The sequence below is a fragment of the Panthera uncia genome, chromosome F2, assembly GCF_023721935.1.
Source record: "Panthera uncia isolate 11264 chromosome F2, Puncia_PCG_1.0, whole genome shotgun sequence".
Classification (NCBI taxonomy): domain Eukaryota; kingdom Metazoa; phylum Chordata; class Mammalia; order Carnivora; family Felidae; genus Panthera; species Panthera uncia.
In genome coordinates, this window is record NC_064812.1 from 71,106,683 (window position 1) to 71,378,112 (window position 271,430).

A 271,430-nucleotide genomic window follows, 5' to 3' on the forward strand; every position below is an offset into this window, starting at 1 on the left:
TCAAAACGAAGAGGGATCTCTTCAGCCTTAGTGACACTAACTCTCCTTGGGAGTGAAGGGCCCTGGAACATTCCTGTTTTGACTGGTTCTGCAGGAGGGACTCCTAGAAGCGGAGACACAGCTTTTACTTCTTGGGTCATTATCTCCTGAGAGAGAGTTATCTAAGATGTTAATTACCCAGCAAGTGGGAAGGAGCAGCAGGTAGTAGGTGTTTAGAAAAGCTAAGTGATTGAATGGCTTCTCTTTGGGATGGCGGTGGTGGGGGGACTCCTCTTTTTCAGCACCTGTCTACCTGTAAACACTCTTGATATTAGGCTCAAGTCATGGTCATGGGAGCTGACCCTGTTTTGGGACCAAAGCTAATACTTGAGCCGTGACTACTATCAATTCTGGGCTAACCATTTCAGTGGTGATAGTACAGAGATTTGGAAATAACTGTTTTTTAAGACAGCTAGTTAGGACAAGAGGGGACGGATTTGTACTGCACTACATACTTATAAGATAAAAGGAGATAATAGAGAAAATGTCCCTTTCAATGTGAAACCCAAGTGAGGTGTTACAATATCTTTGTTAAGTCTTAGCCGAATATATTTTTCACTTTGGTTTGCATTTGGCTCCTGACATACTTGCCCATTGTCCAAGGAAGTCCAAAGCCTTCTTCGTTGGCTCCTGACATCTTGATTTTCTTTAGCTGCCCCAAGATTCTAAAGGATTCACACATCTTGCGGTTTAAATCACTATCTCATGTCCAGTGAAATTCTTTTTATTTTAATTAAAAAAATTTTTTAACATTTATTTACTTTTGAGAGGCAGAGAAAGACAGAGCATGAGGGGGGGGGGTAGAGAGAGGGGGAGACACAGAATCCGATGCAGGCTGCAGGCTCCGAGCTGTCAGCACAGAGCCCCTTGTGGGGCTCAAACCCACAAACGGGGAGCTCATGACCTGAGCCGAAGTTGGATGCTTTACTGACTGAACCACCCAGGCGCCCCTCATGTCCAATGAAATTCTGGCATTAAAAGTATGTTGCCTGTGAAAGGGAAAGTTGAAAAAAAATTTAAGACATTATGAATGGGGGTTATCATCATGAGGTGGCTCATGTAGTTTTGAGGAAATGCAAGTCCAAGAGTCTGTGTTATTTCAACAGGAGGCAGGATCTGTAGTGGCCCAGGATTTCTGTGGGCCCAGAACATTCACCCAAGACTTCATAACTTGTTTTTGGACATGTCACTTCGGCTCCCTGAGCCGTGAGTCTTCTCATTTGCAAAATGGTATAAATAATGAATGTTTTCCTCAGAGGCGGATCTAATAGACAAATATTCACTACTTAATATTACTGTTAGCTTTGTGATGTGATGTTTCATTAAATTAGAATGTTAAACTGTCTTTGATCTCATCTTCTTATCTAAGTCACGAAAGGATTCTAAGGTGCCTTTTGTCTCACCAAAACAAGGTTAGATTATGCTCATTAAATATGAATGTTTAGAGCAGGGATTCTCAGCTGACGGTGATTCTTTCCCCTGGGGGACATTTGGCAATGTGTGGAGATAGTTTTGTTTGTTAAGCCTGGGGAACACTACTGACATCTAGTAGGTGGAGGCCAAGGAGGCTGCTTAACATCCTACAATGCACAAGACAGCCCCTAAAACAGAATAATTTAGCTTAAAATGTTAATAGTGGTCAAGTTGAGAAAGCCTGTTCTAGAGGATTTTAATATAACTGCTTTAGTAATTACAACTCATTTTCTTCATGCCCAGAAACTGTTTACTAAACACAATGCTTTATTAACCAGAAATCCCTTTCTTTAAGCTTGCTTGGATAATATGTTTAATATATATTATTGAGGCTTACACATTAGGAATACCACCTTGGTCACAAAGTTTGAGAGATCCTGAACTAAATGATGAAAAGAGCATGTAGGGTACTTTTTCCAGAACTCTAAAGAATCACATGGCTTCCTGGGGCACCTGGGTTGGTTAAACTTCCAGCTTCAGCTTGGGTCATGATCTCGCCGTTTGTGGGTTTAAGTCCCGCGTCAGGCTCTGTGCTGACAGCTCAGAGCCTGGAGCCTGCTTTGGATTCTGTGTCTCCTTCTCTCTCTGCCCCTTCCCTGCTCTATCCCTCTCACTCTGTCTCTCTTTCTCAAAAATAAACATTAAAAAAAAAATTAAAGAATCAGATGGCTTCTTTCTGTCCAGGATGCCTGTGGCACAGTCCAAGATAGAGGGGCTGGTGGTCATCAGGGTTATTTTTTTTTAAGCTTGATTTTATAGAACTTTAATTAAAAAAAACATTTCTGAGAGTTCTGTATCACAGGAACTTATATCCTGTGATATAGGATATAGACAGAGAATTAGATACCGATATAGATACAGAATTTATATCTATCTATATATATGGATATATATAGAAATATCCATAGCTTTGTAGATTCAAGTTACCATAAATTAAAATCAAGTAATTGAAAATGTTTTCAGTATGGAAACTAGACAAATGAAACAAATGGCTAGGACCTAATAGAAGCAGCAGTTCATTACTTATGGGTTCTCATTAGATAACTTCAGGATCTAAACAAAGACTCTGAATATTCAGACTTCTTTTGTTGTATTTTATATTTAAATATCTCCCCACCTATATTCTGAGTCAAGATACTTGACCAAAAGGGCTGATTTAAGAAGGTATTTAGCTTTATAGCAACAGCTTTCCATCTACAGTTACCACCTTAAAGGAATTGACATAACAATGCTGGGTTAATCTGTTAGTTCCCTTTTGAACAGTGTGCAATAATTTATGTCAACCCTGTATAAAGTCATACAGGTACCCAAAAATGGAACAATTACGTACAGTTCAACGGAAGTCTAGTGTTACGTTGCCCCACACCCACCCCCAATCTAAAAATTAACCAATGAAACAAAATGTATCAACTCTGGTTGAGTTGGTTTCAGGAAAATCACATGTGAGAATTACCAGTACATCATTGTCCTTATCTTATCCTCAGTCATTGACACGAATTTTGTAGGCCACCATGCTGTTTTCTTTGTGGATCGTGGTGGCAGATGAATGAAGACAGACCTCCTCAGAATTCGTAATGAACTGTGGTCCCAACCCTTTCCATTTTTCAGGTACAACCATATCCTTGTACAAATCAGTGGAACAGGAAACTTCCAACAGTGGCAGGAATGTCACTGTAGCTGTGATCCGTCTGATCACGGAACGGATTTCGTCTTGGATAAGTTTTGGAGACTTTTCTCTGGGTGCACTGTCATCTTTTGCTGTCTTGTCGCAGTCAATATCAATTGCCACCTTTCAAGGACCTCACCACTTTCAATATTCGAGATGGCTGTCTCCATCTTCTGAACTGAACACTTATGTAGCCAATCTTTTGGTTGTCCCACCCCATTATTTAGGTCTTTTTTTTTTTTTTTTTTTTTTTTTAAGGTTTATTTACTCTGAGAGAGAAAGAAAATGAGCAGGAGGGGACAGAGAGAGAGGGAGACACAGAATCCGAAGCAGGCTCCAGGCTCTGAGCTGTCAGCATAGAGCCCGACATGGGGCTCGAACTCAAGAGTTGTGAGATCATGACCTGAGCGGAAGTCAGATGCTCAACCACCTGAGCCACTGTGGCGCCTCTAGGTATTTATGATCAGTGGTTACAAGCAAGGCGAGTCCATATTTCTGCACTCTAGTAAAGTTTTCTGATGGTTATATGGCATGCTGATGTAAAATGGTGTTGAAGCCAAATGAGAACTTGGCCATGACTTCGGCACTTCTGGGGGCAGCTGCAGTGCCAAGGGCAGGCCTATAGACAGTGGAGCGAAGGAGCAGGCTCCACCTGGCAGACAGAGACAGGGAGAACTCCCACAGCACTTCCCCGCCACTCGTTTCAAAAGTATCAGTGGTTTTTTAATATTTATTTCTTTTTGCTATTATTTCCAGTCTCAGGACCCTAGTTTCCATACAGAGCACCTGATGTGGCCTTGAGCACCTTAGGAGATACATGACTGTTCTGGAAGCAACAAGGAAATAGCACTTCCCTAAAACCAAGCTTGTCCCTAATTAGCCAACGCAGTCACCTGCTATTTTAGCCTTCTTCATAAAAAACCATGGGTGTAATAATGAACTCTTCCTTAGTTTTTACCTCCTTCCTCAGAATTCTCTTTTTCTACATATAGGCCTGAGAAGGTCTGTAGAAATCCATGGAAGTGTTGTGAAAAGGCCCTACATTAAAAGGGTTTACAAATGTTCAGGCTACTCTGTCCTGGCATTTGTTTAAAAAAAAAAAATGATGATGAAGAGCCTGGGCTTTGCACTTAGATAGTCATGGACCTGATTGAGTTCAAGTACGTACATACATCCATGACTTTGGATGAGTCATTTACTCTGGAAGCCCCACTCAAAAATGAGGTTTATTATGAAAGTAAATGCCTATGTGCTTAGAATAATAAATGCTAAAGGAATAGTAGCTGTCTTATGATTAAGGCCATTTATCAGAATCTGTTCTAGAGTACCTTTTTCTGTCTCATTTCATGGTGTGCAGTGTTTAGGACACTGGACCACTTGCTGATTCTTGAACACTCAGTGCTTTATCATGCTCTGTTAGTTTGTTTGTCCTACCCTTCTTCATGGAACACTCACTTGTCTGCCTGTCAAGTGCTGAGCCACCCTCCAGGGCCTAGTTCATAAGACATGTGTCCTAAGAAAACTTCCCTGAACTCCCCACTCACAATCAAACTCCTTTGTGCCCCTGTGGCACTTAGAACTTTGTTTACACATCCAAAAAGGCTGCTTACAAAATTGTCTAATGGTCTAAATGTGTGTCTGTGAGCTCCATGAGGGTCCACATACTAATCGGGCTCATGGATGCTCTGTGAGTATCTCCAGAAGGAATGGATTGAGTTCTGTTTTGGTTTGAACAAGTAGAACATTCAAGAAGGGATGAACTATAATTTCTTTTTTTTAATTTTTAAAAATTTTTTAAATTAAAAAAAAATTTTTAATGTTTATTTTATTTAGTTTTGAGAGGCAGAGAGAGACAGCATGAGCGGGAGAGGGCAGAGAGAGAGAGGGAGACCCAGAATATGAAGCAGGCTCCAGGCTCTGAGCCGTCAGCCCAGAGCCCGACGTGGGGCTCAAACTCACGAGCCATGAGATCATGACCTGGGCCGAAGTCGGACGCTCAACCGACTGAGCCACCCAGGCACCCCGAAGTATGATTTCATAAAGGCCCTTCTTGCAAGACCCCAAAGACAGAGAAGAGAAAGCACTTGACAGTGGAGGCCTTCCTGCTTTTACTAGAGAAAATGACAGAATGGAATGGAAGAGAAGAAGGTGTTTCCAGGGAAGTTTTCAAAAATCTTTCTCTTCCTTTCTCTTCCTCTCACTTACATAACTAAGTAAATGTTCACAAAGTACCCTCCCTGAGCCAGGGACTATGGAAGGTGCTGGAAATGCACTGAGAAACAAGGTAGTCTAGATTCCTGGTCATACATAGTAATAGTCCTTTGTCCTTTCCTACACACAGATATATTGTGTCCTCCTGGAATCTAGTCTCCTTTAAGGCACAATTCTCCAGATTTATGTAAACCAACTGCAACGTGACTGAATCTTTCATTTGGCCTTTGGAGCCTACAACCGTCTCTGGGTGGCGTTGGCCCAAAGGATCAACTCTTTCGCATTTGTCGTGTTACCAGGTATTGGGACCATTATTGTTTGACAGGTGTTAACTTGTCCACGTTATTCTCCTCCACACTGCAAGCAGAATAAGAAATAATTGCTTCATCTTTGGAAACCATCAAAGCTTTAGGACTAATGCAAACATTGAAATAATTGTAGAAGCCTTGCTTTTATTATCTGGCGGCTACTCGGTTGCAGCTTGGCTTCCCTGGTTTGTGTTCCTTAGTGATTAGGACTCATTGTGTTTATGATACAGATTCACTCACGTTTTTCAAAATGGTTGTGTGCATGAATTGGACTGGGTTTAGTTTCCTTTTTCTTTCCAGGTGAGCTTAAAAATCCAGAGGGGGGAAACCCCACAGCAGAACAGGAGCATGAGACGCATGCCCCCCCCCCCCCCCCGCCTCCTTTATCCATTTCTAACTAACGCTTTTCATCTCTGAGAGTACATGAATATGTAAGTGTAAGCACGGCTTATTGTGAACTCAGAACAAAGGGTAGTGCTGTAGATTTCAATGCGTTTGGACCATAATGTGCTGCTTTCTTGATAATGGGCTCTTGGCATTGAAATGAAAAGCAAACATATCATTAAGGAGGCGCTCCATAAAAACTGTCTGTCATATATCTTAAGCTTCATTAGTTTAGATTAATGACTTACTGGATATACATGACAATAGGTGAAGCAAATCTTTGTTTATTTATTGACAATTAAACCTGGCAGTGACATGCACACACAGGCTTCCCTCTGATTAGTTCCATGTTTTAAAGTAACTTTGTGTTATAAAACTTGTTAACTACAGTATCATTTTATTGAGCTCTGCAGGGTGAATGATGTGATCTACATTGAAAGACATCAATATTGCTGCCATTTCTTGCAGCCACTGGAGCATTGTGCTCACAGATTGGAGTTGATATCTCATTGTACAAATTCAGGGACCCAGAAAATGTCCAGTTATTGAGCCTCTGCCCTGTGAGGACAATGTTCTATTCATGGGATCTGGGTGCAAGGTCACAGACTGAAACCTGAATGAAGGAAAAGATTCAAATTCGCTTCACAGTTTTGCCGAGGACCTCCCTGAAATCCAGCGTTTGGAAAGCACAGAGCTTTTCTCAGAGTATCCTACTGCAGAATAATGCCTCCTAATGCCGTGCAAAGGAGGGTATAAGTAAATATAGCACTTTCTAATTAGAAGGCTGCTCTGGACTGAGCAAGCTTACCTTTTAAAAAGATGCTGATGTGTCTGTATTATGTTGATTGTGTTGACACAAGAAGGCTTCCCAGAACACCTCACCCAGATGTACCATTTGAGAAGAAATTGGGAAGGCAGGGGAGAGGGAAGAGGAGAAGGGAGAAGGGCAATGTGGCATAAAATTTATCTGCTTGCTAGTCTCTCTGAAATATTTGTGGTTTGCCTTTCCATGAATTCCAAAGTTGGAGGCTGTCAGTGATAATCAGCCCTTCCCATCACGGACACCCTGTGGTTCTCCTTAATAGCTCCCTTTTATGTGCCGTCAGCCCTCTAAAATATATTTAGAAAAGACTTATTTAGAAGGAGGCATAAAATAAAATCCATGTTGTGGTTGAGTATTACAAATGATTTCTGGACTCCATTCTGTGCTATTAGGTTCTCTGTAGAATTTTCATACAGAGTAAAAAATAAACTCTCAGCCAGCTTGAAAGAGAACTCATCTGACAAAAGAAACCAGCTTATTGTACAAAGCCACTCACAGCATCTAGTAAAGGCAGATCTCCCTGAACACTGGAGTCCAGTGAAGCATCTTTGCTCTACTTGGGAAATATTGGCCCCAAGCTACGCACCTCGTGATCTTTCCTATAGAACATCCTGAGCAGAATCTGAATGCAAAGGAAAGGATGAAGTTAATCCAAGTATTGTCTGATTTTATCCACAGCCCCTAATTTAGTTCATGCATAGACCTTGTCTTAAGATGACTTTGCAATCATTTTGTTCTGTTAATGTTTCATGTGTTTGTTATGGAAGATCGATCCCTACAATAGCAGAGTAATCAAATGCTGCTCCTTGAATTACACTTTTCTTTTTCTCCTCATTAAATAAGCCATTCCCCCATTCCTCCCCCAGTGCCCCAACCTTTCATACAGGTCAGCAACTGTCACCTCTTTGCCTGGGAACAGTGGGCTGGTGTGTCTAACCCTGAGGACAGGGTCTTCAGAAGGCAGCATGGTGGGAGTAATACAAATTTGCCCTCATTTCTTGTCTGTCTTCTACAGAGTTTGTCCTTTGGGATAGTGCTAACCCCTCCCAGAGGGGCAAGGCCACTATGCTGAGGCCAGGTCTGAGAATCTCCTCTAGGGGCCACGAATGAACATGGGCACTGGGGATTAAAAACTAACCTTTACCTGTGTCCTGGCTGCTGACCCTTCTTTCTTCTTCCTACATTTGAAGATTTGAAAGTCCTGCTGAAACACTGATAGGGTGAGTTTTGGATTTCTCCAGCGCTTCCATGCGAACGGTTCCCATTGGGTCCTTCTGGAAGCTTCTCACAACATCATCACTGTCATCAGTTAGCAATGAAGAGTTCCCGGGTGACCAGCCACTTGTTCCTTTTCGTGGCGGGTCACATCCTTATTTTTAAAAAGACACTTTCCGGCAGAGAAAAGTCTGTTTGTACTTGGAAAGAGAAAAATGGACAGAATTTTCCTAAGAAAGGTGTGCATGATCACTGTGAAAATCTCACGGGTTCATTTATTTATCTGTACATGGAAACTTTTTCTTCTTTGTGATTTTGGAGAAATGTTTTGAATTTCTGTCTTGATATTGTTTCATTATCTTTTATGAAGAAATAACGGTCTGCAAAGATTTATCTGTGGTTTGTATCTATGGTTCATGTTTATGAACTAGGTTCTTTTTTTAATAACTGGGAGCTGTTAGATTGTAATATACATCTGAAATAATGTAAGAAAACTGGTCAAAAGATAAATGGACTAAAGCGTGTTTTATTATTGGACAATGGTGCTGAAGCTGACACAGAATTATGTAAAAGAAATCAGTGATAAGGTTTTGTATTAGATCAGAAACAGCTGAGCTCTCACAAACTAAGATCCTTACCAAACCACAAAATTCAAGGTAAAACATCTGCACTTTTGAGATAATGAACAATTTTTTCTTCCAAAACAAGCAAACGAACATGCTAAACTTTCCTAATGCCAAATTAAACCAAAGCTGTAAATATTTTTTTCCTATGAGGAGAAAACAGTTGTATTTGTCCAGTACCACAAACACTGCCTCATTAGGCTTGGTTTACCTATTAGAAGGAGAGAGTCACACGCTAGCCAGGAGCTCCTAAAGCACTAATTCTTTCCCTAAAATGCCTTGCTTATTTTATGTTGTTCTCCTTTGTTCACAAGACTCGGCCTTTCTTTGAAAATTGCACCCTCTTTTCTCTGTTGCAGTGTTCTGAGGCTTCGAATACAAATGATCATTTACAAATTGAAGGTTAACACAGAAATGCATTGTACTTGTGATTTGATGAGTAAAAACAAATCACAAAATAAGAACAAATAGCAGTATTACCCCACGGGAAAGAGCCTTGTGTATTGATCTATTATTTCCCAGCTTGAAATGTGCCACTATTGTAGTTCCACTCGATTATGAGGCTTTTTTATCACTTCCCCTGGTTGATTCAACTTGAGTGCTTCTGACATTTGCAAAGTTCCTCACATATTCTGCTGAGCAGCAGGGGAAACCTTGTTAATGAAGAAATAACAAGCTGAAGATTTGAATAAATATTTAGCTGATTGAAAGGAGGTATACAGTTAATTTTTTTTTTTTTTAATGCTGACAACTTAGGAAACTCACCAGCGTGCTTTGCTTGTGTTAGCTAAAAAATGGGTTCTAGTAGAGTTTTTTACTGCACCACAGGGCACTTTCATTTCCTGATTCTATTATAAACTAAGTGGCCACCTGAACCTGCCAATGAACTTGTTCTATTGTGTTTTTCTATTTTTAATCCTGAAAGAGTAAACACATTTCTCATCAGATGTGTTACAGGGTACCATACATTGGAGAGATTTATGAAGGTGCCATTGGGTGATTACAGAACCATTCATTTATAAATAAGTGTCCGTTCTGAGAGGAAACTATAAATGAGAGCAGCATTTTCATCCTTCCACAAATCTATATTATAAAAGTGTGTAGGTATATATTTTTTAATACTTGCTATAGTGGCATGGAAACAGTCTAGATTTTATGCCTTTTTACCTTGTGTTTTCAGTCCTAACATATGATTAGCGTTCTGGTCTTATAAGCAAGGTGGTGTCTTATGAGACTCACGGTAGCAGCTGTGCGAAGGAACATAATGGTTCCATCAGGCTTCAAGGATTAATTTCAAGAGCCCCGTGAGCGTGGTTGAACTGTTTAAGGAATGGTTGCTGGTGGACACGGGCACCAAGTGGAAACTCTTGCTTTGTCCCATACAGTGTGGTTCTGTCCCCTGAGAGAGGGCTTCCTGTGTATTTTTCTAAGACATGTACCTATGCTTTCAGGATACATGGTGTAGTATCCTGATCTGAGAATATCTGAAGCTATCTTCCAAAGAGCCCTCCACATACCAAAATCTTTGAAAAAGACTCTTCTTTGAACAAATGTATTGGGTGAAGGTGAGGAAGAACTAAAAGCACCTGGGGATGAATGTTATTTAGAAAACGTCTGCTTCCATGTGTGACATAATGCCCAGAATCATGACACTTAAGGTTGGAAGGTAGTCTAAGCATCCCAAAAGATGCTCAAGTAACCTCTACAAACATCCTGGAGAAGTCTACAATTAAATGAACAATCAATCTCAGGCACAAGGGGGCAGACAACTATTTCTCAAAGAAGCCTACACGGTCTTTGCACAGACGTCGTTGGAAAGTTTTTTGTATTGAGCCAAAATTCGCTTCTCGCTTTTACCAAGATCCTCGTTCTGCTTTTTGGACCACACAAAACTGGTATCTTCTCACTTGTCCGCTTCCACTTCTAATTCTTGAAAGTAGCAGTGATGTTCCTCTTGTATATACTAAATACCCATCAGTCCCTCTGGATCCGTGTTTCTAACTTCACCTGCATGCGATTCATTGGGGAAAATTAAAATGCAGATGGTTTTTCCAGAGCATTTGATTCGGTGGGTCTGTGTTACAGTGGAGAAATCTGCCCACGCAGGAAATAGAGGTATTGTTGTTATGATAATGTTTACCAGAGCACTTACTCTGTGCTCAATATTTGCTCCCCTTTATCAAAAGAGCTTAAGGGGAAATAATTCTATAAAACAAATAAAAGAAGAATTTCTCTACTCGAAGGGAGGTGGCAATCTTGAGTTCGACATGATTCCCTCTCCACTCTGTGGCCTCTTGGTTAGCTCTGAGAACCCCTGGCATTTCTCAGAGTACCTCGTGAACGTTATTGATCAATGCTAACTGAACAGGTTGAATTCGAGGTGATAGCAAACTATTCAAATGTGAGATGTTTCATTGTGGGTTGTAAATCCAAGAATTGGGTGCTTAAAATGGTCAATGTGGTTCCATATTGCAGAGTCCCTTACTGGCTCTTCATGCATGGAACATCCGTTCCACAAATGCTCAAATAAATACATTTCTTGAGGAAGACTTGTGTAGCCATGTTTTGGGAACTGGAAATTTAATATTGACACATGAGCTATTTGATATTTAAAGAGACCAAACTTTTTTACATATGACACAGTTAATGGGTTGACGATTTCTCCATCCTCATCTAATGAATCACTTAATCAAGTCTGTAATATAATGAAGAATATTTTGCCATGGGAGGAAGAACAATCATCATAGAAAAATTGCACTCCCTTCATGAAAGCTGAATTTTGAGAGTTTGGCCTACAGATTTCATAGAAGGAAAAGCTGTATGTAAAATTCACATATTCCACTTCCCAGACTGTGGGCTTGTTATCTTAATGCACCAACAAAAACACAAACTCTTACTGAAGAGTTTCAGTAAATCCCCCTTTGCCCATTTTGTTTTGAATTCACTGAAAGGTCAGGAATAACAGTGGCATGTATCAGTTACATTTGTAGAGGGTATAAATCTCATATGTAAATGAATTTAATAGACTGCCTTAGAGGATGCAAAGCCTTGCTGTTTAGTTGTAATCTTGATTCTGGGAAGCAAATTTGCAATTGTTGATGGATACTGTCCTTAGGTTCAATCATCGGCAGATGTTAACTGAACTACAAAAGCATCATTTGGCTGTGGCAACCTGTTAGCCATGGGGATTATCAGATTAAAAATGGAAGTGCGCTCATTACTGAATCAACATTATGTGTCAACAGTACTTTCTGGGTCATGCATAATAAATATGAATATTATCTTGGACAAAAAAAATTACTGGCTTTCTGCAACATGTAATATTGAGAAAAAAATTTGACTCTCATTGTTAATCCTGTTCATAATCATTGCTAGCGAAAATAGTGTTATATCAGTGTGTTTTTAGTCCTATGAAGAGGCAATGTTGCTGTAATTTAACAGAACTGAGTCAGTTCTTAAAATAGAGATGTTTGTAGAACAGAGAAGGACAATTCATCAACTTTAATGGAAGTATCCAGTGAGAATATCCAGCTCCCCTTGTTCCAAATTTGTGTTCATAAAACAACCTCTGCTTTTATAATTTGTTTTCCTGGGGAGATTTATCTATCAAGATTGGGCTTGCAGATAGTCTCCATTTGTAAATCAGGTACGTCTGTCTTTGAAACCTATTGAATTTATATCTGGTTGATGAGGCTGTCGTTTGTAAGTTTACTTAGCTCTACTGTTCCCTTTTATCTTGACCAATAATGGGTGTCCTTAAAAAAGTTGAATTTGGAGTTTTGTGATTCTAAGGCCAGAGGCTGGAATTTTGCCCTTCTACTGAAGTGCAAAGACCGGAAGGCCTATCTTTCTGACATTTTAAAAGCTTGTCAGCACCATGTGTCTTATCTATGATTATTGAAACAAGAAGGAATCTATTTATGACATTTCTTTTTTTAATTTTAATTTTTATTTGAGAGAGAGAGAGCATGTGAACTGGGGAGAGGGGCAGAGGGAGAGAGAGAGACAGAGAGGCTCTGCGTTGATGCAAGGCTTTGTCCCATGACCCTGGGATCATGACCTAGACCGAAATCAAGAGCTGAATGCTCAACTGACTGAGCTACTCAAGGGCTCCTGTTTATGACATTTCTAATGCAAATCAGAATTGGAGAATTTTCTGATTCTTTGTTCCTTCTGAGTTGTAAATCCTTTTGTGGATCTATGGTAGACCGTCCCATTGCTGGCCCTGCCTCCTGATGTTTACGTCCACATGTGATCCCTCTCAAGTTGACCACGGGCTTGGCCACTTGACTTGCTTTGGCCAATAGAACGCTAGCAAGTGAGATATAAGGAGAACCTTTATAATCATTTGCACAATGGGCCTTGTTCACTTGGAAGGCTATCTTTTGGAAGCCAGTTGTCATGCTGTAGGGAAACTTGTGCTAGACTGAAATGGCGACGGTCAAGTGGAAGTAGGCAGGGGCCTTAGAGGATGAAAAGACATCTTGGAAGTTCCAGCCCCAGCCATGGTCCCAGCTGCAAGTGCTCAGTGAAAGACCTTCGCTCCATCCTGTGAAGCAGAAGAGAAACCCAGAAGAACAGCCAGCTGAATGTACAGAATTTTGATAAATAATCAATCATTACCCCTTTAAGCCAGTCAGTTTTGTTGAGTGGTTTGTTGCACAACAGTAGCTAAACGAAACAGGGTTCTTTTACCATAGCTGTAGATCCCTTTATCTTAAATAGATCAGTATTAAATATTCAAAGGAAATGATATCTAGTTTCAGGGGATAGCTTACTGAGTAGTACTTATCCAAAGTCCCTTAAGCCCATTTTTTAAAACCCTCTTTCCATACTTGAATGGTATTATACTGCCACCTGGCGGCAAAGACTAACTGTTCTGGCTGTTTTATGGAATCTGGGGCATTTAGCCAGTTCAAATATGAAAATGCACACAGAAGCGCAGAGAACTCAGGGAACCAAAGCGAACAAGGAGGAACATTTTGTGCGGTAAACGTGCCGGGAACGACCTGAGTGCATGCCCAGGGCAGGAACGCTGTGGCCAGCTCACGGCTCTTAGTTCCTAATCTCTCCAGAACTGCTGTGGACTGCGGGCAAATGTGGTGCCACGGCAAGCAGGCTGCTGCCTTTCACCACTTTTCTCCTAGGCTAGGAGAGAGAAGGGGGTGGTACTCGGAGGTGAAAATGTACTTCCTGCTTCCTTCTTCGTCATGTGAGCATGAAGTGAAATGGCCCTCAGCACTCTCGGGGATTTGCTAGACCTTTTTGATGTGGGCAGAGACTGCCCTGAGTGGGGTGGAAAGTGGGTAGGCGGTGGAAAAGGAGAGAGTGTTCAGGTGCTGCCTTCCTTTGATATTACCATGCCTGCTTTGCAGTCATCAGCAGGAACCCGGACTATCAGGAAGCAAAGCAAAGAAAGGCTGCCTGCTGAATGACTCAGCAAGCATGACCACCTGGCTCAGCCTTCCTCGCTTCCGCCATGGGCTCTCTCCCCTTGGAACTGAGCTGCTTTAGGTTTGGGTCTAGGGTTCTGTCATTAGGAATGCCCTTTCTTTTCAAGGTAGACAGAAGGGGCAACTCACATACTTCCGGGGCTTGAAAAACATACACTGTGTAAGAACCACAAATGTCTTTCTGGAGTTCATTATTTTTTTGTCAAAGAGCAACAATAATTATGTTTTTGTTGTGAATTTCCCACCAAGAGACGTCAGCACAATGCCTATTCTCATAAGTAGTGGGTGTTCATTTGTGTGCATGCTAATTCTAGAAAAGAAAAAAAAAACCCACCTTCTTCCAAGTAAAATGGTTTTATCTGAACTTACAATGTTGAAGGAAACGGTGCTTACATTATCTTTTCAAGTTGAAGTAACTTCCTCTTAACATAATATACATTACAATAATAGCATCTAGTTAAGATTTCATTATGACATTGCAGTTCACTATAATACACAATCCCTGCCATGTTTTTATAAAACATTACTCGGTGTGAAATATTCACATTAACTACAATTGCTGAAATGACTGATGTTTAAATCTAGCGACAGTTTCCATCATTATTAAACTTCATTATAAAATAAAGTATGTGGGTGGAATTGGGGCTTGATGCTTTTGTAATTTGCTCTCTACCTTTTCAACGTACTTTTCAGTTACATCAACTGAATCATTTCATCTTGTAGACGTAAAGATGAAGGAAAAGAACAAAGACACGGCTATTAACGGAAGCAGTGCAAATGTGCATAGTTAATGGAAACCATTTTGACATTTTGTATTTGATTCCATGGTGTACCTACTCAAACGATTTCAATGGCATAGTAGAACAAAATGCTACATGGTGCTCTTCGCTAAGAATGCAAGTAATAGACTTCAAAAATTACCTTCTCACTGAAAGTATTATCTGCTGGAAATGAAGAAATGTTTTACATTATGAGAGGCTGGTAGCAGCCAGAGGAAGCAGTGGGCTTGCATGGTAGCTCAGGCAGGGGAGGGATTTGACTCTTTACTCTCCAAAATGCACTCTTTCATTTGAGAAAGCACAACAAAAATAATCTTCAAATTCGTGGGTTCTGATTTTTTACATCTGTCGACTGCACTGTTACTAATCCAAGTAAAGGCTTGTGCCGGTTAAGATAGAACCCGGATCTCTACTTGCTAAGGCACGATCACTGCTTTTGAATATGTTGATTTTGATTCTGAGACACACACTTGCTTTGTAAAAATAAATAGGAAGTTTAAAAATATCTGGCCGTAGGAAAAGTAGCTACTTGGCCTCCCGTTGTGCATACCAATAGGCAGCTTTTATTTATTGGGAACAAATATAAGTCCTATGGATTTTATTAAAGATGTGACTTATTAGGAGTATCTTGATGCAGGACAAGAGCGAAGGTTCTGACATGTTGAGGGAGCAGCCCCAATTGTGGAAAGTGTTTACGCACTCTGTATCTTTCATCAAAGAACTTTCACGTAGGAATATCTTATCTGATTTTCTAAACAACTTTGTGAAACAAGCATTATTTCCTCCCATTTTTCTCATCTGAAAACGAACTTGGAGAAAAGAGGTGCTTTGCTCAAGTTCACACGACTAATAGGAGACCTACCCGGGAAATGAACTTGCCTCTTGAATCAGAGGAAAACGTGGAGGTAGGGAGAAAAAAAGAGGAAACAAATCAGTGCTACCAGACCAAGCGTAAGAAGGCTTTTAATTGGGGCTGGGCAGGTTTTAACTCTGCATGTTGACACTGATTCGAGAGTAGAAGGAAGACTGGTTGAAGAGATGTCAGTGATAAAACCTGAAGATGGTTTTGTTTTCAGCAATATTAACAGTATCGATAGTGACTTGATATCTGACAGTAGGTTCCAGCAGAAAGAAATAGCAAAGTCTGACTTCCTGTGTCCCTCCCCCTCCCGTGCAGCTCACTGCACTGATATGATAACACACACTGTCCATCGTTGGCAAAAGCCCGACGCTGACCTCAGTGAATCTCTGCCCTGGTGCCTTGGCAATTTGATGGGAAAGGGGGAGGCAGAATCTGGGTCCGAGCTACATGGAAACCCAAAGACCTACTTCCATAACAGATATGCTTTGAGGAGAGAAGGCAAAAGAGAGGAAGCCTGTTGCAACAACCTTTTCACTACCTTCTATTCTCTTTGTATATTTTTGCAAGGCAGCTTGTAACCCAAGTTTCTAGCTCTTGGTCCACTGCAGGCACCAAATGAACACCAACAATTTGGAATGTCTCACGTTCCCGCTGTTCAAGATCGGGCCTTCGATGAAAATTTACCCTCCTCATTGCTTGTCCAGTAGTTAGAGATTGGATGGAAACCTTTCCTTATGGAGAGGCTAAGAGTCCTGAACACCCAAAATATCGGCTTCTGTGTTATCTCAGAGAAGAAAAATGATAAATGTCTACAAATCCCCACGTTGCCAAAAAAACATTTTAATGTGAAAACAGAAATTGGTCAATTCACCGGTTTTGCTGGTCTTAGACATCAACTGATGAACTAAGAGCATTGGCTTACTTGAAATTCTAAATCTTATTGTCCTGGCCAATTCCTAAGACAATCGAAACAATTGTGTGTGTATGTTTTGTGGGAAGAGATGTATAACGTGAAAACTCTTCCTTTGAAACTAGCTTCTTCCTTGGGGCGCCTGGGTGGCTCAGTCGGGTAAGTGTCCGACTTCGGCTCAGGTCATGATCTCACGATCCGTGAGTTGGAGCCCCGCGTCGGGCTCTGTGCTTACAGCTCAGAGCCTGGAGCCTGTTTCAGATTCTGTGTCTCCCTCTCTCTCTGCCCCTCCCCTGTTCATGCTCTGTCTCTCTCTGTCTCAAAAATAAATAAACGTTAAAAAAAAAATTAAAAAAAACCTAGCTTCTTCCTTAGCATGGACAACTTACTTTTCTAGAGAAGTCAGAGGGCCACTTCATGTTGGAAGAAGGCGTATGATAATAAGCATGACTGTGCTGAGTATACAGCCCCCAGTGATAGTCCTTTCTTAAGTATCTCCATTTGAGATTAAATATGTCAACAACTAGTGCATTTCTCATGGTTTAGAAGGCACAGTGTTGTTTCCTCAGCTGTAATTCATCTTTGCAGCTTCCATTTTTAAGGTGGGCATTTTTTTCAGTTCCAAAGTAAAGTTCACATCTCCAGGGAGGGCAGGCTCTAGTTTCCCTATGAAGAAGCAATTGTGACATTTTCTGGTTGAGGAATTTCTAAAGACCAACTTCCATATAAGAGCGTCTGCTATAAGCTGAATTGCTAGTTCTCGTGGGCAAGCAGGGGACTCATCATTAGCCATTTGGCTATGTGGTTTGTCACAGAAGAATTGTGGGATGTGGCGACTAAGCCAGGGCAGTGCAGTGGTTCTGTCCAGGGAGCAAGAACACAGCAAGTTACAAAGGATCGGGAGAATTGTGAGAGATGTCACATGGGTATGTTGGGGTGGGGGATGGAAAGTCTGTGCTCACGGTGGTGTTCAGAAGCTCAGTCCCAAGCACATTCGATAGCAGACAAGGAGGCACATACTTAGTAAGGGTGGGGGTTGGGGCTTTGGGAATGCTCAGGAGCTCGACTCTTACTGGCTCACAGCCCGAAAAATACTAGGTCTCAGGCCCTGGTGGGGTTGGACTGATGGACTTTCTCAGACTAATAGATTATGGGGAGTCAACACAGTTCATCTTTTGGCAAAATGTGAACCATGGAAACACACAAGGCTGATATGCTCCTATACTTACACATTAAAGGTTAGGGAGTTGGTTGGGACAGATTTCTGGCAGCATTTTGACTTGATGGGCACTGCTTACAAGGACAACTGCAAGGTTTTTAGAGAGTTCTCTTTTGGAACAATTCAGGTGCTGGACTGATTCAGATGCCTGGACCTCAGGTGCCCCAAGTGCAGGGAACAAGTTTTGCTGATTATTGGGAGGAGGGGGACACATACGGCCTGCCTGATGCCAGGTAGACAGGTGCGTAGGCAGAGACAAGTGACCTATTTAAGCATATGCTTCTTTGTGGAAGCTGACGGTAATAATTCTCACGATAGTTGCTATTCAATAAACATGTACACAGGTTTTGGTTGTTCACATTAAGGTATTTATGCGAAGAATGTGTACCGTGGTGCATTTGCAACTTACATTTGGACCATGACCTATTCAGAAATGGAAGTGTTTTCTAAAATGAGAAAAGGCATTTTTCTTGAGAGAAAGGAGAAAAGAAAATACACTCTAGAAAAATCTGCCAGTGAATTTCAGAGATATCTGTCGAAAACTGTATAGTTTTCATCAAACAGGACTTTAAAGTATAAACTGTTGTCACTTAAACCAATAAGCCGGGTCTTAAACTCTAGGCATGTGCACTGGAAACTACATACGATTAAGAAACAACTGCAAAAAGGATGATCACGTGACGTGTGAGGAAAGACAGACAATGATGCCAGGTGGTGCCTCAGAGCATAATAACGAGAACAGTATGTCAAAGCACAGCAATCAATACCAAAGAAAAATCAACACATATTCAGTATCTTCCTTACAGTGCTAAGCTGATTATCCACTTCACGTAATTGAGGCAGTGAGATGAATGTGTTCAGCAGCCTTTATTTTTCTGGTTTAGAATGCAGAGCTAGGTATAAAGGTTAACTGGTATCTTATATTGCTCACGATTCCTTACCTCAGTCATAGATTTCCAAGGAGAGACATGCCTTTTCCAAAGAAAGACTGAGTAATGCTACCTACGTGGTTTCTATCATTTTAAACCGTGCTATCAATGTAAAGTCCTGTAAAAAGAGTAATTTATGATGTTTTCAATTGCATGCACATATACATAAATGCATGTATACGAGCATGAAAGCATATAGACAAGCTTATGTGCGTACACTAACACACACCACTTGTATCACTTGAAGGCTTCAGGTGCACGAACGTCAAATGCATGAACTGCAAACAGACCCTTTTAGAACAGACTCTCCCGTTTTACGTCTCCACCTCTAAAGAGGAAGGTCAGTCTGTCTGAATGGGAGACTTGCACTCTTGGGCTTGGATAACCCCACACTGAGGAACTTTTCCAGGTCTCCATGGGGAATTAGAGAATGCCTGTTCCCCTTAAGCCCTTCAAGACGATATGTCCGTCTTTACTGGCAAAACATTCTGTTACCTTATCACTCTGTTTCATCATTTTTAAAGGTTAAAATCTCTAATGTGTTAGCTTACAAGCTTTGCTGTTTTCTGCCTTCTGGGGAAGTACCCTTCATGAAAGAATATCATGGTAACATGATTGTCTCAACTTCCTGTTCACAAACCTAAAGTTCTTAGTTCCTTTAACATCTCCTAGATAATCCCTCAGAACCCTTCTTTTTCAGGATTTTAATCTGAATCTTCTCTAAGCCTACATATGTCTCCAAGTCTCCATATTTTAGCACTCTACTCCTCCTTCAAGGGCCAAGTTCAGTTATACTTCCTCAATAGACCACTACCCTGAGAATGACCAATATCTCATTCTTTTGAACTCCTCATAATATTCTTCTTTAGCGCATGTCAAGAGCAGTGTGGAGGTTAATAGCATAGCCTCCGGAGTCAACAGATCTCAGTTTGAATCCTAGTTTTGTCGTTCCCTTTGGACAAGTTGACCAACACGTCTAAGCTGCATGTCTTCCCTTTGTGCAGATGAAGCATTCAAGCATTCCATACAAATTAGCTTTCAGTATCGCATTTCTGGATTGCACAGATTTCCTTATGTATAAATGCTTTATGCAGTGGGTGTCTACAAGCAGACCCCCAACTGTGCATGTTATGGGATCAGACACACTACCAGGCTTATTTAGAGGGATGTGGGATCAGCAACTCAAGCACTGATTTTTATGAGGATTCTAGGGGATTCAAGGCAAGGAATATACCGATGGGTGGTGAAAGTCAAGGAGGCGATTTTTAAGTATGCTTTCTCTCAAATGATCCTTCAGTCCAGACCCCCAAGGTTTCTACCTAAGACGTGGGATAAATGAGTTCCATTTAATAGCTTATAAAAATAATAGGAGTGTGTCAAGGAAATCTCTAAAATATACTGAAGGCAAATGTCAACATGATTTTGTGCCTCAGGCTGCAGACTGTGATGTTATTGGGCCGAGAATATTTTTCCGTCTATTTTAGTAAAGTGACTCTTGAAGCATTCACGGCACAAGTAGCACAAAGAGGACTCTCTATGGCAGATAGTTGGCCACAAGAAGAGGGGAAAGCCACAGTCATCTCTGGGATCCAAGGACCTTGGGTGCTGGACCTCACTGTGTATGCTGTGGTGTCAGAAAACAGTAGAGGATTGCATGAAACTCACAGGGTGTGCATGAAAAGCAAACCACAGGAGTATCCAGAAAAGTATCCAGGAGAACTAGATGTTCCGGCACACTTTTGATACCATAGCAGAACCTGAGGATTTTCTTAATTACTCAGATGAGCTTAAGATAGAGTGGGATTGCCATGTTCTGCAGAAGGATGTTCATGTGGAAAAGGACAGCATCATTTTTATTATTTATTAAGCACGCCTTCACTGCAGGGGATACATCTTTATTAAGAAGTCTGGATTGTTACAGCAGACCATCAGAGGAAATAGATCAGGGGCTGAACATTGAAAGCATGAAGATTAAATTAATCTAAAATAATACCGGATCCAGCATATTCGAACTCTATCAGTTGTGCGGAGGAAAATCGCCCTTGTTCAATCAAACTTGAAGGAACATTCACAAGATGTTAATGAAGTCCCTAGAAGATGAAAAACATTGGGAGCATTTCACTCTTTTAGTGAACTGATTGAGAAAGGTGGTAGGGAGGAATAAAATTAAGGTAGATGTGACTTGAGACAAAGAGTACAAAAAAATGCAGACTCTAGAAGACCCCGGAAGGATTTACCTGGGCATGTGGTTCTAATACTCAGTAAATCATACGTCAGCCACAGGACAAGAAAAACAGAATGCCAAAAAGTATTATAAAAAGCTGGTATGAAATGTAAATTGGTACCCACTGATTTTGATACAATTTCTTTGTCCTGGAAATCTTAATTCCACTTGGTGAATATATTTTAAGAAAAGAATTCAAAAGTGGAAAAGCTAGTGGATACCATTTTTTTTAAGGTTTAGCATCTGGTTTAGAGGATATTAATTAGGGTATAACCACGTTATAGACAGTCACACAATTTTTAAAAATGATGTTTATACATCTGTGCCAATGTAGAAAGTATTGTGTCATCATATTAAGGGAGACAATCCGGAATTTTATTTTATATACATATATATATATGTATATAAAACATGTTTTTGGCTATATATATATACACACACATACATATAATATTTATAAATATATATGAATATGTATCAATTTGTATGTACACATAAATATATATAAGCTTTTACATAGATGCTATATCTAAATAGACGTTATATATATATATATATATATATATATATATATTAAATATATATATAAAACAGCTATGTTATTATATAGCTGAGAAAATCTAGAAAAGTGCATGCCAAAATTAAGAGTGATTGTCTTCAGGTGGTGAGACTATGAATATTTTTGAAATATATTTTCTTTCTTTTTCAACATTGTGAATCATGAGTATGTATTGCAAGTATAATAAAAATGAAATAAAAGTATTTACATTTCAAAAAATATATACTGCCAAATTACCCTATCAGATAGTTGTATCTATTTCATCCCTGCCTGTGAAAGAGTCCACTTCCCACACCCTCAGTCGTCAGGATAGTATTGTACCCATTTTTGTGTTCCTTCCATAGCCAACGACAGTGCCCGCCATCTTGTTGCATGAATGCTTACCCTAAGGTATTTTCTGCAATCAGTGGCTTTCTCTTCACTCCTACAGCCCCCCTACTTGTATTCCTTGACCACATTTCTGCGATGGCCTGTAATATCCTTACAACTTGTTTCCTTTCCTCCTCCTACTTGGGCGACTTTCAGTTTCTTAATTTTTTTAAGAAATAAGAAAAAAAAATGATTAAAAAATGCTTGAAAGACATTAGAAAGAAGAGCAAGGAGATTCAACTTATTTCCCTATGAAACAGTATCACGCGGTGCCATGCAGACACCCCTTCTGGGAAAGCTGTTAAAGATTGCAAATGAAAGGGAAAGAAAATGAATCATTTCCATGCCTATGGGACAGGAAAGAAGTTAAAGATAAGTAAAAGATGGTCTCTGAAAAAAAGAAATAAAGTAAATCAAGATTAAAAACTGTGTTCCCCCCCTCCCCCTTCTTCACAGAATCCACTCGCGGTTCCTTTATCCTGCTATAATGTGGCACAGGCACTCTGGATGCTATGAGATGGGAGACAAGAATATGAACAATGAGCTGAATTTTTTCTTGCCTCCTCTAAAATTGGTCTTCAGCAAAGTGAAAAGGAAGGTTTGATTGCTACATGTATCTCTCCAGAATTCAAACCAAGACTTAACTTGTCTCTAACAAAACTAACCTGAAATGAAATAAATCACAGCTTACAGAAGACAGTTTTGCTCCTCCTTAAAAAAAAAAAAAAATGTTATAATCTAGTTCATTGAGGTTTGAGGTGCACTAGGTTGAGCATTAATTGTGAACAGGCAACAAATGCTAGGAACTTAAATTTTCCGAAATTTTAGCCCCCACCCCCTCCCTATGTTGCGTGGAATCTGAGAGTAGGAAAGACTACAGAGTTTGCTTTGGATACTTTGGTGTGGTTGCTATGACAACAAAACTTTAGGGCATTGTTGTCTACATGGAGTAGCAAAATGACAGATGGCCCATTATGAAACTGTACATATTTGGAGATGAAAAGAAAATACATCACTCTCAAGTCCATTCATTGTGCTGTTGCAAAAATGTTGGGGTGTGATCACTGAGGGGAGTGAGAATAGGTGACCAGAAAGGAAAGGTTAAAATAACGCTTTATTCATCTAGAAACCATGTCAGCTGACTTGAAGATTGCTTGTAGGGCGTTGCCTCTCCCCGTCCATACAGAGAAGTCTACCTTTCAGGTATTTATTTGGCACCACTCAGTGCAACTTTGAAACTTCCTATAGTATGACTACAGTTAGGAGGCCAAAATAAAACAGGGTAAAGACAACGGGGGAGGGGGGAAAACTCTCATGTAATTACCACTGGGTAAGTGTGGGTTCCTTCCCCATCCTTGGGTGCTCTTGACAGGGTGTTGGGTGATGTCGAGGATCGAATGGCGGGAAAGGTTGGGTATTTTTTTCTTGCAGTTCTGTATAAGATACAACCTCCTGGGATTACCGGTCCAACTGAATAATATCAAACTTCAAACACATGATGTGAAGTTCTGAGCTAGGTCCTGAAAATCGTCATCGCAGATTCAGGAGATAAGTTTAGGAACTTATTGTAAAAGGCTTGGTGGTTTTGGCTGGTCGACTCAGTAGGGGTAAACGCTGTGACGTATCTGCCAATTGGTACTGAATATTACCAAGAGGTTGATGCCCTAGTCAAGGAAAGTGATAGTCTTCTGGCTCAGTGATCATTTTTCAGGATGTCTATACCTGCAGGTCCACTTACCATCTATTTATCTCTTAGTCCACACTCATCTATGTGTAACTGGCTGAAAATCTCTGCTAATGAGTGGATCTTAAGTGAGGCCATAGGCCACATGTTAATGGAACCAGACAAATTTGACCTGTTTTCAAATACAAAGGGTGATGATGATGAAGCAGGGGATTGTCTGTTGTCCCAAGGGAGATCTTCCAGAAGAAATGTCTCAGCTTAATGTTTTGAAAACTTTCTGACAGCTTTCTCAAGATAGTATGCCGCCTTAAAAGGTAGTGAATTCCCTTGTATTAGAAGTTATCAAGCATCCGTGTGTGTGGCCTCAGGGCATGCATGTATGTGGTCAGAAGGACTTAATTATCAGGCTGGAGCCTTGGCTACATGGTTTCAAGTCCTCTCCCAGCGTTGACATCCACTATTCTATGGTCCCTGAGCTGGGCCTACTGTGCTCATCAAACTCCTGAACCATGACAGCCCTACATTCTTGACGCCCAGACACTTCTAGGCAGGGTCCACAAATCATTCACAAGATTGGATAGTGTAGTTGAGAATGAGGATATAAGGACAAGGCCAGCATGACTAGATTTATTCTTTTTGATGGCTCTTTGGCATATTTTTAACCTTGGCCTCTAAGGATATAAAGTCAATACATTAACCCTGATGACACTACCTCTTTACAAAGATTCTTATTTAAGTAATAGAAACATAAGGCTTGTCAAACCGAGGAAATGAGTCCATTTCGCCCTTCTAAGAGCTCCTGCAGTAAATCAAAACATATTATGTTGAATAACGCTTTCTCATATTTTAATAGCATAACGTTTATCGAGAAATAGGTTTGCTGCTTAGAATTTTTGTTGAGTGTCATAAAATGTTATTAAAAAATCTTTAATCTTGGGAGATAGGAGTATGTGTATTGCTAATACACACACACACAAATGTGTAAGTACTATTCATTTTTCGCATGTTGGCATGTTGTAAAATTCTGTTTTCTTTTCATTCCTAGATGTTGTAAATAAACTGGATTCGTACAGTAGGTTTTTGTCAGACTCCCAGAAAGACAATTTTATTTTATAGCATATCCTAGAGTGACAGCCAGAAACTGTTCTGCACCACCTCAGTACAAACAAAATTAGCTTTTCACAATATTTTTGCAGATGTTAAAGGTCATTAATAGAATGAAACCAGACGACTAAAGCAATACATTTGGAATGATTGGGTTTTATTTTTCTGCCTCGCTTAAAGACACAGAGTCCCATTCTCTCTCTTACTTGGCTGCATTTCATCTTTTCTTTTTTTTTTTCTTCAGTTATTTAATGGTTTCCAAAATCATAAAAGTGAAAGTGGTAGGATATGTATTTCTTGGCTTATATCACCTTCCTTGTTTGACAGAGCTGGAATTTTATAAGGATGAAAATAGTATTAACTGTTCAAAAAACCACACTGTTGAACAATTGCCCTAGCTTTCTGTTTTTACTGAGGTCAAATTTTTGTTATGAGTCACTTGAAAGCCTCTTTCCAATTAAAAAGAGGAGAACAGATAATTAACTGTAAGAAATGCTACTAGATTCCTCTTTGGGAAAAGAAGGGAGAAAGCTCTTTTTTAAAGTGCCCGTGACTCAGATTAAGCCGTGCTGTGTGCTTCGCCAGGACAGCCGTGGAGGGCACGCTGGCTCCCTAGACTTTTGTTTGTAACGTCTGGGCGGCGAGGAAGCAGCTACAGTTACTTAATACCTACAAGTGGACATGATTATGATAGCAATATTTACAGATCAGTTTGAAATTCATGTACTTCTGGCATGATCCTGCTTTTAGTATTCAGTAAAGGATAAGTTGGAAAAAATTCTCTTTATGTAGGTTAAAACAAAACAAAACACAATTCACTTTTTTTTTTTTTTTTTTTTTTTAGTGAAAATGAGGTAGCAACAAGAACCTCGCCCCGTCTTCCCTGATTTCCTTGTGGATGTGTGGTGCATGTTGAAGCAGCTAACGTGTTGCCATCTCATCAGGAACAGAGTAGCCTCACCCCCACCTCTGGCCCTCCCCACCCTGGCCCGATACAGCAAGCTACAGAAAAGCTAAATTTTCTGAAGTTCCTTAAGAAAGTGGGAGGAGATAGGACTTAAACACAACCGGATGGGTTGGACTGCGCTGTGCCAGGACCCCTTTTCCCACTGAACCAGAGGGAAAGCAGAAGTGTCAGTAGGCAGCTTAGTAGGTGGGAATATGAGGGCGTCTGAGATCGGAGCCTGATGGCTCAGCTCGATCACAGCACCGGCTTCATTTTCTCCCTACTGTCTCCCTGGACAGTTTCCTCCACTATTTAACCCGTTAGTCATGACGCAGATAGTCATGAAAATAATATTGTGTATTTTTTTGAGCCAGTGTAAAGGAGAAGCATCATCCTTTCCCCCTCCCCCACTGAGGCTAGCAGAGTAGTGGTGAAAGAAAAATAAATTTCTGGGGAACGGAGCTGAGCTGCGTGGTCTGTCCGTCCCTTCCTGTCTGAGGTATGTCTGGTAGACTGTAACCACTGGAGATGCTGTTGTTGAATTTTGTGAACATTTAGAAATGTAAAAATAATTTATTCTTATTTTGAAATGTGTATGATATGAAATAAAGATCTATTTTTGTAATGTTTCGTAGGAAAACCAGTTGTCCCATTTATTGAAAAAATACTCCCCACTTATTTCAATGTTATCACATTCCAAGTTCATGTATGCACAAGAAATTGTTTTTGATCTTCACGGACATTTCCCTTAACTAGTACTGTCTATTATTACTATAACTCTGTAATATATTTTGATTCCTGGTATTCTTGTTATATTTCAAAATTATGTTGGTTTTTCTTATGCCTTTATTCTTCCTTACAATAATAGATTTAGTATTTCAAATTCTGTAAAATCTTATTGGCATTTTGATTATAAATGAATTGAATTGATAGAAGAAAGTGGAGAAATTAAACATCTTCAAGATAATGGACTTGTCTACCCAAATTTTTCCAATTCTATTTCAATTCTTTTGTGTCTGTGAATAAAACTATACAACTTTTTCCATACAGGGTTTGCCTATATGTCTATTACAAATGCTTGGGGCGCCTCGGTGGCACAGTCGGTTGAGGGTCTGGCTTCGGCTCAGGTCATAATCTCGCGGTCTGTGAGTTGGAGCCGTGCGTGGGGCTCTGTGCTGATGGCTCAGAGCCTGGAGCCTGCTTCGGATTCTGTGTCTCCCTCTCTCTCTGCCCCTAACCCACTCGCATTGTCTCTGTCTCTCTCAAAAATAAATAAACACTAAAAAAAGTGTTGCTACCACTACTACACAAATTGAGCCAGATATCATTTTGAGTAGTTTGCATGTATTATTTCATTTAAACTTCATATGAACCCTCTGAGAAAAGTGCCAATTATTGTTCCCATTTTCCAAATGAGAAAAATCAGTCTGGAGAGATTGAGTAATTTGACCAAAGTCATGAGGCTACTTATTGAAGGAGATGAATTGAAACCAAACTGATCTGACTCCATGGGTTCTACTCATTATGTAAAGGTAATTTTTGGCTTTCTTGGTGCTCTATAGATTATATTGCTATTTATTTTATTTTTTAAAAAATAAATTCTTTTTTAAAAGTTTATTTTTATTTTGAGAGAGAGAGAGAGAGTGTGTGTGTGTGTGTGTGTGTGAGCAAGCATGGGAGGGGCAGAGAGAGAGAGAAAGGGAGAGAGAGAATCCCAAGCAGGCTCTGCCCTGTCGGCGCAGAGCCCAATGCGGGGCTCAATCTAATGAACCATGAGATCACAACCTGAGCCGGAATCAAGAGTCAGATGCTTAACCAACTGAACCACCCAGGAGCCCCTATATTGCTATTTTGAATGAAATATTGTTATTATATTTTTATTTGGATATAGCTGGCATATAGAAATGTTATTAATTTGTGTACATTTGTTTGCCTCTAGCAATCTTTCTGGACTCCTAGACTAATTTTAAAAATTGCCTGCAGATTCTTCTGGGCTTTTGCACAAACACATTGTATGTGAGTAAAGATAGTGTTGGCTTTTCCTTCACAATTTTTCTACTTCTTTATTTTTTATTCTATTTTATTACAATGGCTGGTACCTCTGGTGCAATGTTGAATATTAGGAGTACCAGTGGATATCCTGGTCCTATGCCTGACTTTAATATATCTGCTTCAAAACTTTTCCCATTAAGCATGATGCCAGATATAAGATGAATCCTCTTTTTTGGCTATTGAAGTTCCCTTCTAAAATATGTTTCCTAAGATTTTTTTATCATGAATTAAATTTATTGAATGACTTTCAATTGAATGACTTTCCCCACTTTCCATATGGTAATATGACAATTAACACAAATAAATCACCAAATGTTAAACCGTTCTTGAATTCCTGGGATACTTGCTACTTTGTTGCAACATCTTAGGTTTTGAAACACTGTTGGATGGGATTCATAAAATTCTTTTTTTCTTCTTCTATTCCTTTCCTCTATTTCCATTCTCTGGAACATTTTGTGTAAGTTAAGAATTTTGGATTACTCTCAGATTTAGTAAAAAAAAAAAAATACTTAGCATCGTGACTGTCTTGGAGAGAGAGTTTTCTTTAATGCTTATTCAGCTATTTGCAGGTTTTATTTATTTATTTATTTATTTATTTATTTATTTATTTATTTTGACTATGTCTAGATTTTCAAAACTTTAATTTCTAAGAAAATTGTCCATTTTAGCTGGGTTTCTATTTACTGACATGTTATCCACTATTAGTCCACACTATTCCCCTTTGAGTAAAAGTATTAAGTCTGTTAATAGTCTTAACAATTCCTATTGTTATTATTTTCATGAATGAGTCTTCCCAGAAGTTTGTCTGTTTTATTTTATCAAATATTGACCTATCTGTTACGCTGCTGATATCCACTGTTTTGTGTACATATGTGTGCATGTTTGTGTGTTTTCTATTTCATCAAAATTTTCTTTAATCTATGCTTACTTCTTTCTTTTTCTTTGAGTTTGTTTCACTGTTATTTTCTACTTCCTTGAGTTGACTGTTTAACTCATATATTTTTAATTATTATTATATTCTAATACAGGAGTTTAAAATAGAAATTTACTTCTAAATATTTCTATATTCATATTACATAATGTTTACTATGTATTTTTGTGTTCTAATAATTACATACTTTTTGTTACTAATGAATTATTTCGAAGTTTTTAAAAATTTTTTCATACAGTTTTTTTTGGAAGAGTGGGAAGGGTGCAATTCAGGATCTTATTCCCAGTTTTACTGCATTATGGTTAGAGACAGTGTATATGATATCAACTTTACGATGGCTGAGTGCATATGGTATTAATTTTTTGGAACTGATCTATTTCTGGATCTATTTTCTTGTTAAAGTTGTTATTCAAATCTCTGTCAATGTTGTCTTCTTGATGTATTGGTTTGAAAATTACGCTTAAACTTTCCGAGTATTACTATGGTATAAATTTCTTCTTGTGATTCTTTTATTTTTTGTTCTACTTATCATGAGGTATGTTGTAAATTATAGTCAAATTCATAATCGTTATATATTTTTGGTGAACTTTCTTTTTCTCAACATGAAGTGCTCCTTCTTCCCCTTTTTCTTGCTTTTTTGCTTAAATTTTGTTTTGTCAACCTAGACTTTCTTTAGGTGATTATCTGCCTTTATTTTAACTTTTTCTGTGTCATTTTATTTTTGTGGAACTCTAATAAACATTATATTTTGATAGGTGAATTTAACCCTTTTATATTTATTTCTATTGATATATTTGGACTTATTTTTGCCATTTTATTTTGTGTTTTCCACTCACTATGCTTTTTTAAGGGTTATTTTTTTACCCTTTTCTCGTTCTAAAGAATTGATTGAACAAATTTTCAGCTATAAAGTGAATAAGGTTTGAGGATCTAATGTAAAACACGATGACTATAGTTGAAAAATAATGTATAATTAAAATTTGCTAAGAGAGTAGAGCTTAAATGTTCTCACTAAAAAGAAATGATAAATATGTGAAGTGCTGGATGTGTTAATTAACTAGTGAGAATCTGGTCATTAAAAAAAAAAAAAGCCCTGGGGCACTTGGGTGGTTCAGCAGTCAGTTAAGCATCCAACTTCGGCTCAGGTCATGATCTCACATTTCGTTGAGTTTGAGCTCCGTGTGGGCTCTGTGCTCACAGCTCAGAGCCTGGAGCCTGCTTCCAATTCTGTGTCTCCCTCTCTCTCTGCCCCCTCCCCTGCTCAAGCTCTGTCTCTTTCTATCAAAAATAAATAAACATTAAAAAAAAAAAAGTCCTGATCGAATTTTTTCCTTTTTTTCCCTTAGCTTATTGGAAGTTACACGTTATATAGCTATTATATCAGTGTAGCAGTTCTCAAATACTTTGGTTTTGGAAACCCTTTACATTCTTAATATATATTTAGGACTCCAAAGACCTCTTGGTTATGTGGGTTATATCTTTCAATATTTACTATATGCAAAAATGTGAACTACTTATTGGTTAAAAACAAAATTTAACCTACTATATGTTAGCATAAGTAATGGCGTTTTTTAAAAAAATGTATTTTCCTGAGCGAAAACAGTTAGTGAGAAGAGGAGCATTGTTCTACATTTGACACGTCTTTAATATCTGTGTCCAAAGAAGAGAGGTGGATTCTTGGGTCTGCTTCCGCACTTATTCTGTTCCGATATGTCGTTTCAGTTGGTGAATATGAATGCCATCAAGCCTCATGCAGATGCATGCTTGGAAAAAGTTGGACAGTGCAGACGCCCTGAAATGATCCCAGGGACCCTCACAAGTCCTCAGACCACATCTTGAGAGGCACATACGATAGTGTTACTTATACATTTTTAGGATACACACAAAAAATGTATTTCTCCTCTAAGGTTAAAGTCTACCAGAAGTCCTTTTCAAACAAAAACTTAACATTAGCAACCTCTTCTTTTCCTTCATCCTGTCATTTCTACATTGGAATTGTCTAAATTTCTTCATATGTTTTCATAGGATACGTTTGCATTTAGAAATAATCAGCAATTTTGCTCATTGCTGCTTCTGAGTTCGTTTTTGAATGCCGAAGACTATCTGCAAGTAGTTTCTTCTGACAAGCTGCCAAGTGGCAAAGCTATTGAGTGAATAATTATGTCTGAAAATATTTTTGTGTTCTGTTGTCTTCTAAGTTTCTTTCTTTTTCGCTTATAAAACTAGGTATAGTTACTATTTCATCTGAATGTAAAGCGAACCCATGACAATTTTTAAGATTTCAGACAATGCCAGAAAGAGAGAAAATGAAAAATAAAAACTGCCTCCTTGTCCCCTCTGAGATGCCGTATGTCTTTCTGAAGTTTCTAATCTCACGCACCCCTACATGGAGCTCTAAAAGATAATGGGTTCATGCCATATCTAGATATCTAGATGCCATATTTATGCCATATTTATGGTTCATGGCATATTTAGATATATATACCTAAAATGCTTTTATTTTCATATAAAACTATGTTGTAGATATTTTCTATCAATGTATATTGACATGATATAGTAGCATGACAGAGACATGCTTTTCTTGTTTGGCCTTTCTAAATCTTAATAAATATTTGTCAATTTAGTTATTTACTTAGCAAATAGCAATCTTATACTGAGTGTTGGGCACTGGGATGTAATAGTGAGGAAAAACAGAGACGGTGTCTTCTATTTGAATCAAATCTTTGAATTCCTATTATATGTCAGGCAACTTTCTAGCTACCTGGGGTATAGCTCCGTTCAAACACCCTAAAGCCTGTAAGGGCAATGGATATTAGTAATCACACATACATGTGTAAAATTGAAACTATGACAAATGAGTGTTATGAGATTTGACTTTGTCTAGGATATCAGGGGAGACTCGCTAAGCAAGTAATGATTGGGCTACTATCTAGGAAAGGAAAGACGAGTTTACAAGGTGAAGGAGAGAATGGAGGAATTGCTTCTCACAGAGATTAAAGCACGTGTACGATGTGTACAACCTCTGATGGAAGAGAACGTGGTGTGCTGAGAAAATGCTAGAAAGCCAGTGTGGCTGGAGTGTGACCTGAGGGAGGAAACAAGATGTGAGACAAACTGGGAGCTGTAGAATACCCTGTAGAACATATGACAAAGTTTGGTCTCTATCGTCTGAGCAAACTGTAGGCATTGCAGTGGTTCGGTCATGGGAATGAGAAACGGGTGTGTGACATAATCAGAATATGCTGTCTGGAAAGGTCACTCGGGTTCTATATAGAGAAATGTATCTGTGGGTGTGGGTGGAATAGATGTCAAACACTCAGTGAAGACGCTCTCGTAGTGGGGTAGACACATATGGCGAGAAGGACTGGGTGATGGTGGTACAAATGTGAAGAGCATGGGTAGAAGGACTTGGAGGTGGGATGCGGTGGACCAGGTGACAGATTGCAGAGGCCGGGGGTTGACTGGTGTGCAGCTGGTTTTCATGTCAGACGGCCATGATATGTTTGATAGAATGTTCAACTGTAGGTGACGTGGGTTCTGATCTTGAGTTTACCGCTGTCTTGTAAGGAAAGCCTTTGGTGCTACTTAAGTTGTCTGAACTTGAAAACTCTCACAAGTGGTATTGTATGTAAGTGCTCTGAGGGCAGAACTCGTACCTTTCTTGCTCAGTGATGTATTCCTGTGCCCAGTGCAGCACTCTATTTAGAATAAGGACTTCACAAACCCTGATATTAATTGAGAGGTTGAATATGTTGGAATCACATACAATTTTACATCTAAAAGCTACTGCATGCATCATTTAGAGACGGATTTTATAAAACACAGAGAAGTTTTATTACTGCAGTGTTGATAGTAAATACATCAAATATTTTTCCTATTTTGTCTCTCTTATATAGAAAGCAATTCCCAATGCAGAGTTCAATTTTTGGTGTCATTATACACTGCTTTTATGTGAGTCCCTTTTGCACTGAAATCTATGCTTGATTGTGTGTGGATAAATCACAGTTCTAGAAAAATCTGTGGTCGTGTTTTACTCTGAACATCAAATCCCCCAAATGCAATGCATTCAGGTGTCCCTTTCTGTACCTAGGGAATACCAGTTAAATAGACACCCCTACCCTCACTACCACCCTGCAGTGCAAATTAGTTCCTCTTTATTTAGGCATAATTTGGTGCCTGATGAAGTTTGTCCTAAGATTATGTTACCCTTTGTTTTCAAAAGCTGAAAGGCCTTAGGAATTTATCTGGAATGGGTCAAGTGCCGAGTTTTTGACATGATGTAGCTGAGGCCACATGCAAAATCAATAAAATATTAAATGCCAACTTACAAGTAAACTTGTAAAAAATTAACTCGTTCATCATTTTCTAGCTGGAACTACCATTATTCTCTCATTTTAGGATTATATGAGTGGCTTCTATTCTCCCAAATATCTCTGTTTGCAAAACGTGATAAAATGACCCATGATCCAATGACTTAGCCAACTAAGGTGACCGGTAGTGTGACCATGCACTCTTTCCATCAGGCAAAATTCCCTTCCCAATTGATCCAGCTTTTCGCTAAGGTTCAGTAATTCTTTTAAGTTTCCCTACTACTAGCATGAGATTTACATTTTCCATTTCTTCCTCTTGCATTCAGCTTGATATTGTCCCCTGCAAAGCACCTCTCAGATGCGACCTCCGCTCAGCCACACTGCCACCTTGTTCATGCCTGTATCACATACTTTATGCCTTTAAAACCACAACAGGAGCGGACAGTTACTTCCACGGCCTTCCCTCCACCTCGTCACTACACTCCGTTTCACAGAGAAGGAATTGAGGCTGAGAGGGCATACGTGGCGTCAGGTGGCTGACCTGGGATTCAAGCCTGCACAGGCCGCTAAACCTCTTACCAAGTGTCCTGTCCGTTTTCTTCCCTTCTCGGCCATCTTACAGCCTGCTATCCAGTCACCCCTTCTCATAGTGATTCCTCACAATACACTGTAATGTTGCTTGGCTGCCAGTCACATTAAGGCCAAGCTTGTCTGCAGTTTTCAAGGCCTTTCCCAGCCTGGCCCCACATAACTGATATTTATTTCCTAAATCCTCCCAACATGCCGCCTCTATTCTATACAGTCTAAGCTACCTGACGCTTTCTTGCACGCATCTTGTAGATTTCTGCCTCTCTTTTCTCCATTCTATTGCTCTTCTAAGTTTAAATCATGTAATACTTTTCAACTGATAGAGATTTGAGTACTTGTATTTTATTTTTCTTCTATTTTTTCCCCAAAAGCCATTATTTTTTTTTTAATTTAATGTTTATTTATTCTTTAGAGACACACACACACACACACACACACAGAGCACAGCAGGGGAGGGGCAGAGTAAGAGGGAGACAGAATCTGAAGCAGGCTCCAGGGTCCAAGCTGTCAGCACAAAGCCGGACATGGGGCTTGAACCCATGAACTGGGAGATCATGACCCGAACCGAAGTCAGACGCTTAACTGACTGAGCCACCCAGCACCCTGAGTGTTTCTTTTAGATATCTTCTATTTCATTCGTCAGCCTGTTGATGTGCCGCGTTTCCCATGGATGCTTTATCTTCTCATTCTTGTCTCAAAGATTCACAGGTTTACAGGATACTAAATTCAGATTTTTAATTGTTAAAACGAGGAAACTGAGGACAAAGAAATTTAGCGTCATTAACAAGATGGGCCATATAATACCAGCATGTAACCTTGAGGGAAAGACACCGAGGTGGTTTCAGACATGTGGAACTTGGCTCGCCTGGGGGCTGCATTTATTGAGATGTCTAGTAGGGCATGGGTTGTACAGAGCTGACGCTCATGACAGATGCATGGACAAGAGATGCTGTTTTGGAGTTCGTTACCGCAGAAGTGGTGGTGGAAGCCAGGCCAGCGTTTGAGGGGGCCTAGAGAATATTTAGAATGAAAGAAGGGGCAAGGACTAAACTTGGGGGCTCACTGGCAGGCTTCTGGAAAAGCTGAAGGAAGAGAGGCCAGTAAAGGTGACTGAGAAGGCAGGGAGGCAGGGAGGTGGAAGCAAGAGGGTGGTACCGTGCAGGAGTGGGGAGTTGACTGAATACGTTCTCCCAGAGATCTCTGAAAGGTCACATAGAAGGAAGATCTGTATGCCATCCTACATCACTGGGACTTGATTTCCATGCGTGCGCCCTTGAACGTGTATATTTAAGACCATTCTTCTGTATTGCTTTTCAGCTTCAATAGCCAAGCATGCATGCTTTTAATAAGACTTGGCCATACTTTTTCAATTGTGGAGGTAGAGATGGAACCCATGTAAATATCTTATTCCATCTCCAAGTGATAAAATGTGTAACGCTATGAAATTCACTTTAAACATCACGAGTGAAAGGAGTATGTGATTTAAAATGTCATGCTTTGGAGGTATTGTATGGGCAAAATTCCTATAGTCAATCATCCAAAGCAAACTATTATTTAGGAACTATTTGAAAATAGATAAGCTGAAAATACCTTATTTTAAGAACAAGAGAAAAGTGATGGTATATCAAAAATTACTTTTTCATATCAACATATTGGATTTTGGGTTAAATTTAGTGTTATTTACTTTAAAGAACCATAAAAAAGTTAGAATTTCAAAATATCTCAGGAAGGCAATAACTATTGGTGAGAGCACATCTTATTTAAATTTTCTCTGAAAGTGATTTCTTTCAAACAATGGACTATCAGATTAAAACCAAACAAAAATATTTTTAGTATTCCAAACGTTTGGATTGTTGCTTTAGAATGTTGTAAAAAATAAGTTTTAGTGGGGTCAAGCTATTCTATTCCACACCACACACTCATCCATAGAAATATACACATAAAATTGTCATATAAATATACAATCTGTGGTGGAAGAAAATATTAGGAGCCTGAGATTCTTATTTAATTCTGGGATAATTTGAGATATATAAATATTGAGAGACTTTAAATCTTAGAAGTTAATATCTGGAAGGAATATGAAAGGTTGTGCACAAATTACACACAGGTGAGAAACTGAGGCTCAGAGATACGCTCAAGGTAGTTAAAATTTAAAAGATACCAATACTAACAATACTGACAATGATAAAACTACTTCTTTTGAGTGATTACTATGTGCCAGATATGTCCTCAGTATGTTAGTAGGGAAGATCTTACTCAGTCCTTATAGGCAAGATTATTTTTCCTGCTCTGCAGATGAAAAAATTGCAGCACAGAGAAGTAAAATGATTTCCATTCCCCAGTTTGATAAAGCAAGTATAAATTTCATGGCCTTCTTTTGTGAGATTCAGAATAAATAATTATTACCATTAAAAATAGTTTGAGAGAGTAAGAAGATGAGTTTTTGTTTTCTGACTGCCCTGCCTCCTCTCCCAACACTTCCTCACTGATGCCACTTTGACCATGACTGAGTTATCTAATGTGAACCATAGTTTATGTAATGTGTCCTTAGGATATCCGTCTTGAGAAGATTGTTCTTTCAATCAAAAATTTGCTGAGCATGTAAGCATCATGTTAGATGCCATTGTGGGAGAACACAGTGTGATAGACCAGAGAAGTAGAAATCAAAGCCCAGGGTATGGGGAGGATGTAAGGGCAAGGAGACCTCAGGAGCAAAGGCTTTGAGTTGGGGAGCCGAGGGTGGGTGGGGCATGAGGTTTCTTACTCAGTTGGGGTTCAGAGAACATCTCTGTGAGGTAGAAATTCAAATTGAGGGCCCATTTTCTGTTTGTTTTCTCCACCGTCTGCTGAAAAAAAGGCAAATATTTCCCTTTTGCTCTCCCCTTCCCACCCTCTGCATTGTGTTTTGGTAGAATGGTAAGTCCATGAGGTCAAGAATCCATTAATGTGGCTTTACCCTCAATCAAGATACTATTGACCAAAAAACATAAATTCAACAAATTTATTTAATTATATGAAATCATTTGACAAAAAAAGGAACTCCTTTGTAATTTTTATTTTCCTTGAAATGCAGTAGGACATCACAGAAGGAGAAGATAATGACTTTGGGGTCTCACGGGTCTGGGTCTGAATATGGACTGTGCCACTTGCCAGCAGTCATTTTATGTGAGCAAGTTTCTCAAGGTCTTTGAACTTCCTTTTTTTTTCCCATTTATTAAATGAAATAGTTATGTGTCCTGGGACCTTGGTCAGAATTAAGTGAAACAGTGTGTGTAAATCTCTTTGGCAAATGGTGTCTAACAGTTGTCGAACTAGCGACTAAAAGGAGTTGAACGGAAACAAGACTGGAGGTGGTGGAAGGTAAGAGGGAGAATTAAATAAAGGGATGGTGGTAAGGTAGCCCAGAACCAAGGATGATTAGGTGCACAGAAGAGGAGACCCAGCTTCTGTGAGTGCTGAGTGCTTGCTGACTGTTTTGCAGTTGCGAAAGGCACAGCTGTCCCATCCTGCTTAATTGAGTCACAGATCAAGTGCCATCATGCCTTTGCATCTTCCCAGCTGTTTTTGCTCCGGACTGGGAAAAGTGATGGCTTGCTGTACGGCAGATCTCCTGCTGACAAATTGGGAAACGTGGGGGGGGGGGTGCTTTGCGAGGTACTGTATCTGAGCTTAAAGCTAATGAGGGCACTTAACAGAGTCCCTAGCAATTTGTCAACACCTTGGCATTCTAGAACCATTTCCCAGGGCACTGAGTAAACATTTACATGTTAGAGACAGAACAAGCTTCTCGTTAAGAATAATGTTACATGTCCTCTCTGTACTTTATCCTACTGTTTCAGAAACGAAGGAACCTTTCTTTTCAGCTGGTGATTTAGTAGACAGTCACAGGATATTTTTATAAGAGTTCTAAAGGCTTTCCTACCTGAGATTTTCAGGGGTCTTCTAGATTTCCCTCGTGGGAAAGTCTTTTGCAAATCTACCAACCTAAGCCCTTAAATATACATGTTATTCACATAGAAAGGATTTCCAAGATGACCAAATGTGAAAGAAAAAAGAGAGGAAGTGAAATCATTTCAGGACACTCTGTTCTTGTCACTATCTATTTTGGGTTAATGGCATGAACATATGACCATAAGCTTCATTGATGTGTTGGTGCTTTTTATCAATTAATTTGTTTAAAAAGTACTGCCAGAATGTTAACTTCTTAGTTTTGACAAATGTACCATGGTTATGTAAGATGTTATCATTAGGGGAAGCTGGGTGAAGGATATACGGGAACTCTCTGTACTATCTTGGTAACTTCTCTGTAAATCTAAAATTATTACAGAAACTTTATAAAGTTTAAGCAAACATGAAAGATGTTCACAGATATAGCAAAGTGAGCTGTCTAATTTTAGCCTTGTCTTCCATAGCTTTATATCACGTTATTAAGTGCAAAATGGGGTAAGGGTATTTACTGAAAAACTATAATGTGGTGTTCTAGGAAATTGTGATACATCAACAAGCAAAACAGAAATATCCCTGCCCTTGTGGCACTTTTGTTAGTGTAGCAGGTGAGATCAACAATAACTAAAGAGCAAGAAGGAAGAGAGAAGGGAAAGAAGGAAGAAAGGTAGGAAGGTAGGAAAGAAGAAAGGAAGGAAGGTTATAATTTTACACAGGGTGGATCTCGTCGAGGTTGTGTAAGAGGTGCTGTGTCTGGGGATGTCTGGAGGAAACACATTCCTGGAAGAGGAAGAGCCCATCTAAAGCTGTGGGGAAGAACAATAAGGCGACTGGAATAGGGAGAGTAGGAGGGAGATTGGTAGGAGAGGAAGTTTTCAGTCCCTTGTGGTTATGGGTGTTCGCTTCACTTTACCTCACGGTAAATACATTTTGCTTACGTGGAAGGAAAGAGAAAGAACATTTACCAGTCCCTCACAATAAACCCATAAGTGGGAATAACTACTCCCAGTTCATAGGTGAAGCAGTTGAGGCTCAGAGAGAATAAGTAGTTTACCCAAGGCCACACAGCAAATAAGTCGCAGAGCCAAGGTTCTGTCCTTATGTCTCAGTGTCCTACATGACCCGTGCAAACTACCTACTCTGCCATGCTGTCACCTCTGTGTCACTGCCCAAGTCGATAGAACCCAAGAGTAATCTGGATATGGGAGAAATCTTTTATGTTAGATTTTATAGCAGAACACTTTCTTCGCGTGAGAGATTCAGTCTTACTTGGAGGGCATCTACAGTTCCTGATATCACATTTACTTCATTCAAATTGAACATTTTAGTTGCTGAATAGAAAGGAAAAAATTAAATTTGCAGCAGCTATGTGGGGAAAAGTAAAGTCTGACAATTTAAAGGGAAGATAACAATACGATAAATACATAAAAACCGAATTATTTAATGATTAAAAATTGGGGGAACATAAGACAATGCTATTGTCCTTGGCATAAGATCAGAAAGACAGTCTCTCAGAAAACATTAGACGTGACCCGAATGAAATTAATCATGTGTAGATCTCAGGATGGCCAGGGATTGATTTGGACAGGATTAAAAACATATTTTAGAAAAATCTAGTATTTGCAGATGCTTTAAACTTTTTCTGTAAGCCGTTTTTCTTGTAACGTTGTGCCCACATTCACAAGAGATTACTGTTGGAAATACCCAGAATAAATATTAGTAGCTCAGCACTTTTTGTGACAGTTTCAGATTTGTGGTTTGATAAGGTAGACGATTCTGTGCTTCCTTCTTGCAGGTATCGTTATTAGTAGCAGCAAGAGGGGGCGTTCTACAACCTGTTAGCATAGAGCATGAATCCAGCTTGTCAGCTGGAGAAAACGACTAAGGGCTGGAGATGCCTGCTCTTTCTTTCCCTTTCCCTGATGTCGCCGCACTTCGCCCTACTTGGACACGAGTCCTTTTGTTTCACCTAGTCAGGTGGCACAGCCATGAATCCGGTCTAATACCTTCCAGTGCTTTTTTTGCTGTCTGTCTGGGATCAGCACTATCATCCCATCTCTCGGTACCTAGGGGGCAACGATAAAAGAATCTTCTCTGAGAGCACGATTACGTGGAGTGATGGAATGGGCACCTCACAAGGATAACGCTTCTTACAACCAAAATTTTCGGAAGACACGCACCTGATTCTGTGACTGTTTTCCCCTCCTCTTTTTTTAGTTCCCATGAAAAGATGTGAGAGTGATTTAGCTAAGAACGAGATAAAAACATGAAGATTCTAAGCTGAGAAGCTATTGCTTATACAGAGATGGCCATTCTACCCTGTCCTTCCCTCCTCAGCGCCCAGAAGACAGGCAAGGGCCTGAGTTCTGTCGACATTGTGCCCTTGAGTTTCTCTGGTGCTAAGAGTCGTGTTTCTGTCCTCTTATTTGGGACAAGAGCTTTAGTTCTGATGAAGCAGCATTACAAGACAGTTGATCCAAAGGTTAGACTATTTTAGCATTTCTCGGCAGCATTTGCCAAACTTGATGAGTCAGCTGGGCTGTTGCTGGTTTAGCATTATTTAGAAATATTTTTAGCCATTTGTCATCTGTTTCTGATAACTTGAGCTAAGGTGGCTTGCTGAAAATCACACGGGAACATGGACCCTGCTCAGGACTGCGATTCTGAACATATGCAGAGAAATGTACAACTGCAAATTCTGAGCATGGTCAGTTGCTTTCTTTCCGTAGCTCACTTCAGACTGGATATTATTAAGCAAATTGTGTGTATATTTAAACATTTTATTTTGGTGAAAGCAATGTCACCAAGGGACTTAGATTTATAGTGTAGGCTCAAATTCTACTTCTTGAGCAAACTTTCTTATTGGTTAAGGGCCTCTGAAAGTCCATGTATAATTACAATGCTTTCTGAATCCAGTTCAGCATTTTATAAAATGATTGTTGTTGATTGTTTTTATACAAAGTTTACATTGGCAAAATAACCTGTACTTGCTTGCTTGCTTGCTTGCTTATTTATTTATTTATTTATTTATTTATTTATTTATTTATTTTGAGAGAGAGAGAGAGAATGAACCAGCTGGGTAGGGGCAGAGAGAGAGAGGGGGGACAGAGGATCCGAAGCAGGCTCTGTGCTGACAGGAGACAGCCTGATGTTGGGCTCGAACTCACGAACCGTGGGATTATGACCTGAGCCGAAGATCGATGCTTAACTGCTTGAGCCACCCAACCACCCCTGTACTCGAATATTTAAAAATAGATAATCATCGTGTTCACTAAAGATAATGGCTTTATCCTACTTTTCTTTTCATAGTTATAGTTAAAGACATTGAGTTTAAAGTCCTCTATTTTGGAAAGAAATCTTTACTTAATTATGTTCATCATTGGAGAGTATCTTCTGTTGCATTAGAATAATTCTTCAGAAAAATATTATCATACCTATCTACTTTTTAATACATAGCAACAGATGTTTGTAGTCTAGGTTAGGAAACTTTCCCAATAATGGTCTATTATTTTCCCTTCTTTTTATTTTATTTTAAAATATTTTTCCTTCTTTATAAGGCTATAAATCATGTAGTCACAAACTTGCATTCCCAAAATTCATCTGTAGCTTATGGGATGAAGAAGCTGAAAATTGAAAGATAAGCACTCGTGTCCATTTTAAGAACAGGCTCGCTTTCCACCTGAAAACAAATTCCTAATTTCTTCAGGTTGAGGGGACTATAAGCCAAATGGGAGACAACACGCTTATACACATTTTTCTGCTTTGTAGCTAGATACACAAAGTTTTGCATCCTCATTCTGCCTTTCCCAGTGGTTTCACAAACGTTATTTCTCCTGTCCCAGCATCTGTGTCTCTCTGTGAAACACTGGTGATCGTATCTACCATTGTGAGTGGCAAGGGGTTGGCTAGTACCGTGTTTGGTAGATGATGAACATTCACAAGTGGTAACTAATTTGAAAGAAGGGATGATGTGAGTTGAATCTCAGATAAGCCATCTTCTAGCCAAGTGATCATGGGCAATCTGGCTAATTCTTCTGAGCCTTAGTTTGCATATCTATTAATTTTCTAATAATTCTTATTCGTTTGGATTGCTGTCTAGGTAGTGCCTAGAAATATGATTAACAGATGCTGATATATGGTCATTATTACCATATATGACTATTGTCATTTGCCCTTTTGGATGCTCTTCTCATCTCTGTCTCCTTGACAGAGGTGTACCTCTGAAAGGCATGGACTTCTTGACTTTGTGTCTGTGCCACAGGGGTGGTCTAGCTCCCAGGCTGATCATTAGGGGCAGAGCACCTATCCTGCCCCTCACGTGTTCAGGGAAGCTCTCTGTTTCCTCAAGTGTGGATGCCAGTTGCAACCTACAAGATTTTGGCAGTAGCCTTCTGCAATTTTCTGTTGTATTGCTTAAACAGGGATTGCTTTGTTGACACACTGGCCAATTTGGGAATGATTGCGGACGGTACTGTTGACAATCATGTTTACATTGCTGTTTGTGTCTTTTTTTTCCTAGTTCTACAATGATTCAGGCCTAGGAGGTTCTATCCACACTACAAAAAGCATCTTTTTCTTTCTCTCTTTTTTCCCCTTTCCTCTTTACACAACGTGCTCCTTATTTGTATGAGTAACCAGATCGCTGAGGTGTGTATCAAAATTGATGATGATGAGTGTATTTCAGAATCTTCTATCTTAGGAAACACATTACTAAGTTTCCACTGGATTAACCGAAGAAAAAAATGAAACAAAAAACACACGAAACCAACTGAGAAAAATAGGCTAACAAGATGAGTCAAAGGGGGAAAAGTTTCAAAGTTTAAATAAGAGGTTATTATAAACAAGAAGACAGGGGAACGGTATGAGTGTTTTTATGGGTTTTGGGGTAAGCCAGACTAAAAATAAACCTATTAAAAGTATAATTTAAAAAACAGCACCATTACATATTTAGACAGATTGCAAATGCTTACGGCAAATATCTCTTCTGGCGGAGAAGTGGAAATTTTGATCAAATTTTGGAAAGGAAGGAAGAAAAAGTCTTTAGATAATTTACAACCTATAAATAACTTTTGGCAGGATGCTAAATTTGGTGGGCGATATTTTCCCATTAAGGCATTTGCAGCAAATGGACTGGATTCTTAGGAAGCAAATCCTAAAGAAAAGACCATCAAATGTCTATATTCAACAGCTTCCATGTCATTAAAAATCCATATTCTAACCACAGAGGTGGTATGTGAAATAAGATAAATTTATAGGATGATTCCATTAATACTAAGTAATAAAATAGGCAAAAATAGCCTATTGTTATTAGAATCAGATCTATGATGGCCTGGAGCAGGTGGTAGGGGGAGATTAACTGGAAAGGGGCATAAAACAATTTTCTGGAATGACAGAAACCTATGTACATATTGGGTTGGTAGCTGTATAGATGTGTATATTTGTTAAAATTCACTAACCTCTAGTTATAAATATGAGTATTTTATTATATGTTAATTATATTTCAATAAAGTTAACTGACAAATGGAATCTGTACTAATGCATAGAAGAGAACATAAATATTAATTATGAAACCTACTAAGAATTACAGACAATTATCACATATATAAAATATGAGTATGAATAGATACGAAACTCTCAGAAAATTAGAACACATGATCTCTTGAAATAAATCTTCAGTGGGTTGTTGATGAAAACTGGCTAGCTTTAAATCAAGAATTGCATGCTTATTTCTTGTAGTCTCATTCATTTAATTGACTGTTGGATCTGAGTCAAAATCTTCAGAGTCCAGATTCCTAAGGATTTGTCTACAGGCTTTGGCCACATAATAGTACAATATTTGGGTTAAGAGAAAAACAATCCAGACGTTCATTTAGATGTGCACAAACATCCAAAGACTCTTGGCCTCATATTTAATTTCCTCAGTAAAATATGTATTTTGGTACAAAATTATAAATATGTGAATGTTACAATCTTTTTCTGGTATCCCTCTGTAGTCTGATTTTCTCCCTTACATAGAAGGGTTTTGTGCAGAAGCAGGTTAAAGCAAACAAAACTCTATAACCTTGGGGCACATATACAGGCATTCCTTGTTCTATTATGTTTTGCTTGATTGTGTTTTGCTGACATTGTTTTTTGTTGTTGCTATTGTTGTTATTTTATGCATTGAAGGTTTGTGGCAACCATGAGCAGAGCAAGTCTGTCGGCGCCATTTTTTTGCAACAGCATTTGCTCACTTTGTGCCTCTGCGCCACGTTTTGGTAATTTTCAAGTATTTCAAACTTCCTCTTTATTATTATATTTGTTATGGGGATCTGTGATCAGTGATCTTTGATGTTACTCTTGTCATTATTTGGAGGCACCGTGAACTACCCTCATATAAGATAGCAAACCTAATGGATAAATGTTGTGTGTGTTCTGACTGCTCAGAGCCATTCACCATTTCTCTCTATTCTCAGGCTTTCCTGTTCTCTGAGACACAACAATATTGATATTAGACCAGTTGATAACCTTATAGTGGTCTCCAAGTGTTCAAGTGAAAGAGAGTCACACGTCTGTCAGTTTAAGTCAAAAGGTAGAAATGATTAAGTTCAGTGATGAAGGCAAGCTGAAAGCCAAGATGGGCCAAAAGCTAGGCCTCTTGCACCAGTTAGTCAAGTCATGAATGCAAAGAGAAGTTCTTGCAGGAAATTAAAAGTGCTTCTCCAATGAACACACATACGATTAGAAAGTGAAACAGCTTTATTGCTGATGTAGAGAAAGTCTGAGTGGTCTGGATAGAAGATCAAAACAGCCACAAGATTCCCTTAAGCTGAAGCCTAATCCAGAGCAAGGCCCTATCTCTTTCAACTCTGTGAAGGCTGAGAGAGGTGAAGAAGCTGCAGGAGGAAAGTCTGAAGCTAACAGAGATTGGTTCATGAGGCTTAAGGACAGAAGCCAACCACATAACGTAAACATAACGTAAAAGGTAGTGTGAAGAAGCAAAACCACTGACGTAGAAGCTACAGCAAGCCATCCAGAAGAGCTAGCTAAGATAATTAATGAAGATGGATACACTAAATAAGAGATTTTTCAACATAAATTGAAACAGCCTTCTAGTGGAAGAAGGTGTCATCTAGGACTTTTGCATAGCTAGAGAAAAGTCAATGCCTGGCTTCAAAGCTTCGAAAGACAGCCTGACTCTTCTGCTAGGGGCTAATGCAGCTGGTGACTTCAAGTTGAAGCCAATGCTCATTTACCATTGAACATCCTAGGGCCCTTCAGAATTATGCTGAATCTACTCTGCCTGTGCTCTATCAATGGAATGCCAACACAGCCTGGATGACAGCACATCTGTTTCCAACATGGTTTATTGGATAGTTAAAACCCACTGCTGAGACCTAGTGCTCAGAAAAAAAGGTTCCTTTCAAAATATTACTGCTCATTGACAATGCACCTGGTCACCCAAGAGCTCTGATGGCGATGTACTGTGGAAATAGTATTGTTTTCATGTCTGCTAAAACAGCATCTATTCTGCAGCCCATGGATTAAGGAGGAGTTTTGACTTTCAAATCTTATTATTTAACAAATACATTTCATTAGGGATAGCTGCCATAGACAGTGATTCCTCTGATGAATCTGAGCAAAGTAACTGAAAACCTTCTGAAAAGGATTGGCCAGTCTAGATGCCATCAAGAACACTCATGATTCACGGGAAGAGGGCAAAACATCAACATTCACAGGAGTTCGGAAGAAATTGATTCCAACTCTCATGGACGACTCAGAGGGGTTCAAGACTCCGGTGGAGGAAACAGCTGCAGATGTGGTGAAAATAGCAAGAGAATGGGACTGGATGGCTGCAGTCGCATGATCAAACTTGAGCAGATGAGGAGTTGTTTCTTATGGATGAGCAAAAAAAGTGATCTCTTGAGATGGAATCTACCCCAGTGAGGATGCTGTGAAGCCTGTTGAAATGGCAACAAAGGATGTTAGAATATCACATAAATTAGTTGATGAAGCAGCAGTAGGGTTAGAGAGGATTGAATCCAATTTTGAGAGGAGTTCCATGGGTAAAATGCTATCAGAACGGCATCATATGCTATAGAGAAATAACTTACAAAAGGAAAAGTCAACTGATGTAGCAAACTTCAGTGACTTATTTTAAGAAATTGCTACAGCCATGCCAACCACCAGCACCAACTCAGCAACAACGACCCCGATCAGTTAGCAGCCATCAACATTGAGTCAAGGTTCTCTCCCAGCTGCAAGCTCAGATGATGGTTAGTATTTAGTAATAAAGAATTTTTAGATTGAGGTATGTACTTCGTTTTGCAGACATACTGCTGTTGCCCTTAATAGACTACAATATAGTGCAAACATAACTTTTATATGCACTGGAAAACCAAAGAGTTCATTTGAATTGCTTTGTTGCAGTATTTGCTTTAGTGCCATGGTCTGGAATAGAACTCATGATACGTCCGAAGTATAGCCCATATGTGGTGGCAGTATTGTCACCTCAAAGGTGCTGCCTTGAACTCTGTGACTCCCAGAGAAACCCTACTATCAAGTTAGAAGGGAGGCACAGATAGGTACCAGCCTCTGGGACAAGCAGCGGTTTACCAGGACTAAGCTACTGTGTTTAGCAGGGGGCCTCGTACATAGTAGGTATTCCAAAATACTTAAAGTTTAGAAGATATTCTCTGCCTTCAGCAATCAATTTTATTTCCCACTCAGAACACCATAAGGCTATAGCAACTAGTTATGCCTGCTCATTTTCCTAATGCCCTGAATTTCTTTATGGGTTAGAACTTTATTGGACGCCTTATTACAGAGTACAGTGCTAATTTATTATCCTACCTAAGTGACAATAAAATGAGAGCTTCCTCTGCAAACGTTTCTTATCATGATGAATCACCTAGTTATCAAAAGGTTGCAGTGTATTCCTTGGTGATCATGGAGTTCTACACAGGATATTTATTAAAATTTATCCAGGTTGGAGCAAAGCTTTACACATTAATCCAAGCCACCATAATATTCAATATGATTTGGGGATCTAATTTGGCTTCATTTGTTCTGCTTCAGGTAATGCCAACTTAATGATCCGTTTATGTAATTGTAGAACAATAATAAAAATGCCTAACAATTTTAAGATTCAGTGTGTTCCAAAACATTTCTTGTGGAAATCTAATATATCACAGGGTGATCTGAGGGGGAAAAAAAGGAATTTATGTCAATAAAGTTTGGGAAACATTTACAGTGCTGCAGTTTCATCGTGCCCATTTAGTAAATGAAAGTCTGTCTTAATTAGTTTGGGCTGCTGTAACAGAATACCATAGACTGGGTGGCTTCGAAACAGCACACATTTATTTTTCACAGTTCTGGAGGCTGGAAAATCCAAGATCAAGGTGCTGCCAACTTTGGTGTCTGGTAAGGGCCCGTCAGCTTCCAAGCTGATAGACAACGGTATTTTCAGTGTGTCCCCACAGGGCAGAAGGGGTGAGGGAGCTCTTTGGGTCTCCTCTCTCTTTTTTAAAAGATTATTTATTTATTTTGAGAGGGACCTAGACAGTGCGAGTGGGGGAAGGGCAGAGAGGAGAGAGAGAGAATCCCAAGCAGGTTCTATGCTGCCAGCATAGATCCCCATGGGGGACTTAAACCCATGAAACTGTGAGATCACGACCTGAGCGAAACCAAGAGTGGGACTCTTAACCGACTGAACCACCCAGGTGCCACTGGGGTCTCTTTGTATAAGGGCAAAGGTCCCCTTGTATAAGGGCAATAATCCTATGCATGAGGGCTCCACCCTTTGACCTAATCACATTTCCAAGGGCCCTACTTCCTAATACTATTATATTGGGGGTCAGGCTTCAACATATGAACCTTGGGGGGATACCAGTATTCAATATATTGCATTCCATCCCTGGCCTCCTAAACTCTTGTCCTTTTCACATGCTATATACATTCATTCCATCCCAATAGCACCCAAGGTCTTTACTCATTCTGGCATCAACTTTAAAGTCCAAGATCTCATCTAAGAATCATCTAAATCAAGTATGTGTGTGACTCAAGGTATAATTCATCCTGGGGAAAATTTCTCTCAAGTTGTAAACCCGTAAAACCAAATATGTTATATGCTTCCAAAACACAGTCATATGACAGGCATGGAATAGCATTCTCATTCCTAAAGGAAGATATAGGAAAAAGAAAAAAAAAAAAAAAAAAAAAGGAGTGACAGGTCCCAAGTAAGTCCAAAACCTAATGGGGCAAATTTCATTAGACATCAAGGCTCAAGGATAATCAGGCTGGACTGGGCTGTTTTAGGTGGGGTAATAATGGTGGTCCTCTCAGTGGATGTAAAACCTGCTCTGAGACCCAAAGACAGAGACGAAGCTCTTGCCACTGGGCCATATTTTACATTTACCTACAGGATGCTAAAATGGTACAGCATGTGGTTAAGAGCATAAGTCTGGAGTCATGTTGCCTTGATGTAAATCCTAGTTCTTCCTGATTGTATAACTTTGGGTAAGGAATTGAACAACTCTGTGCCTCAGCTTCCTGATAACGTTATTAATACTACCTATCTCAGACAACGTTATTAGGAATTGGATGAACTGGTACCTGACACATAATAAGCATTCAGTAAGTGCCAGTTGTGTAATTATAGTTATTTCCTTATGATTTCTGGTATTTGCCTCTTACTGGAGACCTGGCGAGCCTGGCTCATGAACTGGCTATTGGGAATACATGGGGTTTTAAGGTCTAAAGAGTCTGGGAAAATCAGGCCTGGCGTAATTCTCCTTTTATAACTGGGAAGGTTTTTCTCCTGAGAACTCCCATGACAAGATAATTTATGAGTCCCTTAAGACTTTTCAGAAAGCTGGACTTGTCTAACATGGGCATCCGTGTGCACTGCAGATGGCTGAAGTCGATGCTTACATGGCAGTACTCTAGACTCCTGTGGTAATTTCTGTGGTTATGATCAGCACTTTCAAGGCTGAAGAAGGCCAACCAGGAGCCCTAAGCTTCCTCTGACCTCCCCAGGGGCTGAGGGGATCCGTGTTCTAAGTACATCTGTGACCCCTTTGTGGCACACACTGGAAGGCTCTGGAGTAGGGTTTCCTGGAACTAGCTGTATCTTGAGATGTTATGGGGAAGCTTCCTCACGTGGAACCTGAAACATTTGGTGGGAGAGGATTTGAAGCCCGGGAAGTCATCACTTTGGTGCCTGAGTTCAAAAAATGTCCCAGTCCCCCCACTCACAGTCTTTCAGGGTTATAAATGGCTTCTGGAATGATTCTTTAAGAAGCCAGCCATTGTCAAACTCAGCTCCAAAGTGTTCTACACTCAGTGTGCCTTCTCCCTGCCCTTACCCATTTACTTCCCTCTTTTGGACCTTTTTGGACCCATTCCTTCAATATTCAACATTTTACCACTTAAAAGTGTAAAAACTCCACAATCCAACTTGATGGTGAATAAGGAAAGACTTGATAGGCCAGGAGAAGTTGTCCTATCATTTCTCAGTGCAAACCATGTCACCCCATACCTTGCTCAGCCTTTCTTAATGGTAAGAAAAGCCCAGGCTCAGTAACAAGATCTTTTCTTTTTACTGAAAAGGAAATGTAAAATACGTAAAACTCAGCACATCCACAGGTTTTTCAAAACATGACTGTAATGAATGCAGATGGTTAACTAAATTGGTCATCTTAGTGAAAAAAAAAATTAGAAGTCACCACTCTGGAAAATGTAGTACGTGTAGGATGCTTGATAATGAATTTCCTATATGTCTTCTCATCCACCCCTCCCCACTAAATATTGATCAGCTTTGGATTTATATGCTTAAGCCATATGATAATTTCTGCATTCAAATTTTCATTTATTATTCAACAAACATTAACTGAGAGCCAATCATGTCCCACACACTGTGGTAGATGTTGGATGATAAAAGGATGAGTAAGTTATGCCTCTCTCACTCTAAAGAATTACTATTCTAGTGAGACAAATATGTAAACTGGTAAGTTAGAACATGTTATGAAAATCACCAAGGTAAAGGGATATGGATGATAAAGTCGGCTTGGGGAGGTTGAAAAGTTATTTGAATTGGCAGATTCAAGGGCTCTTGAGACGGAACAGAGGGGATTGGAGGTGGAAAGAGGATATGTCAAGGAGGAGGAACAGAGCTGGAGTCGTATTGGGGGTGACAGTGATACATTTAGGGGGTCTGCAACCAGTGTGGGATAGAGGAAAGGAGATGGGTCGGAAGTCCAGAGTAAGGCAAGACTGGGCTGGATCTGTTGTGTGAGAAAAGAAAATTTACCTTCTGCCAGTTGGCAATGAAGAGTAGCAGGACTCTGCTTTATTTTTGTCAAGGCCTTTGGGAAGAATTGTGGTGAGACCAGATAGAAGATTCTTTCAAGATTCCTATCAAGAAATCATGAGTTCCACTAAGGATTGATAAGCAGTGAAGTGGATGGTTTTGGAAGGCATTTGGCAATCAGAAAACATAAAATTTGGAAATGTAAGAAAGAAAAGAATCAAAGATGATGGAAAAGTTTCTAGTTTGGAAGCTTAATTATTAAGAAAATAATTATCCTCAAAAAATTAAAAACAGAACTACTATATGATCCAGAAATTCAACTTGTGGGTATTTATCCAAAGATAAAAAAAATCACTGGGGCACCTGAGTGGCTCAGTTAAGCGTCTGACCCTTGATTTCAGCTCAGGTCGTGATCTCATGAGCCACACAGTGTCCTAAGAGAGTGGTAAGAAGTATACTGAAGAGTGGAGAATGGATGGGGACGTGACAAGATTAGAGGCAGGGTTGTCAGGGATATGGTGATAATTTAGCTAAGATAGAATCGTGGCCTAAACTTGGAAAATGATAGAAGAGCTGGAAAAAATGGACAGAATTAGGCAGAGGGTACAATAAGCTGGACCTAATGACTTCTAATATGTGTGGGATAAGGGAGAAAGAAGAAATGGGGGTTCAGTGACTTGAGAGACCAAATACGGGAGGTGGAATAGGTTGCGGTGGAAAGAAACAATGAGCACCTTTTCATTGTATTTTAAATCATTAACTAAGCATCTAGTTGTGTGTGGTTGACATTATGTGAATTTTAGGTACTGAGACATGGTAGCATTTACTTAACAGTATTGTTGCATAGGTGAGAAAATCCCCCTGAAATAGAATATTCACTTTCACATGACTAAGTCCTTAGTCATTTACTTTTGAGTTGTCAGTCTGTGCCCATATAAGCAAGAAGTGGCTACAGGAATCATCTTATAGAATCTGAAAAGTATCATTGGTCCCCCATGTGTGTTAGAGTTGTGCTCGAGCCACCTGGGGGAGATTGCCCCAGAAAATCTACTGCAATGGAGGAACACCTGGAGGTCACAATGGAAGCTCTGGCCTGTGGTTTTCAAAATCAGAGATTTCATCTAACTCTTTGAAAGCTTCTAGAAGCTTCAAGTTGTAATTCCTACAAACTCAAATCAAATGTAACCTCATCCATTTGCACTTGCACTTCCAAAAGGAAATACTGTTCTTGGTTATGAAAATACAATTTCTCCCCTAATGGGCTGCCCTTTGTGAGCATGCTTGCTTTTATTATTCTGAAAGGACAGATACAGGCAGGCTATAGAATGAGAGCCGCACGTTGATTTTAGCAGAGTAAAGACAGCCTTATTTCCTCATTGTCTTTAGCTTATAGGTAATGCACTTACTTTCAGGCAAAATAAGAATACTACAGGACATATTAAATGAGAACCTTGTATAAATTTTCTCTAAATGGAAAGAAATCTTGTATATAAAAATAATTTCTATGATTCTTATATGTGTATATATTATGATATATATGCACACAAACACATAGCCTCATCAAGTTATTCACTAAATAAGTACTTACTGAATGTCTACTAGGTACAAAGTAACATTCTAGGTGCTGGGGTTATAGCAGTTGATACAGAAGGAATAAAGCCCTGCCCTTGTGCCATTCACATTCCAGTGGACGAGAGATCAGGCACAAGATGAGTTTGAATGACTGTCTTTGTATGGATTTTCAGGAAAAACAGACAGACAAACAAATAAGCAAAAAAAAAAAAACCCAACCCCCCCCAAAACTTGTCTAAATAATTGCCATCTTGAATGATCTCCTTCCTAAGTCTTCCATGAGTTGCTGAGACTTTAGCTGACGACTTTAGGCCAGAACTACCTGAGCAACTTAGTAACACACAGATTCTCCACCCTTACCTCCAGATCCCAATTCATTACATCTCAGTAAGGGCCCAGAAATCAGAGTTTGAAATATGCTAAGGCTAGGAGGCAAATAGTCCACAAACCACACCTGGAGAAACCCTGCTATATGAGAAAAATTCCATTTGTTGTGTCTTGTGCAAATGTTTTATCTTAGTGTCATTGTTAACATTCTGCCACAGCGGTAGAAATCTCAAAATTCATTCTCCAGGACTTGAGTGGTTGCAAGTATATGGTGTCCTTGAAAGCAATCTGACTTTATTTATTTATAGAAATACAATTTTTATTAAATTTTTTAACATTTATTTATTTTTGAGAGACAGAGAGTGAGCACGAGTGGGGTAGGGGCAGGGAGAGGGAGACAGGATATAAAGCAGGCTCTGCGCTCACAGATGTGGTGGGGCTTGAACTCACAAACTGTGAAATCATGACTTGAGCCAAAATCAAGAGTGGGCTGCTTAACCGATTGAGCCACCCAGGCACCCCTGAAAGACAATTTTTTAATCAAAATATTTTTAACTACATGTTGTTGGTCTTCAATTAACATGACTTATGTACATTCATTTATATCTTATATAAATATGGTACATTTGGCTTTGATTATTTCCCTTTGTTAAAAATAGCATTGTTTATATTGGTAAATATTCATCATGTATGCTCAAAGGAAGATTTGTGTATTGCTGATAAATGTAAACAGCAATACTATGCATTGTTCATGATTTCTGTGCACCTTTTTCCAGAAGTGTGGGTTTTAGAATGCCTGAGTCTTGTGCCCAACTTTTTATTCCCAAACACGCACTTATAACACACTCTGTAAAGATGTGTGATGTTTCCATCTTGCCCATAAATCTCACCAACTAAATGGTGAGGCCAGTATTGTATGTCTCCCCCTGCCACTATGTGGCTCATTGTTCAGCAGAGGGAACTCTTCACTGAGCTGTTTTATGCCACTGAGTCTGAACATAGACTTTTCCTTTTGTCTAAAATACACCTTCTCATCTTTAAAAAAAATTTTTTTAAGTAAACTCTATACCCAACATAGGGCTTGAACTCTGACATCAAGAGCAACAGTCACATGTTTTACTGACTGAACCAGCCAGGCAGCCCTTCTCATCTGTTTTATAACAGTTTTATTGAGATATAATTCACATACCATATAATTTACTTCTTTGAAGTGTTTTTAGCGAATTCACAGGGTGTGCAAACACCACCACAATCTAATTTGAGAAGATTTTCATCCCCTTATAAAGAAATTCATAGCCATTGGCAGTCACCAGCCCTAGTCAACCACTAACCTTTCTGTCTCATATACAGCTGCCTATTTTGGACATTTCATATGGAATCATACAATATGTGATCTTTTGTGACTGGCTTCTTCTATTTAGTGTAGAGTTTTCATGATTCATCCTTGTTGTATCATGTACTTCATTCTTTTTGTGGTTGAACAATATTCCATTGTATGGGTATACTATAATTTCATTTATCCATGCATTCTTGAATGAACACTTGGGTTGCTTCTAGTATTGGGGCCATTTTGAATAATGCTATTATGAATATTCATGTATCTCTTGTCTTCTTCATCTGGTTGTATTCTAGCCATCTTTCAAGGCTCAAATCTAATGACAACTCTTTTGTGAAAGCTTCCTTGATCTTTCATGAAGTCACTAACCCCACCTCCCCCTGACCCCCTTTCCTTCCCATTATACTCACTTAGCACTTTGGGTTTAATTTTCTTTTTTTTACCATGTATTTATTATTGAGAGACACAGAGAGACAGAACATGAGCATGGGAGGGGCAGACGGAGGGAGAGACAGAATCTGAAGCAGGCTTCAGGCTCTGAGCTGTAGCACAGAGCTTGATGTGAGGCTCCAACCCACAAACCATGAGATCATGACCTGAGCCCATGTAGGATGCTTAACCGACTGAGACACCCAGGCGCCCTGACTGGGTTTTTATAGCATGTCTGTCCTCTCAGCAGCTGTGAACTTCCCAAAGACATCTCACCATTTTTTCCTATCTGCCTTGGTGGCTAGTATGTCCCTGGTCAACAGTTAGATAAATGTTATCTGTTAGAAGAAGAAATGAAGTAAGGAAGGGAAAAAAGAAAGAAGAAGTTAGCCTTAAAATAAGAGCCCTTTGTTTTTAACTGAATCACAGTACTATATTGTCTGGGATTCTTGATGTCGATAGCCAAATGAGTTATTGGAGAAGGGAAAAAGGATTTTTTTTTTTTTGAGATAGAAATAAACTCATTATATTGTTAGTACAAAATTAAAAGACTTGAATAGTTTTATCATATTACCAAATTTTATCAGAACAGAATTAAAATTGCAAAACCAACGGCAACAGTGAGTCAGAAAATTAAATATAGTCAAGCTGTAAATAAACAATTTATATTCCTGTGATTAATCATAATAGCACCACTTAGTTTGTGTTTGAAAAAGATGTTTTTTTCAGTTAAGTATTTCCTTATCTTATAACATTTATTATATAGTTGGGAAATTACTTACAATATATGAAATACGTAGAATATACATAAGATTTGACACGTAGAATACATTTAATATTTGGCAAGAACGTTTGAGAGAGAAAGTTTTTTATTTAATGCTAAGGAGAGAAACATCTGCATTAAAATGGAGACACGTATGCATGTCTTTCAAAGTGGATAGCTATCCACTTCCATAAGCTTGGAATACAGACAGGAGTAAACCTAAGATGTTGGGATATGGGCTGACAGGTTGGAACAGACCAGCAGGGTTAGGGGGCTGGGAGAAAGCCCCATCTTGCTTTTGGCTGCACCCATATCTAGCTATTAGTTAACTTTTAAGACTGCCAAGGGAGATCCTTTATTGGAGGTAAAATGGAAATGACTGCCCATTTTAAAGAAAGATCTGGGTCTTTCGCTTTTTTGCGTGTGCCCACAAGAGTAAGAGTAGGCATAATTTCAAAGCACAAAGACAAAACAAAATTTGACTTGCTTTTTCCTTTTTCCTAGAGCAGAACCTGATTATGTCATTCCCTTTCTGCTATTGCGTTTTCTCAAGTACTTGAGTTACAAACTCTGATCTGGGGAAAATGCAAGGAGGGGCTCTTGGCAAAAATCACTATCAATGGTGGAAAGCTAGTGGGTGGCTCTAATACAATAGTAAGACCTACTAATCAACAGAAGCTATCTTGAGGCCAGGCACTCTACTAACTGCTTCACATCTGAAATCTTAACTTGATAATTATTGTATTGTTCCGTGAAATGGGTATTTCTATCCCTATATTTTATGGGAGAAAAGGGAGACTTTGAAATATTAAGCCCGTTGTCTTTCATTCATTTATTCTTTCCATCTACTATTTTGATGATTACTAAATGGTGTCCCTGTTGGTTATGAGGTACGTATTCATATCCCAAGCTATCACCTCCTCCTATACTCTGGAACCATCTGTTGTACCTTCTAGAAACCTCGCTCCATCATTTATTTTGTCCACATGTGGCATGAAAACTTTTTCCATATGCTCTTTTCATATTAAAATCTCTTTAATTATTACAGAACTGCTTAAAAATTTTTAAAAATTTAATGTTAACTCAAGTGTAGTCAACATACAGTGTTATATTAGTTTCAGGTGTCCAATATGGTGATTCAACACTTTCATACATCACCCAGTGCTCATCACAAGTGCCCTCCTTAATTCCAATCCGTACTTAACCCATGCCCCCACCCACCTCCCCTCTGGTAGCCCTCAGTTTGTTCTCTATAGTTAAGAGCCTGTTTTTTGGTCTCACTCTTTTCCCCCCTTTGTTCCTCATTTTGTTTCTTAAATTCCATATATGAGTGAGATCATATGGTATTTGTCTTTCTCTGACTGGCTTATTTCACTTGGCTTAATACTCTCTAGATCTTAAAATTACATTTGCCTTTATAGCTACTTTATATCTGTCTTGCTATTTGAAGGTAAACTTCTTAAAATGATGAACACTCATTTCCACATGTTCATATATTCACCTCTCAAACCAATGTACCTCGTTCTTTTCCACTACTCAATGGAAACTGCTCTAACTGAAGCCATCATTAACTTTCCAATCACCAAATAATGCACACCTTCTTCTCTGCCTACCTTACACGATTGCTCCATGATATCTCAGCCTGTGGGCCATTCTCTCCTTTGAGTTTTCCCCTCTCCTGATTTCTTTATTTCTCTTATCCTCTAGTATCTCATTCTCAGTCTCCTCTGATGACTTATCGTCTTGATCTAATGCTGAAGTATCAGTCTTTCCCAAACTGCAATCTTTGGTCATTCTCTTTTCTTATTTATACATTCACTGTCATAAATTTACCTAAACCTGGTGGTGCCCAAATTTATATCCACTGCTCAGATTTCTTTTCTCAACTTTAAAACCATAACCACAGCCACTAACTGATCCTTTCCATTTGGTTGTTCTACACATAGCTCAAAATCAGTGTGTCAAAACCTGGACTCCATACCTTCTACAAAATTGTTCCTTCCATTATTTTACCAGTGATACCATGGTATCCAGTCACCTAAACCAGAAAACTAGAATCAGTCTAAGCCCCTCCCTCCTGCAACCCTCCCCCCACCTCCACCTCCTATTGTCTTCTTTCTATATTTTGTCTGGAACACATTCTTTCCTCTTCATCCCTACTTGTTACTGCTTTAGTTTACCTCTTTATCTTTTCTTGCCTTGATTATTGTATTAACCTCTTGAATTTTCTCCCTGCCTTCAGACTTTTTTTCTTTGCAATTTATCTTTCACAGGACTTACAGAGAGTTATTAAATGCAAATAAATGCATGGCATTTTCATGATTAAATTCTATTAATGTGTTTTCATAGCCTTCAGGAAAGTCTAAGCTACTGAGTTTGGCATAGAAGACATTTCATAATCGGGTCCACATCTTTCTTTTTAGCTTTATCTATCATTCACTCCACATGCCAGCCTCACCCCATACAACTTGAAGTGTAGACTGCTTGCCATTAAAGGCACCTGAGATGTGATCCTCCTGGCATTTGTACCTTTGTTCTTTCCTTCCTTGAAACCGCTGTTCCCCCCTTTCTCCATCTATGATTTCCTTTGGATTTGTGACAGGCTGACCTTATCTATCATCCAATCTGAGGTAGGTTATTTTTCTTTTCTTGGATACCATGGTCCACAGATTATTCTTTATCTTTTTTTAAGTTTATTTATTTTATTTATTGAGAGAAAGAGAGAGAGAGAGAAGTGGAGACAGAGAAGGAGAGAGAGAATCCCAAGCAAGCTCCATGCTATCACCATAGAGCTTGACTCAAGGGCTCAAACTCACAAACCCATGAGATCATGAACTGAGCCAAAATCAAGAGTCAGACACTTAACCAACTGAGCCACCCAGGTACCCAGGATTCTGGATTCTTCTTTATCTTTAACATGAAATTTATCAGTAAACATTTCTTTCAGAAATAGAGTGTTAATTTGTTGAGAGCTTTGTATTTATTTTGGCTCACAGTAGGGATTCAATTAATATAGTGTTATCAAATGAATGAATGAATTGGTCTGAGTCTGCTATTTAAATAGCATCTTGGAATCATCTTAGATTTTTTCCTAACTGTTATAGCAGAAAGTTGTTTTCTTTCCAATAAATATCATGGAAGAATTAAAGCATTTCATATACTTTTTCCTCCTTTTATTTTATAGAAGGCATTGCTTCGTCTTTGAGTTTCTCAATAAAAGTATTACCTATACCACTCTATTTCTGATCAAAGTAGACCCTTGGTGACAGAGAGCTTAGGTAAAGATTTTGAGAAAATTGGCCACTGGAGAATTCTCATTATTTGGTAAATGAAAGACTGTCCTAAAGCACATCCAACTTATGAGATGCCCTCAGCATGCCTGAGGTCTGAGACTCTGAGGTTATAGGTTGCTTGTTTGTTTCCTGTCATTTATTTAAAAATATCTTGCATAAGGGAGAAATATTTTTATAAAATAGCTTTTCTTTATGTGTTAGTGATCATGTAGGAAAATAGTGTAGATTTAGAGTTTTAGATAAAATCTAACGTTCTGTAGTTTAGAGAAATGATGTTTACAAATGTGTTAACTATGCATCATGTTGGCATAATCAGTGAGAAAATCACACATGAGGCTGGTGCATTACATTAGGATTGGAGGCTTTCGTTTCTTCGTAGAGTGAAGGATGAATTTCTCTGAACAAGTCATCTAATTTTTCTATTCCCATTTATTTAGCATTCCATGATTGCATGATGTTCCACCATTTTCTTCCTTTTTCTCTCCACCTTTCAACTTAATATTCTTTACCTCCTCCCCTTGACAGAGTCTGGAGCAAATTTTCTAGGGAAAATAAAAAAAAAAACCTCTTCTCCATGCTCAACTAATGGACTTTTTATTTCTCTGAACATGGTCATACATCATTCATTCTGATCTTTAAAAAAAAAATCAATATCAGCTTTATTTTTTTCTCATTTTTTGCTTTGGAAAAAATATTCACTTGCTTGTAATCTTCCAGTGGCTTTCTCACCCTTGAATTTATTCACAAAGCATGTGAAAGAGTTTTGAGTTTTTACATTCACTCATTTATCCAACAAGTTTATTACCTACCATGCATCAGGCACTTGGAATGTATCAACACACAAAACAGACATAAATTAGTGTTCTGTGACCTTACATTTTAGTGAGGGAGGCATACGATACTTAACAAACACAATAAATACATGTGGATTATTTGGTATTGTAAAGATAGTAAGTGGCTGCAATTGGAGATAGAAGGCTTACAGTAAGTGCCATTGAGAAGATTAAATATGGGCAAAAACTGAAGTAGGTGAGAGAAATAATCCCAGATATCTGAAAATTTGCATTCCCAACAGAGAGAACAGAGAGTTCAATAGCCCCGCCATGTTGATGTGCACGACTGTGTGAACAGCAAGGCACCATCGTAGGTGGGAAGGAGCAGGGGCAGGAGAGAGCAGGGTACTAAAGACGGACAAGTAACAGGAAACAGATGATTAGGATCTAAGGACTTTGGCTTTAATTCTGAGTGAGATGAACAGCCTTTGAAAAGTTTTACACAGCTCTTGATACATTCTGATAAATACTGCTAAAATACTACTCCAGGTGCCAGTTCTGAGAAGTTTGAGGAAGGTAAAGTAGAGGCAGAGAGAGCTTTAGGAGGCCACTGCACTAATCCAGGTGGGATGCCATGGCAGCTTACGACAGGGTGGAAGATCTAGACAGAGGGAGAATTTGTCAGGCTCTAGATGATTTTTTTTAAGTTTATTTATTTTGAGAAAAAGAGAGGGAGGGGCAGAGGGGGGGGGGGGGAGAGAATCCCAGGCAAGTTCTGCAGCAGGCAGCGTGGAGCCTGAAGCAGGGCTTGAACCCTCGAACTGTGAGATCATGACCTGAGCTGAAATCAAGAGTTAAAGGCTTAACTGATTGAGCCATCCAGGTGCTCCTAGATGATTTTAGAAAAGTGAGCCTAATAAGATTTTCTGATGGATTGAATATGGAATTTCAGGGAAAGAGGAATCAAGGATGACTTTAAGATTTTTTTTTTTTCTGAGTAACCAGAAGGATGGAATTGCCAGTGAGATAGGGAAAATTCAGTGGAGCAGGATGGGAGGAAGAAATCAGATGTCCAGCTTTGGAAATGGTGAATTTGAGATGTCAAAATCCAAGTGAACATGCCAAGTAGGTATTTGGATTGATGAGTCTGGGGTTTGGTTTGGGCTGTAGATTTAAATTTGAGAGTTACCATCCACACACAGAGGATGTATGAAGCCCTAAGACGGGATAAGATCATGAAAGGAGTGTGGGTATGTAGATTAGAGCACCAAGACTCACTTGGAACATTAAATGGTTCAGAAAAAGAGAGACCCAGAAGAGGAAACTAAGAAGGGAAGACAATTGTGAGGTGGAAAGAAAACCAGAGTCGGTCCCTGGGAGTCAATAGAAAGAAGCATGTCAAGGGGAAGAGGGATCAATTTCATCCAACCCTGAAGATGAGCCAAATAAGATGCGGATGAAGGTCATTGAAGGTCACCAGGGAGGTCATTAGTGACTTTGACAAGAAAATAGTTTTCATGGAGGGGTGAGGGAAAACCTGCTTGAGAGGATTTTTCAGACAGCCTGAAAGAGAGGAAATGGCGGCAACAAGTGTAAATGATCTTTCCTGGGAATTCTACTGCAAAAGGCCGTTGGAAAAATACTGCATTAAGTGGCTGGGGAAATAACATGGCCTTAACGTATTTTTTTCCAATAGAACAAATAACTTCTTTTCGAATACTGCTGATGAAAACGATTCATTAAAGAGGAGAATATTAACGATGTGGGAAAGGCAGGATAGAAACCTTAGAGTGATGTTTTTGAGGAGGTTGGTGGGGGGGTGGCCTTTCCACAGTAGTAGATAGGAAGACATGAATGAGTTTGGTTGGTAGTAAGTAGATTGTTGTGGTGGTGAGTCTGAAAATTCTCTTCTAATGGCTTTACCTTTTAAAATCTTTCTGTTGTTAAGAATAATGCACAGAAAATTATACCAAATGTCAACGCGAAGACCAGTGAGTTCTCACCATAAGAAGGCTATGTGTGGCCAGCATCTCGGTCAAACAGTAGAAAATTGTAGGCACCCCAGAAACTCCTCACACGTTCCTCAATAATCCTTAGGCACTTTCCCCTCCTCCAAAGTAACCACTCTTCTGAATTAAAACACTACAGTTTAGTTTTGAACTTTAAGAGCTGATATGCGATGTTTTGCATTTGTGACAACATTGTGTTTATGAAATGCATCCACTTAGTTGCACATTACTGTGGTACATTTATTTTTGTTTCTATAGGATATTTGATTATAAGATTACATAATTTGATTTTCTATTCTACAGTTGATGGGCATTTGGATTGTTTCCGGTTTTGAACTTTTAGCCTGCTATGAACTTTATTGGATGTGTGTGGAAGGCGTTTTTGTTGATACATGTCTACGGTGGAAATGCTGGGTCAACTGGTACGCATGCTCACGTTCAATTCCAGGAGATAACGTCAATCATTATGATTTCATTGTATCATTTGCCATCCCACTAACAGTGCATGAAACTCCCATGTCCCAGTTCTTTCCTATGCTTACAGTTGTTACTGTTCCAGTTCCAACCTTTGTAGTGAATGTGGAGTTTAGTTTACATTTCCCTAGAAACTAATGAAATTAAGCACCTTTTCATATGTGTCTTGGCCATTTGCATGTGTTTTCCTGTAAAGTATCGATGCAGGTTTCTGGCCTTTTTTTTTGTTTTGTTTTTCCTATGAGGATTTTCTTATCAATAAGGGATCTTTGTGAGTTCTGGAAATGAGTCCTCAGCTGGTTATTTATTTATTTGGGAACTATATTTTCACTCTCTATTGTTTGCCTTTTAACTCTGTTAATGGTACTTTTGAGGAGCTGAGGTTCTTAATTTTAACGTAGTCCTACCTACCAGTTTTTGCCTTTATGCTTCGTGCTTTCTGTATACTACAAGAAAACTTTTCCTGGGCCTCAACAAAAAGATATTACCCTCCAGAAGTTGTATTGATGATTTCTCACGCTTAGATTTAGAATTGACATGGAATTGGTGGGAGATAAGGTCAGAATTAATGTTTTTTTTTTTTTTTCCCACAAGGAAATCTAATTTTCTCAGGACCACTTACTAAAAGGGCCATTCCTTTTCCACATCTCTGAAGTGGCACATTAGTTTGAAAATAAATACATATGATTGAGTAGGTTTTTTGATCGATTCCATTTGATTAGTCTGTGCATTTCCTTTTTCTCAATGCCATACTGTCTGTGGCACCCCCTCCACACATATTTTCTTAACACACACACACACACACACACACACACGCATGCACGCACGTATATATACACAAACACATATTTGTTAAATACCGCTATACTCTTATTATGTTTTAGACATCATATCTATTCAAATCTTTATACACATTTACCCCTTTCATGGCTTGTCATTCCTTCACAAACTCCTTTCTGAGCTCCATCTGGTTTCATTTCCCTTCTTCCTGAAAAACACTTTTTAGTACTTCCTTTTGCAAGTCCACCAGAGCTAAATTTCCTGTTTTCCTTTTTTCAGAAAATACCTTTGTTGTACCTTCACTTTCAAAGAATGTTCTTCAGGTGCCACATTCTGTGTTGGAGTTATTTCCTTTCCATACTTTGTGAAGATATTAACCTGGGTCTTCTGTTCTTCTTGTTGAAAAATCTGTAGTCTAATTCTGGTCCTTTTGAATTAATCTCTTTTTGTCCCTGATGTGGTTGTAAGATTTGCTGTGTTTTTGGTTTTCAATGTTTAAAATGATGTACCTTGGGGTGCCCGGATGGCTCAGTTGGTTAAGCATCTGACTCTTGATCTCAGCTCAGGTCTTGATCTCAGGGTCTTAAGTTCAAGCCCTGTGTTGGGATCTGTGCTGGGCGTGAAGCCTTCTTAAAAAAAAATTATATACCTATTTTTGGTTTTAATTTATACTGCTTGTGGCTCACAGTACTTCTTGAATCTGTACTTTCTAGTTCATCAATTGTGGGGAAATTTCAACCATTTATTTACCTCTTTTGAAATATGTCTTGGGCCCTATTTTGCTTTCTTTCTGGGACTTTAATTACACGCATTCTAGGTAGCTTATTTCCTTTTTTTCTCTCTTTTCTATTTCCATGCATATTATTTCCTACTTGTTTTTTTCAGAGTATTTTCTTCTGCCTTCCTTCTTATTCAATACTCTTCTTTTAAGGTCTGTTTAATTTGCTGCTAAAGTTATCCATTGGATTCTTAATTTTGGTTATGATATTTTTCAGTTCTAAAATTATCTTCTTTTGTTTATCGTTTTCAGTATTCTTTTGAAATTCTCAGCCTTGCTTTTTATCTTGAGCTTTTTTTTAAGCATAGTTATTTTAATGCTGTAAGCTCAATAGCACTGTTTTCTGTGTATCTATTTTCTTCTGTGTTTCTTTTCTTTTTTAAAAATTCATGTGGTGTTGTCTTTTTTCATGCATGGTCTTTTGATTAAATGCTGGATATTGTCTGTAAGCATTTTTTTAAAAAATTATTGAGGATAATATCGTCCTTCAGGGAGGATATATTTTTATTTCTGGGAGGCATCTAGGGGCCCCAGCAATCTGAATCACCTAATCCAATTTCAGGGATTGAAATAATTCAACCCTTATCTATTTCTGGGTTTGCTTTATTCTTATGATATAGCTAAAATATGCACAATTTACCAGGGTCCCTCTGTCTTGGTTGGACCTATTTTCCAAAATTTGTCTCCCTAGGCCAGAGAGGATATTGGAAAAGTGCTATTCAGCTGCTCAGCCTCTCACATCTCATCCCGAATTGGTAGATGTTCTTGGGATAAATGGCAACTTCAGTTATCTGGGTTTTTTTTCCTTCTCCTGATCAAACGTCACAATTCTTCATTGTCTTATTAGTTCTGTGTTGCTTTCAAAAAACTTTTGTGTATATTTTTTCCATGATTTACTTTTAATGCGGAAATTGTGTAGTCCCCTTTCACTTGAAATGACATTACTTATTACTTCAATTTTTTAGTCTGGTAGGAAACAAAGGCATTAATTTTGTACAAGGAGGGGAGAGGAAGTGCTGGAGGCTTGAAGAGCAAGAAGAAGGTGGGAAAGAGCCAGTTGCCATTGTGAGAAGGGAAATAGACTAAGGCATTATAGTGTGATTGCTGGGTATTATTAAGAGCATGGCAGGATTTATGGTTATTAATTCAAAATGGTACCAGGAAGTGTGGTTGTGTTTTCTTTAGCTATGTTCTTTTGTTATACAGTTCGAAAGGGCAGAGGGTGATTGGTGTTATCTAGGTTTGTGGTTTTGTCAGTCAAGTCCAACAAAGACTGTGATGGGCAAGGGAATGGAGTGTCTATGCTAAGAAGTCATTAAAATGATTGACTATGAAATTTAATCCAGGTAAGGAGGGAAGAGAGGAGATCATGAAGGCGAGAGACATTGAATAGTGATGGGTGCTCAGTGAATTGAAAGTACTCATGGGATAAAAAGATCCTTCACCTTGGAGTACTAAAGAAGTGGGTTGGAAAAAGGTGGGGCTCAGAGAGATGGGTGTATGGAATTGACGTTGCGGGTATGGATGAGGACATGCTCTGAGATAGGCCTTTAAAGAAGGGAAGCCACTGAGATGAATGGAAGCCAAATTGACAGAGAGGCGTTCAAAGACAGGGAGCTAAAATATTGGAAGAATAATCCATGTGCATACTGCAATGGCCAGGAATTAAGACAGGGTACCGTTGAGGTGTTAGTTGGCCATGAGAAATGAAGAGAAGAAACGAAAAGAAATGAGAAGAAGGAACCTGGGCGTTGGTAAGTATCAGGATGGGTGGTGAGTAATATTATCTCATGGAGCGTTAAGCATGGGGAAGGGTCTAGAAACATTGATAAGGTCAAACTGGGCAGCTACTCCGTGTCTGGTTTTATTGGTAGGAGGCTGAGGGAGCAACTACCTGCATCACGTGAGCAAATGGAAGTGGAAGCACTGTCTGAAGGGATGATCCGATTTCAGGTAATGCAAGAAAAAGAGGAGTCTTTAGAGAAGAGTTTGAGGATATGTGTGATTTTTGTGATGGACCACAGACTCCAGGAAACGCTGCAAATTTATGTACATGCTCACTGTTGGGAATATGGAAGAAAACGTAGGTGAGAATATCAAGCACAGTGCCTGGCCTAGAGCATGGCTAAATGTTAGAGTCTCTTCACTCCGGTAAAATACCAGCTTCATATTGTTTAGGATAGGTCTAAAATATGTCACGACAGAAGGAGAGGTTTGGCAATTTATTTAGACCTCTTGATAATAAGCATTAATTAGGCATGTGCTCTTTTTACACACATACACACACACAGTGTATAACACTACACAAATGCATAAACTAAATTGCCTTTGGCAGCAAATAACAGAAAATACAGCTAAAATGGCTTAATTTATTATTTATTAACGCAAACAACAAAAGGTCTTTTGGTAGGGTGACTTCATGTTTTTTTAATTAAGAGTTCAATGACACCATCAAGGTCATAGCTTCATCTTTTCTATTTTTCCATTCTGCCATGTTCAGCACTTTGGATTGTTTTCTTATGCTGCTTCTCTTTATTAACCCAAGATAGCCAATGCAATTGCAGTCACCGCCCCTAGGTAATCTAGTGGAATAAAAAAGAATGTTTCCTCCTGTGTGTGACTTTCCCACAGTGAGAACTTTGCATAACGCTTCTCTTCAAGTCTCACTGTTCGGAACCTCACCCCATGCCCACACCCAAACCGATCACTGCCAAGGCAACGAGGCCACCATGATTGGTTCAGACCAAACTGGACCCTCGCTCTCAGCTTCCTGCCTCCTTCCCTGAAGGACATGGCTACGTGTTGAATAAAATCAAGGCTTCGTTAACCTGAAAAACGTTGTTCAAGACGTTCAAACAGTTGTTTTTTATATTACTTGTCACAATTATATTATGTAAATATATGCAGAGATAATATATAAACAGGCATAGAATGTACTAATTTTCTACTGCTGCACATCAAATTGCCACCAATTTAGCTTCTTAAAATAACGCATATTTATTATCTAACAGTTTTCACGGGGCAGGAGTCCAGGCAAACTGGATCTTGCTCGAGTCAGGCTCAGGGTCTCCTTTGGCTGCCGTCAAGGGTTGGCCACACTGAGATTCTCATCAGGAGATCAGGACCCACTTTGAAGCTGATTCGGTTTATTGGCAGAGTTCAGTTCCTTGTGGTATAGTAATGAGGCTCCCCTTTTCCTTGCTGGCTGTCAGGTAAGGACTGCTCCCACCTCTTAGAGACGGTCACAGTTCTTTACCATGTGGCCCCCATAGATAGTTGACAACATGGATGCTTGCTTTTTTTTTTTTTTCCAGGTCATCAAAAAGGCTCTGAGTTCCAACTCTTTCCAATCTGCAACAAGGGAGTCTTATGTAATGTAACCTAATGAAGAGAGCAGCTATCTCATCACATGTACTGATCCCACTGACACCCAAGGGAGGGGATTATACAAGATGTATACACCAAGGAGTGGGAATCTTGGGGCCCATTTAGAATTCTGCCTACTGAAGTACTAATGTATTTTGTGATTATAATCATATGAGTTTTCATGCCCATGCAGATTTACTTTTTTTAAAAGGAGTGTCTTTCTTTTCTCTGCATTCAGTACCTAAAATTCTGTGTCTGAGTACAGTAAGCACTATGCACTCCAGGAGCACAGAAACAAAGTGATTTACTACAACAGATTACTAGTAATAGCCACATGCTCCAAATTGAAATTAGATTCCAGAAAAACTGTCAATCTCTTCTTTGCCTACTCACTTTTAAAAAATTCTGATTTCTCTTCCAACAGAAAAATATCTGTTCATGAATCCTGTCTCAGAATATCCCCTTTCTTCTCCTGTCCTGCTGTGATTTGTCTCTCTCTTCCCTCTGCCAGCTTGAGATTTTTCTCAGCTGGGCAACTTGAGGTCCTGACTTGGGGTCAGCTTTTCTGGGGCACGTGTGTTGGAATGGAGTCAAGACGGTTCTGGGTGGGGAAGTTCTCTAAGCAAGATAAATGAGGAAACGTCTTAAGTCAACCTCATGGACTCATTGCTCATTGGCTCATAGTTTTGAAAATGTTTTAATGAATGTAACAAGTGACTGTGGTGTGGGGTCCTTATTCAGATCCTGATTCAACCAAGACAACTACAAACATGTTTGGATACAATCTGGGAAATTGGAATGTGTACTGGGTATTAGATGGCATTAAAGAATCTAGTTATTCTGTTAAGTTTGATGATGGCATTGAGGATTATAAGAAAAGGTTTATGATTTTTATTAAAAAAATTTTTTTTTAATGTTTGTTTATTTTTGACGGAGAGAGAGACAGAGCACGAGCGGGGGAGGGACAGAAAGACAGGGAGACACTGTCAGGGAGAATCTGAAGCAGGCTCCAGGCTCTGAGCTGTCAGCACAGAGCCCGAGATGGGGCTCGAACTCACAGGTTGCGAGATCATGACCTGAGCCGAAGTCAGACGCTCAACCGACTGAGCCACCCAGGCGCCCCTAAAATGTTTTATGATTTTCAAAGATCTGTTTATAGTGTGTAGGGGTCCAATGATGGCTGGCACTCAATAATTGGGGGGTGGGAGGGGAAGAGAGATAGCAGTAGATGAAGTACAAGTAGCAAATTCTTGATAATTATTGAATCTTATGCTAAGTATATATAGAAATTCATTATCTTATTCTATTTTCATATGTCTTAAATTTTTCATATTAAAACGTTTTAAAATGGAATTTTCCATGTTGCTGTTAAAATTTAATGCATTTAGGCTCTCACTTCTTCACTTGAATGCCTTTGCAAAAACAAAAAGAATGATGTGGCAGGATGTTTATTTTCCTTCTCTATCTTTGAGAAGAAGAGACTTAAGCAATAAAATGATAAATGCACTTAAAACAGTCACCAGGTAGATTGGCTTTAAAGCTGTCTTCCTCTAACATTTGAAAAGGCAAATCTGAATTGTCATTAAGTCCCTGGTCTTGGGATTAGTCTTGAATCAAAATTTATTTTCCTCTCTCCCAATGCTTTCAGAATATTTTTTTTGAATTCACTTGGCAAGGTATCTGAAGGTTTTTCTTTATTTATGCATAAATCCCTGAGTTCTGTCTGCACATCTGGGAGCAAGTCCATTTTGCAACTGGCTTTCTGAGTAGATCCTGTTCTTCCATATACTGGAATCTTTCAGAGAGACCCAGACATAAAGAGTGTTATAGAGACAACCTAAGTAAATAGATTGTGGTGGATAGATGAGCTAAAAAGTAATAGGAAGATGCTTCTGTGTTGTCTCTTGTCCCAGTATGAAAATACAAATATGCTTTTACAATGATTCAACCCACCCACATATATTGATGGATTACCATGGCTCCACTCTGACCTCCTGTTCGCCAGCTCCTCTGCTCTATATGGGGGGCCATTATCTCATCCTGATTAGTGTACGACTGAATGACCACCTGTCCTAAATGTTATTAGGCTTTTCTCTTTGTTTTTATGCAGCAAAGTTGATGGAATTCTGCTAGGAGCGGAATCGTGTACCCCCTGAATTCAGATATTGAAGTCTTAACCCAGTACTTCAAAATGTGACTTTATTTGGCAACAGAGCCATTGCATATGTAATTAATTAAGATAAAGTCATTAGCATGAGCTCTAATGCAATATGACTGGTGTCCTTCCGAAAAGAACACTGCGTAAAGAGAAAGAGACACCCACAGAAGAAAAACAATGTGAAGATATAGCGAGAGAGTGGCCAAGCATAAACCAAGGGAAGGAACCGATCTTGCTGACACCTTGGTCTTGGGCTTTCAGTCTCCAGAATTGCAAGACAATAAATCTGTTATTTAAGCTCCTCGGTCTGTGTTATTTTGTTAATGGCAATCCTAGAAAACTAATACAAACTCCAGACGAAGATTAGAAGACTTTTTCTTTATATTGTCAAGTTGAGCCTTTATTTTTCACCCATGTGCAGGCTTCAAGCATTCTTTAAAATCTTATCAGTAAAATAGCTGTGTCATTCCTTAAGGGTGTGTCTACAAAGTACCATGAAGTGCCATGAAATGAAATATCCATTGCTTTTGACTTGCACGTAATCAGTCCCAAGCAAGGACAGAGAAAAGCCAAGGTTTAGCATTGAGCGTCTGGCTTGGCTCTCATTATTGGTCGTCTCTGCTTTGGCAGTCTCTACCCTTAGTTATCCCAGTTGGTTTTCTCTCTCTTCAATGTGGGGAGTGGAGGGGACATGAAGGAATACTAAACACAAGATTATGACAGTTTTATTTGAATTGTATTGTTATGTAACAAAATTGCTTTCTTTTTTTTTTTTTTTTGGTATAAATTATACCTCTAAAGTCTAGTGGGAGAGAATCACAATAGATAGAAAAGGAGTTCAGGAGCGCCTGGGTGGCTCAGTCAGTTAAGCGTCTGACTCTTGATTTTGGCTCAGGTCATAATCTCATGTTTCGTGGTATTGAGCCCCGTGTTGGGTTCTGTGCTGACACTGTGGAGCCTGCTTGGGATTCTCTCTCTCTCTCTCTCTCTCTCTCTTTCTCTCAAAATACACATTTCAAAAAAAGAAAAAAGAAAAAGACTTCAACAGACCAAGAAATAATTGTAAGTTTTCTCTGTAATATGAGTCTTCTGTCCATTATCTTTTACTTGTATGACCCTGGGTAAGTCCCTGAATGCTTCCAGATTTCAGTTTACTCATATTCAAAATACATACAATCAACTGTAAGAATCTTTCAGAAATCAGATAGTCAATAGGCGTAGGTTCTGAGAATACAAAGCACTGTGGAAATGGAAGACATTAAAAATGATTAGGTTTATGAAGGCAGAGTCTTACACTACTATAAACAAATATTCTAGCATATGACTTTATTTATGGAATGAAGTCAAGCACGTGAAACTGCAATAATTGTTTAAGGTAGTTGGAGGTGAAGACAGCCTAATAATTCACGCTTTTTCCAGAAGCCAATTGAGGTCACACACACAGTATTATTCTATTACTAGTAGTGGCAGATTTTGTTTTTCAAACAAAATATCCCTTCCAATACATTGATCTCGTCCCACATGCTCTTCTTATAATGTGGCCGACACTCCTCCCACTGGAGGTTGGGTCTATGTTCCTTCCCCTTGTGACTGTCCTGACCAATGACATAAGTGGAAATGATGCCATGTGCCTTCTGACCCAGGGTAATACAAGGATAGAACCCCCCTTCCTCATCTCTGTCTCTTTTTGTCTTTCAGTCTCTCTCAATCTCTCTCTCTGTATCTCTTAGTGGCTGTCTCTCTCTCTCTGTCTGAGGATACTTGCCTTTGGAAGTCAGCCATCATGTTGCAAGCAAGCCCAGGTCACGTGGAGAGCAATGCATAGCTACTGTAGTCAATAGCCCAGCTAACGCCTCAGCCTGCATCAACTGCAAGACACGCGAGGGAACAAGCCTTTAGTCAATCAGAGCCATGTTCTTCAAGTTCTAGTTGAGGCCCAGACATCATGGAACAGTGATGGGCTGACTTCACTGTGCCCTGTCAGACCTTCTGACTCACAGAAACTGTGGAAGATGACAGAGGACAATTGTGTTTTGTGGGCGATGACATTGGTTAAAATTAGACTGGGCAAAGGACAGCATCTTTACTGAATGAACAAGTTACACTCTGTTCACGGGGAAGAAGCTCCCAGAGGGCCCTGACTCACTTGGCTTTCCTCATGGGCAAAAGAGGAGTTGGAGGTTATCCTATGTTTGAGATAAACATGCGAAAGAGAGCGGGGAGTGTCCTTGTTTCCATGAAATGATGTTGCCCTGATTATTATGTCTAAGTGGATCGCAGGCTCTTCCCAATTTCAAATTAGATAAGTCACCTGTACCACGGAGAGGGGATAAGTGCAGAAGCAAAAAGATAAACAAGGAGTGTTTACTTCTAGGGACGTGAATGGCGATAGCAATGCCAACGTGGGGTAAGTGTTCACCAACAGTGAACATGTTTCATTTAAAAATCAGAAAAGGGAAATCAGACAATACTTTTTAACGACCATTTTTTTAAAATGGAAAGGTCAGTGTGTGTGTGTGTGTGTGTTTAATATTTCTAGCACACACTGAGTCACTCCCCAGTTATAACTTTTCCTTCTCTGGCCTGACCTACTTCATGTTAAACGTCACTACGGTTATGAAAATGAGGAGCCCGATTAGCATCAGTAGTGGTCACTGGACCACTGAGAACACATGCAGTGGTTTCGGAGGAAGAAATTGGGGACAGAACTAATAGTACTGAAATACTGAAAGGTGGGATCCGGTTCTGAGTAAGGAGGATGTGGTTTCTAAAACCATCTGATGTGCCCCACCAGAGCTGATACAACTTTTCTTCATGGAAAAAGTAAGCGTGAAAGCGTTCGGTGGTGTTTTACCTTTTTAAAAATATTTTTATTTATTTTTTTATTTTTTCAAGATTTTAATTTTGAGTAATGTCTACACCCAACAACGGGGCTCAAACCTCCAACCCCAAGATCAAGAGTCACATGCTCCACTTAGTGAGCCTCAGTGGTTCTTTTTCAAGCTGGTGTCATTTCAAAATCGAATGACGGCATGACTACTTGCCCTTGCCTTTTAATTGACTCCCTTGGAGATTTAATCCATAAGTTCACTCTTTGTTTTACTGCCAGCCCCCCCCCCCCCCCCGCCCTGGCCCGCCAAGAACATTTCTTTTACTTTTAGGTCTATGTTACTAAATTGTCAGTGTGTTTTACTACTTTCCCATAGGAGGGTTATATTTTTTCCTAGTTTTCAGACTTTATTTTGGTTTTTACTCAAGGTTTCTGGACTTAGGGATCATCATGTCAGGTAAGAAACATACTGACATCTTCCAAATCTGTTGTAAAACTGGATGGATATCTCATTTAGAAATTTGCTAAGGTCCTGCAATTTACTTTCTTCTACATTTGTTCGATTGATAACTCTTCCATAAAAAAAATGCAGAGGTGAAATATTTTTCAAACTTCACCCTGTTCATTCCTTCCATAAACAAAAATAAGTGCAAGTTTTATTGCTGGGTAATCTCTTAGTGAATCAGAGAGATGTACCAATGCCTTTAGTGGAAAGGGAAAGAGTGCTGGGGGAGATGTCTACCATTGATCTTGCCTTGCTACGAATATATCCTCTTTGATTTAACCTAGTCCAAGCCTGTCTCTAAGTCAAAACTGTTGTTGGCTATTTCAAATTACAGAGACACAACTTATCTCCTGAAGAGTGCTTTAAAAGATTACTGACAAATTATAAGCAATTTCAGCTGCCTATAAATGTTTCTGGTAGATCGTTGAGATTGACCTTGAGACCAACCTTAAGCAATCTGGGTATTTGTCTCTCATATTTCCCTGATGGGTATGAATATACTTGCATTAAAAATGATGGATGTTGGTAATTTTGCATTAATTGCCACAGAAAAAAAAAAAACCCTTAGTACCTTTTGATGGGTAGCACTGACCAGAAAGTGAGAGAGGGACTATATTTCAGCTAAATATTTTTCCTGGAAATTTTTGTGTAAACAAGGTTTGAATCGATGCCTTAGAATAGTTGAGAAAAACGTGTCATTGGCAATTGTCCTAGAATTACAAAATGTGCAAGAAAATGATGAAGTCACCTATTCAACTAAAGTAATCTCCAGGCACAAGAGAGAAAATAGGACATTTATTCTGTTTCACACTTTTCTTGGATCTGCTGTAGAGGAACTGAATCTCAGCAGGTTCTAAAAACAAGTAGATTTGTGCTTATTTTTACTTATTTCTAGTGTAATTTCTCTTATACCAGACAGAAGCATTTATCACTTTATAATGTGAATTCCCCTCATAGAGTCTCTGTGTTTAAAATTAATTAAAGATACTTCTAAAATATTTTAGTTTTGACCACTCTGGTGGGCTAAAAGAGGGGAGCATTTGGTGTAGTTTAAAGCCCTGTTTTGTGTGGGTGTGTGGGGTGTGTGTGTGTGTGTGTGTGTGTGTGTGTGTGATCCTAGTGAGCATTCTTCTTACTATGAATTGAAAGAAACTTCACAGAAATCATTTTCTTATAGCAAAAGGATATGTATACTATGTTTAAGTTGTTATGTTATACCCAATGAACCTAACAAGGACAAGTTATTGTTTGTTCATCCATGCAGGATATTTACAATTGCACTTCTGTTTCAATGTACTGATTTTTTCCTTCTCTGAAACATATACCAAATAGCACAAAGTAGCCTCGCCCCAGACTGGAGTCGGGGGTGAGTGTAAGTGTAAAGTGAAGAGTCATAACGATCATGTGTGCAGTTCAAGGTACTATGGAGTGGATAGGAGTTAAATAACGAGTCAACCATTATCACTTAAGATGACCCAGGACAGTTTTATTTTTATATTGTATTTTATGGATACACAAACAGAAAATAAATTTACCCTATAAAATATTACAAAGTGTAGGTCCGAGAGATTATTAATTAAAAGCCCAAGCACTGGTTTCATCATTCAAGATTATGATGAAGCTGTACAGAACAGTTCCGATGGAGAATTTTCAAACATGCTAATTGAGACAAAAACATTTCACATTTAATAATCAACAAGTCTCCGTTTGCAAAGAAAGGGTGTGCTCCAAACTCACTATTCCAGTGAACTAATCTGTTTGAGAGATTCCCTGGTCTCATGGCAAGGCACTTGAAATACTTCTTTTGGTCTTATGTTTCTATTCTTCATACTTCTTGGGGATTTGTAATGAAAAAGAATTCGCAAATATTTCAGTTGTGCAGGGTTGGCCATAGTAATTGTACATCTGACCCAAAAGGAAATACAAGAGCTGCCAATTTTCTTCATGAACTATGAATTTACAAATGGATAATTAGGTGGTTGTGGTTTTCTCCTCAAGGCTAGTATCAGATCAACTGTTGGGGACACTCAATGAGTAGCTAACAGGCAAATAACAAAAACACAGACCCACACTCAGCTCACAACAACAAAAGCATCCACTCAAAGATTGTGTGTCCAATAATGGAACTTCACAAATGTCTAAGTTAAAGAAATCAGGAGGGAATAGTCTCAAACTGCAAGCACATAACATTTTTGCGCATCAGCAAAATTTGTCTTTGGATCTCTGTAAACACTTCTCTCTTTCCCACCACAAATCTCTATCGTAAGCAGATAGAAATGGGCAAAAACATGGTTATTTTTATATCTTTTGTTGAGCTTTCTAGAAAAATTTCATTTGGGGACTCCCTGTTTGAGTGTTTAAGTCTCCCAGGACTAGGAGATTGTATTATTCCCATTAGGTAAACAGTTAATTTAAAGAAATGATTGTAGGTCCATGAGTTAGAGAAAGGGGAGACTTGAATTAAGACATGAGCAATTTTAATCAAGACATGCTCTATTCAGTAAACTCTGAAAGATCAGTGAAGGGAAAAATGTATTAAGGTTAATCAGTTTTGAAGAAAAGTAACTAGTAGATAATGTGCCCTGATTTTTTTCCTCTGTGACAGGTGTAATAATAGGACGATCACTGTTCATCTATATTTCACTGGGCATAAATGCAAATTTCACATTTTCACAGAAGAGAGAATTTTATTACATTATATTGATTTAGAAATAATTCATTAACCTCTACTCCTTCTTTTTCTTTACATATCAATCTGTCTCTCTTCAAGGTTTTGTCTTCATTTTTCAAATGGTTACAGTGGAGTGTCTTATATTGCAAGCTATTAAAAGATTGTCTTTTATACATTCAGCTGTGTCATTCTTGGCAAAACTGGTACTTATTTTCTATACATGTTTGGATATAGTTTGGGCGTTCAGGGACGCTTGTTATATTTCCTCGAAGCTGCATATTTTGATAGCTTTCTATAATGCAGAGTGTTTGTTGCACTATTTTATGGGTCTCCACCACTTGGTGAAAATGAGATCTGCTTATGTGTCGATGTTTTTCTTCCTCTTCCAAAATCGGGTCTGTATTAAATGTTGATGGATATAACGGCACCGAGTCTATTATATTAGATCAATGGCTTTCACTGCGGGAGTAGGTGTTATGAGTCATCTCCTGCCCCCACTCTCAGGACATTTGGTGTTACCCTGAGACATTTTTGATTGTCCTGAGTGCATGGATGGGGACTGCTGCTGACATGTGTGGATAAGGTCCGCCATGTTGCTAATCACCTGACAGCACACAGGAAAGTCTCCCAAAACAAAGAGTTACCTGGTCCAAAATGGTAACAGTGCTCGAGGTTGACAAATACAGTACGAGATTTGCACCGAAATCTATGTACAGTCCATTACTTTCCAGAAGTGTGAAATCACTTACAGTCTAACTTCTCTGTGACCCTCCTTCCTTTTTCCATAAGAGTTGAAATTTAAGCACCAAATCAGAGATGCATAAAAATATTTCAAAGCAAGGATGCCTACCAAAATGTCATGTATAATAATAAAAGGTGGAAAATCACCTAAAATCTAACAATGCAAAATTTATAGCATTAATTATGGTGAATACATAATTGGAATATGATAGCACAAAAAAGATATTGTAGGGATAATATGGAATAACATGTGTTGGAATAATATGGAAATTGTTGGGCGTATAAAGCGAAAATCATTATGCTATGTCACATATACAGAATGGTCTAATATTAGACAAACTATTATATATGTATGTTGTTTGTTTATTCTCAGAGAAAAAGACTGGAGGGGTGCCTGGGTGGCTCAGTCAGTTGAACATTCAACTCTTGATTTTTGGCTCAGGTCACGATCCCAGTGTCGTGGGATCAGTCCCCACATTGGGCACCGTGCTGAATGTGAGCCTGCTTGGGATTCTCTCTCTTTCCCTCTGACTCTCTCCCATGCTCATGTTTTCTCTCAAATAAAAAAAAATAATTAAAAAATTCAAAAGAAAAAGACTGAAAACAAAAAATGTGAGTTATCTTTGGGTTTATGAATCAGCAAATAGGTACATCCTCTTCATTATACAGATAGGAATGGAATTAAAATTTTTTGTAACATTTATTTATTTTTGAGAGAGAGAGAGAGAGAGAGAGAGAGAGAGCGCGCACATGCACGCAAGCAGGGAAGGGGCAGAGAGAGGGAGACGGAGGATCTCGAGCAGGCTCCTCACTGTGAGTGCAAAGCCCGATGCGGGGCTTGAACTCATGAACTATGTTACCATGACCTGAGCTGGAATCAAGAGTCAGTTGCTTAATCGACTGAGCCAGCCAGGTGCCCTAGGAATGGCATTTTAAAACGTGTGGATGGCAGGACTTGCTATGAGACCGAAGGCAATCTGATGTAGTTGAGAGAGCACAGGTCCGGGACCTGAGAGAGATGAATTTGGACCCCTATCTGGCCACTTATTTGGTCACAGGTTTTTATTTGTCAATATAGTGCCCCCTTTGAAGGCTTGTTTTGAAGATTAAATGATACTATATATCAATCACCTTGTCAAATTCTGCTTTCTTCCCCTTCCTCCAGTAACATAATTTGGGCATTCTTAGGAGGACTCTGGAAGGTGTTTTACTTCTTAGGTACTCCCTACAGTGACCAACAGAGAAGATCTCAGTTGGGCCCAGAAAGATAATTGCTAATTGATTTGTGGCTGCACCAGAGGACTTGGTCTGGTGTCACATTTCCATCTCCACTGCTACCCTAGTTTTCCATGTCAATCCAACTCAGTTCAAGTCTGTTCAGTTCATCAACTCAGTTCAGTTCAGTTCAACTTCTAACTAGTAATGGGGGCATTTATCTATTTGTAGGATAAATAAAAATACAAATAAGACAAGATCCCTCCTCATCATAGCCTCACAGCCTGGCAGGCAAGGCAGATAGATCTAGAAGAAACTCTAATATAAGGTGGCAAGGAGGTACAAACTATAAGTGAGTGGACAGGGAAAGGAGAGGTATGAACATTTTGTAGTATCGAGGGAGGGTACTCGGTGTTGTCTTCAAGAATGGGAGAAGGTCGTGGTGGGAAAGGAGAATATTTCAGGTGCCCCCTTCATGTTGTGCAGATACCTTGGAGGTGTAGGGCATAGGCATCTTCAGGAACAATGAAAGGTGCGATGTGGCTGGTGTGCAGGAGACAGCTCAAGAAGAATGACAAATAGGCTAACAAAGAAGACTTGCGGTAGATTAGAGAGGTCCTTGACTATTGAGCCAAGGAAACCATTGCATGCAATGGCGTGGGGTGGGGCGTCACTGAAAGTTCCTAATGGGGAAGTGATATGAAAACAACTCTGATTAGTGAACTGAGGAAGATTGAAAACCTAAATGTAAAGCCTATTTCACTTTATATAAAAGCAGGCTGCTTAATACTACCCTAAGCATCTTGAAGCAAACCACATGTGTTATGGGTATTTTTGTGACTAGTTAGAATTAAGGAATTTTAGACAAAATTATTTAGGGCAAGGACTGTGTCTTATGTTCTGGTGCTGATAAATACCGATTGAAGTTATAATGGTGATTGATTCCTGAATAAAATTATTATTTCTATCTCTAAAATGATCAGATAGAATTAATCTGAGGAATTCATCTATTATACAGTCAGGAAATAAATTAATATCAGTGCTTCAATTTTTAATTCCAAATTTTTAAAGCAAAGAAATATGATTTGGAGGCATATTTGGAGAGTATATATTTCATGCAGCCGATCTGTACAATTTATTTTTGAGGAGATTATGCTGTTGGCTTATAACATTGTTAGTGAATTCATTTCCGGAGAGAAGAAAATCTTACTTTAATCGTTAGAAAAATTAGTCTTTATCAATTCTAACTTCAGTGCTTTAAAGAATGGCCTGAGAAAGCAAATAAAAATAGTTTGCTTATCTGAGGAAAAATATACTGGACCAGAGGACCTATCTACTTTCTTTTTAGATGATTCTGTGGAATATGTTGGCCCATTACCAAAATACATATTTTAAGAATTATACTTCTTTCTAAGCAGTGGTTTGCAGTCCATTTCCAAGGCTAAGGTGATTTAAATTACATGATTTCTCTGTGCATTTCAAATAAGGTTTTTAATATTTTAGTTTTAAGTAATAAAATGCCATTCAAGTGTGTAATTTATTACTAAACCCATTAATATTTATAGCCCAAAAATGATTTTCCTGAATGGTGGGAAAAAAACCTCTCAATATCATCTCTTGCCTAGAAGAAAAAAGCAACAACAATGAAGAATCCTTGTCAGAAATATATTATATGTATACTTTCTTTTGTAGATCAAAAACATAGATTTTTTCCCCCCATCAAATAATTTTCTATAGGATCTTGCACTCTGCACCTCTAAATTAAGATTAATGGAGGATTAAATATTTGGAGATGTTTATGTGGTTGAATAGCACTCTGTAAACTCTGATTTGGGAAACTTTCTTGTGAAATGAAGAATTCAATTCAATGAACATACTATTTTACCTATTTGAATAAGGGTTTGTGATGTCCACTCACATCAGTCATTAAGTTATTCATTCACTAAATATACATTCAGACCTTAATATGTGCCAAACACCATTTTAGGCATTGAAAATACAGCAATGGAAAGGCAAATCCCCAACTTCCGTGGCCTTGTGGATAACCTACATTTCAATGGAAATTGGGGAGTATTTCCTTTATTTTAATTTATATGAATGAACAAAAGGCACAACTCATCTTTTATGGGTATGTCATTCACTCTCAAGTTCTGTACGCTTTGGATATGTTTCTATCACATGCCAGGACTGCATTGCGCCATGAAGACTCTCAAAAAAGGAGCACCAGTGTCAATGGCTTTGAAGGGCTGATGATCATTCCTTTCTATCAGGCTCCATTCTGGAGATCCAAGTATCTCCCACGTGAATTACTATGATAGCCCCTCTGGTTCTAGCCCTACTCTCGGCTGCTAACTCTCACAATCCGGGACGAAACTGGGATGAAGACCATTGTTAGATTCATCTCCCTGAAGACCACGCTTACCATGGCACTTCCTGCTCGAGAACCTTTAACGTTCAGTTGTTTCACCAGAGATCAAGGCTTAATTCTGAAATCTGGTGTCAGGCAGTGTCAGTCAGGGACGCAGAACCATCGTGCGTGTTACAAGATAAGGCATTCATTCGTGTTAGGAATAAGACCTAAACAATAATGGAAGAAGCTGGGGGAATGGAAGTCGGAAAGATGAGTTGGAGTATGAGAGATGGCCCCCAGAAGCCTTTCTGAAGTCAGCTGCATCCCTGCCGGAGTGGGGCCACGAGCGGGATTCCTGGAGAAGTCTACAGAAGGCTGTGCTTCCGCATCACGTGGCGGGCTTCACGTGACTGTTGGTTAGCAGAGCCGACAGGGAAGGAGAAGAGCTGGCCGCACAGTGGACGAGAAGTAAGCAGTCGCTGGCACCTCTCAGTCTCTTGCCATCTCCAACCATAGGGATTGTCAGAGTGGTGGCTACTGACTCATATGTGTCTTTCCAACCTCATGCAAATCTCTTTTTTGGTCGGCTCTAACCTGAAACTATAGAGGGAGATTCTGCGAAGCATAGTTCCAGCCTTGCCAAGTTGGTATTTCAGCCTCTCTCAAATTGGTTTCCTTATTTCATTTTACAGTCATCTGATTCATCCTCCAACCGCGCGTTGTTAATGCTGTCAGATACATCTGAAATACATGTCTGCCTTCTCTTTGCCAATCTGCATACTTGTTCCCCAAGTTAGGGTATCCATGGAACCCCAGATTTCAGAGGCTTTGTTTAGAATTTTAATAGCACTTGTGATTATAATCTGTATTAGAAATTCTCATGTCTATGACTTTGAAAGGGCTATAGAGTTTTGACAAGGATGTGATGAACAATGTAAAAAAAAAAAGAGAGAGAGAGATTTGCCCAGAGGAAATGCTTATTGATCTTGATAAGAGCAGTTCTGACTGAAGGTTGAGACTGGCAGAGTTGCACTGATTTACAGACGACGTGCTAATCTGAAAATGGGAAAAGGAAAAGGAAACTTGGTAAAGGTGTAATTTAAAAAAAAATATGGTGGCTTGGGGCATCTCGCTGATTCAATTGGTTAAGCGTCCCATTCTTGATTTTGGCTCGGGTCACGATCTCACAGTTCATGAGTTCGAGCCCCACATTGGGCTCTGCGCTGACAGTGCTGAGCCTGCTTGGTATCCTCTCTGTCCCCCTCTCTCTGCCCCCCCTCCCCCTCGCTCATGCTCTGTCTCTCTTGAAATAAATAAATAAACTTAAAAAAAATATACGATGGCTCTAGACAGACAGATGAAGAATACACAAAAGGGATGTTCATCATCTTGTAAGGGAAAGAAACAAAGTTTGGAAGCCTGGTTTGCAAGAAAGCTGGAAGGGTTGTGAGAAAGACAGCAAGTTGCAAAACTCTGTTTTTACTGTTTAATATGAACTCATATTGATATCGGTGAAAACAAACAAAAATACTAAAGAAAGTGTCAGGGGCTGCCGTGTCCCTTGGCTCATGCAGGGCCCTGTTCTATGTGCTTTCCGTGTGTTAACTCAGTCATCCACCCATACTCCAGAGAAGTAAGTATTCTTACCTCATTTTAACAGATAAGGACATGTTGTGCAAAGAGGTTGCTTTTTTTATTTTCATTTTTTGCCTACGCTATTATAGCTAGTGAAATACGAGGTAGAATATGAACTCAGCCAGTTTGGGTTCAAAATCTATGTGGTTTTTTTTTTTTTTTTTTTTTTTTTTGCAATTGCACTGTGTTGCCTCTCCGTTTAATTAGGCATTAATTTGTGGAGTTAATAAAAACAACTCGCTTCCCTCCTGACTAAGATGTCCCCAGAGACAATATGAAAAGTTGTAAACGTTCGCTAGCACCAACCGATCAGTTTGGAAATCACAAGACAATTCCCGCCTTTTTATCCTTAAATTCTTAATTTTCATTTGTGCCTTTTTACTTGTCAGTTCATCAGACTAGACCACAAAATCATCAGCAGCAACACTGATGTCAGTTGGGAACTTATTAGAAATGCAGAATCTCAGGTCTCACCTAGTGAACCAGTATTGGCCTTTACTGGAATCTTCTGGTAATTCACACGCACATTAAATGTTGATAAAAACTGCTTTAGGTTATCTTTTAGAGAAAAGGTCTTAGCAAACCAGGCCCAGCACATCTTCACAATCTTCACAGCGGTTTTTTTTTTTTTTTTTTTTTTTTTTTCCAGCCACTTCAACCTCCTACCCAGTTCATTATACCAGCAGCACATGAACTTCACATAATATCACCTGGGGAGCTTTGAAAAAAATAGATTCTTGGATCCCACCCTACATCTACTGAGTCAAAAATTTCAGGAAAAGGGCTTGGAATTGAAGTTTTTAAAAACTTCTTGGGTGTTTTTGAAGCAGAGTTAGATTTAGACCTTTGAGTCTAGGCTCCAATGCCTCTCTGTCTAGAGCGCAGAGGAAATGCAAGGTGAAGTCCCGCTCATTCATCAAGATCTAGCCAAAGATCAGCATTTCTCATGCTTAATCCAAGTCTTCAGGTGAAATTATTTCTCATCATGTTAAATATACTTTTGTTATTGTGCCTAGCGCATCATATCAATCTGTTTGCGTCTTTAGCACACATCTCGGGTAGAGTTCTGAACAGATACTCCATAAATTTTTATTGAATCAATGAATATATAACAAGCAGACATGTGTTACAGGCATATATTCCAGCATCTAGTAATAATGGTAATTCCTTATTATTGCTCATGGCTGCTCACCTACCATCTACGTTCCCTCATTGCTAGAGTTCTCATGGTTCATTCTTGCAGCTCCTTGTGGAGGAAAAGATCTGTGAATCATGTAAGATCATCATTTTTATGACCAATGTTACATATTTATAATTATGTATTTGAGGAAAATGTATAAGCACCAAACTGTCTTCTTGAATAAATTTCATAAATCGTTCATAGTTTCATGTCAAAAACTAGCGAATGCATTTAGTTTTGTGTGTGTGTGAGAGTGTGTGTGAAGGTGTTCTTTTTTGGTATTTCTTAGAACTCTAAGCAAGACTTGACTGTTCAAGGTAATGAAAAATAGGTTTTGAAAAATTTTAAGGAGGCTCCCTTTAGAATCAGGAATGAGTAGCACCGTACTTTGACTTCCCTTTGTTTTTCTGAAATTGTGGTCTTTTCATAGAATTCTGGATGTTAACCTTGAAAGAGTGATTCCTAGGAAGTACATTTTTGACTTCCAGTTCATAAATTGAGACCTTCCCAATGGAAGTCAGAAGTTGGGCTTTCCAGGAGCACAGGCAGTCTCCTGATTATTTACCTCACAAGTGCTCCAACTATTTAACATAACAAAGTTAGCTAAAGCCACTTGGAAATTGGGCCATGTGGCCACTAGATGACATCAACAAAAGTGGATGGAAATCTCCCCTGCCATGTAAAGTACAACTTCCTTGTTTGTAGAAACACATTTTGTTACAGAATTATTAAAGAAACACTTTTACCTGTTGGAATCAGATGGCACATCCACTACCTTGTTCGGATTCTATTCTTCCTAAGGTTCATCTTAATTGCCTTTATTAACCCAGTTGTTCCAATTGTCAAACAAATCAAAGACAACATGATCAGAGGTATAATTAAAGGGGAAATATGTTAGCATGGTATATCTTCTTTCAAATATAATCAGAGTGTTTCCTCTTCCTTAGGAACAAATACATACACTGATTGGGCCCAAGATGCCGAACTTTATTTAAGGCAAACCTTCATGATCACTAAACAAACCTTCCTGATCACTGAAACAGATTGTATGGCCCCAAACCTCTATCACTAAGTGTAGGGGAAGGTTTGTACAAAGATGACACTGAAAAATAAAAATAAATCTAGAATTTATTAACAAAATGTGTAAAATTCTAGCTATAATATATAATATATATAATATTTATATACTTATAAAAATATTAGCACCTTACTTCGATAGAAGGTCACATTAAGAAGTGTAGAAAACAAGACAAATATGGGGAAATTAGAGAAGCTCTAGATATGAAAATGGTTTTATAGGGTTAAAAATACAATCAATGGAAAAAAGAACTAACCACCAGGAATTATAGTCAAATCAATAGATTAAAAGATGTAAAACTCACGACAATTCATGGATAGCCTAAATAAGTTTCCACCTAGTGAATTAATCAGCAGTTGAATAAAACAAGTTTATTTAACATCATCTGAAGGATACAGCTTTTTTTTTTTTTAGCAAGAAACATGCAAATCAGGTAAAGACCAAAACCTTGCCAATGGAATAACCTTTTCAGTAATTGCTAAACAACCGCATTTCTGATTTCCCACAGTAGCTACTTCCGATTTACTCTTTAAAATGGCCCAGTGTGCTCTTCCCAGGTGATTTCACTTAGTTTTATACTTTCAAATGTGACCTGTATATATGCTGATAAATTTTAAGTCTATTTCTCATCAAGATTTCTCACTTGCGTTCTAGATTCCCATGCCCAAAGTGTGGATGCCTGAATTGTCCTACAATCACTGCACTTGCAACAAGAACAAAGCAGAAATAACACCCCCTCTGCCCCAAATATGCTTTTCTACTTCTTTACTTTGTGGATAATACAATCCTTCCGGTTGTTCATCTAGGAATTCTGGAGGTCGTCCCTAATTTCTTCTTCTCTCTTAATCTTCATAGACCACCAATAACCTAATCGTGTAGACTTTACCTATCTATTATATTGATTCCACCTCATCCTTTGATGCTCTGAGTGGATCTGAGGAGGTCCAAGGGCAGATATTAGTCCCATCTCACCTCATCTTGACTATAACAATGGTCTTTTTCTAAGCACCTGTGGGAGTGCTGGCAACACCAACTCCATGTTTGGCCCTCCATCTTGTTCATGCGCACAATGACCTCCCGCGGGCTACGTGTTCATCCTGTGGAGGTTAATGTGACGTGACCAGATGCAAGAAGCCTTGCTCTGATAGTCTCTAAAGTTGTGCACGGCAGGCGCCACTTTGGTCAACAAGTAGAGATTCTCTGCTGCGCAGATGGCAACACTTTCAATAACTCACCTTTGGCCTCATCATACTGCCCCTCGGTCAACAAAGGCTGGGGATTCAGGGTCTGGACTCGGCAGAGGATGACTGTGTAGCACCTGGACCATCAGCCCACTCCCCCCTCTGCCACCCCCACCACTCTGTCAATGAGTTGCCCTGAATAACACTCTGTGTAAATGGTATGGACTACCTCCACCTTCTACTAGAGCCCATGCTTAAAATTGTTTTCTTCCCTCCAATCTATTTTCCACATTGCCAGCAATGTAACCTGTTTATTTCAAATACATCCATTTGATTTCTCTTCTAGAAAGTCACCTTTTCTGGGGAAATAGGATGAAGCCCATGCTCCATGGCATGTCCTACCAAGCCCTTCCGGATCTGACTTCTGCTATAACTCCCATCTTGGGTCTTATGATTTTCAGGTCTCATTTGAACTATGCTAGCACCGACCTTGTATTTCCTTGACCTTACTGTACTCACTGTGCCTCTGTGACGTTGTTCGTTCTCTGTGCCAATAATGAATGCCCTCGCCTGCCTTTCCACGTGCCCCAGCTTACTATAGCCTCTGCTCAAAGCTCCCACGACTCCCTTTATAGGACATGCTTCTCAGACGCTGCATTGGTAGTGGTAACATAGTTCTCATTGTTTTCAATCTACATTTCTCTAATTTTAAACATTTTTGTTCATTGGCGATTTCTTCGTAGGTTTATAAAATGATTCGTTCGTGTTCCTGGTAGATTATGATCTCCTGGAGACAAGGAATTGTGATTGCATTATCTTCAGAGGCTTGCTTTAGTGACGTCTGAGAGACAGTAAGGGTTTCTAAGCCAGAAGAAAAAAAATTATAAGGAGAACAAGTAAAAAGTAACTGGAAACCTTACTAGTGCTCGCATATTGGTGTGTTAATTAATCCCACAAATATTTTTAAATACTGCATATTTGTCATCATACCGCATGTTGGGTATTAAATTGATTATTTTCTTTCTGTTTTTGTTTCTGTTTACTACTAAAACTTAATTTCAGAGGTTTTTTGCTGTTTGCTTTATAGCGCTCCCCCCGAGAGGTGATCTGTGAGCTTCCAGTAGATACCTAGATAATCCAGAATGTGCTTACCAGTGTGACAGGAACATTTCTGTGGAAACAAAAACCATTTTCACATTTTTAGCCCCAGCCCTGCCACTTGATGCTGGGTGGAGCCTTTGCTCCTATTCTTCTTGAAGTCAGACAATGGTCTTTAACGATGGTCCATTTCTACCCTTACACTCCTTTTTGGGTGCCCTTATGAGTTTTTGTTTGTTGGTTTGTTTTTTGAAGACTAACCAAACCATTTAAAGTTACACACTGCACCTTTTAAGGAGATAATCACTTGATCTGGAAATATCTTGGATTATCTCTTATAAATGGAAAAAAGATGCCAAACGACCAAATGTTTAACTCTCTGGAGAGAGGTAACTCCCTGGCTAGAAAGCTAACAGCAGGTATTCCGTAAGTGTATGAATTTCTTATTGTTGTTACAAATTACCACTAACTTAGTGGCTAATAAACACCACTTTCTTTTAGAGGCCTAGAGGTCAGGAGCACAAATTAAGTCTCACCAGACTAACGTCAAAAGTACGGGCAGGGCTGCTTCCTTCTGGAGGCTCTAAGGAGGACTTGTTTCCTAGCCTTTTCAGCTTCTGGAAACTGCTTGCACTCCTTGGTTCATGGCCCTTGTCTCCATTTCAAACCCAACAGCATAACATCTCCAAATCTCTGTTTCCACAATCACATTTCCTTCTCTGACTCCGACTGTCCTGCCTCCCTCTTATAAAGACTCTTGTGATTATATTGGGCCCACTGGGTAATCCAGGATAATCTCTGATCTCATGATTCTTAACTTTATCATATCAGCAAATTCTCCTTTGGTAGGACATACTCACAAAGTTGTGTGCATTAGGATGTGAACACCTTTGAGGGGGGATTTTTTAGCTTGCGACTGTAGGTATCTTATAATCATACCTATTTAGTGATAGAATCCTGAAAGTGTTAATCAACCAGTAAGCCTAAATGCCGTAAATCAAACATTAAAACCTATTTAAAAAAGGAGCAAGTCTTTATTATTCCTGTTTGAGTTCTGAGAGCCACACATGCTGCTTTTGTGCACTGCAAACCAGAGAGGGTCAGCAATAACAAAAGGGGATGAGATGCTCAAAGTGAAGAAGAAAAATCCAAGCAGGAGTTTGAGAACTGGAAGAAAGTCCTGCCATACAGTGTCTATCATGGGACATGGTAAGAAATTATTTTGCATTCAGTCTTTGCTTAGCAGATGGACCCTTGGCAGCCTAAGATTGACACTAATTGGTACCATGAAATTTGTACTTGAAAGTAAGCTATAGCTATGCAGCTAGTTGAATAAACAGAAGAAATTCACATGAATCTTTCAAGTACTAGGTTGACCTTATCATGCTGGGACCAAGGTGGTTCTCTGTGTTTGATCTACAAGAATTCCAGAAGTTTGCAAACCCTAGAAGCTTGCATCACATCTCTGTGGCCTTTTGGAGAGATTATGTTTAATCAACACCTGTTCAATTTGGCCAAGATGCTCCTGATCCTTTAAGAAATGGAACGTACATATATATATATATATATATATATATATATATATATATGTTTCGGGACCGTGGCTACTGACCTTGTCATTTTTTTGTATTTTTAGTAAGCTAGTATTAATTGGAGAAATATATGATCAGCATAAGAAAATATTAATGTTTATTGCATAATCAATCAGAATATGCCAGCAAGGATAGCTTCATTTTGCACTGGCAACAATATAAGAGGCCATTTCTATAGGATAGTAACTACTGACCTTATCCAAATTGTCAATCTCCATTTGCTTGATTTGCTTATTACAAACTTCAAAGGGCCAAACTTTAAAAATAAAAAATTACCCAATTCCTAAACCAGTACAAAACCTCCTAGTGTAATGGTCTAAATTTCAAGTTAGCATCAGTTGCTTTTTAAATATAACCTTATGCAAATATTTCCAAATGAAGGTCTTTTTTCTTTTAGAATATTTGCATCTTATTGTAAAGATGAACACATCATCCTTGGCTTAGTAATTCTTCAAAGTAGCAGGTTCTTTATTTTTTAAATTTTTTTTAATGTTTATTTTATTTTATTTATTTTTAAATATGAAATTTATTGTCAAATTGGTTTCCGTACAACACCCAGTGCTCAGTCCCAACAGGTGCCCTTCTCAATACCCATCACCCACCCTCCCTTCTTTCCCACCCCCCCATCAACCCTCAGTTTGTTCTCAGTTTTTAAGAGTCTCTTATGTTTTGTCTTCCTCCCTAATGTTTATTTTAAAGAGAGAGAGCATGAGCGGAGGAGGGGCAGAGAGAGAGGCACACACACACACACACACACACACACACACACACACACACAGAATCTGAAGCAGGCTTCAGGCTCTGAACTGTTAGCTCAGAGCTCGACATGGGACTTGAACCCCAAACCATGAGATCATGACCTGAGCTGAAGTCTGATGCTTAACCTACTGAGCCCAGGTGCCCCTGGTTCTTTATTTTTTAAATATATAATATATACTTAATGTTATATAACGAAATTGTAGTATAGTGCAGTAGTGAAATGGATTCCCACAAGTGTATTTCAGTAGTTAATCTTAGATATAAAGATTATATGAATATAAAGTGAATTTTCACCAAGCAGAATAAAATATAATGAAAACTCTCAGAAGCAGCATCCCTAAGTTTTGGTTTTACGATTTGGAGTTAAGATGCTCACTGGCTTGAACAAGAAAGACAACGTAAGGTAAAACACATGTACAGAGACACAACACATAAATGCACACAGCAAGTGCTTTGAAAAAGATCCTTAAAATAATAAAGTCATAGCATTTTAGAGATGTTCTTAAAAAGAACATCAGTTCAAATCCTTTATTTCCAGATGAAGAGCCAGTATTTGGCATCACACTATTATAATAGGATTTTCAGAAATTGAAGTAACATGACATGACAATATTGTCCAAAAAGAAAAAAAAAAAAAGATTCCCAATGTTTAACAACTAGTTAGTGCAAGTAAAGAAGGAAAAAAAAATAAAAGTGCTAATTAAATTCTAACAAGGAGTTTAGGGGTTTGGAAATTCTAAGAAGCTAAGAGTTCTGGAAAGACCGAAGTCAGAAGGCCAAGTACAATTCCAGGCTATCCCGTATAGGATTTACATAACTTTGACTAGTCAGTGAGCTTTTCCGAGTTGGGTTTCCTGGCCTGCCCCTTTGTGGTGTTTGTAGGGCTCAGTGGATATTTTTGCCATTCACCCAGTACCTAGATCGGTATTCCCTCGCCTCATCTGCAAGTAGTTTTGCCAAATGTCTTCTTAAACCTAAGTAAATATTAGTTAATATTCTTCTACAGATCTACCAATTTTATGGGTGGAAGTGTCTCCTCTAATTTACATTTTCCTGCTTATCAATGAGTTGATGCATATTTTCATATTTCCTACTTTACTCTGTGATTTGGGCATTCATATCCTTTAACTATTTTTCTGTTGGGTGACTGGCTTAATTTGATGTGGTTTTTCATATATGAGAAATATTGCTATTTTGTGTTATGCACATTAAAAAGGTGTTCTTACAGTCTGCAGCTTCTCCATTAGCTTTCTTGATGGTGTTATAGTTTCATAAAATTTAAAATTTCAGTGGGGTCAAATTTGCCAATATAATGCTCTATGATTACTGAATTGCATGTCTTATCCAGAAAGACTTCCCACATCCCTAATACAACTATTTCGCTGTATTTCCTTCTATTACAGTTAAGATTGTTAACACGTGTTGCTTTTTTCACTTCATGTAGCGCTCGGTTTTGTTTTCTGAATGTTATGGCATAAGGCTGTATCGTCTCCCAGTCTTGGAGACACTCATGTATTTAGGGGTATGTTGCTGCTTACTGGCTATATCTTGGATTTACCATGGTGACTACAATAGATTGATAAGTGGTCAATAGTGTGAAATACGGTCAAGTCAGTTAGAAGTATGTGTTAGAAACAAGTTTAGTGGGGTGCCTTGGTGGCCCAGTCGGTTAAGTGTCTGACTCTTGACTTTGCTCATGGTTCGTGAGTTCGAGCCTCATGTCGGGCTCTGCGCTGACAGTATGGAGCCTGCTTGGGATTCTGTCTCTCTCCCTCTTTGCTCCTCCCCTGTTTGCTGTCTCTCTCTCTCTCTCTCTCAATCTCTCTCAAATAAATAAATAAAACATAAACAAAGGAAAGAAACAAGTTCCATAATACTATCTTGGAAAAGATACACGGTATCTCTGTTTTGAGTTGCTTTGTTAGAGGAAATTCATTCTTTATCAAGAAGTAAAAACATCTGGCTGTGTTGCTTCCCTAGTTGTTACCGGAATACTGGAAAACATTATGGTTCAGGGGCCTTCTTGATCTGGATTTAGCTGAGATGTGTTCCATATTTCTAGTAGCGGTGTTTTAGATTTCCCCTAAGACAAAAATTGAGGTAGTTCTGAGTACGGCACACACACACATGCACACACACACTCACACACACACAGATAGAAAATTGTTTTTGTGTAACTTGTATCTTCTAAGAGAAATCTGAAGCCTTCTATAGCAGTGCTATTAGAATATTATTGTATGAAACTCCAATGAATTCAGCTTCACAATTGTAAATACTAAGAGTTAGATACTCATGAGTCAATATCTGTATGGAATTATATTGACAGCATAGTTTTGGTACTTTAAATTGATACCCTTTTGGTGAGATTAGGAACCTAGCCCCAGTCCCGCCACATTTGGAATTTAAGAGGTGAGAATTTGGGAGTGGGAAGAATTTTCTACCTATGCAAAAGTTTAGAGTTGCAGGAGGGATGAGTTACTCTGTGTCAGAAGCAGCAGGGCTATTTTCAGGAGTGACTCTTGTGGCCCAGAAAAATCATGGAGGCTCTGGGACCCATTGGTTGATCCACGCAAAGCACCCAGCAAGTGCTTACTTAAGGATTGTATGTGGAAATAGCTTTTCCACATTCTGTTAGAAAATAGAATATGAGAGAGAGAGAAGTTTTTTGATGGTAAAAACAAAAGGGTAGGTCAGTTGACCACCTATTAGAACAATTTTTTTTTTTGACATTCAGCACATCTTTAGATTCCAAGGTTAGGGACGCCCCAAAGCTTGATGTCTCTATTTGCAATCCCTGCTGTTGTTCTGCAGCTTTGATTGTTGATATTTTCTAAGACTGTGTTGGCTTCTGAAGATTGTTCACATGTGCTATTCACTTCTGCCTTGCCTGAGATCTTACTTGCAAAAGAAGAGTATCGCCTTGTTGTGCACTCAAGGGAATGTAGAGAATGTTAAGTCAAAAGGGCTACTTAGTTAAAACATTTTTTTTTTGCCTAAAGGAAAGTGTGGTATATTATTAAATAGTATGGTTTAACATATTGTTTGACTTGTTCCAAGACCAATGTAAAATTTGAACAGTTGGATCTGTCCTCAAAGAGTTCATAAGCTAAGTAAACAGGGCATTCTGGATCAATGCTGTGCAAGAACAGGAAAAGACTTTCTGCTTTGCCCACTAAAGGAATGGGCAAAGTCTCTACCCAACACATCATGTAAGCTCTGTATGCACTAGCTAGAATTTTATGTTTGTCTGAGGAGTAGATGAACGCTTATTGTAACACTAATCTCCCTGTTTCATCATTTGGCTTTTTGACACCTGTCTTGAAAACGGTGTGTGTGGATTAAGGCGCACATTTCTATTCTTCCTATAATGAAGGTAACACCGATACCCTGTGTCTAGTTATAAAGAATAACAAAGCAGTAAGGAGTCTGTGTATCTGTTCTTTGTGACAAGGAGTGATTTATAGCAACATGCCGTGCTGAGCTATGCTCCATCTAACAAGGGTAGTTATTATTTAAGTGAACCATGCTAGATCAAATTCCAAGGGAAGTTTTGAAAACTTTAATTAAATTCAATAGAACGATTTTTGTTTCCGTTTCTGTTTTACTGGATCGTATGTCTGCTCGTGCCACACAATAAAAGGCTGTAAGACTTGAATGAATTTTACTATCGAAATTTATCACTCAAAATATCTGATACTTTCTTTTTCCTTTTCATTTCTTTTTGCCACCATTTTCTTTACATTTTGATTAGTTGTTTATTTCTTCATTTAAGATTACAGTCGGGGCACCTGGGTGGCTCATTGGGTTAAGCATCCAACTTCACCTCAGGTCATGATCTTGCGGTTCGTGCGTTCGAGCCCCGATTCGGGCTGTGTGCTGACAACTCAGAGCCTGAAGCCTGCTTTGGTTTCTGTGTGTGTCTCTCTCTCTCTTTGCCCCTCCCCTGCTCATGCTCCGTCTCTCTCTTTGTCAAAAATAAATAAACATTACAAAACATTTTTAAAAAAGATTACAGTCACATTTCCAAAGAGTCTATGGAGAAATGGTTTAAACAGAGCCTTGATTTTAAGGAAACATTGGGTGGGGATAATCACAACTGCAAAACTGCAGTAGTAACATCGAAAGAATCATATACGGTATTTGGACAGGATGTTGGTGCTTACAAAAAGTCCTTGAACTCTCATGATCTCATTTGATTCAAGTAGACTTAAATCCTTCATTGTATTTTAAATCATCTCATTTTAGTTTCTGTAATTTCATGTTGTTTTTTTACGAATTGATAAAATGGGAAACAAGTGTATTGTAAAAAAAAAATTCAGAGCCATTTACAAGGCAAGTCGCTACGTGGTTATTTTTCTTTTCTTCAAAGTGACATGGATGGCTCTGTCAGATGGAGTGTTCAGCAGATAAATGAATGGTTTGAGGATTACCATCCTCTCTCCCCTCTTGGCGAGGCCCCGCACACCAACAGAGACACCACTGTCTGAGCTTCTGTTCAGCAAAGCGTCTCCCTGGAACCTCACTGCAGCTGTATACACCCAGCACCAAAGCCAGCCCAGGGCATCATCCTTCCCTTTGCAAGCAAATGCCTATGGATGGTACCCCTTATTTGACGATAACTAAATTTGCCTAAAACCAAATGTGATACCGGAGAAAGAAACCTAATCGGTATATTGTTATTTTGACACAGTTGGTTACCTTTTAGAAAATGCCCTCCTCATTTTCAGCTTGACATGATCTCAGCATCCAGTAGAAAACTGGGGATTTTTCATCCCATTGACAGGAATCCATTAATAAAACAACAATCTTTTGTGTATAGTAATCTTTAATCTTATTTTGTCACATACTTCTCGGTAGCATTTCCACTCGTTTTACAGTATAATTTATGGCACTAGAACAACTCCTGCCCTGGAAAAGGTCACTCTGTCAAGGTTTACTTGTCTTTGAAGAAAAGTAATAGAGCATTATTTATGAACCAAAGAATGCACTTCACTACTTTAATCAATCAGGAAGATGCTTGTATTATTGTATCTTCCGCCACTACCCACCCACCTCCACCCCCCCCAAAAAAAACATAAGCAAAGGATACGCCAATCTTGCTTTCCCTTTTATGTTGCAAAAGGCCTCTTACCTTTTATGTCTCTTCCTCTTTTGTGTTTATGGCACTACGGAAATAACAAGCCTGATGATGTCTGATATCTGGGAACAATTTGTAAATTATATGCAAGGGGTTGATCTTTTCTAAAGATCATAGAACCTCTGGACAGATTAACCAGCTCTCCAATGTGCTCATCATGTGAAATTCATCTGATGAAACAGAAGGGGATTTGCAATTAAAGGCTTCGCGGATAAAGAAGTTGAAGAGGTTTGAAACCGTCTTAGAGAGTAATCAGCAAAACAAAAGCAATTACTCTGTTTTTGTACAGAAGATCCCCAAACATAACCACAGTTGGTCCCCATATGTTTCTAGAAACCACCACAAGCACAAATTAGAACATGCTGTGTGGGGAAATGAATTGGTAGTTCATTAGAGAAAACAGTTACAGTTGGAATAAATGTCTCCAATAAGGATTTAATTTAAGTTACAAAGGATGTTGGGTGTGAATTAAATACCAATGGATAGCAATGCCATTTTAATAGTTTAAAAAGTATGCTAAAAACATATTTACTTACAAAATGGTTAAATATGGATCCATGCATTTTTGGTAACCTCTTCTGTAGTACAGGTGGATGACTTAAAGAATATGTAAAATTCGTAAAAATCTACTGACAACGACTCTTTAGAACTTAATAGAAAAAAAATACAGAACTGGTAAATGACATTAATGTTCAAAATATATGTTTTTTAAATGTCACATTAACCAAACCACCAACTAGAGTATTGAGGCATTAATTTCCAAGTAGATTTAGAACACGGGGTCAAAAAACCTTAAATTATTAGTTTGCTAATTTACATCCACCACAAAGATTTTGAAGTGGCATATATTCAGTTAGGGCTGTAACCACTTGAAACAAAAACGACTGATTAATTCAGTCATTGGTTTAAACAATAAGTCCCATCCCTTAAAATGATGATAAAAGTTGTTCCATTACCAAATGAGTATACTGGACTTTTAAGTATTTACTTACTTACTTATTATTTTAGAGAGAGTGCACATGAGCAAGGGAGAGGGAGAGAGGGGGAGAGAGAGAGATGAGATGCTTAAGCATCCTCCATGCTCAGCACGGAGCCTGACGTGGGCTCGATCCTGCCACGATCATGACCTAAGCTGAAATCAACAGGCAGATGCTCAACCAACTGACGGAACCACCCAGGTGTGCCAGGTATTCAAAATATTTTATAGTGATTTGAAAAAAAGTGCCTTTACATGCAAAGAGATATCTTGATTTCCAGAACGAGGATAGATAATACAAAAAAAAGCTCTTTTAAGGCTCAAGGAGGAATGAACCTTGCAGGTATTCCTGATGTGTAGATGAAACAGAAGAAGGGGGACCAGAAAGGAGAAGTCTTCCTTAAAGTACAAGACTGATCATTTAAAATGGTATCTAGGGGCGCCTGGGTGGCTCAGTAGGTTAAGCGTCCGACTTCGGCTCAGGTCACGATCTCGCGGTCCGTGAGTTCGAGCCCCACGTCGGGCTCTGGGCTGATGGCTCAGAGCCTGGAGCCTGCTTCCGATTCTGTGTCTCCCTCTCTCTCTGACCCTCCCCCGTTCATGCTCTGTCTCTCTCTGTCTCAAAAATAAATAAACTTAAAAACAATTAAAAAAAAAATAAAATGGTATCTAGTTCACCTCCATGCGTAAATCCTCCCAGTTTCCTGATAAAATACTTAAGAAGAAGTATTTTCTTCTAAAATACTTAAGAAGAAGACACAGGATAAAAACATGACATTCATGATGTCAAAATATAAGATGACTGTTTTCAATTTTTTGAGGAACCTCCGTACTGTCTTTCATAGTGGCTGCACCAATTTATTAAAAATGGAACTAAAATATGATTCAACAATTTTGCTTCTGAGTATACATCAGAAAAGAATGAAAACACACCAGTCCAAAGAGATATTTGCAACCCTATGTTCATTGCAGCATTATTTACAATAGCCAAGATATGGAAGCAAGCTAAGTGTCAACTGAGTTGAATGGATAAAGAAGATGTGGTACACACGTGCGTGTACGCACACACACACACGCACACACACATACATACACACACACGCAGGAATATTACTCAGGCATAAAAAAGGATGAATGAAGTCTTGCCATTTGCAACAGCACGGTTATACCTAGAGTATATTATGCTAACTGAAATAAGTCAGAGACAGAAAGACAGATACCATACGATTTCACTTATATGTGAAATCTAAAAAAAAACAAAAGAAATGAACAAACGAAGCAAGACGGAAACAGACTCATAGATACCATTGGTTACCAGAGGAGGAGAGGGTTGAGGGGGTGACAGAGGTAAAGGGGACTGAAAGATTTTATACTTCCAGATATAAAACAGGTAACTCATGGGGATGCAATGTACAGCATGTGGTATATAGTCAGTAGTATTGTAATAATGGAACTAATATATGGTGATAGAAGGTAACTAGACTTATTGCGGGGACCATTTCTTCATGTGTAATATCAAATCACTATGATATACACCTGAAAGTAATGGGATATAGTCCATCAGTTATACTTTAATAAAATATATATAAGGCTGACTGTTGTCAGAGTCTGAGAAGACATAGGATAAAGTGGAATTATAAATAGATGAAGTATGAGGCAATACTTAGAATAGAGCCTGCAGCTCCCTGGAAAGAGAATAGGGGTATACGTACTCCTTTCCAAAGGGAGGACATACCACAGCTACTTCCCCATGTCTGTTCATTGGCGTGTCAATCCTTGGCTAAGTTTCTGCCACGCGTGTGCAATTGTTGGCATGCCACATCCTTTTGGTATCACTTCCAGATCAAAAGTGTCCTCTCTGTCGTTTGTCATTTTGGATCTTGCAATTCTCATAAAGCAACAGGGAAGGAAAACATTGACAGTGATTCCATGTACTAGAAACTACAAGGTAACAAGGGGGAAAGGTATAGGAGCAAGAAGGAGATAGCAAGAGCCCTAAGATTAGGTACATAGATCAAAAATGTTACCGCATGCCACCATTTAAGAGTGTCAGAGAAATGGCATGAAGGTTAGGGTGAATACCACCTCCACACCGCAAATCAGTCTGAAGCATTGGGGAAGATTATGGGATCAGGAGAAGACTGTTGGGTCAATGGCAGTTCTACCGTTTAGTTAATTTCTTAGTCTTAGTTTCCCCATCTGGAAAATAGAGATAGCCACAGGACCATCCTCAGAGGAATTATAATGAAACTCAAATATAGAATCACGCAAACCAGGCAATTCTGCCTGGCATGCAGTGACTACTCAAACATATGAATTATTTTGATTTGAGACTAGAAAATGGTTGACCAAGAAAAACACATATTTGAAGCAATTTAGTGCAGGAAAAGCTAGAGCACAATCCATAGGGAATGACTGTTTTGTGCTGGGGAGAGAAACTACCGTAGTCCAGGGGCAGGAGAGAATTTAGTGCTTCCTTTGCCAATCATAGCACGTTCTCTTGAATTCTTGTCTTAGGGACTTCTGGGGAAGTCCACACTGAAACACCACACATATCTCCAGTTGTCAACGCTGTCTCTGGCTAGACCTCACTTAAAGAGTTGTAAAGAGAAGAAAAAGACAACATGAAGCCTGTTAAAAAAACACAGCAAATTTAGGGAGGAATTGAACATGACTTTTCAAAGCCAATGGCAGAGACTATTATGCGCTTAGACATGCCTCAAGGTCTTTTCTAATGAAAAAATACCTACTAAAGATAGACATACTGATTATCTAAGCAGACGTTCCTAATTAAAATGTCTATTAAAGAGAGACATTTGGGTGATATATATAAAGAAACAAAAATCATGGGTTTTTGTATTTTTACTTGTCCTTTGTAAAATTTGGTGCTAAATGACAGTATTTTTTATTATTCAAGAATTTTATACATAGCTAAGTTGTATTAAAGCCACAAAAGGTATTTGCAGATATACTGAATTCCAAAAATAAATTGTCACAAAAAATTACAGAAAAAGAATATTCCAGTTAAAGGAGAGTTGAATCAAAGTTAACAACTCAAGAATTGTGAAGGCATAACATAAAGATACTGCTGATATGAAACCATTCAAAATACAGTTGTGCAGTTAATTGTTTTAAATTAAATTGTTCAGGGGTGCCTGGGTGGCTCAGTTGGTTAAGCGTCTAACTTCAGCTTGGGTCATGATCTCACAGTTCATGAGTTCAAGCCCTGTGTCGGGCTCTGTGCTGACAGCTCGGAGCCTGGAGCTGCTTTGGATTCTGTCTTCCTCTCTGCCCCTCATCAGCTCATACTCTCTCTCTCTCTCTCTCAAAAATCAATAAATCTTACAAAATATATGTATGTATATAAATTCAATTGTTTAAGTCATTATTTTATACAATCTGATTACAAAATTGAATAAAAATATTTATTTTTTAAATGTTTATTTTTGAGAGAGAGAGAGAGAGAGAGAGAGAGAGAGAGAGAGAGAGAGACAGAGTGAGAGCAGGGGAGGGGCAGAGAGAGAGGGAGACACAGAATCCGAAGCAGGCTCCGGCTCTGAGCTGTCAGCACAGAGCCCGACGCGGGGCTTGAACTCACGGACTGTGAGATCATGTCCTGAGCCGAAGTCAGCCGCTCAACTGATTGAGCCACCCAGGCGCCCCAAAAATATTTAAAATTGTTATTGAAAGAACAAAGATATAATGTAAAAAAATTACTAAACCAGCCCAGCTGATCAAATTTTCAGATTGTATTCACAAATTAGGAATTAGGAGAATGAGTTAAAGTGAGTTATATTTAGTCTTACATGAAAGGAATCAAAACATGTAATTTTATTTCTGTTATCTTTTCAATTTAATAATAAAGGGGCACCTGGGTGGCTCAAAGAGTTGAGCATCTGACTTGGGCTCAGGTCATAGTCTCACAGGTTTGTGAGTTCGAGCCCTGCATTGGGGTCTTTGCTGTCAGCACAGAGCCCGCTTCGGATCCTCTGTCCCCCTCTCTCTTTACCCCCCCCCCCCCCACTCAAGTTCCTTCTCTCTATCAAAACGATAAATAAACACTAAAAAAATAAAATTAGTAATATATAACTTTCAAATCCTGGAAAAATAAAAATTAATAAAAGTAAAAAGATCAATACAGCTAAAAAGCAGAAGATAAAAGAAACAGAAAAGGCCTTAAACACAGACACTATGCACTCATGTGGGCTTCCCTGACTGTGACAGAAATTCCCAAAGGCAGGTTTTGTTTGTCTTATTTACGAACATTTATCAGAAGTGTGCCTGATACGTGATAAGAACTCTAGTTTTTTGTTGCTTGAGTGAAGACTGCACATTTTCATCTTGACAATGAGCATAAATGTGGTCATATTACCTAGCAAAAGACAAAATCTTTTAGAAATTATATTTGAGATCATTACACTTCCTTTTAGCTTTGACGGATAATGCATAAAGAAAAAAGTAGGGATATTAAGGAATTGAATAATAAGTCAATGACATTGAATTAATAAAGATAAAATTTTATATCACATGAAGACAGATATACTTTTCTTTCAACTGAAAATGGCCTCAAGATACTGAAATGCACTAAAATCTACAATAATTAAAATGCTGATATCGGCATGGACAGATCAATGGGTTATATATGTATGTTTAGAAATACAGTATTAAGTATGATGAAGATAGAATATCTATGAGGAATCAGTGTATTAACATTACATAATGCTTTTTGAAAAATGGACTATTTGGGGAAGAAGTCAAATTAGGGCTTTGCCTTACAACCTACAGCCAATTAGATTTAAAACCAAAATTAAGAGGAAAAGAAAAACCTAGAAGAAAGTGTGCATGAATATTTACTACCTTCCTGGGAAAGGATTTGGTATACCTTCATAGCAATGAAGAAATTACACTTAACAATACTGATAGAAATGTCCTTTAAAAGCTCAAGGTGACCTGGGCATTGTAAATCAACGTAAAAATCGTGTAAGTGACAAACTGACTATTACATTTGCTGTGTGTAATTTATAATATTCTATTTGTAATATTATATTTAGTATTTAATATATATTGTATTTAATTTTATTTATGTTAAGATTTATTAAGTTGTATTTATTTTAGTTTTTTAAATGTAAATATATCTTATGAATAATTAAGACAAACTTTAAACCCTCATTTTTAAAAATAGGTGAGTCAGGAACAATTTACAAAATAAGAAATATAAATGAGAACAAACATGATACAATGTTCAACCTCACATGAGTCCTCAAATTGATGCATATATTAAAAAGTCATGGTATCTTTTTCGTCAAATTAGGATATATTTTTTAAAATTTGTTAATCAGTGCTGATGTGGGAGCATGAAACCCAGGCTCTTAGGCATTGTTCCAGCAAAACAAAGAAATACACTTCTAGAAAGTGATTTGGCACCAGGTTTCAAAAGCCTTTAAGAAGTTCTTTTTTTTTTAAATTTTTTAATGTTTATTTACTTTTGAGAGAGAGAGACAGAGTATGAGTGGGAGAGGGGCAGAGAGAGAGAGAGAGGGATACACAGAATCGGAAGCAGGATCCAGGCTCTGAGCTGTCAGCACAGAGCCTGACGTGGGGCTCGAACCCACAAACTTTGAGATCATGACCTGAGCTGAAGTCGGACTTATCCAACGGAGCCACCCAGGTACCTCAAGAAGTTCTTATTCTTCACTCAGTAACACCACCTTATTTAAAGCTGTAGCAAATATTCATGAAGCATATTCATCATGTAATTGTTAAGTATGCATAATATGTATTTATTAAATATATTTATATACTTATTTAGAAAGAAAAGATATTTCTCTAAAAAAAGAGAAAAGAAAATGATGGCCTGAGGGAAAAAAATGGAGAATTATGCTAACTATAGAATTGACTGTTCCATGCTAGAGAGAGAAACTTGTGTTTTCCTAGGGTAGAAATGAGTTACCAGCTCTGGGGTCCAGTTAATCTGATGTTTTGAAGTTATCACAAACAAAATGGATTTGGATCATAACTGGACCCCACGAGAAAAACAGGCTTTTACTCAAAGACTCAGAGTGAGGCCAAAAGGAAGGAGCATGTAGCCTGGAACTGGAAGAGACATTTGATCAGTCATAAAGTACAACCTCAGTCAAGGTCTTCTGAAACCGGAGACATGGAGAATAAGTAGCAGGAGATCCTGGTGAGCCAAGTTGCCAAATTCCTCAAAAAAGTATGAGAAAGTGAATTCAACAGCACAGTGAAAGGATCACATGCCATGATCAAGTGGGATTGGCTCCAGGGAGGCAAGGGTGTTTCAACACATGCAAATGTGATACATCACATTAATAACATGAAGGATAAAAACCATATGATCACTTCAAAAGATGTGGAAAAAACATTTGACAAAATTCAACATTCTTTCATGATAAAAGCTTCCAAGAAACTGGTTATAGAAGGTTGTACCTCAACATAATAAAGACTGTGTATACGAGCTAACATCACACTGTATGGTGAAAAGCTGAAAGCTTTTTCTCTAAGATTAGGAACAAGACAAGGATGTCCACTCCCACCACTTTTATTGAACATAGTTTAGAAGTCCAAGTCCAGAGCAATTAGGCAAGAAAAAACAATAGAGGCATCCAAATAGGACAGGAAGAAGTAAAATTGCCTCTGTTTGCAGATGACAAGATATTTTATGTAGAAAACCATGTAGATTCCACCAAAAAATAGTTAGAACTAATAATTCAGTAAAGTTGCAGGATACAAACCAATATACAAAAATCAGTTGCGTTTCTGTATACTAACGATGAACTAACAGAAAGAGGAATTAAGGAAAAAAATTCCATTTACAAGAGCATCAAAACCAATAAAATACTTAGGAATAAATTTCAACAAATGATAAAAATATGTACAATAAAAACAATGAGACATTTATGAGAGAAACTGCAGAAGACACAATTAGTGGAAATATATTCTGTGCTCAAAACTGGAGGAATCAGTGTTGTAAAAGTGTCCGTACTTCCCAAAACATACTCAAAATTGGAGGAATTAATATTGTTAAAATGTCCATACTGTTCAAAACGATCTATAGACTCAATGAAATCCCTATTCAAGTTTCGGTGACATCTTTCACAGAAATAGAAAGAATATCCTAAAATTTATACGAAACCACAAAAGACTTTGAACAGTCAAAGCAATCTTTAAAAAAAAAAAAGTTTTTGAGTATAGTCGACACACGATGTTAGTTTCAGGTACAAGATAGTGATTCCTCAAATCTATGCATTATGCTATGCTGACCACAAGTGTAGCTACCATCTGTCACCATACAATGCTATTACAATATCTCTGACTATGTTCCCTATGGTGTACCTTTCATCCCTGTGACTTATTCATTCTATCACTGGAAGCCTGTATCTGTATCTCCCACCTCTCTTCACCCATTTTGCCCATTCCGCCCCCCCCCCCCCCCCTGTTACCCTCTGGCAACTATCAGTTTGTTCTCTGTATTTCTGGCTCTGATTCTGCTTTTCGTTAGTTTGTGTATTTACTTGTTTTCTTAAATGTTTATTTATTTGTGAGAGAGACAGAGCATGAGCGGGGGAGGGAAGGGAGAGAGAGACACACAAGAATCTGAAGCAGGCTCCAGGCTCTGAGCTGTCAGCACAAACCCTGACATGGGGCTCGACCCCCATGAACCGTGAGACGGGACCCGAGCTGACTGAAGTCAGACACTTAACTCACTGAGCCACCCAGTCGCCCCTATTTATTTGTGTTTTTTAGATTTCACACATGAGTGAAATCATACGGTATTTGTTTAGTCAAAGCAATCTTAAAGTAGGACAAAGCAGGAGGCATCACACTTTCTAATTTCAAATTGTGTAACAAAGCTATAATCAAAACCATAATGGTATTGGCCTAAAACCAGACACGTAGATCAATAGAACAGAAAAGAGAGCTCAGAAAAAACCCACATATCTCTGGTCAATTCATTTATGACAAAGGAGCCAAGACTATGTAATGTGGAAAGGATAATTTCTTCAAAAAAATGGTGCTGGGAAAACTGAATATCCACATTCAAAAAATTAAACTGAGCTCTTATCTGACACTATATTAAAAAATGAACTCAAGGGGCGCCTGGGTGGCGCAGTCGGTTAAGCGTCCGACTTCAGCCAGGTCACGATCTCGCGGTCCGTGGGTTCGAGCCCCGCGTCAGGCTCTGGGCTGATGGCTCGGAGCCTGGAGCCTGTTTCCGATTCTGTGTCTCCCTCTCTCTCTGCCCCTCCCCCGTTCATGCTCTGTCTCTCTCTGTCCCAAAAATAAATAAAAAACGTTGGGAAAAAAAAATTAAAAAAAAAAAAAAATGAACTCAAAATGGATCAAAGCCTGGGATGTAAGACCCGAAGCAATAAAACTCCTAGAAGAAAACATAGGGTGTAAGCTTTTTAACATTGGTCTTGACAATGATTTTTTTGCATTTGACACTGAAAACAAAGTCAACAAAAGTGAAGCTAAACCAGTAGGACCACATCAAACTAGAAAGCTTCTGCATGGCAAGAAGAAACTGCCAACAGAAAGAAAAGGCAACCCACAGAATGGGAGAAAATGTTTGCAAACCACTCATCAGATAAGGGGCTAGTTAATATCCAAAATATAAAAGAAACTCAATTGACAAATAAATTAGCAAAAAAATAAACAAAAGAAAACAACAACAACAACAAAACCCACCAAATAACTCAATTAAAAAGTAGGCAAAGAGCCTACAAAGAAGACATACAGATGGCCAACAGATACACTGAAAGGTGCTCAATATCACTATCATTAGGGAAATGCGGATCAAAACCACAAGATACTGTTTCACCTCTGTTAGGAGATCTGTTATAGAAAAGACTAGACTAATGCTGGCAAGGTCATGGAGCAAAGGGAACCCTTGTGCACTCTTGGTGTGAATGTAAACTGGTACTAATGCTATGGAAAATAGTATGGAGGTTCCTCAAGAAATTAAAAGTAGAATTACCAAATCGATCAGCAATCTCATATCTTGATATATGTCCCTCAAACCCCAAAATCTCTGTCTGAAGAAGTATCTGTGTTCTCATGTTCCTTGCAGCATTATTTATAGTAGCCAAGGTATGGAAACAACCTAAGTGTCCACTGATGGGTGAAAAAAAAAAATATATATATACATATATATGTGTATATATGTATGTGTATATATATATATATGCATATATATACACATATATATGTATATATATATACGTACAACTTATATATATATACAATATATATACATGCAACTTATATATATATGTATATATATACGTATATATATGTATATATATATACACACGTATGTATATATGTATATATATATGTATATATATACGTATATATATACATATATATATATATATCCAGCTAAGTGAAGTGAGCTGGATAGACAAAGACAAATCCTACATGGTATCACTTATGTGTGGAATCAAAAAAAAGTCAAACCCATAGTAACAGAGAGTGGAATGGTGGTTGCCAGGGACTGGTTGAGGGATGGGGGGACGGTAGGCAATATTGGAAGAGGCTGGGAAAAGGTACAAACTTCCAGCTACGAGATGAGTAAGGTCTGAGTATCTAATGTGTAACATGTTGATGATAGTTGATAATACTGTATTGTATAATTAAAATTGGCTAAAAGTGTAGAATGTAACTGTTTTCACCACAAAAGAGGTAAATATTTGAGGTGATGAATGTTAATTAACTTGATGGTGGAAATCTTTTCTCAATGTAATAAATAGACATATATGATATATATATATAATCATGTTATACACTTTAATTTTAAGTTTTTTTTTTTTTTTTGTCAATTATATCTCAATAAAGCTGGGAGGGAAAAACAGCCCTTCTTGTTGAATTACCTCACCTGGTATATACAGTTCTTTTAAAATTTTTTTCCTTTAATGTTTATTTATTATTGAAAGACAGAGACACAGAGCATGAGCAGGGGAGGGGCCGAGAGATGGAGAGACACAGAACCTGAAGTAGGTTCCAGGCTTCAAGCTGGCAGCACAAAGCCCGACATGGGGCTTGAACTCACAAACCGCAAGATCATGACCTGAGCCAAAGTCGGGCTCTCAACCGACTGAGCCACCCAGGCGCCCCTGGATATACAGTTCTTAGTGAACATTCTTCAACCCTTCACCTGTGCACTTGTACCTTGGGATTTGTTATCTTTGTGTGCTGACGTGTAACAGGAGACAATTTACACAGTAGTTTAAACTGAGCTCTAGAGACACATGGGTTCAAATGCTGTTTCTGCAACTTAATAACTGATATCTTAGGTAAGTTATTTGACCACTAACTCTCAGTTTCTTCGACTGCAAAATGTGGATTGTGTGTGTGTGTGTGTGTGTGTGTGTGTGCGCGCGCGCACGCACTAGATGTCAAGGGTCTAACACCGTAAGTGGTGTTTGTTGACGCTAAATGACAGTCATACGTATACACGTATGTATGTGTATATTGAAAGAGATTTCCTATGTGACCAAACCCAGGCTGGGCATCTCTGAGCCCTCTTCTCAACTAAGCTTCAACCTTGGCCTGTGAAGACTTGAATAAACACTAACACCGTTTTTTCCTAACAGCTCAAGGCCACATCCCAAGGATGACCTTAGCCCCTCCTTAAAGTGCCTACCTGAGAAAACTCAAGCTGCCAAAAGAATTTGCTATTTGTCTAACAGACATCTTGGGTGCACCCTCTCTCCCAGTCTTGGTGGGAGGGTAGGAGTCGAACTTCAGTAAAAGCCAGTGGACAAACCCAGCTGGGTTTCACACTGATCAACCTTCCCTTCCTGCTTTTTTGTAGTTTTTCACTTCCCAGACTCCACAGAGAGCCCTCTCCACTTCCTCATTCTCCCTTTAAAGGCCCAGCCTCCTCTGTACAAATCAAAGTCAAGGTCAGCCTAAGCTGGGCTCTTCCCTATTGTAGTAGTGTATAACTGATTAAAGTCTGGCCTTACCATTTTAACTAGCATCTGGCTTTGTTTGCCCTTGACAATAGAATCACTCTGTCCAAAAAAAAAAAAAAAAAAAAGAAAAGAGGAAAAATCCAATGTTCTAGGGCTGAGGTCTGTAATAGAAGCAGTTACCCCTTCCTTCATATTTCGCTGAAAGCAGGGTGAGTAAACCGGAAACCCTTCAGAACCCTGTTACAGGCTATATCTCCAGTGGGACTGCTAAGTTCCCCAACTGATTGAAATAGTTCACTTCAGAAAGGCTTTGTTACATAAGCTTTTATATAACTTGATTAATCAAGACCATTTTTATTTCTCTAATGACTACCTGATTCATCCACAATTAGGTATGAATTCTTAGGCTCCTTTGACCTCACAGAGTATTTATTTTAACTCCCCCCCCCCGCCTTCCCCCCACCAGTTAATATCTAAACCAGACAAACTCACAAAAAGTTTCTAGGTTTTAAACAATTTTTCGGAGAAGACTCAACCTCTCTTCTTATAGGACATTCAGGGTTTTGCAATCACTCTTTCTTAAGCTCATAATTAATCTAGTTCTCTGTGTGAATGTCTTGGCTTGATCACCCCCTCCCTTTTTAACCTGTAGAAATAAACTCATATTCAACTAACATTTATTAGATGTTTGGCATAAAAAATTATTCATTTAGCTTTTATAATAACCACAGAAAGTAGGTCTCATTATGCAACCAGAAAAATGAAACTCAGAGCAAGTGATTATGAGCTATTGAAGGAGAGACTGGGGATTTGGGCTGAGATATCCTGTCCCATCCAAGGATGTTGATACAACATCCCCACTGCCAGTTTCCTTTCCTACACCCTTGCTAGACATTTCAGTCATCAGGGAGCTCTGTATTGCTGCCCCCAAGCATGGCTGCAGAAAGCTGCCGTGCGTGGACTTCTAGTCCAGTCCTCCCAGGTGATGAGAGCTGACACGAAAGCTTAAATCTATTTGTCATCTCTGATTTGGTAGAATATAATTATAAACTCATGATCCTTTAATAACTCCGAATGTTTTCTTCATGGGACACTAATAATCATGGAGGTGATTTGTATCTCTTTCATAGGAAAGGGCCCCCACTAGAAATGAGTATTTCTTAATTTTTTTTTTCTATTCGAGTGTACTTCACATACAATGTTACATTCGTTTCAGGTGTACAACATGGTGATTCAACAAGTTTATATGTTATGCGATGCTCACCACAAGCGTAGCTCCCGTCTGTAGCCATCCAGGCTATTATATCATCGACTGTATTCGATATGCTGTACCTTTAATTCCTGTGACATATTCATTCCATGACTGGAAGCCTGTACCTGTACCCACTCTCCTTCACCCATTTTGCCCATCTCCCTAACTAATCCCCTTCCCTCTGGCAGCCATCAGTTTTGTTCTCCGTATTTATAGATCTGATTCTTCTTCTTCTTTTTTTTTTTAAATTGTTAATGTTTATTTTTGGGAGGAGGGGAGGGGCAGACAGAGAGAGGGAGATCCAGAATCTGAAGCAGGTTCCAGGCTCTGAGCTGTCAGCACAGAGCTGGACGCTGGGCTCGAACCCACGAACTGCAAGATCATGAGCTGAGCTGAAGTCGGACACTTAACTGACTGAGCCACCCAAGCACCCTGGTTCTGCTTTTCGGTTGTTTGTTTATTCATTTGTTTTACTTTTTTTCAGATTCCACATATGAGTGAAATCTGTGGTGTTTGTCTTTCTAGAACTGAGTCTTTTATACTATCCAAAACTTAAAAGAAGTGCTCTATTTCAGAGTCCCTACACTTTTTAATGTTTGATCCCAAATTCATCCTGCTTGCTGATTTATGTTAAGCTCTGTGGTTTTCTAAAATTCTGTTTCTTTTATGATTGCACAATATTACATTCCAATACCTAATGGGTTAGATACAATGACCATTGAAATGATAAAGTACAGTTTCAAAAGAATGTGGCATATATGTTCGTGCCCTTTTCTTTCTCAACTAGAAGGAACTGCTTTAGGATAGAAAATGGGAATACATTTTAAAGCCCATAAAATAGGAAGACGCGGTATTCTAAGGAACAATAATTAAAGCTAAGGAGATTATAATGCAGCCAAGAATGGTTATATCACTTATTTGTGCACTGAAATTGAAATAATGCTGTTCGAAATTCTATTGAAAATATGATTGGTAATATCAGAGATGCTATAAATGAAGCTAAATTTTAATGAGGAAAGAAAATGGAATGACTCTCCAAGCCTGTGTAATTTGTTCAATTCGGAGCTAAACACATTATCTAAAAATGTATAGAAACTGATACGTTCATCATTCTACAGCCCTAAAATGTTCGTGGATTAGCAGAAGAGATTCATTGCTACCACTGCAAAATGATGATCCTTTGTAGCAAAAAGCAAGAAGGTAGCTAGCGTTTCTTTACAAAGGGCTAGTGTCTACTTTGAGGGTGAATTTCACCCATGTTGGAATGTTAGAAGTTATACATATTCTTGATTTCTTATAAGTATTTGTGTTTAAAGCCTACAATGAAGAGCTAACTGAGGGTCAGAATTTCACCAAAATTTAAGCCCGTCTTACATTCTGCTGAGAAATGTCTCGAACATTATAAAACACCCTTGTTTGTTTGTGTAAGTGAAATGCCAGAGAATTTAGAAATCACCTGTTCGAAAAGATAGAGTGCAGAAGGAAGAAATAGGGCTCTAATTAATGGAGAAGATGCTTTTTCTTGTTGCTGAGTTTTGTTACAGAAGTGTTAGCACTTCTGTTTTCCTATGTCAGCCACGGCCTGGGTTACGGGTCTGAAGGGATAGCAAATTGTACCCCCAACCAAGGAATCGCCTCTGTTTACTTGCCTGCAATCTTGAGAAGTAATATTGCTAGTTAAAGGTCGTTGCTGTGAGGCTCATGTCCTACTTGGGAAACATTGCTTCCTTGGGAAGATGTGAAGACGTGGCATCCATTGGTCCTTTCCAGTAACTTTCTCCTGCCGGCACTTTTTGTGAGGAAATTGGAGAGGAATTTCTAGTCCAGGAAAAGAATCCCTAACCCACCCTGCTTTTCACTTATCCCGCAAAGTGCCCACTACAATCCCATGTGTATGTGCATACGGATGCATGTGTATATATGTGTGTCTGTATGTACATGTGTATACGCAAGTATAGGTATGTGTGCATGTCTGTATGTGTATGTATGTATATAAGCATAAGGTGTATACGTATTCACCATTCATTCGTTCATACGGTCATCATTCACAGAATTTTGACAATAAATGTTTACTGCGTGCTGTTGTGCTGTCGGTAGGAGTACCACGTAGAGAAAGACTTGAGTCACATTGCATTCGAGTCAGGCAAACCTGAATCAAAATGTTTACTCTGCTGCTTCTTGTCTGTGTATCCTCAGGAAAGTGGCCTAAGCTGTTCTTTATGAAATGGTGATAATAGCTTGTAGCTCCTAAGTTGATATGAAAAATAAATAATTGCTTTGTGAACAAAGGACACAGCATGTATAGTAAGCACTCAATAAGTGACAGAGACAGTACTAATTAAGATTTTATGTAGTAAAAACTCATTTCTTCATTCTCTTTCATCATCAATTTCTCTCTCTCGACTGGATCGTTCCCATTAGCATACAATTTCATATCTATCTATCTGTCTGTCTATCTATCTATCTATCTGATTTTCCTTACCCCACTTCTCCATCCACATAGACCCCCATTTCTCTGCTACTCTTTGCAATAAAACTCCATGAGTTGTCTATATTCATTCTCTTCAGAGAGAATTTCTCCCTGGAAATCAACCAGATCAGGTCTTCTACCTATGGACTCCATCAAAATTGCTTCTATAAAGGTCACCAGAGGCTTCTATTTTGCCAGATCTGAGGTCAGTAGTCAATCCTTACCTGAATTGATTTTCAGCATCATTTGGCCAACTTAATGTCTCCATCCTCTTTGAAATGTTCTCTTTACTGGATTTACTGGATTCAAATCTGCTAGATTGCCTTAAAAGTAGATCCTGGATCTGGCTGCTTCTCACCACCTTCTCATTGGCGTCTCTTGACTGAATCAGGTGTCTTCTAACTAGTCTTCCTGTTCTTGCATCTACACAGCCAGGCAGCTAGAGTAGTCCTTTTATTTTATTTTATTTTTTTAAGTTTATTTACTTAGAGAGAGAGAGAGAGCGCAAGCAGGGGAAGGGGCAGAGAGAGAGAGGGAGAAAGAGAGAGAGAGAGCGCGCGTAAGCAGGGGAAGGGGCAGAGAGAGAGAGGGAGAGAGGGAGAGAGAGAGAGAGAGAGAGAGAGAGAGAGAATTGCAAGCAGGCTCCACACTGTCAGCGCAGAGCCCAAAGCGGGGCTGGAACTCAGGAACTGTGAAATCATGACCTGAGTCAGATGCTTGACCACCTGAGCCACCCAGGCACCTCTAGAGTAGTCCTTTTAAATCCGGGGCAGCTCATCAGACTCTTTGTTCAAAATCTTCCAATTTCTGCCTCTCTCATTCTTAGTTAAAAACCAGAATGCCCACAATAGACCACAAGGCTAGCCCTCCAAAACTTCTCCCCTCTCCGATTTTGTCTCTTACTGTGCTTTGAACGGAGTCTGTCACACTCGGGTTGGGAGATTTTCTATATATTATTTCCTCTTCCCCGAGACGTCCACAGGGCTCATGCCCTCACCTTCTTCAGGTCTTTGCTCAAATGTTCTCTTCGTCTGAGAGCTTCATTTGAAAGTTTTTGTCTTTTTCTCTACAGCACTTATCACTGTAAGTAAGTAAGCACTTACTTACAGGATTTATTTATTGTCAGTTTCCTATCCTAGAAATTAAGCTTCATGCAACAATTTGTTGTTGTTGTTGTTGTTGTTTTAAATGGAGTTTGTTTGCTACTGTTTCCAGAATTAGATCCAGGTTTGTGGGGCCTGGAACTCACACAACTTGAATAGCTCTTAAAAACATAATATCAAGTATGAAAATTGGCAATTATTTAAAGAGAGAAGAAAAATTACAACCACACTGTACTTTTTTAAAAAAAATTTTTTTTTAATGTTTATTTATTTCTGAGACAGAGAGAGACAGAGCATGAGTCGGGGAGGGGCAGAGAGAGAGGGAGACACAGAATCCGAAGCAGGCTCCAGGCTCTGAGCTGTCAGCACAGAGCCCGACGCGGGGCTCGAACTCACGGACCGTGAGATCATGACCTGAGCCAAAGTCGGACGCTCAACCGACTGAGCCACCCGGGCGCCCCCACACTGTACTTTTTAAAAGGCTTACAAATGTAAACACTACAAAATAAATATATTAAAAGAATGAATTGTCCAAACTTTTTTGCTGTATGCTCTTTAATTAATATTAAGTAACAATTTTGTAATGCAATTTCGATACAGAAAAAACAAAAATGAAAACGTCTAGCATGGTTAAGTAGGAAAGTTACTTTTCTCTTTCTTTTGCCCCTTCTGCTTACAGATACCACTTGCACATTGGCCATGGCTAGTGGAAATTAGCTGTTAGTGCCGTGAATAAATCTGATATCTTTGTTAGACAGGGGTTGCAAATACATACTGGCTACTGTGGTCAGAAATTTTAATGAACCCTGTGCTGTGTTTTTCAGATGCTTTAAAATGTATGCTGTGGCAAATTTTCTTTACTTTTCTTCGTTTTCTTTTTTGGCATTTGAACTTGTATTCTTTCTGACCTTCTCTATGTATTTTTAATAGTCAATGCCCTGCCAAGTGGCATTTTTGCTATCACGTTTTCTAAAGTGTAGATGTACACATAAGGACTTTTCCTGAAGGTGGTATTTCTTTGAAGAAGTTTCTAAAGTATTAATATGGTAGTTTTCATTTTAATGTTCAGTATTTAATTTTTATTTTCTGCTTTCTACACTCATGACCTCATGAATTTAGATGAGTGTGTGTATATACATATACACATGTATATACATATATACATATGTGTGTATATACATATATACATATATATATCTCTATATATACATATATACACACATATATAATTACAGATAAAGTTATGTAAATTTTTAGAATTGTTATCAAATTTAGTGGAGCCCATTAATTAAAGTTTCATTCATATAGAAGGTTTCTGATTTAGGAGGATGTTTCTCATGCTAGCCTCTGGCTTTGTCCATTTCCAGCCTTATTTTTCCTCATCTACGCACATATTTCTGGTGTGGGGAGGCCATGGGCATTTTTAGATCATGAGACAAGCTCTGACTGGGTGAACTAACATAGTGGATTACTTGTGTATTCCTGGGAGAAATAGCCACAACCAGATGGCTAACAATAATGTAACTATACTTGGAAATAGCTGCAAATCACAAAAGCATATTCCACCTAGACACAAAGTAAATGTAACCGCAACTAAGTTTCCCATAGAAGAATTGCAAACCACATGCCGCTCTTACAACACCATCATGCAAGAGGGCCAGTGTTGTGGCAGGAAAATCAGAGTGATGAGAAACAGTGGTCTGAACCAACTGCTGCCAAAACATCTCATTTATATAAATTTCACAAAAGCAAATGATCCCCCATGGCCTTGGGAAGGACTTACTCAAATGAGTGGCGTAGAAGGTGAAGCTTCATTGGCTTCATAGTGGATCTTCCTCTGCCTCAATACTCAGAAACACACCAGACACATGGTAGGATCCCAGTGAGGATTCATGAAATGAAATGTTCACCATGTGGATTTTGCCATACTGGTAGGGTTTCTAGGTAAAACATAAGATGTCAGTTAAATGCGAATTTCAGGGAAATAAGCAGTTTTTAGCTTAAACGTATTCATGCAGTATTTGAGATTAAATTGTACTGAAATTTTTTCCCTTATTTATCTGAAATTCAAATTTAACTGGTGTCGTGTTTCTTTATTGGCTGAATCTGGCAATCTATCACGTTTTAAAGAGATATGTCTAACATCCAGGTAGAGATAAAAATTTACCTGTAACCTGTATTTTTGGTTTCATTTTTTTTAACAGACTCTTTTTTCTTTTTATTTATTTTGAGAGAGAGAGAGAGAAAGAGAGAGAGAGAGAGAGAGAGAGAGAGAGAGGAATGAGAGCTTGAATGGGGGAGGAGCAGAGAGAGAGAGGGAGAGAGAAAATCCCAAGCAGGGCTTGGGCCCCTGATGTGGGGCTCAAGCCCACAAATCTCGAGATCATGACATGAGCTGAAATCAAGATCAGATGCTCAACCAACTAAGCCACCCAGGCACCCCTGCCTTTTGAGTTTATAGTAATTCTGTTTTGTACATTTAAATACTTCTACCAAAGAATTTATTTTGATAATTAATAGAAGGTATGGCTCCTAGTTAATGTTTAAGGTTATGAATATTTCACCTAAATGGTTCCTTATTACATTGCATGCCCCCTGCAGACAGGTATATCTCACCTGGTGTCATTGGAGGACCCAGAGAAGCCAAAGAAGGCCGTCTGCCCTGGGTGCTCGGTGACTTGTCTATAGGGAATCTACAAGAAATAACACCAGTGAGTGAGAGCCGCTCGGCTTTTTATTATCATCATGTATACTATGCACAGTGTCAGTAATGACGTATTTGGCCTTGCTGGAGCACAGCTCTCCCATGGCCCAGCCCCTCGCCATGCCTATGCTGCTGTTCTGAATTCCTGTTTCCCAACACAGCGCCCTTGTTATTGAGTGCAGAGCAATTTTTCTGTAAATGTTTGTGAACTACACTCAAGTCTTGCTGAGTGCCTGATCTTAGCAGCAACTTACTAGATTTCCCTTCTTTTTGTATCCAATTTCTTTTCATCCAGCTTTTCCACTGAGTATCGGCCAACCCAAGTCAATGTGCAGGGCTCCTATTTGACTGTGCTTCTCTTACTTTGCTCCTTTCGATTTCTGCAACACCCACATACCATGCTTTGAAACTTCATGTTCACATTTTCCCCCATCTATACCAAACCTCCACCCTGGGGGAATTTCTTTTTTTCCTTTTGTTACTACGGTGTGGCCTATTTATTGGCAAAGAGTGTTTTACCTTAGAATCACCCATTATACATATCTGCTGAATGTCAGATCTTTAGGATGTGGGATAAAATGAGACCCAATTTTCATGGTAGATCAGGCACTATTCTAAACCCTCTACAAGCAAACACATAATAGCACTCATCACTAAACCCTCCGAGGAAGATTATTTTTACTATATTCATAGACGAGGCACTGAGAAATGAAGTGATCGGTGACTAAGTCTCACAGTAGTTAGGTGGCCGGGACAGGGTCTGAGCCTCAAGTCATTTCAGAGTCTGTGCCAAGAACCAATCTCTTCCTGGTTCTTCATGTAAGTTATCTGATGTCATTTTCAAAACGCTCTTCGGTAAATTTTATTATTCCTATTTTGTCGATGGAGAAACTGTGACTTGGAGAGACAAAGTAGTGTCCAAATTCACATACTTGGTCAGTGGCGGGGCTGGAATATGAACCCAAATCCATCTGGCCTGAATCTGTGCCCTTCTTGTGGCATCTTGTCCAATAATACGTTCTGTAGCATGATGGATGTGTCTACAGAGATCCCTGGGAGGATCATGAATTACATGAGAAGTTGTCATTGCATGTGAGAAACCACTAAAAGAAGAATAAACAGCCCAAGATTAAGTTCCTAAGCTTCATAGTAGTAACTTGGGGGGCCTACAGGGATCTTGGGGAACCCTGGTGCTGCTGCTTCCCAATGTCACTGCATCTGTCCCTCTCCTCTGACCATCAACGCTTGCCCAATGTGGGACAGCCAACATGGTGAAGAGGTTCATGGCACCATGGGTGGCTTAGAGTATCAGACAAGGCAGAGTATCAGACTTCTCTTCATTCTGAACCTTTTTGGTTAAAAATAAAAACTCACAAACTAAGTTTACTTTCTTTTAGAATGTCATTTGCTTTTATTACCCATTGTTTAATGTTATGATGTAGCTGCAAATGTTTTATTCCCTGAGTTTCCTATTCAGTGGAAAGATATGTACATAAAAAGAAGAAGAAGAAGAAAAAAGAATATTAAAACTTTTGCATTTGGATTTCTTGATGACATTCCTTTGATCACTGGTTCAGATACGCAATTTCACATGCTTGTGTCCACCTGCAATGTTTGTGTCCCATAGTCTCCTGGCCAAAATTGAAGACACTTCCGTTTCATTTGCTGTAAATTGTCTGTTTCAGTCTTATTAAATGCAAAGATATGGAATTAAAAAACTTATTCTGGGAAAGATGGTTAATACACAGAAAAAAACGCAGCACAAGGGTAAAATTCATGAGGTAAAAACCACAGACTAAACATTCTACCCCTTCTGCTTGCTGTTTGACTGAAGTTTTCATTTTTCAATCAATTGTTTCTGCATCTGTTAGGCATAACCTTGGAAATTTTTTTCTCATGTTTATGGGAATGCTTGTAAAATTGCTTTGGATGAAAATGCAGGAAGTCAATACTTGAAAACTTTTCTGGGCTTTTTTCATGTACCATTTAGATAGGAGAAGAGCTGAAGAGATCAAGGATAAAAGTAAAAATGTGAACGACACAGGCAAGAAATGTTTTTCAAAAAAAGCTTCAGACCGAGGAAAAAAAAAAAAAAAAAAAAAGAAGAAGAAGAAGAAGAAGGGTCTGTTGGTTTATGCTTTCCCCATTCTTGCTACAATCATTGTCTCAGGAATGAATTCATATTGTGCATCATTTTCTGTTACCTTTATAGTCTTTCTTACAAGAATGAGGAATGAAAATTTTAATGCCTCATATATTCTATGAATTACTGTAGATGGCTAGACTGCACTACTTTGATCTTTCCTATATTCTGTGGTTTGATTGGATCGTGATGTGAATGGAAAGCAGCACAAAACAAATCAGTTTCTGAGAGAACGACTTTAACAAGAAAAGGAGAAAAGGTACCTCAGCCCACTTCAGAATATTACATATGTGGCACTAGGAGTCCAGATAACTGCTCCTGGGTCCAACTCAGAATGATCGCCGTCTTTCTGGTTGATATCCATTCTGACCTGAGAATTCATTACTAACGATGGCGATCAAACTTTGGAACAAATAACAATTTAATGTCCTTTAGATTTAGCTTTTGCTTCCCGTGAGTCCTGTCGGAGGGCCTTGCACATGGCAGGTTGCCAGGCCACGTGGGATGAACAAATGAATGAGCCACCGAATTCAGCGGTGATCGACCCAGATAGAGGAGGCCGCACAGATACATTTTTCTCCTCCAGAGCATGCTTCTCCTAATGCGGATCAGCTCGTATTCGGTTAGTCAACAGAAGAATCATGTTATTATGATATGGAAATTGTGTTAGTTCGTAAGCAATTTTTCCGAGCGTGTTAATGATTTGTGTCACCAAGTAATAGTGGCTGGTCTCCAAGTACACCAGTACAGAGGGGCTCAGCACCTGGGGCGGGGCAAGGGTGCACAGCCACCTGCCCCCAGTGCCCCCATTGCCCCCCTCCCCCGCCTCCCAGCATTTCCTCTTTGCTCAGTTTGACTGGGCTGTGGCTAGAAGTACATATTGCCTGGTTTGTCTGTGCCTCCAGATTAAAACTCTCAACTCCTCTTCACCCCCTTCATCCAAGCTCTCATTACCTTTATGTAAAGGTAACGTTTTATATCTACTGAAATATTATTTTAAATTGGGAATTGAACGTGTCTTTTTTTTTCCTCAGGTAGATTTTAATTAGCGTTCCGTTGGTTTGATTAGTGCTCTGGTTACAAGCTTGTGTAAGTTTGAGGGTCTGCCTATGGCTTTATTTCCCCTGCCCTCAAATCCTTATTATTTTTAGTGTGTAATTTTGCAGAACATGAGTTTTTTTTTTTAATCCCTTCAGGAATGCATGTATTTCATTACAGTGGAAAAGCCTATATTGGTTAAAGCAAAGACACTGGAGAGCTGAGGAAAAGAGTTAATAAAAATGGTTCGATAAGTCTCTGACTAATTTTTAAAAATTTTATTTAATGCTCATTTATTTTGGAGAGAGAGAGAGACAGAGCATGAGTGGGGGAGGGGCAGAGAGCAAGGGAGACACAGAATCTGAAGCAGGCTCCAGGCTCTGAGCTGTCAGCACAGAGCCCAATGTGGGGCTCGAGCTCACGAACTGCGAGATCATGACCTGAGCTGAAGTCAGATGCTTAACGGACTGAGACACCCGGGTGCCCCAAGTCTCTGACTATCTTGGCAAAAAAAATCTTATAGTATCAAAGCTGTGGAGGATTTCAGAGATCAGTTGTTCCTGCCTATTCCTTATACAGATGAGAGCACATTACCCAGAAGGTGTAAGTGAATTGTCAAAGATCTTACACTTGATATTGATGCACTGAAATTGGTTCGATGTGTGAGGACACCTGTCTCAACATTTCTCACATTCATGGAAACTGAGTCACATCTTGGTGCGGTCCACATCTGAGTGGGCCTTATGTCATGGTGCCTCTTTCGTGTCCTCATGGATAAAGCCAATATTGTTTTCCTTGTCATTAGCTTATGTTTTAAGGAGATAACTGTGCCTCTCAATTTGTCAGTTTCAATTTGTACCTGTTTTCTTGGTTGCTAATTATTAATAGTCCCTATTCTTCTTATAAGTGACCTGGTTTGGAAGGTAAATTACATGGCTACCCTAATGAAGGTCATGTGTACCTCCCCTCACCCTTTTGTCTGTTCAAATCCTATCCATTCTTCAAGATCCCATTTAAATTCAGGTAGTTGTGCGAAGGCTTTCCAGGATCGCATGGCAAGAAGTTATCTTTTGTCTCTTAATTTCTTAGTATTGCTTGTGTAAGTTCCTAATGTAGTTTATAGTTTATTTCAGTGTTTCACAAAGGGAGCACTGTTGGCCTTTTGGGTGGGACAGCTCTCTGGCGTGTGGAATCATCTCTAATGTTGGAGGATGCTTAGCAGTCCTGAAAGCCAATAGTGCCCCTGAGTAATATGGCGGCTCCATCCGTCTCCACCCATTTCCAATCTACCTGACCTGCTGTAAGGAATGCAACTCCCATCTCCCAACATCAGTTATACACCGCAGTTTAGACTGAGGGCCCAAAGAGGAAAGATCCAGGTTGGATTTATTTTTGCATCCTTCCTCCGCTTATCTCTTTCTCTCTCTCTCTCTCTTAAACACGCACACACACACACACACACACTCACACTGATGAGAATCTGATGACTCTTAGTACAATGATCTAAAAGAGTTATTGTGGGCATCTGGTATCATTTCACATTACTGTCTCAAACTGAAGGAAACCAAGAGAAAATGGAAATGCTGAGGTTGAGCTAAGAAGATGCCTAAAAGTACCAAAAGTTACCTCTCTACCCTTTCATCTTCAAAAGAGTAGACGCAAGTAGCTAGGCACAGGTGGGGGCTCTCAAAGATGATGGGACAGTACCCAGCACCTCTACCCCATACACTGCAGTGATGGATTAGGTGTAGTTAGAGGCTTTAATGCTAACAGAATGGCCAGGATTATCATTATTACTACAGTTTCTAGTCTTTTTTCCCCCATTCCTCTTCTTCTATTCATAGCAATTCTAAGAGCTAACATACCTCGCGTGCCTTTGTGTGTGCCTGAGACACCTGCAGGTTTTTGCCATGAATTATGTAATTGAATCCTTACTGGACAACAATAAAGTCTATATTATAGGTGTTATTAATCTTCTGTTTTACACATGGGGAGAGTGAGCCCCAGAGAAGGTAGAAAACCTATAGCCAAGTTCAGACACTAACTGGTGGAACTCGGGCTTGAACCCAGGTGGTCTGACGTTACAACCACCACCCTTAGTCACCACGAGAGATGCTATCTCCGTATCACTAGACCTCCTCCATCCTGAGACTCATAACCTCGTCGCAGTGCGTGCTGACTCTGACCCACCTCCCGCGATCCTCTGGCGTTTACACTGCAGCGTGATCATGTGCCGTGGTCTTCACCATGCGTCGTTGGTTATTCTTCGGGGACTTTTGATGATACTTCTTTATTTTTGTTTGAGCTTAGAGAGGTGAACGCAGTACTGGTACACATCCCTCTCCAGGGATGTAATATATGTAGTCCATACAGAGGCAGTGTGGTAAAGTGGGAAAAACAGTCTCCAGTGCCAGACTTCTTGGGTTCAAACCCTGGCTTCACTGCCACCTGGCTGTGTGAACTATGGGAAACTCTGCAGTTTATATTGCCAGATCTCTGGCAAAAACAGGGATAATATCAGTATGAACCTCAGAGGAGTGTTGTGAGGGGTTAAGGAAATAATACATTTAAGTGCTCAAAACTCAGCCTAGCACATAGAGGGTCCAGCTAACTGTTGCTGTTTTAATTAGGATGTTCGTGAACCGATTCTAAGACAGCGAAGAAAACGTGATTGTCTTCAGTTTTGATTCCAGATCAAGAAATCCAAATACACGGCAAAATCGTCTTTGATTAGGACTCACTCTTCAAGTGAGCTAGAAGCAGCAAGACCCAGTTTGGCCGATGGATCCAGAACCCAATGACCATGGCTCTGGGCTCAAATCCCCATGAGTATGTGGTATTGAATAGACGGTGGACTTCTCTCTCCCTGGTTGCTTTGTCTGCACATTGAAAGAAGAAAGGAAGTTTATCTTTATCAAAAGCCTGAAGAAAATTCATGTAAATCTTGGGCATTTTAGGATGAGGGAGAGACAATAGTGTTTTCCTCACGGCTGCCTATAGGATTTTCATCCCCCTCTCCAATGACCATGCCACTTCAGTTGTCTTGAGAAACAAACACCAGCGACACATTGAGGAATATACTTTTTGTGAACAAAACACTCTCTCCATTACAGAGGGAAGCGTAAAGCTCTCTGTTTTCCCTCTTGTGACATTCAACTATTAAAGGGAAAAATTCCATTTTATTGGCTTCTTGTAATCAAGATGATGTGACCTTTACAGGATTAATATCTCATTCTTTTGCTAACTAATTTACTCTAATAACGCAGGAAGATGTTTTATAGTGTAAAAAACACCTTGGGGTATTGGGATTGGATATAATAGCTAGAATAAAGCCATTATAGTTGGATATATAGTAGGAGTAAAATCTTAAATAAAAATTTGTAACCATGGGATATGGAAAATTTCTTTTTTTCTAATATTGGAGTTTTGCTTTTATTAGTTCTTTGTTAAAGGAGCTGCTCTATTTTGGCAGTAAATTTTCAAGGCCCTCTACCTTTACTTAGCCTTTTGTCATCTTTACTTCTATTATTCTTGCAGTTCTTCATTTCATACAAAGCCAAATTAGGTGTCCTATCACAGTCTCGACATTAATTTGTATTTAGCTGTAAGAAGAGACTCCAAGGACCCATATCTGCCCTGCCTGCCTCATTAGATTGTGGGCTCACCCAAGGTAGGGACTTTTCTTCTGAATCTCCCTATATTCTAGATCTCATTATGTGGCTGGCACACAGCAGATGCTCAATCAGTGTGTGATAAGTGAATAGTGATGTTCCGCCGCACTTGAAAAATTCAGTATTTACATTCATAAGGTCCAGGGAGGATAAGATTGTCCATTGTGCAATCAGCAGGGATCCAGGGTAGTGGCTGCTGTCATGGCCAGCCTACTCAGTCGGACCTGTCATTCCTTAAGCAGTTTAAGGATGTTCAATCTCCGTTGTGATTTTGGCACTCAATGTCTTCAACCTCAAATGGTGAGTGCTGAAATCTGGATTCTGTCTACTTGGAATCTAGCCTGGATTCAAACCCAACGTACTTAACCATTAGTCTCTACCACCTGTGTTTCCCTACCACACGTTGAGAGTTCTTGGGCCCTGCTCTTCTTCCCCCATATTCTGTCTCTGTGATCTCAACTATTTCCATTGGTTTTAAAAAGCATCTTCGTGCGTGTGCCCCTCCATGATGTATATCTTCTGTTCAGACCTATCCCCTGAGCTCCTCCTTTTATATTAAACTGCATCCTTGGTATCTCACCTATCTCACAGCCGTCTTAAAATTTTTTTTTCGATGCTTATCATTTTTGAGAGAGAGAGAGACAGAGACAGAGAGCAAGCAGGGGAGGGGCAGAGAGAGAATCTGAAGCAGGCTCCAGGCTCTGAGCTGTCAGCCCAGAGCCCGAAGCGGGGTTCAAACTCATGAACCATGAGATCGTGACCCGAGCCGAAGTCAGACACTCAATTGGCTGAGCCACCCAGGCACCCCTGCTCTTTGCTTTCAATATGCATTCTCTACACTGAGGAAAAAAAAAAAGAGGTTAAAAAATCATTTTCATGCTTCAACCCTTAAATGGCTTTCCAGCACACCTAAAACAATAGCTCTACTTTGGGCTGTGACACACAAAGACCCGTATGACCTGGTCCCTGCTTCTTTCTGTAGTGCCTATTATAACTTTCAATTATTTCATTTATAATTTCATTTAATTTTTAAATGTACCTTCCTCTCTAAGGAATAAGACATTTGAGGGCAGAGACAATATCATTTGCACTTACTGCTATATTCTCAGCACTTGATACTTTGTCTGCTACATGATAAGTACACAAAGAGTATTTGGGGAATAAATAAGGAAATTTTCTATAACATTTTGCCAAAACATTCACCCCCTGAATCTAATGCTTGATTGCACTCCACTCTGTTCCTTCCTCTCTGCAAATTATTGTTTTATATTTTACAAAGAATATTAGATATGAATCATTTGATCTGTCCTCTTCAACTGTTTCCATTTACTATTTCGACCATTTCTCTCTCTGTTGCTTCTCACCTTGAACAAAGGGCTATTCTTGCTTTTTTTGTTGATCTTCCGCATGGGTCCTTAAACTTTCTTTCTAGTACCATCTCAGGGCCTGGTTTCTTCTACCAATGATTCTTTCCCTAGCATCTTCAATCTCTTCTCTTTTCAACATATTCAGGCATCTACCATTGTTTGATGCTCCCTTGGGCTAACATTTCCTTCCTTGTGTTCTTTTATTGCCAAATCTTTTGATGTGCTGCTATATCCATTTCCTCAAACTCCTTAGTGCTTGTTCTTCTTGACACCCTGTAAGTTAAATATACTTTTTCCTCTGTTAAAATTTCCTTCATGTCACCAATACTTTGCAAATTGTCAAATCCAATTTGATTCTTATCGTAATAACCTGTGCTTGCTGTTAGCAACAGCTTCCTTTTGGAAACTCTCCTATTTTGAGCCCTAGAATTCTAGACCATGCTTGTTCTTTTTCTAGTTCTCTGATGAGTAATTTGCTGTCTTCTTCATGGGATCTTTATTTTTTTACTACTTTGTTAGTATGTGTTTCTTCATAATTAAATCTTATCCATTGGCTTTTCCTTTTATACAGTCCCCCAGGGAAAATTACTTACTTCCAACGTACATTAAGTTGTTCTTACTTTCAGATCAGTTTCCCTGACTTCCTGCTTTTGTCTATGCTGCCGTGATCTTTCTTGGAACTCCCACACAAGCCTTCAATCAGTCAGCTAACTGACATCATCCTACTTCCTGCTGGGTCCCAGCCCCACCGCATTGCCTAGCACACGACAGGCACTCAGTGAATGCTTGACCAAATGAAAATGTCCTAGCATCTCTCCTCTACATTGGTACAAGTGTCTAAATGACCTTCCACCCAGTATGGTATCCAATTGATTCCCTTCCTACCTTAAGATATGTTCCCATCTTTGTGGTCTAGACTAGTGCAGGAGCAGTGTGCTGGTTTTATGTTTTGAGCCCACCCTCTAGGATGGTGTTGCTACCTAAAGTAAATTATTAAGCAGGACCCTGAGATCTCATTAAGGCTCAGTGAGAAAGAGCATGACGATTGTTTACTGGTAGTTGTCATAGCTCTGGGAAGAAGGAATGTAGACATATATACACCATGTGTGCTAACTGTGGTCATCTGTGACCTACAAGATAAACACTATATTATTAGGTTAAAAATCAAAGCCTGATTTTTTTGGCTCATGGTGAATGACTCACACTTGCTTTTAATAACATCTCTAGTTATCTCTAGTTCCCAATATTTCGTTTCAGCAAACTTCATTGTTCTTCAAACAAGTCCTCCAACTTTTCATGCTGTAGAAGGCTCATATGGTGTCCTAACTTAGAATTTCCTTTAATCTCCTCAACTCCTTTCTTTCTTCTAAATTTAAATCTCTCCTTTTCCATAAGGCCTTCCCAGATCATTTAACCCAGAACAGTATCTTCTGAAGTGCTATGACAGAGGTTATCTGAACTGTTCGTTTGGCATTTAAGCACATACCTTGAGATATTTCCTGTATTTTTGTATGAACTATTATTAAGTGCCTCTTGTAGTATCAGTTTCCACTTCCCTTGTGGTACCTTTAATTGCATTTTAAGGGCTTCTAGGTGCCTGACACATATGAAGTCTGCTTACACATGTCTACTATGTGTAATAATCTCCAAGGCTTTAGGGACTGTTTACCTAACAAATTGCCCTTTACACAGTAGGTGCCCATGACATATTGTTGGTTTAAATGAAAAAATGCTAATAGATATTTGTTGGTTCATTATGTGTTTACTCTGTGTTCTATGTTGTGTTTACATTATCCCATTTTAGTCCTTGTAAAATCTAATGAGATACGTTACAGTATCCAAGTTTTTCAGAAGCTCTGAGGGTTGAAGATATTTTTCAAGGTAAGTTATGCAGACAGTAATTGCTGGAGACTTGATTCAAATGAAGGGCAGAAGATCTAAGAGTATCACTGGAAAAATTAGCAGAAAAGCACGCCTCGTTCTTAAACAAAACCTTATTGCTCAGAGGAGCTGTCTCAGAGTGCTACTTCTGGTCACTGGCTATTGTGACAAAACGACACGAGAGCTTCTGCATTTGCAGCCAACACGCTCAAGTGCTGATAAATCTGTGAGCAAAATGAAGTCATGGTTTTGTCATATGGCTCTGGCTGAGAATCTCCATCTCTGGAGTACAAGCTGTGGAAACCAGCAGCTTGTATTGGGACCTAACTATTCCGAGAAGTAACTATTCTATTTGCCCATTGTTCTGAGTTCAAGGAGGACTAAATAGCTCCCAAACTCTTAAATAGTCTTGGATGGATGTCTGGGGGTGCCCAGATTAGCTTGGACCCATTGGAACATATTCAAGTCAGCTGGAATCCCTGGAAAAGACCACAGACTCCTGAAGATATTCAGAATGGCCTCTCTATTTCTAGATAACTTTAGGCTCTCTAGGCTGAGGCAGAGAGGCCACTCTAGAAGACCTTGTGGAACAAAAATGGGAATGGGCGATACAAAAGGGGCTAACCATTCCACTCAAGTGGCCACAGGATGCCCCCAAACGCTTGGCAAGGTGTAATTTAACTGCAGCCATCATAGTTCCCCACTGGGGGGCGCCAAAATGATGCCTCTGTTTTCTCTTCTTTATTTCTCATGGCAAGAATTATTTGACAATGAGATGAAAAGAATTCCGTATGCAATTATTTTAGTGTGAGGACAAGTTGGTAATGGTTTATATTTATCATTCACTCACACAGCCTGCTTTTAATGTTTGCCATCTCTCTATTAATGAACTAGAAATTGGCTACTTCCAAGAAGAGGCAATGTCCTTCTGATGGATAGTGCATGGGGCTGGGAGTCAGCAGACCGGGTTGCCAGAACAGAATCATAGTTAGAAGTGACTTCAGAGGTTGTAATCTGACCTCTTACTAATTCACGAATAGCCTCTACAATGCCCTTGACAAGTGATCATCCACTTCCAGTTCAGGAGGACCACTGGGTAATTGTGTGTTAGGCAAAGCACTTAGCAAGTACATTACGGAATCATAGGATGATTGAGCAGGAAAGGACCTTGGAGATGGGCTGGTCAACCCCCTCACTCTGACATGAGGGCCAACGATGTTAAGTGACTTACCTCTGAAGGTTAGCAGTTCGGGTAGAACTCAGTGTCCTGATGCCTAAGTCAGAGGATTGCTCCACCATAATTCCTCAGTTAGTTAAATGGATGTATTGACAACCATTTCCTGGATGGCACAGCTCTGGGGAAAACGACTGCACGCTGAAGACACTGTCCTCCGAATATTCCGGTATGGAATTAAGGCAGCGTCTAGAGGAGGGAGAAGGGAGAGGACAATGGTTATGGGGCCAGCTAGAAGTTAATTCAAATCAAGCAGCACATCCTGGATTCAAATGATATCATGTGCAAGAATAATACCATTTTCTTGAGGATCACTTTCAAGAAGGTTGATGGCAGCAACCAGCAGATTTGAACAAGAAATATTTATCTTCCTAATGATTTTGACTTGCCCTCAGGATTAGAGGAGTTCACCGGTTAATCTAAACCTATTCATTCAGATTTCACTTTTTAATCCATTTTGTCAGGCTTATCTCTCAGATATAAGTAACTTTTAAAATGCGTACATCTCCTCCTCAAACTGTGTTACTTTCAGCCATAGCTTCTTATTTGAACAGCTTGAGGACTAATTTGAATCACACTTCACTTGTGGGGGCTCAGAAAGTATGAGATACCTTAGAGAGTTGCCTTACAGGATTTTTAAGATGTTTTAAAATGAAGTACATTTAAATTCTTTAAATTACATATGGTTTAATCTAGAAAAGGACAATTGAAGCCTTCATTAAAATAGATTTATTCCAATTTCATATGTGAAAAATAAATTTTCCTGAGATAACTTGGTATATGTCTATCCAGATTGTAGCATTTCCCTACTTTCTAAATTAAATGTTGCTGTATGTGAATCTTGGCTCCACGGTGGCATATATTAAAAGGCTTAGTCATGATTATTGTAAATATCCCAGAATTGAGTCAGATTTCATTGGAGCTTAAGAAGTAACTTTCTTTTCTCTCTTTTCCATTTTCACTTCTTATATTTCCCTGCACTTCTCCTTTACGTTTGCTTGCAATTTTCTCTTTCTTTCATCTATTCCAGCCTTTGTCAAGCACATAAAACTGTCTCGCACTGTTTCAAAACCTAGTGTTCTTTGTCTTGAGTGAAAGGGGCAGTTTTGAGCTTTTATGTAGTGAGAAGGAAGGAATCTTTCTTACCACATAGGAAGCAATTTGTGTTTATTATGTCACTTAGTATTTTTAAAACCTTATACGTTTTAAAGATATATTTAAATATTAGGAGAAAAGCTCAAAGAGATGCAGTGTTTTCTCCAAGGTCACAAGAATAGTAGACGGCATAGCTGGGATTTTAACCTGGGCCTCTCTTACACTAGACCTAATGCCCTTTGCACCACATCATGGTTTCTCATGTGCTTGATTTCATTTAACAGCAGAGTTCTTCTTTCACAAAACAAAACAAAACAAAGCAAAAATTATATACATTTTGCTTACCTGGGGCCACTTTGCATTTCCTTTTTCATAAAGTAGCTCCATTTCTTGAGTTTGTCAAAAGATAACATTGTTGTTCTTGGCTTCTACTTTTGGTATTATGAAAACATGATCATTGCTAACAACACCAAAAAAAGCCTATCATCTGTGCTATGGTCATTTAGTGTAAGTGAGCAAGGACAAAATCGAGATTCAGTCTATGGGCACGTCTAACTTCACTCTGAGAACCACTGTTCCATAGCCCAGAACGCGTATCTAACCCAGCCAACTATCTTGTCTTGTTCTTGTTACAAATAAAAGCTGGGGCCCAGGAGATGTTCCCGACGTCCCAGAACACACCAATTGTCATTAAGATAAGACTGTTTTGGAAAAATAATTCTAAAAATATAGCATGTTGATAATGGACAACAGATTTCCTTTGAATGTGTGTTCTGGTATACATTTAATTCCAACTTTTTTTCATGCATCTATGGAACAAATGTTCTTGAGACCCAGAGCTAACTTTGAATCCCAAAGGGAGAATTCAAATTTGGGTAAGTTACAAAGCCCTTTTCTCACCTGTAAAAACATGAAACATAATAAAATAATGTCTGAAATCAGCACTATGCATAGCACATGGCTACTTCTAATTAGTGGGAGCTGTTATGATTTTATCTCTGTGCGTAATCTAGATTATATACACACTGAAAACAAGGCGCATGTATGAACTACTATTGTACTTTCTGTGACACTCAACGCAGTAGGCACTGAGGCATCGAAGGGCTCATGGTTGTCTACTCTGCTAGATTCTGCAATCCAACTCTCTCCAACTGTAATGGATATTTATCAACATTGATTAGTTTATTGAGAAGTATATAATTACTTAATTCTATCCAATAGAAGCAGCCACTTTATACAAACCAAATACTTTGTCTTCTTTCTTCTTATAGCAAATTGGAGAATGTCTAACCATTTTTATAGAAGGACAAAGGATATCTTGGTGGATGCCTTCTAGTCTGCTTGGCTCTTGAGGATAAATGAAAAAGAGGAATTTCTCATTTGAACATCGCCGATATCTGACCTAATTTTGAGAGAGAAAGGGCTCTAACTTGCTGCTCCATTGGGATCTCGGCTAGAAAAGGACTTGGCTAGAGCACAAAATATAATACAAAATAAAATGGGTAAGGTATTTTAAGTTGGAGTCACTATTAAATTATTTAATGCTTTATTGAGTAAGGGAAAAGGACTTGCACTGTGGAAGATATTGTTAATAAAGAATAGTTATCCTGCTCAGCTGGAAGTTTCTGGAAGTGTAGATAGGCGAACTGATTCTGAGTCCCCTCCTCTGCCAAGGGTCCTGTGAATGATTGCCCACTGCACAGCTGGAGGGAACAAAGATGGCGGCCGCTCACAAGCTCCCCAATGCCCATATGTAGGCAAGCTGTCTTTCACCTACAGAGTTACTGGCTGAGCTTGTTTTAATGCAGACATCATAGACTACAATATATGCCCTTTTGGCATTTTTCCATCAATCATTTGGGAACTATCCGGCTAGGCTGTTTCATTTCCTATTGTAGGAAACAGTAGACATTTTCTCTGCCTTGCGTGTAACTATATTGGTGGGAGGGCATTTGCTACAGAAATTATACTGAATTCTTTTTCTTTCTTTTAAAGAGATTTCACTGAAGTCAAAAGGGGAATAATTGGTAGGTTTTCTTTATGCCTGTCTTAAGGGGGGAAAATGCTCTATCCCATTTTAAAGACCTATAAAGAGCTCTGCTAATAAAAAAGAGGTAGGCAAAAAATAATAATAAAGCACTAACTTCTGAACTTTTGCAGAAGCCTATATATTGGAAGAAAGAAAATGATTCAGAAGAGCTCTTTGATAGCTTTTTCCACTACAACAAAGTACAGCCTTGCTTGTCAGCCCATCTGTATTTTCCCTTCATCTAATAAACTGGTTAGGCCAGAGATGCAAAGGAACATTATAATATTGACCATGTTGTTGGAAAGCCACATGCTTTAAAATGAATTAGCTTTTGCTGCACTGCTGAACGTATGAAGAAAAAGATGGCTTAATAGGAAAAAAAAAATGGACTTTAACCCATTTTTGCTACTGGGGCTCAATGCAGAAATAGAAATGAATAGGGAGCCCTCAAAAGAGCTAGTGCATTTGTCTCCAGTGAAGAAGCTCATCTTGGCATACCCTTGGGCTATAATACATCTCTGAAGCTTCAAGAAATATCCGGCAGACCTTGAACTGATATGAAGCCAATTGCAAATAAAACTTGCCACATAAGCAAGTTATGGGAGCACTGTAGAGCTTAACTTATCGGTAATAGTGCAAAAACTAGAAGTGAAGTAACTTTACGTCCTTATTGATTGATTACTGATTGATTACACAATAGTGTTCATGTGTAGCACCCACAATGGTACACCTTCTACCTGATTCTCGGGGCACTAGCTAAGGATAGATTGCATTCGTCCAGCAATTTTCGATCCCATACCTCGCAGGATAACTGATAGGTAGAACATGCTGGAATTGGCTTGTGCCCTATCTTTTCTGCTTTACTCTTTCTCCCAATATAGGAGTGCCTCCAGAATATAGATATTTAGGTACACATCTTACAATAACGTAGTAATTCGTGATAAATAATGATAAAAATATATACAAATAAAAACACTGTAAGAATGTGAGGTTACTGTGCAAGGCGTTTGGTATGTGTTATCTCTTTGGCTGAGCAGATTAACCCGTGAGGTTCTGGTTCTAGAAGTGGAACTAGGAGAAGATTCACATCTTTCTAGTTGAGTGGGCCTTCATACCAAGATCACAAACACACATGTACGAGTAGAATGAAGTCCAAGTCCAAATGGCAGTTCCTTCTAAGACCAGAGGGAAGAAGGGGGCGAGTAGTGGAATAGTACTAGGAGCATGCGGGGCTGTGCTTCCCTACCCTTCCAGGTGCAAGCCTCAGATGATAGTGCAGCCAGTAGGCTCTCCAAAAACGTGGTCCTTCTTCACTCTCTTGGAGGAGGGGAGATAGCACTCCTGTCTCTGGATCTACAGGTGGAAGGTCAGCGGCATAGATGAGGGGAATGCATAGCGTCTTGAGCAGCTCTGGGGAGATGGCCAAAGTATCCTTTCTACGGGGCCCACTGGCTTCGAGAACACCAATGGAAGGTAGGCAGGTATTCAGGCACAGGATGCTGTGTTTCCCATGAGTCACCGATTTTTTTTGGAGATGTGCAAATGTGCAAGTAGGTCACATGCTTATCTTTCAATCATGGAATTAGTACCCTTACTCAAAGTGCAGCATTACAACTGAGTTGCATGATCTGACTTCATGTCTAAGACTTCCAGACTTTAGATAATTTAGGGGATGTTCAGGGGATACCACAAAGTTCATTATAGGGGGCCATAGCCCTGAAAGCAACTGTGTCAGGAAAGCCCAAAATACAACTCTAAGATTACAAATTATCTGCATTTCCTTAAGTCTGCCCTGGCCTACTTGAATAATCAGAGTGAAAAGTGATCATGAAACTAGTCTTTCAAGCCTTGACTCCAACTGCTGGGGTCACCAGCCTTGGAATCCCTTCGTTTTCATAAACAGTCCCCTAACCCCATCTTCTTTAACTCCCACATGAGCTGCTTCGGTGGTGCTAAGAATATTCATATACAGCTTGAAGAATTTTTATTTCCCTCTACTATACCTGCCACATCCTCTTGTCTTCATCCGCCGAGGTCAAGGTTTCAGCTCTTAGGAGCTCCAGCAGTGAAACTCTCCCCTTCCTTGTCCTCTGCTCCCATCCCACCACCCCCCCTCCCATCCCAACTTTCCCTGTTATCTTCCTACCCCTGACTCTACACCATTCCCAGTGAGCTGTCCTTACTTGGTAGCATTAGAAAAAACACCCTCTCCAGATTCCCCAGTGGTAACTGAAATGAACATTAATCATTTAAAATGGGAGGAAACTATGAAATCAGGGTTTTGAAGAACAAAGAAGGAATTAACCTTATTGAAAAGACCTCAGACTGAATTGTTGGTGATTTGAGGCTCTAATTTCTGGCAAGGAAAATGTATTGAAAAGAAACTTTGTGGAAATAGTAGAAGGAATTAAAGTCTCCAACTGCTTTAAGAAGATAAGGAAATAAACCTTTTATGCTGTGTCACAGTCGTAAGATGGGTTGGTCACAAAGAAGTGCTTTGACATCAGACAACCCAAGGCTCCAAGCCATGCCCCTCATAGCTATTTACCAAGGTATGGACTTTTGCAAGTTATTTAACTTTTCTAAGTGTCAGAGGTTTGGTTTCTGTTTTTGCTTGTAATCCACAGAGTAAGATCCAGCATTAGTTACTTCTTTAGAGCTGTTTAAAGATTAATGCAAAGAGGTATGTAAACTTCTTAACACAATGCCTAGTTTGTGGCAAATTACCAAGAAATGTTACTGTGTTTACAGCCTTATTCTATGGATATTACATTCAGGTTCATCATCAGCCTTTGAAAGCCACCACATGGTGATGGGTTTAAACTTTGAGCCAATGCTGTTCCCCCCAGCCTAGCCAGAGCTCCCTTTAGGGAGAATCTGATAAATCTTGCTCTACAATTTCCATTCACTGCATGGAAAAGCAGCATCAGAAGAAAGTAATTTTGGTGATAGGTTTGGTGATATTTGTCTATTGTCCTACAAAGCACTAATGAGCTTGGTGAGCCACTAATAGCCTGAAATAATTTAAAAAGTCAACCTAAAGAAAGGAAGTGTGTCTTCAATCCTTTGGATTTTTCTGATCGCCATTTGGGACTCAACCAAGATCTTTTGTGAAAAATGGTTTACCTTTGAAGAAGTAGGAGTAGTTTCCATACGCCAAGTGCTATAAAACCCTGAACGAGGTCGTCACTGAAGGTCTCAAGTCTTCCGAAATTACTGGCTGTGTTTCTTCATGGCTTCCTAATTGTATTGCATGAGAAAAGAAGCCTCAAGAGTGTACAGTTGTTTACTGGGAAAAGTAATTCAGAGGCAATAGATTTCTTCCACCTTTCTGAGCTGTATCCGAGATAATGGAAAATTCCTCAACCCAATTCCTCTTCATTAGTTCTTCAAGAACTGATTAAGATGTTCATTGGCAATTTATATTTGCAATGGAGTATTAGGCAGAATTTAAAGAGGAATTTATGATCACCTAGTCAGATGTCCCCACTTTACAGATGACAAAGCTGAGATTAAGTGGAGGTGACGTGACCTTCCCAAGGTAGCCCTTAGTGAGTAGGAGGGTCTTGCTCAAATTCACCATGCGACAGCATTTATGTGCATGGGTTTCTGGACCTGCCATACAGCATACAATGTGTAGTCCCTTGTCTTAAAGCCATAGAAGACTTTGATTCCTTCCACCACTTCCACAAAAAGTTTCTTTCAATACAGACTTTCCCTGCCAGAAAGCAGAGCTCGAAATCCCCACCAAGTCAGTCGGAGACTCTGTTAGACAAGTTAATTTCCTTTTTTGGTCCTCAAACCTACTAATTTCTTAATTTCCTCCCAGTTAAACGATTAATGTTCATCTCACTTGCCATCGGAAAAACCTAGCCAGGGTGATTTGTCTAATGCTACCGAGTAAGGACTGTTCTGAAAGCTTTGCCACATTGTACTTTGTAGGATCCCTAAATTGTAGCTTCTGTACATCAAATACTTCAAGGAGAGAATGCATCTACTAATCTTTCTACTTGATCTATGTTGTGCTGCTAGATTTTATTCACTTAAGTAGATTAAATCAGCTGGGGATTGGGTAGCGAGGGTATAAACTCACTTAGCAAAGAGACTTGTATTACTCTGAAAGACACTTCATGCGCAAGCCATAGACATGAGAAGATGAAATGCAGGGCACTTCTTAGCAACATCCTTTTCTGCTTGTTTGTTTTTGAGAAGTTGGTGTCGTTCCTGGGACCTCAGTAGTCATCTTTCAATTTTTATTTGTGGACTCTACGTCGGAGACAAATTTTACTCGTTTTAATAACTATTACAATTGTCAGTGAAACCTTGTTATCATGTAGCTGTGGGATTCTTTTTTTTGTTTTTGTTTTTGTTTTTGTTTTTGTTTTTGTTTTTGTTTTTTTGTTTTTTTTTTGTTTTGTTTTTTTTAGCTTTTTTTTTTAGCTGTGGGATTCTAAGCATTTTGTTTTGAATAAGCCCTGCCTTTTGTTAGTTCATGTGTTTTAATAAGCAAGCATAACTCATAATTGTGTTTGATCAACCTTATTTTCATTTAGGCCATGTCTTAATTGATAATTCAACCATTCCCATGATGTCAATTGTATACTTTTTCAACATTAAAAAATGACAGTTGGAGAAGGGTGCACTTTCTAAGTGATACTGGAATGATTTGCTGTCTTGGCAAATCATATCTCTGGGTTTGGTTTTGGTTTGAAGATTGCATCTCCCGGCTGTAACTTTCTCTAGTCTTCAGTCCCACAAATGCCTACAATATCTGTCTAGTTTGTTATCTGGCCAATACTTCGGAATAAACACTGTAGTTTCGAAACCAATATTTTTAACCTTCTAAGTTACTTTTTTTCTTCTGGATTTCTTATTTCTCCTAATGACACCATCTTTCTCTCAGACACAGAATTGAAATGAAGTCATTACTACCCCGGTGTAGAAACTGTCTACGCCTGCTGACTTCAGGCATGTTCCCTGATTTTGAATCTTTACTTTGCTAGTTACTAAGATGAAGACTGTTGCCAATATAACAAAACATGATGTGTATTACTGTAGGTATTTGTGGGTATCTGTTTCCCATTCTCAACTATGAATAAGGACAAGGAGCATGTCTTACTTATTGATATTTATACATCTTACAGCATTCACATGGCACAGTATTGTACACATGGTAAAATCTCAGTAATATATGAATGAATAACAAAATGAAAATATAGATGAATAGCAGAATCTAAAATTTGAAATGGAAACCAGAATTTCCACTTATTCCTCTGTCAGTTGACTCATTTCTCCAAGTTACCAGCCATGCAATAACCAATGAAATCTTAGCCTGAGGGGTTATTCTGAAATAGTGCTCATCTTTAGACAAGATACTTTTAAATGATCTCATTGGCAGGGCACCTGGTTGGCTCAGTCTAAGCATCTGACTCTTGATTTTGGCTCAGGTCATGATCTTCTGGTTCGTGGGATCGAGCCCCATGTCAGGCTCTGCACTGAGAGTGCAGAGCCTGCTTGGGATTCTCTCTCTCCCTCTCTCTGCTCCTCTCCTGCTAGCATGCACTCTCTCTCTTAGGATGGATAAATAAACAAAACTAAAATAAATGATCTCAAAGGCAAGCTTAACTTTGGAAACTGGCAGACATGGTTGCCAAAGGTAATAAAATTATAACAGGAATTTGGTTTCACAAAGGAAATGGTTACTTTTATTGACAGAAATTATTAGCATTGAAAATACAATTCAGTATCATGAAAAATATAGTTTTATATGACAATTTTGTCAATGATGAAATTTGTTTACTTTGACTCCATGAAGGTCTTCAAATACCTTAGAGTATGAAATGATTAGAATGAAAAATAAGTAACTGTTTATTATTCATTTATATGAGAATTACTAATGTCACCACCTGAATGAATTGATATCATGGGAAGTAAGAGTAATACAAGTTGATCACGAAGAGGATATGTCACCCTTTTTTCACTTTTGGAAAATGTCTAAAATTTCAAACCTGGTTGAGTTCTGAGTAGATAAAATCATCTTCCTTTTAGTTCTTGTTGTCATTTAATTAACTATTTAATTAAAAAATATTTCTTGATTGCCTTCTATGTCAAAGAGAGTGTACTAGAAGCTGGTCATAAAAGAATGCATATATAATAGTAAAGATCATATATTATATAAATATATTCCTGTAAATGTAGTAAAAAGGCATATACATATATACACATACATAATAGGAGAGATTGAGAAGTTAAAATTGTTACCAAAAATACTTTAGAAAAAACAAGATCGAACTACCCATGCAGACAGTGATAATTCTGATATTGAATCCAATAATAAGCGGAAATATATTCAACGAATCCACATTAATCCATCTGCCACCTTACAGGTGTTGTGAGGTGAGAAAGGATGAAAAATTCTCCCTCAAGGAGCTTATAGAATAGCAGCAAAGAGAGTACATGCATGCAGGAAGGTGGCATATGTGAACGTCACATGCAAGTCAGGGATTAGGGTGGTCGGAAGGAGCACAGGTACGGAGTGGATTTCTGGTGTGAGAAAGCAAGTCACGGAAAAGTAAAGGCTTTGAGGGGTCGCGCTTCACCAGGGTCACGGAGACTGTCTCTGGAAAGTACTAAATTAATTAATTAATAATTAATCAATAATTAATTAATAATTAATTAATTAATCTATTGATTTTGTGCTGGGCCATGCCTATGGACTTGTGTTTACACTAGACCTTGGTTTATTACTTATGATAAAAATTCTATTATCTCACTGTCTCATTACCTAATTTTAAAATGTACCTAGAAAATATCAAGCACCAATATTACCTTACTATTATGTCTTTGTATTTTAATAAATTGTGTGAGGTTTATCATGATTTCTCAATTGTCCTATTTAGACCCTGAACAGATATTCTTTTATCTCAAAGTATTCCATTGGTGCAGAGATATACACTGTGTGGTTTTCATTTACGTTATTGTGTTTCAAAAGGTATTCTATTGCTTTTCACCTGCTTGGGGTCAGATTCACAGCATATTTTCCCAACATTTTCTCTACATATCCATCAAACCATGTAATGAATCTGAAGTCTATCCTACTTACAGAACACAAATCTTTGTTGCAAATCCTCTTTATCTGTAAGTGCTTCTGAAATTTTAGGTGGAATTTTAAATAAAGCTTCCACCTTGTAAAAATGGAGAAATTTACCTTAAAAATCCTCATAGGAGATGTACGGGTACTGCTATATGCTGGTGGCAGGGTGAGGAATGAAACCGAGACCTGAGGCAGTACGAAGGCTCACTGAAGTTCTCGTTAACACACACACATACACACACACACACACACTTCCTATATTTACTGCCAATTTGTAGAATCATAATCTCTTAGCGAGGCCCTGGGAGTGTGCATTCTTTATCTGGCTTTCCCTAATAACGACATTTTATACAGCTGTAGAACAACATTAAAACCAAGAAACCCAGGGCGCCTGGGTGGCTCAGTCGGTTAAGCGTCCGGCTTCGGCTCAGGTCATGATCTCGTGGTTTGTGAGTCCGAGCCCCACGTCGGGCTCTGTGCTGACAGTTCAGAGCCTGGAGCCTGCTCCGGATTCTGTGCCTCCCTCTCTCTCCGCCCCTCCCGTGCTCACACTCTGTTGGTCTCAAAAATAAATAAACATTAAAGAAAACCACGGGAAACTTGACACTGGTACGTTAACTAGACTGCAGGCCATGTCAAGTTTTCACCATTTTTGAACTTGCATTCATTTGTGTGTGTGTCCAGGTGAACATGTGCAGTTCTATGCAGTTTTGGAATTTTGCATTTTTGATAAGCCCTGCAGGTGAGTTACAATGAGATAAGATGTATACACACTGGCTTTATGCAATTATTCACAAACAATGCAGAAGAATCACCTGGTGGCTTTTTAAAATTACAACCCCCTCCCTCCCCACCCCTGTCCCAGGTTCTTATTTAGGAGGTCTGGGATCGGGCTGAGGGATTCGCCGGTTAACAAACAGCCCATGTGGTTCTGATGCTGCTTTTCTACAAACCGAAAGTTGAGAAACCCAGATGGCCATGGGCAGCAGGTGGAACTAGCCTTCTGCGGAGAGACATTTATGGAGGGAAGCATGTTGTAACAGCAACGGAGTACGATTCGTTACGAAACAGAACAGTGAGGACAGCTTTTTTTTTTTTAATAATTACCTGTATCAAGCGGTGAAACTTGGTTCATTCACCATGCTGGTACTCAACTTCTCCATCTATAAAATAAAGTGAATGGATCATATCTTTTATGTCCCTCGAAGCCCTCAGATCCTCAGACTTCATGGTTATAATCGTTTGGTTTTCTAGATTTGACAAAATTTTCTCCTGTTTTTTTCTAGCGTGTGATGTAAGACAGAAATTTAATGAAAGTTAGACTGATGTGAAGGGATGAAGTTTACTTAATAAATCTGAGGACGTTATTGATTATATGAATGTTGCTCATGTATTTCAATCCCCAAGAGCGGAGCTTCTTCTGTGAATAGAACAGTTAATAAAGGAATTAACCATTTTATAATATATGCATTCCACAAATATTTCATGGAAACAAACTGCTTTAAGTGAGCTGTTCCAAACTTAGTGCCTGGAAACTTGCAGTCTTTGTTAATATTAAATTAAATTTTGGTAAGTTCCATGCAAATTCTTTACAGAAATTATCTGTCTTCCCATTTGCTTTGTTATACTTCTGACCTAATTGTTATGAACCACATTTTGTGAGCTCTCAAATGAAATCTCAATCAGCCAAGCAATTTAGGATGTTTGCTGAAAGCAGTTTTCTACACAGATAGAATTAGACCAACAGCTGGAAACACTTCTGTTACCCAGAAATATAATAGTTTATTTATTATTGCTCGTCTTTATTGTAACCATCCCGCAGCTGAATTCATTTGGCACAATTTAAGACATTCTAAAATGAAGACCAGTGTCTGTCTCTATAACTTTTGACAAAAACAATAATGAAAAAACAAAGTGCATGTACAAAAGCACAAAGCACACAAGTCCCCAGAATTTCTCTCGGTCCTCCCGAAAGTCGAGATGGCAACTGCCACAACTGGACCTCACAGGAGAGTTTCGTATTCTCTCTCCCCAGATTCGATGACTTTGGCCCTTTGAGAATTCCTTATCTCACGTTTGATTTCTTAAAAAAACATTGTGTCTAGATTTCTGTCCTGTCAATAGAGAGAAGTTGCCGTAGGCATGACCACAAAGATAGCTTTGTTAGTTTCCAGTGGCTGGGTTTAGTCATACATTCTTACACTTGAATACTTGGTATTTCAAGTGATTTTTCTATTGATGAAATTCCTTTAACAAGACACTGGATCCTTGATTTTCATAGAGTTGGATATTTAATTTGCTTATTATAGGAAGGTGGTTTGAAATACTAGCAGGAGGATAAGAGGACACTACCTGAGACAGGGAGTAAGGTGTCTGACTAGGAGCCAGAACACTTGGATCCCAGTTCCCGGTCTGTCTCGCAAGTCATGTTACCTTGAACGAGATGCCGGATTTCTTTCTTAGCCTTGGTTTCCTTATTTGACCCTTTGAGAATGATAGAAATGTCTATTGTGCCCATTACAAAGGGTTAAATAATAAGGTTATGTATGTTAAGGTCATTTGCAAATGCAGATTTTAGAACTTACTTTTATCAACTCCTGGCTTCTGGGTGGCACAGTCGGTTAGACTTCTGACTCTTGATTTTGGCTCAGGTCATGATATCATCATCGTGGGATTGAGCCCTGTATTGGGCTCTGTCGCTGAGCCTGGAGCCCACTTGGGATCCCCTGTCTCTCCCTCTCCCTCTGCTCCCTCCCTGCTCGCTCTCTTTCTCTCAAAAAACAAAACAAAACAAAAAACAAAAACTCTAGTTTTGTCATCTCTGTAATAAGAAATAGGATTAAGAATACAAGAGAGAAGGGGCACCCGGGTGGCTCTGTCATTTAAGCCTAGGACTTCACTCAGGTCATGATCTCGTGGTCCATGAGTTCAAGCCCCACATTGGGCTCTGTGCTGACAGCTCGGAGCCTGGAGCCTGCTTCTGATTCTGTGTCTCCCTCTCTCTCTCCCGCTCGCACTCTGTCTCTCTCTCAAAAATAAATAAACATTAAAAAACATTAAAAAAAGAATTCAAGAGAGAAGATGAATAATTCACATAATTTCTATACCACGAGTATCTATTTTAAAAGGTATAACTTCATTTCAAAGATAATATTTTATTGGGAATATGCCAAATATGTTTAACGAGTTATGCAACAATATATGCAGAATTATTTCTGAGAGGAAATGTAACAATAGCTACTTTTAAGGAGTGGGGGGAGGATCTTTATTTTTTATTAAACTTTTTTTACAGAAAAATTGTGAAGTTAGAACAGTGAGGTGCCATATATCCCACTCCCTGGTTCCACGATTATTAATATCTTACCTTAGTATGGTATCTTTGTCTCAATTAATGAACCAATTTTGATATATGTTTATTTTATTTTTATTTTACTATTATTATTTTTAATGTTTATTTATTTTTGAGAGAGAGAGAAGGGGACAGAGGATTGAAGCGGGCTCCACGCTGACAGCACACAGCCCAATATGGGGCTTAACCCCATGAACTGTGATGTGAGATCATGACCTGAGCCAAAGTCTGACGCTTAACCAGCTGAGCCACCCAGGCGCCCCTGGATACATATTTATTAATTGAAGTGCACAGTTTACTCAGATTTTCCTAATTTTTACCTAATACTCTTTTAATGTTCCGAGATCCCACCCTGGCTACCAGAGTACATTTATTTGTCATGTCTCCTTAATTTCCTTCTGCCTTTGACAGTTTCTCAAGCTTTCCTTGTTTTTGATGACCTTGACAATTTTGGGATGTCCTGGTCAGTTATTTCATAGAATGTTCATCAGTTGCTATTTGTCAGATTTTTTTTTTTTTTCATTATCAGGTTGGGGTTAGGAGTTTTGGAGAAGATTAAGAGAGGTTAAGTGTCATATCCATCACGTCCTATCAAGGAAATGTAACATCATCATGACTGACCACGATTGATGTTGACCTTAATCACCTGGCTGACCTATTAGGTCTTTCCACTGTGTCGTTATTCCCCACCTCCTGCTTTGTACACACATTTTGGAGGGAAGTCAGTATAAATAGCCCACACTTAAAAAAATGGGCAGTTATGCTCACCCTCCTTGTGAGTAGCTATATAAATTACTAGGCATTCTTCTGCGTGGGAGATTTGTTCATTCTCCCCATTTGTTTGTTTATTCTATTATTTATTTATACCAGCATGGACTCATAGATGTCCATTTTATGCTCTAGGTATAATCCAATACTACTTTATTTATTTATTTATTTATTTATTTATTTATTTTCTTGCGCACATTTTTTCCAACTCCGGCCATTGAGAATTCTTTTAATTGAATTGCGTGTCCCTTTGGCATACCCCATCAGGGTGTGTGCATTCGCATGGTGCATACATGTGCGTGTGCGTGTGTATGGTTTGAGCGCTTTCTTACTATCTGGTATCACAAGAAGCTCCAGGCTCATCTTGCATATTTTTAGCTTCAGTTCTAAAATTAGCTATTTTTCCAAGAAGCCTCGGTTTCTTTTACTGGAGAAGGACGTTAGAAATCAAGAACCGGGTGCTATGTGCGCTCTTTGTTACGGGGTGGGTGTGGTTTCCAGGCCTCAGATAAGAAAGCGAAGAAATACATGCGTGCATATTAACTCACGTATATCTGTAAATATGTAACCATTTTTCTTTTTTTTTCTTTTTTTCTTTTTAACGTTTATTTATTATTGAGACAGAGAGAGACAGAGCATGAATGGGAGACAGAGCATGAATGGGAGAGGTTAGAGAGAGAGGGAGACACAGAATCTGAAACAGGCTCCAGGCTCTGAGCAGTCAGCACAGAGCCCAACGCGGGGCTCGAACTCACGGACCGCGAGATCATGACCTGAGCCCAAGTCGGACGCTTAACAGACTGAGCCACCCAGGCGCCCCTGTAACCATTTTTCTATATGAAGCTAAACATGTGTTCATACTGATTTTACAACTGGAATATATTACCACATTCCACCTCTCCTTGCTGTCTGCAAAATCTGACCACACCGCCATCTGCCATTCGCCATCCATTGACTTCATTGCTCACTGTCAGCCTACATGTATTGTCGTTTCAGAATCAATGGCCTGTACTCCATGGTAAGAAACAAAAAAGACAACTTTATCAACTAGAGTATGAGGCCTATATAGTTTCTTTTGCCTTTAGTCTCACAGATTTGACTCATTTGCAAAGTTACGTAGGTCAGTACGTCCCCGTCCCTCTCGCACTTTTAGTGAAGCTTTTTCATACTTTAGGAATACAGTTAGATGATTTTGGCATATTCTACATTCCTTCCTAGGACCCCCAAAGTCCTAACTGATTTTAAAAAAAATTATGGGGCGCCAAGTCGGCCCAGTCGGTTGAACATCCACCTTCAGCTCAGGTCATGATCTCACGTTTGTGGGTTCGAGCCCTACATTGGGCTCCATGCTGACAGCTCGGAGCCTGGAGCCTGCTTCAGAATCTGTGTCTCCCTCTCTCTCTTCCCCTCCTCTGCTCACACTCAGTCTCTCAAAAAATAAAATAAAACATAAAAAAAATGTGTATATTAACGCTCACTCTTTGTGATGTGAAGTTCTATGAGTTTTGAAAAATCCATACTATCCTGCATCCACTCACTGTATCATAAGAATAGTCCCTGCCTTAAAAAAAACTCACTGTACTTCACTTGTTAACCACCACCCTGAACTCCTAGCAGCCAATGATCTACTTGCCTTTTTTTAAATAAATATTTTTGTCATGTTTGTTTATTTTTATTTATTTTATTTTTTTAATTTAAAAAAATTTGAAATTTTATTATTATTTTTTTAATATGAAATTTATTGTCAAACTGGTTTCCATACAACACCCAGTGCTCATCCCAACAGGTGCCCTTCTCAATGCCCATCACCCACTTTCCCCTCCCTCCCACCCCTCATCAACCCACAGTTTATTCTCAATATTTAAGAGTCTCTTATGGTTTACCTCCTTCCCTCCCCGTAACTTTTTTCCCTCCCTTCTCCTCCTCCCCCCCAGTCTTCTGATGAGTTTCTCAGGATCCACATATGAGTGAAAACATATGGTATCTGTCTTTCTCTGCTGGACTTACTTATTTTTGAGAGAGAGAGAGAGCAAGAGAGAGCATACATGCACACAGGGGAGGGGCAGAGAGAGAGGGGGGACAGAGGATCCAAAGTGGGCTTTGTGCTGCCAGCACAGAGCCCGATGCAGGGCTCAAACCCATGAACCATGAGGTCGTGACCTGAACTAAAGTCGGAAGCTCAACGGACTGAACCACCCATGTGCCCAACTTGCCTTTTCTGTAGCTTTGCCCTTCCCAGAATGTCATATAATTGGAGTCATAGTGTATGTGGCCTTTTCATAGTAGTTTCTTTCACTTAGCAGTATGTATTAAAGATTCAGCCATGTTTTTTCCCTTGCATGATAGCTTGTGCTCTTGTTTATTGTTGAATAATATTCCATTGTGAATGCACCACAGCTTATTTATCCATTCCTTTCTCAAAAAACATCGTGGTGGCTTACATTCTTTGGCTGAGCATGAAAGTTATTGATTTTCAGTGTGTCCAGCTTTTTCTTATAAGAATAGGAGTGATAACTTATAAGCTCTTTCCAGAAGCTAGAAGTCAAGCTTTTAGTTTTTACTTTGTACAATTCTGTGCAATTATTTTTCCTTAGTAAGTATGGATTAACATTACTGCTAAAGAAGCTTTAAATATATTGCTTGTTTCTCTAGATTATTGGATGGAGAGATTGAAATATATCTGAATCTGAAAGGTTTCAAAGCCTTCGTGAAAAGGACATGAATGAATTTGAATGTAAATCACCATTTTTCATGATTTTCTGATTTCCTCACAGATACTTACATAAGAGTATGAATCCCATATGTGTTTGTATACCTATACAAATAACATGCATTTATGTAGACAAAGCCCAGGTTCAAATCTAGCTCTCTCACTTTCTGAGACACAGTATAAATGACAAATACTGAATCTGGCGCCTTAAACACTGATTTTCCCAAAGAATTGTCATATGAGATACTACTGAATGCCTACCACATGTTAGGGATGACATTAGAGTCTTTACACAATTTGATCTGCATACCAGCCTGTGAAAAGTGTATTTTGAAAGCTCTCTTTTTAGACCTGAAAAAACTGATGATCAGAAAGGATATGAAACTTGTCTCTGGTTGCACAGCCTGGAAACGGGAAAACTGGGATTTGATTTCAAAGTTGCCGGGGCTCAAACCAATGCTTTTTCTAGTGTGTTCTCTGCCTCCCAGCGGTATCAGAATGATCAGCTCCAACCATAGTGCAGGGTCTGAGGGGAATTTTCAAGGTTCAAATGGATGCATTTATGTTGAACTGTCAGCGTTAGAACTCTGGCCCTTCTCCCTGAGTCTGAAATCTTGTACAATGCTGGAATGCTCATAAAAAGATCACAACCAGTTACACCTCTCTGTATAACTGGTTCCTGGATGTCTCTTTTCTCTGATCCTACATAACATATGTACCCATTTTCCTGATGTACCATTATCCGCTCCTGTACTTTGGTGATAATCTGGTGAAAAAGAGTTCGAAGACGAAATCCCTGCGATCATATCCTGGCTCTGTGACTTATGAGCTGTGGGACCTTGAACGATTACTCAGTCTCCATTATCCCATCTGTAATTCAGGGTGATGGGTGTTGCCAATCTCTTAGGGTGGTTGTGAGGGCCGAATGAAGGGAGCCTCGTGAGGGACTCACTAGACAGTGTCGAACACTACACTTCCAGCACAATTGGCCCCAGCCACTGAGCATTTGAAAAGGGGGTGATCCAAAACTAAAATAATTTTTAATGATGGTGTATAGAAAGAACAATATTTTGGATTTATTAGGTTTATTTTTTTATAAACCCATTTTCACTTGTTCTTTGTTTACTTTTTCTTAAGGTAGCCACTCAAAAATTTGAAATCATGTATGTGGCTTGCGTTTGTGGCTGACATGATGTTTCTATGGGACGGTGTCCACCAAACACACACCAGGTGCTCAATAAACATTATCTGTGAGGCGCCCGAGTGGCTCAGTCGGTTAAATGTCCAGCTCTTGATTTTGGCTCAGGTCACGATCTCATGGTTCGTGGGATTGAGCCCTGTATCAGGCTATGAACTGATGGCATGGAGCCTGCTTGAGATTCTCTCTCCCCCACCACTTGGGCTCTCTCTCTCTCTCTCTCTCCCTCTCTGTCTCAAAATAAATAAATACACATTTAAAAAAAATATGTCGCTTTAAAAAACATTATTTGCTATTATTAAGTTCAGCAGTCTCTGAGCTATGATCACAATGCCTCATTTGTTGGCATGAATTCAGTTATTTTGAGTGATATTTTAGTAGCCTGAAAGCATTATTTAACTCCAAAACTAGTATGATAGAATTCATCTGTTAGCACAGAGCTGTTGTTCTTATGTAAGGAAACAGTAAACATGTCAGACAAAAATACATTTGCTCTTCTTTGCTTTGAATCTTCTGCTGAAGTATATCAGACCATATTAATAATAAGACACTTGATTTATGTTGATTGACATTATGGAAATAAGTGTTAGACACACTAAAGCGTGGCATCTGAATTCTATTTTAATTTCATTTGCATAGAATAGAATGATTATTGTATCTTGAACTATTCTCCATGTGGAGCTGAGTCAGCAATCTATGATTTCTCTGCCCAAAGTCATAAAGTAGACTAATGAAACATGATAGGTGTAATTGGTAAATTATGATGCAATATATATTTTAGGTTTAAAATATTATTCTGGAAAGATTCCTTCCATACCAATGTGCTAGGATAATAATAATTAACTTTGTAGGTTTTATAGAATGTGACTGTTATTTATGAAACACCAGAAGGAATGATTGATTCATTATCCTTCCTGGTGTTAATTTTGCAAATATCTGAAAAACCTCCTTTATTATCAAATTTCACAAGCCTTCTTCCTGGGCCAAGACTCAATCCATATTCTGCTTTTTTCATAGCTCTCTTCTAATCCTCCAAATGCCCCATTTTGGGGCTCTTTTTATCCATACTTTTCAGATCAGAGCTACTTTCTTACCCAGTTTTTCTTGCTACTATCACTAAGAGATATGCTATCAATTGCTCTCAGAATAAGTGGTTTCCACTTATTTGTGTATGAAGTACTGATTAAACATGGTGTCACTGAAAATGTAATCTATGTCCAGATTACAAGCTATAGCAAAATGCACTAGAAAAAGTGAAAAGATTAAAAATCTTTAACAGAGTGACATGATAGATAGTTATATTCTTGAGCTTACTGAAAAAATTCCTTAGTGGCAACTTGACATTTGTGTATGTGTGTGTGTTGGGGGTGGGGGGTGAAGAGAATCTAGTCTGTCTTTACCAAATTCCTTTATTTATTCAACCTTAACGTGCTATTACGTACCCAATTTGAAATAATCAATATGTTTTCTTTTAATATTGAATAACTAGGACTAAAACTATAAACGAGTTAAAAAGAATTATATCTATAAGGGAATAGGAATATGAGATTAATGAATTCCACTGATGTTATCAGTAGTTAAAAACTCATAATAATCCAGGTAAAGATATAAGCTAATGTTTGCTATTGACTTGCCTACTTTTATTTATTTATTTATTTATTTATTTTATTTTTCAATATATGAAATTTATTGTCAAATTGGTTTCCATACAACACCCAGTGCTCATCCCAAAAGGTGCCCTCCTCCATACCCAACACCCACCCTCCCCTCCCTCCCACCCCCCATCAACCCTCAGTTTGTTCTCAGTTTTTAACAGTCTCCTATGCTTTGGCTCGCTCCCACTCTAACCTCCTTTTTGAATTGCCTACTTTTAAAAGACATATTCAGGTTTCAGAACTGGCTGCATTACATCAGATTGGAAGGTACGATGGCAGGAGAAGGCTGGTAGACATCGTGGTCTGGTTTTGGATTACTGAGCATGCTGGTCTTTTCTTTAGACTGCATGACATAGGGTAATTTGCTTAGGGCTCTGCATTTATTAAATTCTTCATCTGGCACTGAGTCTTATGCCAACTGTCAAACTAGAGGGAGGAAATGCTCAGCCTTGAAGTTTATCCTATACCTGGGGTGCCATCTGGTCCTATCTTGCAAACACTGACTTTGTCGCCGTTCCCTGGCTTGGATCTTTCCATTCCCCCACTGAAGTACATGTGGTTACCTTCAAGGTTATGAATTTCATTGCCTCTGACTTCAATCTCCTTAATCGTAATAATACCTTAATAATTATAGCTAGCATTTCTAAAGCATCTATTACATGCCAGACGCTGCATCAAATATTTTCCATGGATGTTATTTAACCCTCACGTGCACTGTGATGAGTGTTCAGGGAGAATCCTAATAAAACCTACTCCCTATTTTACAGACAGGAGACTCCGAAAGATTAAGAAACTTGCCCAAGGTCCAACCACCAAGTGGTGGAGTCTGTGCACAGTCTGACCCCAAACCTTGCTCTCATCAGCAGAACCTGTGCCCTGCAGGCACTGAACACTGATACCTCCTTGGGTAATTGATGTTTCATCTGAAGTCCACACAGCTTCCATCCAGGATGTTCTCCAGCTCCTCCCTTCTCCACTACTGAGGCCAGCTCTCCTGAGCTTGGGTGGGAGTCAGGGAAACTGGGGAGAACATTGCCCTCTTGCTAAATTCCTACTTCCTTTTAGTCTAACACATTTGGGAAGCTTGCTAAGAGGTTAGGAGAGGGATGATTTATGTATGGAGATATCCGGGTGTACATTTTACGTCTCTCTATGATGCTGGCCTTCATGGGAACATTTACTGAGTCACGACAAATTACCAATGTTATCATAGGGCTAGCACTTACATGCAAGGTATTACTTCTGCTCTGAAATAATTTAACATCCACTGGCAACCAAGAGTTCCATCACCTCTTTGGGTCCCAAGCTTGATATCTGAGTGCTCTGGATGAAGATGGTGACAAAATGTACGCCTCATCCTGCATACCTTTTCTCTCACTGATAAAGTATCTTTGAACCCAGCTTTTCGGTCTGCCTGAGGCTAAAGTCCTTTCTTCTTCCTGCAGTTAGGTCCTGGGACATTGCCCTTACTGAGCACCAAATACCCCAGCATCCTAGCTGAGAAGTGATACTTACGGCAGCAGGAGACTTTTATTAGGGCTGGTGGAGAGTAAAGGGAGGTAAGTGATTAGCTTGACCCTCAGGGAGGCCTTGAAACTTCTGCAAGAGGCATTAGGCCAGAAGTCAGCAGATCATCAATGATAATCTAATCCGGAAGAAACAGGCAGCCCTGAGAGCTGGAGTAATGACCACACACTACCAGTTGGCTATTTCCCCAAGGGTAGGCCCAAGCAAATTTGTGGTCCTGGGATTCTTTTTAAACTCAACATTCAGGACAATATGTATGGAGACTCTATATTAAGAAGTTAACGTAAGGGTTGACGGAGGAAGGTGGGTGGGAGATGGGCTCGATGGGTGATGAGTACTGAGGAGGGCACTTGTGATGAGCACTGGGTGTTGAATGTAAGTGATGAATCACTGAATTCTACTTCTGAAACCAATATCGCACTGTATGTTCACTAAAATTTAAATAAAATTTTAAAAAGTATAGCATTATAAGGTAGGGCCCCTCTCTGCTGGAATGTTGGCTACAGTGCACTCAGTCTGCGATGAGCCTAAGCTGAAGGATAATGAGAATTTGGGGAAATTTTCACTCTCTGCTGGTAAAATTTTCCCCCCAAAACCCCATTCTATATCTAAAAAGAAGTTAATGTACTGCTGGTGAAATATTTCAGCTGCACTTGTAATTTCCAACATTGTGTTTTAATATGCTTTTGAATATTTGTTAGTTTGGTCAAATGAAGCTAGGAAAAGGGAGGAAAATGGAGGGAGATAGCTGAATTAAAAAAAAAATGTTGATGCGTGGGTTGTTGTCTCCTTCAATTGGTGTAATTAGTTCTGAGCTTTTTATTTCCATGACAATTTTACCCCCATGATGCTTATGTCTCCTAGGCTAATATAATCACTACTAGCTTATAAAACCAGCTACTGAATACTATCCAATCGTGTAGGACAGGCATCAGCATAAGGCTGAATATCTGATGATAGAATGAGAAACTTCTCGAAAGATCACATCAGTTGTGTGTGACCTCACTAGGCAGTCTACAAAGGTCTTCTCTCCCTTGCAGGGTATATTTCTCTAACAGTGGAGTTATGGCTTTGCTCCCTAACTCTTAAAAAAATTTTTTTTTAATTTTATTTACATCTAAGTTAGTTAACATATAGTGTAATCATGGTTTCAGGAGGAGAATTTAGTGATTCATCACTTATGTACAACTCACAGTACTCATCCCGAGTGCCCTCCTTAATGCCCATCACCCATTTTCTCCCCGCCCTCACCAACCTCCCATCCAGCAACCCTCAGTTTGTTCTCTGTATTTAAGAGTCTCTTATGGTTTGTCTCCATCTCTGTTTTGCTTCCTAGCTCGAAATAAGTTTAAGTTTCTTTTATTTTTATCTCAAGCAGAAAGGGTAAAGTTTTGTCATAGCATATTGTAGAATTTTACTAAAGGATTTTCTTCTATCCTTAACTTTTTTTGTTCTTGTTTTAAAGAAAATGTGATATATTACCTTACATTGGGATACCTTTCCTAACTGAAATAATTTTTATATTCTCCTTTTCTGCAGTATGATTAAAAAAAATTTTTTTTTATATTGATTTATTTTTGAGAAACAGAGTAAGACAAAGCGTGAGCGGGGGAGGGGCAGAGAGAGAAGGAGACACAGAATCTGAAGCAGGTTCCAGGCTCTGAGCAAGCGGTCAGCACAGAGCCTGATGCGGGGCTTGAACTCACAAACTGTGAGATCATGACCTGAGCCGAAGTCGGATGCTCAACCAACTGAGCCACCCAGCCACCCCAGTATGATTTTTTTTTAAATAAAATAACTATAACATAAAAATTCCCAAATTTCTTTTTTATAGCCTCATACCTAGACAATGAGAGATTTTAATAACAATCAGCTATTAAAATATAATGTAATAGCCTTACAAAAATGGAGAGTTTGTCTGACACTGCTCTGAAAAAAGTATTCCATAAAGTCATAAAGGTGCAGTTATAATATCTGGTAAATAAACAATTATTTTTTTAAAGGCCTGTCATATGGAAGTCACCAGGAGATTAAAAAAAAATGAAGCATTGTCTTAAGAAGTATAACTAAAAGTATAGAGAACCAACACAAAATAATAATGTTGTCATGGTCCAAGAGATAAAAGACAATTTAATATAACAACAAAGAAATGTATCTACATGATTAATTGCAAAGTGAACTGTATAAATAATATGGTCACTTCTTGAAATGGAAACATATGAAATATATCTGCTTGTGGAGCATTTGACCTACTCTGAAGAAGTTACTACTAAGATTCAAAGTAAGAATGTAAGCCGTTATTGTGTTCAGATGTGGCACAAATCTGGTTTCAGATGCTGTGTTTCGTTTTGTTAGTTCTTTTTTTTAAGATTAAATAACAAAAATTATTTAAGACTGTGGTCACCATCTGTCAACATCAAAGCTTTACTTAATGACAAGTAATGCTTTGAAACTATCTCTATGTTGATTATAAAGTACCAATGTGTTAGAAAATTTCAGTCCAAAGGAGGAACAAATACACGTAGGCCACTACTGAAATAGCTACAACATTTATAGGTGACTATATTTTGGCCAGGGTTGGTGTTAAATTTGTTATTACCTCCAAATTTCTTAGCATGATCAAACTGTAGATAATTTAATTCCCTTTTACCTGAGTTTAGTGCATATCGTGTATCCAGATTGGCAAATCCTGGCTTTCAAGAGTTACCCAACTCATTGCTTTGAATACAGTTCTATGCAGAAATTTTTGTTTCTCATGTATGCTTTCTTACAACTTTAATTTGAAATTTTTTAGACCTGTAGGAAGGTGGCAAGAGTGATAAAGTAAACATCCATTAAGTTCACCAGATTTATCAGTTATTGACTTTTTGAAACATCGCCTGTATTATCTTTCTTTTTTCATGTACACAGACACACATAATGATTTTTGGGGCTGACCTGTTTGAGAAGTAGAAGTAGTTGTAGACATCATGACACTATGACCCTAAATATTTTAGACATAATATTGGCTGAACTGTTTGAGAGGGAGTTGCAGGCGTCAAGACATGATAGTCCTAAATATTTCAGATGTAGCATCTAAGAACAAGAATATTCTTCCATATAGAGGTGCCTGGGTGGTTTGGTTGGTTAAGCCTCTGACTTTTGATCTCAGCTCAGGTCATGATCTCACTGTTGGTGAGATGAAGCCCCGCATCAGGCTCTGTATTGACAGCACAGAGCTTGCTTGGGATTCTCTCTCTCCCCATCGTTTGTTTATCTGTCAGAGACAGTGTGTGAGCAGGGGTGGGACAGAGAGAGAGGGAGACACAGAATCCGAAGCAGGCTCCATGCTGTGAGCTGTGAGCTGTCAGCTCAGAGCCTGACATGAGTCTTGAACTCATGAACTGAGAGATCATGACCTGAGCTGAAGTCAGAAGCCTAACCGACTGAGCCACCCAAGCACCCCAAGGATATTCTTCTATATAACCACAAGTATTGAGCTCAAGAAATTTAATGTTGGTAAAATACTGTTATTTAATATACAGCCTATTCAAGTCATTCTAATTGTGTTGGTAATATACTTTATCATTTTATTTTTAATGTTTTATTAAAGTATAATTACATATGATAAAATGCACAGATGTAAAATATACAGTTTGATGTTTTGGTAAATGTGTATACCCAAGTAACCAACACCCCAATCAAGATATAGAACATTTCTGTAACCCAAGAAAGTTCATTCATAACACTTTCTAGTCAATCCTCTTTCCTCTATAACCCCTAGAGGAAACCACTATTTTTAGTTCGTGAATTTCATATACGTTGGATCATGCAGCATGTACTAATTTGTGTAGTTTCTCTCTGGTCCCGTATAGCAGTGTCTGTTAATAAAGTTTTATTGGAACACATGTTCATTTCATTATATTGTCTTTGGTTGCTTTCACATGGTAACAGCAACACCGGGTTGTTGTGACAAGGATTGTATGTCACATTCTCATCGTTTTCCATTGCTGCTTGGTATACTACGAATGACTGCAATCTTGTTATAAATTAATGGCATCTTGAATGCCCTGTCTATTACTGAGACATAACATTTAATTACTTATTCTTTTCTATTACCAGTGCCTACCCACATGTCAAAATATGAAAAAAAAAAAGTCGGTTTTGAAAGTTGCACTTTTTCTTTTTTTTAAAAATTTTTTTTAAACGTTTTATTTATTTTTGAGACAGAGAGAGACAGAGCATGAACGGGGGAGGGGCAGAGAGAGAGGGAGACACAGAATCGGAAGCAGGCTCCAGGCTCTGAGCCATCAGCCCAGAGCCCGACGCGGGGCTCGAACTCACGGACCGCGAGATCGTGACCTGAGCTGAAGTTGGATGCTCAACCGACTGAGCCACCCAGGCGCCCCGAAAGTTGCACTTTTAAGGAAGAGGGGAGGATGAACTATTTTGTTATCAAACGAAAGGGCAAAGCCATGTTTGTTATGCAGTGACACTGTAGCTGTGCCAAGGTAATGTCACATCATTCAACATTACTAGACTAACCACTCATTATAATAGTCCTACTCACAGAAAATCAACTTTCAGAAAAGCTAGAAGTTTTATAATGTAATAGCTCATCAAAGCAATATTTTTTCTTTAAAAAAATTTAAAAATAATGGGGCACCTGGGTGGCTCAGTCGGTTAAGCCTCCCACTTCGGCTCAGGTCACGGTCTCGCGGTCCGTGAGTTCGAGCCCCGCGTCGGGCTCTGGGCTGATGGCTCAGAGCCTGGAGCCTGCTTCGGATTCTGTGTCTCCCTCTCTCTCTGCCCCTCCCCCGTTCATGCTCTGTCTCTCTCTGTCTCAAAAATAAATAAACGTTAAAAATTTTTTTTTAATTTAAAAATATTGAAATAAGGCTGAAATCAAACTAAATTTCTGAGCAGCTCATTTGTTAGCCAGCCCTTTACCAATGTTGAGTTAATTTGTGTTTGATTGCAGAAGATGAAGGAATGTGCCCAGAGAAAATAAACTTAACACTATTAGCCTCTTAGTGAGAACCGTTGCTGAAGCGTTGAGGATATTGAGAACAACATATGGAGTATACATACTTTCCATATTCCTCCTATAATCCCTGGGTATTATATATTTATATATTTATAATATATATAATATACATATTATATATTTAAAAAATTAAGAAGAGTCTGAAAAGTGGAGAGAAGAAGGCAGACTGAGTGAGAAGTGTAGGGCCCATGGAATGACACAGTGGTGAGTTCCCTTTTTTTCTGGCTTATCTATTGCGCACTGGGGACTGGAGAAGCCAGCAAGTTAGTGATGCCAAATGGAACAGACGAAAATTCCCCCAAGAAGGGCTTACTCACTCTAGCCAAAGGGGCTACCGAGCCAGGCAGAAAGCTTTTAGATAATAACTGTACTACTCCAGCCAAACACCACAGCAAAAACTGTGGCCAACCCTTACCATCACCAAAGCTAGAGTGGGGAGTCTGGATATCTAACAAGGTGCCCCAACTCATGTCCATGGTTGTGTCAGAAGCTAAGTGGGGAAACGGGCTCTTCACTACTGCTGGGTGGTAATGAGGAACCCAAGAGGTTGATAGAAATGACATGGGAAGCCTGGAATTCTTCCACACCTGTAAGAGTAGTATCAGAGAACCCACAGTGGGGAGTTGGGTTTTTCACCAACACCCAACTAATGGGGATATGATTATGAGACCATTCCTCCTGATATTGTCAGTGGAGGTCATTTGGGGAGCTTCTACTGAATAGTAACACGGAGCGTCACCCTTCTGGTTGTCAATAGAGGCCTGGTGGAGAATCTAGGCATCTAACTCCACCTGGCAGTAACAAGGTGGTATTCCTTTTCCCCAGTGGAGTTGTGTCAGAGGGAGTCTACTAAGATAAAAGATTTACATAAGACCCCAAATGTCCAGATTTCCATAGAGAAAGCACTTGATATCCTAAGAACTTGGAAAATCTTAATTTGAATGAAGAAAGACATCTTAGATGCCAACCCTGAGATGTCACAGACGTTAGGAATATCTCACAGGAATTTTAAAGCAGACTTCATTAAAATACTTCAACAAGCAATTATGAACACACTCAAAATAAATTAAAAATAGACATTCTCAGCAAATAAATAGAAAATATAGAGAAGAACCAAAAGGAAATTTTAGAAATGAAAAATATGGTAGCCCCCAAATAAACTCAGCAGATAGTCTCAACAGAAGAATAAGTGTATTTGATGATAGAACTGTAGAAGTTACCCGACCTAAATAAGACAGAGAAAATAGACTGAAAATAAAAATGAACCAAGACTCCAGGACCTGTGGACTATAACAAAATTTATGTCCTCAGTGTCCCAGAAGGAGAGGAGAAAGAGGACAGAGCTGAAAAAAGGATTCAAAGAAATAATGGATGAAATTTGTCTTAATTTGGCAGAAGACATATACTGTAGATTCAAGAAGCTGAGTGAATCTCAAATAGGATAAACCCAAAAACGTACCATAATTAAACTTACAAAAGTTAAAGACAAAGAAAAAAAATCCTGAAGGCAGCCCAAGAGAAACACTGCAAATAATGTGAATGGCAGCAAATATTATATCAGAAACCAGGGAGGCTAGAAAGAAGTAGTGTCAGTTTTTAAGTGTGAAAAAAAACTGTCAACCCAGAATTCTATACCCAGCAAAAGTATTCTCAGCAATGAGGAGGGAGTTAAGACATTCTTAGATGGGAAGGAAGACTAAGAATTTGTTGCTTGCAGACCCACTGTAAAAGAATAGATAAAAGAAGTCCTCTAAACAGAAAGTAAATGATAAAAGAAGGAATCTTGCAATACTTGGAGGGAAGAAAGATGAGGAAGAGCCCAAACAGGAGTAAATATGATAAACTTTCCTTCTTCTCTTGCATTTTTATTATTATATTTAATAGTTGAAGCAAAAATTATAACAGTGCCTCACGTGGTCTTTTGTTTATGTAGAAAAAAATGAAAGACAATTGCAATATAGAGGGTGAAGGATAAATGGACATAAAGGGAGGTAAGGGTTCTATACATTTCTCAAACTGAGAAAATGTCAACACTAGTCAACCATGATATACATGTGCAATATAATGTCTCAAGTGACTACTAATATCATTTTGAAAATATATACTCTTAAAAACATTACAGATAAATCAAAATGTAATTCTAAAAAAATTCAAGTGACCAGAAAGAGAAATGAAAAACAGAATAAGCAAAACAAAACAAAAATAAAATAAAATTAAGTCCCAGCATATCACTCATTACAAAAAGTGTAGTCTGAGGACACCATTAGAAGACAGAAAGTCGCACAGTGGATTTTTAGAAAGCAAAACCAAGAAGACAATATGACCTCACTATCGGCTGTCTATAGAAAACTCACTTTAAATGTGCTACAGATAGGTTGAAAGCAAGAATGAAATGAGATACTATGCAAACACTAATCAAAAGAAAGCAGGAGTGGCTATATTAATATCAGATTAATCAGAATTTCAGGGCAAAGAAAATTACCAGAAAAGGAGAGTAAATTCACCAAGAAGACATAGAAATCCTAAATCTTCATGCACTGAAAAGCTGAGCTTTAAAACATGTGAAGCAAAAACTGATAGAAATACATAGAGAAAGACAAGTCTACAATTATAGTCAGAGATTCCAATACCCCATCTCAACAAGTGATAAAAGGATCATCAAGGATAGAAGAACTTGAAAGACTACTAACCAGTAGAATCTAATCCGTATTGATAGAACATTCCACCTAATGACAGCAGAATATATATTATTTTCATGCATCCAGGGAACATATACCAAGGTAAATATCATCCTGGGCCATAAAACAAACCTCAACAAATTTAAAAGAATTGAAATCACACAGAGTGTGTTCTCTAACCACAATGTAATAAAACTAGAAATCAAGAACAGAAAGAGATCAGAAAAATCTCCAGGTACTTGGATAATAAAACAGCACACTTTCAACCACCTATTAGTCAAGAAGGAAGTCTTGAGACAAATGCGTTAAACTTAATGAAAATGAAAGCAAAACTTATCAAAAATAATGGGACACTGCTAAAGCAGTGCTGAGATGGAAATTTACAGCGCTAAATGCTTACATAGAAAAGAGGAAAATCTCAAATCAATAATCTAAGCTCCTCGTTTAAGAACCTAGAAAATGAATAGAAAATAAACCCATGATTGAGGGGAGAAAATAGTAGAAATCAGTAAAATTAAAAATAGACACACAATAGAAAAAGTCAATGTAACAAAAATTTTTATTTAAAAAGATCAATAAAATAGGAAAACCTCCTGCAAGACTGACAAATAAAAAAAAAGAGACAAGACAGAAATTACTATTATCAGGTTGAAACAGAGGATCAACTACAGAGTTTGCATACATCAAAAGGATAATAATAGAATACTCTGAGTAACTTTACACAATATATTGACAATTTACATGACAGGGACTAATTGCTTGAAAAGTATAAGCCACTACAACTCATTCAAAGAACAGCCCCCAAGCTACTAATAAAACTGAATTCACACACACACACACACACACACACACACACACAGTAATCAGACAGAATAAAATCCCAAAAATAGTTCCATAAAAGTATAGCCAGTGGAGTTTTGACAAAGATGTAAAGGGAATTCACTGGAGATTTAATAGTCTTTTCAAAAATGCTTTTAAATAATTAGATATTTATAGCAAAAAATTAAATTTTGACATAAACCTCACATCTTACATAAAAATTAAGTCAAAAGGATCATAGATTTAAATGTAAAACATAAAATTATAAAACTTTTAGCTGACAACCTAGGAAAAAATCTTTGGGAACTAGGGTTTGGTGGAGTTTTTATTTTTTTTATTTATTTTTTAGTAAATTTTTAAACATTTATTTATTATTGAGAGATAGAGAGACACAGAGCATGAGCAGGGGAGGGGTAGAGAGAGGGGGAGACACAGAATCTGAAGTAGGCTCCAGGCTCTGAGCTGTCAGCACAGAGCCCAACGCGGGGCTCAAACTCACAAACTGCGAGATCATGACCTGAGCCGAAGTTGGTCGCTTAACCAACTGAGCCACCCAGGCACCCCAATTTTTTTACGTTTTTAAAGTAAGCTCTTCCCCCAAGTGGGGCTTGAACTCAAGACCTAAAAACCAAGAGTCACATGCTCCACTAACTGAGCCAGCCAGGTGTCCCTGGTGAAGAGTTTAGATATGATACCAACATCATAATCCACAAAAGAATAAAACTGACTTCACCCAAATTAAAAACTTTTGCTCTATGAAAGACTCTATAAATATGACAAAAAGGCAAATTAGACTGGAAGAAAATATTTGAATACCACATATCTCAATGGCTCAAAACAACAATGAAAAGCAAACAATCCAATTAGAAGACAAAGAATATGAAGAGATATTTCACTGAAGAGGATATACAGGTGGCAAACAAGCACATAAAAAATGTTTTTTACTAATCATTAGGGAAATGCAAATGAAGGCTACAGTGAGAAATCATTGTATACCTATTAAAACACCTAAAATTAAAAATAGTGACAATACCAAATGGTGGTAAGGATGTGGAGAAACTCAATCTCTCATACTTTGCTGGTGGGTTGAGTAAAATGGTATACACTCAATCTGGAAAATATTTTGACAGTTAAAAAAAAAAAAACTAAACACACACTTACCATATGAGTCAGCAAATGAATTTCTGAGCATTTCTTACACAGAAATAAAATTTAAATATACACTAAACCTATACACAATTGTTCATAGCAGCTTTATTTGCAAAAGCCAGAGCCCAGAAATAGCCATGTATCTCTCAATAGTCGAACAAAGTGTGGTATAGCCATATGAATCTACAACAATAAAAATGAACAAACTGTTGATACACTCAATAACTTGGATATATCTCAGGGGCATTAAGCAGTTGGGGAAAGGAGAGCAATCTCAACAGAACACATGCTGTATTTACATAACATTATTTAAATTACAAAATTATGCAGATGGAAAAGAATTTAATGATTCTCAGGAGTTAGAGATAGTGGTGGTGTGTGACTTTAAGGGATAGCACGTGGGAGATCTTTGTTGTGTTGTAATAGCTCTGTATCTTGATTGTGCGGTAATAGTTGGTTGATTTTACCCATGTAATAGGTAGACAACATTATACACATATATTGTACCAATATTATTTTCTTGATATTAGATGTAATGTAACTATGTAACATATAACTTTTGGGGAAAATAGGATGAAAATACATGGGACCTAATTACACATGTATATAGATATATGGCTTCATGGGTAAATTCTACCAAATATTTAAAGAAGGTATATCTATCTATCTATCTATCTATATATATATATCTATCTATATATATAGATAGATAGATATATCTATATATATGAATATAGATATAGATAGATGAGTTTGAAAAGGATTAGCATTTATTCTTCTTTAAATATGTGGTAGAATTTACCAGTGAAGACTTCTGGTTCTGAAATATTCTTTGTTGGGAGGTTTTTGTAAAACTGATTTGTGTGTGTGTGTGTGTGTGTGTGTGTGTGTGTGTGTGACTTTATGTCCATTTTTCTTCATTCATTTGTTGTTCCTGACTTATAGAGAAGATTGTGGCATTATTTTGGTATGTGACTGTTAGACCTTCACGGTAAATTTGGCTTTTAGCCTTGCAGAGTAAAGTTTTTACAGTGTTTTATGCTTTCTGGTCTGAATTTTATGCTGTCAAGCTTTATCTTATTATTATTATTTCTAGTTTCCCAGTATACATGTACTTCTCTCTTGCATTTTTGCTCTTTTGAGTTACGTTGTTAGGTATGTCTCTCATATGTAACATAGCCTTTAGTTTTGCTTTATGAGCCTATTTGAGAATCTCCTGAAAAGAGATTTAACAAATTAAGTCCATTTGTATTTGTTGATAAGACTATTTGGTCTCAATTGTGTAATATTATTTTTGTTACACTTAATGTATGTATAATGTTCTGCTTATTGTATTCTTTGCTTTTGGTGATCTATTATGTTTACTCTTTAAAAATTTCTTTTGGTACTTCTAAATGTTTGGAAATTTATCACAGGGGTTACCTTCATACGTGTGTCTTTATTTTTCCTTCTATTGCTTAGTTTTCAGCTTTAAATTTTATCTTTTTACTTCTACCTCTTACCTACATATCAATCAATGAACTTACTTTACTTTGTTGCTTTTTTCTCCTTTCATTTTAAATGGTTTCACTTTTGCTTTGTCAGAATGTATAATGTTTATGTATTATTTTTCTCCTTTGCCTTACAATTTTTTGTCTTAGAGGGATGAGTAACTAAATTCATCTGTACTCTGCCAAGGTTTTTCAGTTGTCTCTTGGAAGAGGCTTATCATCTACTGGATTTCTCAGGAATAGGCTTACGACTAGAGTGTTTCTTGAGATCCTGGAGGTTTATCACTACTTTTCTGTAGCCTTGACATTTGAAGAATAGCTTGGCTGAATATAAAATTCTTGGTTCCAACCTTGTCTTATTGAGTTTCTGAAAATGCTACTCCATTCTTGTATTGCTTCATAAGCAGTTGTCAAGAAGTCAGTGGTAAACAGATTGATTTTCCCTGGTAAATAACAATAGCTTAGCTGGATATAAAATTCATCGATTCTCACTTTGCTTTGTAGAATTTCTTTAAAATGCTGGTCTACTGTTTTCTTTCTATGTGTTTGCTCACAAGTCTTGTCAACAGGATATTCTTCTTTTTTCAAATAACTATTTTTTTTTTCCTGGATCCCCTGAAGATTTTATTCCTCAATTGAATTTTATTTAAAGTTTGCCATCGTTTTATCAGTATACATCAGTTTTCTCAGGTATCCAGTGAGGACTTTCAATATAAAGATTTAGGTCTTTTATTTCCAGAAAGTTTTCTTGGGTAAGAATTTTTTTAACATTCATTTATTTTTGAGAGAAAGAAACAGAGTGTGAGCAGGGGAGGGGCAGAAAGAGAGGGAGACACAGAATCTGAAGCAGGCTCCAGGCTCTGAACTGTCAGCACAGAGCCTGATGTGGGGCTTGAACCCATGGACTGTAAGATCATGACCTGAGCCAAAGTTGGACACTTAACCAACTGAGCCACCCAGGCACTCTTTCTTGAGTAATAATTTTAAATATTAGGTATGCTTCATTGGCTTACTCTTTTTTTTCCATGGTTAATTATGTGCATGCATTATTTCTTCTTTGCTTATCTTCTATTTCTAGCACATTCTCTGTGATTCTTTGCACTTTTTAAATTACTTTTTCATTTGTTTGGCTTTTCCTTCATGTTCTTTATTAATGTTCCATAGAAGTCTCTTCTGTCGTGAGTTTCTTGAAATTAAAATTTAATTTCTCCTCATTGTGAATTCCCCATAGCTCTCAGAGCACAACTCAGACATTTGCAGTATTTTCCACCAAGGATGGTATTTTCCTATTGGGAAGGAATTTCTCTATATCCTCTCATCTCTAGACCTTATGCTATCATATCCTTCTTTCTACACACTTTCCACTTCACTTTCCCCATAAGGCTTGGTTCTGGAGTCGGGTATTATGAATTTGGGACCTTTATTTTTCTATTTATAGGTAATTTGAAGGAAAGTAGAGTTGTCTTTCTTTTTTTAAATGTTATTTATTTTTGAGAGAGAGAGAGAGAGAGAGAACAAGTAAGGAAGGTGCAGAGAGAGAGAAAGAGGAGAGAGAGAATTCCAAGCAGGCTCCATGCTGTCAGCACAGAGCCCGACACTGGGCTCAGTCCTATGAACCATGAAATCATTACCCGAACCAAAATCAAGAGTCAGATGCTTGACTGAATGAGCCACCCAGGTGCCCCTAGAGTTGTCTCTCAATTTGAAGGTGTTTCCACGTCTGTTGCTAAATAACTAGATAACTCCCAACTACGCTGCTTCAGATGACCAAGGATTAGAGTGGTCATGTATGTGTCATTATACAGAAGGGCAGTAGTTATGCTAGAGTGTGGCATTGGCACAGAGATAGACATACACATAAGTATTATAGACTAGAAGGCCCAGAAATATACCACGCAATAAGGTACATTAATTTATGACCAAGAATGTCAATGCAATCCGTGGAGAAAGAATATCCTTTTCACAAGTGATATTGGAATAAGATAGCGAGAGAAAACTGACTCTTATTTCATGACATATGTGTAAAATTAACTTGAAATGAATCATAGGCTTAAGTGTAAAAGTTAAAATGAAAATTTCTAAAATAAAATATAGAAGAACATCTTCTCAGCCTTGAGATAAGCAAAGAGTTTTTAAGACATAAAAAGCATTAACCATTAAGGAAAAAATAATGTTAAATTGCATTCCATCAAAACAAAACATTTTTGCTCTTTGAAGGTTTCATTAAAAAAATGAAAAGTAAAGCCACAGAATGGGAGAAAATACCTACAATAAAGATATTTGACCAAAGACTTGTAGCCATAAGGTAAACAACTCAATATTAAGAAGAAAATCAACCCAATAAAATAGAGCAAAGGATTTGAACAGTTGCTTCAAAAATGCCGATCTACAAATGGCCAATAAGCACATGGAAAGATACTCAACATCATTAGCCTTCAGAAAAATGCAAATCCAAACAGAATAGGATTCCACTATTCACAAACTTGAATGGCTGAAATTAAAAACATTAGCAATAAAGCGTTAGCTTTTGGAGTTTTTATATATTTCTGGTGAGCATGTAAAATAAGACACTTACTTTGGGAAATTGGCAGTTTCTTTAATGGTAGCCATACATTTACCATATGATCTAACATTTTCTTTTAGATATTTACCGAAGAGAAACAAAAATATATGTCCACATAAAAATTTGCAAGTGAATGTTCATAGTAGCTTTATTCATAACAGCCCCAAATTGTAAGCAACCCATGTCCATAAGCTGGTGAATGGATAAACAAACTGTGGTAATATCCATACACTAAGGTATTACTCAGCAATAAAAAGATACAAACTACAGATTTAAACAACAATGTGGGTGGGTCTAGAGCATGTTATGCAAAGCAAAAAACAAAACAAAACAAACACAAAAAACAGACACAAAAGTACATAATGAATAATTCTCTTGATACAAAATTCTAGAAATAAAGAATCTAATGTATAGTGATAGAAAGCACATCAGTGCTTGGCTAGGGCCAGAGGTGGGCTAAATTGACCAGGGAGGAACCCAAAAGAATTTTCTAGAATGATGAAATTATCCTGTATCTTATTGTCGTGATGGCCACATTTGTCAAACTCAACTCATCACACTGTTCACTTAAAATGGTTTCTTTCTAGGGGCGCCTGGGTGGCTCAGTCAGTTAAGCATCCAACTTCGGCTCGGGTCACGGATCTCACGGTCCGTGAGTTCGAGCCCCGCATCAGGCTCTGTGCTGACAGGTCAGAGCCTGGAGCCTGCTTCGGATTCTGTGTCTCCCTTTCTCTCTCTCTGCTCCTCCCCCGTTCATGTTCTGTCTCTCTCTGTCTCAAAAATAAATAAATATTAAAAAAAAAATAAAATGGTTTCTTTCTTTCTCTCTATTTTTATTTTAAAAATTATTTTGAGAGAGAGAGTGTGAGCAGGGGAGAGGGGCAGAGGGAGAGAGACAGAGAACATCAGGCAGGCTCTATGTTCAGAGCAGAGCCTGACGCTGGGCTTGATCCCATGAGCCTGGTATCATGATCTGAGCCAAAATCAGGAGTGGACACTCAACTGACTGAGGCACTCAGGTGCCCCTGGATTTATCCTTTTTTTTTTTTATCACATTTTTATCACATATTATCTTTTTTATCACATTTATCTTTTAAATGTGAGTTATGCTGCAATTGAATTGGTAACAAATTTTTAAAATGTTAAAAATATGTCTTTCAATTTTCTCTTCCTGTTATTTATTCTTTTGAAGAGATAGAATAGTAGAGGAAATTGACTATTATAATGCCTATAATGACTATTATAATGTCACAATTGGTGACATCTCTTTGCATGATGTGTTTTAAAATATTACCAAGTTGAGAAATCGTCCCTTAATCTTAAGATCATATATCTTTCCTAGCTCTTTTATAAAAATAAAGACTCTTTGCTTCTTGAAAACCAGCCATAGCACAAGGACAATATACTCTGATCTTTTTGTAAATGTACTTTGTGTTGTTGCTTATTTTCATACATATGTTGCTAAGGTATTAGTCACAATGCACCTGTTATAAAATATGCTTCCTTTTCTTTCATTTCATGCTTTTCTAACTGTTGGCAGACACCTGTCTTCTATATCAGGAAGTGAAAAGTCGGAAACCTTTCACTTCTTAAAGTGTTCTGAAGCTTTATTTTCTTATAATTTTTTCATTCCTCCAGAGTTTTATGCAGAGCTATTTTTTTTTCCTTAGGGACTGCAAATTACCCCACTCCAATAGTGATCCTTTGAAAACATCACCAACCTTACCCATCTGCTTCCAACTATTAAAATCTGACTCGCAATGATCTTAAGAAGAACAGAAATTTCAACTGATATATTCAGATTGTTTCTTTCCAGGATTCATGATCCTTGTTCAATAGTCCTGAACCTTTATCCACAACTTCTGCAGAGTTCATTGTTAAAGTAGATGCATAATCATGCTTGTTTTCTTGTGAGCAAAGTGCCAAATACATACGAATTCATTTGCTAGGGCCGCTGTAATAAAATTCCACAACCTTGGTGGCTTAAACAACAGATTGGATTAGAACACATGCTAACAGCCTTGTTTTAGTTTCATGACTTCTTTAAATTCCCTGTCTCTGAATACAATCACATTCTGAGGTAGTTTGGGATTAGGCTTCAACATAGGAATTTGGGGGGGACATAATTCAGCACATAACAGCACATGACTCATGATCCCCTTCTACGTGGTTCTCTAGCACCTTAAGACATCAGTAGACCTCCCCAATAAAATCCGTGATTTGACAGAATATTCTAGTAGACCCTCTGTGAAGGGGGCTCTGAGTGAATCATCTTTCAAGTTTTGCTTGAATGCAAAGTTTACATTGCTGCCAGAGACTGTTCACATTGGCAATTTAGAAACAAATCTTTCTGCACACAATTTGACCCACTTTGCTAACTATGTGAACAACATCTGAGAGGAAATTACTATCACTTTACATAAATTCATTATGGAGCTTGGACACAGTCTTATTTAAGTAGTTTCTGTAATAAAGTCTGATTTGGAGTCATCACATACGAACCTTTCAAAGGGAATTCCGTCTCTATTTAGCTGCCTGCCTCCAGAATATGTGCCAAGTACTTTTAAAAGACATTCACCTTCTGTAATGTAAGTTTTCGCGAGCATGTGGTTTACATTTGAGTTGATTTTTTCATCCATCTGCCCACAAGAATGGACACATTCTATGGAGCATTTCCTGAGTTCACACTGGAAAAGTATTATTATCTCAAAAGTAACCCATATGTCACCATCAAACTGGGAAAAGATGTGTAGAATGTAATGAACTGGTTTAGCCACCAGAAGCTGAAGTTGAGAAAGAATTGTTCTTATCAAACCATAACGGCTCCCTTACTGTATATAAAACAAGTTAAATGGGCATACCTGTCCTGAGGTCATTTACCCAGCATTCCACAACCACCAAGGGCGTGTTGGTAGCTCTATACCATTCCTCATGTAGTGGAATTACATGGCAAGTTTCTAGCTTTGAATATCTTGGCCTCTACCTTTTCCTGGTCTTGACTTATAACTCATTGTTTCCCACAAAACTGTAGATCACTTATGGTATGTGAAATAGTAATCGTATTCACAGAGATCTCAAACTAGAGTCTTGTACCCAAACATAGCCTATAGGTAGGTTTTATTTATCTCATGCAATCTTAATTCTTTAACTTATCTTGTATAAAATCAGAAGACTTCCCATAAAAATACACAACCTTGTGAGTTTATTTTTTTCTGAAATCACTGATGTTGGTGATATTTTTCAGGAAGTTGATCCTGGTTTGAAAAAAAATATATATATATGTTTTATATATATATATATATATATATATATATATATATATATATATGACAAATTTTGTAATAAAGGATAAAATCATTGAAAATGCAATGAAATGTGATTTTCTACTATCTAAAATGTCTAAGAAATATGTACAATTCACCTAGCTTTATCAATGTGCTTCTGAAAGTTTTGCTAATTCAAAAATCAAAACAAAGATACAATTTCATAAATTTCTGAAAGCTTTGCAAACTTTTCATTCATTCATTCATTCATTCATGCACTCATTCAATCTTTAACCAGTAAGTAAGTAAGTAAGAAATGATTCTACCTTAGGTGAGAAAGACTATTCAAACTTTGTTTTGCAATATAACTTTGGGTGGCAGTGGGATGAACGAAGGTGTCATATTGGCTGTATGTCATTATGATTAGTAGAGAAAATGTTATTTTGAGGAATGAAACATGTATTAGACACTCTCAATACATGTAAACATGCACATACGTACACCTGCAGCTACCACTTCCATGTAGGAATTCCTGCCCAGTATTTCTTGGGAAATTTGTGTTTTCTGAATGCTGAATCCTGAGGAAAATTAGTCAACAAACTGGGGAAGTGAGGAAAAGTGTTATAGTTTTCGCGTGATATTTAAAGCTTAATAATCTATAGAGTATCGCTGGTTGGAAGGAATCCACTGATGTCAAGTCAATAGATAGAGCAGGAAATGCGGACGCCCGCGGAGCGAAAGGTTCAAGTTGACATTTCCAACAACCAGCACAGGAGCAGGTAGGAGAGATGTAGTCCCCACCTATCAGCCTACTTACAGCTAGTACTATGTTACAACTGAATCTGACTAATGGTGAGTCATTGTGGTATATTGAATACTAATAAGTTTATGCACGTATTTTATACAAATTCTGTTGGTGGTATCCAATTGGAAATAATTGGAAAAATAACATTTGGAAGCAAATGAGTCCTTCAACGGAAAATTTTAACACATGCTATTGCTAGATGGGAATGTCATGTTATTCAGGTACTACCTAATAACGTCCAGGGGAGCTTCCCATTATTTGAGCATTTGCCATGAAAATGCCATTAAAGGTAACATTTCTTATTTATGAAACAATTGTTTAAATATGTCTATAATAAAAAGAGAAGAGAAAGAAGAACATTGGAATGCTTGATGACTAACCTAGGATTTCAAGAATTAACTGTGAATTCCCAGGAATTCTGATTCCTTGTTTCCAATATCTGTTGGAAATTTGTAAACACTATCTTCCACTAACTTTAGGAGTTGTACTGAGTCAAAATTTCTAATTTTAAAGCATGTTTTTTGTTCTTTATTTGGAGGCTCAACAAATAATCTAATTTGGCAACAACAGAAATTGTGTAATTCTTCTTTTCTGGGGCAAAAGGAAAAAGTACTTTAAATGTTCAGCATGCATGTGTGTGTGTGCATGTGTGTGTGTGTGTGTGTGTGTGTGTGTGTGTGTGCGTGGGTGCACATGTGCGCATGCGTGTGTGTGCATGTGTGTATGTGTGTGGGATATTAAATGGACAGTTACTTTTTGGTAAAACAGAAACAATGGGAATCAGCTGGTAATTTTTAAACAATATAGTATGCTTTCTATTTCCATATGAAATGAATTAATCTGCATTTAATTCAATGTGTTACTTATTCACATTTTATTTAATGATAAGTAAAAGACCTTTTAAAATTTTGCTTGACCTTCTCTTCTGTTTTGTTTACTTTGCCAGGGACAACGATGCTATGAACACTGAAATTGTATCAGAGATTTCTAAAATCACCAACTATAAATTTAAAGAACATTAAAAACCTAATTGTTCACACAGTTGTAATGACGACTCCTATCTTAGAAAGCTGCCTTGAAAACCCACAGATCTTTCTGTACTTAAAAAATGTAAATGACTTTTTTGCCCATGGGGAGATTAATAAATTCACTAAGGTGAAAAAAAATGAATCCTGTCTTCCCCAGTAAGAAAATTGCTCAAAGATTAATTTAGCCTGTTTAATTCGGCTCTCAAATGTTTCTTAGAGCTCTAAAATATTTCTCTACCTTCCTTGCACCTGGGGCATCAATTTGATTATTTTTACTCTTGATTTTAATGTGTCTACTTTCTTCTATATCAAGCCATTTTCATTTTCATTCAGTTCATTTTACCCTTGGTTTCTTTTTCATTTTTTCCAGAAGATTATTGCTATTCATGTTTTGCTGATATCTCCTCTTACATTATTTTGGGTTCAAAGCCGAAAGGAATTTGTAACAGATATCGCATTTTCCCCTTCTCTTTCCACTCTCAGCCCTTCCCTCCCGTAAACATAAATACCCACCGTCGGTGTTGATAAACTTGTGGTTTGCTCAATATTTGACACAGGGCTTTTTAAAGGAAACTAGTGTTTTAAGCTGAGGGAGCCCATAACAAACATCAGCAAACTTTGAGTAACAACATTCAGGCCTCCAAGATCCCACAGTATTACCGAAAGGTAAAACTCACTGAATCGAATTCCACATTCCTTATGTGTGTTCTTTTGATCGAAAAGCACAGTTGACTGTCACATATTTTTTCACTGCCTGTTTTAAATAGCATAGTGGTTCTCTGCGGCTGTTAGACTCTTGAGGTCAACTTTGATGATTTACTTCAGATATAATCATGTTTATAGTACAAAATGCAATGTGCCCTATAAAAGTAAAAGGATTCTCTTATTATTTATTACACTTTATTATTTTTCCTTCATATTATCCTGGCTAGATTTCCCTATAAAATATGCCAGGATTTATTGTTCAGTTTGTACCTGACATCAAAATTCATTTGCTTTCTTTATGTCCTTCTTTATTATACTTACATTTTACAAATGATAAACAATTTCATTTTGACTTGAAATAATAGACATTTTTAAAAACTGTGAGACCTAGTACTTTCTCTGCTGAATGGGATCCATCTTAATGGAAGTATTTACTTCTGAGAGAATGCCCTAGAAAAACGTTGTTTTGCTAGTAAAGCCAGTATGGTGTCTTGGCATTTTGCTTTAATCATTTTGCTTGACTTAAAGAGAAAGTGCATCGATACCTCTAAAATTTTTAACTTTAAAGAAATGCTTAAATGTGTGATAAAATTTTGCAAAATCTGAAACCATAAGGCTAAGGGCACTGTAGATGTGTCCTCAGTGCTCTAGTCAAGACATAAAAATGTCCAGTGGGACTTTTAACCCGGGATCTGTGAATTTGCTAACCTGCTTTGAAACAGAGTAGAAACAGTAATTAAGTTACAATCCATTGAATCATTGCTTCAAGTTGTTTCCATTCTGTATATTACATGCTTGATTAATTCCTGGGGCAGGGTGAGGGACATATCCTTAATGACTCCAAAAGGGGGGCAGAGAAACTGGCATCGTCACCACTCCTAAGTGGCATCTGACTACTGAGCATTACCAGGGGGGGCGACGCTCAGCACGGATATATCCTTAGGCCAGATGCTTCTGTTTATTGGGCACAGAATCTGGTTTTACCTCCCCTAATGAAAAATGAATTCAAAGAGTGAGAAGATACCATTTCAAATAAGACTAGGGAAAAGATGCAACCTATAAACTGTCTACAGACTACGGAATGAGTGAAATGTTATGACAGGGAAAAATATGTGTTGGCAACACAGCCTGACTCGTATTTCAAGAGCAAAATTGAAACCATACTTCTGAAGGGCACAGATGGTGACAACTGGAAAGGTGCTTTGAAACACTACTATTTCAGAATGTGTCATGTAAACCCTCCTCTTCCCAATCACTTTCATGTGTAGGACAAATATATCTCAGGAGGAAAAAGCAATTTTGCTCCAAAGTTCTGGGTTAGACGACCGAGGAGCAGAAGGGGTAAAGAAGGAAGCAAAGTATTAAAATAAAAAGAATATGTTCTCTAAAACAATATTAATAGTATATTAATAAAGTATTATGCACAAAGTAGGGTATCGAAGCGGAAATGAGGGCAACAAATAATGTCTAACTGAGATTCTCTTTCATGTTTGATTTTTAAATTTACTTTAAAATTTTTTGCTTTTTGTGAAACCTAAAGGTAAGGGCAAAAAAGTATAACACAATATTTGCTTCTCAGGCAAAAGTGCCTGAAAGCCATGTGCAATGATCATTTCTTATGATGTATTTTTAGGTTAAAGAGCTTTGGATAAGAATTTAAATTCTCAGTTGATGAGTCAACCTGGAATGAGCTCAAGGGTATAGCTCAACTTATCATTTATGAGTTTAGACTTTTACATTCAGGGAGTGTTAAATAACTTTCAAAATTAGTATCTGGGGGTGCCTGGGTGGCTCTGTCAGTTGAGCATCTGACTTTGGCTCAGGTCATGATCTCACAGTTTGTGGGTTCAAGCCTCGCATCAGGCTCTGTGCTGACAACCTGCTTCGGATTCTATGTCTCCCTCTCTCTCTGCTCGCACACTCTTCCTCTCTCTCTCAAAAAAAAAAAAAAAAGACATTAAAAAAATGTTTTTTAAATTAGTATCTGAACTGGGACTGTGGACATACTTTTTGATTCAAGGGAGCCAGGTAAACACCATCTCGTAAGTGCCCTGAATTAGCAATGCTCTTGGGAGCTCATGTCAAATGTGATCCAAGGGCACATTTAGAGGGTGAGGACTTTCTGGGCTCTACACCCTGAGCCTTGTTGCTGGATAGAATGTGCTGGCTCATGTCAGGTGCATAATGAGTGCATTATTGAATGAGTGAAGGAATGAATGAATGAATGTAACAGTTTCTCCATATGCTTTGGAAATCTTTCTTCTCTTTTTCACTGACTCCTCACTTTCCATCTGATTCTCTGGCTGCTCCTTCTCAGTGCTGTGTGTGTGTGTGTGTGTGTTGTGTACATACCCATACATGATTGTGTTTCCTCCTTGCTCAGTTGTTCATTTAATATGTTTGTTCTTTAACATTCAATTTTTTCCTCCTCTGGGTATATACTTCCTACTTAGGGAACTTACCTAGAGGCATAGTTGTGTGGTTTCACACAGTAGGTATTCTTGTGACACCTCAATGCCCATCTGCAAACTTTCTTCAGGGCTTTAGAACCATGTATCTATCTGCCAACTGGATATATTTGCTTAAAATTTCATAGGTATATCACACTGCTTATGATTCCAACAAAGTTTGAATTTCATTGGAATTTCAGTTTCCAAATTCGTTCTTTTTAAAAATATTTCCTTTCATCCACCTCCCGGAACCAAAATGGTTTGTTAGTACCCTTAATGATATCTCTCCTCACCCAATCGGATGCCAAGGACTGAAATCTATTTCCTTAATATTTTCATCATCACCCTCTCTGTCTTTCTCTTGACCCTGTATTGGTTCTGATCTCAGTGACTTCCTGCTCATGTTGCTACAATAGCATTCTACCTGCTCCTGCCTCCATTTATAACCCCTCTCTTATACTTTGCTGTCAGAGGCTTCTTTAAAAAATCCAATATGATCATGTCAACCTTCTACTAAAATCTCTTTATTATTTTCCTCTAAGGCTTTCGAGTAGAATTTCGACATTTTAGTTTAGCATACACGCCTTTCTGCAAACTGGCCTCTCCCTGCCTTTCTAGCTGCAACTTCTTCCGTGGTGCCGTAAGCTTCTGTAATGTATACCTGACCATTTGCAATTAAGAAATTCTATCTCTTTTGTGATTCCACATCTTCATTGTTCCTGCTACTTCTGCCTGAAATATCTGCCTGAATCCTTTGTCTTCCCTTTGCCTACCTCCATACTGGTCATTAAATAGTAAACTGTGTTCACTGTCGCCCCCTGGAAAGAGTTTCCTCCTCCTCAACATTCCTTTGATCTGTATGATTTATATGCTCCCCTTTCATTCTCGGGCCATTCTAAAAGCATAACGCGAGGCGCCTGGGTGGCGCAGTCGGTTAAGCGTCCGACTTCAGCCAGGTCACGATCTCGCGGTCCGTGAGTTCGAGCCCCGCGTCAGGCTCTGGGCTGATGGCTCGGTTCCTGGAGCCTGCTTCCGATTCTGTGTCTCCCTCTCTCTCTGTCCCTCCCCCGTTCATGCTCTGTCTCTCTCTGTCCTAAAAATAAATTAAAAAACATTGAAAAAAAAATTTTAAAAGCATAACGCTCACCACATTGTGTGATCATCTCTCTTACCTTTAGCTCCTCGAAGAAAAGTAACTCCCCATTCAACTTTGTATGCCCAGAACCTATCACAGTGCCTGACACATTGTAGGGACTCATAAATGTTTGCCGAATGGATAAATGCACAAATTCATAGGCAGAGCTCTGGGATTTAATTATGGCTGGAACATGAAGAAAAACATGATTCTGATAATGGACAATTTGGCTCTGATGTATTGTGATTTTTCACACCTCATTCCAGATATTTGGATTTCAATGATAAGATTAAAAGTGTGCTATTAATATAGCCATGATAGTAAAGTAGGGTTATGACTCTGGATTTCATGTATCGAGTTTAGTGATTGTTTTCATTCGTCTTTGGGTTTTATGTTCATGTGAAACTTGGACTAAACCGAGCTGCTTGAGTTTCATTATGAAACTAAAGCTTGTATCTCCTCATATTAAAACCTCAGTTTAAAACGCAGCAGTTTCAGGGGATCATTTCATAAAAATGTCAATTCTTGCAGTTTTGGAATTGAGTGACAGCCAAAAGTTTTAGCAAAACATCTGAGCAGAATTACTCACCAGTACCTCACAAATGGTGAATAAAGCATAGCAAGACTAAAAAGTAGAGATTCCGGTAACATTATTTTAGCTATAAATTAAATGTGTTTTGGAAGACGAAGTCTGGTCTCAGGAAAATGTCTTTTGACCTTAAAATATTCACAGGGTCATCTAAAATTTTTGACTCACCTCTCACATTCTTATTGTTCATTCCCGTGAATTCTTCATAAGACCTCTTACCCTGACCCTAGGTTTCCGGAATATTCTCATCTATTTGCAATTTCTTTTCTTTAAAAGAAAACTTATTCGAAATTACTTGGAGTCAATTTACCATAAGAAAAATAGGAAAATTGTGTAACCTCCCAGCGTCTCATTTCTCACTCATTGGCACTCTGATGGAAGACTTTATACTCTGTTTAAAGTGCAATTCAATGTAGGTTATTTCAAGCTGAAAAGTGTATTGATTATTCAGCAGAAAGTATGGACGCAAGGGGCAACTTTGTCACTGGGCTTAATTCTTAATAGCCAGAGTATTTTATCTGCCAAATTTCAATGTGAAATTTTTATAAGATTCTTACATTTGATCTCCCATTAAAACATGTCCACGGCTTTGAAGTCCTTTATAAGGTATGTATTATCGTGACTTATAATTTATAGAAAATGATTTTAAACTGAATTAATTCTATCTTCTGACACATTTTGACTTGTTCTAATACTTTCTTTTTGATTGCTTACTAGCTTTTCGTATCCGATAGCAAATGTATAATATAAGGTCAATCTCCTTAAAAAGCATGTTTTACAGCGTTTCTCTGGTGCGATTTGGTCTTATTTATTAACACTTGTTGGCACCTTAGGCGGTATTCATCAGTACAACAGACTAGAAAAGAATATGAACGTTTTCAAGGAAGCACAATGTGTGGTTTACTACATTTCAAAACCATTGCGTTCTATGTAATCTTTTATTAAGGAATACGTGCATGATTATTTCTTTATGAGAAACACACATAGGCATCTGAGTTATATGTTGTCTAATTTCCATTAAATCACCTGTTCTATGTTGCAGGGAGTATGGCCGGAGTCACAAAAGATAAGTCCACAAAGTGCAATTAAGTGAAGGTCCTCACGCTGGGGTCAGAATAAAGCCCTGACTCCAGAATGAAGCTTCTTTTTATTAGGGCAATTGCTAAAGATTACGTGCATAAAGTCAGCTAAGCAAGTGTGTTAATCAATCTAATGGCTTAGTTTACAAGGTTGAATTTTGAGTTAATTGGTTTCTATAACACTAGGAAGGGTCAGGTGTGAAGGAGGATCCCGCCCTGGACAATGGTAATGGCTCTATGCATTCCTTAGGAGCCACAGCTGTGTTCAGCTGTGTAAACATGTCCTAAGGTCTTGCACCTTCTCCAGCCCTTCCATTTTGAAGTCTTTTCCTTTGATGCTTCTCTCCTGAGTCTGCCATAGTTTTAGTTGAGATACAGAAACTGTACCAGTAATTTGCAATGATAAAATGTAATAAAAAGGACTATATTGACTTCTAACATGACTGTGTAAGATGCTCTGTAGACCCAATCCACGTGGAAACTGGTGAAAACTAATGTGAAAAACTAAACAACTATTTGAAAGCCTCTGAGAGTGGTCTTCAGACATACAAATGAAAAAAAAAATCTCCTCAAGAAAATCTATAAAATTTTGTAAGAAAAGAATAAATTTGTGGTATTTCAACCAAGACCAATCCCTTCCCTGTCCCAGCAGTCAAGAGCAGTCAAGAGTTCCTCCCTGTAGTTCCCAGCAGAAAGAGTTTCCTGGAGGAAGAGCATGACATCAGCTTTTCTCATTCTGCCCCCATTTGCCTATTTCTAAGGCTAAGTTCTGGGCAAGTGCTTTTGAGAGATCAGGAACTTCCTCCCTCTGCCCTGTCTCCAGTCAATAAAAAGAGACTTTACCTTGGACGGGGAGCTGCTGACACTACTTGGACCATGACTACCCTTGCCTGTCTTGTGAAACAGTGGTTCCATATTAGAAAAGGCAAGCCAAGAATACTTTAGGCTGCTACCCACCCCCTTCCATCAAGCACTCAGTTCCGAGGGTGGGGGTGTCACTCTAAATGCAGCTTGCCATTGTCCTACCACCAGCTCCAGATCCCGGCCTCAGATTTTTCATCTGGGATGAGAAGCAGGCTGTAAAACGAAACATCTCAACTTTCTCCAAAGGAATTGACATAATTTGCAGCAGAGCATGAAGTTCAAATCCAAGGGTGCTCTCAAAAACATCGGAGGCTGCATTAGGGAACAACTGGGAGAAAATTCAGGATGCAGGCTGAACTATAGGTCTGCTAGTTTTTCAAGAGAGAGTTGGGAATGGGGGTAGTTGGGAGAATGCCTCTTGGGGTCAGAAGAAATAGCAAACACTGAGCTCAGGAACTGTTCCTTCAAAGGAGCTCAAATTAAATAGATTGTTTTTAGAACAGTTTATGCCCTAGAGAATTATTGAAACAATAAAGCAATCAGCCTCCCATTAGTGAGTCCTCATAGCTATACATGGCCAGAACAAAGAGAAGAAAAGGACTTGCTGAAACCACTCTGAAACCAGACTAACTGTGGGCTCTCAAGAGCTATTCCTTCTTGAGAACCAACATCACACATTTACCAAACTTTACTAAGATAACCCATTCAGTCACTGAACAAATAAACTACCAAATAACAATAACAAGTCCCAAAGTGAGGGGGAACCAGTATCCAGAATTACTAAAATACATAATCAAAAATGTCCAGTTTTTACCACCACCAACAAAAATATGAGACATACAAATAAACAGCAAAGTATGATCCACACATACACCAGGAAAAAAAAACATCGGGCGGCAGAAATTGCCTGTGAGGGTGACCAGATGTGGAACTTAATAGAAAAGGACTTTAAAATAGTCATTAAAAGTATGCTCAAAGAACTAAAGGAAACTTTAAATAAACAAGTAATGGAGGGCATGACAGTGTTATATCATATAGAGAATATCAAGAGGGATAGAAATTATAAAAAAAAAGTGCAAATATTAGGAATTGAGAAGTACAATAATTGAAAATAAAAATTCTCTAGGAGGGCTCTATGGTTAATTTCAATTGTCAGATGAAAGAATTATCAAACTTGAAGAGAAATTGATGAATGCAGGCTAAAGAACAGAAAAAAATGAAGAAAAATGAAAAGAACTTCCTAGAAAAGTGGCACACTGTTAATCAGAGAGAGTGAAAATGAAAAAGGCAGAAAAATACTAGGAGAAAGAATAACTGAAAACTTCCCAAATGTACTAAAAAACATAATGTACACAGGAAGTTCAACAAATTGCAAGTTGGATCACCATAAAGAGCTCCAGGATGGTAAAAATGCTGGAAGTCAAACACAAGGAGAAAATAATGAAAGTAGGATAAGAGAAATGATTTGCCATTAACAATGGAACATCAACAAGATAATAGCTGACAAAAGTTCAACTTATAGCAAAGTATTTAAGTTTGTTACACTAATAAATGTAACATGTATAACGATAATATTACAAAAGGGAGTAAGGGATATACAAGTAACATTATATGTAGGTATATATGTAATATATATAACAATATATATAACATTGAATATATTGTATATAATACTTTATATATAATATATATTATAAATGTATATGCCCTAATGACAGCACCAAAATATATGATGCAATAATTGACAGAAATATAGTATGAAATAGATGATTCAACAATAATAGTTGGAGACTAATACTTTGCTTTCAATAATGTATAAAGCAATTACACGAAAGATTAACAAGATCAAGAAGGAAATAGAAACACAATGAAGACATAACATACTAAAACTTATGCAATGCAGCTAAAGCAGTGCTTGGAGGGAATTTCTGGCTCTAAATTCCTGTGTTAAGAAAATAGAAAGATATCAGATTAATAACCTTACTTTCTCCCTTAAGATGCTGGGAAAAGAAGAGCAAACAACCTAACGTAAGCAAAAAGAAGAAAATAATAAAATTATTATGGGGGGAATTAATAAAATAAGAAAATAGAAAAACAATATAGAAAATCAATGAAATGAAGAGCTGATTCTTTGAAAAGATTAACCAAGTTGACCTTCAGTCAGTCTGATCAGAGAAAGAAAGGATTCAAATGACTAGAATCAGAAATGGAAGAGTAGGTATTTCTGCCAACCTTACAGAAATTTAAAAAAATTTATAAAAGAATTCCATGTAAAATTCCTGTATGCCAAACCATGTATTCCAATAAATCAGATCATTTAGGAGAAATGGGTAGATTCCTAAAAAGGCACAAGTTTCCAAAACTGAGTCAAAAAGAAATAGATAACCTGGATAAACTATAAAAGAGTAAAGAGCCTGAAATAATCATCAAAAAACTAGCTACAAAGAAAAGCTCAGGCCAGATGGTTTCATCACTGAATTCGAGCAAACATTCTTAATTCTTTAGATAAGAATTAATGCCAGTGCCTCATGAATTCTTCCAAAAAATAGAAGAGGAAGGAGCACTTCCCAACTCCTTTTATGATACCAGTATTACCCTGATACCAAAACCGAAGTCATCACAAGAAAACAATAATTAATATCTCATGTGGAAATGAATTCCAAAACCCTCAACAAATTACTATTAAATGGAATCCAGCAATATATATATATATATATATATATATATATATATATATATATATAAAGAATTATACACTATAACCAAGCAGGATTCATCCCAGGAATGCAAGGTTGGTTTGACATCTGAAAAATCAATCAATGTGATATAGCAGAATAAAAAACAATCATATAATACATCAAATTAGAATCATATAATTATATCAATAGACAAAGAAAAGGCACTCAACAAGATCCTGTTATGATAAAAACACTGAACAAACTGGGGATAGAAGAAAACTGTCTAAATATGATAAAGAACATCTATGAAAAACCCACAGCTAATATTGTACCAAACAAAGACTGGATACTTTCCCCCTAAAATTGAGATTAAGATAAGGATGTTTGCTCTCAGTTCAACATTGTACTAGAGGTTCCAGCTGGGACAGCTGGCAGGAGAAAGAAATAAAAGCCATCCAGACTGGAAAGAAAGAAGCAAAACTATCTGTATTCAGATGACATAATCTTGCATATAAAAAAATTCTACAGAGTACTCTAAAAACCATGGAAACTAATAAAAGAGTTACTAAGGTTGCAGGATAGAAGATCAATTTACAAAACTCAATTGTATTTGTCAACACTCACACTGAAAAATCTGAAAATAAAATAGACATATAGATCAATGAGATAGATTGAGAGTTTAGAAATAAAACCAGATGTTTATGGTCAGCTGATTTTTGATAAGGGTTCCAAGACCCTTCAATAGAGAAATAATAGTCTTTTCAACAAATCATAATGGACCCCCATGTTTATCGCAACACTATCAACAATTGCCAAAGTATGGAAAGAGCCCAAATGTCCATCGATGGATGAATGGATAAAGAAAATGTGATATATATATATATATATATATATATATACACACATACACACACAATGGAGTATTACTCAGCAATCAAAAAGAATGAAATCTTGCCATTTGCAACTATGTGGATGGAATTGGAGGGTAATTAATGAAATTAGTGAAATTAGTCAGCCAGAGAAAGACAAAAATCATGACTTCACTCATATGAAGACTTTAAGAGACAAAACAGATGAACATAAGGGAAGGGAAACAAAAATAATATAAAAACAGGCAGGGGGACAAAACAAAAGAGACTCATAAATATGGAGAACAAACTGAGGGTTGCTGGAGGGGTTGTGGGAGGAGGGATGGGCTAAATGGGTAAGGGGCATTAATGATTTAAGTAGATACTTAAATCATTGCTTCACTATATACTAACTAATTTGCATGTAAATTTTAAAAAATAAAAAAATAAAGTTAAATCAAAAAAATTTTAAAAAATTAAAAAAATTAAAAAAAACCAAATCATAATGGAACAGCTGAATAGCCTCATGCAAAAGAATGAAGGTGAACACATTATACACAAGTTAACTTAAAATGGATTAAAGACCTAATTGTAGAGTGAGAACTATAAAACTTTTAGAATAAAACATGGGAGTAGCTCTTCATGACTTGGATATGGCAAGCGATCCTTATATCTTACAACAGACACATATGCAACCAAACCAGAATGTAAATAATTTGGACTTCATCAAAATTAAAAACTTTTGTGCTTCAGAGAACATTATTAAGAAAATGAAAAGACAACTCACAGAATGGGATGAATCATTTGCAAATCATATATTTGTTGAGAATCTTGCATCCAGCATATACAAAGAGCTCTTATAGTTCAATAATGAGACAACCCAGTTAAAAAACAGGTTATTTATAGACTTTTAGTGGCAATAATGTGTCAGTATAGTTTCATTGATTGTTAACAGGATACCACTCTGGTGCTAGAAGTTGATAGTGAGGGGAGATTGTGTATAAAGGCAGGTCATATGGCAGGTCTGTAACGTCTACTCAATTTTGCTGCAAACCTCAAATTGCTCTAAAAGAAGGACTATTAGGGCACCTGCATGGCTCAGTAGGTAAAGCATCTGACTCTTGATTTCAGCTCAGGTCATGATATCATGGTTCATGAGATCCAGTCCTGCCTTGAGCTCCCTGCTGAGAGTACAGAGCCTGCTTGGGATTCTGTCTCTTCTTTCTCTGCTCTTCCCCCATTTGTACTCTCTCTTAAAATAAATAAATAAACATTAAAATAATACACAAAATAACAGCTATTGGTTTTTTTTAATGAGAAAAATATCTGAATAGCAAAAGATACAAGCACATGAAAATAAGCTCTACGTCCTTAGTCATCAGGGAAGGGAAAATTTTGTATATTTTAACATAAAAATAAGAATATGAAAAAGATATTACAAAGCTCTTAGATGAGAGCAACTGAAACTCTATTTTAGTTTTAAAAAATGACATGTTCAAGACAAGGCAATTAGATTGATATATGTCTGAAAAACAGTCATATTAACAAGTTGGACAGTGAGGGTGATGAGAATTGTATATGAGTATTTATAAAGGATATTCTCCATGGATCTAGAATATAAGGAGCCAAAGAACAAATATTGCTAGCGTTTATCAAGCAGTGTCTAAGGAGATGTTCTAGTTGGAAGAGGTGAATTGTGCATCTCTTAGAGGCATTGACTGTTCATGAAGCAGGAAGAGTTGATTACATTTTTCTAGAGCCAGTAATTAATATCCATGGTCACAAAGGAACTTTGGGCTTTATAATTAATGCCCTGATAATTAGAAGTAGCCGTAGCGTTGGTCACCATCAATAGTCTTTTGTCTGGCAGTGTGTATGTTCTGATATAAATGAACGAGACAGTATCTTAGTTTATAGATGAGTTACCTGTGACTTCTTTTCCTGAAAATATGATGCATAGCTACAGAATGGATCAAACACACATTTGCAGTATGCAACCCATAAGGTACTCTATGAGAGAGGCACCAACCTCTTTCTTTGCAATCACTCTTCAGGTGCAGTAAGGATCAAGACACCACAGGTTGAGATGGAACTTCTTTGATTCAGTGATATTCCGTGGTGTTTTGTTTTGTTTTGATATCTCATTGTTTTTTAAAATATTTTTTTAAGTTTATTTATTTATTTTCAGAGAGAGGAAGAAAAAGTGGGGGAAGGGCAGAGAGAGAGAGAGAGAGAGAGAGAACCCCAAGCAGGCTCTTTCCTGACACTGCAGCTGAGCTGAAATCAAGAGTTGGACACATAACCAACTAAGCCACCCAGTAGCTCCAAAATATGTTTTTAATGTATACAAACATATAATAATATTAATAACTATGTGTTGAGTATTAAATATATGGCTGGTATCTATACAAGTGGGGTTAATATTTCCATAAGTGCCATAGAATCTTCACAAAACTCTTCTGAAGTAGACACTATTATTAAGACTAACAAGGGCAAAACTATTATTATCATCTCCATTCGATGATGAAGTGTGGGAGGCTTAGGTAGAATAATTGACTCAAAATCACACAGTCTAGAAGTGGGGGGTTGTGTTCTGAACTACTGGGGAGGGTGATTCAGTGTAAAAACAGATATTTAAGTCTTATATCCAAACCAAGTTGGTCAGCAAAAGAAATGCAAATGTACCTACCCATGTACCTATATAAATGCAGAAATGTAAACAAAATAAAGTACGAAGAAGTAGCCATTTATTTATTTATTTATTTTGAAAAAATGGCAATTTAAATAATTCTTCTAGTCAATGTCCATAGTGACAGTAGAATGGGAGGTACAACTGTGGTCTCCTCAGTCACGTCTATGAGACTACATGCTTCTCATGGTACAAACGCCCACCCTGTGATGAATCTAGTGTTTAGGATAAATATTTATCTTTCCAATCATCCTGAAGAGAAGCTAACTCCTTCAACTCGCAGGTATAAGAACAATCAAGGTTATTTGAATATGAAAGATTTTCACTTTATGCAGTACCTATTTCTGAGACATATGCTTTGTTTACACAGACACATGCATTTGGAGTGTAGAAATATACAAGTTAGATGATGTAAATGATGTTGCTCTGTATGTAGAGACAGGTCATATCTACCATGGCTAACATTTTCTATGGAAAAGAGCAATTAACAAAATCACAAATATAAACTATCTTTGATATCTATTATAACAGATAATTATTTATCAGCTCAAGTAAGACATACATTAACTACAGATGGTAATAGGTGAATATTGATCTGGTCTGAATCTCTACCCTGGAATGCCAGGAAGTGAAATTTAAACACTATCATATATTGACAGGCTGTAATGAATATAATGAGGTCAGAAGATTTTAGTTAAAATGGAAAAAAGCTTACATTGACAAGTAATTCTTGGTTGTGAACAGAACTGCTCTTTAATCTTAACTACTGCCTATTTCATATTATAAGCTTGCATTTTATTTTTGCAGTCATTAAAATAATTATATTAAAATGAATTATAGTTTAATAATAAATATCTTTTGCTATCATATCTATAGCAATCCCAGTAACAATCACAGTTGTTCACTTGTCCTATCTTTAAATAAATGCCTATTTAATTTTTTTAATTTTTTGTTTATTTTTATTCTATTTTTTTTTATTTTAAAAAATGTTTGGGGCACCTGGGTGGCTCAGTTAGACCTCAGTCCAACTCTTGGTTTTGTCTCAGGTCATGATCTCACAGTTTCATCAGTTTGAGCCCCATGTCAAGCTCTATGCAGATAGCATGGAGACTGCTTGGGATTCTCTCTCTCCTCTCTCTGCCCCTCCTCTCTCTCTCTCAAAATACATACATAAACTTAAAAAAATTGACTCAAATTGGGCCACTTAGATATGTAATTATAAATTAAATTTGGATATGAGATTATAAATCTTGTGGGGAAAAAAACAATAGAAAATATCTCTGAGATTTAAGTATGGACAAAGACTTCTTAGACAGGATACCAAAAGCATCATCTGTAAAAGAAAAATCCGATACACCACACTTGATCAAAATGGAAAATTTGCTCTGTGAAAGATCCTGTTAAGAGGTTGAAAAGACAAGCTGGGGACTGGAAGAAAATATTTGCAAACAGATATATTCAACAAAAAGCTAGTATGTAGGATATATAAGGAATTCTCAAAACCTAAGTATGAAAAAAATCCCCAAACGACCCTCTTACAAAACAGCCAAAGACACAAATAGACATTTTACACAACAGAATATACGAGATGAGAATTAAGGACGTGAAAAGTCATTCGACTGCATTAGTTATCAAGGAAATGCCAATAGAGACTACATTCAACTGTCACTACCCACCTATCCCAGTGGACAATGTAGAAAATAGGGACAACAGTAAATGCTGATAAGGATGCAATTAACCTACTTCACTCTTGCATTGCTGATAGGAAGGCAAAATGGTGTAATCACTCTGGATTCACAGTTTGGCAGTTTCATAAAAAACAAAACAAAACAAAAAACAAAACTAAACATATAATATCATATGACCCATCTATTTCATTCTTGGACAGTTAGGCCAGAGAAATGTGAAATTATGTTTACACAAAAACTGGCAATGAAAGTTCCCAATACATACATTATTCATAAGAGTCACACACTGGAAACGAGCCAGATGTTCTCGTTGTAACGGGTGAATGGTTAAATAAACCACGGCACACACATACCATGGAATACTACTTAGCAATAAAAAGGGATGGATTATTGATTGACACATGTCACAATTTGGATGAATCGCTAGAAAATTATGCTAGATGAAGAAAAGCCAACCCTCAAAGATTGCATGGTTTGTGTTTCCGTTGGTATAACGTTCTCGAAATGACAGAATTATGAAAGCGGAGAATGAATTAGTGGTTGCTGGGGGTTAGGAATGTGAGTGGGGAAGGCTGTAAGGAAAGTGGCTATGATTATAAACAGAAACTGTATGAATAGCATAGTGATGGGACTCTTGTATCTTGACTACAGTGGTGAGACATGAATCTACGCGTGGTATGATTGCATACAGCTACACACACACACACACACACTCACACACACACACACACACACACACACATAGGAATGCATGTAAACTGGTAAACTCTAAATAAGGTCATGGTCAGTTTCCTTGTTTTGGTGTTGTTCTATGTTATGTAGTATAGTAACACAGGGGGAGGCTGAGAGATGCATGTATTGGATATCTGTTCTTCTTACAGCTTTAGGTAAATCTACAATTTTAACAAAATAACAAGTTAAAAAATGGATACTAAGGATCAGACACACAGGCAAGGAAAATATAGAAAGTTCCTGAGCCTCTGTTAGCCTGTCACGTCATTTTCAGTCATTTTAAGGTGTCCTATCTGGGGCCTCTTGAAAGTGCTAGATTTTTTTTTTTTTTTTTTTTTTTTTTTTCCTGCAGAGAACCTGTCAAATGACACCATTCTTTTTTCATCTCATTAATAATCCATTTGAGAAGATTGGAATCTGGCATACTTACCCACATTTTAAAGGCAACAAAATGCAGGTGCCATGTGGTTAAGGTACTTTTCCGCAGGTACAAAGCTGAGTAATGAGAAGACAGGAAAGAGAAGCCAATGTCTCCCTGGGCCCCCTTCCTCCAGGCCGCACTAACTTCCCCAAGCCACAACCACCCATCATGGCCGACTTACACTGAGTCTTTCCTAAAGCGTGTTGTCTTGCTCAGCCACAGAACCCACTCCTTGCTTTCTAGTTAGAGGTCAGCCTCTCAAAAATCACAAGGGAAGCAATGCTGATACATGAGTATGGAGAGTTTTGTATTCTGGATGAGGAGGTTAAATATAATTTGATCTGCAACGTCATTCAAGGTAGTTGAACAAAGGACTGCCGCAAGATGTATCTGTTCTGAAACATAAAGAAATGAGGTTGGCAGAATTGTTACGACACCAAGGCAAAAATTCAATGGAGATTTAGAAAGAGGCTAAATGGCCTATGAGTTTGAAGGATAAGAAGTGGTGGGATTCAGAGCAGGCCATCCTGAAATATGCCATGTTGGCATCTTGATTATTGTGAATTAAAGTTACTTAAGAAAGAGCTGGGGAAGGAGGACACTCAGACCCTCCTCCACCCCCCAGAAATCAGGAAATAGGTTCCCCCAGGTGAAGGTCCCCTCGTGCACCTGGTGGGTCGAAAGCATCCTTATGGCCAGACGTAGGAAATTCAGAGCCAAGGAGGCTGTATAAACAAACCTTGCTACATCAATAATTTGCTACCCCAAGCCCAAACTTCTTTGTCTTGTCAATTCTTCACAAATGTATTGTTTCTTTGTCTAAAAAGTATAAAAGCTGCCTGCTTTGGTCATTTCTTTGAGTCTCATATTTTTATGAACTCCTATACATACAAAATTAAATGTTTTTCTCTTGTCGATCTGTCTTATGTCAACTTAATTATTGGACCAGGGCCCCCCGCCCCGCCAAAAAAAAAAAAAAAACTAGAAGAGGAGAAAGGAAAGCTCCCCCTCCCCCACAGAAGAAAGGGAGTATTATTTGTCAGGCCTCTACTACAGATATTGGGCAATATAAACGGTGTTCACCATGTGGGCCAAATTTAAGAATGAAATTTCGTAAACTATAAAATAAAATAAAACCAGGTTTGCCGGTAAAACACAGCAGCAAATGTTTGTGGATGTGCTAGTGAGTAAGCAACAGAAAAATAAACTTCTGGTTGGATGAACCTTCGATCCTCAAAAAGAAGGCGTACAAAGACTCTAACAAATTGTGTCCCTGCAGTTTACCAGAATTCAACCAGACTGTAGAGTTAATAGACTGATAAATGCCTCACCAAGATTAAATTTCCCCTGTGTCAGTAAGACTTCTTTATAAAACAATTCTTCACCAGTCTCAAGACCAGACTGGTCCCTGTTGGACACTCACCCATTGCCGAAATGATCAATAGCCCCCAATCAAATATATCCTGTCTCTGATAAACATTGGCTAATAACACATATTGCTAAGGAGAACATAACACAATAAACTGAGCCTGCAGAACGGTGAAAAATAGAATTTAGGAGATGAGAACTTAGGAGAGAGAATTCATTCAAACCAGCACTACCTAAATGGCCTCTGCCTTCACCCTGAAAAGGACTGGCCACTCTACGAAGATTAGAAATGAGAATCGCAATTCTAAACGTGTGCATACGAAGGGGGTGGGAGGGGCTACAGTTATAGTAGTTCTCATACTCTGGTAAGTGCAAGAATTAGCTGAGGGATTTCCTAAAAGGCAGCTTCTTAGGCTTCACCCTCATCCTCACCCAAAGATTCTGATATGTTAGTTCTGGAATGAGACATAGAAATTTGCATTTTTACATGTATTGTACTCCAGTGCTCACCACCCACCCCTTCCCGACATAAACACCTGGTTTATCCTCCTACACTGTAAAGATTATCTGGGAAAACACTTTATGGGACACAGGATCAAAGTGCACACGTCATCATGTTGCGGAAGAAAGAGCGGAGGCTCAGGGACGTTAGACACCTTATCCATTGTCGTACAGTGAATTAGCCTAATATGTATGGGTTAACTACCACCCACATGCTGTGCTGTTTATCTTAGTCCACACAAAGCATGGCAGGGACATTCCAGTGTGTTAGTATCTCCTTCTTTATGATTTCTTTGTTGAACTGTAAAGTCCTTGACACGTGTGTTGCTGGATACTGGGATCCAATCTTGTTCATGTCTTAGTCTGATACGGAGTCAACGTGAGTGAGCCCAGGAAAGGAACATTGGGAGATAACTTTAACCCCTTTGTTTTCCTATAAATATACCTCAGGGTTCTGTTCCCCGCTCTCGCTAGTTGCTTAAATCTTTGCAAATTAAGCGATGATGGTCTGATAAGAACATATATCAGGATCATGCCTTTTGCTTTCCGAGCATCCTCACTTTTCTACCACTCCTTTTATTAGATTAAAATAACAAAAGCATTTCTTCATAGCAAAAACACAGATGTCTCATGGCCAAAAAAAAAAAAAAAAAGGGAGGGAGAGAGATAGAATATTACATTTTTCTAAAGCCTGTTTCTTATTAAGCCAGACTTGATTGGTTTTAGACCCAAGAGACATCGGCCAGTGCTTATTTCCATGGCTTCCTTAAAGATATATTCCCCCAGAATCTTTCCTTTTCCTATTTTCTCTAGGAAAAGTAACCGAAGGAACACATTTTCAACCTTGATGCTATCTCATAAGAGGTTAGAAGAATCAGTTAACTTTTTCCTGTATTTGGACTGTCAGCTTCAATATTCTCCCTGATATTACTTTATTTTTTTAATCACAGTCTCCAAGCAATAGCAAATTTTTATTCATGCACATGATGACTGTGATTTTCTAGATAGAGTTTTGTGCTTTGGAACTTGAATTGCAATGCAATTATCTTTCCTTTTTTACCCTTGCTTTCCAGGGAGATAACCCTACAAATTTTGATTTTCTAGACATAGTGTGGTCTTCTTTGAATTGCAAATTTTCCTTTCCTTTATATTTTTAGGCTGAAATTTTTATATTGCAAAATGCATTCTTATAGATTTATACACACATATGTTCATATGCATTTAAACATATATGTTTTTTAATTCAAATATACCGATGGGTAATAACCCCCTGCTCAGCATTACCTTGAAGGCTTATCTAATTTTAACATTGCATGTGCATGGAAGCACAAAAAAAGTCTCTTCCAGTCCTTTTCAAGCTGTGACTGGTTAATTTATCATGTCAATCAATGACATTTTCACAATTCATATGAGTGCATTCTATCTTTAGGATTAAAGTAAAATTTGTTACCCAGTATTTTTTTCAGACCAATTTTAGAAGGTGGCGATGGAGAGGACAGTGGACTATTAGGTATGACATTTCATAATATTAAACCCGGAATGTTAATATTAGAAGGGAACTTGGAAAACCCATCTAAACTATTGATACTTGTAAAAATCTGATGAGAGATATGACTTCCTCCTCCCGAAAATATATGCATAGTTACACACACACACACAAGCACACATTTTTTTTTTTTTTTTTTTGGTAAAAAATTTAGTAGGCTTTCTCTGTACCAGTAATTCTGGTTTAGGACACCTGAGTAACTTCAGTACGTACAGATAAGGAAAGTTGGCCCTCCCTTTATCACCACTCCGTCTCCATTACGCATCACCATTATGTGTAGTATAGAGCCTGACAGTATGCGCTGAATGAATAGGTGTTTGATGAATGAATGAAGGAAGGAATGAGTGAATGAGTAGAGGCTTGTGTCTTCACAAGAACAGAAAATTCTTTCCTTTCTTCTTTCACCTCTGGAGTTGTAATTGTTGGAAACGAGTTGAAATTTACCTCTCTGTAAATTTGAACTCTTGGCAAAATTCTACCTATTGTAAAAACAAAATCGTAAGTGTGTTTTTGATTTAACTTAACTGTGGCAATATTGAACAGTTACCAAGAATCACTTCGGTTTCCCAAACTAAACAGTCTTGAAGTAGTCCGTATATTAGACGGCTTCCACAATCTCTCATGCCCCTAGTTATACAGTCATACAATGTATATATCTCCTTAAAGGGTAAAAAAAGAAAGTGAACGGTTCCCCCAGATTGTTGTTAGTGAAGTAGGAAAACGATCACTTTTAATCTGAACACGTTACTGATACTTATTTTCCTCTTTTCCATATACTGCTGGTCACAGAGATTTATGGCACAGTAATATAGAAAGCCCAGTGTTTCAGACCTTCTTCCCTTCACTAAAGGTACATGGAGATCAAGAATGTGAATGTGCAAAGAATTTCTCTGTGTTTGAGGAATCAGTGTTTCTAGTCAGCCTACTTGAGATCCTAGACTAAACAGATTTTGAACATCTAAAATTACCTCAAAAATAGAAATGGTTTAAATGAATGCAATATGACACTTTTCCTCAAAATCTCAAGGCTATTCATTCTTAGATAGATGATCACCATCCTTTTAGTTCCACGGTGGGAACATACTTGAGACTAAGTCTCAAAGGAGAGAGGTCTCAGGACACATTAAGTGGTAACATCCCTTTTCACCAACTCAATCCATAACAAATGAACTTTGTCTTTATCTTTTGAGTTCATTGCGTTTATAACTTTTTTTGAATTTAGAACATTTAAAAGAATTTTTTTTAATGTTTATTTATTTTTGAGAGAGAGAGAGAGACCTAGTGCAAGCAAGGGAGGGGCAGAGAGAGACGGAGACACAGAATCTGAAACAGGCTCCAGGCTCTGAGCTGTCAGCACAGAGCCAGATGTGGGGCTTGAACTCACAAACCATGAGACCACGACCTGAGCCGAAGTCCGACGCTCAAACAACTGAGCCACGCAGGTGCCCCTCTCAGGGACTATTTCTATTCATTTCTTCTGTGAAAGGGCCCTACCTTCTTCTTCTCTTTTTTTTTTTTTTTTTCTTGTTTTCTTTTGCATGCTCCATAATTTTTGGTTGGCATCTGGGGAAATGGAATGTTTAATGTGATAAATCTGGAATCCGATTCTTTACCATCCTTGGAGTTTATTTTCATTGCTTGCTATCACTAGCTGTTTGCTAATGTTTCAAAAATATTTTTTAAAAGTCTCTATTCTCTATCATGTGTGGAGAGTAAGAGCGAGAGTGAGACGGAGACGGAGAGAAGATCCTCTCCTTGTCTTCACAGATTGGCTCTCGGCTGGGAGTACGCCCTCAACACGTAGCTATCCTGTTTGCAACTCTGTCTTAGCCTTCACCTCCTGCTTTTACCCACCCAGAGACCAGCCGGAGGGAAAAGCTGAGAGTCCTCTTAGGTCTCTTTTGAGGATGCTTTCTGTCCTGGGCATTTGCATGGCTTTCTAAATTCTCCAGTACACACAAGTATTTTTTTTTTTTTTAATATCCTTGGTTTTCCAAAGAAACGTTCTCCACAGTTTTTCCTTGCAGGATGTTGACCTATCATACGCCTCAACAATAATCGTTTGGTCCAGGTATTTATGGGTTTTTTGTGAGCTACGGTTTAGGAAATGCTTGTTTCTTTTCTGCCCTGGGTGAGTTCCCAGGTAAGTGAAACAGAGACAAGCCCTTGAATCAGTCCGTTAGTGGTCCCCACACAAGTTAAACAGTAAAACACAACTCTTTGCAGATAAAGACCGCTCTCCTGCCTCTGGAACCAGAGACCAGAGCTCCACTTTGGTACTACAGACTTCTAGCTTCAACACTGTCACTGGACTGGGGAAGGACTGGGGCAAGGACACATAAAAATGCCACAACACTTTCCTACCCTTGTTAATTTGCTTTTTTTTCTGGACTCTGCATTCACTTGGTTTCTATAAATGTTCAACTGTTTTCCGAAGTTCTGGAAAAATGGTTTCTGATGGTTTTTGCTTGAATTTTCTGTTTGTGTGGAGGGACAGGCTTTTGGAGTTGCCTACTCTGCATCTATGCTGATGTCACTATTTCACTACAAAATAGTTCAGAAACTGCCTTAGACCTTATTTAGAGATTCTGAGCTAAATGTTTCTTTAGACATGCTCAGTGTTCACCCTTGCTTCACCAGAGCATGGATAAAATAGCCACATTAAACTCTGTGCGATAAATCCGACATCTGAGTCATTTCAGATTCGGGTTCTGTTGGTTATCTTTCCCCTTCAGAGTTGTTAACCTTTCACTGGTTCCTCGTATGCTGAATAATTTTGGATTGCATCCTAAGCATTTTGAATATTATATTATGGGAGTCTAGGTCCTGTTAAAATCCCTTGGAGAATGTGAACTCTCTTTGTTTTATGTGCGATCAAACAAGTTACTTTCAGACCACAAGTTGCCTCTGTGGGCTGTGGTTCTAACGTCAGTTTAATTTTCAAAGGCTTTGAAGTGATGTTTGATGTGCCACGCAGGGGCCAGTATGGAACCTGGGCTATGGTCTACACTGTAGTTTTGTTCTTAAAGCCTTTCGCTCTACTGATTGGGTTAGTTCTGTACATGCACAAGTTGGGAGGTGCCAAGACTTCATATGTAGACCTGAAGGGTACCTTTCTCCATTTTCCATTATTCCCGATTTCTCCCACACTCGCTGGCCCTGAGGTTCTTCTTTCCTGCTGGCCTGGTTAGATTGATCATTTTTAGCGTCCCTGCACCATCACACATTTTTCATGAGGGATCTGTTTGGGGCAAATCAATACAAAAAAAGAGGAAAAAGTCGTGTTTCCCCCTTGCACTCTTTAGAGCACAGGAGGCCCCTTTTTTGTTTTGTTTTGTTTTAATTTTTATTTAGTTTTGAGAGAGAGAGAGAGAGAGAGTGTGGGGGGGGGATGGGGCAGAGAGAGAGGGAGACACAGAATCCAAAGCAGGCTCCAGGCTCTGAGCTGTCAGCACAGAGCTCGACGGGGGGCTCTAACCCAAGAGCCGTGAGATCATGACCTGAGCTGAAGTCAGATGCTTAGCCGACTGAGCCTCCCAGGTGCCCCTCAGTTATCTTGTTTAAAATGAAAGATTTAATTTTCCCTCAGAGTTAGGTGCCTACAGAGCTGTGGATTCCACCACCACCAGAGGACTTTAAGCTCATGATTGGGGCTTGCCCAGAATAGGGTTGGTTTCGTAAAATAAGAATGAAGAAATGGTCATCTACTCTTAGTCACTGTTCTCACCACCTTCCTTCATGATTCTCTGGCCAGTAGAAGAGACATTTTCTTCGAGTTTTTCTTTCCGTGCTCACTTCCAAGTTTTAAGATTTCATGTTGCCCTGAGTCTGAGACAATAGAAATGGGAAGAATTAAAAAAACAAAACAAGAATTTATGATCTTGTTAGGTTTTTCTTTGAATTTCAATGTCTCCTCTTAGCCTGCTGTTATTTGCTTTTCAGAATCTTCAGATATTTGTTTTATATATTCTACCCAGGGTTTTATAATCAGTAGGAGAGAGAGGCTGGAACATCCTTACTCCATATTAGTCAGATCCAGATCCAGAAGTTTTTTTTTTTTTTTAAGTTTATTTATTTTGAGAGAAAGAGAGACAAAGAGAGAGAGAGAGAGAGAGAGAGAGAGAGAGAGAGAGAGAGGAGGGGCAGAGAGAGACAAGAGAGAGAGAATCCCAAGCAGGCTCCACACTGTCAACACAGATCCTGACGCAGGGCTCGAACTCATGAGCCATGAGATCATGATCTGAGCCTAAATTCAGAGTTGGACATTTAACCAACTGAGCCACCCAGGCACCCCTGGAAGTTTTTTCAGATGCTTTTATTATAAAATAAGATAAAGGTACAGAGAACCACATAAAGCAAATGCATAGCTAATGAACCATCCTGCCTTAAAAAAATAACATTTTTCACATACTGAAGAAGTTCTCCATGGAATATATCACATCACAAATTACTGCCTCTCTTTCCAACATATTAACTATTATCTTGACTTTATAATAGCCAATTCTGAAAAGATTTGGCACCCAAGTGTGTGTCTCTAGGCATTATACTTTAATCTTGACCATCTCCTTTTATTTGACATGCTATATTAAGCTTTATTAATCATCAGATTGTCCCTCTATCCTTTCATTTCTCCCCAAAAGTTTTTTTCTGTTGAAGAAGTGGGGACATGTGACCTGTGGATTTTTTTGTCTAGTGAGTTGTAATGCAAACTCATGGTCTAGCTCATCACATTCCTCTGTTCTTTCTATTTTCTGAAAATTGGCAGCTGGATCCCAAGGCTTGATCATGCTCAGGCTGGTTACTTTGGCAAGATTATAAGTAATTTTATGCATTCTCATCAGGAAGCACTTGACGTCTGATTGTCTCTACTTTTGTGATGTTAGCAGTCTCTGCTACTAAATACCTGGATCTAATAATTAACTAGAGGTTGTATATTTGTGATATTCTAATTTTAACCTTTTATTTTTGTGTACCAACTAGAATACTTTTATAAGATGCCACTTCTCATTACAGTTCCTAGAGGAAACGCAGTAAAAATACTTGGTTCTTTCCCTCTATCGACCAATTTTCAAGACAATTCATTCCCTATTCTCCTCTGGAGGTAATCAATAACTATATTTTAGAATCATTATGAGTTCAAGGATTTAAACATATTTATAAATTTTAATCCATCCGAGTTATTATTCTTATGAAGACTCAAATTTTTCCTCCTATTTTTGAGCAAATTTAGTTTCCTGATGTCGGGTTCTAAGTTTTGTTTTGTTTTGTTTTTTGACATACCCTAGCAGTCTCTGACATTTTGATAGTTTCCAAAATTTGATGTAGAGATGCTCATTGCTGTTAGGTTGAGGAAGTTGGTCACTATTTTTAAACATTTTCAGTGATCAGGGTTAGGGCATGCATTTACTCATCTTGCTATTTGTAATTCGCAGTCAGGACTCACTAGTTTTTACTTAACATCCTCTACTACGTTATTTTCTACCTTTTTTGTATACCAAAAATTCTGGTCCTTAAGGACACAGGTTACGATAATTGCTCATATTTTATACCACATTAAACCACGACACATAGAATAGCAATAGTAATGGTACGTAAAAATGGTCTGAAAACAGATCTCCCCATCTTTCTCTCATTTTTATGTTTATACTATATATAATTTTTGAGACCATAGAGCCATTGCACACTACAGTCTTTTAAAACATCATTTATCCTGAAATCTACCAGCAACTATATATTTAATACCATTAATCCTATGTCAATGTGTCTTTAGTGATTTTGGTGTCTAAAGGCTTTTCTGTAGTTGATTCTTTAAGAAGAGATCATAGGGTAAAGAAGATGTGGTATAAATTATACATAATGGAATAATGGAATGCTACTTGATGACCAAAAATAATGAAATCTTTCCATTGGCAACAATGTGGATGGAACTAGAATGTATTATGCTAAGCGAAATTAGAGAAAGATAAATATCATGTGATTTTACCCATATGTGGAATTTAAGAAACAAAACAGATAAACATAGGGAAAGGGAAGGAAACATAAGTTTAAAACAGAGAGGGAGGCAAATTATAAGAGACTCTTTTTTTAAAAAATAATTTATTGTCAAGTTGGTTAAAATACAGTGTATACAGTGTGCTCTTGGTTTTGGGAGTAGATTCCCATGATTTATCACTTACTTACAGCACCCAGTGCTGATCCTAACAAGTGCCCTCTTTAATGCCCATCACCCACTTTCCCCTCTGCTCCGCCCCCACCCCCATCAACCCTCAGTTTGTCCTCTGTAGTTAGGAGTCTCTTATGGTTTGCCTCCCTCCCTATCTGTATGTAACTATTTTTCCCCCTTCCCTTGCCCCATGGTCTTCTGTTAAGTTTCTCAAGTTAACATATGATATCTGTCTTTCTCTGACTGACTTATTTCATTTAACATAATAATCTCCTGTTCCATCCACATTGCTGCAAATGGCAGGATTTCATTCTTTCTCAATGCCAAGTAGTATTCCATTGTATATATAAACCACATCTTCTTTATCCATTCATCAGTTGATGGACATTTAGGCTCTTTCCATAGTTTGGCTATTGTTGAAAGTGCTGCTATAAACATTGGGGTACATGTGCCCCTGTGAATCAGCACTCCTGTATCCTTTGGATAAATTCCTAGCAGTGCTATTGCTGGTACTTGTAAGGTTGTTCTATTTTTAATTTTTTGAGGAACCTCCACACTGTTTTCCAGAGTGTCTGTACCAGTTTGCCTTCCCACCAACATTGCAAGGGGATTCCTATTTCTCCACATCCTTGTCAGCATCTGTTGGTTCCTGAGTTGTTAATTTTAGCCATTCTGACTGGTGTGAGGTGTATATTATTCTGGTTTTGATATGTATTTCCCTGATTATGAGTGATGTTGAGCATCTTTACATGTGTCTGTTGGCCATCTGGATGTCTTCCTCGGAAAAGGGTCTGTTCATGTCTTCTGCTATTTCTTCACTGGAGTATTTGTTTTTTGGGTAATGAGTTTGGTAAGTTCTTTATAGATTTTGGATAGTAACCCTTTATCCGATACATTATTTGCAAATATCTTTTCCCAGTCCATTGACTGCCTTTTAGTTTTGTTGATTGCTTTGTAGTGCAGAAACTTCTTATCTTGATGAGGTCCCCAATAGTTCATTTTTGCTTTTAATTCCTTTGCCTTTGGAGACATGTCAAGCACTAAATTGTTGCCGCTGAGGTCAAAGAGGTTGTTGTCTGCTTTCTCCACTAAGGTTTTGATGGTTTCCTGTCTCACATTTAAGTCTTTCATGCATTTTGAGTTTATTTTTGTGTATGGTGTCAGAGAGTGGTTCAGTTTCATTCTTCTGCATGTTGCTGTCCAGTTCTCCCAGCACCTATAAGAGATTCTTGAATACAGAGAACACGCTGAGGGTTGCTGGAAGGGTGTTGGGTGGGGGGATGGGCTAAATGGATGATGGGCATCAAGGAGGACACTTGTTGGGATGAGCACTGGGTATCATATGTAAGTAATGAATCACTAAATTCTACTCTTGAAATCATGAGTACACTATATGTTAACTAACTTGGATTTAAATAAAGTTAAAAAAACTCTCAATAAAAAATATTCTTTAAAAATATACAAAATATACCAAAAAGTCAAATATATGGAAGAAGAAAGTAAGTTAGTAATTTCCTGCGGCTGGGGTGGGAAAGAGAACTAACCACAAATGAGTGCAAAGGATTTTGGGGAGTGAAGGGAATGTTCTAGAATTGGATTGGGGTGATATTTGCACAGCTCTATAAATATACTAAAAGTCATTGAATCATACACTTAAAATAGGTGAATGTTATGGTGTGTAAATAAGTCTTTAATAAAGATATTTTTTAAAAAAGAAGCGATCATATGTGTGCAGTGCCTAGGTGGCTCAGTTGGTTAAGCTTCCAACTTTTGATTTTGGCTCAGGTCATGATCTCAGGGTCATGATTTTGAGCCCCAATTAGGGCCTTATGCTGAACATGGAGCCTGCTTGGGATTCTCTCTCTCTCTCTCTCTCTCTGCCTCTCTCCTGTATGCATGCTCTCTTTCAAATAAATGAATAAACATTAAAAAAAAAGAGTGATCATAGGGGCAATATTATCTGAGTTCCTTCATGATGTTAACAGTTCAATTTTTCTCGGTTGAGAGTTAAAAATTTGAGGGCTTTCTTAAAATCCTTGGCTCATATTTTCTTTCACTGAGTATTTTAAACATTTTATTTCATTTTATTCAGATGGAAAGTATTACTATTGAACAAGATGATGATAACATAATTTTCTTAATTAGCACTTTGCACTTTCTGCTTAGCTGCCCAAAGGTTTTGTTTCTGTCTTTGTTTTTAAAATCTAGCAATTTTCTGGAAACTGCCTTGGTATTCCTCATGCTGACTCAATATTGTCATGAAAGGGCTGTGTTTTTTTATTATGTAGTTTCATTTTTTTCTTTTAATTTCAGGAAAGTTTGGTTAACTTTTGAGTTACAATATTTATTGGGGTTTTTTTCCCCAGTGTTTTCTATTATTGATAGCTTAGGTTTTCTTTTATGGCCTATTTTCAATATCTGTCACTTCCTCTATAATCCTTTTATGTCTTATAGGGGACCAGAATATACCACTCCAGAATATACCACTTTGGCATAATGATTGTTTTGAGCTGGAAGCAAATGAAAATCAACACATGTAGAAAAAAAACTTTCCCAGAGCATTCCTTATTGGACTAAACCAGAAAGTTTTGAGAAATTAAGACCGTCATAAATCTTTTCTCCTGGGGAAGTTTTATGGCCACAAAGAAAATGGAAAGTTGGCACCAAGGTGGGCCAACCTTCCTCCATTGGTTTCCCCTATATATTTATCTTCTCACAGTTTGCTGCCTTTGGAAGCCTACAATCCTTTTCCTTTATTTTGTCAATCTCTATAAAATTATTATTCTTTGTTCTGTATAAGCCCCAAGTTCTAACCACCCTTTTGAGTTACTCATCAATGGGTTTTCCCTTGTGAACAATGCAGATGTTAATACACATCTGCTTTTCTCCTGTTAATCTGTCTTTTGTCAGTCTAATTTACAGTATCGCAGCCAGAGAATCCAGGGGGTTAGAAGAGAAACAGTTTTTTCCCCTCTTACACAGTTTTATATTGCTTTATTTTTTTATTTAATTTTTTTTCTTTTCATCCCTGTGTGACTTAATCTGTGTTTATTTCCCTTCTGTTCCTTTTAGTTTAATGTTAATTTTTGAAGTGATATTTTTGTTACATTTTGAGTTCTTTTAAAGTTTTTCTCACCTAATTTCTTTTCTTTTTATTTTTTTTCTTAAATTATGTTTATTTATTTTTGGGAGAAAGAGTGTGAGCAAGGGAGGGGCAGAGACAGAGGGAGACACAGAATCCAAAGCAGGCTCCAGGTTCTGAGCTGTCAGCACAGAGCCCGACATGGGGCTTGAACTCATGAACTGTGAGATCATGACCTGAGCTGAAGTCGGACACTTAACTGAGTGAGCCCCCCAGGCATCACTCTTACCTAATTTCTAATTCTGCTTCGTGTTTTGTTTCATGTCATGTATACTTTTCTTATAGTCTTTAACTCCTTTATAAATATGAGGCTATCTTGTTTATTTTTATTTTTTAGCCTATTTTGTTGGGAATACATGTAGGTGTGTATTTCTGTTCCTTACTTTCTTTCTCTAATGTTAACTTGTGTGGAATTTGACCTCAAATTCATTGATATTTTTAATAGATTTTTATTTTTTACACCAATTGTAGATTTATAGCAAAACTGAGCAAAAGATACAGACATTCTCACACACTCTCCACTCCCACACATGTCTAACCTCTCCCATTTTAACATCTCTTACTGGAGTGGTCCATCAATACAACTGATGGACCTACATTGACACATCATTTTCACTCAAAGTTCATAGTTTACATTGAAGTTGTACATTCTATGAGTTTGGACAAACATACAATGACGTGCATCCACCATTATAGTATCCAGATTAGTTTCACTGCCTTAAAAATCCTCTGTGAACTGCCTATTCATCTCTCCTTCCCCTAACTCCTGGTCACCAAGGATCCTTTTACTTTTTTAAAATTTTAGACAGACAGATAAACAGACAGAGAGACAAAGAAAGAGAGAGAGTGTGTATGAGCTTGGGTGAGGGATAGAGGAAAAGAGAGAGAGATCCCAAGTAGACTCCACATTTGGTGTGGAGCCTGATGCTGGGTTCTATCCCATGATCCTGGGATCATGACCTGAAATCGAGTCGGACCTTCAACTGACTGAGCCACCCAGGTGCCCCAACTACTAATCCTTTTACTGTCTCCATAGTTTTGCCTTTTCATACAGTATGTAGGCTTTCCAGAATAGCTTCCTTCACTTAGTAGTATGCATTTAAATTTCCTCCATGTCTTTATGTGGCTTGATAGCTCCCTTCTTTTTAGTGCTGAATAATATTCCACTGTCTGGGTGTCCCTGAGTTTATTTATCTAGTTACCCACTGAATGGTTTCTTGCTTTCAAAGTTTTGGCAATTATGAATAGGGTTGTATAAACATCCATGTGTGGGGTTTTGCGTGAATTTAATTTTCAATTCCTTTGGGCAAATACCAAGGAGCATAGTTGCTAAAACATATTATAAGAATGTGCTTGGTCTGTAAGAAATAGCCATACTGTCTTCCAAAGTGCTACCCTACTTGCATTCCCACCAGTAACCGATGGGGGTTCCTGTTGCTTCACATTCTCACCAGCATTTGGTGTTGTCACTGCTCTGGATTTGGGCCATTCCAATAGATGTGTTCTGGTACATCATTGTTGTTTTAATTTGCATTTCTCTTGCAACATGATGTTGACCATCTTTCCACATGTTTATTTTCCATCTGTGTATCTTCTTTGGTAATGTGTCTGCTAAAGCCCTTGGCCGTGTATAAAATTGGGTTGTTTGTTTTATTCTTGCTGAGTTTTAAGAGTTCTTTGAATATTTTGGACAACAGCTCTTCATCAGATACATTTTGAAAATATTTTCTCCTAGTCTGTGGCTTGTCTTTTCATTTTCTTGACAGTGTCTTTTGTAGAGCAGAAAACTTTCATTTTAATGAAGTCCAGTTTATTTTATTACTTTCATAGATGGTGCCCTTGGTATTGTATCTTAAAAGTCATCATTAAAAACAAGGTCATCTAGATTTTCTTCTGTTACCTTCTGGAAGTTGTATAGTTTTGCACTTTACATTTAGGTTTGTGATCTACTTAGTGATTCAAAGTTAGTTTTTGTGATAGATGTAAACTCTGTGTACAGATTCTTTTTTTTTTTTTGGCATGTGAAAATCCAGTTGTTCCAGTACCATCTGTTGCTCTATTGTATTGCTTTTGCTTCTTTGTCAAAGATTAATTGGCTATATTTATATAGGTTTATTTCTAGGTCCGCTATTCTGTTCTATTGGTCTATTTGTTTCCTCTTTCACCAATATCACCTTGATTTCACCATACCATCTTGATTACTGTAGCTTTATAGCAAATACTGAAGTTGGGTAGTATCATTCCTTTGTTCTCTTTCAATATTGTGTTGGCTATTCTTTGTCTTTTGCACTCCCGTATAAACTTTAGAGTTATTTCACCAATATCCAGAAAGTAACTTGCTGGGATTTTGATTGGGTTGGAATGAATCTATAGATTAAGTTGGGAAGAACTGACATCTTGACAATATTGAGTCTTCCTGTCCATGAACATGGGATATCTCTCCATTTATCTAGCTCTTTGATTTCTTTCATCAGAGTTTCATAGTTTTCCTCTCACAGATCATGTGCATATTTTGTTAGTTTAGTATTTCATCTTGGGGAGCATTAATATAAATAGTATTATGGTTTTAATTTCAAAATTCACTTTTTCATTGTTGGTACATAAGAAATCAATCAATTCTTGCATTCTAAGCTTATATCTTGCACCTTTCCTATAATTGCCTATTATATTCAGGAGGTGTTGTTGTTGTTGTTGTTGAGTCTTAGGTTTTCTACATAGATGATTGAATCATCTGAAAACAAAGACAGTTTTGTTCTTCCTTGCCAGACTTCAGACCTTTTATTTCCTCTTTTGGTCTTACTGCATTAGACTTCCAGTATGATGTAGAAAAGCAATGATGAAAAGAACATTCTTACCTTGTTCCTGATCTCATTGGGAATATTTTGAGTTTCTCACCATTAGGGGTGATATTACCTATGGGATTTTTTTTTAGATATCATTTGGTAAGTTGTGGAAGTTCTCCTCTATTGCTAATTTACTGAGTTATTATCATGAGTATAGAATTTTGTCAAATTTTTTTTCTGTACCTATGATATGATCATATAATTTTTCTTCTTTTGCTTGTTGTTGATGTAATTGCTACATCAATTAATTTTCAAATGTTGAATCAGGCTTGTACACCTGGAATGGATCCCACTTCGTTATAGTGTATATTTCTTTTTATGCATTGTTGGATTCAATTTCCTAACACTTTATTGAAGATATTTGCATTTATGTTCATGAAAAATATAGGTGGTTTTCTTGAATGTCTTTGTTTGGTTTTATTATTAAGGTAATGTTAGCCTCATAAAATGAGTTAGGAAGCAGCCCTTCTATTTCAATCTTCTGAAGGAGAATAGAGAATTAGTATAAATTCTTATATGTTTGGTAGAATTCACCAGTGAACTCATCTGGTTCTGGTGCTTTTTGTTTTGGAAGGTTAGTGATTATTGATCCAATTTCTTTAATAGATATACGCCTATTTAGATCATCTATTTCTTCTTGTGTGAGTTTGGCAGATTGTGTCTTTCAAGAAATTGTTCCATTTCATCTAGATCATCAAATATGTGGCCATAGAATTGTTCACAGTATTCTTTATTATTCTTTTAATTTCTGTATCTGTAGTGATGTTCCCTCTTTCATTTCTGATGTTGGTAATTTGTGTTCTTTTTCTTTTTGTCTTAGGTAACCTGGCTAAAGGCTTATTGCTTTTATTGATCCTTAAAAAAACCCAGCTTTTAATATCATCTGTTTTCTATTTTCAATTTTATTAATTTTTATTCTAATTCTTTTTATTTTTTATCCTCTGCTTACATTGTATTTAACCTGTTCCTTTTTCTAGTTTCCTAAAAGTTAAGCTTAGATGATTGATTTTAGAACTTTCTTCTTTTCTAATATATACATGCAATGTTAAAAATTTGCTTCTAAGCACTACTTTCACTATATCCCACACACTTTGATAAGTTGTGTTTTCATTTTCATTTAGTTAAAAATATTTTTATTTTAATTAAATAAATTAAATAATTTAAAATATATAAATTTATATATATAAATATAAAAAAATTAAGTAATTTAAAATATTTTTAAATTTCTCTTTGACTTATGTGTTGGAAGTGTGTTGTATGACCTCCACGTATTTGGGGATTTTCCAGCTATGTGTCTGTTATTGATTTCTAGTTTAATTCTCTTGCAGTCTGAGAGCAGACAACATATGATTTCTATTCTTTCAAATTTGTTAGCGTATGTTTTATAGCTCAGACTCACTGATATTTAAATTTGTTTTTTATGATATTTTCAAGGGAGTCTTGAAAGTTCAGATAACTTTTTAAAAAGATATATGTTTTGTATTTACATTTGCAGAAAATTCATGAAGAGAATGCAGAGAGTTCTCATGTACTCTCCACTAGTTTTTCCTATATTAGTATTTTACATTAGTATGATATATTTATAATAACTGGTAAAACAATATTTGTACATTATTATTAACTGAAGTCTATACCTTATCCAAATCTCTTTTATTTTTTGCCTAATGCAACTTTACTGTTCTAGGATCCCACCCATGACACCACATTACATTTAGTTATCAGATGACATTAGGTTTCTTTTTGCTGTTGATAGTGTCTCTCACTTTGTGTTTGATGACCTTGATAGTTTTGAGGAGTACTAGCCTGGCATTTTGTACAATGCCTATCAATTGAAATTTGTCTTGTGTTTTTCTCATGTTTAGACTGGGTTTTGAGAGGAAGATTCTTGAGGTAAGGCACCATTGTTGTCACATCATACTAAGGGTGAATGTATCATCATGACTTATCATTGAAGATTTTGACCTTAATCATCTGGCTGAGATAGTGCTTATCCAATTTCTCTACTGTAAAGATACTTTCTTCTGTTCTTTACACTTGTTAGAAGGAAGTTGCTACGCTCAGTCCACAGTTAGGGTTTTGGGAGTTATGCTTCATTCTCTGAGGGTGGTGTATATACTCAAAATATTTGGAATTCTTCCACATGGAATATTTATCTGTTCACTTTTTTTGGCTTTGCAAAGTTCTCTGGTTTACCTTTTAGTATGATGTTAGAAAAAATATGGCTGCTTGATTTCTGACATTTCCTAGCTGTTGTCTCCTTTCCCTACTTACATCTGGACTTTTAATTTTATCTCTGCTTTCCTCCATCTTGTTCAGTTTTGGCTCCACTCCCAGCCATATCTCCTCTGTTTGTGTCTTTGACCTCCAAAAGAGCATTGCTGGTCTATTTCCAGAGTTCATGTAGGCTTGGCTATTTGAGTCCCTTTAGCTCTCATTGCAGGCGCCTTACACTTATCCAATAGGCAAAACTCCTTCCAATTTCGGCTGTTCTCAAAGGGCCTGTTGCATGTTCCAGTGAATACTTTTTGTTTCTTCAGAGTTCTCTTGTTCTCAGATCATTGTCACTTTCTTTCTTCTGCACAGAAGCTATACCAAGCAGATCTGTGACTGCTGATATTTTGTCTCCAGTATTTTATAGTTTGGATTTTTTGGGATTCCTGGTCAATTAATTTAGTTTAAAATGTTTCTGTATGTGGTGAGTGTGTATGTGTATGTGTGTGTTTGTGGTGTGTACACGTATATACCAAAAAACTATGCTTTCACTACTTTTACTCTCTTTCCAGAATACTACCCACCTCCTTCTCAACTTTTTTGATTGTTTTTTATTTCAACAGCTTTACTGAGGTATAATCAATGTACAAAAACTGCACACATTTAATGTGTACAATTTAATATGTTTGGGCATATGCATACACCTGTTAAAACATCACCACAATCAAGGTAATATCCACCACCTCCCAAATTTCCTTGTGCCTCTTTCCTTTCCTTTTATTATTGGATATTGATGTTACCTTAGAATAGGAAGAAACAAATGCCTGTTAAGGTCACATCTGCAAAAATCATCAAAAGATGCATTTACCCTTTCTTAATTATTACTCTGCTCTGCTACAGTTGCCATTATTCTAAATTTGGGTGTGACTTATGTATGCACGCACACTTACTTATTGTACAGACATAGACACATACGTACAAAACATACACTCTCATTTTCACATGAATTCATATATACACACACCCATTCAGACACATGCTCACATATACAAACTTCTTATACACACGAGCCCACACACATCTTCAACTGAATGCATGCATATAAAATGTCATGAAATATTTCATAAGTCAATTTATAAGACCATAAGTCAAATATATATTTTTCAGCGCAGTCCTTGCCCTTTACTGCTTACAAAGGTCCATATAAGAGGATGACTTAATCATACACTTATAAAATGAATGCAAGGAATAATTTATATATTTAAACATTTAATGATACCACTGAAGCCTGCTTTCCAAAAGAGTTAGTTAAAACCAAATAAAAAATTTAAAAGCGGTATTTCTCCCTAAGCTACAGCCCTATTTATCATCTAATCTCTTATATTATTTAGATGATCAAATCCTTCACCTATTTTTATTTTAACTAAGTAAAATCAAATCAAAGGTAAAAAAGTATTTTTTATAGGATTCTGAATTGAATTTCCATGAGATATACAGAGAAATTTAAGTAGTGATTACGGTTGGAGATTCAAATCCACTATTGTTTCTTCATTTGCATGATAAACAAATACCTTTGTGAATTCTCCCTGAAAAGATAATCATACTGTATTTAAGGAGACTTGTATCAGTAGCTTAATTTAACTTGAAAAAAAAAAAAGAAGAAACATTTATGTTCTCATTAAATCTGTTCTACAGTTTTATTTCATTGATGTAGCTTCCGGTAAAAATGCACAAAACTGCCCACACTAGTAATTACCCTAATTTTTAAAAATGCAATCACCATTCAATCATTAAGAGAAGCAAAGCTTCAGTCCATTAGCCGTTGTTTATAATAGCACATCTCAATTGATTAAACTGTAGATTTTTTTTGGTAGATCTTGTTTTATAAATTGAGGTAGTCAAGTAAACATAACATTGGTAATAGTCTTCATAGCCACTGTCAAAATGACTTATTGTTTTTACAGTCCTGCATTCCTTCAGAATTAATAATACCTCTGTGCCCTTTATCACACTTATTATTGATTCCATGAAACTCTCTATATTTAATGAGTAGATGTTTCGTTATAGTACCTAGTTCTGTTGACAGATAGAAAATTTTTCTAATCTGTTTCTCTTTTCCTCTTGATTGAAAGACTGTAAATATGCAATTAGCAGTGTAAGAGGAAGTAAAAGAAGAAAATATCAGCTGTCAAGCATTTCTGTTGAAAGAGACAGGATGCTTTAAGCTAAGAACAGCATGACAAAAGATGAAAGCATCCTTCTCAATGAGACTGAGAGTTGCAAAATGTTTAAACATTTGATTTGCTTTTTTCTTCTATAAAATAATTATAATAATTGTCTCTTATGAGACAGAAATTAATGAAAAGCCATTTCTTCCCTATAAGGCTGACCTAAGGCAGGCTTTCATACTTCTCTATCAATATCCAGATTATGATTTCTATACTTCATTGCTTCTTAGTATTCTTCAATAATGATGGGGTCAATAGCTTCTAAAGATGAAGAAATAGAAAATACAACTATAGGAGTTTGTCAATTATAGAAGTGATATTGGTCGAAGTAGCAGTATAATGCTAGGAATTCTTGATTAATACCATCTAGAGTATTTATTACTTCTTTCAGTTTATCAGTTTGATTTCAGAGCAGCGGGGATTTCATATTTTGGTATTTCTAATTACACTCTTCAATTTTCTATGACTTTTTGTTGGTCTCATGATTCTGGATAGATGTCTATCTTTTATTTTCAGCAGATTGCCAAATACAAAATGATTTGTGTGACCTATGAATAATAAGCACCTCCCCATTCATGGAGAAAAATCTTCAGATATTTTGGAATAGGCAAATATATCATAGACGTTTGACAATTAGTGAAATAATTCACTATTTTTTATTGCAGATTCTTTATTATTTTACATTATTTAAATTATCATCAATATTTGGTAGGCAATAGTGGTATATTTATATTAGTAAATTAATTTATAATATAAAAAAAGATTTTCAAGGAAATAAATAACTTCTGTCATCTGTTTACTTTATGGTTTATGAAGAACAATCCTTAATTTTGATGGACTCAAATGTTCACCTTTTGCCATAATTGAAAAGTAAATTCTTCCTTATTTTGAGAAGACAAGGAAATTCTACATTTCTTCTGTTAACTTAATAGTCTTATGGTTAATGTCTAGGTATCTGATTGCCAGGGGACTTTTATTTGCATATGCTATGAGGTAGGAATCCATTTTGACTTTTCTCTATGCAGTGAGTCATTTTCCCCTGCAACAATTATGAAACATCCGTTGCTTTTCCCAGTGACTTGTAATGCCATTTCTTTCATCTACCAAGTTTCTCTGAATAGATAAGTGTGTATCTGGATTATTTCTGCTGTTTCATGATCATTGGCTTGAAGAAGCCTTCCTATACCACATTATTTCATTGCCATGATTTTGTCATAGGTTTTATACCATAGTAGGGTGCTTGTCTTCAACTCACTTTTATATGTACTTTTAAAAAGATTACCTTAGATACTTGTAGATACTTTGGCATTTGAATTGTAAATAGAATTAAGTTCCTCCCCCCCCCCCCCCCGCCAACCTGCGTGAATTGACTTGAATTTGAGGATTAATTTTGTAGGGGGTGCAATGAGAATTGATATCTTTGCAATATTGAATTATCCCAATCAAGAATAAGATATTTTTAATATAATTTATTTACATGATCTTCTTTGTCATTAAATGGAATTCTGACATTTTTTGTATATTCTCCATTTTTCTCGATATTCAACTTATATTTTACTTCTGAAATTATATTTCTCCTTGTGTTTGATGGAATTGAGAAGACAACTGGATTTGTAATATGGTCTACCTGGCCCACCTTGTTAAGGTCTCCCTGAGTTGTGAGAGAGACAAAAACTGTCCAGGAGTGGAGAGTGAAAATCGACTTTAAATGAAAAAGCAAGGAGCAGCCCCGCCATTAATCAGGATGGGAGGACAGACACAGATAAAGTCAGCTTCAAAGTTAACAACACTGTATCTCCCAAGGTCATGCTGCAGTTGTAAAATGCCACAAAGAATCCACTTTGAGTGATTACTGTTCTCTCCCATGATGCCCCAGATCTGCTTTACTTGTTTCATTAATTACAGGAGATACCCAATTGCCACCTGTACCTGAAGACAGCATCCAATCTCTAGTTAATCCCTGCATCTTTGAATTCCTCCTTAAAAACAGCAGCCAATCCAGAATTGATCTTTGCTTCCCTCGGACTCTCTTCAGAATCCTTCAGAGGGAACCCAAGCCCAACACAAGATGAGTTCTTGCTCTCCCTCTTGCGGAACAGCATTCCATCTTCCTCTGGAATTTCTTTCCCGAATACTGCTTCCCCCAGTCCTCCTGACAAAAGAGGATTTTTTATTTTTAAATTTTTTTTAACGTTTATTTATTTTTGAGACAGAGAGAGACAGAGCATGAACGGGGGAGGGTCAGAGACAGGGAGACACAGAATCCAAAACAGGCTCCAGGCTCTGAGCCGTCAGCACAGAGCCCGACGCGGGGCTTGAACTCACGGACCGCGAGATCGTGACCTGAGCCGAAGTCGGCCGCTCAACCGACTGAGCCACCCAGGCGCCCCCAAAAGAGGATTTTTATCAGACTGTAGGCTTTACAAATTGTAGTATCTTGTCTGCTCTGCCGGAGTTTCTCTGAAGATGCTCAAATATCTTTCAAAATATGAATTTTGTTTTGGTTTTTCTCTCATGCCTCATCAATTTTCTTTCCCAATTGCATGGGCAAGGACCTAAATGTTACTATGCTGAACAAAAGCAAAGATAGTGAACATCCTCAAGCAGCTCCCTGTCTTATCAACTATGAGAAAGCTCAACTACCTCCTTGTATGAAAAGCAGTCATCAAACTCATCTGGCTCCTTGTCTTAAAGGAAATAGAGGCTCAAGGCCATTATTTTTGTTTTTTAGTTTAAGCGTGTTTGATAACATTTTTTTGCAGCTCGCCTTTACTAAGTTAAAGAATTCTTCCCTCCACCCCCAGTTTCCTAGTCATTCATATCTTATTTTTATTGTATACAGCAACTAACAACTGCTTTTTTTCTTCATCTACTGAGGTTTTCCTGTTATTTTTGAGCATTTTCTAATAATAAACCATCCTTGCTTACCTGGGGTAATCCAACTCATGCCATGATGTGTTATTTTTAAATGTTCTATTTTTTTTTGCATCTCATTTTATTTTTAATTTACATTTCCCTGATGACTAATGATAATGAAATTTTTTATGTGCTTTTTGGTCATTTGCATATCTTCTTTTAAGTGGATTGAAGAGTTAATTTTACATTCTGGATACAAAACTTAAAACCCTATTTTCCCAATCTGTGGCTTGCTTTTTAATTTTCTGTATAATGTCTTAAAGATTTTGATACATTCAAATTTTAATTTTCATACAGCCCAATTTATTAAAATATTAATAATATCTATGGTTTGTGTTTTTCACTGTCTTATCTGAAAAACCTTAGCCAAATACATGGTCTTATAATTTTCTCCTATTTTACTTATAAAACATCTATAGTTGTTGGTTTCACATTTTAGTCTATGATGCATGTTGAATGAATTCTTATATCTGATGTGAGGTAAAAGCTAAGATTTATTATTTTCCTATAAAAATATTTAATTTCTTCAGGTTCCATCATTGAGAAGATTGTCATTTCCCCCTTTGATTCATCCTGATAATTTTTTCAAGAGTGACAATATATATTTCTGGGCTCCATTCTGTTCTATTGATTCATACAGACATCCTTACGCCAGGCCTGCACTGTTTAAAATATTTTTTTCTTTTTATTTTTTTTTTTCTTTTTATTTTTTTTAATTTTTTTTTTTTTCAACGTTTTTTTTTTATTTATTTTTGGGACAGAGAGAGACAGAGCATGAACGGGGGAGGGGCAGAGAGAGAGGGAGACACAGAATCGGAAACAGGCTCCAGGCTCCGAGCCGTCAGCCCAGAGCCTGACGCGGGGCTCGAACTCACAGACCGCGAGATCGTGACCTGGCTGAAGTCGGACGCTTAACCGACTGCGCCACCCAGGCGCCCCTATTTTTTTCTTTTTAAAAAATTTGTTAAATGCTCATTTAGTTTTGAGAGAGAGACAGAGCGAGCAGGGGAGGGACAGAGAGAGAGACACAGAATCCGAAGCAGGCTCCAGGCTCTGAGCCCAGAGCCTGACGTGGGGCTTGAACTCACAAACCGTGAGATTATGACCTGAGCCGAAGTCAGCCACTCAACCGACTGAGCCACCCACGTGCCCCTAAATTTGTTTTGTCTTATGCGAGTGTAGCTGACACACAATGTTACGTTAGTTTCAGATGTACAACATAGTGATTCAACTTATCTGTATGTTATGCTATGCCCACAAGTGTAGCTACCGTCTGTCACCATTCAACGCTATTACAATATAATTGGCTATGTTCCCTATGCCATACCTTTTATTCCCATGATTTATTCATTTCATAATTAATCCTGCACTATTTTGATGTCTATAGTGTGATAGTATGTCTTAAATTCAGGTAATATAAGTCCTTCAGCCTTATTGTTTTACAAGATTATTGTGGGTATTCTAGGTCTTTTACATTTCATATAAATTTAAAACTCAGCCTTTTCCACAAAAAAAAAGGTCTGTTGGGATTTTGACTGGTATCGTATGGAATCCATAGGTTAATATGAGGAAATTTGATATCCTGACAATGTTGACTCTTCTGATTAATAAATAAGGTATTTGTTTAAATGTTCTTTCTCTTCACTCTTTTATAGATTTCGATGTACAGATGTTGCAATGTTTCTTACGTTTTTCTTTCTTTCTACATATTTCGCGTTTTTATTTTTTCTGCTGGTATAAATGATATCAGTATTTTATTTCAATTTTCAGCTATTTGTGCTAGTACATGAAAGTATAATTGATTATTGTATTTTGATCTTGTGCCTTGGAAACTTCATAAACTCAGTTAAGATACTAGGTTTTTTGGTAAATTCCTGAAAATTTTCTACTCATGGCCATGTGGATTGCAAATACAATTTTACTTATTCCCTTTCAGTATTTTGTCTTGTATTTCTTTTTATGCGGTGGGTAGAACCCCTGGTATAATATAAAACAGAAGTGGTGAGAGCAGACATTTGCTTTATTTGTGAATCTAGGAGAAAACCCTCAGCCTTTTACCACTCATTATGATGTTAGCAATCAATTTTTTATAGATGCTTTTCATGAGGTTGAGGAAGTTCCCTTTCATTCTTAGTCCGTTTTGAGGCTTTACTGTACATGTTTATTAAACTTGCCAGCATATTTTCTATATCTATTGAGATGCTGAAAAAATTTGTCTTTCAGTCTACTACTCTTGTGGGTTACATTGACTGGTTTTCTAATGTTGAATCAAATATCCTTTTCTGGGTTGAAGCGCACTTAATCATGGTGTATTATTGGTTTTTTTTAATTGACTTTTTGATTTGATTTGCTAAAATTTTGTAGATTTTTTTGAGATTAAATCTATGAAGGAGAATGTAGTCCTTCCTGACCACACTTACATTCTGTTTGGTTTTGCTATCTAGTTAATGCTGACCTTGTGAAAAGAGTGGGGAGCATTCTCTCCTAATCCATATTTGGGAAGAGTTTTCATGGAATTGTTATTATTTCTTACTTAAATCTAGTAGAATTCACCATTAAAGCCATCTGCATCTGGAATTTCTTTTCTTTTTTCAATTATGAATTCAACTGAATAGTCATACCAAATAAACCACAGCAGACTCATCCAGCATCCAACCCTTCAGGAGGTGGCCATCTGCCATCTGCACTCCCTCCTGCCTTGTTCCCCCCCTTGATTTCTCTTCTTTATCTCCCTTGGCAGAGTCCCTGGCCTGGGGGGTTTCACATTCATCCCTGTCTTTTGGCCTAAAGGCAGGTACAGTCTTCCCATTTTATAGTGGACCCGACAGGACTTATGGAGCAGAGGGTCCCTGGAAATCTGAGCCCCATCCTGCCATGCCGTGCCTTGCACTGTGGCACTGGGCCCACCTCCACTGGACTCAAGACAAAACATGGTAATGGCTGCTACCAGCTTCCCCTACATCTGGGCCTGAGGCACAGAACCTCACTCTCGGCTCATCTCCAGATTAGGAGCAGGAAGGAATTCACTTTCATTTTTTGAAATATAATTTCTCTGGACAGAGAATTCTACACTGACAACAGTTTTGTTTTTAGCACTTTAAAGTTGCACTGTGTTTTTAGCTTGCATGAGATGTCTGCCGTCATACTTACCTGTGTTTCTGTGTGCCTAATATATTCTTCCTTGGCTGCTTTTAAGTCTTCATTTCAGCGGAATTCGGGCTCTGCTTGGTATGATTTTATTTCTATCTATTCTGCTTTGGGCTCGCTGAGTTTCTCGGATCTCTGGATTTCTCGTTTTCATCGAATTTGAAAAAAGGTCAGCCGTTAGTTCTTGAATATATTTTCTTGTGACTCCTGCTCCTCCTTCAAGTTTTCATGTATCACGATGGTTGACTGCTTGATACCTTTTCATAGGCCATTGAAGATTTTCGTTTTGTGTGCTTCATTTTTACATTTTATTCCTTTCTCTTTTGTTCACTTCTTTTTCCTTTTCGTAGTGTCTAGCCTGCTGCAGTGTCTAATTTTAGATTGATTTTCCAACTTCAGAAGTTCCATTTTTGTCTTTCTCATATCTTCTTTTCCTCTCTTCATCATGTTCATATTTTCCATCACCTTCACAATCATGCAGGACAAATTTAGACTAGTCGAAAATTCAGGGTCCTTGTCTACTAACCTCATCACCTCTCTCGCTTCGGAGTCTGTTTTGTTGATTGATTTTGGTCTCAGTTATGGATCGTATTATCCTGCTTCTTTGCTTGCCTGGTAATTTTTTACTGTATTTGAGATTCTCTCACTCATGCTGGACATTTGGCTTTGCTCTGGCATGCAATTAAGTTACCTGGGACCTGTTTGTTTTTTTAAAGGATTTCTTCTACGTTTTGCTAGTACTAGTCCAGCAGCCATATTTCCCTCCCCACCTCCACTGTCCAATTAGTCTCACTATTAAGGCAAGACACTTAATGCATGAGAACTCTGTCAGATGCCCCATCCTTATGCGATCTCTCCACTATGGCCGGGGGCAGCACAAACCACTCACAGTCTTGTGTGAAGCCTAGAAAATTGTTCTGCTTTCTGGTGGTTCTATCATGGGTTCTTGCATACACGGAGGAGTACTTAGCTGAGGTCCCAAAGGGATTCCCCCCGCAGATATGTAGAACTGCTTCTCTGTGCGGACCCCTCCTCTCAAGTGCCCTGTCTCAGTTCTAGACTCCCTGGTTTGCAGAATGTTGGTTTCTATCTCCTTGATGCAGGAGGACTACTGGGCTCTGCTTCTCTGTTCTCTACACTGCAGCCTGGAAACTGTCACTAGGATGGACATTTGGTCAATCGTGGGGCTCACTTCAGTTTTCCTTCGTCTTGGAGATTGCTTTCCTCTTGTGTTTTCATATCTTTTGGCCATTTTTGTAATTTTGTAAGGAGAGAATTTTCGACAGCAGTTCATTCTTCACGGGCAAAAGTGGAATTTGATATTTGTTTTTAACTTGTATGTTCTTTTAATACACTGTCCTTGTTGGTTTTGAAATAATTTTCCTAACTTTATCAAACAAGATGTCCAACTTTCCTTTTAAAAAAATGCATTTTGTTAAATAACAGTGGTAAGAATGAACATCCCTGTGTTGTTCCTGATCATAGAGGAAAAGACCTCAGTTTTCTCCCTCCCAGGATAATATTAACTGGGTTTTTTCATAAATGGCCTTTATTATGTTGAAGTATGTTTTCTCTAAACTTGTTCTGTTGAGGGTTTTTGGTCATGAATGGATGTTGTACTTTGTCAAATGCTTTTTCTGCATCTATTGAAGTGATCATATGTTTCTTATCTTTTCTTTTATTAATGTGGTATATCATGTTGATTGATTTGTGAATATTGAACCACCCTTGCAACCCAGGGATAAATCCCACTTGATCATGGTGGGTGATTGTTTTGGATGTATTGCTGGATTCAGTCTGCTAGTATTTTACTGATAATTTTCACATACTTGTTCATCAAGAACATTGGTCTGTAGTTCTCTTTTTTAGTGGAGTCTTCATCTGGTTTTGGTATTCAGGATAATGCTGGCTTGATAGAATTAACTTGGGAGTTTTCCTTCCTCTTCTAATTTTTTGGAATAGTTTGAGAAGAATAGATATTAAACTCTTTTTTAAATGTTGGGTAGAACATACCTGTGAATCCTTCTGGCTTTGGACTTTTGTTTGCTGGGAGTTTTTTGAATACTGATTCAATTTCTTTGCTGGTTATCAGTCTGTTCAAGTTTTGTATTCTTCATCTTTCAGTTTTGGTAATTTATATGTTTGTAGGAATTTATCTATTTCTTCCAGGTTTACCAATTTGTTGGTATATAATTTTTCATAATAATCTCATAATAGTTTATATCTCTGTGGTCTTGGTTGTTATTTCTCCTCTCTCATTTGTGACTTTATTTGAGTGCTTTCTCTTTTCCTTCTGATGTCTGGCTAGAGGTTTATCAATTTTATTAATTTTCTCAAAGAATCAACTCCCGGTTTCATTGCTCTATTCTATTGTGGTTTTGTTTTGTTTTGTTGTTGTTTTTGTTTTTGTTCATTTTTTTGTTTCTTTTTAGCTTGTTAGATTTAGTTTCTATATATTTATTCCTGCTCTAATCTTTATTGTTTCCTTCCTTCTGCTGGCTTTAGGTTTCATTTGTTGTTCTTTTTCTAGCTCGTTGAACTGTAAGGTTAGATTGTTTATTTGAGATTTTTCTTGCTGCATGAGGTAGACCTATATTGTTATACACAGTCCTCTTAGAACCAATTTGCTGCATCCCAAAGGTTTTGGACGATCATGTTTTCATTTTTATTTGTTTCCATGGATATTTTTAATTCTTTGATTTCCTGGTTGAGCCATTTATTGTTTAGCAGGATGTTGTTTAATCTTCATGTATTTGTTGTCTTTCCAAATTTTTTCTTGCAGTTGACTTCTAGTTTCATAGAAAAGGTGCATGGTATGATTTCAATCTTTTTGTATTTGTTGAGGCCTCTTTTGCGATCTAATATATGGTCTATTCTGGAAAATGTTCCATGTGCACTTGAAAAGAATGTGTATTCTATTGTTTTAGGATGGAATGTTCTGAATATACTGGAAGTCCTAGCCACAGTGATCAGACAACAAAAAGAAATAAAAGGCATCCAAATCAGCAAAGAAAAAGTAAAGCTTTCACTATTATCAGTTGACATGGTACTCTACAAAGAACATCCAAAAGACTCCTCCAAAAAATGGCTAGAACTGATAACCAAATTAAGTAAAGTTGCAGTATACAAAATCGATGTACCCAAATCTGTTGCATTTCTGTATACCAATAATGAAACAACAGAAAGAGAAATTAAGGAGTCAATCCCATTTACAATTGCACCAAAAACAATGAGATACCTAGCAATAAACCTACACTAAGAAGTAAAAGACTTGTACTCTGAAAACTATAAAACACTGATGAAAGAAAATGAAGATGACACAAAGAAATGCAAAAACCTTCCATGCTCATAGGTTGGAAGAACAAATATTGTTAAAATGTCAATGCTTCTCAAAGCAGTCTACACATTTACTGCAACTCCTACCAAGAGTATTTTTCACTGAGCTAGAACAAACAATCCTAAAATTTGTATGGAATCGCAAAAGACCCTGAATACCCCAGCAATCTTGAAAAAGAAAAATAAAGCTGGAGGCATCACAATTCTAGACTTCAAATTATATGACAACGCTGTAGTGATAAAAACAGTATGGTACACACACAAAAAATAGACACCTAAATCAACGAAACAGAATAGAATACCCAGAAATGAATCCACAGCTATATGGTCAAGTAATCTTTGACAAAGTAGGAAAGAATATCCAATGGGAAAAAGGCAGTCTCTTGAACAAATGGTGTTGGGAAAATTGGACAGTCACATGTAAATGAATAAAACTGGACTACGTTCTTATACCAAACCCAACAATAAATATCAAAATGGATTAAAGACCTAAATGTGAGACTTGAAACCATAAAAATCCTAGAGAACACAAACAATAACGTTTCTGACATCAGCTGTAGCAACTTCTTTCTAGATATGTCTCCTGAGGCAAGGGAAACAAAGGCAAAAATAAACTATCGGTACTTCGTCAGAATAAAAACTTCTGCACAGTAAAGAAAACCATCAACAAAACTAGGTTTGGAATGGAAGAAAATATTTGCAAATGATGTATCTGATAAAGGGTTAGTATTCAACATATTTAAACAACTTATAAAATTCAATACCCAAAAAACAAAGAACCCGTTTAAATAATGGGCAGAAGATATGAATAGATATTTTTCCAAAGAAGATACCCAGATGGCCAACAGACATATGAAGAAATGCTCAACGTTCCTCATCATCAGGGAAATATGAATCAAAACTACAATGAGATGTCACCTCATACCTGTTGAAATGGCTAAAAACAACCACAGGATAAACAAAAGTGTTTGTGAGGATGCGGAGAAAGTGGAACCCTCTTGCACTGTTGCTGGGAAGGCAAACTGGTGCAGGCACTCTGGAAAACAGTATGGAGGTTCTTCAAAAAGGTAAAAATAGAGCTCCCTTATGATCTAGCAATTGCACTGCATAATGGCCAAATTATTGAAATAGCCCAAATGTCCATCAGCTGACGAATGTATATAGAAGACGTGGTGTGTGTGTGTGTACACACACACACACAAAGGAATATTATTGAGCCATAAAAAGAACGAAATCTTGTCATTTGCAATGACATGGATGGAGGTAAAGAGTATTGTGCTAAGTGAAATAGTCAGAGAAAGACAAATACCACATGATTCCCCCATATGTCAAATTTAAGAAACAAAACAAATCAACGAAGGGAGAAAAAGAGAGAGGGAGTCAAACCAAGAAACAGACTCTTAACCATAGAGAACAATCTGATGGTTACCAGAGGGGAGGGGAGTGGGGGAATGTGTACAATAGGTGATAAGGTTTAAGGAGTGCACTTGATGCGTTGTATAGAATTGTTGAATCACTGTATTGTACACCTGAAACTAATATTGCACTGCATGTTAACTAACTGGAATTTAAATTAAACTTTAAAAAGCAAATAAAATGTATTCTGTAACAACCTGTACCTCTCATCAACAACTAGTTTGAAGTTACTCTCAAGCCATGTGTGCCTGCTTTTTGTTTTTGCTTTAAATCACCATTTTAATTTCTATCTAACAAAAGATTATATATTAATTTTATCTGTTTTTGTATGATTTATTATTTTCTTTTCAAGAGTTTAACATTTCTTCTAACTTTTCCAAATTTATTGATGATATACAGCTTGTAATTTTTATAGTCACTATGGTATCTCTAGTTGCTTTTCTCTTCTATCTGAATTTTGTTTATGTGTATTTCTTTTTGTTTTTTATTACATCTTATCATTTCTGCTTTATGTCCTTTTTTCCAAAGAAGCATTTTTTTTAAATGTCACATCTATTAAATTTTACTGTGGTCATTTTTCTCAATTTCATTGAGCCTATACTATTTATATATTCTTTATTTCCTGCCTTCTTATTTTGAGTCTGACTTCCTTTTCCTAGATCTTTCCCTCATCTTATTTTCCAATAAAATTTTTTAAATGCTTAAAAATAGAAAAAGGAGAAAATTGGAAGCAAGTATGAATAGGCAGTTCACATATGTGGTTTAGAGATCTGTGTAGAAATACCAAACTTTCTGGAAATCAGAAAAATGATACACCGTATTATTTCTGTCAGGTTATCAAATATTAGAGAGTTGTATAATTCCCTGTGTCAACCAGATTTGGGCAGGGGAGCAAGGGAGCTCAAATATTTTTCAAATTTTAAACTCAGCAAAAGTATTTCAGAGGGGATTCTGACAATGAAATTAAGACTGTATGCCATAAAATCTGGATAGTCCCTTTCCTGGATATATTCTCTAGAGAAAATCCACTAGTACATAAACTCTTTGAAGCCAGGGTTTTTAATATTTTTGTTCAGTGACATATCCTATAGGCCTAGAACAGTGTATGGCACTTATCAGATGCTTAAGTGTTGAATCAGATACATATACATTGAATTGAATAATTCTCACATGAGTGCTACGAATGGATACGTGTGAGAGTGTTCGCTGCAGCATGATTTTCAGGAGCAAAGACGCCTTCACTGAGTTCAGAATGAAGAGAGAATATAAGCAAAATGAAATCCTAACATTCATTCAAGGGAACACTGCTGTAGGGAAGTAGCAAGCAGACAATAATCTGACTAGATCAATGTGGAGTGATGAGCAATCATCAAAACAAGATCAAAGCAATCTATCAACTGTTAAAAAAAACACATAAGAGAGGACTCTTTATTTTGAAGGAAGCATACATTTGAAGCACACGAGTTAAAGCGATTAGAGTAGGTAGGAGAATGGAGATACGAGAATAGGAAATTAAAGTTCAGAAAATAAAATAAAATGAAGACACAAAGGCGCCTTGCAGTGACCTACAGTGGGATGCCCTAGTTCAGCCTGCATGATGCCTCTGAAGTCCAAGCAAAAAAAAGCGTGCGCGCATGTCATTTGAACTTGTTTTGTCTTTTTAACACACCATTCAATTTACTGATGACATAGTTTCCCAAGAAGACTTTGGATTCCAAAATTACTCCTTTGCTAAGTAAATTGATGCTCAACCCCAATCCAGGTATTTCCTCGAGATTAATTTACAATTAACAATCTGGCCTGCCTGTTTGAGGCAGACGGACCACCTGTTTGTTTTGGTGTTACGCATCCAGCACTGTAAACAACAGCGTCATGTTACAAAATAATTGAGGGACTAAGTAGCCATGGAAATAATACACGAGGAGAATATAAGCTACACGTTTTTATGTAACTTGTTAAGTCAGATTGGTGTCTAGAAACTGAAAGTTATTACCATCAGCAATTAGCCCTTGGCCTACTAGCGCACATGTGAAATGACTGTGGACCAGGCCCATTTTGCAATGAACAGGTGTCTGCATCCCACCGTTGGCACCTGTGTGGTGAAGCTGGAATGAGGAAATGTCAGGCTTTCACAGTGAGACACCATCCATCTATGTTCACATTGAAGGCCAATGGTCATGGAGGAAAAACCTAATCTTTTTTTTTTTAAGAGCAAACTATTTTCTCAGGGGTTTTATTAGAAATGGGTGAAATGAGTAGTAAAGGGGAAAAATGAAGTAGAAAATGCCTAGCTGATGCAAAGTTCTCCTTCTGGGGAAAGAGCACAGCTGACTGTGTAAGATCAGGGACGCACAGAAAGGAAGTGAATGGGTTCTCTTGTGCTCGAACTCCTCCAGGAGCTGAAGAAAAGAGACCAGAATGTAAAGCACAAGGAGAAAAAGGAAGATTACAAAAGAGCCTTTCTCTTAAAGGTCCTATTCAAAGATGTAATTTTGTTTGCAGGCAAGCACAACAGTTACAAGAAGTAGCTTTGTCTCTTTACCTATAAATTTCATGCTACCCCTTGGCATTTGTGACAGCAACATTTGAAAAGAAGGGCCCCCATTTTTTGTTAGCCATAATTAGGGGAGAAAGAGTTTGGAAAATAACTGTAACATTTCTGTTGTTTGATCACAGATCTTGTTTGATTCCACCTCGAACTTTTACTTTCTACTTATATGTATGTATTAATTATATCCATGTAATTCTAAAAAGGATTACTTCTTTGTAGTCTATATGCCAAGGTATTGTGTTATATTAAAAAAAATTTTTGAAAAAAAATTTTTTTTGATGACCGGTAGATACTTTAATAAAACCTCAAATAAAATATTAAAACCATACGAATAAGTGGACCTTAGAAATATTATATTGATATTATATAGTATAAGAACACATTTTCCTGGTAAAAATTGTAACAAAAAAGATAAGCCCAAGGGATCTCTCTTGAAGAAAACTTTTGGTGGCAAATGACTGAAAAATTAACCCAACTGTCTTAAGCACCTGGGAGTACCAGTCAATTGATTAATATGATGGAAGCTCTTGGCTTCCCAGGGTTCTAATGGTGGAAGGATCTTGAGTCGCTCTTTGTATAGATCTCAGCACCATCACCACAAAGCTGGCAAGTTCTCAAGCTTTTGCTCTCAGGTTGCAAGATGAGTGTAATTGCTTCTGTTTCATATTTTATAAAAGCTCTTAAAAAGTTTCCAGAATTGACTTTAATTTGTTTTGATTTATAGGCCTGAACCAGTAACTGTTTCTAGGGAACTGGTAGACTTTGATTGCTTGGGTTTTGTTTACCTGTTTCAGTCTTCAATGAGCAGCGCCCGGTTCACCCGAGCCTATTGGTTGACACAATAGGTCACACAAAAAGGTTTCTCCAAAAGCAAAATCAGTGGACTTTACAAAGGGGGAATAGAACTGGTGGGTAAAAATAATAGAAGTCTGTTACACTGTCCTTTGATGATCTCTTTCAAATGCCCATCCCGTCCTAACTCCAACAATCACTCTTGCCAATATGCGTGTGTGTGTGTGTGTGTGTGTGTGTGTGTGAGAGAGAGAGAGAGAGAGAGAGAGAGAAAGAGAGAGAGAAAGAGAGAGGCTATTTATCCAGACCTTTCTTCTGTAAATTTATATAAGATATTCATATATGAATGGGAAGATTTTATTGTGTATTTCTATTCTTACACTTTTTTAATCTGCATTTTTACATTAATGAAGTAGCATTTTCTTCAACTTGCTTTTTACCCTTGATCTTGGAGATATAATGAAGTGAATCTATCTTGACAGTCTAAGTACACAGAAAGCTATCACAAGGAAGCTAGTACTTAGAGATTTACCTTAACCACTACTGCATGATTTTATATAACATACACGTACCTCAGTAGATGTACCTATATTTAAGTACAGTGTATTTAGCAATTGCTTAATTAAGGATTTCTGTCTTTTTCTCTCTCTTCTACCTCTGCTTCTAGCAACAGTAATACCATAATGAACATTCTTGTGCAAGTCTATTCATACATATGGACCTATTTCTTTAGTTTCTTTGGTAAATATTGTACCAAAAAGTAGCATCATTGGATAATGCCACATTCTCTTCAAAATGTCTTTACCAATTTGTACTCATTGTGATTTACAGTTTACTTTTATAGCAGTACATGAGACTGTTCACCCTCTCACCAATGCCTGATATAATCCACTTGTAAATTTTGCTAATGTAAAGATTAAAAATAGTATCAGTTTTTTTTGTTTTAATTTGAATTTCCCTATTGATTATGGAGACCGTTCATCTTTTTATGTTTTTATGGTCTTTTGATTTTTATTTTTTCTATGGATTTCTTGTATATATATATATATATGCATATATATATTATATGCATATATATGCATATATATAATATATGCATATATATAAGCATATAATATATATATAATATATGCATATATATATGCATATAATATATATAAGCATATATATATGCATATATATATAAGCATATATATATAAGCATATATATATAAGCATATATATATACATATATATATATATGCTTTCCCAAGTCAATAAATGTGTTCCTTTAACTGATCTGTAGAATTTTTTCATGTATTCTGAATACCAATTCTTAGTCTTATTATCTAAGTGATAAATACTATTACCCAGTGCATTATTTGTGTTTTTAAGTTTATTAATTTTTTGCTTCATTTTTTTTTTATTTTTAAAAATTGAGATATAATTGACATATAACAATGTATCCATTTAGGCATAGAAGATAATGATTTGATATATATATATATGTATATATATGTATATTGCAAAATGATGATTACAATAAGCTTAGTTAATATCCATAGCATACATAGTTACACTTTTTCTTCTTCTTATGCTGAAAACTTAAGATCAACTCCCTTAGCAATTTTCAGATATCCAATACGGTACTGTTAACAATAGTCATCATGCTGTACATTATATTTTAAGATTTGCTTGTCTTATAACTGGAAGTTTGTAGCTTTTGGCCACTTTCACCCATTGTGCTCACTGCACCTCCAACCTCTGGAAACCACTGACCTGTAATGTGTTCTCTATGTCTATGAGTTAGGTGGTTTTTGGTTTTCGTTTTGCTTTTTTTTTTTTTTTTTTAGATTCCACATATCAGTGAGATCATAAAGTATTTGTCTCTGTCTAACTTATTTCACTCAGCATAATGCCCTCAAGGTTTCTGTAGGCCTTCATGTTTTTGTAAATTTTTGCTATATGATCATAAACATATGCTTATACTTTTCCTTTAATACTTGCTTAGTTTTTTTTTTTACATTCTTACATTTGAGACATCATTTCACTTAGTATTTATGTTTGTATAATATGAGTAAGCATCTATCTTCATTTTGTTTTATTTTTAATTTTCACAACACTACTGACTGGAAAGTATAACTTTTCCTTACTGAGGTGAGTTGCACACTAAATTCTTGTGTATGAATGATCCTGGAGTCAAAATTTGAGGGTTTAAAATTTTTTCATTCTCCTGCTTGACACAGTAAAATCTCTTATTCTTCTTTGTTAAAATTGTCTTGGCAATTCTGATTCCATAAAAATTAAGAATCAATTTTTCAATGGCCATAAGAAATAATTTTTATGCATTGAGTTGGGATAGATTGAAATTATGCACAAATAAAGAAAAACGAACATTTTTGCAGTTTTCAGTATACCCAAACACTAACACATTACAGTCCCCCATTTACTTTAGTTTTCTTTTATGTTACTAATTAAAGATTAACAGATATATTTTCTAAAAAGTCTAGTGTATTTCCTGGTAAACACTTTTTCTAGGAACATAACTGTTTGTTATCTTTGCTTTTAGATTAAAAAAAAAACCCTACTAATTAAAAAAAGTACTGATGTAGTCATAAAGAAAAATACATATACCCTAAGTATACAGCTTGATGAATTTTTCCAAACTAAATCTACCCATGCAAACAACAGTATCAGATTAAGATACTGAATGTGATCATACTTCAGAGGCCATACTATACTTCCTTCTGGTCAATATCCCAATCTTGATGGCTGGTCACTATCCTGGCTTCTTATAGAGTAGATCAGTTTTGTCTTTTTATAATTTATAGAAAAGAAAGCATTCTGAGTATATGTGTCTGACTTCCTTTATTCAGGATTACGTAGATGAGTTTCATACATACTGTTGCATGTGGTTGTAGAGATTTCAATCCATACCCTTGCTGTGTATTAGTCCACTTTGTGAATATATGAAATATCGAATTCTACCATTGGTAAGTATCATAGTTTTAGTCTATTATGTATAATATTGTGTTGAGTATTTCACTCAATGAATTTTGACGAACTTTTTTTGGTGCATTTATCTTGGGTATGTATCTAGAAGTGAAAATGCTGGGTCATAAAAATACACATGTTTATCCTTAGTAAACATTGCTAGTTTTCCAGAATGCTTGTGCCAATCCGCATGGTCATGCACAGCAACATAAGAGGAATCTGTTTACTTCACATCCTGGATGACAATGGGCATTTTCTGTCTGGTTGTTTGTAGTGGTATCTCATTGTGATTTTAATTTGCATTCACTTAATGTCTAATAAAGTTGAGCTTTTTTTTTTTTCCTATTTTACTGCCATGTTGACAGTCTCTTTTGTGAAATGTCTGTTCAAGCCTTTTGCCATTTTAAAAATTGCTTTGTCTCTCTTTTTATTAGTAATTTGGAATTTCTATTTGCTTAAAATGAGTCTTTTATTTGATATATTTTGTTTAGGTTCTGTGTTGTTTCTCCACCCTCTTAATAAGGTCTTTGAAGAAGTTCTTAATTTTTAGAGTTCTTAATTTTTAGAGTTCAATTAAACTTTTCTTTTATCATTACTGCTTTTTGAGTTCTGCTTAAGAATATATTACCTATCCAAGACCATATTTTCTCCTATATATTCCTCTGAGAACTTTGTTTTACCTTTCCTATTTAGATCTTCCGTCCATTTGGAATTCATTTTTTTTTTTTTTCTTTTAGGGTGAGGTAGGAGGTCAGGATTCATTTTTTCCAGAATGAATATCCGATCCATCTGGCACCATTTATGAATAAGACCATACTTTCTCTTATTACACTGTGTGTCATGTTTGTCATAAAAAAAAAAAACAGTGGCTAAATATTCTAGACTCCATTCTGTGCCAGCGATCCCTTTGTCTATCTTGGGTTGATATTACACTATCTTAGTATAACTTCAGAACAGGTCTTGGTAGCCGGTAATGTCAGTCCACCAACTTTTTTCTACTTCTTCTAAGATGCCTTGGCCATTCTCAGATTTTGCATTGCAAAGCTTTGCATTTCCATCTGAATTTTAAAAACAGCCGGTCAATCAAAAGTATTGCTGAAATATTGACAGGAATTGCCTTGAATCTATTGTTTAATGGGGGAGAATTAACATCTTTACAGTGGTGAGTCTTTCAATCCACAACTTTGGTATATCCCTCAATTTACTTAGGTCTTTTTAATTTTCTCGGAATATTTTTTATAATTTTTATAATTTTTAATACTTTCATATTTTTAATAATTTTTAAAATTTATACTTTTATAAATTTCCATATAAAGATGTACATATCCTTTGTTAGATTTTTCAGAGTTATTTTATGTTTCTGGGTGCTACTATAAATGGTTACTTTTTTTTTTTTTTTTGCTGGCTGGTATATAGAAATACAATTCATATTTGAACATTGACCTTGTATCCAGTGACTTACTATACTTTTCAACTCTAATAGTTTGTCTACAGATTCTTTGGGATTTTCTTGGTAAACAAACATGACTTCTGTGGATAATGACCTTTCATTTCTTCCTTTACAAACCTTAGATCTTTAATTTGTTTTTTATTTCACTGGCTAGAGCCTCCAGTACAACACTGAGCAGAAGTTGCATTCTTGTCTCATTTAAGGGAAGAAAGTTTCAATATTGAATATGACACTTGCTATAGATTTTTAAAGATATTATTTTTTGATATTAAGAGCATTCTTTTTTATTCCTGTCTTGCTAAGACATTTTATCATAAATGGATGTTAAATTTTATGATATACCTTTTATACATATTTTGAGATGATCACATGTAATTTCTCTCTTGTTTTAATGCAGGAAATTACACTGTTTTCTAATATTGAAACATACTTGCATTTCTGAAATAGACATTAATTAGATGAGACATATTGGACTTGGTCTATATCACTGGATTCTTTGTTCTTATACCTGATTAAACATTTTTGCGTCTCTGAGTTAATAAATTCACCTGTAATTTTCCTTTATTTTAATGTTCCGGTTAGGTTTGGAACCGAGTTTTGTTATTCTCATAAAGAGAGTTATAAAGTTTCCCTATTTTGCTGATACACTGAGAGTTTAAGGTATGTTATGTCTTCCTCAAATTCCTGGAATAAATCAAATTCTTGGTAAAGGCTGAGTAGTCTTCAATTTTTTTTTTTTTTATTGATGAGGATTTTAATTACAGATTAAATTTCTTTTGTATGTGTAGGATTATTTAGATTTTCTATTCTGTCTATCATTTTAGTTATTTTTAGTGAAGATTGCATCTATTCTTTACAAATAATCAGCTTTATTGATATTCTTTTTTAAAAAATTTTTTTTAATGTTTACTTATTTTTGACAGGGAGAGAGACAGAGCATGAGCGGGGGAGGGGCAAAGAGAAAGGGAGACACAGAATCTAAAACAGGCTCCAGGCTCTGTCAGCACAGAGCCAAACGCGGGGCTCGAACTCACAGACTGCGAGATCATGACCTGAGCTGAAGTCGGACACTCAACCGACTGAGCCACCCAGGCGTCCCTATTGATATTCTTATATACTTTTATTTTCTTTAAAAGTTGGCAAATGTATATATAATGTCTACTTTAAATTTGTGATATTGATAACTTGTGTTTTTTCTTTTTTTTTTTTATATAGATCAGTCTTACTAAGGGTAAGTCAATTAGTCTTTCCATGAAAAAAAAAAAAACAGTTTTTGGCTTTGTTTATTATTTTACTATTTATCCTCTTTACTTTGTATGTACCATAAATTTAGATTTATTATTTATTTTTACTTCCTTAAGTGTGATTTGTTGTTATTTTTCTAGCATTTTAACATTGAAATTAGAAATACTGAGTTTTGGGGCACCTGGGTGGCTCAGTCGGTTAAGCGTCCCACGGGCTCAGGTCCTGATCTTGCAGTTCGTGAGTTTGAGCCCCGCGTCGGGCTCTGTGCTGACAGCCCAGAGCCTGGAGCCTGCTTCCGATTCTGTGTCTCCCTCTCTCTCTCTGCCCTTCCCCTGCTCACAGTCTGTCTCTCTCTCTCTCAAAAATAAATAAACATTAAAAAATAAAAAAAAAAATAAGGATTCAATCCTTAAAAAAAATTGAGTTTCAGCTTCTCTTTTCATATATATACATATTATATATAAATTAAATATAATATTTTTAAAATACGTTTTAATGTTTTAAATTTATTTTTAAGGCTAGAATGTCTTAGAAGTATTGCTTTAGCTGCATTCCATAAATTTTGACATGTGGTATCTTTATCATTATTTATTCAAAAATATTATTTAATTTCCATTTTGACTTTTTTTTGACCTATGGTTTTTCTAGACCTATAGCTTTAACTTGCAGACATGTCAAGTTTTTCTACTCATCTTTTGTTATTGATTCTATCTTTTTTGCAATCTGATCAAAAGACATAATCTGAAACTTTTTAATCTTCTCAAGTCTGTTGAGGCTTTCTTTTTTGCCCCGGTTTGATATCCTTTGATAAATGTTCCTTGCACACGCTTGGGGAAAATGTGAATTATGTTACTATTAGATACAGTGTTCTATCTGGGTTAATTAGGTTAAGTTTTTTAAATGTGTGGGGTTTTTGGTGTTGTTTTTTCTTTGTGTTTGTATTTGTTCTGGTTTTTGTTTTTGCTGTGACTACAGATTTAGCACTGTGATGTTTTCTGTTAGGATGACTCCTAAAATGTCTTTTTATTTCCTTATGTCTAGTGATGTTTCTTGCCTTCAAGTGTATGTTGTTTTATAATAATTGTCAAGAAGGGCGCCTGGGTGACTCAGTCGGTTAAGTGTCGACTTCAGCTCAGGTCATGACCTCACTGTCTGTGGGTTCCAGCCCCGCATAGGGCTGGCTCTGTGCTCACAGCTCAGAGCCCGGAGCCTGCTTTGGATTCTGAGTCTCCTTCTCTCTCTGCCCCTCGTCCACTTGTGCTCTGTCTCTCGCTCTCTCAAAAATAAAGAAACATTAAAGAAAATATCATAATTGTCAAGAACTGTGAAGGCCGTGAGACTTTGACTTTTCTGGCAAGCTAACAAACTAGGCTGGGATAGTTTCATGGATGTCGGTAGAAGCCCTAAGATAAGAGCAGTAACAGTAACCAGAGCCTCAGAGTTTTATTGGGCTGTCCCCCTGAACCCCAATTCCCACAAAGTGTTGAAGTCCATTGCGTACCTCTTGATCTTAGCCTAGCCAAATCACTAGCACACCCTGCCTCGGCATTTTGGGGGAACTCTGTGAATCAAGGGGCACTTCGTACCCGTAGCTTTATTTCTGGAGACAAATGGAAGAAGAAGATGTGTCGGAAAGGAATTTAGCCTATTTGGGCTTCATTCGGCTTCTTAAAAATGTGGGTTGACAATTTTAATCAGTTATGAAAAATTTACACAGATATAGACTTCTTTTACATCTCCTTGTTCAACTTTTTACTAGTCTCCTTTTCAGCCCTGCCTCGCAGTTTCTCTTGCCTCCAATTCCTGAGCCTTTTGGGGGGTTATGCTACATCAGTTGGCTTACTTCTCATTAGCACGATCCTTTTGAGACACCTGATGTTCAGATTTTAAATTCTTCTAAAGTCTCTTTCTGCTTTCCACCTTTGAGAACTGTGTTGATGCCTTTACCCACTGTTTTCTTCTGTTCTCTTTGTCTGTATGCCAGTTTGATTCTTCTTTTCGTTTTTTGAGGGAATTTATAGGAAGATCAGAGATAAATAATGTATTCATGCCATCATATGCAACTGAAAATCTCCATCCCATTACTTTCAATTTTCCTCTTTTATTTGGGTTTTAATATGTCTCTTGTAATTATCAGTTAACTGGATGTAAATCTAGAATGAGTATCTCTATAATCCAGTTTAAACCATTCACATTACATATTATTCACATTTATCGTCACTGATAATTCATATTGATGGCACTTGTCAAATGTTGGGTGATTTTATATTTTATATTTAAATTCACATTTAAAGTTCTTTGCCTCTGTCGGTTTCGACTTGGACAGTCATCCTATGGGATGGCTTGGGAGCTACTTGAAGGTTGTGGTCCACTTTGTTTTAGCGGAGGGTGACAGGATGTACAACTATATCACTGCCTTGTCTCTCTTCCCCAAACTCCTACAAACATTCCTGCTGACAGTACGGTACCTCAAACGCTGCTGTTTGGCCCCGGGGTTAGAGGTTGGTATAGGCCCATCTGTCTGTCTGGTTTCTCTCACTTTGTTATTCCGGTTGTGTCCCCTGCTCGTGTCTCTGGATGTTCTTTGCTCATGGGTTCTGCCACCATGGTCATGCTTAAATTTGCTACAACCTTCTGGGTCAGTACAGCCCTATAACCTAGACGGTGCTCAATATGCAGGCCATATTATGAAGCATACCCACCCAATCATTCTGTTTTTCAGTCGCTTATGGATTTTTCATACTGTGAACCAGTAAGAGTATTCATTTCCATTTAGAGCAATGCTATCTATAAATTATTTATAGGATTTGGTGTGTGTGGGGGTGAGACTGCTGATGTCAGAGATGATCAGTCTGCCTTCCTAAAACCATATCTCTGAAGCGCAGCCATATTTAGATACTGGACAGCTCAGTATTTCATTATTTCATTAGAATAATATTTCATTATTCTTCAGTGAAAATTAGACTTCTGCTAAATCCTGCATTTTATATTGACGAGTACAGTTTGAGCTCTCTGTTCCAAAAGCTCTTAAGGATTCGATTAAAATTCTCTCATACAGTATGAATATTATATAAAACTATAAATCATTTGGATTCTCTATGATAACACGGCTGTGTCCTTCCCTTTAAGAACATACAGCACAACTTTAATTTCTAGATTAGATTAGACTGATGGCTGAAATCTAATGTCACCTGTGATTGGTTGCTCTTTTTTTTTTTCAATCTCCAGAATCTTAAAATTCTTACTTATTCCTGATGAAAGTGCATTTTGAGAATGGTTTGGGAGATTGTTCTTATTTACGTTCTATTATGAGCTATTTTGGAGGATGATATGATAATCCATTTCTCTATTAATAAATTTAGGTCTTTTATTACAGTCATTAGTGGATTTAACTCTTCCATTTCCCTAACTTGTTTGTTTTCTAGAAAAATAAATCAATTCCCTTTTTTCAGTTTTTTTCCTTTTAAAAATACCCTTATAAAGATTGTTTTCTGTTATATTCTGTCTCCATCCTTGGTCTCTAGAGGCTCTTGGAAGGCTAGACATGGAAGTTACTGTGTGCGAAGACTAGAAACACGTGCATCTCAGGTCTGGCATTGACTGGAGTGTTGACAGTTTGTGGTAGATGCAGTGATATTAAATTTAGTCAGGTATAGCTATGCTCTGAGTTATAGAAGACCCAGCTGTATTTAATTTAAATTTAACCTACAAAAGAGTGAAGAATTTTTTTTAATAGAATGTTTAAATATGGAGGCTTATAAGAGGCACCGTTAGGATTGCCTGTCAGGCAACCATGGGGGGAAAAAGCAAAAGAAAGTGCAAGAAGATGGAGAAAAAGAATGAAGTCTAGAGAGCAAAATATTCTTACAAATCAGCTTCAGAACAGTAATGTTCTTAGATTACAAATTAAAGTGATCTTAATCAAGAGCTTAAATTTGGAGACACAGGTTGTATCTCTATATAGCTACATATAAATAAATTTCTACGTATGTAATCGCATAATCACATTATATATATGCAAATGTTTTTGTATCAGTGAAGGTGGAAAAATAAGTTTCTTCATGTGACCAGAGAAGTACTTGCTGTTGAGAAGAGAAATGAGAAAAAGAGTATTGGTAGAGGTCCCTTCGACATTTTCCCACCAAGGCATCTGTATAGTAGACCGTCAGCCACCCTCATGTCAAAGCCTTCCTTGGACACCAGGTCTCTATGTTGTTTCTTTGTTCTATCTTTGTAATTGATATGTGGATAGCAACATGTCATGGATTATGTGCGTGGTCACATAGAGGCAGAAAAAAAAAATGTGGATAGACAGGGGCGCCTGGGTGGCTCCGTCAGTCGAGCGTGGGACTCTTGATTTCAGCTCAGGTCATGATCTCACGGTTCAGGGTTTGAGCCCCTCATTGGGCTCTGTGCCGACAGTGTGGAGCCTGCTTGGGATTCTCTGTCTCCTTCTCTCTCTGCCCTTCCCTCGTGCACGTGTGCATGATCTCTCTCTATCTCTCAAAAATAAGTAAACGTTAAAAAATGTAAATAGACATATCTTTTCCCTTTATGATGTTCTGGACAAACCCTTTACTTCTCTAGCCCTGTGCTAATGTACCACACTGGGGTCTTATTCAGAAAAAGTTAGGTAAAATTAAATGACGAATTCCAGGCAACTATCTTAAAGAAGACTCAAGAAAAGTGCATAGTTGGTAAGTAAGGGAAGTTGGTGCACGTTTGTTAGGCCCCATACCCTCCATAATGGAACTACTAAGTTGCATTTGCCTTAGTTTCAATGTTTTTGTCATTTTTTTTCTCACTCCCCAGTTGCATAAAGCAAACAAAATACTATTTTGGAAAGATGTATGTTTTCCTCTGCCCATCACATGATTTCCCAGACCCAATAAAAAGGCTTAATTGTGACAACTAGTTAGCCCCGGAACACAAATTTATCTACATTTACACCTCACTGAAATGTTATGATGAAACAATGTTATTTTTAAATGCATTAACAACATGAAACAAGGGTTAGATGCAGATACATCTGGGAAAAGCCAGCATCTGCCCAAATGGGAAAATGCCTAGCTGCCTCCAGTGCTCTGACTTCTAATTTATTTTAACTTATTCTGGCCCGTTTACAACATTTCTATCTTTCTTGAAGCAGCTTCTTGGCCATGCTTAATCTCAACATCCTTTTTGTTTTCTACATCTGCTCCCTTCCCTACAAACAGATGTTTGAGGAGCAAGCAGGGTTTCTAAGATTATAGAGACCTTAGACCCCTAAGGTGTCCCTAAGACATATATCCTGGGTATCTTGATTTCTATAAGATTTTTAGTATTTTAATATTTCAAACATTTTTTAATTTAATGATATTCTAAAACAATTACACATATATTATGAAAAATTTAAAAATGATGTTATAACAGAATAATGTATAATTTCAGTGTTTCTGTTATCCTTATTGTCACTGTCCTGCTTGTGCCCAAGGAAAACATATATATATATCCATATATATATATATCTATATCCATATATCTATATCCATATATAAATCCATATATATATCCATATATATATCCATATATCTATATGGATATATATATATATATATATATATATCCATATGGATCCCGCCACCACATTTTCTGTTCAAGTCACTGAACAACTTTGAGGTTTATATAGCATGACATATGACCATACATATATCCAATACCTCAAAGTTGTTCAGTGACTTGAACAGAAAATGTGGTGGCGGGATTTGACCATCACATGACACACGCAAAATACAAGCAGAGCATGCTTTGTAGCCAATACTGTGGCCACGTTTTGAGCGCAGTTCTTGAACAGATACTCTTTTTGTATACCCCAATTAAATATGAGAATTGTAGGAATATACAGTGAAACATTGTTTGGTCAACCATACTTTTGAAATTCTTTCACTATTGTACTTTGGATGCAGTATTAAATTTATTAGCTTATAAAATAGCCGACCAATGTTTAAAAACTGCCTCATTGCTAAAACAATAACAATAACCACAGTGACTTATGTGACTGTCCATTGCTAAAGCACAAAAGGACCAAGATGATAGAAAATGAAGCATCAGGCACAGAAAACTGAATTCCCTGATTATTACACCCAACTTAGGCAATGGATGCTTAACAGTGAAACCCCATCCACTACTGTAATGTTTTTACGTTGGAGCATAATTGACTTTGTAGTTTTGTCTTCATTTAATTTTTTAAATGAAAATCTCTAAGGTATGGAAGTACTGGTGAGTTTTATCACTTTTTGTTTGTATGTGTTAAAGTTGCATCTGAAAACAAATATCGTTAAGTTAACACAGGATATGTCAGAATTAATTTTATCCAAAGCAGAGCTACATATTATGTGAGTTGCTTAACCGCTCTGTATGGTTTTGCCCCACATAAAGAGTAAATTCGTCTTGAGAAAAGATAACGGTGCAGGTAAGTGGTGAATAGATCGTGAAGGGTAGCAGCGGTAGGAAAGAGCTTTATTTCCTGTCTTCTAAAAACTGTACTGACCTTCACGGGATTTGTTCTGTGTCCACGGAGATAAGTTGCTGTTACATGGAACCTTACATGACTCTTGTAGAAGAGTTTCAGAAAAGTATGCAAACTAAGTAAAAACTGAAGCACCTGTTTTGGCACTAAGTCAAATGTAATTGCACAGTCGTCTCTAATAAACTCTGAAGTCAAGGACAACACCTATTTCTAATTTCGGAAATATTCCTTTCATGGTGTTAGTCACATGTGGGGCCCCAGGTGGTATAACAGAATGAAGATGAGCTTAGGTAAAAAGATGGATAATGCTTTATTTTGGGAGCAAAGTGAACTTACAGACACAAGTGAAAATGCTTCCCAAAGAGCCTTTACATTTGGGTGGAAAAATAGACGCATGTTATTACTTTATTTTTTTTTTAAAACCAGAAATCGATTTTTCTGTTTTAAGTGAGTAAAAAATCCATTTTTGAAAAATGCCTCAGGGGAGTTTCCCAAATTATAGGAAATAGCAGTCTAGATAAGTTTACAAAATAAATGAATAATAAAAATATAAATGTCCCCAACTTTTGTTATAGCTTAGATTTAATGGATAATACGTATGTCAAAATTATATTATAGAAAGCAGTACAATTTTCGTAAAGAGCATTTATAATCATGTTTTAGTCATTGGGAACTAATTTAATGTACTGAAATTTCCTTTCTGAAATCAAATTTCAGTTCTAATCCAAACTTAGTGTAAGTTGTTTAAAAAAAATCTGCTGAGTTTTTTGTTCATTTGATGAAAGCTGACTTTACTTGAGCAAAACATCATTTAAGCTCAGAGGTTTTCTGTTTATTATTCTGAAAAATTATTAGACATAGGTGATGATAGAGTTTCAGGGAGAATTTTTAACTTTTTCTAGAACACTTCTTTATTACCAAATAATGAACACATTCAATTACTTGGGAAACAAATTTTTTTTTTTTAAAGAAGTGAACTTTAATTCACATTTCCACAAAGAAAGAAATTATTTCTCTTGAAAAGAAACAAGTCTCTTGGGAATGTAGCTCCATAGAAAAGAGTTCCAGGTATAAATACAATCAAATGGCTGGTGGATCTAAATCATTTTAAAATTGGTGAAAATCACTGATGCTTCAGAACTCAATAACTGTTATTGGTGATAGATAAAGCTGAGGCATTTCAGATTAGTAAAGGGAAGAAATAAGATTGAATTGGGGCTGTGTGAAAAAAAAAAGGAAGCAAGAGAGAAAAAAAACAACTTCATGGATGAGTTTGTCATCTGTGGTTTCGCTATAACTTGCTCAGAGTTAAAACTGAACATTTGTGGCTAGCTATAGGTTAAGGATTGATCAAATTTCACTTGATTAAAAAAATAGAAAGAGTCCAGAAAGAAAGAAGCTCGCACCACAATCACAAAAGATTTGGGAACTCTCAGCAATGCTTCCTTTAACTGCAGTGGCGAGAAACAGAGGAAAGGGACAAGCCATTTCTGCACACCACGGATGTGCCTTCATCTCACAACTTTGGCTATTCAATGTAAATGACGTTTTACTGAATGTCACCTTTTCAGACCCTTGCACTTCACCAACACCTTGCAAATAAAATGAACTATTTTATTTGGAGAAATCAAGAGCAAGGCGTACTAAAGTACTGATTTTATTCTCATTCTTACAGAAAAGAAGAAAAATCAATTTCTTTATACAGACCAAAATAACACACCCTCCTGGATATTTGCTCCCATCTGTTGTCCAAGAAGCCAAAGACAGTCACACCTGTAATAGCAGAAAAACAAACTGAAATTGCATTGGAGATCTTGAAAAATAGGACTCTCTCCATTATTTGCATATGTTTTTAAAAACATTTGAAATGTTTTTTTTTTTTAAATTTTGAGAGAGAGAACAAGTGGAGAAGGGGCAGAGGGGGGCGGTGGGGAGAGAATACCAAGCAGGCTCCGCACTGCCAGTGCAGGGCCTGCTGCGGGACTTGATCTCACGAACTGTGAAATCATAACCTGAGCCAATGTATCCAGAGTCAGACATGTAACCAACTGAGCCACCCAGGTGCCCCATGATCTGCATCTATTTCAGAGTTACACTCAACAGGTTTTCTTCTCTCCCAGACAGCAGAAGTAGTCTGCATCACTATTTATCCACATAAATAAATCTCGTTACATTCCTTTGTACATCAATTGTTAAAAATCCTTCCCAAACCATTACAACTGAAACAGGTATGCACTGAAGCACTTACGTAGAACCTGTCACAAAATAGAAATTCAATAAATGCCAGTTATAATACTTTGAGTGTGAATTTATTTTTATAGTTTTATGTACATTTATGTGAATATATAGTTTTGAGGAGTATCTCCATATCTCTCAATAACACGACTATATTGCTTATATTAAATTCTTCTTGATTTTTTCAATGTTTCACCTGATTTAGGAGCTTTCCATTCTATCATGGGAAGATTTAAACTTTGCTTTCTTTCATTCCTGTGTTTCTATCATATAAACTTTTCCTATTACCTGTTCTCTGTGTCTTTTTATAGACACACGCATGTATAATGACATTAATAAATATAATACATAATATATGACATATAAATATATATATTATAGAGAGAATTCTGGTTAAATCAATATTTCCCTTTATATTCATTTGTAAATAAAATAGAAAAGATTTCACTTTATATATTTTTATTACATATAACATGATAGCATTGTTTTTAATATTATATTAATTTTCTGATTATGATTCATTCAATCCTAAATCCAGCAGCTGCCTGACGCTCTTCTCCCTGTGTTCAGATATGTGATATTTTTATCAATCTCTTCGGGGACCTTCTAACTTGACTCAGTATGGACTGGATCCTCACTTTGCTTATTAGACAGCCATTGTGTTATATTACTGCTTTACCATTATCCTGGATATATTGTTTTACTCCTATGTTAAATCTCTTGGCTTCTAATGCTCATATCTTCCTTCATCTTGAATTATCTTTTCCTTTAAAAAAATATTTTAGAGACAGAGTGAGAGTATGAGCAGGGGAGAGGGGCAGACGGAGAGAGAGCAAATCCCATGCAGGCTCTACACACCGAGCACAGCGCCTGAGGCAGGGCTCCGTCCCACAACCCTGGGATCATGACTGGAGCCAGAATCATGTGTCCAACGCACAACCAACTGAGCCACCCAGACAACCCTTACCTTTTTCTTTTAAAGGACTACACACCCTAATAACTTCCAGAGAAACAGTGCATGGGAAGTAATTTGTGTGTGTGTGTGTGTGTGTGTGTGCGTGCGTGCATGCGTGTGTGTGTATGCATGTCTGAAAATGGCTTTATTTGATTCTCAGAATTTTAAAGGTTTGACCTGGTATAGAAATCTAGATGCAAATTTATTTCGATCAGAATTTTCAAGGTGCCTATGTAGTTTCCAATGTTACTATGGAGACATTAGAGGCGATAACCATTTATAATATATTTTTTAATGTGGCCTGGTATTTGTAATGAAAAGTTGTAGGAACGTTTCTTGTTCCCAGTGTTCTGAAATTCATAATGTCATGTGTTGGTGTGAGTGTAGTGTCATCCATCTAATGAGCTGGAAACACAGCTGCACACAGGGCAAATTTTTAATCTAGAAACGGATGTTCTTTGATTTGGAAAACATTTGTTTAATTATTTTCCTTTCATGTTTTTTGTTCACTTATGGAAATTCATTATTTGGATGTTGGAATTCCAGGACTGGTCTGGGAATCTGATTTTATTTTATATTACTTTATTTTTATTATTGTTTGAATTTAAACTTTTTGATTTACAAGAAAATTGTGAAGATAGTACAGAGAATTCCCTTATACCCCACACCCAGATTGCCCTAATATTCACATTTACATTAGTAACTTAGTAACAAATAGTACATTTGTTACAATTAATGGAAAAATATTGATTGATGCATTATTATTAAGTAAAAATCCATTATTTATTCAGATTTCCTAGTTTTTACCTAATGCCCTTTCTCTGTTCTAGAATCCTATCCTATCCAGAATACTACATTCTATTTAGTGAGCATGTCTCCGTAGGCTTTACAATTTCTCAGACTTCCCATGTTTTTGGTGACCTTGACTGCTTTAAAAAATACTGATCAGGTATTTTGTAGCATGTTTATCAACTGGAACTTGTTTGATTTTTTTTTCTTATATTAAGAATGGAGTTTTGGATTGAGGAGGAAATCCACAAAGATAAAATGCCATTTTCAGTGTATCCCATCAAGGGTAGATGCTATCAATGACTTATCACTGTTGACGTTAACCTTGTCCATCTGAGATAGTTGTGTCACATTTCTACACTTTCTTTTCTTTCCATTTTGTGATCTTTGGAAGAAAATCACACGTGTAGAGCACTCAGGGAATGGGGAATTCTGCTGTACTTCCTTGTGAGTAGGGCATCTACATAAATTATATGACACTTCCTGATGTCAAACTGTACTAGAGCAATCATAGTCAACACAGTATAGTACTGGCATAAAAACAGGCAGATAGATCAATGGAACAAAATAGAGACCTCAGAAATAAACCCAGGTATATACAGTTAAGTAATGATATTTGGCAAAGGAGCCAAGAACACTGAATGGAGAAAAGGCAGTCTCTTCAATAAATGGTGCTGCAATAATCAGATATTCACATGTAAACAAATGAAGAGAGACCCTTATACCATTCACAAAATGATTTGAAATGGATTGAAGACTTAAATGTTAGACCGGAAATCATGAACTTCCTCGAAGAAAACATAGGGAAAAGATCTCTTTGACATGGATCTTGGCAATGATTTTTTTGGATATGATACTGAAAGCACAAGTAGCAAAATAAGAAATGACTGGGGCTACATTAAACTAAAGAGCTTCTGCAAAGTGAAAGCAATCTCAACAAAGTGATAAGCCAACCTACAGAATAGGGAAAAAATTGCCAACCACAAATTTGATAAGGGATTACTATCCAAATTATATAGAGAACCCATACAACTAACCCAACAGCAACAATCCAAATAATCTAATTTTTAAAATGAGCAAAGGACCTGAATAGACATTTGTCCAAAGAAGATTTATGAATGGTCAACAGATACATGAAAAGATGTTCAGTATCATTAGTCTTCAGGGGAAATGCAACTCAAAAACTCCATGACACAAAACTCAGAAATCTCATGCTTATTAGAATGATCATCATCAAAAAGACAAGAGATAATAAATGCTGGCATGCATGTTGAGAAAAGGGAACAATTTTTCACTGTTGGGATTGTAAATTGGTACAGTCACTATGGAAAACAGTATGGAAGATCTTCAAAAAATTAAAAATAAAATTATAACAGGACCCAACAATTCCACTTCTGGGAATATATCCAAGGAAATGATAACTAACTTCAAAAGATAACCGCACCTCAATGTTCAAAGCACCATTATTTACAAGAGCCTAGACATGGAAACAACATAAGTATCTATTGATGGATAGGTGGATAAAGAAATTATATATATATATATATATATATATATATATATATATAATGAAATATGAAGAAATTCTACCACTTGTGGCAACATATATGGACCTTGAGTGGGCATTATGCTAAGTGAAATAAATCAGACAGAGAAAGACAAAAATGGCATAATGTCACTTATATGTAAAATCTAAAAAAAAAAAAAACTCAGAAAAAGATCAGATTTATGGTGATCAGAAGTAAGGGGGGTAATGGATTAAGGTGATTAAAGGCACAAAATTCCAGTTATAAGATTAAATAAGTATCAGGGATGTGATGCACAACATCATAACTATGGTTACCACTACCCTATGATATATAGGAAAGTTGTTAAGAGTAAATCCGAAGATTTCTCATTACAGGGAGAAATTAAAAAAATTTTTCCCACATCTTTTTATTGTATTTATTGTATTTGTATTGTATGATGGTGGATGTTAACCACACTTCTTTTGGTAATCATTTCACAATATATGTAAATCAAACATTTATGATGTATCCCTGAATCTCATACAGTGATGTATGTTAATTATACTTAACAAAACCGAAAAACAATTATTTAGAATTTTTCTGCATGTGAAATTTATCTTTTCTCCCCCATTAACTAACTTATTCCATCATTTATTTATATCAGGACTCAGATATTTATCTTATACTTTGTGTTATAATCCAACACTACTTTATTTCTATTTCTGAAATTGGTGCAGCTTTGCACATTGTATATGATTGCATTTTATCCAATTTAAGCATTCCTATTAGTCCTGGTTCCAGCTGAGGGCATCTTCTCCCGGGCTTGTGCTCCTGGTGAGCTGTGATTCTCTGTATTTTCCTGTTTCTCCAATTTTAAGTGTGCTAGTTTTCCATCACTTGAGTGCTCGCATGGATCTTAGAGTTGTTGACTCTCAGCTTTTCAGGAAAACTTTTCAGTTTTTCTTGTTGTGAGGGTAGGATCGATGCCTTTCAGGGTCTTTACGTATCTGATTGGAAACTGGAAGTTGACTGTAGTTTTTTATACATACTGTCTCTATTCTTTTACTGGGGTTTTGGAAGGAGCGAAAGACAACATGCATGTCAGTTCACTGTTACCTGACAGTCTGTATTCATGTTGTATACTTCCTTTCATCTCATTCTTCTTTTTCTTCCTTCTTTCTTCCCTCCCTCCCTCCTTCTCTTCCTCCCTCCCTCCCTCCCTTTCACCCTCTTTCTAGTTTTCTGTTGCTAATAATAAATGGTCTTTAAATAGACAACAATGCTGCATCTAAAAGGTGTCAGTAGGCATGTAGTTTCCCAACCTACTCAGATGCAAAGTAAAACAAGCAGGTTTAGCCGGTTTTGATTTATACACTGTTTTGGTAGCACACGAATCCTCATAAATGGTAATTTTCATAAACACTTAAATCATAACAGGAATCCGCTCAATCTTAAATGCTTTTGTTAAGCAAATCTCTGTTTGGCAACGCTCGTCTGACAAGAGATACAAATACTAATGTTATAGCTCGATGATACTTAGAATCTGGGAAAGAAGACATACCTACATAAATGCAATGAGATGGTGTTGTAATGAGAACGCGGGTACTAAGAAGCTGGCAATGTCCTATTCCGGCCATCAGTCTATGGGGATAAATTTACACAGGTGGAGCCATGTGAACTAGATATTTAAGGATAAAGATAAGCTCGCCAAAGAGATAGAGCAAGACCATTTTTTTCAAGAAGGAAAAGAAAATCTGTTTAAGAGCCGAAGAGTGTAGTCACATAATTTTTTTGTAGAAAGGTAATATGCTGATAGAAGAGAAAGTTGGTAGGTGTCCTAAGATCAGAGTGTAAATTTTTTTCTTTGAAATGCTAAGTCGTTTGAAATTTCTCAGATAAGCCGGGGGACAGAGTCAAATATGATCAGTTTTGTCGTTGTTTACCTTATTTTCGTGAAGAATGGAAAATACGGATGTGATGTAGGAACTGGATGGAAAGAGAAGAAACAGAGAGGGTGAAGAAAGCAAGGACACTGGTTAGGAGTCATTCATAGACCTAGAACAAAACTGGAGGATTTGAATAAAAGCAACATTTTTAAGTGTGGTGGTAGAACCCCAGAAGGGGCTGCAGGTAGACCTGAGATTCAATTCCGACATAGAGTCAATAAGGCTTGGTAATGGATTCAGTGTGGACACGATGAGAAATAAAGGAGTTTCTGAAATTTCCCGTTAGAATGACTAGGTGAATGGCAAGGCCATTAACCAAGATTGAACTCAAGGAAGAAGAAGTTTTATGCAGCTGGCTTGGGCAGAAAACTGAGTTTAGAATATGGTAATTATAAAAATATGAATGAATAAAAAGCAGTTAAAAAAAGGTTTAGGGGCACCTGGGTGGCTCAGTCAGTTAGGTGTCTTGAGTCTTGATTTCGGCTCAGGTCATGATCTCAGGGTGGTGAGTTTGAGCCCCTGCATTGGACTCTGTGCTGGGTGTGGAGCCTGCTTAATTTTAAGATTCTCTCTCTCTCTCTCTCTCTCTGTTCCTCCCTCATTCATGCTCTCTCTCTGTCTCCCTCAAGGGGGAAAAAAAAAAGGTTTGAAGCTCAGGAAACCACCAAAACCAATCCTTTGTTTTTTACTTTGTTAGTTCTTAAGCATCCATTCCTGGCGCACCAGAATCGATAGATTTCCCTAAAGCTATTAAACTAAAATCTTTGGTGTTTTATTCTCCATCACGCAGGATTTTATCTTCCCCAGAATGCTACTTGTTAAAGAACATGAATCTTACCTTATTTAGTTTCATTTCCTTCAGGATATGGCAGAAAATCTGGCATTAGTAGATGCTCTATAAATATTTGACTGAATTGAGATATAATATAACTTCAAAACATTTTTCTTCTGCATGAGAACAGCTGTTAAGCAGAGGATGGTAATGGACAACGCGGGGCATTCTGGGACATTGGTCAATGTCAACTGAGGATGTGAACTTTATTTACATTTATTTTGTTATGGAAGTATAGTTAACATAGAGTGTTACGTTAGTTTCAGATACGCACGATAATGATTCAACAATTCTGTACGTTACTCACTGCTCATCAAGATAAGTGTCCTCCTAGTCCCCTTTGTCAATTCCATCCATCCCCCATCTGTCCCCATTCATCCCCCCACCCATCTCTGCTCGCCCTCCCCTCTTGCAACCACCAGTTTGTGATACCCGATCAGATGAGAGTTTGCTTTTGTGGCAAATTGCAAGCAGGTCACAGTGAAGGGGGCAACTGGCCCAAAGTTTCCAAATTTGGCTACTACTGGAATTTTATGCAGATTGCTCAAAAGTTCATATTCCTCAGGTTCTAGGCCACAAACAATGAGATTCTGACCGCTAAGGGAGCATGCAGTGTATAATCACACAACGAGCCCAATGCTGATACAGAATTTGAATAGTTTGCTTGGTTTCATAATGTGCTATGATTTTTCTGGTCATCTATATATGACCAATGATAAGTAAAGTACAGTTCAACAGTTTTCTTTCCTGTAGAATGTTTCAGTTTTTAGTGTGTTAATTTCTTCACACATCTCCAAGGCAGGGACAAAGCACATTGCTTTTATCAGGGTGATTTGATCATCTTCTTCTGCTGATTACCTAATAGGACAAGGGTTTTGTGGAGAAATTCAAATCTGTGGTAGCTAGGTAGGGATCTAATTACTAATTTCAGAGCAGAATTATCAGCAAAGTTAATTTGGTGCTAAGTCAAAGGAGTTACCGACCCAGGGCTCTCTGGAGTTTCCCCTCATAGAAGCCAAATGGATTGTGGTTTGGGGGTGCTGCTTATCACATCAACTTCCTGAATTATAGAGATCTTCAAAGGATGGAAAGCAAGCATGTCCCAGGAACTGGGTGTTTGACTGCCTACCTAATAACCTTAAATCTTATTGTTCCAAATTAGTACATTCAGATGGAATAAAGAGAAGAAAGTTTTACACTATTAGAAAACACAGGGGCTACTGGGTGGTTCAATCGGTTAAGCGTCCAACTTGGCTGGGGTCATGATCTCGCGGTTCGTGAGTTCAAGCTCACAGCCTGGAGCCCGCTTTAGATCCTGTGTCTCCCTCTCTCTCTGCCCCTCCCCCACTTGCACTCTGTCTCTCTCTCTCTCAAAAATAAATAAGCATTAAAAATTTTTTACAGAAAAAATTTAAAGAAAACACAGAAAAATGAGTGTAATTTTAATGGAGAGTGTTTTAGACCAGGACATAATGATTATAGAAATAAATTCACTACAAGTGATCTATCATGCATCAAGATGATACTTCTTGCCCAGAACTAGCAGAGCAAATATTTCATAGAGAGTATTGACAAGTATTTATAGGTTAAAGTAGCATTACAGGGAATAGAAACACTTTTTTTCTCTAGGGTTTTTTGTTTTTTGTTTTTTGTTTTGTTTTTGTTTTGTTTTGTTTTGCCTTGGCTTTGTACTATTTACTATCCACATGATGAAAGTACCCCAAACAAATGGTTTATTTTCACATCTTAAGATACGAGATGATGCTTGGGATGCCTGGGTGGCTCAGTCGCTTGAGCTTCCGACTTCTGCTCAGGTCATGATCTCACAGTTTGTGAGTTCGAGCCCTGCGTCAGATTCTGTGCTGACAGTGCAGAGCCTGGATCCCGCTTTGGGTTCTGTGTCTCCCTTTCTCTGTGCCTCTCCCTCACTCTCTCTCTCTCTCTCTCTCTCTTTCTAAAAAATAAATAAACACTAAAAATTTTTTTAAAAAGATATTGGATGATGCCTAAATTGTCTTCATTATGTCCTACTGAGTGCAGCTCACTTACTAAATGAAACTATGAAACTAGCACCTTCAGGGGCGCCTGGGTGGCTCAGTGGGTTAAGCACCCAGCTTGGCTCAGGTCATGATCTCACGGTTGATGAGCTTAAGCCCCGCCTCATGCTCTGTGCTGACAGCTCAGAGCCTGAAACGTGCTTTGGATTCTGTGTCTCCCTCTCTCTCTGCCTCTCCCCTACTTGTGCTCTGTCTCTCTCTCTCTCTCTCTCGAAAATAAATAAACATTAAAAAAAAAAAAAAACTAGCACCTACAGGAATAGGACATGAAAAATAGGATGATTTATTCATAGGAAAAATGCTTTTCCATTTGTAGTAAACATAAGCTATTAATTAATCTGAAATGCTGATACTACTTTTTATGTTACTCCTAAATGATGTTACAATATTATATTAATACACATTAAAGAATAAAAAGGTGACTGTTTAGACCTATTTAATCAACAACATACTAAAACCCTCGGGGTTTGAAATGATCTTTGATAAAGTTGAGAAAAATTAGAAGATTAAACTCTTAATTGATGAGCTTAATTGCCTATTTCTTGGGCAAAGGTAAATAATGTGTAGTCAGTCATTTCGTAATAACACCCATTTTAAATCATTTCATAAACTGTCCAAATCAGCACAACTGTTCTCCCACAGTGAGTGAAGAATTTATTCAACACATCCAAATATTTTCTTTGTGTTTACCTCAGGACCGGCTACCAATAAGATTTATATAAGTGATAAAAATAGCAATCTAAAGCTGCCCCCCAATAAACCATATTTCCACTCCCCAAACCTGGTAAAAAGATATGGTATTAAATTTGTTAAAAGTTGTCACTGAAGATAGGGAGATTAGATTTTATGCCATAGCCAAGACCTCAAATGTACACTTGGTTATAATACCATATTGCCTCATTACATAAATCCTCAGCATCACCGTTTTCCACTTAAAACAAAATCTTTGGAAAGAAAGACACATTTAAGGGTGAATAAAATATTATAACTATAAATACTCAAGTTTTGCATATATGGCTTAAGTTAAATATTGTCTTTTCTGGAATTGTTCTAATAAATTGATTTTAACATTAGAATCTTAGTGTAAACTTGGCATACAGAAATAAAATCTTATGGCTGTGATTATTTTTCTCGTCACTCTATGTTATAAATTTCTAAAATGGAAACCATAGGGCTTCCACAAGAAAAACGAGTTTCTAGAAATATGACCACAGGAAAAATGTTACCCGCTTCAGTTTATGTTGTTTTCCCTGGAGGTAATACTTATTTGATAATGAAAATACATTAGAAAACCTATAATGTCGTCAGAGGTAGGTAAAAGTAACATCTTTATATTGCTGAATAGAGCAATTTTATTTTTCACATACAACTTCTTTAAAATATATATTTTCAGTCATCATCTCCTTTAGACCTCAGGTTTTTTTTTTTTTTTTAATGTTTATTTATTTTTGAGACAGAGAGAGACAGAGCATGAATGGGGGAGGGTCAGAGAGAGGGAGACACAGAATCCGAAGCAGGCTCCAGGCTCTGAGCCCTTAGCACAGAGCCCGATGTGGGGCTCGAACTCACGGACTGTGAGACCATGACCTGAGCCGAAGTCGGATGCTTACCCGACTGAGCCACCCAGGCGCCCCGACCTCAGGTTTTTTTTTTAAAGCACAAAACCAAAATCAATGGACTTAAGTGTTACTTGTGATACTCTACAAAGCCAGATTAATCACAGCTAGCATATTAAATTATATCATTCACGCTGTTTATTCATAGCAGATGTTGAAATTACCATATAGTGAATATTGGACATCCTTCTTGTTCTCTTCCCTCCTGTTTTTCGCTCATCAGTTATTAAAAATACACACTTAAATATTAATAAATATTTAAGACTAATGTATTTCTTTCACAGACCAGGTTCTTAATAAATATTTTAAGTGGATGAATGAATAATTAAAAATCAATAATAAATCCCGAGAAGGTATTTTTTATGGTACTAGTGGTATTTTGATTATTTAAAATATAAATAACCTGGAGATTATTACAGAGTCATAGTAAAGTCATAGTGTAATATGTAACTCTCAGGTTACCCTCCCTAACCTGAGGAAGAGCGCAAAGCATAAATACTGAAAGTTGAGGGGAAGGGTTAACTATAATATCAAGTGGCATGTCGCAAAACTGGCCAAGCTTTTGTTAAAAGACTAACATGGACGACGTACAAAATTTTTAGGGTTAGCAAGGAAGCTAATGGGTTAATCTACATTGCGCTAAATGCCTTATTCAACCTATGTGCTTTTTAATCCTTGTTTCCTTTCCATCTTTATAGATTTATTAGTAGAAAAACTACATTTCTCTGGCCTTGCCTTCCGCTGTTCTATCAGAATGCTACCATGACTTCCTATACTTAAATGATCTCCTATTCCAACTTACCCTGAAAAGTTTTCCATTGTTGCTGATGGCCCAAGAAGTGGTTGTATTACCAAGACCTTCTAAGGATACCACTATGGTACTTGCTGGAATCTATCAGCGTTTTCTCAAGACTTTAGGTACTGAATGATGGGGATTCTTATGTCTGTATCAAACAGGGATATTAAATATCTTTCATTGGTGAGGGTATTCCTGTTGCTACAGATTCACATCAACGTCTCCTCACGTCTGTTTGTCATATGTAACATCAAATATCCCGCCATTTGCATGGAAATCAGCTCTTCTGATCACTGTAGCCACCCAGGCTTATTTTTGGTAAATAAATCTCTTATTTTGGTAAAATAATTACTTTGGTAAATAAATCTCTTATTTTGGTAAAATAATTACTTTTCAGCATTTTCTTGTTTACTCCTTTGCTTTATCACGGAGGCATGAATCCCTACAAGCTTGATCTGGGAGCAATACGGAACAGACATGATGCCATGTTTCAGAATCACTGACTTTTTCTTCTTGGAATAAGTTGACTTCCCTGACTCGATCTTTAACACACACTCCTATTCAGGCAGCACCCCAATCTCTGTGTCCATAGAGCCCTAGCTGACCCAAAGGATGGGTTCGCCAGACATCCCGGTATGACTTGAGTCCTAGGGTGAGTCGAGATGGCACTCAATGCAAGAGCATCTGCTATGTATAAAATGCTCTCCAAAACCCAAATCAAATTATGAAATCTTTTATTGCCATTTATTCCTTTCATTATTAGCAATTATCATACCACTCTAACTATAAAAGCGTAACTCACTGAAAACACAATCATAATTTTAAGTAATGGCTAATTAGTAATGTATTTTAATACTGTAGTTTTGCTCACTCTCATTCATAATTAAACCTATTACAGTTCCCTTCTTCTGCCCATAAAGCTGTTATGGCTAAAAACAAATATGGGCTAATATCTGTAAGCAGGAAGGACCAATTAAAAGTACTTAATTAGGTTTTGGTGAGCACTCATTTTATCAATGCAGGTTTTTTGAGCTAAAACTTTCCTGTCTTTATTCTAGCTATTCATCTTCTCAGTGTTTGAAAACCTAGCTGTTAAATTCACAGATGAATTTCATTTTGACATAGGTAATGGATTCAGATAATGTTTCCACCTATGATCATGCAGATACATGGTATTTACGCTCCAGACTAACTCTCTCCTCTTCCAACCTCTCTATGGGTGCAGGCTGAACAACATGATTATATTGAAGAGGTGCCTTAGAGAAGGTCCTTGACTTGGGTTTAGCTAATTAAGCTAATTTCCCTGGCAGAAAATTGGGAGGAAGGAATGGAGTGAAGTCAGGGTAATTTATTCCTCTGGTTGGCTGTGTGATTGCTTCTTGCTGGTTATGTCACTTGAAGACTGAAGGTACTGCTTCTCTCAAGGTGGTCTTTTATGCATATTTCTCTTCCGGTAGGTTCCAGTAACGGCCCATTCTCTGGTCCTTTTGCGCTTATGGGTAATGACAACTTTTCTTTTTCTAGCCCTGAGTGACTGTACTGTCCTTTGTAGTTCCTCCGTATTCCAGCAACATTTTGTAGATAGTCCCTTTGTAAATGAACTCTTCTTCAACTTTCCTTGGTTGAAGACACAGTTTTTCTTACTGGGGCTCTGATGAATACTCTGAGCTAAAGCATAGGATCTTAACATTAACACCAGATTATTAAACTTACATTAGAACTGTACATCCTAATCGATAAATACATCCTCGATGCACACATTAGTCTCTGTGGAGTTCTCAATCCCCAGTATACACTCGACACTTTCTTGATGCTGGAAGAAAAATAAGGCGGTCATTGGAAAAGAAATCTGATTAGGAATTTGGTTTCTTCAAGCTGATTAAGGTTTTCTGGTCAGTCACAGTCACGTAAAGATACTTTATGCACCTGTTTGAGTAGCGACTCTATTGTGAGAGAATTCAAATTTAGATAACCACTAATATTTAAGATAACATTTTTTTTAAGAAATCTCCATTATCAATGTCTTCACTCCTTATGAGTTTCTTACTCTTCGTCCTTCTGCTGCCATGACAGAAATATGGGTTTTGGCCTCATTCTGTGCTCCTCTTTCTCATTACACAAATCTAATCTAATCAACTGCAATATCTTATTGGTTCTGTCTCCTGTTCTGGAACTAACTCTCCAACTCCCCTGCTAGCAACCTAGTTTAGGCAATGCAGAAGAAATTCTAAAATTGCAAATCTGTTCACCCAACTCTCCTTAACACCATCAATAATTTCTTTGCCCTTAGGATAAAATCCAAATGTCATCACTCAGATTGTAGGTCCTAATGATTTAGTTCATAGCCATATCTTAGCTTCATTTCTTAAAATGTACATGTTAAGTTCCAACCATATTGAATTTCATTCAATTTTCCATCGTCGCTGTGCTTTCTCCTTAATGTGGGCTTTCACATTGCTCTGCAAATATCTTCCCACACTTGACCCCATAATATATATTCTCCTTGCAAAACCCTGAATTTCGTTGCAAGTCACTATAGCGTAGTGGTCTACACCATATGGATATTTATGGTTTACTAGAATACCCAGAGGTAAACAGGTCCAGTTTCTGGTTGGGTTTCTGCCTCAGCCAAGAACCCTAACTCTTTCTATCATTCTGTCGTTTCACATCTTCACACGGTCTTCCATCCGGAAATGTGTTGCTCTCTGTTCACATGTTACATACTCCAGTTCCTAACATCAGACAGTGAACAACTGTATTCACAAGCAGGAAGGACAGGGGCATCGGTCTGTTAAGTGTACGATGCTTGATTTTGGCTGAGGCCATGATCTCGTGGTGGTGCGATTGAGCACGGTGTAGGCCTCCGTGCTGGGTGTGGAGCCTGCTTGAGATTTTCTCTCCCCCTCTCTACCTCTCCCCCTTCTCTACTATAAAAAAAACTAATTAATTAAAAAATGAATTTAAGAAGGACGGGGGACAGCATGAGAAAGAGACTACTTTCTCTTCACCTCACTCACCTTTCTAGTATCCGGGAGAAAACCTTCCCCTAAGTCTTCAGCTGAGTTTCTCTTGTGGCTTGTTGACCAGAATGTGACCCTTTGCCCACTGTTAACCAATCACTTGCAGAAGATTGCTGTGACTGGTTCATATTAGTCACGATTCACTCTGTAGGACTAAATACAGTTGGGCTTGAATAAACATGGAGATCTTTAACAAGGAAGAATGAATGGTTGAGTTAGCAACTGGTGATGTCTGCTGAGCAGACTTTAGCTCTGCAGCCTTTCTCTTGCTGTTGCAGGATTCATCTCTGTGCTCCCCATCCCCTCAGTCTCTTTCTACTTCAGCTCTATATTCCAGTTATACTGAACTTTCTTCAGTTTCTAGAATGTTCCATGTGCTCTTGGCCTCCAGGCACTTCTGCACCTGATGCCTACAACAGTTTTTCTTTCCCTTTGCCCAGCTAACATCTATTAATCTTTCAGGTTTCTGCTGTGACATCATTTGCTCGGTCATTACATTGTGCACAAATCAAGTAAAGGGACCCTCCTTGTAACTAGAAATTCTCCCAATTGCAGATCCTGCTAGACTACACTGTCTATAAATGATATTCTGATGTAATTGAGAAGTTCCCCTTCCTCCCTCATCTTTGCATTGAGCCTGAGATCCCCTTCCTGTTTTGTCAATAAGGAGTTTGTCTCAGGAAAGGGCTATTACAGCAGAGAAAAGTCTTTCGAGTTTCGGAGCTAGGGACCAAAGGAACTCAGAAGACAGAGAGTTGGAGTAAGGACTCTGTCCCAAAATGATTTCTTGGATTGGGCAGGAGGAGAGTTTGCAGGGACGAGGGGCAGCCAGAGAAGATGTGTGCTGACAGGTCTTCCTGCAAATGGAGTTATGAGCCCGACAGCAGAGGGGACAACAGGTGCTTCCCATGGGTCTGGGAGAAGAGAAACCTTGCTTGGCAGACCTGAAAAAAGTGGCAAGGCCTCAGTTTCCCCACATGCGGGTGTGGCTCAGATGGCTCCAGTAAGTGGCTCTTCATTCCAAGTGACATGGGGGCGACAAGGTGGCACTGTGTACCTGAGGGGGATGGCAAAGGGGCAGAGAGCCTGAGAGGGCTATGTGGCCCCAACAAGGTCCTCAGGGTGACAAGTGAGGATGGATGAAGGAACATTTAACAGAAGGATATCTCAGGAAATGCTGCTTGCCCAGGGGACAGCCGGGGCCAGAGCTTCCTGGTGATCCCTGGGCGCCACATGAATCCCTGAGGACACCGGCAGCCCCGGGAAAAGCAAGCAGAGAGCAGTAGGAAGATGGTGATAAATTGATTAAATTTCTAGTAAATCTCTAATCTAGTCTAGTAAATTTCTAGTAAATTTCTAGTCTAATATAATGGGGACTTAAAAGAGAAATTAAATCATTATGGAAAGAAAAATTATGTTCCGGCTTATCGAAATTCCTTCCTGCAATACCTTAGCCCCTGCCTAAGTCATAGGGTCCTTGGGCATAAGCCTGTACCTCTTGAGGTTGCTGCTGTAAAAGCAGAACCTGGCACAGGGCAGATGAATGCTTGAAAAGCATTATGTGAATCAACCAGTCATAAGATAGCACGGTGGTAGATCGTAATTTGCAATGTTTGGCAGAGGTAGGGAGAATTGGATGAAAAGGAGTAACACTGTGGATTAAGTCTCCATTTAGTTTAGAAACAACATTCAGATTCTTCCCGCTGCAACTTACGTTATATCGAAATACTTACAAGAAAAAAGTCACTTACACATCAAATGCGTTTGTGCATTTCTATGGAATTCATACTTCAAAGAATATGCAAAAATGCTCCAGAAAGCCACGATACATGTCTTACGATGGGGCTTGTACACTGAAGATAAGCTTTTATGCAGATGTATATGTATATGTATTTTACAAATGTGTACGTACTATTGGAAAGGAGACAATTACACTACATGCATTCATTCTTGACTGAATTTTAGGCTAGAGAAATAGAATAATTTGAGTAGAAGATTAAGCTCTGGCTGAAATACCATCATGTCTCCAATAAAAACTGAGCAAATTTCACAGTTTGAAAAGAGTTGGATATTACGGAAAACCAGCAGCCTAGTAACCAAGATCACATAGGAGTCCAATTCAACAATTCCTTGTTACGATCATTATGTGCCTAGTTCTGTGGTTACCCTTTCTTTACCTTTCACATGGAGGAAAACAAAAATTATAAGTTCCTGTTCAAAGTATTCCGAAAGAAAAATAACCCACCTGCTTCGAATAAACCTGTTTCCAATCTGAAAACATAACATATTTGGGTTGTTCTTCCCAAAATGAAGAAAAAGAACTCAGAAATAGAGGAGGAAAGCAAACAAGCAAAAGAGAGGAAGTAATCACACAGCATATTACAACTTCCCGGACGATGTCAGATTATTGTAGGAGAGCCAGCTGGTGAAATTATCGGTCTTTCGCTGTTTTCTCTGCTAGTTTCAAATTTGGTTTGAGCCTCTAGGGAAATGAGTTTGAATGTCTCATCTCATTCCTAGAAGCAACAAATCTCAGGGAAAAAAAAGAATCAGTTCGGTTCTCGGAGGAAATTTGCACTGAATACGAAGCTATGGAAGGCGGGCAGTGCGTTCAGGGTTTGCCCCGGTATCTTGCATCCGGGCCTGGTGGGGCCTAGGTCTGTGCCTGCGTGAGTCTTTGAAACAACTAATGAGCTCCTCGGAGCCTCTGCCTCTCCACGTAGATTCGTGGGAGGTCTCCTCTTCAGCGGTGCTGGCACATGCCAGTCTGATGGTGCGCCCTCTCCCGTCACTGCTTCCATCAGAGAGAATGAGTGATGTTTGGCAAAATAAAACAAGACTGGGGTGGATGAGAGGAGAGAATGCTTGTGAGCTGCTAAGCAGAGGTGGCCCACCTTGTCTCTGCTGTCCTTCCTGTCCTCCCTGAGGGCCTGGAAGGGGCCTCAAGTTAAGTGTTTAGCCATATTTTAATTGTTTCATAACTGTTACTTCCTTTAAATGTCTGCAGAGCATCCCCATGGGATGAGATACTACTGTTCCTCTTGTCTCATTTTATAGTTGAGAGAAAAAGTGATTTGCCCACTTAATGCAGAGTCAAATAAGAGTTGGCCCGCTCACTCCGGGGCCAGACGTCTCTTATGAGGCCATGCCGCAAGGTAGGGTTATTTACGCGGATTCACCAAAGAAGCCAGATATGTAGAATGTGAGTTAAAAGCCAGTAATACATTGCCTGCTGGGATAGATTGCTGCAGTGCTGAACACGCACTAATGTTAATAAAAAGAATGAGATGCCGGGGTGTCCGCGTGTGTTTGGAAATTCATCTGTGCAGGCCCAGCTTTTCAGCAGCAGGTCAGAGCTCGGAGGGCTGTTCAGCCAGGAGCTCAGGAGTACCCGAAGACAGCCATACTTTTCGTATAATGACACAACCAAACAAGACTACTCCGCGCTGATATTTCTTTCTTCAATTATGTAATTGGATTGTGTGTGAACATTGGCTCCCAAAGCCTGAGCTGTGGTCAATTATTTAAACAACAAAAAGCACAGAGAAATACATTTTTGTTGAAAGAACAAAATATTTCCCATAAATTTGTGAAGTGTTAGCTGAGCCTTGCGATGAATAAAATATGTGAAACATTCCATCAAGGCAGTCACATCTGAGCCATGCCACCATGTGCAATATCCTTTTGTTGCCTATAAATCATTGTTCCATCCTAATAAGGAAATGACTCTGGGTATAATGATATGTTTTTTCCCCCTTTCTTGGTAATGAGTATATTAGTCTGATACAAAAGGAAAATCTGTTTTATATTCTTTCTCTGGCATGAAGCTATAAACAAGTACTCCAGTACCACTTATAAAGAACTTAGCAAAAGTTTTGTGTTTTGGAATGTGCAACATTTCTGAGTCATTACATTCCACTGGACTTGTGCAGAGTAGCATAAGCCACGTATTTTAGTCCTAAAGCTATTCAAATGGCATAGGTCTACTCAGTCTGTCTTGACCTTGAGTCCCCCCCCCCCCCCCAGACTTGCTTCCTCTCTGTGTCTGATAAGCAGTTGGCAAGGAGGTTGTGGAAGATGTCAGAGGAACCACTGTCCCCCGGAAGCTCCTTACTCCCCGTTAGCTCTGGCATCCTCTGAGCCAAAATATCTTTCACGTTATCATAATGATTCTTTGGTGGTAGTAGAGGCCTTGAGGGCCGTCCATGGAGGCAAGCGTTTATGGTAATCTGTTTGCAAATATAAAAATAATATAATCCTCAGGGCACCCACAGGCATTGTAACTTTCTATTATCTTTGCTAATGACGATTACCATTATCTCAGCCTTACCAGAGTTGTAGCAGGCTGTAAAGTGATGGGACAATAGCAGCCCCATCCCTCTGGAGGATAACGGACACAGAGATGAAACCACAAGGTCAAGAATGAATGAGGACGCGCAAATACCGTGATTAACTCTGCTGAGCATGGAGTAGCTAGGCACCTTGACCTGAGAGTCCACCCTCTGGGGACATTTTTCTGCAACAAGGAAACCGTTTTCTGCAGAGAACTACTGCAATTTGTTCTCAGGGTGCTCTATTCTGCCTTTTGCAGCAAAGGCTCTAACATCAGAAAACAAGGAGCTTCCTTGTGGAAGTTGCTGTAGCTGAGTGAAGGATATATCTTAGCTTGGACTGCTGTAACAAAATACGGTAGCCCAAGTGGCTCAAACAACAGAGATTTATTTCTCATAGTTCTGGAGGCTGGAGGGTCCAAGGTCAAGGTGCCAGCACATCCATTTCTCCGTGAAGGCTCTCTTCCTGGCTTGCAGAATGTTGCCTTCTCTGGGTGCTCACGTGACCTCTTTGTGAGTAGGTGGAAAGAGAGAGAGGGTGAGTGTCTCTTCTTCTCATCACCTTATTGAAACCTGAGTATCTACCAAAGGCTCCATTTCTAAAGACCATCACACTGGGGATTAGGGTTTCAGTATATGGATCTTATGGAGACACAAGTTAGTCCACAACAGGTGTGGTGAGCTTTGTGTCACAGAAGGACTCTATCTGTCACAGGTGTTTCCTTTTGGATACAGCACTCCCACCTTCCACAGACACGGTACATTCCACTTCGCTGGGCATTGGGATTCTGGACAGCTACAAAAACAAAACAACAGAAACGCAAAAACAAAAGTTTTATACAAGATTTCTAGGTTGATGTTACTAACTCTTCTTCTGAAGAGTTTAGGACTAATTTCATGCCTGTCACAGGGAGAAGACTGCCCTAACTCTATCACTTTCTACTTCACAGAATGAGAGCGTTCTGATAAGATTGTCAGAACCGGGTGAGCATGGGCACTGGAAGGTCTTTAAAATAGCACAGGCCAGTTTCATAACTTGGCAAGGACAAGTTTTGTGATGATGACAGATGGCCTCACACCGCAAGAGATATGCTATCGCTTTATTTACAAATATCAGGCTCATAATTGTCAACATGGCAGAATGAATCACATTACTTGGGTGTTCGTCTAATCACGTTAAGCAGAAGAAAAAGCAAACATTGTTATAGACTTTACAACACTGGAAACATCACACACCAAAAACATTTGCTCAGCAACCAGTTGGCCCAGGCCTAGGCTTTATGAGTCTCTGGGTAGTATATCTAACTTTTTTCCCCCATTCCTTGGCTTTAAAACTTTATAATCTATTAGAACTGGAAAGGAACAACGTCATCCAAGTTTGAGTCCTGGATTTTGCCGTGATACCCTGACTCTTTGACCTTGGAGCTGAGTTGTTCAGGGGAATCTGCTGGGAGGGGGCCAGTTGATGGATAGTCTCCAGCTGCTTTCCCTTCAGATCTACCTCAATGTTAATGCTGAGTCCTCAGGGGCTCCAGGCTGCTCCCAGTCAATGAATGTAGAGTGGGAGTCCTAGACTTTGCCATTTCATCGCAATGGTGGACTCCTCAAACTAACAATCTTTGCTCTGCGTTTCCCCATCGACCTGGCCAAAAATGTCTTGGAGCTCCCCTTGCATTTTGGAATGCTTCTTCCCTAATCCTTCTTCCATCTTTTTCGTTTCACAGAGGTCAGACTCGCACTGCAGCTTGAAGGCTCTGCCCACCTACTCCTGCTCCCTTTCACCTTGATCTTTCACAAGTTGTCCCCTCAGCGAGTCTCCGCATATCTAATTTTGTCTTGAGGTGTGCGTTTCTCAGAGGAACTGATGCACTCCCCCAGGTACCATTGGCTCAGCCTTCTTGTTGACTCTCCTTCACAACACTCTAGGTTTGTTTGTTTGTTTGTTTGTCTCTCAGGACCTTTTGAGACCAAGGACCTGGATAGTGTCTTAGTCAGTTCTGACTGCTATAAGAAAATACCGTAGACTGGGTGTTTTAAACAACAGAAATTTATTTTCTCAAAGTTCTAGAGGCTGAGTCAAAGATCAACATACTAACAGAATTGGTTTCTGGTGAGACATTTCTCATTAGCTGGCAGACAACACTTCATCACTGGGTCCTCACATGGCCTTTTTTCTGTGCATGCATGTGGAGAAGGAGAGAGCTTTGGTAGCTCTGTTCTTATAAGGACAGCAGTCCTATAGGATTAGAGTTCCACCTTTATGACCTCATTTAACCTTAATTACTTCCTTAAAGTCCCCATCTCCAAATACAATCACATCAGGGATTAGGGCTCCAACATATGAATTTTGAGGGGACACAATTCAATACATCACAAGTAGGTGCTACAGAGTAGAGGTTCCCCCTCTTAACTGAATTGTAATGAGCCACATGGTTTTGGAAAGGGCATTTTAACTCTCATGGCCCCGGTAAAATAATAGGATTGAGTTGGCTACCAAGCCTATGAGCACTAAGGGGAAATATTCTTCCAGAACTCAAGCTCCCGAGAGAGAAAACTAGTGTGGTTACATAATTTTCTCCATTTAAGCAGGGCTGAGAATAAACTGGATAAGCTAGTGCTCGAATGAACAAGGTTCTTGCAGCTTGGAAAGCCCACCTCATCTTGTCACAATGGAACAGTACAAACTTCATAGTGAACAGAGAATTTTCGTTTCTTGAATCCTCTCCAATGTATTGCCTTGCATAGTTGCTGTTGGGTGATGGACTATTAAAGCTAGTTGTGTGTGTGTGTGTGTGTGTGTGTGTGTGTGTGTGTGTTTTAATAAGATACGTTGCCTATCCAATGTCATGGAACAAGGTTAATGAGTTAGTCTTTGCTCAAAGATGAAGAGATGTTAACAATGAATGCAGGTGTCATATTTACCTGGCTACTAATACCACGCTTTTGTTGAGAATGTGGACAGCAAAATATGTGTTCAGCATGAGGTGTATACTCTGAAAGTGGTTACTGAATGAATAAAAGCTGAGTGGTGAGTGAAATACAGTGAGAGCTTTTATATTTCAGATAAAAACCAGAAGAGACTCAGGACTATAGATGTAGGAGTTAACTGTCACAAGGTTTAATACATATGCATTGATTGCTCTTCAATTTTTAATTGCAATTAGATGATGTCTTTATCCATTGTCATTTTGATTCCGTGACTTTGCCTAGATTTATTAACTCCGTGATTGCTAAAAAAAATATGAAGCAATTAGAATAGACCAAATGGTCTATTTTGCCATCTTGCTACTCATTCCTGTATACGATCCTCAGAATATAAAATCTCAATAAGGGATCCCACTAATTAATATACATGAAGGTAATTATATTCTTTCTGTTTCTAGCAATATTTAATCGATGTGTCCAGAGAATTAGAGAATTTAGTAGCTAGATGCAGAAACTTGAAATGAGAAATGAAAATAAAATATTCTTTTTCTCAGATCTGAATCTTTTTTCTTATTATGATCGCAATTGCTTTATATTAAGACAGAAAGCAAGGCTGGGTAATAGGGACTAGGTAATAGTTTCCAAAACAATTGATTAAAATGTTGACAGTGGCCTTTATTTCCTTTCACGTGGGGGACCAATCACGGAAAACTGGTTAGGCAAAGATAGACTCAGAAAGCACCCTTTTTCTCTTAAAATGGCATTTGAAGGCAGCTGATGATTCAGATAGAGGAGAATCCTTAGGAGCCTATGATGAATCACTCCAAATGTACCCCCCCCCCCTTTTCATTGCAACCACTGTGGAAAACTTTCTCTAGTAGGAGTAATGCCAAGAGAAAGAGAGTAAATGAAACTATTTCTAATGTGTTTTGGTATTGTAAACATACATGCATTATATTCAAACACTCAGGATAACTTACTTACTGCACAAGCCAATTAGATCAGCTGCATCACATGTGGAAAGAGCTCAGGCTAATCTAATCAGTTCAGGGATGCTCCATTTCTTTCTGTGTTTCTGATGCCTTTATAATATTACAAACTGATCAGTAAACATGCTCTCCAGTGAGGAGAGCTCCTGCTCTTAGAAATAGACGTTCAGCAGAATTCAGTTTGGAGAAATGAAATCTTGTCATGGTTCTCAACTTTGGAATTAAAAAAAAAATCATTTTCTTGAAGTATGACCATCATACAAAAGGCTGGACATAATTAATGTATACAGTGTGCTGAGTTTGGAGAGAGGTATACGCCTGTGAAAGCATTGCTACAATCTAGACTACTAGAATATCCATCACATCAAAAAGTTTTCTTCCATCCTCTATTTGTTGTTGTTGCTATTTTGGTTATTATTTTATGACGAGAATACTTAAGATCTATCCTCTTAGCAAATTTTTAAATATGCAATACAGTATTGTTAACTGAGTTCTATACTGTAGAGTAGATCTCTAGACTTCATTCATGTGGCATAACTGAAACTTTGCACCCTTTGACGAATACCTCCCTGTTTACACTCCCTCCAGCTTCTGGCTACCACCAGTCCACTCTCTGCTCCTAAGAGTTTGACAATTTTACATTCCTCATTCAGTAGCATCATTGTATTCTCTGTCCTTCCGGGTCTGGTTTATCTCACTTAGCGTAATGCCCTTCAGGTTTATCCATGTTGTCACAAATGGCAGGCAGGATTTCCTTCTTCTTTAAGGCTGAATAATATTCCATTATATTTACATACCACATATTCTCTATCCATTTACCCACTGATAGACATTTAAGTTTCTCTCATATCTTGGCTATTGTGCTGGAATAATGCTGCAGTGAACATGGAATGCAAGTTTCTATTCAAAGTTCTAATTCCTTTGGATTATATACCTAGAAGTTGAATTGCTGGGTCACATGGTAAAGTTCTTTAATTTTTTTTTATGTTTATTTATGCTTGAGAGAGAGAGAGACAGAGCACGAGCAGGGGAGGGACAGAGAGAGAGGGAGACACAGAATCCGAGGCAGGCTCCAGGCTCTGAGCTGTCAGCACAGAGCCCGACACGGGGCTCAAACTCACCAACTGCTAGATCATGACCTGAGCTGAAGTCAGACACTCAACCGACTGAGCCACCCACGTACCCCGGTAATGTTCTGTTTTTTAACTTTTTGAAGAAACTCCATACTCTTCTCCAGACTGCCTGCATCAACATACGTTCCCATCAACATTGTACAAAGTTTCCCTCTTCTCCACATCCTTGCCAACACTTGTTATCTTTTGTTCTTGTTGTTTTTGATAGTAGCCATCCTAACTGGCGTGAGGTGTTATTTTATTGTGGTTTTGATTTGTATTTCCCTGGCAACAAAAGAAAAAAATTGACAAGTGGGATTACATCAAACTAAAAAGTGGGAGGGCAGGCAGAGGGAAGGCAACAATCAATGAAATGAAAAGGCAACCTACAGAATGGGAGAAAATATTTGGAAGCCATATATTTGATGAAGGGTCAATACACAAAATATATAAGGAACTCCTACAATTCAGTAACAAACAAACAAATGTACTAAAAAACCCAAAGAATGGGAAAAGAAAGTTAAGAGAATTTTCCCCAGAGAAGACATCGTATAAGGTCAACACGTATAGGGAAAGGTACTCAACATCACTAATCATCAGGAAAATGGGATTAAAAAAAAACTCTTACGAATACGATTTCTCTCTAGAAAGTGTAACATTAGTTTATCACTTAACTAAAAATGTGGGCTTTTTCAGATTTCATTGCACTTTTCTGACCATTTGATACTTTTTTCTACACGATTCTTAAGGAAAATAGGAAGAGGGTTGTGGGGAGGGAAAAAAAAGTTACACTTTCTAGAAGCTCAGCTACAGTGGTAGGTACTCTGCCCAGATCCCCTGGCTCTCTAGATGTTGTGAAACCTTCTCTTTAGAAAGGATTGGGGTAAACCTTCCATCCAGAATACTTTCAGTGGCCAGTATCTGTACCTCTTAGGAGGTGTTCCTCAGGCTGCTGGACCCACTTTGTTTGCAGGGGCAGAACTGAAAGGTAAGCACAGTCCATCTCTGAGTAGAGGACCACTCATATTTTGACTCTTTGTCAATGCTACTTCGCCATCACTTCCTTCCCACCATTACTAATCCTTTCTGTGGTCTTAGGGGTAAAAAACTCCTAGAAGTTAAAAAAAATTTACATGGAGGGCCTGGTTTTCAAGATCATGTTCTTTCCTTCCCAGGCCATGACACTTTAATTAGGTAGCATAAGGGGTTGTGCAGAGCTTTGGGTTGGGCTAAGAATCAGCTAGGAAATTCAATTTCTAATCCCATAAATCTGGTCTTTTTCATTGGCTTTACATTTAAGAGGAGAGAATCACCACTTAAGTATACATCTTAGATTGTGGTCAACTGTTTTTGCAATATATTATATTTGACAGAATAATCATGTAGTGGTATTTGTTAAGAAATGAAGCATTATAGAAAATAGGAATAATATTGTTCTGGCAGGACTTAATTTATTTTTTAAAACTCTTTTGGCTAAATTATAGAATTTTTAAAGGCCAATTTAAAAGTAACTGGTTTTCTAGACAGGTGCATGGACTACAGGCCTTTTGAAAGTTTGTCTAATACACCAGTGTCAGGGCAGTGAAAACAGACGATTCATGTCCACACAGTGGAGTCTATAATGACAGTGAGCATTTGCTTATTTTTTTTTTTTTTATTCAGGAAAGCAATAGTACTTGGAAATCAAGTAGTACATTATTTATTAAACCCACAATCTCAGTTCAATAAAGATCCGGGGGGAAAAATAAAAAGTTGCAAATCTAAAAACATAGATTATTACTCAAAAAAATTTTAAAGATATAAACCCCTATAAACATAATCCAACGTCAGGAGCAGTAATGAATAAATTTGCGTTGCTTAGGATGGTAAAATGTTATTATATAGAGAGCTCATAAAATGTTTGTCCCACATTATATTCAGAGCACCTCAGGAACAAAGAGACGTCATAAAGATGTCTCCCTATAAATGCCAACTAATAGGTAAGCCTCAATGAAATGTGGATGCAGAGCTGAGGAAACTTTGTAGTTAGGTAGCAATGATAATACTGTGAATTAGTATAATAATCTTTACTCTTCAAAGGGTCTCATGGAAACTCACAGGAGGCAAATCTGGTGCAGAACAAGGACATACTCTCTCATATGCATATGAAAATTGTCATCGTGTCAACAGAATATAAATATTACTTTTACTGTTACAAAATAAAAACACTTTTATGAAAGAAAGAAGTTAATTTGAGAAGTAGCAAAATAAGTCCGCTTAAATCCTTTCCTAATGTGCTTTTTCACACCACGTTGATCCAACGACTTCCCACACACAATCCCTGAAAGATAAAAATCAAATGTATCATTTGATAAAAGGGATGGATGTGACCTCAGAAGCTACTAATATAAGATCTCCTGTGATGTTCATGTCTTTTTTATTACATCAATATTTCCTTCATTCTCTTGAGAATAAAACAACAATCGTTGACTGTAACTGTATGCGAGGAGTTAGCACTAGGTCTAAGTCCTGAAGATCGGAGATGAATAGATCTTTCAAGAGGTCCTGGACAAATAGAAAAGACGTACATAAGTATACATGCTCACCATGGAATGGCATTCGTTCCAAAAAAAGAAAAAGAAAACAATGAAAAAGAAAACAGAGAAGGAGAGAGGGAGAGAAGGAGGAGGGGGAGGTGATGTGGTGTGGTTGACTGGAAGGTAGGACAGCTGGGATTTGGGGGTAATAAGGCTGAAAAGGAAGGAAGACTGGTATCTTTCATTAACATAGATGCAAAAAGCCTTAACACATTACTAGTGAATGGAATGCAAAGAAAACATGAGAGTCATTTTATACACCTTGAGCCAAAGTGGAATTTATCCTGGGTATGCAGGGTTGGTTCAATATTTGAAAATCAAGGACTTCAGAGGAAGATGGCGGCGTAGGAGGACACTGGGCTCACCGCGCGTCCTGCCGATCACTTAGATTCCACCTACACCTGCCTAAAGAACCCAGAAAACCGCCAGAGGATTAGCAGAACGGAGTCTCCGGAGCCAGGCACAGAAGAGAGGCCCACGGAAGAGGGGAGGAAGGGCGGCGAGGCGGTGCGCGCTCCACGGACTGGCGGGAGGGAGCCGGGGCGGAGGGGCGGCTCGCCGGCCAAGCGGAGCCCCCGAGTCGGGCCGGCAAAAGCGGAGGGGCCGGACGGACTGTGTTCCGACAGCAAGCGCGACTTAGCGTCTGGGAGGTCAGAAGTTAACGGCTCTGCTCGGAAAGCGGGAAGGCTGGAGGACAACGGGAGGGAGAGCTGCTGAGCCCCCGGACGGCAGAGCTCAGCTTGGCGGGGAACCAAGGCGCCAGCGCCATCTCCCCCGCCCACCCCCCAGCCAAAATCCCAAAGGGAACCGGTTCCTGCCGGGGAACTTGCTCGCTCCACGCAAACACCCAACTCTGTGCTTCTGCGGAGCCAAACCTCCGGCAGCGGATCTGACTCCCTCCCGCTGCCACAGGGCCCCTCCTGAAGTGGATCACCTAAGGAGAAGCGAGCTAAGCCTGCCCCTCCAGCCCCTGTGCACCTTGCCTACCCACCCCAGCTAATACGCCAGATCCCCAGCACCACAAGCCCGGCGGTGTGCAAGTAGCCCAGACGGGCCACGCCAACCCACAGTGAATCCCGCCCCTAGGAGAGGGGAAGAGAAGGCACACACCAGTCTGACTGTGGCCCCAGCGGTGGGCTGGGGGCAGACATCGGGTCGGACTGTGGCCCCGCCCACCAACTCCAGTTATACACCACAGCACGGGGGAAGTGCCCTGCGGGTCCTCACCACTCCAAGGACTCTCCAAAATGACCAAACGGAAGAATTCCCCTCAGAAGAATCTCCAGGATATAACAACAGCTAATGAACTGATCAAAAAGGATTTAAATAATATAACAGAAAGTGAATTTAGAATAATAGTCATAAAATTAATCGCTGGGCTTGAAAACAGTATACAGGACAGCAGAGAATCTCTTGCCACAGAGATCGAGGGACTAAGGAACAGTCACGAGGAGCTGAAAAGCGCTTTAAACGAAATGCAAAACAAAATGGAAACGACGACGGCTCGGATTGAAGAGGCACAGGAGAGAATAGGTGAAGTAGAAGATAAAGTTATGGAAAAAGAGGAAGCTGAGAGAAAGAGAGATAAAAAAATCCAGGAGTATGAGGGGAAAATTAGAGAACTAAGTGATACACTAAAAAGAAATAATATATGCATAATTGGTATCCCAGAAGAGGAAGAGAGAGGGAAAGGTGCTGAAGGGGTACTTGAAGAAATTATAGCTGAGAACTTCCCTGAACTGGGGAAGGAAAAAGGCATTGAAATCCAAGAGGCACAGAGAACTCCCTTCAGACGTAACTTGAATCGATCTTCTGCACGACATATCATAGTGAAACTGACAAAATACAAGGATAAAGAGAAAATTCTGAAAGCAGCAAGGGATAAACGTGCCCTCACATATAAAGGGAGACCTATAAGACTCGTGACTGATCTCTCCTTTGAAACTTGGCAGGCCAGAAAGGCTTGGCACGATATCTTCAGTGTGCTAAACAGAAAAAATATGCAGCCGAGAATCCTTTATCCAGCAAGTCTGTCATTTAGAATAGAAGGAGAGATAAAGGTCTTCCCAAACAAACAAAAACTGAAGGAATTTGTCACCACTAAACCAGCCCTACAAGAGATCCTAAGGGGGATCCTGTGAGACAAAGTACCAGAGACATCACTACAAGCATAAAACATACAGACATCACAATGACTCTAAACCCGTATCTTTCTATAATAACACTGAATGTAAATGGATTAAATGCACCAACCAAAAGACATAGGGTATCAGAATGGATAAAAAAACAAGACCCATCTATTTGCTGTCTACAAGAGACTCATTTTAGATCTGAGGACACCTTTAGATTGAGAGTGAGGGGATGGAGAACTATTTATCATGCTACTGGAAGCCAAAAGAAAGCTGGAGTAGCCATACTTATAACAGACAAACTAGACTTTAAATTAAAGGCTGTAACAAGAGATGAAGAAGGGCATTACATAATAATCACAGGGTCTATCCATCAGGAAGAGCTAACAATTATAAATGTCTATGCGCCGAATACCGGAGCCCCCAGATATATAAAACAATTACTCACAAACATAAGCAACCTTATTGATAAGAATGTGGTCATTGCAGGGGACTTTAACACCCCACTTACGGAAATGGATAGATCATCTAGACACACAGTCAATAAAGAAACAAGGGCCCTGAATGATACATTGGATCAGATGGACTTGACAGATATATTTAGAACTCTGCATCCCAGAGCAACAGAATATACTTTCTTCTCGAGTGCACATGGAACATTCTCCAAGATAGATCGTATACTGGGTCACAAAACAGCCCTTCATAAGTTTACAAGAATTGAAATTATACCATGCATACTTTCAGACCACAATGCTATGAAGCTTGAAATCAACCACAGGAAAAAGTCTGGAAAGCCTCCAAAAGCATGGAGGTTAAAGAACACCCTACTAACGAATGAGTGGGTCAACCAGGCAATTAGAGAAGAAATTAAAAAATATATGGAAACAAACGAAAATGAAAATACAACAATCCAAACGCTTTGGGACGCAGCGAAGGCAGTCCTGAGAGGAAAATACATTGCAATCCAGGCCTATCTCAAGAAACAATATTTGAAAATCAATTAGTGTAATCCATCACATCAATAGACTGAAAATGAAAATAATGAAGGCAGAGATTTGAGAGCTATTTAGAAGGAAAGACTGACACCCTTGGTGGCCAATAGGATGGGAAAATGAGAAATCAAGGATAATATCAAGACTTGTATTTTGGATGAAGACTTTCAGGATAGTTTGTTTTATCAAGAGAAAATTACAAGAGTAGGAAATGTTTATATTGGATGGGGATGGAAATGGTTGGTAAGTTGACACTGAATTCAGCTTAAACTCCTGCTTTAAAAGCATATACTAAAATTCCCCTCCCTTTTGAACTTGGGCTTCACGAGACATCCTAGAAAAAGCTAAATAAATCAAAGATCCCTCCCAGCTCTTGTCACCCTTCTCTATTCTTCTCTTTACGAAAAGTGAGAAAGAATTATAGGTTTCAGCCAAGATGTTGTTTGCAAACCCCACATATTTATAGCTCCAATCACTTAACATTTTGTATTTTTTAAAAAAAAATCTGATCTCTTATTGCTTCCTCCTACATATAGATTGCTTGAAAAAAATGGAAAGTTAAGTTAATTTTGTCAAAAAAATATTTTTCAGACTTCTTTTGTGGTAAATATATTTTAAAAATTACCATCTCGCCCATTTTAAGTGTATCATTTAATTTCATTAAGTACTGTCACAAAGTTTGCGTAACAAACACTATTATCCATTTCCAGAATTTTTTTTTATCGTCTCAAACAGAAAATCTCTGCAACTCAATATGGACATATGATCTACTTAAAAGTTGTATGTATTTATTACTATAGGCAGCCTCTAATGTGGTCCTGAGAGTTCCATAGCTCCATGGTACCATAGACACTACCATGGTGAATGTGGTCCTGGATGACCTCCACCACTTGACATTCAGTTCTTGGGGAGATTCCCCTTAGCCCTGAACATGGGTTGGACCTGGTGGTATACCTCTAACGAATATGGCAAAAGTGGTGGAAAGTCCCTTTGAGATCAGGGTACGAAAAGACTGTGCCTTCCATGTTGAACACCCTTTCTCACTTTGTCCCTCATTCACTCTATGGCCAGCCAGCTGCCATGACGTGAGCTGCCCTATAAAAAAGCTCATGTGGATGGTAAGGAGTTAAGATTCTCAGTCTGCCAGGCCATGAAGAACTATGGATTTTTTTTCAAAATCCACGTGAGGGAGTTTAAAAGCAGACCTTTCCGATCATGTCAATTCTGGAGAAGACTGCAGTTTCTACCGACAGCCTGAGAACCACATGATGGAAGACCTGAGCCAGAGGGACCCAGCTAGGCTGCATTTGCTTTCCTCTCCCACAGAAACCTTGATGAATACTTGCTCTTTTCAAGCCGGAAGTTTCTTTCTTCTTCTTTCTTTGAGAGAGAGAGAGGGGCAGAGGGAGAGGGAGAGAGAGACTCCCAAGCGGGCTTGCACGGTAAGCACAGAGCCCAAAGTGGGGCTCAAATTCAGAAATCATGAGATCATGACCTAAGCCAATATCAAGGGTTGAAGGCTTAACTGACTGAGCCACCCAGGTGCCCCTCAAGCCACTCAGTTTGGGAGCAATTTGTCATGTAGCAGGAGGTAACAAAATACACTATGCTAATTATGTAATTTTATGTTGTAAAAAATACACAGCACATCAAAACGAGATAAACAGGAAACAATATTTTATAATATTTTACTTTAATTTAATTACATTTTTGTCCTAATTAAAATATTCAATAGGGTGATTGAATATGATTAATACTTTTTTTTTTAATCTCAAATTAACCTTTTGCAATGCCTGGTTTTAAATTCAGTTTATTTTGATATTTGATTTTAACTACTATCATGAATAAAAAAATAGTTTCAAAACAGATTAACATAGAATATTGTTTGCACTTAGCAAACCATGAAATTTATTTTTCATTTTTTAATATCATAAGGTTTTTCTTTACAGTTCCTTAAACTTTTTCCATCTTTCTTGATAACAGTCTTTGATATCAAAATCTAATGTACTTCTTTATTTTGATTAAAAAAATATTTTTGTACTGTTTTTATTTATTTTTGGGAGAGAGAAAGAGACAGAGCATGAGTGGGGGAGGAGCACAGAGAGGGAGACACAGAATCGGAAGCAGGCTCCAGGCTCTGAGCTGTCGGCACAGAGCCAGACGTAGGGCTCAAACCCACTAACCGTGAGATCATGACCTGAGCCAAAGTCGGTCGCTTAACTGACTGAGCCACCCAGTCACCCCTATTTTGATTTTTAAAATAAGCTATGAATTTTTCCTCAAATTTCTTAGAAGCATACTGAATATTTACAGTTTCCACATATTGTATTTAATAATAAATGACATAATGACGTAATTGTTCTTGATGCTGACTGAAAAACATTCTTCCAAAAGAATGTTAACATAAAACCATTCTTTCATATTATTTGTTTCATTTTCTCTTTTATGGTAAAAATACTTTTCTTTATTTTGAGGGGCCCAATTAAATGTGTTTATTTTTAAAGTATATATTTATTTGCGATTTGTTTTCCTTAGATATCACCACCAAATAAATCAACAGAATTGGAACTCTTGTTTATATATATTATATGTTATATAATATGTAAATTTATATATTATGTATTACATATTATTAAATATTATTCATATAATATATAAACATATAATATAATATATATGTAGATACCAACTTTAAATTAACAATTCCTTTTAACTCTTTTGCCATAATAGAACTAGAGAAAAATCTTTATTTGTTTCAAAAGATGTTAATGGGCATTCCAATCTCATAATAAAGTATTTTAAAGATTTTCTTGTATTTTAAAAGACTGGGTTTTATTAAATTAAGGGCGGTGATCCTCCCATAGCACTTCATACACCCCTTTGTTGCAATAATGTTTCTGTGAGTAAAGCTGTGAATAATTTCACATCTGGTGCCGTCTCTGTAAACTTATTTTAGAAACCTTTAAATAATATTACTATTTTTATTTTTGTCACAGCAGCTCTTCCATCAGTGGCTACATTTACACAATTTTTCTCCTTCAAATATTGTTTCACCTTCTCCAGGACCTCTTTTCTTTAGTGACTTAAAATAATTCTATATGCATTTTGTGTTAGTACAGATTCTAGCAGACAGCATGATACATACTAGAAACATCTCTGCTTTTATTAAACTATACAGCACACCTTTCAGACTACACGCTTTTTTGTTCTTATTTTTTATAAACATTCAGAAATGCCCTATACATATATCATCCAATAGTGAGTAAAGAATGTGTTTAGTTTGTTGCCGTGTTTTCTATTCAGTGTTACAAATACTTTACCATGGCAGAAAGAACAATCGTTTCCCCCAATGGTATATATCTTTCTTTCCACTGTCATTATAACTTTAAAACTGCAACCGTTTTCAAATATTCGACATTACGTTTGGTGAAATTCTGTGAAGTATTGGATCAAGGCTTGCATTACTTAAAAGTCACTTGAAAGACCATAATCATTGTTTTCATGTTCTGGATAAAAAGTTTTAAGTGTGTCTTAAGCATAATGGGTTCCTCTTACTATCGGCTAATATTACAATAGACAACTTAGGTGAAAGTTATACTTATTAATAGTGGATATAAATCTGTATTTAAAACATTTCTTTTTGATAACTTTATAATTTGGGGGAAATTTTTTCATCCAGTTAGAATATAAATAGATGTGTGTGTGTGTGTGTGCGTGTGTGTGGTATAAAACAATTTTTAAGGTTATTTACTTATTTTGAGAGAGAGAGAGAGAGAGAGAGAGAGAGAGAAAGAGAGAGAGAGAGAATGCAAGCAGGGGAAAGGCAGAGAGAGAGAATCCCAAGTAGGCTCCATGCTGTCAGCACAGAGCCTGAGGCAGGGATTGATCCCACAAACCATGAGATCACAACCCGAGTGGAGATCAAGAGCTGGACGCTTAACCAACTGAGCCACCCAGGCGCCCCCAATTTTGTAATATGTCTGACAGAGTTTACACCACGCATAGAGTGTCAACTCTGCCATTTTCTTGCGTTTCTTGTGTTTTCTCGTGTTGGCATTACTCACATCTTCCTCCGGGCTGGAAACTGGAGGTTGATACTCAGCGGCCATTCCATTCTCTATTGGACTTGCCCTTGTGCTGCAGATCTGGAAAGCTTTCCCAGACTCCCTTGCAAGCAGGATTCTCTGTACAGTTTAGGTTCTGCCAACAAAATGCACTTCAGTAGACTTGTAGGGTGGGATGTTGCTCAAAGTCATTCCATCTCCTCCAGGCGAGGGTGGGTGCTTGGGCTTTGGCAGCTGAGGGTGGTGACAATGGCTGGCCACATGGCATCTTCTTACTCCCATCGTCTTTGCAGGCCCATAGCCAGTGGGAACTGTGACCTTGGTCGCAGATTCCTACATTTCCTAATCTTTGATGGCAGCAGGACTTCCTAATTTTCAATATCAATATTGATATCAATTTCAATATCAATTTCAATAACAAGTGGGAACTATTGGTGATCTTGATTTTGCTCTTTCAGCCCCTCCAGTGGTCTTGTAGTCACTTCATTCTCTGAAATAAGTCCACTTAATACTTGCATACTTTAATGCTCGGAATACTTAGAATGGCTTCTTTTTTTCCTGACTTAACCTGGGATTATTTAAAGACATTTGTCCATTTTGACAGATTTTATTTCATTAAAACTGGACAAAGCCAGGCTCACAAAAATGGCAAGACATCATAAAATGCTTTTAAAAAGGCACACTAAAATGCTTTCCTTAAGGTTTCTTGTAGGGACACCTGGGTGGCTCAGTCAGTTGGGTGTCTGACTTCGGCTGAGGTCGTGATCTCATGGTCTGTGAGTTTGAGTCCCGTGTTGGGCTCTGTGCTGACAGCTCAGAGTCTGGAGCCTGCTTTGGATTCTGTGTCTTCCTCTCTCTCTGCCCCTCCCATGCTCACACTCTGTCTCTGTCCCTCTCAAAAATAAATAAACATTAAAAAAAAAAGATTTCTTGTAATGTAGGAGCTTAGTTGCTTCCTTACCTTTTTAGATAAAAATATGAAAAAAGTTTTATTATTTTCTCACCATATCCAGGAGATTATCTTGTATTCTCTAGAATGAGTGAATTTCACCTTATTTAAATTTTCTAGACTTTCTAACTCTTGTGATGCTTTAGGCAAAATAATAGGATGAAAACAGTAAGGCTTCCTTCTTCCATTTTCCTTTGAGTTTCCCTTTTTTTTTTTTTTTTTTTTTACATGTTTCCTTTCTAATCCAATTCTTACCAAAAGATCCCCTCCCTTATTTGAAGCATCACTCAGACTTTTGTGCCCTGATATTTAAAAAGTTCTGAACAATGAACGGAAAACTTTTTAGTTCTGATTATAGAAATCATATGAACTAATTCTCCTTAACTCAACGTATATAGACTATTTTCAGTTTACATGGCACGGTACTTGGTGAATTAAATGCTATGGGCTGAGTGTGTTCTCCCCAAATCCACATATTACAGCTCCAGTCCCACATGTGATGATGTTTGGCAATGAGGTGTTTGGGAGTCAATTAGAGTTAGATGAGGTCATGAAGTCATGTAAGCACTCAGCGAGGGGTGGCTGTTTACAAGTCAGGAAGAGACCTCTCACCAGACACTGACCACGCTGGCATCCTGACCATGGACTTCCAGGCTCCAGAACTCTAAGAAAACAAAGCCCTGGTTTTTAAGCCACCCAGTCTATAGGATTTTCTTGTGGCGGCTTAAGCAGACTAAGACAGTGAGAAATTCACAGGGGTTAATGAATTTAAAATGACTCACAACACAAACAACACAATGTAGAGTAACAATGCAAGGTAGAATAGTCCGCGATTATTATAGAGATTTAGAGAAAAGAGATCATTGTGGTCTAGGCCACAGCTCAAGGCATTGCAAGATAAAATTTTATTTTTAATAGATTGTGCTATCATCCAACAGATGACAAGGAGGCATAAAGCTTAAATTTATTCCACAAGTGAGGGCTCTTCCCTGTAAAATCCATACCCCTCTCTTATTTTTTATTTCTCTTTCTTTTACATTCTCATTTCTCTTCTGACCCATTTGTACTCACCAGCACATTTCAGCATGCCTCTGAGATGTGACTGATACTGTGATGGAAAAAAGATCCACTAAGAACAACGGTGCTTACTTTTTTATTTTAATGATGAATCTGGAAAGCTTCCCGGATGAAACATTTATTATACTAAATGTATTCTGCTGAGGAGGAAATTGACCAGAGAAGCATCGGGCAACTACATGTATTTACAGTACGTTGACCTCTCTTCTCCCCATTTCTGTGAAACATCTGTGAGTGATCTTGCCAACATTTTTGGCCCATGACTGGTATTTGAAATCAGACATTTGAATTTCAGATATGTGCATTTATATTTATGTAGCCAATGAGCCATCCTCACAAGACGTTTTGAGATAAAAATGCCAGTTGCCTTGTTTAATGGAAATTGACAGAAAGTTAGAGTTTTGTTTATTCATTTGTTTTGTTGTTGTTGTATATTTAAGTCATATTATTTTGTGCAAAGACCTTAAATTTTATAAGAATAATGGTAACAGTGCATTCCTTACTTGTCATGCATGCAGAAGAGAATGTACTCGTTATACTGTTAGGCATTAGCAGACAACCCTTGGGCATTTTTCCTAAGGCTCTAGGTTAGTAGTTGGGTTAGGAGAAAAGATCATTTCATCAGCTCATGGAGGGTCTATGTTCTGGGAAGAATGGGAGAGTAAGTAATCCTGAGAAGATAAGTTCTTTTTTTGTTAATGTTTATTTATTTATTCTGAGAGGGAGACAGAGAGAGAGAGAGAGGGAGAGAGAGAGAGAGAGAGAGAGAGAGAGAGAGAGAATCCCAAACAGGCTCTGTGCTGTCAGAGCAGAGCCCAATGCAAGCCTGTCTCTCATGAACCATGGGATCATGACCTGAGCCAAAACCAAGAGTTGGACACTCAACCATCTGAGTCACTGAGGTGCCCCGAGATAAGTTCCTTTGGGAGGGAAGGTTCTGAGATAATACTTGAGCCAATATGATTTGCCACTAATTTTACATGGAGTTTTTGAATCCTTCCTTGAGTCAACCAGGAAGGTAAACTGATGGCACCTTAATCTACTCTACAGTGTTCTTGAGGCCAGGTCCATTTTCCATAAAATTGCGTTCCAGATTTCTTTCCTTTTTTTTTTCCTGAACGGAAAATAATCACATGACATACTAGTCATCTAACCAAATTAAGCTTTAAGTGGACAGAAGGATAAAAAGCATAACTGCCAAAAACCTCATATGATTACTGACTATCAAGATGGATGGTAGTGTTCTGGAGGCGAAATAATGTGCTTTGGGGATCACTGGGTTGGTGTCAGACGTACCCACCCTTCCAGAATGAGAATCCCACTGTACTCAGCTATAATAACGGGAAGGAAAGTATGGGGAGGCTGTGACCCCCAAATTCTCTTTGAGTACATATGCATACAGTAATCGCATAGAGTAAATGACGCCGGAGCAAGCAGAGATGTGAAGTTGCTGTTTATGTTAAGTCCCTTGTGCATGCATATGTGTGTTTATCGTCATGGTATAAAACTGCCTGATGAATCAGCTGTGTCTACAATCAACGTGGCAGCGAAAACAACATAAATAGCCTATGATGCTTTTCTGGCAAAGCATTTTTTTTTTTAATTCTAATTTTTCTGAAGGAGATGCAATTCTTTGGTCAGCGATATTCACTTTTTCATGAGTCTCTTTTACACAGGGCCTTAGGGCAACAGTTGGGAAGGGCATTGAATGTCTCCAATAACATACCTCGTCTCTGTAAAGTGCCTGAAATAAAGCACAACATTTAAGTTCTGGGCTGCTCTTCAGTTGAAATGTAATGATCTGGACTTACAGTATGTTACAAACTTTTGTCGTTGAATAAATTCCACAGTAGGCAAGGTATATCGTACGTCACAGGACATTAAAATGATCATTCAACCAAAAGAAAATAATAAACTGGTTAGACCATAAATCTCAGGCACCCTCAGTGACTATTAAAAATCTGCCAAAATTCACTGTCTAATGATGTGATTCCAATCAACCCAATTTATCAACCTTATGGGCTGATTAAAACTATATTACTCCATTAAGATTAACTCCTCACTTCTGGGAAATAGAATTTTGTGAAGTAAATCACCAGACTGAGAGCCTGCGATCTGGTCACTACAGATTGTTCATAGGAATGGTTCTTAAAGCTTTCACCTGATTCAAGAACATGAGTGTAAGTCTTTATGTCTGCACGTTCAGAGTATCCTGTTATATATCTTCTGTAGTTTAAAAAGTGTGCATTTCTCCTGAAACAGGTTCCTTCTATACTTTCCATTTTCAGAAAAGATACAATTCAGTGCAGAAACACCACACCAAACCCCTCTCCCTGTGTCTGTAATCTTTGAGCTCCCTCAGGTATATAATCAGGAGGTGTCTGCTTACATGGGCGGGGGGAGGTCCATTAATCACAGAAAAGCATTCTTTATGTAGAAAAAGGGGTTCACTCCACACTTTTCCACATAAAGACGTGACATTCAAGTAGAAATGGATGGAATTTGTTTTTATGAATAGGGTCCTTGCTGACTAATTCTTTCCTGGGGAGGGTAATGGGCAAATGCTATCCAGATGCATTCCTCTGGAACGATTCCCAGTTTGGGAGAGTGAAAACTACTGTACTTGCAGGAAAATACCAGGCAGTCAGAGAAACATGGTATCTCCACAAATAGGGCAGTACTGTTCCCTTCCCCTTGTCTGGTGCCACAGGGGTTCTTCCATGGTCCCCGAGGAGGAGATTCGCCCAACCACCTCTTCTACTTCCTGAACTCATTTTCTAGCAGCGGTGGGATGAGATCAAAATGACCTAAATTTACGCAAAACCCAAACCAGAAAGGAACGTTCCAACATCTACTTGTGTGTTTTCCTAATTCAACTTGTAGGCAAAGGAAGACAAATGACCTCCCCCCCCAAGAAACTTTCTTCTCACTTCTCACAAATGCTCCCCCAAATCTATCCCTCCACCTCTTGGTTTTCTTTTTCTCTCTGGGTCTCATTCCTTTGCTTACCTGTTGAATTGGAGGCATCCGTATCTCTATTCACACCTCTCGTCTCACTGTACAGCTTCTCCTAGGCCATCTTTTTTCATACCTATAATCCTAACTGAACCATTCGTTTTTATCACCGTCTTATTGCCAAGGAATACATTACATATAGCCTTGCTTTATTTATGCGTATATTATTTATATATGAACTTAAATATTTGAACAATGTATATAGTTTGTTCTTTGTTCTTGCATGAATTTAATTATAGAGAGGCTGTGGAAGTTTTAATAGCAACTTCTGCAGTCCTTCCTCATGGCACACTGTAACATTATTTATCACCCTTATTTAGTGAGGTGAAAATGAAGTATTTCTGGTCTAGGGTGGAATCAAGTGTCCTGGGCTAGGATTCCTGCACCGCTGCTTATTGTTTGTGTGGCTGTAGTCACGGTATTTGGCCATTCTGCCTCAGTTTCTGCTTCTGAGAAAGAAGCGAACACTTCACACTATGCATGGAAAAGCCCCACGCTGTTCCTGGGAGACATGACATGGACTCTGATTTCTGACACTTCTCCCACTGTTACCAGTCAGCACCGGTGTCCATAACAAATGCCACAGGCTAGTGGCTTACACAACAGAAATTTAGTTTCTCACAGTTCTGGAGACTGGAAGTCCAAGATCAAGGTGAGAAGAGAGGATTTCTGGGGAGGCTTCTTTTCTGGCTTGTAGATGGCCACTTTCTTGCTGTGTGCTCACTTGGCCTTTACTCTGTGTATGAGCAGAGAGGAAGAGAGCTCCTAGGGTTTCTTCCTCTTCTTGTAAAGACACCGGTCCTATCACACTAGGGCCCCATCTTTTTGAGTTCATTTAATCTTAATTACATCCTTAAAGATCTTCTTTCTAAAACAGTCACATTCTGAGGTACTGGGGTTTGAATGAGGGCGGGGACATTTACATATTCAGCTTATAACACCTCGTAAAATTATTAGACTTTAAAGGCTATTAATTTTTAATAATTTAAAAATTATTAGACTTTAAATAACAGAGTACATATCATAGTACAACTGGTAAAAAGCATACAAATTAGCATATTTGGATGGTTCCTCAAGTGACATCTCTAGCTTCATACTCTTGCCAGAGCTCCAGGTCTAGACATTAAATTGGATATCTTATCACTAATGTTGCTTGCACACTTCAGGTTTCTTCTTCTGTCCGTTTCTTCCACCCCATCTGCCTCGTCTCCACTATCTACTTTCTTCTGAACTTGCTGGCTGATCTTCTCGCCTATGGAAATCCTGCAGAAATCCTAGTCTCTTAGTGCCTATGCCTGATAAAGCATCAAGCATCGCCAATTTTAACTCCAAAATGCCTGTTACACTCTGCACCTCTTCACCTGTAAGAGTCGTTAACTTTAAGTTAGTATCATTGACTTTATGCTAAAATAATCAATTTTTTGTAAAAATCATACACTTTCACTGAAAAAAGTTAAAATAATTCTAAAAAGTGCAAGAAATATTTAAAAACAACTACTCAAATATTACCGATATTTTTAGTATTTGGGGTATAATATTTCCAAATATAACTTCCTGTATGCATATTATATATACTTCATAATTATTTGGTACTTTATATTTCATAATATATTATTAAAATATAGAGTACTTTCTAATTAGATGTATATTAAGAATGGAATACAGATTATATATTGTAAAACAAATGGAATGGTTATAATACTTTCTATTATATGGAAAGTACGTATATAGAGTGGATGGCATATATGGAATTATAAGAGAGTATATAACATAAAGATACATCATAGTGTAGTGTCCTTTGGTATGATAAAATCCAACATATAAGGTATTCTGTAATAATATAAAGGTACTCTATAGCTGCTTTATAATTTAGTATTAGGTAACCAGGACACTCGTCATTGATATCTCTGTCTCCCATGTGTCTCTCATTAATCCAGAATCCATTTCGTGGAAGGTATTAGCAGATCTCAGGAATACCTCCCCTAGACTTGAGGATAAAGTCCATGCTTCTTAACATCGTTCCTTAATCAATGACAGAAGAATAAATGGATAGATGGATAAATGCTGCCATTTACGATCTTCCTTGTTGATCTTTCCAGATCAGTGTCTTTTTGCTGCTCTTTGCATTCTGTGTTGCAACAACATTAGGCTACTGGTTATTTAATAAACCCTTAAACAACTTCAGTTAACATATCTGTGTCTTTTCTTACATGTTTTCCCCTAACTAGAATGTTCCTTGCCACTGTATCCAACTAGCAAATTCAGATATGCTCAATATTCTGCCTAGATCTTTTCTCCCCCTGTGTCCAATCCAACACAATCATGGCCGTTAACTTCTCCAAATTCATTTCTCCTACATTCAGGGGTATTTTCTGTTAACAAAATTATCTTGCACATGATTACTTTTATACTTTATCTCCCTTCCTTCTCTTTTTCTATTCTGTAGCCTCTCTTTATTCCCTGAAGCTAAGAGAGTGTGTAGGTTAGCAAAGACAGTCAAATGTTTGCCAAATCATCACTAAACTGATTCCCAAATAATTGGAGAGGATTTTAAAAGTCATTCTTCAAGCATTCTAAACATCTATCATTGGGATGAAACTTTTATGAGATTTCTATAACATAGATGATTAATAAATACTAAAAGATTATGCATTCTCTCAGTGTTGTTAAATACAATGAATATTCATAAATTCTAAATAGGCATTTGTTCTGTGGGTGAAAACTATCCTCAAGATGAATGCAATATTGTATACCTCCATTCTGACAATGCTAACTGTCTAACAATACGGAGCATTTCTTAGACCTAGGATTTCACAGAAGCGTTGGAGTTTTATAATGTACAAACTTTTTCCCTGAAGCTCGGTGGTGTTTCAAATATCATGCCTACAACCTCATTCATCTAGCTACTATCCTTGTTAAAATATAAAAACTTCTGTGACGTTCACTATAACGATTTAAGTTATTGTATGCCCTAATGAAAAGTTTTGATTTTTAAGAGAGGATGGAAAACATTAAGCCATTTTGGCTTATGAGCTGATAAAAAGGCCGATATAAATAGTAAAGTTAACCTGTGACTATTCCTTAAATCTTATTTATTCTTATTCTTAGAATTCATAATAGAATCTTACTGAGATAAGTGGGTAACATGAAGTCTCGTGAGGGCTTTTTGTTGCTACAGATTATCTGACACTAGAACAAAACAGAATGTTCATTACTTGGGGGCAATAATGTGAAAGGTGGGAAGAAAACCTTTTGTTCATATTCAGTTAGATCAATGCAGGCTTTTCTTTATGTTCAGGAGGATACTTACTTCATTCCAGTGTTTATACCAAAGCCTTAACAAATCACAATATATTGAAAAGAGAAAAAAAATCCAAAATGGACTATATGCCTTCTCTCCACAGGAAGAGGATAGAGTTTTTTGAGAGATGGAAAAGCCACTTGATATAAAACCAACCCCCTAAGAAGGACTTAGTAATTAAATCAGTAGGAAACAAGAGGAATAATCCACAGTATTTTCCAGGAGTCAAATACGAGTCAAGTTTGCTTTGAGATTTGTCTATTTAAATGAACTTATAAAGCCAAGATGAATAAAAACACATGAACAAAGTGTTAAAACAAAGCATAGTTTTGTGATATGGAATTAATTGAAATCAAAGTAACAAGGATATTTAGATACCTAAGTATAAATATATATCTAAAGAAAAATAATCTATTTAAGTAACCAGACACTAATGAATGATTTAAATATGATAAAACAGTTTGGGACTATTTTTGTGACTGGTAAGCCAATATATGACTAATATTGCTATATTATCAGAAACAAATACATGCAAATACAAGAACAGTAATACATACTTCAAAACAGTACTTTTCCCTAAAATAGTGAGAACTGACATCCCAATTCTATGCCTCGGTTTTTGAACTCCTGTATTCTAACTGTGGGAAGAATAGAAACAAAAAGTGATCACCAAGTCAATGCACCCAGTCAAAATCCCCCTGAGGTATTAATGCTGATAGAAGAAGAGAAGGGGACACAGGGTACAGCACCAGAGGGTCTGAACCACTTCTGAAGCAAATTATTTGTGACTTCAGAACTCCTTGATTCTGACATGTTATTTATTCTTTCCACTTGGTGTTGGATTGCCATTATACACCTTATCATGCAATGTGCCCAGGTCTTTTTATTTCATAGTGTGAAGTTCACTTGTGCCGTAGTCATGGGTTCAGTCTCCTGTAGGTCTTAGTAGCAAGCGAGGAGATATTTCTCCAAAGAAGAAACGCAAGTTACCTGCAGAAGAACACATGTCTTAATTCCAAACTGTTTGTGCTGTGATTCCTATTAGAGCTCGCTAAAGGCTCCATACAGCATTCCAATTGTCACTCACACTTCAAGTATTTGAGGGCCAGAAGTCCCGAGTGGGGGAGCAATTTGTACTGTGGCCTGGACTTGCTACAGAAACGGATCTGTCTCTGGATCCCACACAAAACTAGCAGCCGTAAACTGCTATTTCATAAATAAGTCAGAGCAGCATGCTTGAAGCTGGTGTATTTCCTTTAAAGTCTGAAAATCTCTCTTTTTAATGGTAGCTATTGTAAGATACAACAGTCTTTTCCTATGGAAAAAGTATCCTAATGTGCTTTAGTCTAATGCTTCTAATGGTAGGACCCCTCAGTTTTCATAGTTGACTTCCCACTCTCTGGCACAGTCATGCTTGACAAAGGTGTCTGTGATACTTAATGTTTGCTACTTTCTGATTATCACCAATTCGGTATGATGCTCACTGTGTGGTAGACCAGTGATGTTTTGTGGGATGCTAAGAAAATGAACATCTCCATCATATAAATCATAGATTTGGCATAACATCAAGGCAAGGTAGAGAAAGTATATTGTTGTCTTTGCCAGGTAAAAGCCAATGGTTTCCGTAGTCTACAGAAAGACACTAAATACATAACAGAAAACACACACACTCTACTCATAAAATGAAGAAACGTCCTGATAGGGTGATTCTACTTCTTATTGTCTTACCCTTTATTTTGGGCCAGGCCAGAATGGGTAAAGTGTGCTGGACCAGAGAAGGTTGTAGAAATTTCTTGACCATCGCTATGAGAAAAACATGAAATTTAATGTGATTTCTGTCTGAGAGAGAGCATGCAGGGTCAAAGCCAGACGAATATGTGCAAACATGTTCTTAACACAAAGAACTGAGGAGCCTCTAGGTGAAACAGAAGATAAAACATAAAAAAAATAGCAAGTCAATAGGGCTGTCATAAAAGGAATATGAAAATGTATAGTGAGGTTTTTATATTCTTTTTAGAGTTTTAATATGCTTATTTATAAGGTCTTGGACAAAAAGCATATACTTATGTATACATAGTTCATTAAAACATGTATTCTTAAGGTGCCAGAATGGCTCAGTGACCCAATTTCAGCTAAGGTCATGATCTCACGGTTCGTGAGTTTGAGCCCCGTGTCGGGCTTGTTGTCAGCACAGATCCTCTGTCCCCCTCTCTCTCTGCCCCCCACTCTTGTGTGCTCTATCTTTTTCTCAAAACTAAATAAACATTACAAAATGTATTCTTAAACATTTAATATTTTAGAGGCAAGTTCAAAATGGAATTTTGAAAAATAATATTTACCATCTTTTTCTCCACCTTTTGACATCTAAAAGACTAAGTTGAAAGATAGACAGTGTTGATTACAGAATTTTCCTTTGAATACACATTGTGCATATTACTTAAATTCTTGGATTTAAGTAGTGGATTCAAGTAGCCTGTAGTGATTGTACCAAGTGTGTGAGTGTGTGCGTGTATGTGTGGTATTTGAGTGTGTTGGAGTACATCCATTTATGAGACATACACACTTACATACACATACACGTATGTGTCTATATACTCAAATGCATACTCTATGTGTTATAAATTGATACCTAGTTTTCTCCCAAAATGCAATATGTACAAAATGGCTGAGATCACTTACCCATCTCCTAGCCTTCAAACACAAGTAGACAGTCATGAAACTATTACTATAAAAAGAGTAAAATTAATTGTAGAGGTGATGAATTGTAGAGGTGTAGAGAATATCCTTTTACTCAGTTTTCCTTTGGCTGCTGGAATGTAAACTCATGTATAACAAAATGTATAATTATACACTTCTCAAATGAAAATATAATTATTAATTCTTTCCACATTAATGTCAATATTAAACCCATTCAGTGAACTGATCAAATGGCTTTCAAAAAAGGGAAGCTGGATATGTGGAGAGTCTGAACAATGACTAATACCAAGCACAGTGGGAAGGAAAGGAGCCCACAGATCTGTGGTAGACTGAAAAAATTATTCTTCTCCTGCTAC

General features: G+C 37.9%; 2 long non-coding RNA genes and 1 pseudogene across 2 annotated transcripts; 1 reads left to right on the plus strand and 2 right to left on the minus strand.

The window, feature by feature from the left end:
* Positions 1-2,992: 2,992 nt before the first annotated feature.
* Positions 2,993-13,145, minus strand: LOC125924262 (mitotic spindle assembly checkpoint protein MAD2A-like; annotated as a pseudogene).
* Positions 13,146-20,768: 7,623 nt separating this feature from the next.
* LOC125924972 (uncharacterized) lies at positions 20,769-23,259 on the minus strand. The gene is made up of 3 exons (XR_007458640.1): positions 22,712-23,259; positions 22,062-22,205; positions 20,769-20,984 (listed from the first exon to the last, which is right to left on the minus strand). It is a non-coding gene; the product is annotated as an uncharacterized LOC125924972 (long non-coding RNA).
* A 2,651-nt stretch (positions 23,260-25,910) lies between these two features.
* On the plus strand, positions 25,911-209,410 carry LOC125924669 (uncharacterized). Its single transcript, XR_007458510.1, has 3 exons — positions 25,911-26,279; positions 27,720-27,796; positions 207,820-209,410. It is a non-coding gene; the product is annotated as an uncharacterized LOC125924669 (long non-coding RNA).
* The last annotated feature ends 62,020 nt before the right edge of the window (positions 209,411-271,430 follow it).